At 37.9% G+C, this 288358-nt stretch overlaps 4 protein-coding genes and 1 non-coding gene across 7 annotated transcripts; 2 read left to right on the forward strand and 3 right to left on the reverse strand.

Annotated features, from left to right (window-relative positions):
• Positions 1 to 20023: 20023 nt before the first annotated feature.
• On the forward strand, positions 20024 to 25388 carry LOC127792468 (mannan endo-1,4-beta-mannosidase 2). Its single transcript, XM_052322966.1, has 5 exons — positions 20024 to 21037; positions 22161 to 22358; positions 23422 to 23544; positions 24326 to 24537; positions 24754 to 25388. The coding sequence occupies exons 1-5, from the start codon at positions 20657 to 20659 to the stop codon at positions 25151 to 25153; spliced, it is 1314 nt and encodes a 437-aa protein (XP_052178926.1). The 5' UTR covers positions 20024 to 20656; the 3' UTR covers positions 25154 to 25388.
• A 34934-nt stretch (positions 25389 to 60322) lies between these two features.
• Positions 60323 to 75781, forward strand: LOC127792171 (putative ubiquitin-conjugating enzyme E2 38). Its single transcript, XM_052322566.1, has 6 exons — positions 60323 to 60506; positions 71437 to 72078; positions 72174 to 72237; positions 72506 to 72645; positions 72729 to 73040; positions 75291 to 75781. Exons 1-6 carry the CDS (start codon positions 60441 to 60443, stop codon positions 75540 to 75542), a joined length of 1476 nt encoding a protein of 491 aa, XP_052178526.1. The 5' UTR covers positions 60323 to 60440; the 3' UTR covers positions 75543 to 75781.
• Positions 75782 to 79844: 4063 nt separating this feature from the next.
• On the reverse strand, positions 79845 to 225525 carry LOC127791958 (two pore calcium channel protein 1A). 2 transcript variants are annotated; one of them, XM_052322193.1, is made up of 24 exons: positions 225325 to 225525; positions 224061 to 224204; positions 223833 to 223940; positions 208254 to 208349; positions 200247 to 200377; positions 193891 to 193951; positions 193505 to 193671; positions 184141 to 184246; positions 183877 to 183954; positions 177513 to 177574; positions 145631 to 145703; positions 125439 to 125504; positions 125170 to 125313; positions 112309 to 112366; positions 107826 to 107933; positions 100804 to 100867; positions 91117 to 91285; positions 90688 to 90752; positions 90335 to 90425; positions 88735 to 88821; positions 84347 to 84424; positions 83149 to 83180; positions 82940 to 83048; positions 79845 to 80284 (listed from the first exon to the last, which is right to left on the reverse strand). In XM_052322193.1, exons 1-23 carry the CDS (start codon positions 225472 to 225474, stop codon positions 82961 to 82963), a joined length of 2226 nt encoding a protein of 741 aa, XP_052178153.1. In that variant the 5' UTR covers positions 225475 to 225525; the 3' UTR covers positions 79845 to 80284; positions 82940 to 82960. The 2 variants fall into 2 exon arrangements, with proteins under 2 accessions (XP_052178153.1, XP_052178154.1); XM_052322194.1 differs by lacking the exon at positions 225325 to 225525 and adding an exon at positions 224285 to 224402.
• Positions 225526 to 240161: 14636 nt separating this feature from the next.
• Positions 240162 to 278091, reverse strand: LOC127791913 (callose synthase 12-like). Of its 2 annotated transcripts, XR_008021026.1 has the most exons (3): positions 257658 to 258888; positions 257314 to 257389; positions 240162 to 240409 (listed from the first exon to the last, which is right to left on the reverse strand). XR_008021026.1 is itself a non-coding variant. In XM_052322093.1 (2 exons), exon 1 carries the CDS (start codon positions 278038 to 278040, stop codon positions 272755 to 272757), a length of 5286 nt encoding a protein of 1761 aa, XP_052178053.1. In that variant the 5' UTR covers positions 278041 to 278091; the 3' UTR covers positions 240162 to 240409; positions 272736 to 272754. The 2 variants fall into 2 exon arrangements, 1 of the variants encoding a protein (XP_052178053.1); XM_052322093.1 differs by lacking the exons at positions 257314 to 257389; positions 257658 to 258888 and adding an exon at positions 272736 to 278091.
• Positions 275027 to 275105, reverse strand: LOC127792733 (small nucleolar RNA J33). Its single transcript, XR_008021201.1, has one exon. It is a non-coding gene; the product is annotated as a small nucleolar RNA J33 (small nucleolar RNA).
• Positions 278092 to 288358: the final 10267 nt, after the last annotated feature.

Below are 288358 nucleotides of genomic sequence, written 5' to 3' on the forward strand. Positions count from 1 at the left end.
TGTGGCTGTGTATAGATTACCGACAGCTTAATCAGGTAACAATTAAAAATAAGTACCCCCTACCCCGTGTGGATGATTTACTGGATCAGTTGTGTGGTGCATCGATGTTTTTCAAGATAGATTTGCGGTCAGGTTATCATCAGGTGCGAGTCAGACATGAGGATATTGCGAAGACCGCATTTCGCACGCGTTACAGCCATTATGAATTTGTGGTCATGCCATTTGGGCTGACCAATGCACCTGCAGTATTCATGGATCTGATGAATAGGGTATTCAAGGAATATTTGGATTCTTTTGTCATAATTTTCATTGACGACATCCTAATTTACTCATCGAGCCCTGAGATACACGAGGCACATCTGAGCGTGGTTCTGCAGAAGCTCAGAGAGGAGCAGTTGTATGCCAAGTTTTCTAAATGTGAGTTTTGACATACCCAAGTTGTATTCTTGGGACACATGGTCTCAGGTGAGGGTATCTCAATAGACCCAGAAAAGACTAGAGCCGTGATGGATTGGCCGAGACCGATGACAGTGACGAAGATTCGAAGTTTTCTTGGCCTTGCCGGTTATTATCGACGATTCATAGAAGGCTTTGCATGGCTTGCATCACCCATGACGAAGTTGACGAGAAAAGGCGTCAGATTTATTTGGGACGAGTCTTGTGAGAGGTCCTTCCAGGAGTTGAAGCAGCGTTTGACTTCGGTGCCAGTACTGACGATACCCAGGTGTGGTGAGTTATTTACTGTGTATAGTGATGCCTCGTATGCAGGGTTGTGATGTGTTTTGATGCAAGACGATCGAGTGAATGCTTATGCATCCAGACAGTTGAAGAGGCACGAAGAGAATTACCCTACACATGATCTGGAGTTAGCGACCGTAGTGTTTGCCTTGAAGATTTGGAGGCATTATCTTTATGGTGATAGAGTCCAGATTTACACTGATCACAAGAGTCTTAAGTACCTCTTCTCACAGAGGGAACTCAATATGAGACAACGCCGTTGGTTAGAGCTGCTTAAATATTATGATTGCGAGATCCTCTATCATCCAGGTAAAGCCAATGTGGTTGCAGATGCATTGAGTCGTCGTGGTGCATCAGCTGCAGCTATGATGGTGCAGGAGTGGTTCTTATTGGAGCAGATGAGTGATCTTACTATCTCAGTGGCATCAGATAATCCTACACTCTATTGTGCTTCCATGAGTATCCATTCAGATCTTGAGGATCAGATTCGCGATCGACAGCGAGAAGATGAGGAGCTTGGCGGGATCATGGCTGATATGAAGAGATTTGGTCTATTGGGGTACAGCCAGAGGGACGATGGTTTTCCATTGTTCCGTGGCCGGATTTGTGTGCCGAGTGACAGTGATATCAGGTAGAGGATCCTAGAGGAAGCTCATCGTTCTCCCTATACTATCCACCCTGGGGCGACGAAGATGTATCAGGGCTTGCGGCGTCAATATTGGTGGAGCGGCATGAAAAGGAACGTAGCAGAGTTTGTATCCCGATGTTTAGTGTGCCAGCAAGTCAAAGCTGAGCACCAGAGGCCCGCGGGATTGTTACGACCTTTATCTGTGTCGGAGTGGAAATGGGAACGCATAGCTATGGATTTCGTCTCAGGTTTGCCACGATCTAGTCGGGGATTCGATTCGATATGGGTGATTATCGATCGATTGACTAAATCAGCGCACTTTCTACCTGTCAAGAAGACCTATCCTATTCATCGACTGGCCACGTTATACATTGACGAGGTGGTGAGATTGCACGGAGTCCCAGCTAGCATTGTGTCAGACAGGGATCCTCGATTTACCTCACGATTTTGGGAGACGTTACAGAGTACTATGGGGACCCAGTTGACTTTCAGTACAGCTTTCCATCCTTAGATTGACGGGCAGTCGAAGCGGACCATACGGACTTTGGAGGACGTGCTCCATGCCTGTGTACTGGATTTCTATGGGAGCTGGGATGACCATTTGTCGCTAGTGGAGTTTGCCTACAATAATAGCTTCCAGGCCAGTACTGGGATGGCACCTTTTGAGGCGCTGTACGGGCGACCATGTAGATCATCACTTTGTTGGACCGAGATTGGGGAGCGAGCATTGCTTGGACCGGAGTTGGTAGAGCAGACATCAGAGAAGATCCAGTTGATTCGGGCTAGGATGAAGGCAGCTCAGGACCGTCAGAAGAGTTATGTTGACAAACGACGCCGGGATTTGGAGTTTGAGGTGGGTGATTATGTTTTTCTTCGAGTTATGCCGATGAGGGGTGTTCGACGCTTTGGAGTATCTGGCAAGTTGAGTCCTCGTTATGTGGGACCGTTTGAGATATTTGAGCGAGTCGGATCGTTAGCTTACCGGTTAGCTTTACCCCCTCAGTTAGCCCACGTACATGATGTCTTTCACGTTTCTATGCTTCGCAAGTACGTGGCAGATCCCAGGCATGTTATTGACTACCATCCGCTCGTGGTGCAAGAGGATGTGTCATATACCGAGTTGCCTGCTAGCATTGTGGATCAGAAAGAGAAAGTGCTCCGTAACCGTACGATTCCCTATGTGAAGGTCCAGTGGTAGCGACATACCCCTGATGAGGCTACTTGGGAGCTAGAGGAGGACATGAGGCGACTTCACCCTCAGTTATTTTCCTAGCTAGATACGAATTTCGGGGACGAAATTCTTTTAAAGGGTGGAGGATTTGTAACGCCCCGTTAATGGTAATTTAAATTAATTTTGGGGTAATTGATTTAAATGGAATATCAAAATAATCAGTTGTGAGTAAATAAAATTAAATTATGTGATTTTAAGGAAATAAGAAATTAAGATAATTAATTTTGTTATTTTAGGAATTTCTGGAAAAAGAAAAAAATTAAAATAAATCAAGTTGTGGGATTTTTAGAAGTTTCGGGCATTTCTGTAATTATTATAGGGGGTGATTGTGTGATTAATGGAAGTTGTGGGGTGCTAGCGTGAATTGCGGAAGAGGAAAAAAGTCACCTTAAATATAAGTTAAAACCTATATAGGGTGAAGGTTGGTGCGGTCGCAAGCGGTCGCGCGCGAGGGCGACTCGGATGCGGACGCGGGATCGAATCCGCGGGCAGGCGCGCGAGGCTGAGGGATTTTGGCTAATTTTAATCAGCCTTGGACGTCCGAAACGACGTCATTTTGGTGAGGCGGTGGCCTCCCCCAGCGGCTGGCCGCTGTAATACCCCATGTTCGTATAAGGATGCCACGTAATTTCGATGAGTTCAGAATACCGAAAAATTGGCTTGATAGCAGTTATTAGTACCAAATCGACTGCAGGGAATGCCTTGGAGTGAAATTGTCTAAGAAAAATTATATGGACTCGACGAGTGTATCGAGATAGGATTTATGGTATTGAAAGAAATTGAATCAGGAACAATTTTAGGAACAGCAAAAACACAGCTGCCATTTAGGCTGTAAAACCGAATCGTTGTAGGAGGCTCCCGAAAAATTAACGGAACCCTAGGGGGCTCCGATTTTTCGTAATAAGCAACCCTTCAGTGGTTTCGGGATTAAACAACAGCCCGGTATGGTCACTGGGGCGAAATCGTCCTTTTCAACTAAGAATTGAATTATTAATTGTGAATTTTTGGTATTAAAATGCAAATTTAGTCGATGTTTGAGGGCATGATTGTAATAAGGAAGTTGCCCAAGTGATATAAAATGAAAATTAGAATTTAATGATATAATTTCTTATAAATATTAGTATACTATACATAATTATACATATATAAACACATATATACGCATGTGCGTGGCCAGCTTCTGAGAAGCATTAATGGCCGCGATTTCGGGCTGGAATTGGATGATCATGGCAGCAGGATTTGAGGGAAATGGCTGCAGCAGGATTTAAGGAAGTTAGCAGCAAGATTTGTGGGATTTTCTGATTAAGTGCGTGGTGGGAAAGCTTGTAACAGTGATATTTATGGGAGTCACTGCCTATAAATTGGCAGTGATCGTGGCCGAGGGGGAGGCAGTGCGGGACCGTGGGATCGAGAGAGATAGAAAGCGAGGAAGTAAGAAGAAGAGAGAGAGAAGGAGATTGCGAGTGGCAGCAAGCGGCCATAGCCGTAAGCTTCAAGCGGCCATGGCCGTGAGCTCAAGAGGGGCAGGGGCGGCCGGCAAGCATCCAGCAAGGTCGACGGGGCCATTGGAGGCTCGGGAAACAACCGGTGATGGCGATGGAGTCCGAAGGTGGCCGGCCCAGCCGTGGGCGAACGGACGCAAGCTGCTATGCGCAGCCATGGCCGTCGGGCAACGAACAGGGCAGTAGCGAGGCGGCAGTTCGAGGCGAGATGCAGCTCGCTGATGGTGGCGCAGTGGTCGTCGGAGGCTATGGAAGCTCGAGTCGCAGCCGGAAGCAGCCGAGGCGCGGCCATGGCAGCCATGGCCGCAAGCTCCAGCAACCATCGCGAGCAGGGGAGGCTGCTACGGGCGACGACAGTGAGCGGCTAGCTCGCGGTGATGGCGAGCTGGTGCGGCAGTGGCCGGGGAGGCCGTCAAACGGTGATCGCAGCGGCCGGTGGGAGCAAGGGAGGGCCGGCGGATCTCGGCCGTGCGCGCGCATGGCTGGCGCGCAAGTTGCAGGGGCGGGTGCTGTGCGAAGAAAGAAGAAAGAAGAAGAAGAAGAAGAAGAAGAAGAGAAGGAAGAAGAAAAAGAAGAAAGAAGGAAAAGAAGAAAGAAGATGAAGAAGTTGCAGGTGTTCGCGCGGGAAGCATGGGAGAGAAGGAGGAAGAAGAAGAGAGGAAAGAGAAAGAAAAAAAAGAAAAATAGAAAAGAAAAGGAAAGAAAAGAAAAAGAAAGATAGGAAAAGAAAAGGAAAAATAAATGGAAAAATATCGAAAAAAAATCCTAGAAAAATCTCAAAAGATAGGAAATTATATTTCGGTAATATTCCAAAAATTTTAGCAAGGAAAATGGCTCGGGCACGCATTTCGAGGAGATGATACGCATACCGAGGAAACCAGAGATGCTAAGTTAAGGTCAGTAAAATTTCCTAAAAAATTTCAGAAATTTCAGAATATTATTTTATGAATTTTCGTAGAGAAATATTTGAGAAAATAGTTTCGAAATATTTAGTTTGGATTTATTGAGGAAAATTAGGAAGAAATAGAAGGAAAAATTAAAGGAAATGCCAGAAATTATGGAAAAATGGATTTTAATATTTATTTAAATAATTGTGGTGATTAGGATACTTTGAGGCTAAAGTTGAAGAGACTGATGCAAATTTTGAGATTGGCACGCAAATCGAGGCGATGCACGAGACAAGGCACGGAGATCGAGGTAGCCCGATAAGCTTGAGAAGGTAAGTGGTACTTCCTTGAAAATGTTTTTTATCATATTGACATGCCCTGATATGTATCCATCACATAGACTGCATACATGACTATGAAATGCATAATTACACGTTGATACTGTTGATCACACGCATATGAGGCCGTAGGGAGTACGAACTGGCGCCGCTGTCTTATCAAGGGTGCACCCATACACCCCGGCTTCGAAGGAGGTGGCCGCTAAAATGATAGGCAGCATGAGGGATGCAGTTGACACCTACGATGAAAGACATTGCATACACTCATGACATTGCATTTAGCACCCTTATTTAGATGGTTCATCATCTAACTTGGGTTCGCCCCTGGAACATTCGACGTTCCAGCCGGGACTTGCAGAGATGATTCCGAGATTGGTGATATGTAGTGATGCGAGACGTCAAGAAGCGAGTAAATGTACCATGTTATGTTGTAATATGAGTAGTTTAAGAATTATGTACATTGCATTTATCGTCAGACGCTTATGAATTAACCTTGTAATGAATGTCATGTTTAGTTATATGAGCAGGTTCGATTCAGCTTCCGCTTTGTATTTATTTTCTAGTGTAGATATCTCGCACTAGATAAGGTCTTAGGGAATTTCAGGATAATGTAAAGATAAAAAAAAAAAAAAAAAAGACCAAATTTCCTAAGGCATAACACGCCCTGAAGAAATGGGCTGTTACAGTTGGTATCAGAGCTTAAGTTTATTGAAGACCTAAGTGACTCGGATATAGTGAAATTAGAGTTAAACCCTATTTGAAAATTAGGGAAGAGCGAATTGGAGACTTAAGAGGATCCGATGTTGACAGAACCAGTTAGTAGGACCCCCAAGTAAAGGCTTAAGGGAAAGAAATTCATGGTTCGTAAAACGAGATCCCTATTTGAAAATTTGGGGATTGTCGGTTGAAGGCTTAGAGGTTATTGGATTTCAATGTTGAGTAGTGGAAGTACATGTCTAGGCAAGTTCTGGCTAAGGAAAGACTTGGTATTTAAGTGTGTCCATTTGTGACCCACCTCTCTTTCCTAGGAACTTACCTGGTGTACTATTCACGTATAAACACTATTTCGGTATACGATTACTATTCTCGATGAATAGTAAAAGTTTGATAGGAGCTAGTACAATGATCTAGCTATTGAAGTTAGGATCCAATGAGACGATTCAGGTGACTCGGTAACCATGATTATAGATCCGAGAGATTCAGAGACTATTGATTTGAGGTCATTAGTCGAAATCATTGCGATGAAAGATAGGATAGCTGGTAGTTATCAAAAATGATTAAGTCATAGATGATTAGTCTGATATGACATAGCCTAGATGTTGAGTTAGGATCGAATGATAAGTAATTCAAGGACCATTTAGTATCTCAAAAATAAGATGAGTAAATCAGGGATCCAACGAATTGGGTCAAGCAAGAGGTCGAAGATGGCCAAGTGATGGCGTATGAGTTAAGTCAATTGATGAGGTGACGGTGGTACAATCGATGTGACTCACAAAGACGGGATAAGAACCCTAGCAGCATGATGATACTACTGGTTCGATGTTCGCAGTGACAGATCTGGATCTAGGGACCCACGTGCAGATGGTTAATGGATAGCTTCCGATAAGGTACGGGAAGCCCGTCGATCGAAGCATCGTAGCAGACTGCCTGGGAGACGATCAGATGCTGAAGATCTGGGACAGCCCAGTAGGGTCTATACCTTGTATGGGTCTAAGTCCCAATGGTCTAGGAGCGAGGTGTACCACTAACTGTGATTGATCGAGGTTAGAGAATTAACCCGAAATGAAATGGATTGAGTAGGGACTGAGTATCCTATTTAAAGAATTGTATCAGGGTTCGCGGTCATCTTGGGAGTACGTGACACGACGAACAGTGCGAAGCTTAAGGAGTAGAATACCTCGGTATCTAGTGAGATCATGAGTGGTCGTGTGCTGATAGCCAACTGGATCTGAAGAACGAAATGCGAGAGTCAGTGGATTCTCGGTAAATGGGATTTCAGGTAGTGGATCATGCCGAGTCTAAAACTTTGATGGTAGCCTCGGTTCAAAGTAGAGTTCGGAAATCGAAAAATGAAAGAGTTGCTTGATAGGTCATATCGACCCTAAGGGAATGATAAGGAGACCTACCCAACAGAGGTTGTGATTACGGTTTGGTGTGCCAAGTGGGCTTGAGGATTCGAAAGTTTGTAAGAGAAGACTCGCGAATAAGTTATGCCTTGTGCATCGGTATGTGGACCTAAATCATTATTTGAGGTTTAAAGTATCATTTGGTAAAGAGTTCTTGCGAGTTTAAGGTTCGGTTGTTTTTAATAATTGGAACCAGGTAACATGATCTGAATAGAGATCTTCAAAGATGAATCGATTTGAGATTTTCGAGGAATTCCCCTAAGAATTGGAGTACTATGGGAGACGTAAGTACCTACCCACTCTAGTTAGCAAGATGGTTACGGATAGATGTCTTTAAGAATCTTTGGTGTGCTTGAGAGAGACAGGTAATGACAAATGTGCCAGGATGTCAGATTGCAGTAGGAAACGCCGCGTTCTTAATAGATCAAAATGGAGATCTCGAATTTTCGATTTTGGGAGAATGGAACTCCTGTTGGGCTAAACGGTTAGTCTAGATAACCCTGATGGGCAAATCGGGAGATGTGTAGCTAGACGATCACTAAAGTGATGTAAGCAAGTTATGAAAATAAGGAGCCTGTCAATATGTGGTACGGGAACTTGTGGTCAATGAAAAGCCGTGAGAAAATTGAGGAAGTGAGAAATTTCAGAATGTGCTCTCGGAAGATTTATCGGGATTATTTCTTACATGCCAATAATAGATTGAGGTTATTAGATGCTTAGCTATGAGTGGTTTGATCGAGGACGTAAATCATCGAGCTTTGAAAGATGTGATAATTAAAGAATCGATACCTTTACCTCGAACTTGATGAATTATTAAACAACTGCAAGAGGCCATGATGATGATGCACAATCAAGGAGTAAAGTGGACCCTGGTAATATTAAGGTTATGTGTGACGCTCTTCATTGTAATGCTTGAGAGTAAATGGTCCCAAGATTTTTGATTGGATAATAATGACGTCATAGATTGTGTGGACAAAGAGGTTAAAATAGTACGAATAAAGTTAATAGCACTATTGCCAAGACAAGTAGACAATAGAATCGATGAGCAAGTCTAGAGATTGCGAGTTGATAAGTGAACTTGTACTACGACTGATTGGCAGTCAAGAGAGCCGATGGTTAGATGCAAAGAAAGTAATCAGATGATTTCTTTATGATTAAAGTTAGTTGGCATGAAACATTATTGCTCGAGGATCAATTCAAACAAATTTGAGGATCAAATGACTAATCTGATGATATAAAATGTTATTTGAGGATCACTTCAAAAGGTGCGAGGAGTTATTATTAATTTGGCAACCAAGTAACAAATGAGCAAGCGATGCAAGGATATTAGTATTGTTAGACTTGGAAGACAACGTTAGATTTCGATTGATGTTAAAAGTTAAGTTGCGAGAGGAAGATTTGGAGACATGTACAATCTATTAAATGTAAAGATTTCTTAATGAGATAATGATATGACATGATGATTGCGATCAGTTAACAAAAACTTGAAGTTATATCAGGTGATGACTTAAGATAAGGCATAGCTAATTTCGATGATATGTGATGACGTATATTTGTGATATTTGAGGACCCAAGGATACTGAAATAGCTTGATGACATAAGAATACTTTTTTGATGATTCATTTAATAAAAGTCAATTGTATTAAGATCAAGAACTTTCGTGATAAGGTTGGTAATCTGAGTTAGTGTAACTCCGAAAAGGATCAAGGATTCGTGAGATTGGGAGATTCAGGCTGGTATTGAGGTATGTTCTTTCCTAGTTATTTGATTAGTCAGGTGTTGATTTCAAGAATGAAAATTTTGAGATTTAGGACATGTGGCAAATTTCGAGGACGAAATTTTTGTAAGGGGGGAAGAATGTAATACCCCATGTTCGTATAAGGATGCCACGTAATTTCGATGAGTTCAGAATACCGAAAAATTGGCTTGATAGTAGTTATTAGTACCAAATCGACTGCAGGGAATGCCTCGGAGTGAAATTGTCTAAGAAAAATTATATGGACTCGACAAGTGTATCGAGATAGGATTTATGGTATTGAAAGAAATTGAATCAGGAACAGTTTTCGGAACAGCAAAAACACAGCTGCCATTTAGGCTGTAAAACCGAATCGTTGTAGGAGGCTCCCGAAAAATTAACGGAACCCTAGGGGGCTCCGATTTTTCGTAATAAGCAACCCTTCAGTGGTTTCGGGATTAAACAACAGCCCGGTATGGTCACTGGGGCGAAATCGTCATTTTCAACTAAGAATTGAATTATTAATTGTGAATTTTTGGTATTAAAATGCAAATTTAGTCGATGTTTGAGGGCATGATTGTAATAAGGAAGTTGCCCAAGTGATATAAAATGAAAATTAGAATTTAATGATATAATTTCTTATAAATATTAGTGTACTATACATAATTATACATATATAAACACATATATACGCATGTGCGTGGCCAGCTTCTGAGAAGCATTAATGGCCGCGATTTCGGGCTGCAATTGGATGATCATGGCAACAGGATTTGAGGAAAATGGCTGCAGCAGGATTTAAGGAAGTTAGCAGCAAGATTTGTGGGATTTTCTGATTAAGTGCGTGGTGGGCAAGCTTGTAACAGTGATATTTATGGGAGTCACTGCCTATAAATTGGCAGTGATCGTGGCTGAGGGGGAGGCAGTGTGGGACCGTGGGATCGAGAGAGATAGAAAGCGAGGAAGCAAGAAGAAGAGAGAGAGAAGGAGATTGCGAGTGGCAGCAAGCGGCCATAGCCGCAAGCTTCAAGCGGCCATGGCCGTGAGCTCAAGAGCGGCAGGGGCGGCCGGCAAGCATCCAGCAAGGTCGACGGGGCCATTGGAGGTTCGGGAAACAATCGGTGATGGCGATGGAGTCCGAAGGTGGCTGACCCAGCCGTGGGCGGACGGACGCAAGCTGCTATGCGCAACCATGGCCGTCGGGCAACGAACAGGGCAGTAGCGAGGCGGCAGTTCGAGGCGAGATGCAGCTCGCTGATGGTGGCGCAGTGGTCGTTGGAGGCTACGGAAGCTCGAGTCGCAGCCAGAAGCAGCCGAGGCGCGGCCATGGCAGCCATGGCCGCAAGCTCCAGCAACCATCGCGAGCAGGGGAGGCTGCTACGGGCGACGACAGTGAGCGGCTAGCTCGCGGTGATGGCGAGCTGGTGCGGCAGTGGCCGGGGAGGCCGTCAAACGGTGATCGCAGTGGCCGGTGGGAGCAAGGGAGGGCCGGCGGATCTCGGCCGTGCGCTCGCATGGATGGCGCGCAAGTTGCAGGGGCGGGTGCTGTGCGAAGAAAGAAGAAAGAAGAAGAAGAAGAAGAAGAAGAAGAGAAGAAGGAAGAAGAAAAAGAGAAGGAAAAGAAGAAAGAAGAGGAAGAAGTTGCAAGTGTTCGCGCGGGAAGCAGGGGAGAGAAGGAGGAAGAAGAAGAGAGGAAAGAGAAAGAAAAAAAAGAAAAATAGAAAAGAAAAAGAAAGAAAAAAAGAAGAAAGAAAGGAAAAATAAATGGAAAAATGTCGAAAAAAAATCCTAGAAAAATCTCAAAAGATAGGAAATTATATTTCGGTAATATTCCAAAAATTTTAGCAAGGAAAATGGCTCGGGCACGCATTTCGAGGAGATGGCACGCATACCGAGGAAACCAGAGATGCTAAGTTAAGGTGAGTAAAATTTCCTAAAAAATTCTAAAAATTTCAGAATATTATTTTATGAATTTTCGTAGAGAAATATTTGAGAAAATAGTTTCGAAATATTTAGTTTGGATTTATTGAGGAAAATTAGGAAGAAATAGAAGGAAAAATTAAAGGAAATGCCAGAAATTATGGAAAAATGGATTTTAATATTTATTTAAATAATTGTGGTGATTAGGATACTTTGAGGCTAAAGTTGAAGAGACTGATGCAAATTTTGAGATTGGCACGCAAATCGAGGCGATGCACGAGACAAGGCACGGAGATCGAGGTAGCCCGATAAGCTTGAGAAGGTAAGTGGTACTTCCTTGAAAATGTTTTTCATCATATTGACATGCCCTGATATGTATCCATCACATAGACTGCATACATGACTATGAAATGCATAATTACACGTTGATACTGTTGATCACACGCATATGAGGCCGTAGGGAGTACGAACTGGCACCGCTGTCTTATCAAGGGTGCACCCATACACCCCGGCTTCGAAAGAGGTGGCCGCTAAAATGATAGGCAGCATGAGGGATGCAGTTGACACCTACGATGAAAGACATTGCATACACTCATGACATTACATTTAGTACCCTTATTTAGATGGTTCATCATCTAACTTGGGTTCGCCCCTGGAACATTCGACGTTCCAGCCGGGACTTGCAGAGATGATTCCGAGATTGGTGATATGTAGTGATGCGAGACGTCAAGAAACGAGTAAATGTACCATGTTATGTTGTAATATGAGTAGTTTAAGAATTATGTACATTGCATTTATCGTCAGACGCTTATGAATTAACCTTGTAATGAATGTCATGTTTAGTTATATGAGCAGGTTCGATTCAGCTTCCGCTTTGTATTTATTTTCTAGTGTAGATATCTCGCACTAGATAAGGTCTTAGGGAATTTCGGGATAATGTAAAGATAAAAAAAAAAAAAAAAGACCAAATTTCCTAAGGCATAACACGCCCTGAAGAAATGGGCTGTTACAGCCGCGCGCTGCCACGTGGCGCCCCTTGCTCCGCTCATTTTTGGCCGAATTTTAAGCCAATTTCGACGTCCTTTTTGCGTGCGAACAGTAAGAAATTTTCAGAAAATGAGGCAGCGTGCGTGATGTGAAATTGTGAGAAATTGAGGCTGAAAATTTGATTAAATCCGGTTTCTTCAGCGATTTAATTAGCCAGGTATGTACTTAAGCTAGTAATTAATATTCTCTGCGGTCAAAATTTTATTTGGAGCCCAATTTTATTAATTTTGATAAATAATTGAGTTATTGCAGTTGTATAATTTTGACCGCGTTTGGTCAAAACGAGCCTAAGGTTATCTCCGGAAAGGCAAGTTCTTTATACCCTCATTGTCGATTCTTTCGATGTCAATTTATTTGACCTCTCTTCGTTGGATTTGGCTGTTAATAAATTATGGAATTTAAACGGTGTGTTTAATAATTTAATTTATTAACCTGGTTTCGAGGGTATTATTCGTTGGTTGCCTACGGGAGTTTGTATCACCCCCAATCCTATGGGAATGATGTCGTACTCACCCGGGGCTAGGTTCTTAGCTGTCGGGTATTATTATGGATTTTCGGTTATTTATTGGGTAGAGCGGTTGGGCAGTGGGGGCAAGGGTTAGCCGTTCGGTGACGGTGAGACTGTTGTATGGTCTATTTTAGGCCGTCAGATGGTCTCTCCTAGTCACTAACTGCTGACCGGTGTCAGGCACTGCTGACCTACTCTACCGTTATGTGATTATAGCATGCCTGATTATTTTATTTTTGTTGCATGGTTTGGTATGCACATGGGTTCGGGCTGCATGATGGGATCATCATGATTTGGTTATGCTTGATCATGGACATTTTAGATTGGTCAGGTTGCATCCAGCACAGGCATATGCATCGCGTGTGATTTACTACGTGGGCGGAGCATGGCCTAATGCCTGGATGTATGGGCGCCTTGTATCACGTTGGTGCTCATTACGCCTTGCATTTTATATGCATTGCATGGTTATTGGTAATTATTAGTTCTCGGACGGGAGTACCATTCCGAGGGAGCCTTTGGCTCGGCTGTCGGGAGTACCGGCAGGGATACGGGTGACGGGAGTACCGACCCAGGACAATGCGCACAGGTTGGTATGGGACTTGAGTGCCATGTGTTTTATGTAGACCCCAAGGACCGGTATATGTTTTATTATGCGGCACTGTTGCGTTGTTGCGTCACATGACTTGTGTGTACATGTGGGTTTATATTTGGGATGATCTCCTCTTCTGTTTCATTTACCGCCTTCCTTTCCATATAAACTTGCTGAGTCTTGCGACTTACCTTGCTTTCCATCATTCCAGGTAAGGGTAAAGCTAAAGTCGAGGGTGAGGACCGCGCCACCTAGCAGCCAGCCGTGTCGGTAGGGTGTACAGTTAGCTGCCCCCGTTTTCTCTGATGTTTTATTAGGAGTTTTGACTCTCATTTTTGACTGTGCTCGGTTGTTACTTGTATCTTTTATCGTTGGCACAAGTGTCTGTATATTTTTATATACTCCTTGACTGCTGTTCCAGCAGGGTACTTGTAGGCATGCATGTACATTATTTTGCTTCCGCTGTTGTATTTTTCGTATGTATGCATGCCAGGGTATTTTTGTCTTGTGTTTGTTTCTCTTTTCTTATGTAGGCGCTCTCGTTCGGATAGACCGGACGGTTGGGATATCCGGGCGGGGGTGCTTACAATTATTGATCATCGCAGATGCTTTAGCTTTCTCTAGTGAGCTATATTTTTCAACTTTGCAAGCTCTTTGCCACCGATTATTGCAGATTTATCGCCATAAGTCTACGATCGTAAGCCACCGACCTTTCCTTTTCAGCTTCGCAGGCCCTTTTATTGCTGATTGTTGGAGATTCGTCACCGAGCTCTACTATTTCCTTCACCGTCGATCGTCACCATGAGTTGCAGATCTATTGTCGTTGTCGTAATTCCTTCGCTGCTAATTAAGTCTAGATACATGTATTTGTTTGCTAAATTGGATGTTTTTCTTCTCGTATTCCTTTTCAATTACAGATTGATTGGATCAGATTTGTTTGTGCAATTGTTAATAAATTATCATGAATTTATGACCTGAAACCTAAAAACATGGAAGACATTATTAAATTAGAATATGTTCTTTATTGAGCTTCAACATAGATGGAGTTGTTTGGAATGGATTTGTTTGGCATATTTCGCTCGTACCAAGTAAGAAAGAGCTACTGACCATTTCTCTTCCCTTTTAGTTGAAATTTTCTTATAGGCATTTACCGTTTGTTAGGGAAAATGGGATAGAAATAGCAAAGTTGCATGCTAACAACTCTGGGCTGATTTTTCTCAACTTGTCCCGTTATATGATTATTCATTTTTTTTTAATTTATAGTATCCAACTTTTTACATATTATTGGCCTTATTTATTCATCTTTGTTAAATGATTTTCGTGACCAAGAAAGGTTTAATGAAAAAAATTAATTATTTAACTATCGACATTCATCTCTTCATAATGTTATCGAGAGACCCTTTCATGTATTGAAATCTCAATTTCACATTTTAAAATCAATAGGGAACTACCCTTTAAGGTGACAAAATTAATTCTTATTGCATGTTGTGCAGTTTTTAATTTTATTAGACAGAATGATAGAGTTGTCAATTTATTTACAATTTATAAAAAAGAAAGTTTGGAGATACACAATGAGACAGGTCATGAAGTAGAGCGAGAAAATTGTTTGATAGATATGTCTCAACTGTGAGAGATATCATTGTGGACTAATTATGGAATGATTACAACAATCATTAGTGTAGCAATAATGGTCATTTTGAATGTTGATTTATTTTTAGTTTGTGATGTATTAATGATAAAAAGTTGATTCGCACTTTAGAGTTGCTCTTGAGGAAAAATTCGGGTAAATCAAACTAATCGAGCTGAATCGATAAGTTTGGTAGGGTTCGATTCGATTTTTTATCGGTAGTGATTCAATTCGATTATTTCCTTCAAGATTTTTGATTATTTAGTTCGGTTCGATTATTTTTTTTCAAGAATTTTGGTTATTCAGTTATGTTTTTTTGGTATTATTATCAACCAAAAAACTGAACCTAACCAACAAATTAGCCCTCTTTTATTAGGTTCGGTTAAGTTTTTTTGATAAAAAATTAGGTTTGATTTTCAATTCGGTTATTATAACTCAAAATTCGGTTAGTTCGGTTTCGATTATTTTGGTTAGTTTAGATGATTCGATTGGTTTGATTTGGTTATATACCTCAATTCGGTTTGGCTCGATTAATAATTTTCAATCAGTTCAATTTGATTATAACCGATTACACATCCCTAGTTACTCCTTATATAGTTTTGTTAATGGTAAAAATTGCGTAAGCATTTGTTTTAACTTAATTTTGGTTTGTATTCACAATTTATTTTTGTGAAAAGCACCCAATTTGAAAGAAGTGAATCAAACCTTGCCAGAATTTTTTATGGAGGCTATTTTGAACCAATTAGAGTTATTATTTATTTTATAAAAATACAATATATATTTTTATAAAATAAAGTGCAAAAAATAAAAGTTAAGGATAAATGAATGTTAGTTTATTTTTAAATAAGTTTTTTCTAATTTTGAACATATTTTCTCATTTTTAAAATTTTAAAACTGGTTTCATACTTGGCAGTAATATGCGTGTTTTCTATTTTTTTAATTTTTATAAAAAAATAAATAAAACAAAAAATAAAAAATAAAAAATAAAAAAATCCTTCACAAGTAAATATATTAACATACTATCACCTTTTAATATATTAACAATGGTATTTTCTCCCTAGTGGCGGAGCCACGCGAGGCCCCACAGGGCCAGAATTTTTTTTTAATTTTTTACAATAATTTATTATTAAAAATAAAAAAGTTATATTATACTACTACAAATAAAAAAAAGTAGGTATCGAAGAAAACAAATATATAATGGCCCAACAATAATCATCACAATATTTTTTTATAATTTGTTCATAATTTTATTTTTTTACAATGATGATGCAAAGAAAATAAGTAATGAATAAATTTGTGAAGCAAATAAAGCAAGTATGGAGGAAATTTATATCGAAGAAAATGAACAAGTTAACAAAGTAAGTATTGAGCAAATTGATGTTGTACAGCTTTCTATGAATTCCGGGCTAAGAACTATAATAATAGATTATAATGTTAATCTTCGGGATCAAATTAGAAAAGTCTACTTGTAAAGAGATCTGCGCTAATCTTGAAATCAAGACGATTTATTTCATCTCGATTCAACGAATTTGGTGATTGGTTGAAATATAGAATAAGAAAAGATGTCGCATTTTGTTTATATTGTTTTATTTTAAAAACAAATAATGGGGAACAAGGAGGTGGTGATTCTTTTGTAAAAGAAGGGTTTAATAATTTAAAAAAAAAAGATATACTCTAAGTTCATGTTGAAGATGTCAATAGTGCATACCATTAAGCTCGAAACAACTGTGAAGTCTTAATGAATCAAGAGCAAAAAATTGAGATAGTTTCTTCAAGCAATTAGAATAAATACTATGTGATTATCGAATTCGTCTGAATGTATCAACTGATTTTGCTTAACTTCTTTTATGGCAAAAACTAGCCTTTCGTGGTCATGATGAGTTTAAAGATTTAAATAATTAACGCACAATTCTTGAACAATTGCAATTTTTAGTATGAAAAGCCGTAATGAATAATTATAAAAAGTTTTTATATTTTAAATTTATCATTATTATCTTTTTTAAAAAATTATATTTTTTGTATTTAAATTCATCCCATTGAATCAAAATCCTGACTTCGCCCAGATTCTTGTTCCTTTTCTTAGTATTTTAATTTATTAACATACTATCACTTTTTAATTAATGTGTTAATATCACCCTTTTAAAGTTATTTAAAAGCTAAGCATGATAGTTTTATATATAGCCCACAAGATTGGGCATTGAGTGGTATTTAGTATTTGCAAAGAGTTTGTAGGGCAGAGAGAGTGAGAGAGGGAGAGAGAGTTGCCAATTATTGAAACAAGAAGTAGGGCATGTTGTGCCTTTAAATGAATTAGTGGTTCTTTTCTTTGAGTTTTGTACATATATATGGCTGAGGCTCTAAACAATTGCTAATCCTCATTTTGCATTGGTATAGTACAGAGTTCTTAAAATAAAAGCCATGGACTTTAGCCCTAAATGATTGGTGATTTGGGACCACTCATTCATGCATTAGACAAACTCATTAAAGGACTATGCTTTATTTAGCTTCACTTCTATAATTAGGTTTTGGCCTTCCTGTTAGTTCTATAAGTTGGAGAAAAAGAAGATGAATCTACTTGCTTGCAGCAATAGTTTATTGTTCAAACTATGTCATGACATTTATTTTGCTGTATCTTTTATTTTGTTAACGTATTATCACGAGTTCTCCCGCTATTTGGTTCCACAATATCAATAAGAGATATAAATCAGATGACCCACAAACGTGAGGGCCATAAGTATTTTGCTGTATCCTTTGACAAGCGCAAAACTGGCTAAGGGTTGGTAGGATTTTAGACCTTTGGTAACCTTCTAAAAGATAATAAAAATTATTAAAAATTTATTTTTTTGATGTAAAATCATTTAATTAAATTTTTGTATTCTATTTTAGAAAATAAATATTTTTTAATTGATAATATAAACATGGGAAAAAGATCTGAAAACTTAAAAATTAAATAAGTAAAAAATGTAAAATGTTTATAGTTAGGTTTACAAATTAAAAAATTATTGATTTTTTTTTAATGCCCAAATCAGTGCAGATTTTTCAGAGAAATTTTCGTCGTATAAAGAATCATTTTATCAAATTGTCCTCTTAAAATAATATCACTTCTTATTTTTTTTGTTACATTACTAATTTATACCACATTATTCATTACTTAACATTAAAAAATGATATGTAAAATTAGAAAATTGGAAGTCTCCTCATCTAAATGATGTTTCACTATATATTGTCTAATATTAAAAAATGATATATGAACTAAAATAATTAGGGGATCTACTCATTTAAATGAAATAACAAAATAAATAGAGTATCAATTCAAAGAAAATTATTGTAAAATAAAATTAATAATTTTACATTTCAAAATATAAAAAAATAAAATTTAATTAATTATTAATTTTAAGCCCCTTCTCCTTACGAGCCCGAGCCCTAGTGGACTATGCCTTTAATCGGACTGGACAAGTGTCATATAACTATTATATTTGAGTTTTCTCCAAATCGAGATAGTAGTAAAAATTATTTACAACCCATTTGGTATTTGAATTAAATAATGGTGAGATACAATTACCAATAAATTTGATATGATTATATAATAATGGCTCGTGTTTGGTAAAAACAGTTTTGCTTGAAATTATACAATATTTAGTGTGTAAAAATGTAAATAGAGTATTACTTGATATTAAATAAAAAATGTCTAAATTATCTATTTACCCTATAATTATATCTTCATACAATTACATATATATATATATATATATAGCTAAAAGAATACAAGCTCGGACATTGGAGTTGTTGGAACGAGATTTAGAATAGAAACTGAAAGCTGAAATGAAATTTGGAACAAAAACCAGTGAAAGAAATTAGTACCAGAAGAAGAAGAAGAAGAAGAAGCGGTGGCCGGAGTGGAAGGCGGCGGCCATGGAGAGTGAGTTCTCTGGAGATAGAATGGAAGATAAGAGAAGGTGAAGATTTATTTATTTGAGGGGCAAAATAATCAAATAAGAACAAAAGTTTTAATCCCATTTGATGTTGGTAACTACAAGTAAATAATAATAATAATAATGTGAAATAGATTGTCATCTAGCTCAAACCCCTTTTATAAATGAATCCATTAATAATGAAAGCTAGGGCTAGGCTACTTCAATGGCGGCAGATAATCAACTGTGCCCGGTGGTAACTAACTAGCTAGGGCAACCGACACTTAAAAAGAGTGAAAATCCACAGAGATCTAACGGTTCCAGAATGGCCCACGTGGCCCCCCTATCATCACAGGAGATCAATGGCCGTGGGGTAGACTTGTACAGACAGACTACAGCAAATTAATGCTCATTCCTCACGGTAAACCAGTCAGTCAGTCAGTCAACACGCGACAAGGATTTTAACCAAATTGCGACTCAGTGGTCAATGCTTTGTTAGTAAAGGAAAAGCACTGCCGAATAGTATTTTATTATTATTATTAATTATTTTAGTAGATATTTCTCTTGCAAGAATAAGATTAAGAAGATCAATCATTAGAACATGGAATCATAAAAATAAATGACAGAAAAAAAAACTCAAATTATAATTAACCAAACTCAAAAAGAGTCGGAGCTTATTTGGATAATTTTGTGTTTTAACTGAGATTAGTGGGTTTGGATTGCAAAGGTTGAAAGGGACGGTTGATTTATACCCTTTAAACTTTCAATGATGAATTATAATTTAATGCTCATAAAATTAATTAATATTAAAAGAGTGTCTCTAGATGCGTAGAGTTTCTAAAATATAATAAAATAGACAAGAAAAAACTGAGGTTGATGTAAGCCAATTCACGTAATAATAAAAGAAAAATATATATAATAAAAGTAGAAGAATTGTGTTTTACATGATCCTACTCCTTATTTTATTTAGGTAAAACGTAATGTTGATCAGAGTGCACATGGGGGGGGGGGGGGGGGGGGGGGAGGAGAAGAAAGCTATCTGGTTCTTTGTTTGTATGTTACTTTAATGACGTTAAGAGCTTCAACTAAATCAAAATAATACGACACGAAAGCTAGGAATGCGCCATAAATGGAGCATTAAAATGGGCACAGCACAGACCCAAGAGGCTCCTAGATAGAAGCAGAGAAAATGTTCGGGAAAATATGGTGTGAACCAAAGAGAAAAGAAGAGAAAATGAGAAAGAAAAGATACGGAGGACAATCACACATGGCCCCAGGCGTGTCGAGTGAGCAGTTGAATTCAATATATTAAAACTGAAGACAACCAGGAAACGGATCTAATCACTCAACAGCCGAAGCCAACACTCCACCACAAACAAACAACCATCCCATCCCATCTTCTTCACACCCCCTCCCTCCCTCTCACATTCATCAACCGTTCCTTGTTTTCTCCCTCCCCTCTTCCCTTTCCCTTATTTTCTCGGCCGTTTCCTTGATTTTCTCGGCCATTTTGATGGGAACAGTTAGGTGGGCTTTCTATCCCGATTGGCTCTTTCCCACTCTTCAAGTTTCTCCATTCCTATTTAACCAACTCCTCCTCCCCGTTAGCCGACAGTGACAATCAAATCCGTCCCAATTCCCCCTACCAATTGTGATGCGGTTGCTTGTGAGCTTGGAGTTTGGCTGTATTTGAAGCTCACTTTTGCGGAATAGGGATCTGGGTTTTCCTTAAAGATCTTGTTTTCATCCAGGTTCCCCGAGTTTTAGGGCAAGACTGATCTGGGTATCTATGATCTTGACAATTTGTTGATCTGGGTGTTCAAGAATCAGGTTTAGTTTAGGGTCGGCGTCTTTCTTTTTCTTCTTCGCTTCATGTTTAAATCATCAACCCAGAAAATGGGGGCTGGGAATAGGCTCTTGTACCCTATTCTTGGCTTTGCGTCGTGTCTTGTGTTCATTTACTTTTCATTTGGGGATTTCTGGGTCAGTTACCCTAGAGAGCCAGTGTTGAGCTTTGTGCAGAGGAATGGAACCCACTTCATGGTTGATGGTAGAATTTTCTACATTAATGGCTGGAACTCTTACTGGTTAATGGACCATGCTGCGGATGAATATACCAGACCTAGGGTTAGGGCAATGCTGCACGCTGGCGCCAAGATGGGCCTTACAGTCTGCAGAACTTGGGCCTTCAATGATGGTGCCTACAATGCCCTTCAGTTGGCTCCAGGCCAATATGATGAGCGCGTATTCAGGGTAAGGGAAACATGATATATTGTTGTTGTTATCTTGGTGCTTCAATTTATAGCCTTCCTTATATGCGCGTTTCAGTCTTGTAGAGTAGATATAAATCTTGGTAGATGGCTCTTTAAATTTAAACCAGATAGGGATTGATGTGAGCTCATTTGGTAAACACAATTTGATAGAGAAGTCTAGGGATAGAGCTAGGAGATCCAATCCCCTCAGGTTGTTGGCTATTGTCTATAAATGGTACCCTAGTAAGTTCTTAGAGTGGGTGCCACAATAAGATAATCAGAATTTTTGGAGTGCGAGTGATCAGTTATCTGAAGTAGAGAGCATTCGAAGGGTCTTGTAGTTTCTCTGTACAAAACTATACATTGAGTGGATTATCCTATTGTTGTGGGATTGTGAATGTAGGCATTGAGGCAGAACCATGTTAACTTTTTTTTGTTTTGTTCTTTCTTGATTTATTTGTGTCTGATGTGCGCGAATCCAATACTAACATGTGTCACGTGGTATTAGAGTGATACCTAACCTAACAAATCTATGAAAAGCAAATCTGATATTTGGCCTTATGTTCGCTTTGTTGGATGCATCAAACTGAAATTATTTTATCAGGTAATAGTGCAAGAAATGTCACTAAGGGGTCTTATATGAATTGGATATCCCTAAATTCAACCATGGAGGCAGTGATACTAAATCCTGAATATGCAGAATTTTTCTGCTGAACTAAACTTACCGGATCAAAATGGAAGCAATAATTTTGTTTGTGGGGAAAAATACATGCATCTTTTTTAATTTGACCATGTGTCATGCATCAATTTCTGTTAAGCTGCAATGTTTGTTGAAATGTTTGCCTCTTATTGAAAAGGTGTATGACACGTGCATAGAAAAGAAAGGGAAAAGAAGAAGACAAATGGTTTTAAGATTATTTAAATCTAACATATATGTTCTTTTATGTTTTTTCTTATATTTTACTAGATATGGCCAATGGGTGTAAAAGTTGTCCAATTTATCAGGAATTAACCAACTTCCTAAATGCTCAGAGTTGTTAAATTGTTCTATTTTGGGAAGTACCAATACAAATAGTCATGGGTTATTATTGGCTTCATTCATTTCAATGAGGGATGTATGGCAGGGGTTGGATCATGTAATTGTGGAGGCCAGGAAACACGGAATAAGGTTGCTGCTTAGCTTGGTTAATAACTTGCAAGCATATGGTGGGAAGACTCAATATGTCAAGTGGGCTTGGGAAGAAGGTGTAGGTTTGAGCTCTTCTAATGATTCATTCTTCTATGATCCATCAATTCGCCATTATTTCAAGACTCACGTCAAGGTAACGGGTTTGTTGCATTAATTTGTTTTTGTTCTTTTCCCCCCTTTCTTCAGTTTTGGTGATTTTTATATGCCATTGAAAATTTTAAGCACACCAACATGTTGCGTCTCTTTTAAAACTGTGAGAAAGTTAATTTGTGGATTTCATGCATCAGGTCGTCAACATTTATGGAGTGTTATGCCTTTTTCTGTTAGCTTCTTACGTGCCAAATTGTATGATGACAAGTGACAGACCTCTCTATGGGTGCAACCGTGCAAAGAAGATCCTTATTAGCATCAAACACATGGATAGGTAGAAAGAAAATGAATGGAAGGGATAAGAGAATTTTCTGTAGGCTACTATTTGGACACATGCATGAAATTGGACCTTGGTGTGAACAGTGTGGACCTTCTTACATCAAGTCCCTGCATCTCCTAGCTTTAAAGATTCTCACCTCTTTGGCTTATTCTTAGCAAATACTTGCACTTGAAACATGTGGCATAATCTTAGTAGTTTGCTATGCTTTTGTAGAATTTCAGTTATTAAGTGGATCGTGTTGCTGGAAACGGTCATCAAGATGACCTAAATAAGCAGAACTGATATCAAAATTTCTCAAAATACTAAAGTATTAGTGTCTTTAATTGAATGGAGTTTTGGCAAACAGTTTAATAATAGCAGAATAGTGATTAGGAAATTGTGATTAGATATACTTCTCTCTCTCTCTCTCTCTCTCTTTTTTTATTATCAAATTATGGTATGAAATATTGTGTATGTGCCAAATCGACACCATATCTGTGCATCTTAGTTTATCCACAGATCTTTTTGATAAAAAGAATTACCCTCTGCCCCCCACCAAGATAGCACTCTTCACATGCAAAAGATGAAGAATGGAGACAAGTGAATCTTATTTGATTCTAGCACAAGAATAAGTTGATCGACGATACTTTACCTTGAGTCTCTCCGTTGATAAATGGAATTCTTTACCTTGTTGATTGTGTATGTGTAACACATTCTAATGATTTTAATTAAATCATGATGTGGTATGTCTTTTATTGTCTTAATGCAATTAAATTAACTCATGCAGACTTTGCTTACACGGAGGAATACTATCACCGGGGTTCGGTATAAGGATGATCCAACCATCTTTGCCTGGGAGTTAATTAATGAACCCCGTTGCATGACTGATCCTTCTGGGGACACTCTTCAGGTGAGCTGTGGAATTCCTACATTGCTTTATTGGCAATAAATATCAATAGAAAGAAAAGAGAAGACTAGAACACATCTATTGAGGAAGGTATTTAATGTTGTTGTGAACTTGTACTCCATTTCAAGAAGTTGAAGAATAAAAGAAATCCAAATCTCTTTCAAATTTATTCTTAACATTGTTTCAAGGCGCATACAATCTGATAAAACCATGACTAATTTGTATTAAATACGTCTTACTTGCCACTTTCTCTAAGAACTCGAAGTCCTTTAATGTTTTGTTTTGAATTAAGTTGTGATAGAATGAAGGGTGTGCCAGTTATATCATGTCTGAATAATAATTACTCTCTTCACGCACTGGAGCCAATGTACCTCCCTGGTTTGATTAATTGGTTCTGCAAGGTCAGTGAGGTAAGTGCCCTGGTGGTCTGGGTCAAAGTTTATAAATTCCTTAACATGGATCTTAACTTTTGATAATGACATCTCTCAATCTTACATTTGCTCTGCTTTATCTTGATGATTCAAGTTCTAAGGTTTTTTAGTATATACTGAAGTTTCAACTCTATTTAATGTAGTTGGAAAATTTCTGGCACTAAGCAACAATCATTTGCATTCATTTATGGCTTTATCATAATTTTTTTCTCTAAACTTGGTTAGTTCCAAATTGTCATCTGGTTTATGCTTCATTTGTTAATTAGACAGATTGACTGATTCTCTTCGTATGGCTGTTGATTGACTTTTCTTTTTTTGTACAAATCAACTCGATGGGATAAATTTAATTGCAGGACTGGATAGAAGAAATGTCAAGTTTTGTGAAATCAATTGACAAGAAACATCTTCTGACTGTTGGCCTCGAAGGATTCTATGGACCTAAGAGTCCCAAAAGGGTTACTGTCAACCCAGGAGAATGGGCTGCTGAACTTGGATCTGATTTCATTCGGAACTCTCAGATCTCAACTGTGGATTTTGCCTCTGTTCATATATACCCCGACCAGTGGTAAGCTTCTAGACATGTTTTAACTTAATATACTTTCCAGGTTGAAGCATTGGAAGTGAGAATTTGAAGTTATTTGAGGACCACCTTTGGTCCCATATTTCATTTCTGCTTCAAGAGCCCGTAAATGCTTGCAAACCATAACACTTAGTTGATTACATTCACGAAGAGCCTCTGACCTTTACCTTATTCTCAGCTAAAACTTCTCATTTTTGGTAGGTTTCCCAAGTATGACCTTGAAGAGAAACTAAAATATGTGTTGAAATGGATGCACTCTCATATTGAAGATGGTGATAATGAACTGAAGAAACCTGTAACGTTCACCGAATTTGGCTTGTCAAATCTGAGTAAGGGTTTCGACCCTTCTCAACGGGACAGGCTGTACAAAATCGTACAGGATGCCATTCATAAATCAGCCAAGAAAAAGAGAGCCGGAGCAGGATCTTTTGTGTGGCAGTTCTTAGTTGGAGGAATGGATGAATACAACGATGATTTTGGAATCGTCCCCTGGGAAAGGCCATCGACATATCGATTGATAACCGATCATTCGTGTCGACTGGCACAAATTCGGGGTGTACTACCTTTTCAAAGGGAGTACTTGAAAGAACTGTGCTTTTAGAGTGTAGAAATCAGATTCTTTGGATCAAAGACTGAACTTCTCATATGCAGGCAAGTCTTTTTGTTTTTCTGTTTCTGTATCTGTTCTTTGTTTTATTTTTTTGGGGTCTTCGTTTTCTTCATCTCTAGGTCCTAATATTTGTATGTTCCTGCAAAGTATACGCATGTAATTAAAAGAAATTGCAGCATAATTGCAGAAAGTGTTATCTATTGTATGGCCTGTGCTGGTTTGTTTTCATTAGATGGATGATTTAATACCAAAACAAGCTGTTGCATTGCAAACACAACATGCGTGCTGTCGTCGTTTGATCTGGTTTTAGTTTATGGAAATTGTTAGTCAAAATGACACGTTTGGAATGTTCATTAGGGTGGGTGATTAAATCAAATAAAAATGATTACAGAATCAGAATGTGGAAAATAACAGTGAAAGCTGGAGGGTGGTGGTGACTCATCAAATAGGAGTTGAGTTGAGTAATGGGTGGGGATGGTGGGGGTGGAGGAGGAGGAGGACCCCATATACGTGGGTGATTATGAGACACCCATGAGGACATGTCGTGAGTCATGATAACTACGGACGGATGGACGTAGCTAATAGGAGTTGTAGATAGAATTCATTCGTATTATCATATTAGGCGGCGGCGGCGTCGTTTTCTTGCATAAGCTACACAAATTCTAATTCAAATTCTTTTGGCAACTCGATATGTATTATATAAATTTAAATCAGCTGACATCAGCTGAAATGGAAAATTAGAAGCTCGTGTAACCCCTTGTGTGAATTGTGACCACCTGTCCATTAACGTGGCACTTAGGTATAGAAATTCTGTCCATTAATAGAAGTCTTCCCCTTTGTCCTTGCTTGACTATCCTCCATCCATCCCCTACCCCTAATGTTATAATTATTAGCATACGAAGAATTAAAAATAAAAAGAATCAATCCATTGGTAATTATCTTTAAAGTTTTCATTTAGATGGTAATTATTTACAAAATATTTTCTCAAAATACAAATTAAAATAAAATCTATTTAAGTTATGCCATGCTTATCATAAGAAAAATTTAAAAATATAAAATTTTCAAGTAGTAATCAAGAAGACCGAGCCTTGGGGAAACAATTATCTTTGCTAGGAAGATGGCCATGAGAAGTCTTCATGGTACAAGTTAAGTGATTGAGGCACGATAAGTTAAGATTTACATTAATAGATTGTAGGTTCGATTTATTATCTTACGTAATGAGATAAAGTCTCTACTTATAATTTATTTTTTTATAAAAATTAAAGATATAAATAATATGAGATCGCACAAAAATAATAATTTTAAAATGGCGACGAGAATAGTCACTTGACTGAGGAGGGCAAGTGACTCAGGAAGATTTCCAAAAAGACACAACTGACTTGGGAACTTGAGAAAAACCTCCATCCACCCGTCCTTTTTTAGCATCTGTGCCTTGGGGCACATCAGCTTTAGGGATATAAACCTACTTAACCTTCTTCAAATAATTTGCCAAAGAATGGCCAAAGAGCCCCAAAGGACCCTAATGTTGATGAAAAAATGAATGATTGATGTTGAAATTAAAAGTCACTCTGAGCGGTATTTGAACCTTATATTATGAAAATATATTAATAGTTTAAGACAAAATATAACATCATAAACTTTATAATACTTATCAACACATGCATTTACCTGTGAAAAGAACATTTGATATTTTAATGGAAAGATACACTATAAGAGATATAAGCTCTTCAAGTTATACTCTTAAACTTATTATTTCTTCTTGCATTTGAGTTCAGTATATAGTTAAAAATACAAGTGTCAATTCTTTAAGATAATAATATAATGAAAATCTAATATTAAGTATTTTACAACTCAAAAGTAGTAGCCAAATAAAAGCATAATTTTGATACATACTATTATATTTATTCTTGTAGTTGCCTCTTAACACTCACAATAATTATAATAAAACCCAAAAACTTACCTTACTAAACAAATAAAAAAATAAAAACCTAAAATCATTAGCCATGACATATAACACAACAATGCATTATTGTGGCGCAATAGAAACACAATAAACAACATATCAGCTGTGCACGCAGGGTGCGTTAGCAATGCAACAAGGGAATTACATGCATAATCCATACACATAACAACAATGTCAATACTCTCGTTCGTTGAAGAACCAAGAAGCCACTATATATGACATATAAGAAAATATTAACGATTTATAGAGGCAATAATGGGCAAAGATTTTCAAGCCTCTTAAGGCGTAAACAAATGTTACAAAATTTGGATAGAAAATAAATCATGATCAAACTATTAATTACACACACGAACATAGAATTTTATGTAAAAATCTCAAATAGAGAAAAATCACAAATAGAAAGAACAAAATATCACTAAACAAATAATTGCTAGCATAAAAGTGACATTGTCACACCCAAAATATCATTAAGTAAATATTGTTACAATAAAAATGATATAACTGCAACTAATTTCAGAACATTAAACACCTATTTATAGACATAAAATTATCTATAAATGTACACAAAAAAATCATATCTTAATGAGAAGATTTATGAGTATATTCATGTAGATGAGATAAATTTCAATCAAAATTAAATTTGACAATATCTCAATCACAGTTAAATCCAAATTAATGACCCCATTAATGACAACATTCTAATCAGTTTCAATATATATCTTTACTAACCTTAATGATCTCGTATTATAAATTCACTTTAATGACTTCATCTTTATCTAAATCAATCTGTATTAAAATTGCATAGATCTTTAAACTGTCATGATGAAAATAAAATATTCTTGTCTAAGAAAAAAAAATATCATACTTCATAATAACCCTCATAAAAGATCAAATAATGTTAAAAGGGTCTATAAACAAAATCTCAACAAAAAAACAGACCAGAATATTGGATTTGGACAACAAATCTGAGAAAAACAGATCTGGATCTGGGTTAGCGGACTGGCCTGATGGGTCAACGTTGGGCTCACCAAATCTAAAGCGGGTCGGACAGATCTGGGTGAGCTTGGAATAGCCAACAATGGCTGAAATATCAACGGCAGCTCACAACAAGGGACGACGAGGAAGCTCACGGCCGGCGAGGAAGCTGGAAGCAATGCCGGTGGCGAGGGAGATCGATGAGGAGAGTCCAACGGTCGTGCGGTCGGCCGAAAGCTCTGTGAAAAGTGATGATGGTCGTTCACTGTGAGTCGGCCGCGAGAAAGCAGAGGACACGGCGGTCGACAGAGATGATGCAATCGATGAGGAGACTGACGGAACAGAGGCTAATGGTGGAGATTGACGGCTGAGATCGACGACGACTGGAGGAGGAGAACGGCCGGCGAAGGCAGCTGTAGGCGATGAAGGAGGAAGGCGGCACGGATGGCAGAAGGCAGGGGGGTTGACGGTGATGGCCGTTCGGCGGTCGGAGGCGACGGATCTGAGGCTGCTGGTCGCGATGCAAGGGGAGCGAACGGCCGGCCAGAAGCGGCCAGCGACGGGGAAGACTTGGCCGACGGTGGCGGAGGCTTCTTCGGCTGTTGGCGACGGAAGAGGAGGCGTATGTGCGGTGGCGGCAAATGTCGGACGGCAGCGGCGGCAGAAGCTCTGAAACCCTTGCTGAAAGATACGAAGGTGATGCAGATCCAATGGCTAAGATCCGCCAAACATTGATGGTTTGGTGACGGTTATAATACTACTTTATTATGAAATTTGGATTCACAATAAATTACAATCAAATCACCATAAAATTTTATATAAAAAACTTAAATTTAAAAAAATTATAAGTAAAAAAATAAAATATTATTAAATAAATAATTACTAGTATAAAAATAATATTAACACATTTAAAATATCACTAAGCAAATATTATTATAACAAAAGTAATATAACTATAACGAATTCTAGAATATTAGACATCTATTTATAAACATAAAATAAATAGGATTTTTAATTTATTTTCCCACTTCTATTTATTTTCATGGATTTTAATGTTTAAAGGCAATTTATTTTAATAATTTTCAATTAAAGTGAAATTAGCTCAGTGAACTGAGAAACAAATTTTAGGCTACGTTCTCTTTACTTTTCAATTTTTAATTTTGAGTTTTGAATTTATTTTCATTTTTTTTGTTTTGAGATTTGTTTTTAGAAAATTAAAAACGTATTTTATTTGTCATTTTGAAAAATTATTTCTCAAAATAGAAAATTAGAAAACGCATTCTCTTTGAAATTTTGAAAATAATTTTTTAATGATATTTTATTCAATAAATTTGATTATTCAGTAAATTATAAATATTTAATATTAATATATTATTAAAAAAATATATACATTTTAAAATTAATGAATTTTGTAATATTTTTTCTCATTATAATAATAAAATATGAATAAATAAATAAATAAATGTGTTTTGAGTTTAGAGTTTGTTTTGGATGAAAATACTCAAAATAAATTTTTGTTGTTTTGAGTTTTCTTTTCAATTTTTTTTGTTTTCAAAAATATATTTTTAAAAACAGTAAAGAGAATGCGTTTTCATTATTTTAGAAAATCGAAAACTAAAAATGATTTGAAAATAACAAAGAGAACGCAACCTTAATTTTTTATTTTGCATTGTGCGTGCGTACGTGGTTAGAATTATATGTTGTGGACATTGGTTTAATTATATTATTATGTAACTACTTAATTTGATTTGCATAGAAGTTTATTTTCATTAAGCTACATTTATAATTTTTATTTTTATAATTACATATATAAAAATTTTATGAAATTATCTTTAGAAGTGATTATTGCTTATTCGTAGGGAGATCCTACCCTCTATTTGATTCTAAGGTTTTATTCCTCCCATGTGCTTTTTAAAGAGTTATTCTCTTCTTGGGAAAATAGTTTAAACTTTTGATTTTATTTGAGTAGCTTGCGCATATATATATATATGTATTCGCTCAAGTACTTGCAACATCTGTTTTCTTATGAAATTGGTACTTAAATCTTAGGGGGAATATTTCATCTAATATATAAAGGGAGAGAAGTTCTTTATGATTTCTATTGTCAGTCTTGTGATTGTCAAATGATATTCTCCTTCTTAGAAGAGAAATTAAAGCTTATATTTATTTGTAGGATAAATTTTGTGTCTCTCACTTATAAAAAGGAAAGAACAGTATTTTATTTAAATAGAGGGAGAATCCAATCTTGTCTATTCTTCTATATAATTTTCAATTTAATTAGTTCCCTCTTATATATCTTTCTATTAATATTTTCCATGCTCAAGTGATATTTTTCCTTCAAAAACTCATTGAGCTTTAGGCATAAACTCAAGAGGAGTTATGTCATTTGATGATTTGTTTCTTGAAAGAACTAACAATCAAGTAAAGGAAAGAATTCTTAACTCCTTATTATTTCCTTACTCTTATATGGTGAGAATTTTTCAAATCTCTCGTGGTCCTTGTTAGCAATTCGAGATATGAAAAAAATTCAGAACGATAAAAATATGAGTATTATTCAGTTCAATATATTTTAAATACGATCAAACATTTATCATGCGAAAAAAATTTGAGATAAAATTAATTCATGTTTAATACGTTTCAATTGAATAAATTCAGTATATTATATATAGGTAACATGCTAAATATATATTTTAATTTACATATAAAATATATATAATATATTTCACAAATATAATGTTAGAAATATATATATACATCACATATATATATATATAATAATTAACATCTTTCTTCAAAAAATATCCTCTTTCGTCGCTGCATCTTCCTTCTCCCTCTTTCGTCGCCGCCCCAATTCAGATCTTGTCGCCATCGTTAGTTGCATCTCTATGAATTTTTTAGTTGAATTTTTTAAAAATTCGATTAAAATCCGTTTTATACTTTGTAGTGTAATAATTAGCGTATTAATCTGAATATTTAAAAGATATGCAAGTATAATATTTTTAATAAAAATACGAAATAATTCGTGTATTATATGCAAATAACCGGGTGAATTGCTAACAAGGCTCATGATATTATAGCTGAGATCTTGCAATCTGTCTTATCTTTTTGTAAAGTAGAGCACGTTATATGCTTTCTCTTGATGTCATATGCTTCATGCAGTATCAAACTTTTTATTCTTTTTGCTAATGACAAAAAGGGAGAGAAGGATTAATGGACCATTTGTGATAAATTTTCTCTCAAACATTAAAGTTTTATCATCATAAAAAAAGGGAGAGATTGTTAAATTAGTTCTGGAATGTTTTGATGACGATCATTTTATGCAAAACTTTAAATTAAGGCACGTTCTATGTTAAGGATGCTTTGAGAATAAACTTAAGGGATTTTGATATGTTTATCTATTACTATGTGTTAACATATTTTTATTTATGTTAAAGTTATTTTGATATTCATGATATGTTGAATCTATGCTTTGTATAGTAGTATGCATGATCTATTGTTATGTTTTTTTTCAAGGTCATTTTAAAGATAGTGCATGAGTAATATGTAAAGTTCATGATATTCCAAGTGGATCTTAGACTAAGCTCAGGATTAAGCTTCCTATCCTAAATGATCAATATTTGTGTTTTGATTGAAAGAGTGTGTTATGTGCTAGTCTCATATTTACGGGGCACATATCAAAATTTTTGCAGTAAATTATTATATACTCATAAGACATTTCTTGAGTTTTGATCCATAAAGCTTAGATTGCCTATTTGATATTTAATATCAAATTGTTAAAGTTCTCAAGTCTTGAAATTTAAGAAGAAACTCTTGACGAGCTTATAAAGTTGAATGTTTGTTGCTTGACAAGTAAAATCATTCAAGTATTTTAAAGAATGTAGAGCTTATTGAATTTAACAGTATTTGTTCAAACTGATGCAATTTAATAAATGAAGTAAGTAGAATGATTTTTTTATCTAGAAAATGAAATCTTCTAGTTGAGTATCATATATTGTGCTCAATATATTTACAATAAAATTTTTTTCTATATGATTTGTCTCAGTCAAGTAGCAAGTATGTTACTTGACTTATGTGTGTTTCATGTGTGTATTTGATAAGGTGAATGTGAATAATTATTAAGGTAATTGTATATCTATGGAATATGTCATATTGTGTGCTTAGTAGAATAATCTTTTTTTGATCAAGAAATAAATACTTTTAGTTGAGTAGCATTCATTGTACTCAATTTATTATTCTTTGAAAATTTAGTAAATTTTCATGATATGAGAATATTTCATTATTTTGATCCATTAGTACCGATCCATTATCGGGTTTAAAAATATTTTGTCGTTAATTTATGTGTGAAAAATGTGCTTTTATTTGAGAAAGGTGTTGATAATATTTTATGTGAAAGAAAATAATAATAAAAGAAAAGGAGAAATCAAAATTTTAAAAGTGTGATTATGTGTATATATATATATATATGATAATAGATGTAAAATGGATAAAAAAAAAGAAAAGAAAAATAAAAAAAAAAGGTAAAATGATAAAATAGGGCATGGTTATATATGTGAGTGTTTGCAAGTGGGAGGGACAAAATAAATGGGGGTTGAGGTGGTAGACATTCCTCAAATCCCTCATCACTTTTCTTTTCATTTATTCCCTTGTTCCCTCATCTCTCTCTCTCTTTCACTCAATCTTGATTGATTTTTCTTTTTTTTTTTCTTATTTTCTTCTTTTACTACTTCTTTTTCTTCTCTAGTTAAAGCCCAAGGAAAGTGAAATTTCAACATTTAGCAGGTTGCTTCTTCTCCAAATTTCATCATCTGCCAAGGCAAGTTCCATTCCTTTCATGCCTTTCATTTCGAAGTTATTAAATTTTCGGCCACATTGCGCATGTTGTACATTTTGGGCTATAACTTGATGTGTTTCTATTCAAATTGAGATCCGTTTATTGCGTTGTAAATTAGACTTCTTAATATTTTTTTTGATATATACTTGGATTATTTGATCAAGTATTGAGCTTGAAAGTGCCTTGTGAAATACCTATTCAAATATGAAATTTATGTTTTCTTATAATCTGTCATTGCTCCAATTTTTGGCCTATAACTTTCTGCGTTCATATCCAAATTGAAGTCCGTTAGTTTTTCTATAAACTAGACTTCATGGGATTAGTTTTGATATATTACATGAATTATTTGGTTAAGTTTTGAGCTTGCAATCACCCTGTCAATCTCTATTTAAAATTTGGAACTTACTCTTTCCTTGTAATTTGACCATGCTTTGAGTTTTGTAGCATAAATTTTTGTGGTTATATTTGATTTGAGATTCTATTTTTGTTCCATAAATTAGACATCCTAGGCTTCATTTTGATATATTATTTGCATGATTTGGTTACGTTTTGAGCCTATAACAACTTTGTTAATCTTTACCAAAAATATGAAAATTTTACTGTCTGAGTAATCTATCTTGCCTCGATTTTTGGGTAATAACTTCTTGTGGTTATTTTCAATTTCGAATTCGTTTGTTGTTTTAGAAATTAGAGATCTGGGGCTTCGATTTGTGTATATTATTCATAATATTTGACTAAGTTATGAGCCTAGAATAGGTCCCCGAAGTTGTAGCTGAAATCTAAAAATTTTGATAATTTGTTTATTCAAATTCTTTCTTGTGTTGTTGCACGTCCTATGTTAATATTATGGTTCTTGCCTATGTAAAACCCTTATTTTGATAAATGGGTTGTATCTCCCTTGTTTTGCTAAGTTTTGTGGTTTTCTTGTATTTTTGTGAAGTCTTTTTGGAAGCCTCGATTAAGGGTGTGTAATCGGTTATAACCGAAACGAACTGCCCAAAAATTATGAACCAAACCGAACCAAATGCAATAATCGAACCGAACCGACCGACCAACCCCAATAAACTGAACTAACCAAAACTGATCTAACCCAAACCTAAACCGTGCTAACTGAACCAAAATCGAAAATCGAACTAGAGACAAACTAACCAAGAGACCGACTTTGCTGTTGCTGCCGGCCGATGATTCCCCCAACCACAGTCACCCACATACCCAAAAACTAAAAGCATCTAATGATGGGATTTTAGTAGATCTAGGTTTCAAAATTTCAATGTACAAGAGAAATAGAGTGCAAACTTACCGAAAAACCATCGGCGTAGTCTTCGTCTTCTTCTTCGGCATCAGCGACGACGACGGATGGTGGAGAGAGAGAGAATAGATGAAGAGATGAAGTCGAAGAACCTTCAGCTAGTGCCTAATCTACGAAGTGTCGAAGAGCCTTCGTCTTCGCCATCACCATCGAAGAGCCTTCATCTTCGCCTTCACCTTCGTATTCGCCATCGCCAGATTTGTGAACTCGAACTCGAATTGAAGAGAAGATGAAATGCCGAGATGCGAGAGAGAGAGAGAGAGAGAGAGAGAGAGAAGAATGAAGAACGGAGAAGATGAGATGTCGCGCCCGCGTGCGTGACTCGTAAGGGGGGCAGTTCAATTCGCGCGGGGGGGGGTTGTGGCCGGTTCGATTCAAGTGGGGCTATTTGCTACAAGTTCGGTTCGGTTCAAATTTTTGAGTATTTTTATCAAAATAACTGAACCAAATCGAATAATCGATTTTTAAAGAAAAATATAACTGAACCGAACTGCTGTTTTTGAAAAATTGAACCGAACCGATCGAACTTTTGGGTCAATTCGATTAGTTCAGTTTAACCGAACTTTTGCTCACCCTTAGCCTCGATAGAGTTTCGTGTCACCTTATATTTCTTAAGGAAAGATGCTTTTATTAAATTTCTTAAGGAAAGATGCTTTTATTGGTTAGGAACTTAGTTTCATGCAAGTTTTGGTGTTTCTTGTATGAATGGTTGCATGATAGATATTTGGGCATCTATTATTTTGCGTGGAGGTTATGGTTCGCATGGGGGAATGAAAGATATCCAAAAATATTGTGGAAGAGCATGCGCTTGACACGGGCGAGCTACGACTTTGAGCCCGATAAGTGGGTCTTGGTCCACGGTTTAATGAATTCATTAAGATTATGTATGTACATGTATTTGTTATATGTGGGCCAATGACCGTATATGAATAATGAAGTAGGTGCATGATTTATATGTATGTAGTATTGAGACATGTCATTAATTATTGTGATTGTTGTGTGTAGTTCTAATCTATTTTAATTTCAATTATTTATGCCTTGATTCAAATGCTTTCACTTGTTTCATATATTATACTTGTTGAGTCTTGTGGCTCACTTTGTTTCTTTGCGTCATTCTAGATAAGGGGAAAGAGATCATTGGGGGCAAGTCCAGTAGAGCCAAACTCATTGAGTAGAGTATGTGTATAGAGATGTCCTAACCAAAAAGGTCCTTGAGCAGTTGTGTTTAGAGTTTGTTGGAGAAATTTTATTTTGTGTTTAAATTTGTGATTATTTTTTTATTTTGGGTTGTATTGGCTGTTAAGCCAAAGAAAACATTAATTGAAGGATTGTTATATGTATTTCCCGCATCACCTCGCATGGGCCAGACTCGGTCCGATAGACCGGCCCAATCACCCAAGGCCAAGAAGGCCCGGACGACCTCGTCAAGGAAGGTCCAGCCTCCACCAAAGATCCGGAACTCGTAAAGCGAGCATATGGCGAGCTCCCGGTAATCCCCCAACGAGCTCGGAGCAATCGACTAATGAGCTCCTGAAATATCCTCCAGATCGCTGGACCATCCAGGTCGCTCGCCTAAAACCTCCAGCTCGCATGAGCGGCAAAGCTGCTGAGAAGTCAAAGGTAGGGTCCGATCACTTTATCTGTAACAGCCCATGCCCCTCGTAATGAGGATCCCACTCCCAGTCTTGCGAAGGTGATAAGAACTATTTGTCCCCCATTATACAAACACTGTATTTTTATATATTATCTAGATTGTAAAAGCCCCTCAAGATAAATGGAAATCAAAGAGACCATGAGGGGCAAGGAAGGAGGACAGAAAAAATATAATTAGATACCGCCACTCTGGGAGAATAATCAGATGGCGGCCGTGGACTAGGCATCATTCTGGCCGAACCACGTAAAAGATTCTGGTGTACACGCTTGGAACTTTAGGGGGGGAGGGGTTTTCTTCCTTCCTTCTCGGTATTTTTGGATTGACTCACCGCGGCCCAAAACGAATCACGGTCTGCCGAAATCAAACGTCGACATTTTGGCGCTAGAGGAAGGGGCCGCTCTGATCAATAGCCATGGCTAGAGGAAGGAATACTAGAAGTTCCGAGGCGGCGGTCGACCCACCTGAAAATCACCACGATCGACCACGAGACTTACCACCAAATGGAGGACCCATTGCCCCGACAGCCGATACTCCTTTGCCGCCGCCCGCCGGAGACGCTCCCGGCATACCACCACGGGTCCCTGTCCAGCCTACTGTCCAAATCACTGGGACAGGGACGATCCGGGACTGGCAGCAGCGCCAGGAAGCATTGGAGAATACGGTAATGCAACTCGCTGACGCGGTCAGAATTCTGGCCCAAGCTCAAGCACGGGCTGTCCACGACCCACCGGCGTCGCCTCGCAGGGTCCGCCAACCGCGGGAGGAGAGACACCCACCCGCGGAAGAAGATATCGGGGATAACTATCCGTCCCCAATTCACCGCTCCCCAGTCCGAGAAAGAAGCAGGCGATCGCAAGCCCAGCAATCAGTAGGACCGGACTCAACTGTGGAAGAACTGTATCAAAGGGTGCGACAGCTGGAAGAACGACAAGGAGTCCGCAGCCAGAATAATGGCCGTGGGGATAGGACGCCGTTCGCCAGAGAAATTGAGCTCGAACCCCTGCCCCGGAGGTTTAAGGTCCCGAGCATGCCACAATATAATGGGGACAGCGACCCCTATGATTACCTAGATGCGTACAACGTGCAAATGGATCTACAGACAACCAGCTCGCTGGCTAAATGTCGCGCCTTCCCAGCAATCTTAGGAGACATCCCCCGAGCTTGGTTCAGGAGCCTTTCGCCTCGTAGCATCAACAGCTAGGAAGAGTGCCAACAGAGGTTCCTTAACCAATACAGGGCTCTAAGGAGGCAGCTCGCGCCACCTTGCCACCTCGCCACCGTATTCCAGAAAGCAAACGAGCCATTAAGGGATTACATCGCCAGGTTCAGGCGCGAGGTGAGCAACGTCGAGGATCCCTCGGATGAAAGTATCCTAACGGCGATCTCCGCCGGCCTCCGAAAAGACGGAAAGCTCTACGAGAGCATCTACCGAACCCCGGTCAAAGACCTGAGGGAATTCTATGAACGAGCTTCCAAGGAAATCCGATGGGAAGACGCCTTCGGGACGAAGAAGCCCGTCGGGTCGAGAGAAGAAGCTGGGGGCTCCAGCTAGAATAAGAGAAGGCACAACGGAGACGCCGGAAGAGAAGCTCGGGGGGAGCGCTCGAGCAATGAAGTGTTCAAGCGAGCTCGGAAGGCAGAGGGAGATGAGCGACCTCATAGATCACAGCGCTTTGACAGCTACTGTGCCCTGTCAGACCCCCAGGAAAGGATCTTTGCCATCGAAAGTAACAAAGAGGAATTTGGGAAGCCCAACCCGTTAAGAACCCCAAACAAATTCCGAAACAAAGAAAAATTTTGCGCGTACCACAACGAGGCGGGTCACAACACCTCGAAATGCTGGGCCCTAAGGGACGCCATCGAAGATCTGATAAGAAGAGGTCACTTGAAAGATTACGTGGTGCGGCCGACTAATCAACCAAGCCAGCCGCCGGTACAGCAGCAGCCTCCCACCGATGATGACCAATCACCGGCTGTACGAACCATCTACACGATCCATGGCGGGCCCCACCTCGCTGGATCCTCCCACAAATCCCGTGACAAATACATACGAAAGGCCAACCATGTTTTGCTAGAGAGATCGGGCGAACAGCCGGTTCCCGCGAAGCGGCCTAGGGGTAACCCAATCCCAGAGAAGATGTTTTTCTCGGAAGAAGACGCTAGAGACGTCCATTGGCCGCACAACGACGCACTCGTTATACGAGCCCAGGTCGGCAACTCCGAAGTGCGAAGGATAATGGTGGACACGGGCAGCTCGGTAAATGTAATGTACAGAGTATGCTTCGATCAGATGGGTTTGGGACCGGAACAGTTGAGTTCGTCCCCAGAGCCACTCTATGGGTTCACGGGAGACGCAGTGATTCCCGTTGGTCGGATCAGCCTTCCCCTCACCATCGGGGATGCGAACCGCCAGGCCACTACTTTGGCAGAATTCCTAATAATTGACTGCCCCTCAGCATACAACGTCGTACTCGAAAGGCCGGCGATGAACGACCTGGATCTAGTCACCTCAACCAGGTCGCTTACGGTGAAATTCCCGACCCCCGACGGTGTAGGGTGTGTACGAGGCGAGCAGCACCTCGCAAGACGTTGCTATGAGGACGCCCTGAAAATGGGAGCAAAGGGAAAGAAAGTAAATATCATCGCAAAAGTCTGCCCGCGATCAACCGGCCGATGGGAGGACCTGGATCCACGCGAGGTCGACTGCGAAAAGCCCACCGGTCCCATGAAAGAGCTCGAAGATATCTCAGTCGGCGAGGCAGACGAGGAAAGGCACCTCAAGCTAGGCAAGAGTCTAGCCCCCGAGGTAAAATCCCAACTTACAGATTTCCTTAAAGCTAACCTTGATGTATTCGCATGGAACCACGAAGATATGGTGGGAATCGCCCCAGAAGTCATGTCACACAGGTTCAACGTAGATCCAGGCTACAGGCCAGTGCGCCAGAAGAGGAGGCCAATGACTCCGGAGCGTTATACCGCTCTTAAAGAAGAAGTGGACAAACTCTTGGCGAATAATTTCATCAAGGAAGCCCACTATCCGGTCTGGGTGGCCAACCCGGTCCTAGTAAAAAAGAAAAACGGGAAGTGGAGGACCTACATCGACTTCACCGACCTGAACAAGGCCTGTCCTAAAGACCGCTTTCCCCTCCCCAGAATCGATCAGCTCGTTGATGCAACGGCTGGTCACCGCCTCCTCAGTTTCATGGATGCCTATTCAGGCTACAACCAAATCCCCATGAACCCCACGGACCAAGAGCACACCTCGTTCATAACCGACCGGGGGCTCTATTGTTACAAGGTCATGCCCTTTGGATTGAAGAATGCTGGCGCGACCTACCAGAGGCTGGTCAATACGATGTTCGAAACACTGATCGGAAAAACCATGGAAGTATACGTTGACGACATGCTGGTAAAATCCGAGCAAGTGACAGACCACGTTTTCGATCTAAGAGAAACGTTTGGAGTCCTCAGGAAATATCAGATGAAGCTCAACCCGCTCAAGTGCGCCTTCGGTGTAGCCTCTGGAAAATTTCTTGGGTTTATGGTAAACAACAGAGGCATTGAAGCCAACCCAGACAAAATTAAGGCTCTGCTCGACATGAGGTCGCCCATAAGAAAGAAGGAGGTGCAAAGCCTTAATGGTCAGGTCGCGGCTCTGAGCCGTTTCATTTCAAAGGCAACTGACAAGTGTGCCCCGTTCTTCGAGCTTCTAAAAAAGGAGAAAGACTTCAGATGGACAGAAGAATGCGAGTTCGCATTCCAACAACTAAAGGAGTACATGGGACGGGCCCCACTGCTCGCCAAACCTAAGGAGGGAGAGAGGTTGACCTTGTACTTAGGAGTATCCCAACAGGCTCTCAGCGCGGCCCTCGTTCGGGGGGAAGAAGGGGTGCAACACCCCATTTATTACGTCTCCAAAAGCCTAATCGATGCAGAAACAAGGTACGCACCAATCGAAAAATTGGCTTACTGTCTAATAGTGGCATCAAGGAAGCTGCGACCCTATTTTCAAGCTCATGAGATCGAAGTCCTGACCAAATACCCATTGAAACAAATCCTCCAAAAACCGGATACCTCAGGCCGTTTACTAAAATGGTCTATTGAGCTCGCTCAGTTCGACATAAAGTACAAACCAAGGACGGCGATAAAGGGTCAAGCGTTGGCAGACTTCATTGCCGAGTTTACTGGGCCAATTGACGAGGAGCCAAAAAACCTGGAAGGACCGTCCTGGGAACTATACGTCGATGGATCATCGAACGAACAAGGAGCGGGAGCCGGGGTTATGCTAATAAGCCCCGAAGGTCACAAAATCCTCTGCGCCCTGAGGTTCGGTTTTTTAGCCACCAATAATGAATCCGAGTATGAAGCCTTATTAGCAGGACTCCGCCTGGCAAAGGAAATACGAGCTGAATTCTTGGAGATCTTCAGCAACTCTCAACTAGTTGTCAACCAGGTGCGGGGAGAATACCAGGCCAGAGACACGAAGATGGCAGCATACTTACAGAAGGCACGCGAACTTTTAGCCACTTTCGAAAAATATGAAATGCATCAAATCCCCCGTTCCCAGAACTCTCATGCGGACGCTCTGGCTCGCCTAGCAACTGCCCGAGACGCAGAATTCTTGGGGGACATACCTGTCGATTTTTTGGCCACCCCGAGCACAGAACAACGAGATGAAACGCTACTGATCACGGTGCCCCAAAACTCATGGATGACCCCCATCTTGGAGTATCTGCAAGACGGGAAACTACCGGAAGACAAGCTGGAAGCACGTCGCCTGCGAGCTCAAGCCGCCCGATATTGCATCTACGATGAAAGACTGTACAAGAGGGGATTCTCAGCCCCACTCCTGAGGTGCATTGACGGCACCGATTGCCAGTCTGTGCTAGAAGAAATTCATGCAGGCCACTGCGGTAATCATGCAGGGGCACTCTCTCTGGCACAAAAGGCCCTCCGACAAGGGTTTTATTGGCCCACCGTGAAGCAAGATGCCATAGAGACGGTCAAGAAATGCGAGAAGTGCCAAAGGTTCGCCAAGGTTCCGCGAGCTCCGCCGGCTTACCTGCAGTAGATGAGCAGCCCTTGGCCCTTTGCCATTTGGGGCATGGATCTAATCGGGCCGCTGCCCACGGCTCGCGGATGATGCAAACATGCCATAGTGGCAGTTGACTACTTCACCAAATGGGCAGAGGCCAAAGAGCTCGCACAGATCACCAGCGCGAAGACACAAGCTTTTACATGGGATAACATAATCTGCAGATTCGGAGTGCCACAGCAAATAGTAACGGACAACGGAACCCAATTCACCAGCGAGCAATTCATCCAATTCTGCGAGTCAATGGGGATTCAAAAGAGTTTCACCGCCGTTGATCACCCTCAGGCCAATGGGCAGGTCGAAGCAGTCAACAAAATAATCAAGCAGACCCTGAAGACAAAGCTTGAGGTTAGAAAGGGGGCCTGGGTGGACGAACTGCAAACAGTGCTATGGACCTATCGGACAACAGCCCGAAGCAGCACTGGAGAAACCCCATTCTCAATGGCATACGGGTCGGAGGCTATGATCCCCGCTGAGAATAAAGTGGCCAGCCACCGAAGGGCCACCTTCAGCTCAGATCGCAATAACGAGCTACTGGCGGCTAATCTGGATCTGCTCGAGGAATCAAGAGATGTAGCTCGCGTGAGGATCGCCATTTATCAACAAAGAGTGGCACGATACTATAACAGGAAGGTCCGAATCCGACGTTACAACGTCGGAGATCCGGTACTACGCCTAGTACTGCCAGGAGCACGGGCGGCAAGCGATGGCACCTTAGGTCTTAACTGGGAAGGTCCATTTATCATCAAAGAAAATTTGAATAACGGAGCATATCATCTGGCAAACATGGACGGTCTCCCTCTCCCACGAGCTTGGAACGCAGAACACCTTCGTCCTTACTTCAGATAAATGTAATCGTTCTTGCCTATGCTCCGTCTTTTTCATTACGAATGACTTTCATGATTCTGGTCAGAATTTATGAACTTTCATTGCACTTTATTCTTATTGGTATTCGATTGAATGCCCCCGTAACGAGGGGTCGAGAAGCCATGGTTTGCGAGCTGAGGCCTAAATAACCTAGCCGCGGCGCTACGGTCAACGGCTTAACCGAGCATTCACCTTGGTCCCTCCCTCAGGTCGTGGTTTGCGAGCTGAGAACCAATCATCTTGACTTTATGTCATGGTTTGGAACCTACTGAGCAACCACTTCCACAAGTAACCCCGAGCTTGGGTTCGCTAGCCGAGGTCCTTTTATCTTGGCTTAAAGCCATAGTCTGCGACCTACCTGGGTGTTTCCTCTCAGTTCAAATAAAACTTGTAGAAGCCACTGGGTGTTAGCTGAGGCCGTAACGCGACCTACCTAGACACATATCCCGGCCGTACAAGTCAAACGAAATAACAAGCCATTGTGTGTTAGCTGGGGTCACTCTATGACCCGCCTGAACATATAACTTGGTGGTACAGGCTGCGCTTTCACTAGCTGGGGTCCTCCTATCTTGGCTTAAAGCCATGGTCTGCGACCTACCTGAGTGTTCGCTCCCAATTTATTGAAAACTTATTAAAGCCTCAACATGTCGGTCGAGGCCATGGCATAATCTCATACCGTAGCAAACTTTGCGTATTGGACCCTATCAGCTGAGGTCCGTCTTAACTTGGCTAAAAATAAAGCATTCGCGACCTATCAGGCACACGCCCTATAACGAGCTTCTCAGCCACCACATGTTAGACAAGATCACAAGGCCATCCGACTTTACATATATCTCGGGAAGGCTCTCGTTATTTCGTCAAAATATGCCGAACGGGGTTTCTTGGAAATTGCCTAAGTATGAGTGTTCGCGCTGATTATTACAACTATCATCAACGAGCTAGTTAAAGAGCGTTAGTCTACAAGCTGATAAAACTCCAGATCTACCTGGACCTATGTCCGAACAGTTTATTATCAAGTTACATACTCAAAAGTTCCTTATCAGTGAACCTTTCAAAAATACGGGAGCTTTGTTGAAGAAATTTTCAAGTTATACCATGAAGAAGTTACTTTCAAGACATGATTCAAGAATCGTCATGCCAAAACCTCGTCAGAGTTAACTTGAATTCGCGAAGAAATCTGAGGCAACGTGCACAAAATGCCAATTTTTATTATTAGATGAAGCTCACATTACAAAAAAAAAAAAAAAAAAAAAAAAAAAAAAAAAAAAACATGTGGGAATCCTAGCTAAGAGGGGCGTTCGGTTCTGCAGGATCAACCTCGACAGGGCGAGCTTCAGTAGGTAGGGTCGGCTGGAGATCAACCTCGACAGTCCCGGCTGGGCAAACCTCGGCAACCTCCACAGGAGGCTCCTTGGCAGTCTTACCAGGCTGAGCCGCGGCGACCCCGGATAGCTCGGCCCCGACCTGAGGAGCTTGCGTTGCGACCAAAAACGAGTCAAGGGGACTGGCATCATCAGCATCCTCCGCGGCCTCGGCAGCATACCGAGCCACCTCCTCTACAGCCTGCGCACCAAAGAAGGAGAAATCCATCTCAGGATGGTTCACCCAAAGGGTGTACAGAAATGCCGAGCAGGTGTCGAATCTGGTCTCCCTACACGCCGCGTCCATCCGCTCTCCGACCTCCGCCCTTATGTCGTCAATGGTCCTCTTGGCAAGCTCCTCGCATCGGACGGCACGATCATCCGCCCGTGTCCGCTCCTCATTCGCCGCCCTAAGCTCTGCCTCGGTTGATTTGAGTCGCTCCTCAGCCCTCCGCAACTCCGCCTTCGCTCCATTTAGCTCACCGGTGAGCCCGGAGTTGGCTTGCTCCCACATGTTCTTCGACCTGCGAAGCTCCTCGTCGAGATCTTTATTCTTCTGGATCTCCATCCTCAGACGCGTCAAGCAACCCTCCACCTCCTTTTGAGTGGCAAGGAGCTCGACATGTAGATCTTTCTTCTCGCCCGAGAGCTTCGTTATTTCGGCCTTTTAGGCGTTCTTCTCGTCCTCAAGCTTCGCTATTTCGGCCTGACGGGACATGCTCACCGACTGAAGCTGCTCCTCAAAATCTTTGTACTGAGCTCAGAGCTTCACGGCAGCGAGAGAAGTCTGCAAAAGAAGAAATGTTAGCTCATTAAAAAAGTAGGCTAAGAAACCGAGGTACGAAGAATTCTTACTTACCACCAGGCTGTGACGGGCGACAAAATCACAAAGGGGGATTCCCTTTAACTTCGGGTCGTCGAGGGGCTTCGAGTTCGGACCCAGGAAGTCGGGCACGGAATCCAGGAGGGGACCAACAAAGACCCCTCCTGGCAGGGCCTCCACGGCCAGCTCCTTCTCACGGACCCTGACCCGTTTGGCCCTGATATCCTCCCCCTGTTGCAGCTGGTCCGATCTCCGTTTCGAGCTGGCAGCAGGAGCGTCTCGAACCTCCACTGCGACCTCCTTCCCACGGGCTCCACTCGAACCATGGTCTCGGGAGGCAGGGGGCCGATGCCCCAGCTGCAGATGAGCTTGCTTTGACTGTTGGGGCTGACGGGGCAGTGTTCTTTGCCGCTGCTCCTGCTGCCCCCCCCCCCGCGCGACTGTTGGGTTTGCTGCTGCTGCTGAGGGCGTGATTGCGGCTGCGGCTGCTCCGACCTGCCATCCCGCGAGCTATAGCTCGGGGTTATGGAGGACGTAGTGCTCGACCTCGCCCTATGACGCTTCGGTTGGAGGAGCTCGAGATCAACCATATTATCGTCTTGGTCGGCTTCCCCTCTTGAACTGTTCGTCTCAGCGAGCTGTAAGCCGGAAGGGAGAATCTCCGCACCCAAGTCCCTGAAATGATCTCCCTCGATAGTCTCGGTGCCAAGAGGAGGGGCGAGCTCGTATTCGCGAAGTAGCTCGTCCGAAAGTTCAAGAATCTCCGAGCTCGACTCCGCAGCCACAAGTTTGCCAAGGATATCAGTCTCCTCGGCCGATAGAATCGGTTTCTTCCCCCCAAAATCTGCATCAAAGCATGAGCAAGTTAAAGCAAGCACTCTCGGAACAAAGGAAAGATTTGTGAGAGCTCATATTCTCTTACCAGGGGTCAGTGCGAAGCTACAATTCCTAAGTAGAGAAAGGGAAGGGCAAGACACGAAGAACCAACTGGACTTGTAATCGCCCACGTTGGACTTCCCCTTTGCTTTACCCTGAGGAAGGGCGGCCTTGTACGGAGAAGGACGAGCCGCCAGGTAATACAGCCCGTCCTTGGCATTTTTGAAAGAAAATAAAAATCTTATCAGTTTTGACGAAGGGAGAGGAAGTTTGTTTATAAGGAATAAAACGGCCAAAGAAGTAAGTTGGGCATACGAATTCGGTGTTAGTTGGAAGGGGGCGAGCTTGACGTCGTTTAAGAGGGCGATAAGGTACGGGGCTATTGGGAACCTAAAGCCAGACTCGAGGTGTTGGGGGCTAATAGCTATGAAATTGGCTGGCGGGTAGGCTGCATGGGAGCTCGATGCAGGGATGTATACTCGGCAGGTCCTGGGGAGACGAAACTCCTGAGCACAAGTCATCACCTCGTGAAGCTTGGCCTTGGACGAGAATCTCTTGAAGACCGCAAGATCAGCACTCCCACCAGCGATCTGATCTTGAACCTTCAGCTCGGTTTCCCGAGAGGTCGGGACGGCGACCTCCCTGCACCCCGAGCTCGCACCCCCAAGATTTTGGCCCTCCATAATGAGACAATCTTCGGAGCTCGAAGTGTCGTTTTCTCCTACGATATAATTGCAGCGCTTTTGACCTGAATTTCCACGGTGTTGGTCGGACATCTACAAAGGAAAAGAGAGAACAGTCAGGTCGCAAGTCGCGAACCAGACCTCAAGAAACTAGAAGAAAAACCCTAAAACGTCCCCTAGGTCTTCCAGGCCGAGCGCTTCGCAAAAGGGGTGCCGCCTAGGGCGGAGGGGCTGCAGCCGCAAGCCCGGTGTTCCATGAAAAGCTAATCCTAAGGTCATTGGACCCAAAGGCCCAGCAAACGACAAACCGAATCGTGCCGTTTCTCCAAAAATGAGAACGACATCGATCGACGAAGCCAGAGAAACCACCGACGGCTAACCAACGGTGGACGGCCTCACAAGAAGAAGAAGAAAGTCACGACAAACTTACCTAAAAGCTGCGCTTGACGACTGAATGGGGACTCGTACCAAGCACCAGACGAGAACGGCAGACATCTGAAAGCACGGCGATAACGGAGGCCTCGAGAGAGAAAAAAAGAAAGCAGGGAGGCAAAGGTTTGAGGGAGTTTCAAAATAGCGTGAAAGAAGAAGCGGGTGGACACTCCCCACTATTTATACTGACGGCCTGGTCCATCCCAACCGTAAAAGATTCTGGTGTACACGCTTGGAACTTTAGGGGGGGAGGGGTTTTCTTCCTTCCTTCTCGGTATTTTTGGATTGACTCACCGCGGCCCAAAACAAATCACGGTCGGCCGAAATCAAACGTCGACAAGGATGTTGTAATTTTTATTTTGGACTGTTGTTGGTAAACAAATTGGGGTTGTAACCATGTTGAGTTATATCTATGTTAATTTTGTGGGGACCTCATTTTGGATTCCTATACTAGTGCGATATCCGAAAGTGGACCTTTATAATTAAAGCTTTCTATACAACCAAGTGAATGTGATTGGAAAGTTAGTTTTAATCAACTTTCACAAACAACACTTATGTTTTAAATGTTATATATGCTTGAGCTTGATGTGTTATATGTTAAGTCATATATTAACTTTTGATATTTTGATAATGACATTCAAAATAATATAATAAAGATTAAAGTTGATAGAGTTTTAATCAAGTAAGACATGGAATTAATCGAGTATATCAAAATATTAATCAAATAAAATTTTATGTTACTCGAGTAAAATGTTGATCTATGCTATTGAGTTTCTGTACTCATCTTTTTAATTGAGTATAATGTTAATAGTAATCGAGTACTAAACTTTATAATCGAGTATATCATCTTTTTATTCAAGTAATAAATTATTTCACTTGAGTGATAAATGGGGTAAAAAATGTCAAGTTTCAATACTTAAACATTAATCGACTAAAAGTTGAGCAATCGAGTAAGATCTGAACTTAGTCAAGTATTTTTATATTATAGTCGAGTAATTTTGTTTGGACGGAGGTTAGGTCTTCATATTTGAAATATTAATCAATTATGTATATTTTGTAATCAAGTAAAAGTTTATGTTTAATCGATTACAATTTTAATTCACTCAAGTAAATGTAAAAATTAATCGAGTATTATTCTTTTGTAATCGAATAAGAAAAAGGCCACTCGAGTAAATATTAACTAAAAAATAATGGGTCTTTGATTCTATAACTTTAATCAAATAAATAAGTTTTTACTCGAGTATAGTAAAAAATTAGTTGATTACAAATGTTTTTAACTCAACTAATATTAAAAAATAATCAATTACAAACTCTTTTTACTCGATTGAAAGTATACTGAAACTTAAAACTATAGCTGTCAAACTAGTCATTATAGACATCCAAAAAATGTAGTCTTGATTCTAAATATTGCAAAAAGGCATTCTAAGCATCATTTGAACATAAATTATATATCTACCCGTTAGGATAAAATAGAATAGAATATATCTTGAATATCTTACAGGTTTTACCCAATGGACAAAAAGGCTTACGATTATTAGACAAGAAAAACTATAAAAGGCAGATGAGATTAAAGAAAAACGTGTGGATGCTGAGCTAAAATTTTCACTATCATACTTAAGTGAAAGAGCCCTCAAGCATACATCTTATATTAGAAAGAGAGAGAGAGTGTTCTTATTTTCGTATTCTTTTTATCTTTCTTTTCTTTGTGAGAAACTACTTTCATTATTTGAATTCGATTTTGTAAAAGCTTCTCAAAGTGCTTGATTTGTATACTTCACTTATCTTGTTTTGGTTTTTTGCTTGAGCCCATAAAAAACACGGTGTAAGAGGTTTCATGTGCTTCTTATAAAAGCTATTTTTATTATGTTACTGTTGATCTATTGAAAAATAAATGTTACAACTACACCTATTAAAAGTTGAGGTTTTAGCTGATCCTACAAAAGTTAAAGTAGATTGTTGAAATCTTTGGTGAAGAGCCAAGGTAGTGGAGTAGGATGGGCAAGTTGAACTATTATAAAATCTTTATGTATTGCATTTGTTTATTTATACTTTTCATTACAGTTTGTTAAGTTTTACTTTCAACTTTTAAGATTTACAATCATAGCCATAACATTTGATCTCATAAAGATCATTCTTGTTCAAGTCATATTTGCATCATTATTTTTTAAGCATCAAGAGTTCAAATACTTTAAAAGATCAAATAGTTTTTTTTTTTTTTTTTCACATAATAGATCTTTAATTCCAATTTTTTTTTGAAACACCCAATTCACCCCCTCTTGGGTATATATTTTTCTTACATTTTGGACTCTCATAACATAATTCACTTGGTAGGCTTGCCTGACATAGGCCTTTTGAGTAGAAAAAGTGTCATCTGCTAAGGTTTTACCCCCGAAGATAACATGGATGGTTTGATGTGTAGGCTTGTTATCTAGATGGGGAGTTCTTTCTTCTTCCTTTTTCATGTCATACCATTGCTGGTCTTGACCTCGTTGTCTTCCTCCCCTATTGCCATTGGTCATTCCTACATTTTCTGGCCTTAACCTGTGCATATCTCCTTGGTCTCCTCTACCGATAAGGGTTTCAATTTGATTCATCAACTCACAACATTGGGTGGTCAAGTGACCATGGGTCCTATGAAATTTGCAAAAAGCATATCTGTTCTTTCCCATGGCTCGATCACTCTTATTTGAAAATCTGAGAGGCCTGACCCTTCAATGGTCACAAGGATGGTAAATTTTTTAGTTTATTAAAAAATTTTATGCTCTTAGTTTACTCTACTAATATAAATTTTTAGTTGATTAAAAATCTGATTACTCAACTAGTACAAATTTTTTTGTTGATTAAAAATTTGATGCCTTTAGTTTACTTGACTAATACAAATTTTTAGTTAATTAAAAGTATGATTACTCAACTAGTACAAATTTTTAGTTGATTAAAAACCTGATTACTTGACTAATGAATGTGTTTACTTGAGTCATATTCCATTACTCTACTAATTTTAGCAAATAGTCAATTAATCTTTGAGGAACATAAACCTTTAAGACTTTACTTGATTCACTTAATATATTCAGTTGATTATGCTTTTGTTTTAGCATTTGTTACGCGATTAGTTGAATTACTTGACTAATATATATATATATATATATATTTATGTGATTTCAAATTGACTTGTAATTGATTAAGTTTTTGAGAATATTCATTGTCTAAATCAAACAATATTCTTACTTGAGTATTTTGAAATGATACTTGATTAACAGCTTGATTTATTCAACTAAGTGATGATTAGTCGATTAATTAATGTTGTAGCTTAGATTTTGAATCTTGAATTTTTGATTTGGTTTAATTAGCTAATTTGTTCTAGTTATTTTAGTAATTTTGAGTGTTACTCGAGCAATGTTTCAAATTTTTCTATAGTTTTATAGGTTAGTGGAGTAATACAAAGTATTACTCGACTAACTTTTCCTTGATGTTTTGTAACATTAATTACTTGATTATTAATTTTAAAACTTGATTCTTAACATTAAATACTTGAGTAATACTAATAGCGATAGATATCTAGTTTCGTCACTATTAGTGATAGAATTTGTTTCGTATGGAAAAAAAAAATCCATCTATTATTTGTTTGTGAAATCGGTGACAAAATTGATTGTTTTTTTGGTTTTAGAGACAAAAAAATGACATAAGACGAAATTATATTATGTCTCTAAAAGTATAGACATAAGTATTTTTGTCTCTAAATGTAAAAAGAGAATAAAATTTCGTCCCTAAAGCTGTTAGACACGAAATTCTTTTCTGTCTCTAAATTTATTAAAGACATAATAGATTTTCATCTCTAAAATTAGAGACGAATGCACTTCCATCTTTAATCTTAGAGACGAAAAAAAATTATGTTCTAACTTTAGAGACAATAATGAATTCCCTCTCTAAAATGGGTCTTTAGGGATGGAATAAATTCTATCTTTGATATCCATATTTGTCAAAAGGTCCCGTAAATGAATAAAAAATGGCTGATGGGGAACCCGAACAAGTAATATCTATAATGTCAAACTCCAATCACACTAATAATCTATAAATACACAAATTACTCCAAACATACAAATTTATCAATTAAATAAAGTATCATAACAAGTATTCAATATACATATCAAATATATAATTATCAATAGTCATCATCAAACTCATCATAATATCCATGATTGTCATATGTTGGGTCATGATGAGTTGGACCGATTGTGTTAGATGGAGTGGCTGGTTGAGTTTGAAACTTTTAGAGGGGTGTGAGTTGGTGAAGGACAACTTAGTGGCATCTAGTTGATCCCCAAGTGCTGAAAAAGGGTTTGCATCATGTCTTGTTGGGTGTGTATCATCTCTTATTGTGACTGTACCTTCATCATCAAGCTAGAGAATGTCTGGCGCATGAAGTCTAACTCATTTGGAGACACAGTATGAAGGCATCATATAGTAGTTCGTATTATATGTTGTCCCTAGGTTGAAAATGCATCCGTTCTTGTTTCATCCTTCAACCACTTCCAAATATATATTGTTGTCAAAGGTGCCTGATAACTGAATTGATGAGAAACTCCCATCTGTAGATGCTTGTGATGACTCTTTCCTTTCATCGCCTATTAAACTATCCTAAAACAAGAAATTTTGAATGCAAATAAATTATGTGAAACAAAATTACATTTTAAATTAATGAAAATAAAAATATTAAATTTGTTTAATTTTTTTTTTTTTTTACTTATAGCAACTGATGCAACTTTTACAAAGACCCAATTACCCCAACTTTTGTAGTGTTTTAGCCGTGTAAATATCTACAGTTAGTTGATTCCCTATTCAACTAATTTCTCTACAAAAGACAAGATATGCATATTATTTTAATGAAGTTAAATATAAAATTTTGTCATGAGATGAAACTAAACTTAATACAATAATTACTTATTAATAATATGTAAATAGAACTGTCATAAACCGCTAGTATATGAGATCCGTGAGGAGATCATGAAATGAATGATATAGAACAACTAAAACAAAAACAACTATACACATCTAATTTATTTTAACCAGGCTCACATGATATATAAATATCACAATACTCACTACACAATTTTGGTTAGGGCTTAACTGTCCATACAATGAAATAAAAATGACAACATAAATATGTAACAACAAAATAACCTCTACTCTGCAAACCCTCAAAACCAACTTCCAGACATCTTCTGACTGGAACGACTTTGTACATAACCTATCCCATGAACTCATACATCACTAGGCCCGGCTCTTTTTTTAACTTTACATTTATCTGGAATGATACGAAATAAACAAAGTGAGCCACAAGACCCAACAAGTATACAAAAAGAATAGCTGATCAAATATGAAATGGAAATATGAGTATCAAATATGGAAGGAAATAAATTCCTTGAAATGAACACATAATTTCTTATTCATCATCTAGCATCTCATAATACATCGTATTATTCTATGCAACATTACACAATTATGAATTTTTGTGCCATAACTATATTATCCATATATAAATAAGTATAATGTGAACAATTGTCCACCGTCGTTCTGGTTTTAAACCAGACGAGCATTATGAGCCAAGGCTCCCACGGACTTTCGAGCTTGCTTTTGGATATCCTTTTTCCCACACAGTGAAGTCGTAGCGTAAAATAATAGGTATGCCAATATATATATATATATATCATGCAACACTTAGGTATTTCCACATTAAGACAATCAAAGTTATAAGTAAGACAACACCAATATTTTGCATAAACTACATCCTAATCAAGAAATACATCATTTCTTAGGAAATAGAGGGTGAATCGAAACCCTATTGAGGCTTTTGAATAAAATACATCAAGTATTTAAAGACATCAACAAGATTAAACATGATAACGTAAGCAAAAATTACCATTTCAATCATAACAAAAAATTTTAGATTTTAGATCAAAATTAATGATGCTGTAACTAGCTCAAATCATAACCAATTAATTTAATTCATATACCGAATCGAAGCCTATGATATTTAGTTTATAGGGCAACAAACGGATTGCAAATCGAATATAACCACAGAAGCTTATGCCCTAAAAACCAAAGTATGGCAAATTACGTGCTATAGTGACTTATGAAATTTTCTGACAGAGTCTAACAAGGCCACTGCAGGTTCAATTCGAAGCCAAATGATTCAAGCCATATATTAAAATGAAACTTATCGAGTTTAGTTTACACAGAAATAAACGGATCTCAAATCGGATATAACCACATAAAATTATACCCTAAAAATCGAAGTAATGTCAGATTATCCGAAAACATAGCAGAAAAATTCAGATTTTATGTAGTGATTCACGGGGCTATCATAGGCTCAAATCTTAGTCAAATAATTCGATTCATATAACTAAAATGAAGCTTATGATACCTAGTTTCTGGATCAAAAAACGAATTTTGATTTGGATATAACCATAAGAAGTTATGGCCTAAGGAGTACAACAAGGTAAGAATTCAAGAACTTGTTAAAATAGAGAAGAGAAGCAAGAACTTGCCTTACGCGGTTTGGATGGATTAACCAAAAATTAGAACTATAGATTTGCAATTCCTCACCTCAAAAAGCTTCAAGATCGAGGTTAGAAGTGAAAAGATAGAATGGGAAGAGAGGAGTTGACTCGGTGGAATAAGAAGAAAGAAGAAAATGAAGAAACAAAAAGGGAAGAAGTGATTCTTGTAACTTTCACATTCTTTCTCTTATTTCCCTTTTTCTTTTCTTTCCAAATTTGCCTCCACAATTTGCAACAAATTCGCCACATATCCTTCGTATAATTCCTTTAAATAAATAGGAATTATAAATAATTTCTTTCTTTCTTTATTTTCCTTTTAAATGCCACATAATTCACACACATAATTTAACTTTCCCATATGCACTACATTTTATTTAAATTTAACGGTAAACACACCCCATTATTTATTTTCAAAATTAGACTAGTTTATGCTAAAGGCATAACACACATAAAGATAATACCAAAATAATTTAAACCCTCAACCGATCATTATAGAACATACCAATCTTTTCTTATACTTAGCCACCGATATGATACCACTAGTGTGCATTAAGGAATCTTCTCCAGAACGTTGATTTTCAACATTCTTTAAACTCTTTTGCACCCATTTCGAGTCTTGCCATTTTTCCTCTAAGATGCTCCAAATTCTCAGAGAAATCCAGTCTCTTCTATCATGTCCATCCCTCACTTTTTTCATTACATTCTTCAATACCTTTGAGTCTTTGTTGTTAAAGTGTTTCCTCACTTCATACTCATCATATGATAGTCACTTGTATTTTTTTACATGATTACAAGATTATTTTAAATAATTTATAAGAATTATCATTTTATATATAAAAATACGCACAACTCAATTACTAATATGCTTTTGCCTTAAACTCTTCAAATCACATATCTTTTGTAGTAGAATCAACCTTGCTCCATGATCTCCAAGCGCCCTCAAAATTGGATTTCAAAATACTGGAGCTGTAGGCCGAAGGTTTCCTAGTCAGGTAAAAGTTGTAATTATATAAACAAAAAAAATGTTAGGAACAATATATATATATATATAATAATTAAAAGCTAGATAGGATTTGAGATATAAATACTTACTCTAATCCAGGGATAGGCCATATCCATATATGTTGGTCTGCAAGATCAATCCCCCAAAATAAAGTTTAATGAGAAGGCTATGTGAATGTAGGCGTAGACAGAGTGACAGGAGATTGAAGGTTGTGTGATAAGAGTATTGGGGAGTGGGGAGGGTGATGAAGACTCAAGGGTTGTATCAATGCATGGGGTGTGTCAACCCCGACCTCTTCCCCAACCCTTATCTTTACCCTGACCTATAGCTTGATCTGCCATCTATATGAAATAAAAATACTTATATTACCTCTTGAGCATAGTTTGGATGGCAGATGATAGGTCGTGATATACTAGTGTTATCTTGGAGGGTCACGAGTTTAAAGCCTGATCTTCTTGAATCACATCTCGTAATTTATCTCATTTAACGAAATCAAAAACTGAGCGTTGGGAGGCCCCACAAGGGAGGGTCATCCCAAAAACACTTATATCATCAAGTCTACTTGAATTAATTAAATTAGACTATGTGTCATACATTTAGTACATTCATATAATACACCAAGTACCCCTAAGTAGATTCTGTCTCAATAAATTCTTCATCTTCATTAACATCGGACGGAGCGGGGAAGTTCTCATCTAATTCTTCCTAGTTTGCTTGCATCAAATGTGTTCTTGTCTTTGACCTCTTCTGTCACAACTACTTCTCCATCTTTGGTTAAGATGTAGAAGTTGTTGTGGCAAAAGAGACAAAAGAAGAAATAGTGGACAACGCTGGTGAGGCAGCAGAAGATGCGACTGTTTGTCTTTTTTGGTCATTTACCCAAAATAATTACCAGATCCTACAATATGTATAACAATATACAGTTTACACATACAATATACACATAAACACACATATAATAGATACATACAACATGCACACACACATATATATATATACAATATACACATAACATACACATACAATATACACAACATATTGCTTACACAGACAATATACATACAATAAAAGGATAGTTGAAACAAAAAATGCAGGAAATATATATTTACATGATATCGGACGGCGACGGTCGGTCGAAGCGGACGGCGATGGTAGCAGGTGATGGCAAAGGACGACGACGGCGGCGATGGCCCCAAGTGGTGGCAGCCGACGGCGACGGCGATAGCAGCGGATGCGACGGCTCTGCAGTAGGAGATCAATGGCAGTCAGAAGCTAATCGCGGCTGGCAATAGCGGTCGGTGGCAGTCAGAAGTTAACGGGCATGGTCGGATTGCCTTAGTCTGTCAGTCCGGTCGATCCGTCAACCCGGCACGTGCCTGTGTCACTTTACCAAAATGAAGGAGCAGGAAGGGCGTGTGCGTGGGTATATGGAACTTTTCCATCGTTAATTTCCTAAATTAAATAGAAAGATTTTTTTTATTTCAAAATTAAAGAGGAAAGCTTTTTTATCTCTAATTTTGTCTTTGAGATTTATCTTTGATGAAAAAAATTTAGAGATGAAATATTTTTATTATTAAAAATTTAGAGACGAAATATTTTTATTATTAATTTTGTTTCTGGATGAAAAATTTTATAAATAAAGAAACATAACAACATAAATCAAGAAAATTAAGATCCAAAAAAACACACTCATTTAAATGGATGGTCACATATTCTCGTCACTCAAATTTATTTATTTAAACTCATTTAAGAAAGTTTTTTAAACTTATTAAAACTTCTTTTAATGAATTTATTTACTTCAAATTACTTTTTAAAAAAATGCTCGTTCAAGCTCATATGTTACATAACAAATTGAAAATATTATTTAAACATTTAATTATCATATTTTTGGTGACTATAGTGTATTGATGTGTTATATTAATGAAAATATAAAATACATCAATTGTTAGTGACACTATATATATTATGTGTTGTATATATTTTGTGTTATAATTAACGAAAATATATAATAAATCAATTGTTAATGATACTTGTGTTTTTATGTGTGATGCTCTATGTTATATTAATAAAAATATGTAATATAATAATACATGAGTGTCATCAAAAATATATTAAGAGGGCAAACAACATTTATGAGTAAAAAAATATTGGTCATTAAGACTTACTAATTAAGTATGCGTCCATATGTTATGTATTAACTGTTCCATTTCTAGTTAAAATTATTTATAAAAGCTAAGCGTTAGAAAACGTATTATGTTTTTTTATTTATTTAGACTCTTTTAAATAAATTTGTTTGTATTCATTAAAAATCTATGAATTCTTTTGAATTTATTTCCACCTTACGAATTCATTAGGCAGAAATAAGAAAATAAAAGTACGCCCATTTAAATGCAACTCACAATGTTATTTTTCTATTCTTCGATTTATATAAAAAAAATTTATACCCATTTATTAAAACTCTTTCAAACAAATTTTATTTATACCTACAAAATCCTTGTAGATAAATGAAGGAAATTTACCCAGGTTTAGATGGGTACGGGTGACAGTACCTTAGTAGTAGTAGCAGCAGCTTGTAATCTTGAATTTTGTCTTTAGTTTTAGATATTATTCTTAGCCTTTTTCTGTATTTGATTTCACTAGTATGCTATGGACACTTAGGTTAATTCTTGAAAACCTAAAGTAACACATTAAAGTCAATCCTATTGAAGTTTATGTCTTCCAAGTATTTAATAGATAATGGAAAAAGTTCATTAAAATTTTGCATTTGGATTCTCATCATCAAAACATTCTCAAAATCAAATTCAACAGAACTGAGTATAATCTCATAATCAAAACTTAAAAGGAATATTTGATTTTCTAGACTTGTCCATCCTTTTGCTAGTCATCTCATAAGATTCTCTTTCCCTTCTTTTCTTTTCTTTTCTCTCTTTATTTCCTTTGACCATCCTCATCACTTCAACCTATAAAATATACTTGTTTACTCAAATGAACAAGTTTGTTAGGGTTTGATCCAATGTGAAGGTCTCTTATAGTAATGTTAACCTAGTCCCCTAGAGCATCATGATGATTGCTACTCCAATCTACAAATCCTATATTTCCAATGTTACGTTTCTAAACCAGTCAATGTATTGTTGGAAGGTTTTTTTGTTGCCTTGTTGAATGCTGAGAAGGTATATGGCATCCTTCTTATTTTGACTATTGATAATAAAAGCCTTGATGAATTCTCTACTCAATTAGTCAAATGAGGAAATAGACCCTTCAGCCAGGTTGTTAAACCAAACGTCTGCTTGGATAGTCAGAGTTAGGGGAAGGCACGACATATGATTGCATCATCCCAGCCATATAGTAACATCAGGGACTCATAATTGTGGATGTGATCATGATGATCTCATTTTTCAGAATATTTAGTCAATTAAGGCATCTTAAACTTAAATGGTAGTGACTTTCCATAATCTCTAAGGTAAAAGGAATCTTCATCCTCTGCCTTTTAAGCTAGCACTAGCCTTTTATGTTCTAGATTTTCCTCAATAATCTTTTTCATGTTTGCAGCCTCCTGAGTACTAAATGCAAACTGATTCTTCACCTTTTACATTCTCCTTAGCTGATTCTTTTGAGGAACTTAGTCTGCTCTGACTGTTGTGCTCTCAATGATGTCTAGATATTTCTCTTTTTGAGAAGGTTTCTTTACAACACTATCCTTTTTGGTGAGAAAATCTTCTTCCCAAGGCCAAGACAGTTTTGGAAGAATCTCTCATGTGTCTCCCTCCTAGGGAGTCTCAAAGACTGGGAGACTTTCTTGAACTCTCAAAAGAATCATAGATGGAGGTTCATATTGTCTCCCTGTCATGAAGTTTTGTAGAGTTTGTGGCAACAGAGGATGGGGAATGATGCTCTATAAGAAGTTTCCCGTCTCTCAAAGAGCTTAAACACTCTCATCATATTATCTTTGGAGTGCTTCATATTTGATGAGTGGAACAGTCAAAGGGGCTAACCTAGAAGTCCTTGGAGCTTTAGTTGGGAGAGTCTTCTAAGACCTTTGGGGAGGTCTAAGAGATTAAACATGAAGTTCTTTGTCACTTCTTTAATTTCTGGCTATCTGGGATCTTATGCATGTCATTGTTGTTTTCTAGGCTTTTCGATTGATTTTCCATAAACGGAGCCAATTGTTGTTTCTTGAATATAACAATACATTTATATGTTGAGGAATTATTTCTAAGCCATCAGAATGCTACAAAAAAGAAGCCGATTAGAGCGCATATGATTTTTCTTGTGTAAATCTTCCAATGCTTAATTATGTTAGACTCACCATAAAATAAAAGAGCTTGTAGAGAGTTTTATATATATAGTATTTTGCGTGTAACTAGAAAATAGGGATAACCTCTAATTTACAGAGATGATAGACGATAGGTGGCAGGGTCTCCCATAATCTCAAGATTATCTATTTTGACTTTTAAGGAGAAGATCTCAAAGGAAACTATTTGTGTTAAATATGAGGGGCACCCCAAAGGAGACTACTTGAGAGAGTTTCTCGGAACCTTTTTCATGGGCTTGCTGAGGGGGTCTTCTTGGAGCTCTTCAACCGAGAAGGTCTCGTAGGTCCTTTTGCTTGGCATGATTGTTCATCTATTGTCTTTAGGCTTGTGGGCCTTTCGAAAATAGGCTTATTAGGCCATGTACACATCACATTGAAATATGAAAACAATATTGTTGATATTACATCAAAAACCTTGATTTCTTAACATATTTATCATGCATGGTCATAACATTTAATCATTTACCTTTGTGGCTTGTGGTGTGGGGAAATATGCCATTTATTATTGGATGATTGATGTTTTCATTTCGAATTGTTGGTTGAAGGTTTAATGTGATAAATGTTCAAAGATGAATACAACCTCATTTGGTCACTATAGCGTAGAAAGTTTGATTATGGTCCTGAATCTCTTCATACATAAATCATCACTTAGTAGGGTAGATATTATGTAGCCATATTCAATATGTTAGGTGAACTACATAGTTCTAATAGGGAAGATGATGGTGCTTCAATTTTGGAATATATGTTGTAAGTACAATATGATTGCATAGTCTTCATTGCGATTTAGTGACTTCATCGCTATTAAGGTTTTCCTTTTTCAACATATTTAGGAACCTTAGTTTTCTTCTTCCTCATTTTGTTATTCTTCTTCTTCTTTTTCTTTGATGGTTCGATTAACCCATTTTAGTCTCTCTTGAAACCATCTAAGTTCCATTACCCCATTTCATACATATAACCATTGAAGAGATATAATTAATGCTAATACTGTGATTTAATCTATTATTTAATACCAAAAATATAACACAATTAAAAAAGAATTATAGAAATATCAGATTCCATAACAATCTAAATCTTTTCTTTAGATAGACTTCTAGTAGGTATTATTAAAATTGAATCTACACAAGAAAATTCACATGTTCTAACTAAGTCCTCCATTTTGTCCTCTAATAACTGTATAGATGTTAGTAATAGGACAAACAATCATAGTTTTCTATTTAAATTCAAAATTGAATCCTAGATAAAAGAAGGGACCAAATTCTACGATTTTTTTATTGGGCCTTCTCATTAAATGAACCAATAACTTATACTCTCTACACATTTTCATATATCATACATAATTAAATGCTAAGATGGATCTAAATCTAGAAAATTTATTGGATCACTTTAATAGGTTTTGTTGGTTTTATGAACTTTACAACTCAAAATTTCAATTAGTGGTAGCTTATTTATAAAAGAATATAGAAAAATTCTAGCAAACACTAGATATGTTGTGATTGAGATCGAGACTTTATAAGAGAGAAATAACTAGTGGGGAATTATAGTAAATGGCAATGTCATGTTATTTTCTCCTTTTAAGGTTGACAATTGCAATTTCTATGCTTTATTTTTTTTAATTAAAAATAGGGATTAGAGAAAGATTGTTAGGCTAATTTGATTTTAATTAACAATGTTATTTGTTTCAAAACCTAAAGGAGGAGTGTTTGAGTAGAAAAAAGCTAAACTAGGAGGACCTTTAAGATTAAAAATAAATCAAAGAACATATCAGAAAAAAGCTCAAATCATAGAGGGTCAAAAAATAATTTAACTTACAATGTTTAATAAATGTTTTTACATATTTTTTTTTTCTTTTAGAATTTGATATTGAACAATGCAATTAAAGTTTAGTGAAAGATAAAGTATGCTAAGAGAATAAGGGGGTGAGAGTACGCAACAAAATTAAGAGTGAGAATTATGAAGCAAATAAAAATTATAAAAAAATTAATTAGAAATTTCTTGTAAGACAAAAGAGTTGTGAAATTAGTTATTGTTCAGACAAATAAATACTCGAATCGTTATACATGAAAATAAACGAATTTTTAGATTTGTTTTTGTCGTTTTATCGAGAATTTAATTTTTCGTTAAAATGATATCTTCTTTTATTAGAAATTAGACGACTTGACTAGTAGGTAAAAATCGTTTGTTAGTAGTTTGTAAGGGAATTGACAAGTTAATTTGTAAATAGTTCTATTTTTAGAAATTCTGTTAGCTGTGATTCTTTTGTATTTTTGTAAATAGGCTTGGTCCTAAAAAAGAAAAAATCAAAGCTGTCGAATAACAAGTTGACACGTGTGAAGAAAAAAATTTCATATTTCGTATTTGCTCTTCCTTCCAGCGTACGATAGCTCGGTTAATATAAACGCGGCGCTAGATATTTCTTCCTCTCTCCTCTCTCGCTCTCTCTCTCTATCGCTTTCTCTCACTACGCCCGCGGCTCTTTTTGTCTTTCTTCTAGGCACAATTGAACTGTTGGAGGGTTCCGATTTCCGATCACTCGCACCATGGAAATCGACCAGTTTGACTCGGTTGACTCTCAGGTCTCGGCCAAGAAGCTCAAACACCATGAGGTAACACTAAAAAGACCCATTTCTATGCGTACGAACTATTTTTGAGTGAATTGTTGTTGATCGATCAGCCTGTTACGGCCCCCAATGCATGTGATTGATCAAGTAAGGGGCTTAATTTTGTCGGAATTCAGGGGTTTTTGTTGGTTATTCGACTATGATTGATCGGTTAGTTCGTTCGAATTTAATAGTTTGATCGTCTTCCCTGGACTTCGTGGTTAGGTTTCCTTCGGATCATTCAATTGAACTGACTTGTATTTACTGTTTTATTAACCATATTCTTTGCAGATAGAACACTAAAATTTAGTGCATTTATTACAGTGGCGGAGCCAAGACTGGGCTTAGTGGGGGCAAATTTTTCCCCTGGTTTAATATCAAAACATATTATATGTTTAATTGGAAATTATTGAATATGAAAAAAATGAAAGATAAGAGGTTTTTCTCTCTTACCTTATAGAACTAAGTTTTTCCACACAATTGCTAAAGATGTTTTATCCTTATTCAACCGTTTTTCTTCTTTTTTCTCCTCTTCCTTCTTCCTTTTTTTTTTTCTTTGTTCAGTAACTCTTAACTAGTTAGTTGTTCACAAAGAAAAGATTTTTCTTTGTTTAATTTATGAAGAGACAACCGGGAAATTAATTTTTTAGTAGTTTTGTTTTCAATCAACTAATTGGGTTTAAAAGGAAATTGTTGGATCATTTGTCAAGCTTCAAAGGCAGCAATGAAGTAATAATGACGCTCCTTGATTATAAAAGAAAACTTAATTTTGGCTATATTTTGAAAATTATGAAACGCTCCTATTGATGTCATATACTTTTTGCAAATATTATTAAAATTACAAAATATACTTCTTTTTCGTTTCTTGGTTTCGAAAATTTTAAGATTTTACAATAATTAATATTTTTTATTACTTATACTTTTCTTTTTTTCTCAAATTGACCTAGATTTTATAGATTTAATAGGTCCAATTTTGGAAAAAAGAGAGTTGTTTTTTTATATATACCCTATATATAATTTTTTGGGGGGTGGGGGGAGGGCATTGCGCACTCTTAGATATGTGGCTCTGCCACTGTATGTACATGCATGTGCATGTCCAAAGCCTGATGATAATTATAGTAATTTTTAGTATGGAGCCATTTGCCAAGGACAGTGTGCCTGTTGGCCGTGCACATGTGTATAGATGTTTTAATTGTGGATTTTTGTTTGGTAGTGTTGCATTCTTTCCTTTTTTAGACTTTATGCTGACACAGTTCAGTAGTTTTAATTATGTTGTTGATGGTTCCACTGAATCAAGTAAGGAGTATTCTGGAAAAAAAACAAGGTTTTACATCTGACATGCTCAACTACACACATATGTTTGCTAGGTTATGGTGTATTGAACATGGTTGTCAAGTTGAGATACATATCGTGAACCAGAAGGCCTAAGTTTTCTATTGTGAATCGTATCGTATGATACAGTAATAATTTGATAAATCGTTTAAAAAATATACTATAAAAGACGATTATACCTATAACATGAAGAAAGTACTCAAAACGATAATGTTCACCCAAGTTTAACAATATTGATATCGTGTATGGCACTAACAAAAGCTATCAGGAATCCAAAATTAATCATATGTCTTATGAATAGGAAAGAGTGGAGAGTCAAGATACTGTTCATATGCTGGGCAGAGATCAGAAGTAAGCTTTCCTGGAGAGCAATAATCTTCATTAGACTGTTCATATGCTTATCATAAGCTTTCTTTTTAACCTGGCTATTTATGTATATTTTTGAACTCAGTAGCCACCAATAATTTGGTCCGGAATCTGTTATGACTGTATTCGCAGTCCTGCATGACTGTTTTAATATTAAACTGATTTGATTTTTAAACTCTAGCAGCATTTTTGAGAACTGTAACGACTGATTGCATGGACCAGGCTGCAAAATTTCGATTTTAACCTCATTTTTTTTGTATCACCTGGATCGTGTGATGCACCCAAATCGTGTCGTATCATACAATATATGCAATATGTATTGCTATACAAAGCAAAATGCAATACACTCTTCAATTTGTATCTGTGAGCATGTGTTTTGTATCGTATCATATGATATGTATTGTGTATCGTATAATACTAAGAACTATGGTATTAAATCAGAATTACCAAGGGGAAATATTCGATACAAAAAGGAGAAACATGCAATTGATGAAAATCCTTTATAAATCCAAAGAAGTTATTAATGAAGATTCTACTTTAGTGAATTAACTATATGAAAACATGGCCCAGCCTACTCAAATGAGCTCTGAATTCTTGCAGTGTCTCCAATTCTGTTCACCCAAAATAGTCTGCATCAAAAGTCTGGAGGCACTGTCATGGTTACTTTTTTTCCCTCCCCTCCTTGTACAAGTACCTTTCCTAGCTATGACAAGGTTAAGAAATGGCACAAGAACAAAAACTCTGCTGCAAGCAGGCCATGACTAGAGAGATGAAAACTTCTACAATATTAATGCTACAGCAAATAATATTTAATCAAACCATTTGCTTTGCACATAAAACAGTAATTGACCTTATCTCCTCATAATAAGATCGACATCAATATTTTCCCACGTACCATTGAGACAAAAAAGAAGAAGAGAGAAGACAAGAAAAAAGAAAAAAGAAAAAAGAAAAAAGAAAAAAATTGTCATGTGATAAAGGTAGCCGTGTAATAGCCTAATAAAAGAGGGGTGGTATTGTAATAAAAGGGGATGACAGTTACAGGGAAGAAGAATGTAGAAGAACAGTAGTTAGAAGAATGTAATTCAAATCTTGGTGCCACTCCTCAAGGAGGGGTATATAAGTCAGTAACCACAGCATTAGCGGGCATGCTTGAATACAATTGAAGTCTTATTTCCCTCTCTCTCGTGCTCTTTCTTTTGACTCTCTCTCTCTCTCTCTATATATATATATATATATATATTCTCTATCTCTCTCTTTTTGTTCATCAATTCCTGCACATTTCATTCCTGAATTGCGAGAGAATTCTTTGTCAGAATCAAGCTCTGACAATCTGGTATCAGAGCAAGTTCTTGGGCGATTGGGTTAGGCCATGGCAAATGGAATAAGGGTGAAGTAGATGGAGGTCCAGCTCCAGCAAGTGATGACGGCAGTATCGGAGATGTAGAACAAGATGGAAATGTTTGAAAATTCGATGGAAAGGAGGATCGATGGAGCGGTGAATGTGTGGCGCGAGGAGAGTAGAGCACAAACTCCTCGATTGGAGGATCAGATGAGAGAACAGAGTCAAACTCTTAGGGATCACATGCATCAGTTTATGCTGATGCTTTTGCACCAAACTCAGGTACAAATCTCACTTGAGTTTCATCCGAGGGAGCGATCTGAGCCAATCCTAAATGGCTAGGGAGGTAATTTTAGATCTGAGAGATCTGCAGAATTAGAAACAGAGCAGCTAGTGATGGAGGAAAATGTGGGAGTAAGGAGGCCGGGCGTTGCAATCAGATCAAACCAGATCGGTTTGCTTATGCCTAAGATGGAGATTCCCCTATTTGATGGCTAGAACCTAAGGTGGTGGGTTAGGCGCTGTGAGAGAGTGTTCAGCCTTTACAATGTGGCTGAACAACATAAGGTAACGATAGCAGCAACTTACCTTAACGACGTGGGAGATGCATGGTATCAAGGCTGGATGGGGGTGAAGGAGTGGTGCACATGGGAAGATTTCGTGGAAGGCCTATGTGGGAGATTTGGGGAGAAAGGAATGTTAAGACGTTGTGGAAGAATTTAATAAGCTTAGGTACGGGGGATCTGTACAAGCTTATCAGCAGAGGTTTGAGGAGTTGAAGGCCTTCATGCTGATCTCCAATCCTACTCTCATAGAGGGATACTTTGTATCAAGCTTCATCAGCGACTTGAACGAGGATATCCGTCCCACCGTTAAGATGTTCCATCCAAAAACAGTACAACAGGCCATTGAATGTGCCAAGTTGTAGGAGTTAATGGTAGAAGCATTAACGAAGAAGCAAAAGGGAGTGAACAAGGGATGGCAGGCGATGCCCCCACAACAAAGCAACTTGGGGTGGAATAAGGAGGGCGGAACATGGGGACATAGTAGCAAGGGGTTAACCCTTCCTACTCCTTCTCAGTCATTCGGGGGAAATTTGAGGGAGCATAGGAGGTTGGCAGGACTTTGCTTTAGATGTGGGAACAAGTACACCCTAGGCCATCAGTGCAAATGCCAACTACTGCTACTAGAAGGACCTGAAGAAGAGGAGGAAGAGGTTGAAGAAGCAAATAATCAAGGGAAAGAAGAAGAGGATGAGAAAATGGAGATTTCTCTCCATGCTTTGAGGGGAGTGTCCACTAGCAAGATCATAAAAGTGGATGGGAAAGCCCATGAGAACAACTTGTTAATACTTATTGACAGTGGAAACACACATAGCTTCCTCGATAAGGGTGTAGCTAAGAGGCTTCATTGTAGCCTAACGGGGACTCAACCGTTGTCAGTTACTATCGTTGATGGGCAGAAAGTAATTTGCAAGTCAGCATGCATGGGGCTTTGTTGACAAATGCAGGGGGAAGTTTTTGAGGCTGACTTAAGACTCCTCAAGTTGGGGGGTTGTGACATGGTCTTGGGCGCGGACTGGATGAGAGAAGTAAGTCCCATTTGCTTTGATTTTAATAAGATGGAAGTTACATTTTGAAAAAGGGGGAAAAAGAATGACTATTACAAGCAGTGCGGAGGTAGGCACTTGCAAGCTTATCTCGGGAAAGAAGTTACATAAACTATTCAAAAATAAGTGGACAGAGGTGGCTCAACTGTTCTCTATACAAGCAGTTAAACAGAAGGAGAAGGAACCAGACGATGGTGGGAAGCTGATGTTGGATTCAAAGAGCTATGACTCAACCCCCTAGGAGGTAAACCAATTGGACTTACTTGATGCACTCTTAGTTGAATTTAGGGATTTGTTTGAGGGGCCTAAGGCTCTGCCACCCCCTAAACCCTTGGACCATACTATAATCTTTAAACCCAATTCTAAACTTGTTAACATCTGTTCTTATTGGTATCCCCCAAAACAAAAGGCTGAGATTGAACGCATGATAAAAGAAATGCTACACTGGTTAGTTATCAGACCTAGCATCAGCCCATATGCCTCTCCTTTACTCTTAGTCAAAAAGAAAGACGACAGTTGGCAGTTTTGTATTGACTTTTGCCAACTCAATTCCCTTACCATCAATAACAAGATTCCTATTCCAATCATCGAGGACCTATTAGATGAGCTACATGAGGCAAAAGTTTTCTTTAAACTTGACTTTCATTTAGGATATCATCAAATCCGTACGCACCCCCAAGATATCCATAAAACAGCCTTTAGAACTCACCAAAGGCACTATGAATTCTTGGTAATGCTCTTTGGTCTGACTAACGCACTCGCAACCTTTCAAGTCCTCATGAATCAGATATTTGAGCCATAGTTACCTAATACGCCCCCCCCCCCTCGGGGGAACCGCGTTCCAGTACACGCGCACTAGAACGCTGTGCGTTTGCGTCTTGGAATGCTTGGGGACGCGTCCCAGTTCCTCTGTAATAAAGACCCAGATCTTTGATGCCGTCTTCTTCCTCTTTGCAGTGATGTTGTCTTCTTTCCTTCTCTCTGCAACAGTTCATGGTCTTTGTCAAGAACTAGAAGGTGAAGCAATGACGGCCTACACTCACGCTCGCCATTAACCCTTCCTTAGACCCTCTCTTGCTCAAGCGCCTACTGCCCACCCCCTCCTGCCCTTCTCCCTCTCTCGCTTCGCTCGTTGCTGGTTGTTGTCTTTTGCTCTCATTCGTTTCGGCCTCCGTGCCTTTGCCAAACAACTCGGACCGTCAGTGAGGTTGCTGACTCGCTCGCCTCGCTCTTCCTTGCTGCCTTTCTCTAGCTCCGTCGCTCATTGGCGCCGCCTCGCCCTCGCCGGCTTGCCCCCCTGGCCTCTTTACCCTTGGTCGTCGCTCGCCCTCGCCGGTCGTCGGCTCTCCCCTTGGTCTCTTGCTTGCTTCCTTTCTCGCTTCGTCGCATCAGCTGGTGGAGACTTCAAGTTGCATTAACTGGTGGAGAGAATAAGTGGGTCTGCAAAAAGGCATAGCCTAGCCTCTTTCGTGAGTTGTGATTTCCTTTTTTTAGGTTAAAGCTTTTTATTGGGACTCCACATCCCATTCTATTTTTTTAAATTTTATGATTTTATAATTATTATATTAATATTTATTTATTTGATATTTTTATCATTATCAAGATTCAAGACTTTGTTCATGAATCTTATTGATCTTGTTTGATGTTTTCATTGTTTTCAATCTTAAACTCCTAAGTCCTAATCCCAATTCCTAAGTAAGTTTCATCATTTCTCTATCTTAAGAATTTTGATCATTTGTATTAGTTTCTATTTCCTAATTTATATAGTAAATTTTTTTTTTTCAAAAATTTATATATTTCATAGCTGTTCCACTTTGACGCACCAAAGTGTACTATGAACGGAAATGGCGAACTGAAGAAGCCTACCCCCACGTATTGCGCCCCGAGAAAAGTGGCGTACCACGTTCCCGTACTGCCTTCTGCGTACCGAGCGTTCCGCGAACCAGGTAACTATGATTTGAGCCTTACCTACAACACTTCATTTTGGTCTTTTTCGATGATATCCTAATTTACGGCCCTAATTTTTCCACACACCTAGAGCACTTAAAGACAACTCTACAAATCCTCAGGTTCAATAAGTTGTTCATCAAGAAGTCCAAATGTGCATTTGCACCAACCCAGGTGGAATACCTTGGCCATGTTATATCAGAAGATGGAGTGAGCACGGACCCTCAGAAGGTAGCAGCAATGACTGCTTGGCCAAGGCCGATGAACGTGAAGGCCCTAAGGGGATTCTTGGGCCTTACAGGTTATTACTGAAGGTTTGTTAAAAATTATAGTATCATCAGCAAGCCTTTAATCGAATTGCTGAAGAATGAGGGATTCCTTTGGGGTGAGGAGGCTGAAACAGCCTTTGATAGGCTAAAGAGGGCCGTGAGTGAGGTTCCCACAATGAGCCTCCCGAATTTCAATCAGCCTTTTGTATTAGAGACCGATGCTAGCAATTATGGGGTTGGGGCAGTGTTGGCACAAGGGGGCAGACCACTTGCCTTCATCAGTCAGGCTTTATCACCAAAGCACTTGGGCCTCAGTGTGTGCGAGGAAGAACTACTGGTTGTCCTACTAGCAGTAGAGAAGTAGAGGCATTATTTGGAGGGGAGTAAAGTCATTATCAAAACAAACCATGAAAGTTTAAAGTTCCTCTTGTAGCAAAAACTCCATACACACCTCCAGAGGAAAGGTATGCCTAAATTAATGGGTCTTGACTATGTTATCCAATACAGGAAAGGACATGATAACAAGGTAGCAGACGCCCTCTCCTGATGCATGGAAGAAGGAACCTCGGTGACAATGACTTCCGTTATACTTGAGTGGTATCTAGAAGTGGCATCTGGTTATGGGAAGGAAGACTGGACCAAAGAGCTTATGGAGCAATTGACCCTAGATCCAACTAGCAGACTAGGCTATTCATTAAGGAATGAACTACTAAGGTACAAAGAAAAATTAGTGATTGGAAATGATGAGTTACTAAGGAGGAAGATCATGACAGTCCTACATGACTCTTTAGTTGGAGGCCACTCAGGGGTCCGGAATACTTACAACAGAACCCATCAATTATTCTATTGGCCTGGATTAAAGAAGGCGGTGCAAGAATATGTGAAGGGCCGTGACATTTGCAGCCGGTGTAAGCATGAGAATATTCACCCCCCAGGACTGCTAGAACCGTTGCTTATTCTAGAGTAGGCTTGATCAAGCATAAGCATGGACTTTGTGGAAGGATTGCCCAAGTCGGAGGGCAAGGATTACATATTGGTAGTCGTGGACAGACTTACAAAGTACGCTCATTTTTTGAGCCTAGCACATCTCTTCACTGTCTAAGAGATTGCAAGGGTGTTTCTGGACCAAGTGGGGAAGCTACATGGGTTGCCCCAGGTCATTGTGTCGGATCGAGATAAAGTCTTCACAAGCCTACTTTGGAGGGAGCTAATGAAGTCGTTGGGCACACAACTCCATATGTCGTCTGCCTACCACTCGGAAACGGATGGGCAGACAAAACAAGTCAACCAATGTCTTGAAACTTACCTTAGGAATGTGTGCTTAGTGCATTCGACAGGGTGGCACAAATGGCTACTGTTAGCACAATGTTGGCACAACACCAACCACCATACTGCCCTAAAGGTGACCCCTTTTGAGGCACTATTTGGGTATAAACCACCCCTGTTACCCATTAGCGGAGGTCCTAATTTGGTGGCCACAGTTGATGACTATTTGGCTTAGAGGCAGCAAGTAATGCAGACTTTAAAGAAGGAATTGGCAAGTGCCCAAAATAGGATGAAACTGTATGCGGATAAGAAGAGGAGCGAATGATCTTTCTTAGTTGGGGATAAGGTATATTTGAAGCTGAGGTTGTCATAGTTGTGCTATGACAACTTCAACTCTCCCAACTCGGTGTGAATTAGAGGAAGTTGCTAGAGAACCGTAGAAATAAAGAAGACGAGATTGGAAGAGAGAAAGTAAGGGAGGAAGAGAGAAAATAGAGAGAATAGGAATTTGATTTGGATTAAATTCTTCGATACTGTTATAGGAGGCTGCCATAGTTTATATATTAAACTCGTTGGTGCTGCCACAACAGATCACCTCTCCTCTAACAGACTATTTTGTCCTATTCTAGCCCCCCCTTTACACCTGGTACAACTGTCTAACAAACTACCAGCTGGAAATATAAAAGCTAAAGTTAATAGCAGTAAGGAAAACAGCTAAATCTACTCAAACTCCACTCCAAGGCAGTGACTAAACTCAGTCCTAAGTTCTATGGCCCTTATGAAGTGTTGGCTTGGGTGGATAAAGCGGCGTATAAACTACAATTACCGGAAGAGTCTTCCATCCACCCAATTTTTCGCGTATCCCTTCTCAAACCATCTCCAGGCGATAATCCGGTGAGTGCTACCCTACCCTCGATAGTCCCAGAGGTCCAATAGGTGGTTGAACCTATCGCTATTGTGGGCAAGAGAGTAATCTACAAACAAAAACTACCCATTACCCAATGCTTGTGCACTGGTCTACACTACATCCGGAGAACAACACATGGGAGTACTTACTAGACTTACTCTAGCAGTTCCCAAAGGCAGTAGGATTGCTTAACTCTTCTTGAGGACAAGAAGAATTCCAAGGGGAGGGGAATTGTCATGTGATCAAGGTAGCTGCGTAATAGCCTAATAAAAGAGGGGGTGGTATTGTAATAAAAGGGGATGGCAGTTACAGGGAAGAAGAATGTAATTTAAATCTTGGCGCCACTCCTCAAGGAGGGGTATATAAGCCAGCAACCGCAACATTAGCTGGCATGCTTGAATACAATTGAAGTCTTATTTCCCTCTCTCTCATGCTCTCTCTTCCAACTCTCTCTCTCTATATTCTCTATCTCTCTCTTTCTGTTCATCAATTCCTGCGCAATTCATTCTTAAATTGCAAGAGAATTCTCAGTCAGAATCGAGCTTTGACAAAAATAAAGTCCATAACAGAAGGAGCATTGGATGGCCAATCTCTTCTTCCTAGGGAAAGCACTTTAACCATGGTCAACCAAGGCCTTAGGGAATGATTATGCCTCAAAATAACCTGAGGCATGTTGATCCCATGACATGCCATCATTACCCCCTTGAGAAAGTGGTTAAGGAGTGCCATCTGTTTTGTAATTTCCAAACTTTTCATTCATTTAGAATTTTTTTGTAGCATTGGTAAGGTTGCTTCATTGTGATTGGGAGGTCATGGGTTCAAGTTGTAAAAAAGCTCTCTTTGCAAAGTAACTGTAAGTTTGAGTACAAAAATGAACCTCCCTAATCCTGACAAAGTGAGGAGCCTTGTGCACTAAGAATGCCCTATATGGCTCATACCCTGTTAGAAGGGACATGACTATAATAGTATTGCCTTCTATCTTGCACTACATGAAGCAAAGCTAGAAAACACTACTACAATCTTAGATGCCACATGATGGAAGATTCCAAAATCCCATCTATCACCTCCCATAACTTCATAGTGAATGAACTTTCAAGAATCATCCAACATGAAATGGGGTATTTTTTAAATGTTGGGTAACTCAAATATCATATCAGATGGGAGTTAATTTTCAAGTAAACCAAATTCAGGAAGGAATGGGAAATTAATTCCATGTAAGAATTGAAAAACTCAAAAGGGTTGTTTCCTATAAATGGGCTTCTTAGAATAGGTTTTTGTGTACACATTTCAGTAGCTAGGGTTCTTTGAGAGTTGCTAGAGGTAGCATGAATTAGAAAGTTAATAGTTTTCCCATTCAAAAGCTGTAATTTTGTTGATTAGTTGACTCTCTCTCTCTCTCTTGCAAATGTGTTATCTTCACCAGTTCTTTCGTATTATGTTACTGCTCAAGATTAGCTATGATTTCTTGATTCAAATATGAACAAGTCCTCTCCCCTGTTACGTGTAATCATGAATTATGATATTGGTGTTGGACCTTATCATTTGTGATCTGATAATTACTTCTATCTATTTACTGCTTGTTAATAACTTTTTTCACTCATCTTTCTACCCAATATGGCACAGGAGAGGTGCTTTTGAGCCCCTGATTTGAGTTCCACAAGTAGCATAGTTATTATAAAAATGACAAAAAAGAAAATATGTTAGCCCACATGCGTACATACACATACACACCCCACTCATAACCATTAAGTATTAACATAATTCTACTGATTTATATATCCCCCTATCCAATGTTGGTTTCACCATGGTTTCTAAATTATTTATTATAGATGCCTCTATTTAATGCCAGTCATGCCATTATGTGCTTTTTGATTAAACACTAATGGGTCTCTCTTCAGGGTGATGTGGCCAAGGATTCTGGGAAGGGTACTGTTATTGTAGGATCAACATCTGGATCTGTTACTTCAGAGAATCTCAATGATTTTGAGAAGTCAAGTGTCATGTTGGGAACATCTGGATCTATTAATTCAGACAATCTCAATGGTTCCAATTCAGATATGTCATATCATAATGATAATGATGCTGATGAGGCAGTAGATAATGATGATGACAATGTTTCTGATTATGATGACAATGATGATTTTATGTATGATGACGATGATGATGAGTATCTGCGTATGCAATCCCAGTTTGATCATGTGGATTTGCCTCCTGGGGTAGAGGCATCGGTTTCTTGGCTAAAAGGTCCTGTTCCAAGTGCAAATTGTGCTGCTTCTACTGGCCCCTCAATCAAGAATGACATTGTGACCCAGCCAGAAGGAGCAGGGATACCTTCCTTAAAAATTTACCTTTCAGCCAATAGCGAAATTGCAGATCCTGGCTCAAGCAGTTCAACAGTTCTTGCAGAGCCAAGTTCTGTGAAAGAGCAAGAAGTAAAGGATGATGAAGTTATAAGAAAATTTCAACATTTTAAACAGTTTGATACTGTTGATGATTTTTCAGATCATCACTTCAACCGTTTGGGTTTTTCAGGGCAGCAGGTAAATATAGTCACATAACCAGCATGTCATGTTTTACCTTCCTTTGTGTTCATGGATGTGGATTTGTGAATTCCATGTTCTCTTTTCATTGGTAGCCACCAAAGACTTGGACAAAAAGAATTCAGGAAGAATGGAAGATCCTGGAAAAGGACTTACCAGGTGAGTTCTGATTGTGTTCATTCTGTTATATGGTGTATGACACAGAATAGAATATATTTGAACATATGGAGATAAACCTCACTGTTCAAGATTCTTTGTTTATAGTGGCCTGAATATGTGGTTGATAACATTTCAACCATCTCATGCAACTTTGAAAGAAAGGTTCAGTACGGGGGTTTATTTGGAATAGCTATTTTTTTTTTCTTCTTCATCTCTAGGTATTTTTTATTTTACCCACCTTCCTTACTCGGTGTTTTTCCTTTACAAGATACAATATACGTCAGAGTTTATGAAACAAGGGTGGATCTTCTGAGGTCTGTCATTATAGGGCCAGCTGGCACTCCTTACCATGATGGTCTGTTTGTGTTTGATGTTCTTTTCCCTCCTACCTATCCTGATATACCCCCGGTATGTTCTTGGAAATAATATCTTTGTTTTGATTATCATTTTTAAAATTTTCCATAGTGAATAATAGACTGCGTCTCTCATAGATGGTGTACTACTATTCTGGTGGGCTTCGGTTAAATCCAAATTTGTATGATTGTGGGAAAGTCTGCCTTAGCCTTCTGAACACATGGAGTGGTGACAAGAATGAGATGTGGATGCCAAAGACATCAACTATGCTACAAGTCCTTGTCTCTATACAAGCTTTGATACTAAATCCAAAGCCTTTTTTTAATGAGCCTGGTTATGCTAATATGTATACTGGGCCAGAGGGAGAGTGGAGATCAAAAGCATACAATGAAGAGGTTTTTATTCTATCTTTGAAGACAATGATGTATACACTGAGGAGGCCCCCGAAGGTATGTTTCTTTTCATGTCGTTGGCAATCTCCCGTGCATTTATGTCATGATGGGTTCTTATTTTTCTTGAGGTAAAACTTAATTTTAATTTTTATAGATTTTATATTTAGATGATATTGAATGAATGAATTATTAGGATTGTGAATTGATAAAGCCAAGTTGGGTTCTTATCTAAGAAATACCAATATGGACGTGTGTACAGAAACAGATAAGGATACAGACACACAACACATATATTTAGAAAAGCAAGGATATGGATATAAGAGAAAGTATGTAAATTATATATATATATATATATATACTTTTTATCAATAATATTGGAAATATTGAAAAGCACCACTAATCCTAACATGAAGATACTATTCTTTTTCATTTCGACAATATACAAAACTATTGAGAAAATGACACCGAACCAACAAAAATACTATAAAATCCATAATTATGATATAACAACAACGACGATCACAAGTCTTAATCCTATTAGGTGGATTGGTTACATGAATTCTAGACATCTAGCGTCTAGAATTCATGATGTTTGATCTAATAAGTTTTATGTTAACCGTTGGCTCCCTAATGCAACCATCCTCTATTTAACTAGGTTTAGGACCAGTTGTACATAAGAGGAACACCTTCAACATTGCAACCTTTGAGGAGATTACTCAATCCACACGTGAAGTTAAAATCCAAAATAATGATAACATAAACATTATTTCATGTGCTAGAAAAAGAAAAATGTAGCTATCTTCTTGGAGTTATAATTAGATTCAGTAGTGTTTTTTAATCTTTAGCCAAAAACTAATTTGTAGGCTTTACTTCAAAAGAGCAAGTTAGTTTTACCAATACTTTTGACTTGTAAGAAAAAGCAACATGTGGTGACCATATTAAAGTACTTCTCACGTGAATGGTGGAATCTTGATTGGCTTTCATCTATATGGAATTTACAATTGCTTCAGATTTGGTGAACATATTTTGCAGCCATACTTGTTTGTTTCTTTCAGGGAGGTTTTCTGAATCTTCTTTTTCAGTTGTTGATTTTAAAATGTATTTTAGGCCAGAACTTGAGTAGCATACACCTTGTGCACAGAAGTTACGTTCTTTTTGGCCTTTTAATGCACACACTAATCAAACAAAAGAAGAAGTTAATTTATTCCCTAGCTATTTGTGTAACTTTAAGAAGGCTTTGATGTTGTATGTTGAGGGCACTGTTTTGAAGTGTTTCTTCTTCTGCGTGTGTACATGCAAGTGTATTGGGTGATGTGCAATGAAGATTGACTTCAGGTCACTGTTAAAGTGTTGCTTGCATTTAATTAGAAGGATTTGTGAGAATATATTGTGATCACAGGAAATTATCTGGAATCCTTTTTCTTTTTAAACTTGAATTAGGGAGAAACAGTTTAGGATCCAAAGGTTATAAATGAAGTAAAAAACTGAGTATATGGTACGTTCAATAAAAATAGTAGTGTGGCTGATGTTATTGTGAGACTTGGAGATTAATTTATCCTAAAAAAAAGATTACATCGATATCCTAGATTAAGGCAGGATGGTTATAGTGGAGAAGCATGCCTAGCATTTTATGTGATCATAAAATCCCTTTAAAGGTAAAAGAGAACTTCTGTCAGATGATTATAAGATTATTTTTTGTTGTATGGCTTGAAATATTGGGCAGTTAATGTCAACATGTATAACATATAAGCATACCTGAAATGAAGACTATTATGGTGGATGTGTGGTCATACAAGAAGAGAGAAATTAAGGAACTAAATTATACATAATAATTAATAAGGTTGAGGTGGCACTTGTTAAAGATAAGATGCAGGAGTGATGACTAAAGTGGTTTAGGCATGTGAGAAAAAGACAGATGGATGCACTTGTGACTTTGTGAGGTAAGTGGAAGTGGAACGGATGGAGGAAATTTGAAGCAAAAGAGAATGAAATAGAATATATTAATATAATGTCCTTATAGAGGAAGTGGCCATAGATGGAGAGGTCTAGAATTAATGTAGCCATCCCACATAGTGGGATTATGTTTGTGATTGTTGTTGTTAATGGGCTGCTGTGAGTGCATTCAACTCTTTGTCATGCTTTATTTAATTTGAGTGGCTAAGTTGATGGCAACATATTTTGTTATGTTCATGGATAATTTTTCTTTCTAGATTGTCTCTTCTCTCTCTCTCTCTTGCGTGTGCGCGCGCACGTGCACACACACGCACGCACAACTTCACATTTGATCCATTTGTTCTTTTGTTGCAGCATTTTGAGGACCTTGTTGCTGGTCATTTTCGCTTTCGTGCCCTTGACATTCTGTCTGCGTGTAAAGCTTATATAGAAGGTGCTGAAGTAGGGTCTGTGGTTGAAGGAAGAGCCCAGGATCCTCCTGCCCAGGTGGATACGGGCAAGACTGCTGAATTCAAGGCAACTGTTGCTAAAATGATGAATAGTCTAGTTTCATACTTCTCCAAAAATGGCTCATCAGGCTGTGAGCAGTTCCTCCCCCAACGGTGATAGCTGCAGAGACTGATCTTGGGGCTAACTTTAAGCAGCTTAGTGCTTTTAATTACATTTCCATGGTTTAGTTTTTGATGACATTGCACAGTCTATCGGTATAGAAGAACTTCTCTGGGTTCCGAAAAGGTGTAGATAAAGTGGTGCATTTAACTATTTATCCGTGCAAACCGAGATCCTTGTCAAAATCGTAATTGCATATCTAATCGTAATCAATCAGGCTTTCTTGTTAGCATCCATTCATGCCTGTTATATGTCATTGTTCTGCTTTTTATTCTTTTTGTTTTAGGTTTTTACATGAATCAATCAGGTTTCTTGTTAGTGTGCATCCATCCAGGCAAGCGTACAAAATTGTGGGGCTTTGCCCTTACTTAGGTCGAACCCTGGTTGCGGATGATGCTAAGTAGAGTTTCTTATCATCCGGGCAACTCACGAGGACCCATACTTGGGTTTTTGAACTTTGATGTGAATTTTTCACATCAAACACAAGGTTTTATCCCTCGTCATTACTGTCGCATATCTTGGATTTGGTGCCTGGTGAAACTAGCTTGGAACCAGTTTAGATCATCAGAAAATGCTACATGAATAATTTGGGTGACAATTTTGCTCTAATTACAAATTTACTCTGATTCAATTACAAATCTACCCTCAAATTGAATACCCCCAATTTGCTACTTATTTTCTCATGCTTCTCCCCCTCTCTCTCTGTTTGTTCTTGTCGGCGCAGTCGTCATTTGCTGTCGTTGAAGCTGTCGCCATCAATGCTTCTAGTCGCCATTCTAGCTGCTGTTGACGCCTCTCTCTCTCTTCTCAATCTCGTCGACATTGTTATCGATGCAGCTACCCCTGTCGTCGTTTGCTGCTATTGAAGCTGTCGCCATCAATGCTTCTGGTTGTCGTTTGTCTTTGTTGTAGCCTCCATCATCATCTGCCTCTGCCGTTTCAATCGCCGCCAATGCCTCCCCTTTCTCTCTCTCTTTTTGGGTCTTTTGTTCTCGCTCGCCGTTTCTCTCTTATCATCGTTCGCTGTTCGCCTCTTTTAAAACCACCATCTCCTTATCTTTCTCTCTGAGTCTTCTATTTTCATCCACTATTTTTCTCTTATCGCTGTTTGTCGTCTGCCTTCAATGTTCTAGTCGTCGTAGGTGCCTTTATCTCATTTCTCTCTCTTTCTCTCTCGTTCTCGCTCGCGGCTTCTCCTCTTCGTTTGCCGTTCCCTGTTGTCCACCATCGTTCTCCTATAAAGAAGATTTATATTTATTTTTCAGTATATTGCACTTAATATTTTTAAAGTTTTGACAAAAAAATATGTATTTTTAGCTTATCATAAATGATAAAAATATCATATTGTTAATAGATTGGATGGATTAACCATTTTGTTTCTAATTTTTAAAAAATTAAACTAACATATATATAAATATATAATATATTTACTAAAAATTTATTTGTATATAACTTTGGGTTAAATATACATATTTTTTAAAATAAAAATATAGACTAAACAGTGATACAAATAAATAATATATTTCGGGTTAAAAGTATATTTTTATGTTATTATTTATTTGTATTGTTTGGATAAACGTGAAATATGATATTATAGTTTTATTTAACTTTACATACAATTTTTACTTTTATGAAATATGATACTAAGATTTTGTACAACTTTACATATAATTTTTGACCTTTCAATTCAAGAAATACAAATAAATAATAATATAAGAATATATCTAATTATTTATACATAAGATAATTACAAAATATATAAAATTTTATGTTTTGTATGAATGATAAAGCGAAGAAATATAATTGTATTGTGATAGATATATGAATATATTTTTTATTAAAAATAAATATTATAATATTATGGTTTATAGTTTGATTTTTATTTTATAACTTAAAAAACAGAACAAAATTACAAAATAATTTTTTAAAAATAGCAAGTCAAACTATGCTCTTGAAAGTTTCAACATGTTACAATCTAAAATTTTTAAAAGTAACAAAATAGGTTTAATTTAGTCTAGATAATTTTGTATAATATGTTTTCAGTTTATAATTGTATTTAAAAAATATATTTTTATATATGTAAATCTTTTGTGTAATATATATACTTAGTTTGTGTATATTTATATTTAGATATAATATATATTTTTAGTAAATGACAATGAACGGTAGGAAACGATGAATGGAGAGGATAAGTGGTGGGCGAGAACATAAGACCTGAGAGAGAGAGAGAGAAGGAAATGGAGGCGTTGACAGTTGGAATGATAGAGGTGGATGACGAATGGTGATAGGAGAGAAGCGACGAGCAAGAACAAATGACCTAGAAAGAGAGAAAGAGAGTGAAGGAGATGGAGGCGTCGGCGGAGGCATATGGTGAACAATGATAGGAGAGAAGTGACAAGCAAGAACAGAAGACCCAAAGAAAGAGATGAAGGCATCAACGACTACTGGAATGACGGAGGCGGACGATGATGGAGGTTGCAACAGAGGTGAATGATGACCACAAGCGTTGATAGCGGCAGCTTCAACGACGGTGAACGACAGAGGCGGCGACTATGTTAATGGCAACGACGATAATAATGGGGATAGAGAGAGAAATGGGAGGGGGGATGAGAAAAAGAGAGAGAAAAGGAGATGGATGGGTCGACAACGATTGTAATGGTGATCAGAATCATTGATGGCGGCAACTTCAACGACTGTGGACAGCGACTGCGTCGACAAAGAACTAGCAAAGAGAGAATGAGGCAAGAGAGGGGGAAGGAGAAAGAAAGAGAAGGGGGGAGGGAGGAGAGATAGAGTATGAGGAAGAAGGCATGATTTTGGGCGAATATAAAAAAATTTGGGTTTAAAATATCACGATAAATTTGGATTGTCACCCAAATTGTTCATGTAACATTTTCCTTAGCACCAAATCCAAGATATGCGACAGTAATAATGAGGGATAAAACCTTGTGTCTATGCAGGTGGGGTGGCTACAAATATTCTTTATTATTATTATTATTATGATTTATTTTTATTTGATTTCAAATGAGAATTGTCCTCCTTTTTACCATATCCCAATTTTTAATGTCTAAAACATATAGGCATATATACCCATTTAGCCATCTTTTCGTTAGGGTTTATTTTATCAATTATTTTATTTACACTGCATTTTTCACTTTTTATGGAGTGTGATTTTGTTCACCCCCTTTAATAGGAGTAACGTTACCCCCTCAATTATTATATTTTTTTTTTTTTGGGGAAAGGAGAGGGCAAGGGGTCTCTTTCCCTAAGAGACCTATCTTGTTTTTCTCTCTTTCTCTTTCTCCCTTTCCCTTGCTCTCACTGGCCTTCTTATCACTGCCTTGCTTCTCGCCGTTGCATCCTTTTTTTTTGTCATTGTCTCGCCTTGTTGCCTTGTCTCAGCACCCTCGCCATTGCATCCTCCCTTTTCACGACGAACGATGAGGCGATAAGGGACGGGAAAAAATGCAGCGACAATTAAGATGCGAGAGACAATGAGGCAATTACGAAGGAGACGAGAGAAAGGCAACGAGAGGGTTGTTGGAGAAGAAGAGGGAAAAAGAGAAAAAAGAGGAGAGGAGAGAGACAGGGACCCACAAAATTGCACACTCCTTTACGTGCTAGTGATGTTCAGCACGAAGTGACGTTTGCCCTTCTTAGGGTGATGATAACCTTCTTTGGTGATAAGTTAGCCTTCTACCTCTTTTGAGAGGCAATGCACACAAAGACACGGGCTTTGAGAATAGAAGGCTCTAGTATTTTTGAAGATAAATATTATTTTATAATGGGGTGGTTTGATGATTATATTGCCATAGGGGGGTGGGGGGGGGGGGGGGGAAGTTTATTTGGTATATACGTAAAAGATAATAGCTATAAATTCTTATCAATTGTAAAAAAAAAAAAAAAAAAAAAAACCCCTAAAAGCATATATCATACTTCAATTTTGATGATAGTTTGGTAAATGAGGCCTCCCCTTGTATAGGTGGATTCATCCACAGAGATTTATCACAATCAATGCCCTTTCAATGCTCCTATGTTTTCTTGCTCCCAACTCGTAAACATATTGGAAACATTTTCAAACCTTTTACTATTAAAAAAAATTATTAAACTACTATATTCTAAAATTATGTAACAAATTACTTTTAATTGTTCCATGCGAGAATAAAAATGCTAGTTGGGCTGCTGCCGCAGGTTTGGTTTAGCTAGTGGTTCTTTACTGTTCTTTTAAGAACAGTAATTTTTGGTTCAGCATGCAATTGTTACTTGGGAGTAGTAGTTTGGCAATTAATTTGGATTCAGTTGCAGTTTAATAAACTTTTTATAAATAGTACCAATTTCAGAAAAAAGAAAAGCCAAGCCTTTTGAAATCCACTGAACTAAAGCCCACAGAAACCATTCCCCCAACCAACCTAGAGCTTGCCCTCAGTTCAAACAGACCGTAATCGGCAACTAAGTTTCTTACACAGATCTTATCAAAATGAATCCCACTACTAAATGACTTTTCCTCAGATTAGAGAATGCCGTACAACAAGCAATACATTAGCCAAACAAACAATAAAAAGAAAAGGAAACGTAATGGTAACACAGCTTGATCCTGGTAAAATACCATTCTTCCATTGCCTCGCGTGCAAGCAAAAAGCCAGTATGGACCATTCACATCTGGCTTACACACAGAATTGAGCTTCCTAGAATAGGCCGTGCCATGGAACATATCTCATGCTTAGTCTGAATCATCAAGCCTGTCATGTAATGCAGAAAATTTGTAGTATCAAAATACTCTCTCCAGAATTACTGGAAAACCATATTGCCACACTAGAAAGTTGCAATCCTTTGAGAACTTCAACCAAAAGCGAAAAATTGCTTAAAAGGAAATAAGTTGGTGGATAGGCAGTGTTCACTTTTCTTCAGCACAATCAGGAGGCTTTGGAAAAAGAAAGTAAAATTTATTTGCTAGTAGTCTTAGAGTTGGCATAGGTGCGCATCCGGAAAAATTCTGACAGCAGAAAGTAGAATAAGTAAAGGGAGCATCCAATTCAACCCCCCCTCTCTCTCTCAGCGAATCACTAACAGTATGCTACGGCTCACTACCAAGAACATTTATTTCTGAGCAATACTTTCAACAACACATACTTTTGTTTTGTTCAAGGGTTTAGGGAAAAAGGGCAAAGATGCGTCCAAAAATGATCGTCCTTAAGGTTGCAATTGAACCAAGTAGAGCCAATGTGAGATTTGCTGAGCTCAGACTTGGCTCGGTGAACAAGCTTCTAGGCTTGAGCTCGAGCTCAACTCACATGAATTGAGCAAAAGCTTGGCTCAAGCTTTTGTTCGGCTCAGGCTCAACAGAACTTGATGGCTCGGGCTTAGGCTCATATTAGCTAGAAATATTTTTACAACCTGATATGCAAATAATCAACAAATAATAACTTTAAATCAAACATGATAATCAACAAATATAACATCAACATAATAATCAACTAATAGTAACTTTAAATTACAATAAGGGTTTAATAATCTAGTTTATTCTCAACTTAAGATCATTTTACAATTTTATCCCGTTTTGAAAATTGCTTCAATTAGGTCATCATACTTTAAGATTGATGTCAATTTTATCCTCAATCATCCTGACATATGGCCTAACTGACGTGGCGGTTGAGATGGCATGCTAATTTGTCCAATAATTGACACATAAGCAAAATGATGTCGTTTTGCTTATGATTTGCAGCAAGAGCAAGGCAAAATGATGTTTTGCTTATGTGTCAATTGAGGATAAAATTGACATGAATCTTAAAATATGAGGACTAAATTGAAGCAATTCTTAAAATGGACTAAAATTAAAAAATGACCCAAGTTGAGGATAAATCAGCCTATTAACCCTTTTTCTTTTAGGCATTCAGGGCCAAGGTGGGTACATAATAGTGGGCTACCTGAAACATACATTCACCACACCCTTTTTCTTTTAGGCAATTAAGGCCAAGGCCCAAGGCCTCTGAAACTCTTTGCGTCAATCTCATCACATATTTTCAATACTCTAACATGATATCTATAAACTTAAAATATAATAATAATAATAATAATAATAACTAGATTCAATTGGTATTTAATTAACAAACACACTCTTATATGTATATATTGGTCGGGATACAATTGTCAAAAGATATTAATGTTCAAAAGCAAGTTGTAACTTGTTTGGGCACGAAAAAGGATAAAAATTTTCTTATTTTTTTTAAATAAAAGTATTTTGTGATTTCTTATGGTGTTTGGGTAAAAGTAAAATGGGGGGGCTAATATGTTGATTTATTCTTGACTTTGGGTCATTTTTCAATTTTATCATATTTTAAAAATTACTTTAATTTGCTTTTCATACTTTAAAATTGATGTCAAATTTATCCTCAATTAACACATCAGCAAAATGATATCGTTTTGCCTTGTTCTTGTTACAAACCATAAGGCAAAACGACGCCGTTTGCTAATGTGCCAATTATTGGACAAATTAGTACGTTACCTCACTTGTGAAACACACCAGATCAATCGAGAATAAAATTGACATCAATTTTAAAGTATGATGACCAAATTGAAGCAATTCTCAAAACGGGATAAAATTGCAAAATGATCCTAAGTTGAGGATAAACCAAGCTATTAACCTTTACAATAAACATAATATCATTCACCATAATTCAAAGTTTGATAATTTTATGTTAAATAATATATTTATAATAAATAAATTTATTAATATATTTATAAACGAGCCTATTCACAAACTATTCGTGAACTTCTAATTGAGCATGTTCGCAAGCTTTAATCAGTCGAGTTTTATTGAGCTCAAACTTGATTTGTTTACAAATTGAGTTCAAAGTTCGGCTCAGGATTGACTCGTTCACCTTAACAAACGAACTCGAACGAACTTTTGTCGAGTTGAACATCAAGCCACTCGCGAAGGACTCAACTCATTTGCGATCCTCCTCCTCCAACTCTCACAAAGTGGAAAGCCTTGTGCACTAGAGGGCTCTTTCATCTCTGTTGTTTTCTTTTGTTCTTGTCTAGTGGCAATTTGGCAGCAATTGCCAGGAACGTTTTCCTTCTTTTGACTAGTTCGCAAATATAGTAATGTTATTAAGGGCCATGGACTATAAGTAGCCACAATAGCATAAGGGATCATAAAGATTTACGATAATTCCATATTGTAAAGCTTCTCTGCCTATCAATTGATACCAATTTATAGTAATTAGGGAAGATCAGCTTGCACTCACAATTCTAGGCACGTGAGTTCACTCCATTTTCTGGATTAGTAAACTACAGATTTTGGCCAATAATGTCATACAGTATTTCTGAATGGTATTGTGACAACATGCAAGATTTTTTCTTAGCAAAGAAATTATGAATGCCAAAAAGTTTACCAGAAAGGATGCAAGGGATATCTATGCACTGGAATGTTGTGTTTGGTCCAGCTCTGAGCTTAAGATGCGGTGGAGAAGAATATCAATTCTTTGACTCCGTGTTTTTGAGCTGCACCATGCAAACAATTTCATCGACCCAGGTTATTTTAGAAAGTGAAATGGTTGTAAATGAAATATTATTAAACTGGCTACTTCTATGTGAAACACACCCAATAGAGCGCCGCCTGTCCTTTCCTCCTTCCTGCAACAAGAGGGCAGGTGGCATTACTAAGCTACTACAAATGCATCCAAGTTATATATTTACACGTCGTCAGGCATGTTGATAATATAAATTCCTTGATACAGTTATGCTAATTATCTTGTTGCCAAATAAGATATTATATACAAGGAGCCTGAAGGTTAGCCAAATATCACTTTGTACAAGATAAGGCTTGAACACAGACATTGAGGACTCCTATAGGATATACAAAAGCAAAGATAAAAACATTTCTTCCCTACAAGAAGACTATGCAAGAAACTGATCTTGTGCCCATGCATTGAGATCTAAGAATCATAAAAATTGTGACAGTTCAGTCCCTCCACAAGCATCATACTCTTGGGTGCCACGGGAAAAATCTTTTGATTTGTATAAGAACCAAATATGATCTGATCCCAACAAATAGTGATCCACATCATAAATAGCACCCACTGCATTAAAGCTTCCATTTTGTAAAGTAAAGCATGTCTTATTAACTGATTTTTTCGGCGGACATCCTATCATATTGATGTAATGATCTAGGGCACAACTTCCATTTTGTGCTTTGCCATTTAGAAACACAAATTACCTAGGAAATGGGTACTTAAATTACCCAGGAGATTGGGAAAATGTCTAATACAAACTACACGACTCTACTTGCTGATGGCATTTGAAGCATTTGAAGCAAACAGCTTGGTAGTTGGTTAGAATAAAGAATAATCACAAAGATGTATCTTGGTAATTTGTTAATTAATTGCTCATGCAAATTTAGTTAACTCCAAAATATCTGGCAAATAGTCCTACGCTCTTTAGAACAAGTAGGTAACTAACTGTTAATCGCCAAGAACCAAGGCACTGAATTTTTGTCTGTAGGGGAACACAAACTTCTAGGGCATCTTTAGAGGAATTCTAACTTTGAAACTTGCAGCATGTTATAATATGACCTTCATCTTTCTCTATTGCGATAAATAATTCCTTTAAATACCATCAAAGGTTGAAGCCAAAGAATTAATGTAATTACAAACAACAATATCACAGTTTCTTTCCATAAAGCTAGGATTCTATTTTCTAATTTTCTCCGTGCACCAATTTGTTAGTGCCCCCCCTGGCAGGGCTACTTTTCTTTCCATTCTTATCACTAAGATTCACTAAGATGCTAATAGGATACCAACCTTCTCTGTGCCTTCGGATGTCTCTGAATTTTCAAGATCTATTTCAGAAAAGAATGCCTCCAAGACAAAAGCTATAACCTGAAATTACAAGAAAGCACATGCATATCAATCGTTATCCTCAGAAGATTGTCTGATGATGAACCTGTAAAACTTGCAACAAATAAAGCAAAACAGTAGAAATACTACTGAGATCGCATGCATCAAAAGTTATTCCAATCTGATTGAAGCTCTGTAACTTCAAATGCTAAGCGCCCATCTTAAAAATTTATCCATCCAAATTAGAAGTTTTTAAAGTTCAACATAATATCTATTCTTTTTTGTTGGAATTCCTTGATGTAAAGTTTGTTGGATAATCAATCCAACAATCTATGGGATTGATTATAATCAATCTTAATTGTTGGGATTGATTGATTGATATAATTAGGATTCTTTATTTTCTCCTTAGTTATAGGGATTTGATTGATTTCTTTCTCCTAGATATATTGAAATTATGTGGAATAGAAAAATAATACCAAATTTTCTCACAATTGTTCATGGTATTAGAGCAACCCTACACACCTCCTATTTTTCTCACAACCATCCTAGGTTAGTTTTTATCTACTGCCTTTTGCGGCAGCATTTTACACTGCTTATTCTGACAGCATCCTAGGTTAGTTTTTATCTAATGACTCTAGGAAAGGGATTGTTATTCAGAAAGAACTCAAGTAGGAAAGTAGAATTGTATTCTGATGCAGATTGGGCAGGCTCAATCTCAAATGATCCACTTCTAGATATTGTACCTATCTTTGGGGAAATCTGACAACATGGAGAAGTAAAAAGCAAGTTGTGGTAGCTAGGAGTAGTGTAGAAGTAGAATTACGAGCTATGGCTCACGATGTTTGTGAAGGAATTTGGGTGAAAAAAGTATTAGCCGAGTTGAAGATACCTTCTAAGGGATCAATCCGGCTATTGTGTGATAGTTAATCTGCCATCAGTATTATCAAAAATTCAGTTCATCACGATCGAACAAAGCATGTTGAAATAGATCGGCATTTCATCAGAGAAAAAATAGAAGGGGATGTAATCAAGCCGATTTATATTCCTTCTAATTTATAGATTATCGATATCCTAACTAAAGCACTTCTAGGGGCACATTTTGAAGATCTGAGTTGCAAACTGTGTATGATAAATATTTACAACCTAGCTTGAGGGGGAGTGTTGGAATTCTTTGATATAAAGTTTGTTGGATCTATGGGGCTGATTATCAATCCCACAATCTATGGGATTGATTATAATCAATCTTAATTATTGGGATTGATTGATTGATGTAATTAGAATTCCTTCTTTTTTTCCTTAGGGATTTGATTGATTTTTTTTTCCCTATATATATTGTAATCATGTGGAAGAGAAAAATAATACCAAATTTTCTCACAATTATTCACTTTTTTAGCAACTTGACAATCAATATCTTAACTTTTTCTTAGGTGGTAATGAAGTTTTGCATACATGATTCAGGGAAGAAAGAAAAACAAAAATGATACAGAATAGTTTTCTATGCTTTCCATTGATCAGATGAAACTTAATAGGTCTGAGTTAAGAACCTTTAAATACACAATCCAAATTGGAATAAACGTTTATTCATATGCATGTCTATATTTTAAGCATCACGTCCAAAGGTCCCACTAAACCTAATTTGCAATTCGTTTTCGGCTGGCCATTTCTTTTTTATAAAGACTAGGCCTATCTCTTTTTGTCTTCTTTCACTTCAAGTATCATGGATGAACTGGCAACCATTGCCAAAGCTCATTCTGAACAATTGTGTATTGAGAGAGTAAGTTTTTAAAGTTTGAAAAAATATTATTGGAAGCACCAGAGGAGCTGGCCACCCTGTACATCCTTTTCAATCTTTGAGGAACACAACTCGTGCTGAAAAAGAAAAAAACTCTTGCTGAATTGGCTATCTGGATATCAATCTGGGGAAAAACCTATTCCTCAGCTATTGACATGAACCGTGAATTAAATCCTAAACCAGGAAAAATTTATATGCAAATACCAAAATGTAGTTAGTTTTGTAGAAAATTTCAGATCTCAGCTTGTTCATTTGATGTTGTGGTTCACAACTGTGTTTGGCCAGTGAATGAAAAAAAGTGTTTTTAACAATAAATTTATTGAAATGATATTGACAAAAGTGTTTATGTAGCAAATACTATTTAATTAGTGTAATGTTTGTAATTTAAATGTTGATTGGGGGGCAATTTTTCCTAAAAAAATCATTTTAGTTTTTGATTATGCTTTTGCTTCACAGCAGAAACTCCGAATTTTTTGCTTGTCATAGAAAAAAAAAAAAAAAAAAAAGCTTTTTCTGTCAGTAAAAGTGTCCTTTTAATTTTGGCCAAACAATACAAACAACTCATAGAAGTGTTTTTATTAAAGAAAAAAAAGCAGTTTTTTGGCTTCTCATGCACAGTCAAACAGGTTCTTTAATAATAAAAGCAGTACATTAAGTAACCATTTTTGAATGTCGTCACCAATGATATTTAGTTGAAAGCAAAAAATCTTCAATTTTAAGAGTTGCATACTGGAGGCCGCAGAAAGATGTACCAGATGAAGTGACTAATGGGCAGGGATCTGCCAATCAAAGCTATTCAAAGGCTCTCTGAGAACTGAAATAAGTACAGCATCTTGCTCTTGCCCTTACTTGGTAGCTCATGAATTTTGGTCACTGATGCTCAGACAAATTTGGTGAGAGGGTTATTTCAGCAACATTGAATATACTGGATAGAAGAGAAAGGCCCAATGTTTTCCCTAGCCTTGACAATAAGATTTATGCTAAACTAGCAACAGGATTCTGATCACTTAATAGATACTATAAAAGTTTTTCCTTTTTCAATTTACATTTGGTTAACAATTTCCCTGATAAGCACTAGCACTACAATAAGATGGGAACTTATGATTTATGCTCTAGCTTGAGTGCCAAACTGAATGCTTGAAATTTTATGCTTTGAACATGGTCCTAGAAATTGCTCCTGATCTTTGAGTAAATGCCATTACGTAATTGACTGGGAGGCATGTCTTACTGAATACAATGCAGAGAATGATGTTTTACAGGTGAAGCAGCAACTATCACCAAAAGATAAGGGTCCCTAAGGGCCAAAGTTGTCCCATTAGCAAGTGAATCTGAAATGTTTACTTTTTAAGCCATTTGTATTTATCAATTTAAATTCCTCCATAGATCCTTCCAAGTGTTCAGAAATTGGGACTAAGCTATTGAACTAGAAAGGGGAGAAGGTCCATGGTTCAGTGGTCGGACCAGGGTTGAATTGGGATGTATTTCTATAGAATAAATGTATATTGAATAAAATTATGATAAAAAAACATTTAAAAATAAAATTTATCACATATGGCTTAATAGATTTAGAAGAGCATTAAGTGAAATTAATTATTCTACAATTAAAAAAAATAAACAACAATATTAACACAAATTTATGGTGAAAGTAAAATAAAACTCATGATCTAATATTTAAATTACAAATTAAAATTTTAAAAAATTATACATATATTAACAAAATGATAGATAGTATTCAAATAGTAGACATCAACTCTTTTCAAGCATCTCAAATTATTATAATATTTTCTAACATTTAAAAATAAAGGAAAAAATAAAAATTAAAAAAAAATCTTGACCAGTCCAACCAGTCTGGTTCAACTGGTTCACTAGTTCAACCACAGTTCTTGTAAAAAATTGACCAATTTTTTGACAAGAAATCCAACAGGTCGGGCCAGTTCTCAAAACATTGCCTTCAACAACATATTCACACCTATATCCAAAAAATTTAACACTAAAATAGAGGTTTCATTGAGCAGGAAGCAAACTAACAAGATAGATCAATGTAAGAAACTTTGCTAAATTGTGTCTGCTTGATTATGGTTGGGTTGCCCATTTTTGGACAAAAGTTTACTTACTCCAAGATGTGAAACCTAGAGAAAGCGTTGGGATTCAAATTTCTAGAGTTAAGAATGCCAGTCCTACCATACAAGGTTTTGCTACTTGCTGGACAGAGAAAGAGGAAGGGGGGGGGGGGGGGGGGGGGAGAGAGAATCTTTGGCCAGACATCCATGTCCTGCCATATAAGATCATTAGATATGCATCCCATCTTTTTCCCAATGTGTGCCCACAACCATGAATTTTAATACATTGTAACAAAGTTCAGGTAAGGTTTTTATAGTCCATTCATGCAGCATATGTATTTATATTAACTCCATTGGAGATGCAAGTGCTTTACTGTAATTTTTTTATACAACGTTGGGAAAAAACTTTAGAACAGGATCTGGCAATTGAAAGGTTATATTTCTGCAAAACCTATAGCTGAATGAAAACATTAACTATATAAGCACTGGTTGACACTTACCAAATTGAAAAGCAGTAGAACTGTTACTAGATAAAAGCTAATGAAATAGGCATATGTCCAAGAGGTTCCCGTCAATTCCTTGTAGCTCTGAAATGTGAAACCATGAAGTATTAGTGATTCAACACAAGAGCTATGTGCAGAAGCCCTCATTTAACAAAGTAGCTAGGAAAAGAAATACAAGATATGAAACATTTATATATAAGGATTGCTGGACAGCATCATTTCATATTTTTATCAGACAACAGCTATTATTTACATAGTGCTACACCCTTATGATCTAGGCCAGTGACCAAATGTCACAAGTACAAGAGCTATTGTACAGTTTCTCATTTCACTCTTCACAACTACTGCTAGATTTTTCAGAGAGGCTATTGATTTGATATTATCTCTTCTATCTAGTTCAGAATCAGAATTCTTAGCTCATCATGTGATTAAAAAATAGCTTCATGTTCCAAAAAGCACAATAAATCTCATTGTTGACATAAAATCACATCAACTTTTAAGTTTCACATTTTAAGCGTTACCGAAAGGTTAGATGTTTTCATGCTGTATGTAAACTTACACATTTGTCCTACTTGCTTTTCTCTTCCATTTCAATGCTTGAAAAGTAACACATAAGAAAGGGAGAGGTAAAAACGGCATGATGAATCTACTCTATTCCAGAGAGCTCTCTGGTGTGATTCCATTGTTGTCTAAATCTAACTTTTTTAGTTTCTATTCTACAAACTTCCTCATAAATCTCATTTTCAAGTTTCAAAATGTTAGCATTCAAATATTCAACCTATATACTTTTTTTCACTTACTGACATCATAAAATACAGGGAAAACTTGTATAGTGTGAAGTTTTAACACCCGTTACACCCCACACTTTAGTCTTTTATTGGTATATAAATAAACATTCATTCCAATTGTGAAATTTATAGGAGAAATTTCCATCAATATTTGCAAAGAAATCTCTGGAAACATCAATAGAAAATAGTTCCAAAAGTGTAGTCAAAGAATAAAGTGAAACAATGATCGAACACTCCAATAATGTGCAAGGTATGATATATGATAACACATAAATTTATTAGGAAAACTTAATGTTGAAATGGACTCTCTAAAATTTATTCTGTGGAAGAGTGAACCATTTCTATGAGCCAAAGGTATTAATCGTATAAAATGAGATACATACACCTGACAGAGAGGGCTTCAGTTGGTGCTACAGCAACTGTGAACCATGAACAGCTCAATTTGTCAAATGCTTTTATTCATTGAGGTAAAAGCTAAGAGGCTGAATTGAAGGTCTTCTCTTCAGACATCATGACAAGACAAGGTTCACTGTGATTGTTGTTGTTGTATTGTGCTCAACCGACCAGTTTCAGGTAACAGGAGTCTAAATTGACAGTCAACTGGTCAGACACTAAGCTATCTGATTACCTATCAGCTATAGCCTAACTATGGTATGTAATATAGATCACTAAGACGAAACAATACAGGCATGCCTACTAATGAACCAGCTAGAAGTATATCAAAAGTTAACAAAGGACAAGTTCATAAATTTCATGAATAGAGTAGAATGGATGAAGAGAAGCTACAGAAGATTCTAACAGAGCGATACCTGCATCCATACTTGCCAGTTTCCCATTACAAGTAGATTGAAAAGTGTCACCATTCCATTTGGGTAGTCATTAAAATTGAAAAGTAGGTAGCTGATTTTTGTCAAAGAAACTCAAGTCACTGAGCTGAATTTAACCCAAAGCTAAAATCCTAGCAAGTGCAATAATACAGAATAAACAACAGTGCCAGCTGATGAAGATGTAGGATTTTCAGCAAATGCAGCCTGCTTATTAACTTCTGTAAATTACACATCTCACTAGAATATTTCATACATCTGTTAATGGATAAAAAATGTATATGGATTGAAAAAGCATGTCACTGCACGTATGAACATATTTTAATGGCTCAGGATACTCATCCTCAGCAAGATCTGTTCCTTCCAAATTGGGATTGCCGGCATTGACTATACCGCCAAAGATCTGCAAATGAAAAAAGAGGAAGAAGAGAATGATAACATCCTGCCCCAGTAGGTCTATAGTAAAATGGGGAAAATGACTATTGATTATGGATATGCGTTGAGGTGTCCAAGAAACACATACATTAAATTATCTGTTCCTACTAACAAAGACTTCCAGTCAACCAGATAGAAATATAATTGAAGATGACATGAAATAAGGATAACTTCCATAATTCTAATATGAAAAGAAGGGAAAAAAGACAAGGAGTAATAAATTTATCACTAGGAATAAATTTTAGGGTGACAGCCTATGAAAAACCATTACGCCTCCACTCAAAAACCAGGACAACAGATGGAAAGTAGGTTTAAGTTTAAAAATTTAGTACCTGTAAACCAAGAGAGCAATAGATACACAGCACACAGAATATGATTCCCAGGTATGGCATTAAACTTGGAATGAGGGTCAAGAATGTCGAAAGAAAGGCACGGTAACGTTGGACATGCATCAAGAGCCTAATTAATCTTAACAATCTTGCAAGAAGAAGATAACGGATCCTGTAAATAAGAAGCAATTAAATGTGATATGGATAAAGATAAGAGACATTGAGTACCAGATAATGATACGGATAGAGACAAAGGAAACTCAGCAAAAGATCATATCCCTTTTCTACTGCATATCTCAGGGTTTTGAATAGGTTCACACAGATTTTAACTTGTGCTCTTTACTTCATTTAACAATTTCTTAGGTCTTTCAGAGGACAAAGTTACCTGGGAGTTGGACCATTTTGGTACAGTAATTAGTATGTGGATGTCATATACCATATCCTCAATATGCCGCACAATATTTACTATAATTAAACATCGATAAAAGGCTATATATTATTGCAATTAATCATGTAAAACACATTATTAGGAGCATTATGGCCTCTTTTATTACACTGTCCCACCAAACTCCTCTCTACCTTCTATTCCCTTAAACTGGTTTCTTTCCTAATTAAGGAAGAAGTTTTAGAGTCTTAATGGGGTCCAAACTGACAGTTTCTGATGAAAGTACAGAGCATTTAAGAACATGTATTGCAACACATAAACCACTAGGTTGTTACATTTCTGTTAACGGCATCCAGTACTATCAGTTGCAATGGGGACTGTTATGTAGCAGTAGTATACAATGGATTAGTTCAATTGTGTGGGCATGCATGTCAATGGGTTCATTGGGTTGTATGTTTATGTGTAATCACTTATGCAGTAAAAGAATGGAGGTGAAAACTAAGAAATATATAAATAAAATAAATAAAATTCAGATTAAACAAGAAAAAATACAAGTAGATAACATCTCCCATTAATTGTCTCCCACATACATAAAACCACGGGTAACTTAACAAAAAATTGTTAACTAAATTAGAAAATGCTACCATGAATTAAGGCCCTCATAAACCAAGATATCATCCACAACAGACTCAACCAAATATATTAGCAGGTCAACATTCATGATTCTTTTCCACCTTTTTTTTTAATATAAACTGTTCTTTCCCCCCCTTTTTTTTAATATAAACTACAAGTATATAGAAAGAAGAAACAGCCTTAAGGAGGAAAAACCCTATACAAAAGGATAGTCAGGAATGCAGCGGTTTTAAGATACCTAGATCCAAGTATAAGAATATCCTCCAAAAATTGCATAAGTGAACAAACTAAAAGGAGTGTCAATCCTCAATCACAAAAATAAAGAGGAGATAATATGGCATTCTTAACAAAATTGAATTCTCTATGTTCTCAGATGCTCTTCATCTCTTTGATAATGTATTACCATGTGCATACAGGAAAGCAGTTGCACTATTCACCCTATGCATATAGGAAAACACTTGATTAGCTATAGCAGCAGCTGTTATAGCATTCTTAGTTTCGGAATCTAATTTCAGATTAATATCAAAAGCAGTTGCACTACCTGAGTTAACTAGTCTGGGAGATCCAACACCCCTATCCACAAAGAGACCCATATGACCATCTTGCTTTTGCAATCATGAAGGTGAATATGTTCCTATTGTCTTCGATTCAACCATGCTAGAGCTTGAATAAACTGTAGAAGTATTAACTACGATGACCTCCATCTCCTTTACAGTCGCAAGCCGATAAGAAGAAACGCCACCATCCTTGGGTTGCGAAGCAATGCCTGACCCCTCGAGACTGGAAAATACCCCAGTATGAGTCAATAACCTTGAATTTCTGTCATGTTAGCAACATAAATCAGACCTGAGTTTGCAAACGTTGAGGTTGTTGGGACAACATAGTCTTCGAAATCAAGCTCCAAACTCATCGAAAAGCCATTCTTTAGTTTATACTCATCGCTTCCCCAATGGTTGTGTTGCTACGCATTCCTCCTAACCCCTTTACCACTAGAGTTGGCTATCATACGACTAAGATCATCCTCATCGTCGCTATCATCCATCATTGGTCTTCTAGGATTAATGAGGACAGGATTAATGGCTGGTCTTCTCGGTTTAACATAGCCGGCTTGATTCATGCCATTAGTCCGATTCCGATTATCCTTAACTCATTGTAAAACGCTCAATTGGTTGCGGATTCACTCAATTGTTGCTCCATTGTACGAGTTATTTCCCGTTGTTCTTCAATTGCTCTCCAAACTGCGGGCAGCCCCCGATCACCGTCACGAGGCTAGTTGCTACCGTTACCTTCAAGATTTTCCATCTGATTGGTTGATGAACCGCTCTGATACCACCTGACATAGCGTGTAGCGCGTGTGTGAAGAAAACATACCAAAATAAACCCTTGAAAGAACAAACTTCAACCAAAGCTTGGCTTTCAAGAAGACGCAAAAATAAGATTGTTTTGCTAAGAAAACCCAAATAGGTTGCTGAAATTTGTATTGATAAAACTTGATTACAAACTCTAGATCCTAGACATATTTATAGTATTTGGCTAATCCAAATCCATTTAATATTTGTAAACAAAATCCAACTAAAATCCTAATAGAAATAAATCCTGAGTAAAAGTTAACTAGAATTCTAATAAAAATAAAACCCTAATCAAACATGAAGTAGAATCCTAAATCAAGTAGAATTCTAAAACTTAAGAAGTACTAAAATATTGTTCCGGCGCTATTATTCCAGTGATATTGTTCCGGTTTGGTTGGGTCGGCCTTGGGTCGGGTCTTGATTGGTGACCGCATTAACACTTCCCACTTCCCCCCAGAGAACTTGGAAATCCTCACCTGACTCATACAAATCCTTTAGTTGTTCAAAACCCACAATTTTTGTGCTCATTGTCATCAATAAATCTACTCGTTTGCTTAAAGCATCTGCCACTTTGTTTTGCACTCCCAACTTGTGCTTCAGTTTAAAAGGGATTTTTTTGCAAAAATTGAGATTGCCTGGCATGCATATCACTACTGATTCTCTTTTGGCTATTCAAGAACTTCAAAGCTCCAGGATCTGAGTACAGAACAAATTCTTGCCTAACTAGATAATGCTCCCACATTTTCAAAGCTCAAACGACATAATAGAATTCCTTATCATATGTGTTCCATTTCTGCCTTGCTTCACTCAACTTCTCATTGAAGTATGCTATGGGCCTCTTCTCTTGGGACATGACTGCCCCTATCCTTACTCCACTGGCATCACATTCCACTTCAAATAGTTTGTCAAAATCTGGCAGTGCCAATACCAAGGCAATACACAACTTTTCCTTTAACACAACAATACTAGTATTGGCTTCCTCTCCCCAATAGAATTTCCCATTCTTCAAACACTCAGTCATGGGTGTGGCAATTGTTGTTGCCAAAATACAACAATTAAAATTTGGTGATGTGGGGTCCACTCGAGCTCGGTGTCGGGTGAAGAAAGCTAGTGGCGAAAGCTAGTGGCGAGAGCTAGCGGTAAATCCTTGCGGCGAGCATCCTAACGGCAACCTCCCTTGAGGCAACATCTCTTACGGCAACCTAACTTCACCCGACACCGAGCTCGAGTGGACTCCACATTACCAAATTTTAATTGTTGTATTTTGGCAACAACAATTTGGCGCCGTCTGTGGGAAACTGCAATAAAAAGCCAATTTCAACACAAAATGCCGAGAGGGACAAGATCAGCCAGTCGGGCGAGCCTGCCTGACCCCACCCGAAGGAGCACTCATACCAGGATGGGAGCCACGAAAAGCTCCCACCAGGCGAACTCTACAGTACCAGAATTTTCAGTAGATCACCCTAACAACGAAGTGCATTCCGGGAACTTTCCTGTGCTCGAATGCAACCATACCGCCGGACTAGGGGGCATGGAGCGTTCGGAGCAAGAAGAAGCACAAGTAGATGGATATGCGACAGGGCGAGGGGAACAAGTCCCACATACAGCGCTCGCTAACCAGGAACAACACTCATTTGGACAGTCTTCAATTCCAAATAGAAACCTCGTGGGAACCTCGGTAAATCTTATCACTTTGAAGATACTTTGACTATTTTTTCGTGAATATTCATCGGGATTCGGGACTGACTTTGGCATAAGAGGGCCTTCGTGGGGAAGATTCTCGCGAGCCTTCTAACCTATTTTCTCAGCATTAACAGGGCCGAATCCTTGTGGCGAAGCTAGCGGCAAAGCTTATGGCGAACCTAACGGCGAAGCTAGCGGCGAATCCTTGTAGCGAAGCTAGCGGCGAATCCTTCGCTAGAAGCTAGCGGCGAATCCTTGTAGCGAAGCTTGCAGCAAAGCTTGTGGCGAAGCTAGCGGCGAATCCTTGTAGCGAAGCTTGCGACAAAGCTTGTGGCGAACCTAGCGGCAAAGCTTGTGGCGAAGCTAGCGGCGAAGCCTTGTGGCGAACCTTGTGGCGAAGCTAGTGACAAGACCTTGTGGCGAAGCTAGTGGCGAAGCTAGCGGCAAGACCTTGTGGCGAAGCTTGTGGCGAACCTCGTGGCGAAGCTAGCGGCAAAGCTTGTGGCGAAGCTAGCGGCGAATCCTTGTGGCGAAGCTAGCGGCGAAGCCTTGTGGCGAAGCTAGTGGCAAGACCTTGTGGCAAAGCTAGTGGCAAGACCTTGTGGCGAAGCTAGGGGCAAAGCTAGCGGCAAGACCTTGTGGCGAAGCTTGTGGCAAAGCTTGTAGCGAACCTCGTGGCGAACCTAGCGGCAAAGCTTGCGGCGAAGTTAGCGGTAAATCCTTGCGGCGAGCATCCTAACGGCAACCTCCCTTGAGGCAACATCTCTTACAGCAACCTAACTTCACCCGACACCGAGCTCGAGTGGACCCCACATCACCAAATTTTAATTGTTGTATTTTGGCAACAACAGCAATGCTACTAAAGTTGCATATAAAACACCTGTGGAAAGTAGCCAGCCCATGGAAACTTTGCACCTCAGTGAGAGTTTTCGGGGTTGGCACTCTGATGGCTCGAATCTTTTCTTCATCTACTTGTATCCCTCCAGCACTGACAATAAAGCCCAAGAATAGAAGTTTATTTGTCATGAAATTGCACTTTTTCAAGTTTCACATGCAACTTATTCTTCGACAAGATTGTTAGTAGTTTCCTAAAGTGCGAGAAGTGCTCTTCCTCATATTGACTTATAAATTAGGATATCATCAAAATACACAACCACAATTTTTTCAAAAAAAGGTTTCAATAGCTAGTTCATCAATCTCATGAACGTGCTTGAGGGTGCTAGTCAACCTAAATGGCATCACCAACCACTCATACAACCCTTCCTTAGTCTCGAAGGTTGTTTCCCACTCATCTCCTGGTCTAATTCGAATTTGATGCCATCCACTCCTCAAGTCTAATTTTAAAAACCACTTAGCACCATGTAATCTGTCCAACATGTAAATTAGTCTCGGAATTGGGAACTTGTACCCAACTGTTATGTTGTTAATTGCTCAGCTATTTATACACATCCTCCAACTACTATCTTTCTTCAGAGTCAACAGTGCTGAAATTGCACAAGGACTCATGCTTTCTTGAATTTGGCCCTTTCTCAACAGCTTTTCCATTTTCCCTTCAAAACCTCACTCTCTTTTGGACTCATTCAGTAGTGGGGTAGGTTAGACAAACTAGCGTTAGGAATCAAATCAATGTGATGCTGAATATCTCGCACCAGTGGTGTACTCCATCAGGTAGGTCATTTGTCATTACTTCTTTAAACTCCTCCAACAATGCTTTTACCGATTTGAAATACTCAACTAGTTCTTGCCCTGTTTCATTCAACAAAGCTTGTTTCACAATTGCTATATGCACCACCTTGGACTCTTTGATTACTTCCTCCATCTCTTGATCAGAATGGGCAATGGTAAGGAAGGTTTACCCCTCCACTTTAGAAGTTTTAGGACGAGGTGGTAGCAAAGTGTATTTTACTTCTCCCTTCTCGAGCCTTGTACACATTATTCCTCCTAAAATGTTGGGCATCCGCATCATGTTGCCAAGGTCTACCCAACAACATATGACAAGCATCCATATCCACAATATCACAATAAACCTCATCACAATTTTTCCTAGGGAAAAAGGTACCTACAGAGTTTTGTCACATAGACCTTCTCAGTGGCTTTAATCCACTCAATAGTATAAGGAGCGACATGTTTCTCAACTAGCAACCACAAGCTCTCCATCGTCTATCTCCCTATAATGTTCTCCTCGCTGCCACTATCAATGATAACATCAAACACCCAATCCTTGATGGTACACTTGGTTCAGAACAATTGACAACGCTAGCTAGGATCTTTCGTCTTAGGTGCCAGCATTGTTCGTCATACCACATAGCTCAAAATAGTATCATCATGGTCATCTTTGTACTTGATATCCTCTCCATCGGGGCTACAGATCTCGGCACCATCTTCCTCTTCACCTTGTTTAACCACGTGGACTGTCTTCTTTTGAGGACATTCGTTTGATTGATGTCCTGGTTGGTTACACCTAAACACTTTCTTGATGTAGGTCTTGCCTAGGGGCTAAACCCTTTTTGTGCCTCCTTCACTTATGTAACCTTCTACTTACCTACAGCTTTATCCTCCCTATATCAGTCAACACGGACTTGATTTCCTTGGGATTGTGCTATACTGTCTTTACTAGTAATTTCTTTGTACTAATCAACATACATCTTACATGAATAATCAGTTCACCCCTTTTCTTGCAACATCAACTCTGCCTTCAACGCCGTATTCTTGGTGCAAGCTAAAGTTAGTAGCACCTGTACCCCTATATGGTCTTTGATTGCAGCCTTCAAACCTTCTAGGTACCTAAGCACCTGATGTCCCTCACTTTCTCTTAAGTCATTCCACTCGGATAGCCTCATAAATTCAGCGGTATATTCATGAACAGTTAGTTGTCCTTATTGACATCTTTGATATTGTTGAAACAAAATCTGATCATAGTCAGGAGGAAGAAAATCTCTTTCTAATAGTTCTTCATTCGGTACCAGGTTTGGATTGGAGGTTTACCCTCTCTTTCGTTTTGGCTCTACTCTCTATTCCACCAGGTGAAAATACCCTCGTTTAATTGACACGCCACCAACTTTAGTCTCCTATCTTCAGGTATTTCCATATATTCAAAGAACCTGTCAATTTTAGCAATCCAGACTAGGAATTCTTCGATATTTAGGTTACTACTTAAGTATGGAATGTCTACCTTCAACCTAAACTCATCTTTGTCCTTGTAAGCGTTTCTTTAGTGACCTCGATTGTATTGATTATTCCTATGATAATCTCTCATAGGTTCCTCCAGGGCTTCATCTTCTGTATCATCATCAAAGGCAGGCTGCCTTTGTTGATTTTCAAGACCAAGTCTGCTGAAATGACTACTGCACACACGAGCAACTTCATCTCTTGCAGGTAGCGTCTCATTTTCTTAATCTCTATTGGCACTTAAGGCTAAGGCATTTGGGCGATGTGCCATCTCTTCGAAACGCCTCTCTAAGCACTGGAATTGGAGATCTATTTTGTTCTCCATGGCCTTCAATGTTGCCTCAAGATTTGAGGCCTCAGTTCCCCGATCGCCGCCGAGGGAACTGTCACTGCCAATGTTGTCATCACCAGCAATCGGATTGAGGGAGCTTGCTTGCTCTGATACCAACTAATGCAGCGTAGGAATCAATGTTAACCAGTTTCATGTTGAAACTGAGGACGAAACCGAATTTAGAAGAAAAAATTTGATATTATTCAAAAGCTACTCTCTAATACTTAGAACAAGAATATTTATAGGCTAATCTTAAACCTTAATTCACCATAATAAGGAAATCCTAGTTGAATCAGGAAAAGAAAAATAAACGTCAAATCCTAATTGAAGTAGGATACATAAAAAACCAAATCTTAATTGAGGTAGGAAACTTGGAAAACCCTAAAATTGAAAGGGCTTATTGGGCTTCTTTCAAACTCTTTTGGACTAGGTTTTGCTTGGCTATTTGGTCCAAATAGACACTTGCAAGATGTTTCACATCAGTGACTTACAAAAGGAGGGTTATATGGAGCAACCGCTTGACTTCATTGTTCAAAGGGAGTCTAGGTAGGTATGTCATCTACGGACATCCTTTTATGGCCTTAAACAATCTCCTTGATCTTGGTTTGGAAAGTTTAGTTTAGTTGTCATGAAGTTTGGGCTAAGTCTGAGTGGAGTTGATCATTCAATTTTTTATCGCTCTAAATCTAGTTGTCACATTCTTCTGGTGGTGTATGTGGATGACATTGTTATTATTGGGGATGACGATGCGGGCATCATTGAGTTGAAATCACATCCCCAAATGACACTTTCAAACTAAGGATTTGGGTCACCTGAAATATTTTTTGGGTATTAAAAAGGCACGATCAAAGACTAGTATCTATAACTCAGAGAAAATATGTGTTGGATATGCCTGAAGAAATAAGGATGCTCAAATGCAAGCCATTAGATACTCATGGATGCAAATATCAAGTTGTTACTAGGAAAGGGGGAGTCTATTTTTTTACCTTGGGCGCTAACGCTGTTTAGTTGGCAAACTTAACTACCCTACAATCACTCGTCTTGATATTTCAATTGTAGTCAATGTAGTAAGTCAACTTCTGGATTCACCTTGTGACAACCACTAAGACGCAATGATCGTATCCTTCGTTATATTAAAGGTGCCCTTGGTCGTGGTATATTGTATAAAGATCATGGTCATAGCCAGATCGTGGGATACATTGATGCTAATTGGGTAGGCTCTCCTAGTGACAGACAATCCACATTTGGATATTGTGTATTTGTTGGTGGCAACCTAGTGTCTAGGAAAAAGGAAGAAACAAAGTGTTGTCACCAGATCTAGCACAGAGGCTTAATATAGAGCCATGGCGCTAGCAAGGTGTGAGTTGACATGGTTGAAACAACTAGTTGGGGAGTTTGGAGTAATTCAAATGAAGTTTATGCAGTTAATGTGTGACAATTAGGTTGCAATATATATTGCCTCTAACCTCGTGTTCTATGACAAAACCAGTACATTGAAATTGACCATCACTTTATCAGAGAAAAGTTTCTTTCTGGAGATGTTGTCACCACATTAGTGGGTTGTCATGACAAGTTAGCTGATTTGTCACTAAGTCTCTCAGAGGTACTCATGTGAGTTACATATACACAAAGCTAGGCATGTTCAATATCTATGCTCCAACTTAAGAGTGAGTGTTAAGATACATTTGTCTATGGTATCTCTACAATATAGTAACCATATATCTTGTTGAGATATGATTTATATATATTATCTCTATAATATAGTAACCATATATCTTGAGTTATATAGAATATATGTATGATATAGAGAATATATGTAGGATATATAATTTCCTTTTTTAGTAATCTAATTTCATGTATATAAAGGTTGTACATACCATTCAACGGTGAAGGGAAAATATACATCATTCTATCACATTAACCAATAAATATCTTAGGGAAATAGTGCACGATCCATCAATAACAAACATTGAAATAGAAATTAGTAACATAATCCATCCATACTTCACTATCCATCTTAATGAATCTTGAGGAACTAAATTGAATATTCTTCAAAATATTTTTAGGGAAAAAATATATCATGCACTAAGCTCATCATACCCATATCAGGATACATGAGAAGTCATGAAGTATGTTCTTACCATTCCCCATTTGAAAGAAAAGTCAGTCCATTGGGGGACAAGAAAGTTGCTGTTTCTCCAATAACTGAAAAAGGGGGAAAATACAGAGGGGGAGATATGTCCATTAGATAAATACAAAACTAACAAAGTTTTCACACAAGACAAAATAGAATATGTTGCAATTGTAAACAAAATATTACAGTGCACGTGAAGCAAAGGTACCAGATCCCCCACACCCCCTGCCCCCCCCCCCCCCCCCAAAAAAAATATATATATATATAAATAAATAAATAAATAAAATAAAAGCCAAAAAATTAAGTTAATGAAAGCTCTGCTGCTGAATTTTGGGGGTTTGGAATGGGTTTAGGAGGGGAACAACTTTCAATCATGAGCCTGCTTCCTTCTTCATACAGGTAGGCCCTGCCTAAGGAGAGGGCCAGCCAACAGGCCCTTCCAATTAATTTGAGTCCTAGAAAATGCAGCTCCATCTTTCTAAAGTGCTAAAGTCTCAAGAGTAATAAGCTCAGAAGCCCCAGTTCTGCTTCTTTCAGCCTGGGTCATTGTTGTTGAAGATAGGCTGCCTAACTACAGAAATGGGCTGGGCTTTTGATATAAGCTCCAACACTATTCCTTGCTTGAGTATTATGGGTTGGGACACTTCAAGGATGGGTCCTCTCCTGTTTTCCAGTGTTTTGATCTGTTTGAAGAACTCAGAGGTGGCAAGAGGACTGATTGGGCAGAGAAGATGGGACTGCTTTCGGTTGGCTCTTGTTTTGGGAGATGTCAGGGATCTGTCTATGCTACATATAGGGGTTTTTAACTTGGGGGATTTTGATGAAAAGAAGTTCCCAGGAGGAATGTCTATTGGTTCTGATCAGGATTTACCTTCCCTAAATCCCAGTTGCTACCCCTGGGTGGAAAGATCTTCCTCCATCATAGTACTTGCTCAGGTGGTTCTGCTCAGTGATAGATATGAGTTCTTAATCCAGAGTTGTTGTAGCAGAGTTCTGGGCCAAGATGCTTCCCTTGACTAGGACTCTCCAGAATGATTCATGTAGACATGAATGCTCAGGTCATCTTTGTTGAGTTATATGGTTTTAGTTTAGGGTTAATCCTATGATAGAGCCCATGGCCCATGGCCCATTGTATTTATATATATATAGGTGTATAGTCTATAGATTTAATTAAGTGGTTTTATACATATTAAAAGCTAGGTTTATTTCCTAAGCTTCACATGGTATCAAAGCCAAAACACAAACCCTAGTTTTTAATACAAACCCTAGCAGCCACCATACAAACCCTAGCCGCCGCCGCCCACATCACCGACGAACACCGTCGGTCGCGTCGCCATCGATCGCCGCAGCTTGCCGTGCCACCGCCGTCGCCACCCACTGCATTTCTACCGCGTGCGCTACTGGTCAACTGCGGTCTTCACCGTCCGGCCACTGATCACGCACACCACCACAGCCATTGCGTTTGCCGGCCTCCGATCTGTTGACTCGGAGGATCGTCGTCGTTGCCTGCCGCCATGCGCCGCCTCTCTCGCACTGTTCACAGAGACATTTTTGCTCCGATCTCTCTCACCAGTGCTTCGATCACAACGCCGTCTTCACCATTGGACTCGTCTCCTTCAGTCCATCTCAGCCCAGGTGGTTTCGTCGCCATCCGCGGCTGCCGGTCAAGGGCATCCGCCATCTGCCGTCGCTCCAGCGTACCTGTTCTCTGTGTTGGATCATCCAGCCTTTATTTTTTGGTTTATTTAACCCTTTGGTTTCAGATCTGTTGATCTTGTAGGGCTCCCTTTTATCCAACATGGCTGGTACTAGTAAATTTGGCTCATTTTATGGTATTTTGTCTCCCTCTCCAGCTATTGCTACTGAGAAGTTGATGGGTAGTTCCAATTACATCTCTTGGTCCAAGGCGGTTGAACTATGGTGTATGGGTCAAGGCTTACAGGATCATCTAACTACCAAGGTCGAGAATGTGACCACAAACAAACCCGAGTGGCAAAGAGCTGATGCTCTGTTGTGCAGTCTCCTGCAGCAGTCAATTGATCCCTCTCTTCATCCGATCTATACTAACTATACCACGTGCTGTGAATTGTTGGCTCAGGCCAAGGCGTTATACACTAATGACATTCAACACCTGTATTCAGTGGTGTCTAATCTGCTCAGTTTATGACAACAGGGTTTGACTCTTCCTGATTTTCTTAGTCAGATGGCCTCTATTAAAGCTGAATTTAACTCCTTGTTACCTGCTGGTAAGACTGTTGCAGCGGATCTAACTCCGCGGGATAAGTTCTTCATGGTGTGTACTCTTGCTGCCATTGATCCTGAGCTTGCTCTTGTTCGTGATCAGATTCTTGCTAGTCCTACTGTACCTACTATGGATGAAGTGTATTCTCGTCTTCTTCGGGTTTCATCTGTTCCTACGATGCCTCCCTCTTCTGCAGGTGATGATTCAGTCATGGCTTCTCAGGTTCAGAGTAGTGGCGACCAGGGCGGAGATCGTGGTAATCGGGGCAAACGCCCCAAGTGTAACTATTGTCACAAGTGGGGGCATACTAAGGAACAGTGTTATAAGTTGTATGGCCGCCCTCTTCGTGTTAATGTTGCTCATGATGATGGTTCTCGATCTGAGTCCTTTGATGGTCATCCACTGCAATCTGTCATTCTCACTGGGGCTGACTATGATGAGTATCTCAAGTATAAGACGTCCCAGCAAACCTCATCCACAGTTGCTTTTGTCGCCCACTCTGGTGATTCCACTGCCTGTCTCGCTCAGTCATCCTCTTTGGGACCATGGGTCCTGGACTCAGGTGCTTCTAACCATATCTCTGGTAATCCCCATTTGTTCTCTCATTTTACTAATTCTATTTCTTTACCTTCTGTAACATTAGCCAATGGGTCCAAAGCGGTTGCTAAAGCTATTGGCACTGCCAAACCCTTACCTTCTCTGCCTTTAGATTATGTCCTTTATCTTCCTCATTGTCCCTTTAATCTTGTCTCTGTTAGTAAACTTACGTGTGCCTTAAATTGTTCTATCACCTTTGATGATCATTCTATTACTATCCAGGATTGCGGTACGGGACAGATGATTGGCGTCGGATGTGAGTCGCAGGGTCTCTATCATCTTAACCTTCCTGCATTGCCTATTGCTTACTCGGTGACTGAGTCTCCTGCTCTTCTCCACAATCGTTTGGGACATCCTAGTTTGGCTAAGTTTCAGAAGATGATCCCCAGTTTATCTAGTTTGTTGCTTTTCATTGTGAGTCTTGTCAACTTAGAAAACAGTCTCGCACTTCTTTTCCAAACTATGTCAATAATCGGGCTGTGTCCCCTGTTTGCTTTAGTTCATTCTGATGTCTGGGTTCCTAGTCGTGTCGTGTCTGTTTTGGGTTTTCAATATTTTGTAACGTTTATCGACGATTATTCTCGTTGCACATGATTATATTTAATGAAAAATCGTTTTGAGTTATTCTCAATTTTTGAATCCTTTTGTGCTGAAATCAAAACGCAATTTCATACCTCTGTCCAAGTATTGCGCAGTGACAATGCCCCTGAGTATTTTTCTATTCCCTTTACTACCTTTATGTCTTCTCAAGGGATCTTGCATCAATCGTCTTGTGCATATACACCACAGCAGAATGGAGTTGTTGAGCGTAAAAACAGACATTTGATTGAAACTGCTCGCACTCTTATTCTACATCATCATGTCCCCTTTCGCTTTTGGGCTGAAGCTATCCTTGCTGCTTGCTATCTCATTAATAGGATGCCCTCATCGGTTCTTCAGCACCAGATTCCTCACTCTCTCTTGTTTCTTGATCAACCATTATATATTCTTCCTCCACGTGTCTTTGGTTGCATCTGTTTTGTCCATAATCTGTCTCCTAGTCATGATAAATTGTCTGCTCGGTCCATCAAGTGCATTTTTCTTGGTTACTCTCACCTTCAGAAGGGTTATCGGTGTTATTCTCCTGACACTCGCCGCTATTTTCTTTCGGCGGATGTCTCCTTCTTTGAGTCATCTCCTTTCTACTCTTCGCCTCATTTCGAGTGTCAACCCATTTTTGAGGCCATCCCTCTTCCTGCGAGTCCTCATGCTCCTATTCTCCCTGTTCCTTCTTCTACCCCATTGCAAGTTTATCACCGACGTCATCAGCCTCGGTCTCCTCTCGGTGGAGATGTTGCTCCTGCGCCTTCTCCCGCATCTTCTACTACTTTAGCGACTCCTGCTACCTCACATCCTGCTCCAATCTCTCCACCTACCGCGATCTTGCCTTCTGAGGATTTGCTTCCTATTGCCTTTCGGAAAGGTACCCGTTCTTCTCGCAATCCTCACCCCATTTATAATTTTCTTAGCTATCACCGTCTCTCGTCTCTTTTTTGTGCTTTGTGTCTTCCTTATCCTCTGTTTCAGTACCTAAAACTGTTAGTGAGGCACTTTCTGATCCGGGGTGGCGATAAGCAATGGTGGATGAGATGACTACTTTGCATTCCAATGGCACTTGGGATTTGGTTCCTTTACCCCCAGGGAAATCTCTTGTCGGCTGTCGGTGGATCTATACTATCAAGGTGGGTCCTGATGGGCAGGTTGATCGCCTCAAGGCTCGTTTGGTTGCTAAAGGGTATACTCAGGTTTATGGCCTTGACTATGGTGACACTTTTTTTCCTGTTGCTAAGATGTCATCTGTGCGTTTGTTTCTCTCTATAGCAGCTATGCGCCACTGGCCGTTGTATCAACTGGACATTAAGAATGCCTTGTTACATGGTGAGCTTCAGGAGGAGATTTATATGGAGCAACCTCCTGGGTTTGTTGCAGAGGGGGAGTCTGGGCAGGTATGTAAACTCCGTTGCTCACTATATGGGTTGAAGCAGTCTCCTCTAGCCTGGTTTGGTCGTTTCAGTGCTGTCATTCAAGACTTTGGTATGACTCGTAGTGAGTCTGATCATTCGGTTTTTTATACACACACATCACAGGGGAGGTATATATATTTGGTTGTCTATGTGGATGATATTGTTATTACCGGTGATGATTAGGATAGTATTATTCAGTTGAAGAAACATCTTTTCCATCATTTTCAGACTAAGGACTTGGGGTTACTTAAATACTTTCTTGGCATAAAAGTTGCTCAGTCCAATTCTGGTATTGTTATCTCTCAACGGAAGTATGTGTTAGACATTTTGGAAGAAACTGGGATGCTTGATTGTAAACCTATAGATTCTCCTATGGACCCTAATGTAAAGCTCTTACCAGGACAGGGGGAGCCTCTTGCTGATCTTGGAAGATACCGCAGGCTAGTCGAAAAACTTAATTATCTCACTATCACTCACCCAGATATTTCTTTCTCAGTCAGTGTTGTCAGTCAATTTTTACAGTCTCCTTGTGATAGCCATTGGGATGCGGTAGTCCGGATTCTCAAGTATATTAAGGGAGCTCCAGGTGGAGGACTATTGTATGAGGACAGAGGTCATACTCGAGTAGTCGGATATTCTGATGCTGATTGGGCAGGTTCTCCTTCTCACAGATGGTCTACTTCAGGATATTGTGTTCTGGTTGGAGGAAACCTAGCATCTTGGAAAAGTAAGAAGCAGGAGATTGTTGTTAGGTTGAGTGCCGAAGTAGAATATCGTGCTATGGCCTTGGCAACGTGTGAATTTATCTGGTTAAAACAATTGCTTCAGGAGCTCAAGTTTGGGGAGATATCACATATGAGATTAATTTGCGACAATCAAGCTGCATTACATATTGCTTCCAATCCAGTCTTTCATGAGAGGACCAAACATATCGAGATAGATTGTCACTTCATTCGAGAGAAGATTTTATCTGGCTGTATTACCACAGATTTTGTCAATTCCAATGACCAGTTAGCAAATATCTTCACTAAGTCTCTCAGGGGTCCTCGAATTGAGTATATGTGTTGCAAGCTTGGTGCATGTGATTTATATGCTCCAGCTTGATGGGGAGTGTTGAGTTATATGGTTATAGTCTAGGGTTAATCCTATGATAGAGCCTATGGCCAATTGTATTTGTATATATATATAGGTGTATAGTCTATGGATTTAATTAAATGATTTTATACATATTAAAAGCTAGGTTTATTTCCTAAGCTTCACAATCTTCCTATCCATTCTCGTCTGACTGTTTCAACAGATGCTTGGCTGTCCCTATTTGATTCATTGTCATGAATGTTGTTTGGTGGTCATTGAGGAGCTCAGATTTTAGTTTAGGTGTTGGTCTTGACTATTTTCTAGAAGAGCGGGTGCGCTGATTTGGGGTTGGATTTTTGAGTGTGTGGGAGGGGGTAGGGGTAGGAGTTACTTTGACCATCTTCCTAGGCACAAGTAATGGTGCACAAAGAGGACTTTTGAATTTATTATTTATTTAGTTTTTCTTATTATGGGGAGGGGACACCTTCATGAAGTAGGGGTCCTTAGGTTGCAACATTCAGTGTCTTTCTAAGAAGTATGGACACTTCTACCAATGTGTTGTGTCATGTTGGAAACAGAAACTTGGAAAATATTTTCAAGTGCCTATTAGGCACTCGTCCAAATATGTCTTAATGGTCTACATATAGAATTGGACACTACTCGAAAAATTTGGAGAAATACATTATGAGTTTTAAAGAGTGAGTTTGAAACCAATTATTTGGGGATATATAGAGTAATTCAGAGATGAAATCATTTAAAAAAAAATATCAAATTGAACTTCATCAATGAATTTCAACAATTTGTTAATTTTGACTACAGATTTTATATCTATTTTTTATGGACATACAAATAAAAAAAGAAAAGGAAAAAACTTCAATTGTTGCAAATAAGATGATGGAAAAATTTGAATTCCCAACCCAGAAATAATAAAATATTCTAAAAAGAAAGGTAAATGGACAGCAGAAAAAAGAAAAAAGAAACTTGTATGTGTTTACTCCCTCTCTCACATAGACCAATGTGTATGTCTAGTTTTGTATAATTGTAAGTAGTTAAAATAAAACGAAAATAAACAAACAGAAAAGACAGTTTGTGCTGGGAATTGCTGCAACTTACCAATGACCAACGTGATAATAAAATCAAATCGATTTTGACCATCCCTCCAATAGTTCTCAAACCCATATACATAAACTTTCAATGCCATTTCCACAACATAAACCCACCCTGCAAGACCAAATCCAAGTCAATGGATATGACAAGAAACTCAAAAAAGGGTGTTCCTAGAGCATGAGGCTCTCTACTTTGCACAAACCCTTGCTTTTCAAAGAGGTTTCTACAACTTGAACCTGTGACCTTTGAATCACACAGGAGCAACCTTACCGTTGCTACCAAGGCTTGCTCTCATGGAAACACAATAAAGGGAAGAAAAAAAAAGTAAAAACAGTATGGAAAAAGATAAGCACGAATCTAAGAAGACTATCAAATTCATAATGAAAGATTATCTTTACTGCTTTTATCAAAAGAATATTAGTTTAGGGAGTTGGTCCATTATATTATGCAGCCTCTTTTTGGTGTATAGCTAACATTTTGCTGTGATGGCTCTCATCCATGCCATATTGAGCCCATCCTCCATTGCTATTTTAATGCCTGTATGGAACTCTTGAATTTTGCACTAAATTTTTCATAGATATAATTTTATTCACCTACCACAAGAAAGGAGGAAAAGGGTTAAACTCCAAACATAAATCAATATCCACTCTTTCACTTTTCATAGCAATAAGTTTTACTCATGGAGGCTAGATATTATCACCATTAGCAGGTCAAGACCCCAAGTTACATTATTGTTCTTGATTTTTACATTTCAGTGTCTTATCCACCTTTTCATTCAATTTGAAGCCATCATCACCATCTTGGAGAATAAAAAATGCCAACTTATCCATCAATGAGGAAGGTTTTCTCACATGTCAATTTTAGTTGTTGCTTTGGACTAGGAAGCTTCTTGCAGTTTTAGGAAACTAGAACAACAACAATTACATACTAAGGCCTTATCTCATTATGTGGGGTTGTTTTCATGAACTCTAACTTGCCAGTCATTTCTATCTTTTGTAAGGCTCTTATAATTGATATCATATCCAAGTGTCTCCCACCAAGTTTTTATTGGTTTTCCTCTACCTCTTTTACTAGAAATTTGTTATGTTCCATTCCATCAACTCTCCTCACAAAAGTTTCTATTGGTCTTCTTCTCACATGATCAAACCATTTTAATTGTATCTCACACATTTTATTTTCAACCTTGACCTTCTAAAATGACCTCATTTCAAATTTTATCTTTTCTTGTATAACTACACATCCATTTTTAATATCTTCATCTCCATTATGCTTGCATTTTGCACATGTTAGTGCTTCAATACCTAACATTCTATGCCTACAACAAAGTTGATTTTATAGTTGTTGTATGAAATTTTCTTCCCATAACTAACATTCTATGCCTACAACAAAGTTGATTTTATAGTCATCGTATGAAATTTCTTCCCATATTTGATGGAATCTGCTAGGGAGAGCAAAAGTAAGGTTAAACTGAACTAATCGAACCGAACCGATTGAACTTGTCAGTTCGGTTCGGTTTTTTTCTTGCATCGGTTTGGTTCGGTTAATTTTTCTCAAAAGTTCGATTTTCAATTCGATTTTTTGGTTGGAATAACCAAATCAACTGAACTTTAAAATGATGTTGTTTTGATGTTTATAAAACGACATCGTTTTCTTCGATTTTGTGTGTTTTCTATTAGTTATTTTGGTTTTCTTCAGTTTTTTTGCGTTTCTTCGATTTAATCAGTTTGGTTCGGTTTATATGGCTTGATACGGTTTTTTCGGTTATCGATTAGTTCAATTTTTTAGGTTAATTGGTCGGTTCAGTTCGATTTTGCTCTCCAATTCGGTTTAATCGGTTAGTGGTAAATGAATCAACTGTTTGCACACCCTTGAATCTTGCTATCACTTAAAATGCCAGATGCCTTTTCCCTTTTAACCGTCTTGCCTTAATTCTATGAAAACAACCTCATTACTTTCCCCATCTTTTTGGATGATTGATCCGAGATATCTAAACTAATCTCTTCTTGGTATGATTTGATCTTTCAGTCTGACCATAACATCATCTACACTTATATTTTTACTAAACTTGCATTCCATGTATTTGGTCTTCAATCTACTCAACTTAAAATCTCTAGATTCTAAAATGTTCCTCCATATTTTGAACTTGGCATTCACACCTCCTTTTGTCTCATCCACTAATGCATGTTAATGCAAATAGCATATACCACTTCACCTTTGCTTGGATATTTTTAGTGAGTTCATCCATTATTAGCACAAACAGGAAAAAGGCTTAATATAGATCTTTGATGTAATCCCATTGTAATATAATATCATATATCATATACTATAACATAATAAAATATAAGATATTATAAATGATATAGATTATATATTATATTACATATTATGTGCAATAGATCATATATTATTATATTATAAAAATATATGATATATATTATTGTTGGCAATTGGATTTATCAGTTGATTTATTTCATTAATGTTTTGAGTTGTTGTAATCTAGTAGGGGTCCTAATTTATAGGAGAGTAATCAACTCCTATACATTAGGAGAATTGTTAGGAGGTTGAATAGTCTTAGAATTCTCAAGGATTAGGAGTATGTGTGTTATAAATAAGATTGTATTAATTAGTTTTGGTATATGAAAGATTAATTTTTGTTCTCTCACAATTATAAATAAATAAATTCAATGATATCTTTTATTAAGGATTTCAACATAATTTATAATATTTTATGATTTTATAACAATTTAAAATGATTTTATAATATTTTATAATTTATAGATGAGTTAGGGATTTGTCTTGGAAATTTTGGGTTTTAGTGAGGGCATTTTGGTCTTTTTCTTTCAACAAAAGCTTTTTTTTTTTTTTTTTTTGGGTAGCTTATAATCTGCCCAAAAAAAAATAAATAAAGCTACCACCCTGCTAGCTTGATTCTCCTATAATTCCTACAACTTTGAACATCTTATTCTTGTAAATAGGCACTAAAATGCTAATCCTCCACTCATCTGACATCCTTTTTGATTTAAGGATCATGATAAATCATTTTATTAACCAAAATATACCCTTTCTTCCCATGCATTTTTAAGCTTCCATTGGTATTATCTTGTTCAACTATTCTTCATCTTTTCAATGCTTCTTGTTGTTTTTTTATTTCTCATTTGGACATATACATTTATTAAACATATCATTTCTATCTTCTTCAAAGTTACTAAGATGCCTCAACATAATAATTGTTCCTCTACCTTCATTGAATAACATTGATAAATACTCCTTCCATTCTTCCTTGATTGTCCCCACATTCACTATTACTTTTCAGTTTTTGTCTTTTACGCATTTCACTTGGCTCATATCCTTTGTTTTTCTCCTCCTTACTAGCTAGTTTATGTCTTACTTTTTGGTTTTTGTCTTTTATACATTTCACTTAGCTCAAGTTGGTATAAATTTTTACAAGCTTTTGACTTCGCTTCAAGAACTTCCTTTTTTGCTTCTTTTTTGGTCAAACTACACCTCTTCCAGTTTTCTTCTTTATGAAATTTTTAGAAAGTCTTGTAACAAGCTCTCTTATTTCTGATTTTCTCTTCTACCTTTTCATTTCATCACCAAGACTCAAGACTCTTTCTGATTTGGAATCTTTTCCCTTCTACTCTCTAGAACAATCTCTATGGCATTTCAAATAGCAGTAATCATTTCACTTCACATTTGGTTTGCCTCTCCTTCAACGGTCCAATCTCTTATACCACACATTTTCCTCAAAATAGTTTGTTTTTCACCTTTTTATCCCACCACATGAATTCTTAGGCTTCGTTTTGTATCATTTTTTCTCCATTTTTAACATGGGACATCAATGACCATAAGTCTATGTTGAGTCGTCAAGTATTCTCCCAGTATTACTTTACATTCTTGAAAGAGGCCTCTTCTCTTATAAGAAAATAGTCCATAAGAAAATAGCCTATTTGGGTAGTTGATACGACTTTTTTATATGTGATTAATTTCCATCCCATTTTTTAAACCTAGTGTTGGCTATGATTGGCTCATATGCTGTGGCAAAATCCAAAATAGCTTTACCTTCATTATTTATTTCTCCAAATTCATAAACTCCATGAACATCTCTTTATTGATCCACTTCTCTACCCAGATTACTATTTAAGTCACCTCAATAATAATCTTCTCACCACTAGGCATTTCTTGTACTAACCCCTTTAAATCTCTCCAAAATTTTGCCTTCATCTTCTCTTCTAGCTCAACTTGAGGTGCATATGCACTAACAATTTTCATGAAGTTATTCAAAAAATTTATAATGGTTCAAACAAGAGGAAAATATTATAGAATAAATAAATTGGATCTCAAATATCCATGGTGTGAAACGAAAAGCAAGCAATCAAACTGGCAATAAACTCAATGAACTCTTTATTTATCATGCATATACTTAAAATGCATTAAGAAAGTTAAATCATTGATACACTACGAGTTAGAGACATGGTTAAGTCCTTACCAAAGACAAACTCTACCTTTTGCCAAAATTCTTGGCCAGAGTTATTCTCTATATCAAGCTGCAACACAACCACCATCAAATATTAATGAACTCAAATTAACACTTCTCAAAGAAAAAATAATAATAAAACAAAAACCACATACTCTGCAACAAAGAAAATCAGAAGTCTAAACAAGCATGAGAATGTGGCTTTTAATTAACATGATAATAAATTTAGTTTCAAGTTAGCTAAAGTGGAACCTAGCTGGATTCCTATTTACAGCCAATCCTAAACCCAGATAAAACGAGGAGGATTGAGCTAGGAAACTGGTAGCCAGCATAAACTCATTGGATCAAACAACATGAGTTCTAGACAAATCCCGAAAGGGGGATTAAGGCATGATATGTTGTTGTTGTTGTTAGGTAAAGTGGACTAGATCCAATCAATTGAAGCAGCTATAGATGCCTAAATTGTCCCATCAATCCTCTACCTGTTCATCCAAAATAGCAAAGGATCTTACTTCTATAAGTAGTCTCAATAGTTTTATGTCAATGCCCCATAAAAGAGATAATGAAAAACAGAATAATATTTTAATCCAATTTTTTCTAGTAAGCAAAGGAATCACTGATGGAGTGCCAATATAATGAAGTGCAACCTTATAAAGTGGAAGCATGAATCATTCAAAAACCTGCATCAATAGGAATACACAAGTCCATAGATGTCAGGGTTGATGTACCACCCATGGGACCATGAATCAGGACAAATGTCAAAATTCATGGGTCGTTTTCAAACCAGGTTGCTCTGGGTTGCAAATTGGATTGCCATTTTTGGTGATCCAAAGTTTCAAGAAGAAGCAAACTGGTAATGTCGCAGGAAGGAAACTACAATGCAGCTTAAACAACTAATGTCACAAACAAGAAGAAAATTACAGTGATCATCACGGAAGACCTACCAAAAAGAAATGAGATCATCGCAGAAGACTTACAAAAAAGAAAATTAAAGTGATATATTTGTTTCTCTGCTTATGATTTGGTATGTTCTATTTGTGATGTTTTTAGCACTTCTTGTGCTTGTTTTGTACTTGCTATAATATTAGTGTGTTGGACGATTTTGCACTTTTGTTAGCTATTGAAGGATTGCCAAAGCAACTGAGGCTAAAATTAAAAAGCGAAAAAAAAAAAAGCTTTAAGCTTAATAAAAAAATCAATTTTTTGAAGGAATAACAAAATATATAATTTAGTTAATATAAATTTAATATTGACCCCAATAAATATTCAAAACATACCATGACACCAAAAGGCATACCAACTAAGCCTACCATGCTATGTTACCTACCTCGTTCCCGACCCCTAGCATATCGCTATCCTGGCAGCCATGCACAAGTCTTGTTAAAAATTAAAGTTAATTTTTTTTGATAATTCCTGAAGTATTTATGATGGTGTGCCTGTCTTTCTGTTCTCAAGGTATCTTGATGATATTAACTGGTGATGCAGTCCCCAGGAAAATTATTAGATGGTTTCTATGAGTGTTTTTCAAGGTCTTTATTGTATTTACTTCCTATGTCTAGATAGTTCTATTGTGTCCATTAATAGGATGGTCTAGTATGTTTTTGGGTGGTCTTAATTCTATACGTACTTCCAGTTAAATCATATTAAGAGTTTGTTTTTGTTGAGTTATCGTCCCTTCGATTTTTTACATGGTATTAGAGCCAAGTTGTGGTAACTTGGTACAGGTCTAGATTGTGGGTGAAGTAACTCAGTGCTCTTACTATGGATACTAGTGGTCGTGTAGTTGGACTTGGTATGGAGTTATTAAACCAGTCCAATTATCTGGTGTGGAAGTCATGCATGGAGTCTTATCTCCTCAGTGAAGACCTGTGGGAAATTGTGGGTGGTGATGACACCAGTCTTCTAGAAGACAACGACACAAATGTTGAGATGCTCAAATAGTGGAAGCAAAAAAATGCTAAGGCAGAATTTGCACTGAAGAGGTTAATATCCTCAAGGGTGTTTGAGCACATTTCTCGATGTACCTCTACAAGCTCAATTTGCTAGACTCTTGATCAGTTATTCAACAAGAAGAATGAAACTCGTTTGCAAATGCTTGAGAACGAGTTGGTGAATGCGAAACGGGGGGGTCTTCGATTTTGCAGTATTTTTTGAAAGTGAAGACATGATGCTCGGAGATTAACCTTCTAAATCCAGAGGAATAGATTTCGGAGGCTCAAGTAAAGCAGTCTATTATTCGGGGATTATGTCCCAAATATATACCTTTTGTTACGTCAATCCAGGGATGGGTTCAACAACCATCATTGGAGGAGTTTGAAAACCCTTTGTCTTCACAGGAGTCCTTGGCTTTGCAGATGGCTGGAGTTAAGATCTATGAAGGAACTGGGAATGCTTTCATTACTGGGAGGCAGCCAAAATCTAAAGGAAAAGCCAAGATGAAGTTTACAGCTAAGAAGGATGAAGCTGTGGCAGATTCTTTCAAGGAACATAAGAAAAACTTCAAGTGCTACCAGTGTGGGAAGCTTGGCCATTTTAAGAAGGATTGCCGTGTAAAGTTAAAGGAAGGCAATATGGTGGAATCCAGCATCTCACATGAAGACAAAGAATGGGAAAACTGTTTCATGGCCAAGACTACCTCTACATGTGAAATGGCGTCTAAGACCTTTAACAACAGGTGGATTGTCGATTCTGGTTGTAGTCATCATCTAACAGGAGATGAGAAGCAGTTTTCTGATTTGCATTGGCATAAAGGAAAAGAAGCCATAACCACTACAGATAATACTTGTCATCATGTCAAGAAGGAAGGTACTGTTATCAACAATAGTGGTGGTGAGTCAATCACGCTTAATAGCGTGTATCATGTTCCGGGGTGAAAAAGAATCTTCTTTCGGTGGCAAACGTGGTTGATTCCAGTAATTATGTTTTATTTGGTCCACGAGATGTGAAGTTTCTACAGAATATTAAAATGTTAGAAGCAGATGTGGTTCGCACTGGTACACGCGTAAATGATTTATATGTTTTATCAGCTTCAAGCACTAATGTTGAGAAGATGAATAGCAATGACAATGCTTCTCTTGGGCATGCAAGACTTGGGCATATTAATATGACCAAATTGAAAGTTATGACACAGAAGAATCTAGTTGAAGGTCTTTCCAATTTGACCAGCTTTGATGATGGTAAAATCTGTGAAGGTTGTCAATGTGGGAAATCTCACAGGCTTCCATTTGACAAAGCTATTTCACGGTCCAAATCTCCTCTGGAATGGATTCATAGTGACTTGATGGGTCCAACTCGAACGGCCTCGTATATGGGATTTCATTATATGTTACTCTTCGTTGATGATTTTACTAGATTTACCCGGGTTTTTTGTTAAGCACAAGACAGAGGTGCTATCCAAGTTTCAGGAGTTCAAGTTGACTGTGGAAAGTAAACTAAGCAGGAGGATTAAAATTTTGAGGACTAATAATGGAGGCGAATTTACATGAAATGAGTTTTTCTCTTTTTGTCAAAAATATGGCATAAAGAGAGAATTATCTTGCCTGGAGACGCCTTAGCAGAATGAGTGGCAGAGCGGAAAATCAGGCATCTTATGGAGACATGCAATAGCTTGCTGCATGACAAAAATCTGCCTAAGGCTCTATGGGCAGAGGGCATTAAATGTGCTGCTTATGCAATCAATTGGACGCCACAGACCAAATAATATGAGATCTCCTTAAGAGCTACTTTATGGGGAAAAGCCAACTGTCAAGCATCTCAGAATTTTTGGATACATTTGCCACATTCATGTGCCAGAGTCCCAGAGGAGTAAGCTGGAAGCAAAAGCCAAGAAATGTATATTTGTGGGCTACGATGAGCAAAGGAAGGGCTGAAGATGTATGGATCCCTTGACACAAGTGTGTTGTTTCACGTGATGTTGTTTTTGACGAAATCTGTTCTTATTATGGCTGTAATGAAGTTCCACTCAAGCATGGAGGTTCTGATTTCTCTAAGTATGAGGTAACAAGCTTACCGTTGTTATCCTATGATGAAAATCATTCAGAACAGGTGCAAACTGATAGAGGGGGTCCTAACTATCAGAATGATTGTCAAGAGGCCAGTGTTGAAATATTGGCTAACCAGCGACCGAGGAGAACAAATGTTAAGCCAGCTCGATATAGAGATGAGAATTTTATCACCACCTACTCTTGTCTCTTTTCAGGCCCAGTTGATGAACAAGAACCTACGTCATATGATGAGGCTAAAGGCATAAAAGAGTGAGAGGTTGCCATGGAGGAAGAAATGAGTGCTCTCATGAAGAACAAAACTTGGAACTTGGTCCCAAGAACTGAGAACCTTGAGCCTATTTCATGTAAATGGGTGTGCCGAATCAAGAGGAAAGCTGATGTAAGTATGGAAGATTTAAGGCAAGGCTAGTTGCTCGAAGTTTCTCTAGAAGTACGGAATAGATTATGAAGAAACCTTCAGTCTAGTGGCTAAGATGACGTCGGCACGAACTATTTTAGCTTTGGCAGCTTGTTTTGGTTGGAAAATTATGGCAGCTCCAAAGACTCTTTTATCTGATCCTCGGCCTTATTGTGCTATGATTAGGAGTCTCCTCTACTTGACCATCACAAGGCTTGATATTGCATTCTCGGTTGGGTTGGTTAGTTGATTTGTGCAAGGACCTCGGAAACCACACTTGGAAGCTGTGAAGAAAATTTTAAAATATATTAATTCTACTGTTGACATGAGCTTATTGTTCAAGAATAGAGTTGATTTTTCTTTCCATGGTTTCACGGATGCTCATTTTGAGGGAGACCCAGATGATAGAAGATCTACAATTGCCTATATTTTTTTATGTGCAGACACAAGTATTTCTTGGTGTAGCAAGAAGCAAGATGCGTTGCCCTTGTCAACTACTGAGGCAAAGTATAAAACTTCAGCTCATGCAGCTCAAGAATGTGTTTGGCTTCAAAGACTTTTAGAAGATCTCTATATGCCTATTAACAAGCCAATTCCTCTACATGGAGATAATGAAAGTGCTATTAAGCTTGCGAATAATTTGGTTTCCCATGCAAGGACAAAGCACATCGAGCTTGAACACCACTTCATTCGAGAAAAGTTACTAGACGGTACGATTGATGCTGTGGAGATCAGAAGCAAAGAAAATATTGCTGATATTTTTAAAAAATCACTCTTGAAGGGTCTGTTTGAGTTGTTGCGATCAAAGCTTGGGCTAATATCAAAAAAATTACTTTAAGGGGGAGTGTTAAAAATTAAAGTTAATTTCTTTTGATAATTCTTGAAATATTTATGATGGTGTGCATGTCTTTTATGTTCTCAAGGTATCTTTATGATATTAATTGGTGATGCAGTCCCCAAAAAAATTATTAGATGGTTTCTATGAGTGTTTTTCAAGGTCTTTATTGTATTTACTTCCTATATCTAAATTGTTCTCTTGTGTCCATTAATAGGATGGCCCAATATGTTTTTGGGTGGTCTTAATCCTGTATGCACTTCCAGTTAAATCATAGTAAGAGTTTGTTTTGGTTGAGTTATCATCCTTCAATTTTTTACAAGTCTCCCAAAAGATTAGCGCGCGCGCGCGCGTGTGTGTGTGTGAGAGAGAGAGAGAGAGGGGGGGGGGGGAGAAGGGCTTCTTTTCACGAGAATAAAAAAATCAACAATATTTAACAAAAATTGTAGAACTTTGCCCACCATCAAAGAGAGTACATTCCCCTAGCACTGAATGCACCACAATAGAATAGAGAAACCCTTGCCCAAGCTTTCCTATCATGTCCTCTAGGGCATCCTCAATCCTAAGATGAGCATCTTTAACATATGCTATCATCATCCAAGCAATTCCATAATTTGTTGAGCCATCAAACTGTGAATAAAATAATGTGTGTATTTCTAAATGTATAATACAAGAGAATATATATATATATACAAGTATTTTATGTTAATTACACTAATATCCCTTACTTGTCTTATTTAATACTCCCCCTCAAGCTGGAGCATATATATTGAGTATGCCCAGCTTAGTACAAATATAATTCACATGAGACCCTCTAACTGACTTGGTGAGTAAATCAGTCAACTGATCGTTAGAACCCACATATGTTGTAACTACATCCCCAGAGAGCATATTTTCACTAACAAAGTGGCAATCAATTTCAATGTGCTTGGTTTTCTCATGAAAAATAGAATTAAAAGCAATATGCATTGCAACCTGATTGTCACAAATCAATTGCATAGAATTGAGCTAAGTAACTCCTAACTCAATCAATTGTTTCAGCCACATTAGCTCACATGTTGTTACGACCATTGCCCTATATTTAGCTTTGGCACTGGACCTGGTGACAATAGTTTGATTCTTACTTTTTCAAGAGACTAAGTTTTCACCAACAAATACACAGTATCCAGATGCGAATCACCTGTCACTAGGCGATCATGCCCAATCAACATCCGTATATCCTACAATTTGAATGTGTCCATGATTCTGATACAATACACCTTGATTGGGGACAACCTTAATATACCAAAGAATACGAATCACTGCATCCCAGTGACCGTCACAAGGTGAATCCAAAAACTGACTTACCACACTCATAGCAAATGAATATCAGGACGTGTGACAATGAAGTAATTAAGCTTCCCAACTAGTCGACAGTAGCACACAGGGTTAGAAAGAGGTTCCCCCTATCCCGGTAACAATGTAATATTCGAATCCATAGGGGAATTTGTTGGCTTACATCCAAGCAACCTTATCTCCTCTAGCATATCTAAGGCATACTTTCTTTGAGAAATATAGATTACTTACTTTGACCGAGCTACCTCAATACCCAAAAAATATTTCAAGGGACCCAGATCCTTAGTTCGAAACTGTTGGTGAAGATGTGCCTTCAATTCAGCGATACCAACGTCATCATCCCCTGTAAGTACTATATCATCAACATATTCCACTAGACGAATGTGGCAACCAGACTGAGAGCAATAAAAACCAGAATGATCAACTCTACTACGAGTTAACCCAAACTCAAGAACAGTTGAATTGAATCGACCAAACCAAGCTTGAGGAGACTATTTTAGGCTTTATAATGATTTTCGAGGGTGACACACCAGCCTAGACTCTTCCTGAGCAACAAAATCAGGAGATTGCTCCGTATACACCTCTTCCTGTAAATCGCCATAAAGGAAAGCATTCTTAATGTCTAGTTGATGAAGAGGTTAGTGAAACATAACAGCAAGGGACAAGAAAAGGCGAACAGAGGAGATCTCAGCAATAGGAGAAAATCTATCACTCTAATCAAGGCCAAAAAACTAAATGTATCCTTTGGCAACAAGGTGAGCCTTAAGGTAATCAACCCGGTTGTCGGGACCAACTTTAATAGTGTAAACCCAACGACAACCAACAGTAAACTTACCCTTAGGAAGAGGTACTAAGTCCCAAGTCCCAGTAGAATGTAAGGAAGACATTTTTTTAACCATAGTAGCCCGCCACCTGGGATAGGAAAGAGCTTCTGGAATAGATTTAGGAAGAGAAACAAAAGATAAAGAAGAAACAAAAGCATAATATCTAGGGGAAAAAGAATTATAACTAACAAAATGTGAAATGGGATAGAGTGGTGCAATGACAAGTACCTTTACGAAGAGCAATAGATAAGTCAAGATCAGAAACTGAGGGAGACGGACCATAGGAGGAAGAACCAATGGGCACAGAGGATGTGTTAATGGAAGGCCCCCTTGGACTAGCGACAAGATGCACTGCTGGTGGGGGCCACATGTCAAGGACACCACTGGTAGACTTGAAGATCGGGGCGATCAAGGCGAGAGGCAGAGGGTAGTGGAGAAGAAGAAAAGGAAAGGTTAAGAAAAGGAACAAGCAAAGGTAAGCCAGTAGACATGGACTCGAAGAACTCAGACGAAGGGAGAAAATAAAGAGATGACTCAAAAAAGGTAACATCCGTTGAAACAAAATAGTGAGCTAATTGAGGAGAGTAGCAACAATACCCTTTCTAAAGGCGTGAATAACAAAGAAAAACACATTTGACGGAACGAGCGGATATCTTATCGTGACTTGGGGCAAGATGGTGAACAAAGCAAGTGCTCCCAAAGATACGAGGAGGAAGTGAATATAAGTTAACCTGAGGAAAAAGAACAGAGGATGGCATTCAGTTAATTAAGTAACATGCAGTTAAGAAAACATCATTCCAGTATTGAAGCGGGACATGCATATGAAAAAGAAGCGTGCGGGCAGTCTCAATTAAATGATGATTCTTTCGTTTAGCCACCCCATTTTGTTATGGGGTTTCAGGACACAAAGTTTGGTGAAGAATCCCATTGGATGATATATAGGATTTAAATGGTGAGGATAAATATTCAAGGGCATTATCAACATGGAGAACAAGGATAGGCACATTAAATTGAGTTCTAATTTCAGCATAAAATGTAACGAAAACCTTCTTTTGAACTGACACGACTAAGACCCCATACATCCGAATGGACCACTGAAAAGGGACAACTAACACGTTTATTGACTTTACTCGAGAAAGAACTACGACTATGTTTCCTAGTTGACAAGACTCACACTGTGAGGAAGAAGTATTAAAGAGACTAGGAACCATCTTCTTGAGATTAGGTAGAGACGGGTGCCCTAACCAACAATGGACTTGTAGTGAGGAAGTAGTTGTTGTGCATGCCACTGATGAAGCAGGGTGAGACAGATAGTAGAGTCTATGAGACTCAAGCCCCATGTCAATCGTTCGTCTGGTCCACCGATCCTAAACAAGGACAAAATTAGACAAAAAAGTGATGAGAAATTAAGACTATGACTGAGTTGACTGACATAATGTAAATTAAAAGGACATTATGGTAAATGTAAAACAGATGACAATGGTAAAGTAGGAAGGGTTGAGAGCCATCAACCAATGTAACAGGAGGTAAAGACTTTAAAGTTTGAATACGGGATAAAAGAGAACGATTACCAAACATGTGATTGGTGACACCAAAGTCGAAGATCCATGGACCAAGAGAAGATGAGGACCTAGTAAAGCAAGCAGTAGGGTTACCGGTGTGAGCAAGGGATGTGACAGGTGAAGTGGCCTATTGCGTTGCCTAGAACTAAAGGAAATGAGCATACTCCCCCTCGGATATAGTCACTGGTGAGGAAATCACTAGGTTTGATAGACGCCCAACCCTCTGAAGCACCAATAACAATGTTAGCAGTACTAGTTGCTTGAGGTGGACGACCATGTAAGCGATAACAAGTCTCCCGAGTGTGACCAAGATAATTACAATAGGGGCACTCGGGCCGAGGATGCCCACCACCACCACGACCACCATGACGTCTGCCTGAATTTTACTTCCATGACTAGGATGAGAATCAGTCTGGGTAGTAGCAAGGGCAAAATAATCTCTAGGTAAAGATGTGTCACGATCAGTAGTAATAGAAGAGGCTCTAAGTAACCTGGCCAATACCTCCGTCAAAGGAGGTAGAGAGGCATGCCACGACCCCAAGGATAGATTAGTAAATATAGTAGTAGTTAGCTTACATGCATTAATATATTATACAACTATTCTAAGGGTTTACTAGGGTAGTAATTGTAATTTTCTTTCCTTCTCTGTTTTAGATGTTTGTCCTTAGCTTAAGCAATTATGCTTATAGTTGTACTATACATGGGTACATGTGGAAGACTGTTAGGTTATATATAAGCCACAACTAGAGGATGGGAAGGCATGTTTTGAATTGATAATTGAATTCTCTCATTTTCCTCTCATGAATTCTCTCTCAATTTCCCTCTAAACTCTCTCTCGATCCCTATGATTTCACTATAATCTCCCCACCTTCTTGTTCTGTCTGAAATCCTTCCCTATTTCTTGTTGCATTCCCTTCCCTTTCAGTCTTATTCCCCCTTGATTTCTTCCAATTTCCTATCAAAACCCTAGGCAAACCCTAGGTATATGACAAGGCACTGCTGAGAATCTGTCTTAACTAATCCAAGCTCCGGTCGAATCCCATGAAGATAGAAAACAATAAACATTTGATCACGCTGCTGTTGTTGTTTCTTGATATTTGTATTAAAATCAGTAATGGAAGCTTGGAGCTCACCCAAATAGGTAGTCATATCTAAATCAACCTGTTGTAGATTGAACAAAGCACCAATCACATCATAAATACAAGTGATGTCACTTGTATATAGATCACGAGCCCCAGTCCATAGAGCACTACATTCATAAAGAGGTTGAAATATAGACATCAAAGTCGGCTCAATAGTCTGCCACAACAAACTTAGTAATTGTGCATCCACCTTTCGCTAAAGAGGTTGATTTTGCTCGAGAATAGTTGAAATGGTCTTTGATAAATCATCCTCAAGGCCATGTCCAAGAAACCAAATCTCAATTGCTGATGACCAAGCAAAATAATTTTGTTTATTCAATTTCTCCGTGGTAATAGTTGGTGTGCTTGAAAAATGGGGAATGGTTACAGTTGTGGACGTGGTGGAGAGGTTGTGGATGAAGAGTGTGTTGTAAATGAAGACATGATACGAAAAGAACAACCCGCTGTCCTGGTTGACCGGATCTGGAGCAGGTCAGATCTAGATAAGATCTGGGTGAGAAGCTTGAAACAGCCAACAATGGCAGAGGGAGATCAAAAGGTGGCCATGTATGCAGGAGGAGATGACCAGCGAAGGTGAAAAATGTGGTCAACGGTCGTGCAATCGGCGGCGGAAACTATGTGGTTAGACCGTTGGAAATGTGAACAAAGCACATGCGACGATCGAACAGTGTCTGACGAAGATGGAAAAACAGAGGTGGCAGTCATTCTACAAAGAAGGTCGATGGTGAAGGCTCGATCAAACAAAGCAGAGGCAACCAAGAAGTCGATGATGACGGCATGTGTGAAGATCAACGATGATAGCGAGGGGAAAGCCAATAGCCGTGTTCAACGATGGCCACTCCAGAAGCAAAAATCGTTGACAATAGAGGCGACATGTTTCAAATCTAGCAGTGATTGGCGGTAGTGGTGTTGGCTAACAGTAGCGACAACGGCGGGAACTAAGGTTAGGGTTTGTCTAGTGGCCCTGATACCATGTGAATAAAATAATGTGTGTTAATACAAGAGAATATATAATACAAGTATTTTAATTTAATTGCACTAATATCCCTTACTTAACTTATTTAACACAAACAATGAAGCAGAAGGTAATAAGCACTCTCATCCCCATACAGATATAATGACAACTAGGAATTTTTGTGCCTTTGGTTCCTCGGTCACCAAAAGTCACAAGTAACAATATGAATGGATGACCAGGTAAAAAAATAAACTTACCATTAAGCACCGTGTCTTTTCCATAAGAGCTCAAGTCTTCTAGCTCAAGAGGTATGAAGAAGGAAGAGATCGTGAAAACACCAAATGACACACTTAGGAAAAAAGAAAGAAAAAGAAAACACCACATGAAACCACTTTGCTCAACGCCAAAAAGCATCCAAGATGCCAATAAAGATTGAGGTAGACTGCAGTCACTATTAAGGATAGTCCTAATTCTTGTTTTGTGCATATAAGAGGACAGAAGAGAAGATGATGTAGTTTTGTTATTAGTAGTAAGCAGCTTTATTCTCAGTTGTTTATGTGACTAGTTAGTTTTGGTTCTGTTTTCACGAAGAGCAGTTGTCTGCTCAGTTGTTACTGCCAGCTGTCAATAATGGTTAGTCCTGTTAGAGATTCTGTTCAGTAGTATATAAACTCAACTAGTCTCACTATCATTTGAGATCTTGATTAAGAATTTGAGAATTCAGTTCTTTCTTCTAAATTTTCTCTCGATTTACTTTCTTTCCTTCTTTCACAATCATGGGATCCCCATCCAAATCCTGCATGTGCCTACTGCAGACCAATGAAGCATTTTGTAAAATCAAATAGAAATCCAAGAAAGACTCCCTTGAAACCTATAAACTTAAAAAACTCACCATCACAATCAAAACACCCTCCCACATTCCAAAACCACGGATCTCCTTAACTGACTTAGAACAATCCCCCCCCCCCCCCCCCCCCCAAACAACTCACGCACGCACAACCTCAAATCCAAGATTTTCCACCATGCCCCGTCGGATTAGATGTCCCTTCATGTTACATCTCTGGCGGTCCAAGCCCTGTCTTGCATTAGGTTAGGATGAAGGGAGATAGTAGCTCCTCCTTATCCCAAAGAAAAGTTCACAAACAGCTTCACTGCAAATCTATACAACCATTTCCCTGATAAGACAAATTGTAAACCCAACTAGCATCCTCAACTTCAATTTTAAAATTACTCTTTATCACATAATCAGAGTTTAAACATCCAAATCCATGTAGAAATAGGGATATACTATGCCAAAAATATACGTCCTATGCTATTTATTTTCAGAATCCATATTGACTGATCCTTGAGAAAGATTGTCCACATTGCAGCTCTTTGGATGTTGGGTTCTTTATCTTACTGTCTCTATTCCATTAAATTGTATTTCTTTGCTTCCATTTATATTCCATTGCCTTTCTTTTAATTTTGGAGAAAGACAGTCTTGATAATAGAAACAGAATACAACCAGCTAATGCTCATCAACAACTGTGAACATTTTTTAATGAATTTGAAACACCAGGTACCAGCCTACCTATTGCATTAAGGGATACTAAAAAATAATTTGACAAACCTCAAGTATTTGTTGGGAACAGAAAGGAATTAGGATATTTACTCAATGAAATACATATGCACTAGTATTATCAAACAAGTGAACAGTAAACAGCTCGAATTTGTAAAGATTAACTTCTCTACTTAATTCATATATTTATATCCCAGCAAAAAAATTTCATACATTTATAATTATGATATAAATTGCTCAATCAATGAATTTGAGACATACCGTCGTTTCAATTACCACAGCTACCAAGTTCAGGATGAGGACAAAGACTACTGTATAGCCAAACTTTGGGCCTCGAACAAAGGCTTTCAGCTCTTTAGATAAGGGGGAATGGTAGAATGTTGGAAAATTTTCAAAGATAGGTATCTGCAAACAAAAAGCACAATATCAATGATTCAAACTACAGAAGCTTGTAAAGCAATAATAACAATAGTAAATGAAATTTGTAGAACATGACGTTTAGATTTCAGATGTAGATGAATACAACTTACTGAATCCTCCTTTGGAAATCTTAGTGCAATGGCATTGCAAAGGTCAGCAAATTCATCTGAATTAATCTACAGGTAAAATACATGAACCCAGAGAGAGAGAGAGTAATCAGAATAACTATTAGCAAAAACACATTATAATCTAATTTATACTTTTTTACTGGCCAACAGATTTGCAAACAGGTAACACGTCTACCAGAAATGAATCGAATTCAGTTCCACATTGAAATACAGTTGAGAAACTACCAATTAAATTTACGTTCAGATAACAAATATATAGATAATGAGATAAGGAATAGAAAAAGAAAACACAAATATATACATTGACAAAAATCAAAGTAGAACTGAGGCAAAAGTTTTCAGAAGTTAATTTGTTAATTCAAGAACCCGATGACATAAGATACAACAAACTTCAGTATAATTTCCTTTCTAGCTGATCCAGATGTGGCAGGTGGACAAATATGTCAAATAAGCTTTTCCATGCACTAAAGTCCCTATCAGCCAAAAAGATCTTCTCATGGTGCAACCAAAAAGAGAATCTCAGTGGCCTTTCCATACACCAGTAATCTATAAATGTTTGGGTAGCTATCTTTCATGCCCTCTCTGCAAACTACATCAGTAGATAAGAAAAGCTTTAGAGAGACTCATGGTAAGCAGGTGTAGCCGTGTAGGAGATGAATTCAAATATCATCTTTAGCGAACAAGGTCTGAAATCCCCAGACTGGAGCAGGCCTTAGAATTTGGAAATTTGGTTTGTTAAAGCTTCACTTGGCAAACGATTATTGACATTTTTCAATCAAGTCCAACAGTGTTTTTTTAAGGTCAAGGTAGGGTGCAGAGTCAAGTTTTTGGTAGGTAGTAGTATGCACATAGACCCCTTTATGAGGTTTTCAATTTATTTGAGCATCCCAAGGAGAAGAAGACTGCTAAGGAGGACTGTTATTATTCATTCACTAAGTATCATCAAGACAGCACTTTTTAGGCCTAAACTCCAAGATTTTCAATATATTCTCTGAGTGCTTTTTGGTTTCCTCCATGGACCACCACGTTACTGAGAAGGGGGAGTATAGTTGGGTATGGGACCCCTCAAAGGGATGGACCTTTAAATTTGGTCCTTCTTGGATGTGCTTTGTGATGGTGAGGTGACTTTCCTTGGAAGGCTATATGAAGTTGGAGGAGCACCATCTAAGGTTTCAATTTGGACCTACTTCAGATGACTCTCTATGTGCAAGGACAAAGATAAAGCACTTTTAGCCAATCGGTGCTATATATGCAAGGACAAGTCCAAGTCAGTGGATTGCCCTCTCTTTCAAATTATAGAGCAGTGTGCCAGTATGAAGTTTTATTTGTGCTTTTCTCATAACTTTATGAGTAATGCCATCTTCAGTTTTAGACCTCTTATGCTCTTGGTTGTGTAATTTTCCAAAGAGGAGCCTTAAAAAATTTTGGAACATAACTGCTCTTTGCATGATGTGGAGCTAATGGCAAGAAAGAAATAGAGAGCTTTCAAGGGCGAAGAAATCCCAATTCATTTTGTTAAGGGAACACCCGCTATTTTCCTCTCTTTGCTCATCAATGAGGATTTCTCTTTGTGTCTATCCACTTTTGCAGCCTTCATGGATAACTTCTGCTGTAGATAGATAGTCCTTTAGGTCAATGTTTTGAAAAGCGCTAAGCACTTAGGCCCAAAAGGCCTATGGAGCTTAAGCGCAAAGTGAAGCGCACGCTTAAGCAAAGTAAAGGGCATATAAATAAATAAAGAGTACAAACGTTTATAAGCATAAAAAAAATATAAACTATTAAAAAAACGCATTCATTAAAAAAAAAAAAAAAAAAACCTAAATAAGAATGAGGGCTGCAAATTTAACAAAAAGTAAGATACCATTTTTCATTTATATTTTATACCAGCTTACAAATTCATGCAACCATAGCAAAAACATATAGAGGACATAGAAACGGATACAATCTAGTCAATTGCTAGCCCTAATGAAACTTGGAAGGCAAACTAGTCTAAACTCTCGGTTAAAAGGATCTGAAAATGCTAAGACTTCTTTTTTAATTTTTAATTTTTTTTATTTTGGTGGGCCTTCTTTTGTTTTGTAAAAGTTTGGCCAAAAAACTCATTCTATTTCATTAACAAGATTTATACAAAGGATCATATAGAAGAATAAGGAAAACATATCATTCCCAATTTACAACTATTAGAAAGATTAAAATAGAATTATTAGGTCTATCTCTTATGGCCGAGAATAAGGAGATAAAAGAGATAAGAGAAATTTAAGGAATGGAGTGATAAGGTTGTTAGGGGATAAGGAGATAAAGTAGTGTGAAGAAGATAACTCCAGCAACTCTTATCAAATTTCTTAATTCAAATCTGTAAATCTATTCCTATAGTTTAGGAGATAGTTATCCTTATTTTTTAGGACATATTTTGTGTAGTCGTGTGTATAAATATATCTCATTGTCACAGAAATAAAGGAAAGCTTCTATTTAATAGAGTAAACTCTTATAAACTATCATATTACTTGAGTAAAACCATTTGTTACTCAAGTAAATATAGTTCACCGTTTCTTGTCATTTGTTCATGGTGTTAGAACTAAAGTTGTACATATTATATATATATATGCAAATATATTAGGGAGTGTTGTACAAATATATTAGGGAGATGTTCTATCCCATGCTTGTACCTTGTACATTGGTATGTATATATATATAAATAGATATCACATTGTGAAAATATATATACTCTTCACTTTTTCCTCAAAACACAACATCGTATCAGAACCAACCCCAGATCCCTAACCTAACCCTAGATCCCATCGTCGTCACTGCCGCCAACCGACGCCACCATCGACGGTCATCTCGTCCGCCGTCGGCTTCTCAGATCTCCTACGTTGCAGTCGTTTCTCAGATTTCATGGCTGGTTCTTGTTGTATCATATTTTTTCATATATGAGAAAATGTATTTGATGAAAAACCAACCTTAAAATAAAAAATCTTTATGAAAATCTCATATTTCGAAATAAGTTTTTCATATTTCGAAACAAGCATGATTAGTGTTTTGGCGCGAAAGCTCAAATGTTTGAAAAAACCAAAATCCATGAATCATGTTTCGAAACATAGTTTTGTTATGTTTCTATACATATTTCGAAATGCTCTTTGTCATATTTGAAATAAATTCAATATTTATGCATCATGTTTCGAAACTAAGTTTTCATGTTTCGAAACATCAATCTGCCATGTTTCTATACATGATTCGAAATGTATTTTCATAAGGTTTCAAAGTTTATATGCTGTATTTCGAAACCTGTTTGAAAACTAAGCATATGTTTTGAAACCTATATAGTATGTTTCGAAACCTCTGTCATCTCTGACAACAGAGTATTTAAAATCTTTATTTAACATGTTTTGAAACATGTTTCTGAAGTATGTTTCGAAACCCTCATATCATGTTTCGAAACATCTGACTGTGTCAACAGAATATTTGAAAATCTGTCATGCTTTAGCACTTTAAATCAAAAGCGTTTTTAAAAAGTCTCTTTTATCTGAATCTCCATACCCTGATGTTTTAATCTCAAATGTTATGTAAGTGGAGAAGAAAACAAAATCATTTTGTTTTAAAAGATGTCTCCCACTCTTTCTGTCTCTTGGTGCATATCTAGTTGTAAAGGCTGGATGTTTCGAAACATGGTATGTATGTTTTGAAACCTCTGTGTAAAAATGTGATGTTTCGAAACCTACTTTATCATCTTGTTTCTAACGGTTATAATTAGCCAAAACTCTATCTCTTTGCTATATATATCAGTTCTTTGAAGACAAGAAGCACCTCTCACAAGCATACACAAGTTTACACATCTACAAGAGATATTACCACATACACAAGCACAAGCAAACGAAGCTCTTTCAACAAGCTCTCAAAGAAGATCCTTTCAATTATTCCTTTGTGTGCATTGTGGTGTGAAGAGGAGAAGCAAACTGAAACCATCATCCTTTCAAGCTCTCCTCACTCCATACCAATAGGTTTGTAATAACTATTTGGTAAGGTATTTAAATACATTCAATTTGTTGGGTTGTAAAAGATAAGTGTTATTTATCTTGTTGTAAGGTTTAAGTTGAGCCCGTAAAAACTCATTGTGTAAGGTTTTAGAGTGAACCGTGGTAAAACTCTTGGTGTCATTGATCGTTAGTGAAAGTGATTATGTTTGCAAATCCTTCAAGTAGGTAAGCTTGAAGGTAGTGGAGTAGGCGGGTGCTGAACCACTATAAATCTCGTGTGCACTTGATTTCTCATTCTTACTTGTTATCTTTGTTCATGCTTTCAAAAGAATCGTTTTTCAAAAGCTAAAGGAGTTTTGAAATTTGCAAAATAGAGAAGAAGGTTTCGAAATATATCATAATAGGTTTCGAAATATACTTGACAAAAAGTTTGATTTCAAAACATACTTACTTATATTTCGAAACATACTTAACAGAAAGGTTTATTTCGAAACATACTTCCTCATGTTTCGAAACATAGTGTCTTGCATGCTATAAATTTTTAATCTATCGAAAATTTACCTAAATCCCAATTCACCCCCCTCTTGGAATATACTTGCCATTATATAGAACTAACAGTTCCATCACTGTCACTGCTACATCACACCGATCTACCATCGTGGCCACCGTCGCCGCCTCCTTCCTCACGTTCCATCGCGGTTTCAGATCTGGGCTCCATCACGTTTCTCAAATCTCGCCTCCTTCCTCGTGATTGGTCTTAGATCTTGCCTCCATAGCCACCGTCGGTCACCAATCTGCTGTTATCGCCACCGTTGGCCTGTCTCAAGCCTCTCCGATCATCGGCCGGTCTTAGATCTCTCTGATTTCAGATCTGGGTTTTGCAGTTCTAAATCTGTTTTGCAGCAACTCTTTGGTTTCAGATCTGGGTTTTGTAGTTTCAGATCTGGTTTGTAGCAACTTTATGGTTTTCCGATCTGGTTTGCAGTTTTGGATCTGATCTGATCCATCTATCTAGTTGGGCTTGGGTTTCCCGCTATGGCCTCTTCAAATCCTAGAGTGTTGAGCTCCTCTTCGGTTGTGACTATACCTGTGACCGTTCCTATACCGTCTTTATGTAGTATTATAGCCATTACCATTGACAAATTGAATGGTAAGAATTATGTCTTGGTCTACGTCTGTTCAAATGTGGTTTCGTGGGCATGGTGTTAGTGATCATTTGACTAAGAGACTTTCTGACATTGCAGAGGCAGATAGGATTGCATGGGATCACATAGATACATAGTTGGTGACATTGTGGTGGCCCATAGATGTTCATTTAATCCCCTTATTTCGTGTTTATGAGAACTATTTTGATATTTGGTCTCATGCTCAGCAACTATATACTAATGATATTGTGTGTTTGTACTCTATCATTAGTAATTTGTTTTGTATTCAGAAGGGGACTTCGATGTGCCTACTTACTTGGGTCGTATTCAGTTTGTTGTGACAGATTTTAACGCTATGCTCCCAATTACAGCCGATCTCAATGAGAAGAAGAAGCAGAGGGATATGTTGTTTATGATCCTTATCCTTTTAGGCCTTGGGTCCAATATGGAAGGTGTTTGCACTCAGATCCTGAGTAGTCCCACTATACCTACCATGGAAGAGGTGTTTGCACGGATCCTTTATAGTACATGTTGGAAATTTGCTCAAATTAAGGAAGATTTGGCCTTGATCCTAGAATATTCTAGGATTTATGTTTTATGTGAACATTATGTAAATATAGTAAGCCAATGATGTAAATTAGGATGTTGTCTTTAGTTTATTTTCATCCTTTTTTGTTTATAATCCTCTCCTTAAAAGAGGATGTTGTTCTTGTTTATTTGTATCAATCAAGACATATGGTCTTTGATTATTTCTAAAATGGTATTAGAGCTGGATTAAATCACAACCGTCTATTCCTTGTGAGGCCCTAGGTCCTTTACCTTTTGCCATAACTCGTGATTGCTGACGCCTCTCTATTGGCCGTCGACGCTCGGATCCGGCAACTTTTGGCTCTTCCCAGCCATTGCTAATCTCGGAGCTACTAGTCGCGGCCACCCAAGGTCGTCTTCTCTGTTGCTTCCTCCATTGTCAACCGCCAGATCGTTTCTACCTCTTGCAAGTGCAAGTTCACTCTAGGCGAGTGCAAGTTCACCATTCAGGACGGTGACGCCCACTCCAATTGGGTCGATTGTGTTTGCTTCAGCCACCGCCTACTGCTTGTTGGCATCTCACATCGGTAGCCACCTCCCAGATCTCGGTAACACTGCTTTTTCTTCTTGTTTTTCCACTCCCAACATGATAAGTTATGTCAGAAGTCACTTCTGAAACCACCCTAAACCCTATCGCTGCCATCCAAACAAAAAATCTAGTGACCCAGCCAAACCATTCTAGCACCCATTCTGTCCAAATCACCACCATTCGTTTAAATGGTGATAATTTTCTTCGTTGGTCTCAATCTGTCTGGATGTATATCCGCGGGTAAGGAAAAATTGACTACATCATTGGAGACAAGAAGGAACCTGCAGTGGATGACCCAGCACACTCCGTTTGGGATGCTGAAAACTCTATGGTCATGACATAATTGGTCAGTTCCATGGATGAAGATATCAATTCCAATTATATGTGTTATCCTACTGCAAATGAATTGTGGGATAATGTAAATCAGATGTACTCTGACCTAAGTAATCAATCTTAGGTTTTTGAGTTAACTCTGAAGCTAGGAGAGATTCAGCAAGGAGATAATTCTATTACTAAGTACTTTCATTCATTGAAGAGTGTGGCAAGATCTTGACCTCTTCAACATTTATGAGTGGAAATCTACTGAAGATTGCAACCACCACAAGAAAATGGTTGAAGATGACCATATTTACAAGTTTCTTCCTGGTCTTAATATCGAGTTCAATGAGGTGCGAGGGAGGATTATTGGTCGATCTCCCCTTGAGTGCCTAAAAGACATTTTTCCCAACACTCGATTACATTCGGACCTCCTCGTTAAAGTTTTTGGATGTACTGTGTATGTTCATATACCTACTCAATTTCGCTCAAAACTTGATCCTCAGACTGTCAAATGTGTTTTCTTAGGTTATGCCTCTCGTAAAAAAGGCCATAAGTGTTATGATCCTCTCACAAAAAAGATCCACGTGAGTATGGATGTCTCCTTTGTTGAAAACAAACCCTATTTTACCAAAAATTTCTTCAGGGGGAGTAACATGAAGGTGAAGACAATTTTTGGGATGTTTATGTCCCCTTCCAAACGCAATCTGTCCTACTCAAGAATCACATGTTTCTGATAATGGTCACTTAGGAGATTTTGGTTCTTCGATACCAAGTAAAGGGGTTTCTTTGGCAGGGGGAGAATTACTACAAACCGATCATCATGATCTAAATTCTGAGCTTCAAGTTTATACTAAGAAGAGATTTCACCAATTGAACAAAGACTTGAATGTCAATTCTGCACAAAACCAGTCTGAAAACCCGAGAAATGGCATTGTAAGTTCAAGAAATCCCACTTTACCTAATAGTTCCCAAGTTGATTCTTTAACTATTTCCAATCATTTACCTACTATTTCTGATCTTGATGTTCCTATAGCAATTAGGAAATGTGTCAGAAGTTGCACTAAATATCATATTGCTAAATATCTCTCCTACCACAGACTATCAAAGAGTCATAAGGCTTTCATATCTAGGATTTCACACTTGTTTGTGCCAAGGAATATACAGGAAGCTTTGGATGATTCAAACTGGAAATTAATAGTTATAGAGGAGATGAATGCTCTAAGGAGAAGTGGCAGTTGGGAGATAGTTAACCTGCCTAAAGACAAAAAAATAGTAGGGTGTAAATGGGTGTTTACAATAAAATATAAGGTTGACAGGAGTGTTGATAGGTACAACGTCGGACTGGTGGCTAAAAGCTTCACCCAGACTTATGTGATTGATTATCAGGAGACCTTTACTCCTGTTGTAAAAATAAACTCTATCAGAATCCTATTGTCTCTTGCAGTAAATTCAAATTGGCCTCTACACCAACTTGATGTCAAAAATGCGTTTCTTAATGGTGATCTTGAAGAGGAGGTCTTCATGAGTTTGCCACCGAGATTCGAAAATAAACTTGGGAGTGACAAAGTATATAGACTAAAGAAATCCCTGTATGGTCTCAAACAGTCCCCGAGAGCATAGTTCGAACGCTTTGGAAAGACAGTTACTAGTTATGACTTCCTTCAAAGTCAGGCAGATCACACTATATTTTATAAACACACAAAAGATGGTAAAGTTGCAATTTTGATTGTTTATGTTGATGACATTATTTTAACTAGTAATGATGAGATAGAGTTAGCAGTCCTCAAGCAAAAACTTGCAAAGGAGTTCCAAATCAAGGACCTGGGGATCCTAAAATACTTCCTTAGAATGGAGTTCGCAAGATCCAAAGAAGGCATCTTTGTCAATCAGAGAAAGTATGTTCTTGACCTTCTTGCAGAAACAGGTTTACTCAGTTACAGGGTGTCAGAAACTCCCATTTAGCCTAATGTGAAACTATATGCTGCCAAAGCTGAAGAAGTAAATGACAGAGAACAATATCAGAGACTTGTGGGAAGATTAATCTACTTATCTCATATGCGACTTGACATTGCTTTTGCAGTGAGTATGGTGAGTCAATTCATGCACTCACTAGAGCCAGAGCATTTTGAAGTGGTCTACAGAATCCTAAGATATCTGAAAGGGACTCTTGGAAGAGGCTTACTATTCAAGAAACATGGCCACCTGCAAGTTGAGATCTACACTGATGCAGATTGGGCAGGAAGTGTTAATGATAGGAGATTTATTTCAGGCTACTGTTCTTTTGTTGGGGGAAACCTAGTCACCTGGCGAAGCAAAAAACAAAATGTGGTGGCTAGAATTAGTGCAGAAGCAGAGTTCAAAGCTGTTGCTCATGGAATTTGTGAAGGAATGTGGATCAAAAGGATACTTGAAGAACTGAAGTTTTCTCGATCAAAACCTATTGTAACAACAAGGCTGTCATCTCTATTGCTCATAATCCGGTGTTGCATGATCGTACAAAACATATAAAAGTGGACAAACATTCCATCAAGGAGAAGCTCAATGTTGGAATAATATGCATGCCATATCTTCCAACAACTGAACAAATTCCTGATGTTCTAACCAAGGGTCTTCACAAGAAGCAATTTAATAAACTTATTGGTAAGCTAGCTATGGAAGACATCTACAAGCCAGCTTGAGGGGGAGTGCTGGAAATATGCTCAAATTAAGGAAGATTTGGCCTTGATCGTAGAATATTCTAGGAGTTACGTTTTATGTAAACATTATGTAAATATAGTAAGTAAAGGATGTAAATTAGGATGTTGTCAATATTTAGTTTATTTTCTTCCTTTTTTGTTTATAATCCTCTCCTAAAAGAGGATGTTGTTCTTGTTCATTTGTATCAATCAAGACATATGGTCTTGGATTATTTCCAAGAGTACACAAACATTTTCTGAGGCTTCACTTGGAGAACGATCTATACTTGCCTCTCAAACTCCTGGATCTTCCTCTAAGATTGGACCTGGAAGTGGTCGTGGTAGAGGTGCTGGGCGTGGTCGCAATGGTAAGCGCCCTTATTGTAATTACTGTCGTCGCCCCAATCATTATAAGGATACATGTTATGCACTCCATGATAGTCCTCCCAAGGCTAACGTTGCGATTCCTAAGGGTATAGATACACAGTTCGTGATACTCGATACCTCTCATATTGTGCGATCAGCTTCTACATATACGATCTCTGTTGAGGAGTTAGCTGAGTATCGTTAGTTTCAAGTAACTCAGCAGGCCTCATCTCTCGTAGCTTCTATTACCCAGGGATCTCTTTCTTCTACTCAGTCACCTAATGGTACTCTTCATATCTGTCTTACTCATGCTCAGCTTAGTCCTTGAATTCTTGATTTTGTTGCTTTAGAGCTTATTTCCGATAATAAATCTTTCTTCCCTCATTTTGATTCCTCTACGTCCCTTCCTCCTATCACTATGGATGATGGGTCTAAAACCCTTCCCACTGGTATCAATAGGACTAATCCAATTCCGTTTATTTCTCTTGATTCTATTTTACACGTCCCTAGTTGCCCATATAGTTTCATTTCTATTCATCGTCTCACTCGTTCTTTGAATTGTCATGTTATCTTTGATTCTGATTATGTTCTTGTGCAAGATCAGGGTACGAGACAGATGATTGGCACTAGACGGCGTCTGCTTGTGCTACTACAGGGGCATCTCTGCTTCAGATTCATTCTCAACTTGGTCATCCTCACTTATCTACTCTTCGATAGATGATTCCTTCATTGTCTTCGTTGTCTGTTCTAGAATGTGAGTCTTGTCAGTTAGGAAAACATGTTCGTTCTTCTTATCCTAGTCATCTTAATAAACGAGCTGATGCTCCTTTTGATCTTGTACATTCAAACATTTGGGGTCCTAGTAGGGTCAAGTTTAAACAAGATTTTTCCTATTTTGTTACATTTATTGACAATCATTCTTGTTGTATTTGGCTTTACTTAATGAAAGATCATTCTGAATTGCAATCTTTATTCACTTCATTTTGTAATGAAATTTTGATGCAAAAAGGGACAACAAAATAGCACAAACACAACAAGGATGTAGTGTTGAAACAATGGATAGCTAATAACACACTTAAATAACTAAGATTACACCTCTTTAGTCCTAGAACAGTTGAATAGCAGCAGCTTCTTGCTAGCCTCTTGCGCCTACAACAACGGTGGAGGGATTGGTAGGCGCTGTAGGGTCGACTCCTCAAAACCCAAGCCTCCAAATCTTCAAAACCCTAGCTGGTTTGGAGTTGAAACTCCTTGCAGAGGATTCTTGTCTTTAAAAATGCTGAAAAAGTCCCCAAAGCAGCTTGGAGATCGTTTATTTGTACCAGACCTCAAGCTTCCAAGGGAAGCCAATTGTTATCTCTTCAAGCTTCCAAGAGAAGCCAACTCCCATTTTGCAAATAACTCCCCCTAAAAGTCACTAATCTTTAGGAACCCCAACAAAATACTTGATCTTACAGAAAGACACCCCAAAATTAACTTTCACCCAAATATGCCCCCAAAAGCTGAAAATTACCAAAATACCCCTACTCAATTAGAGAAAACAAATGAAAATAAAAAACTATGTACAGGTTTGCATCATTCCCCCCTTCTTAGAAAGAACTCGCCTCCGAGCGAGTTGTCAACTTGGCTGCCTGGAACATTTCAAGGTCAATTTTCATAAAATCCTCTTCACTAATCCATGAACAAATCCATGTTCATGGATTAGTGAAGAGGACTTTGAAAGAATTAGTTAAGGGAAGTTAACTCTTTCACACGTAGGTTGTTTTATTAGCTTAGGAAAACTCATATATAGAAAACTCCTAGAAAACCTCCTACAATACCTCCTATTTTACAGAAATAGATAACAACTACTATTAATTTATCTAATTTACAAATTTTGATTGATATGACTTGGATATCCTTAGCTGATTCCAAGATTACTTTCATCCTTTTCCTTCTTTATCTAGGAGTTGAACTTCTTGTGATCCTTTCACACATCGAGACCCTAACTCATCTAGCCTCTTCCTTATCTTTTTTATCTTCCAACAGATTTTATGAAAATTAACCTAAAATGTGCTATGCAGCCAAGTTGACAACTCGCTCGAAGGCAAGTTCTTTCTAAGAAAGGGGGTGTGAGAAAAACACCTAAGAGACTAGCCTCTCTTAACTTGTTATTTATAATAAGCATAAAGAGCCTTAAACCTATGGGCTTAATCTAATTATAAATAAAACACACACATATAATAATTATAATATATACTAATAATTCTAATACTCTCCCTCAAGCTGGAACATAGATATCATATGCACCAAAGTTGTTACAAATATATTCCACTCTAGAACCCTTTAGAGACTTGGTGAAGACATCTGCAAGTTGATCATTAGAATTAACAAATCTATAACAATAACACCTTCAACCAACTTTTCTCTAATAAAGTGACAGTCGATTTTAATATGCTTACTCTGCTCATGGAACACTGGATTGGAAGCAATGTGTAAGGCAGCCTGATTATCACAAATAAGCTTCATAGGAGACATTTCACAAAAACTTAAGTTCCTACAGGAGTTGTTTAAGCCAGATGAGCTCACAAGTTGCATTAGTCATAGCTCGATACTCTGCATCTACACTAGATCTAGCTACTACATTTTGTTTCTTACTTTTCCAAGAAACTATATTTCCTCCCACAAGAACACATTACCCAAAGATTGACCGATGATAAAAAGGAGATCCTGCCCAATCTGCATCTACATAACAACAAATAGGTTTAAGGCCCTTTATGCTCAGAATCCGAATAACATCCCAGTGAGAATCACATGGAGAACTGAAGAACTGGCCAACTACACTCATAGTAAAAGCAATGTCAGGACGAGTGACTATAAGATAGTTTAACTTGCCTACCAGTCTCATATACCTTCTAGGGTCTGAATAAAGCTCCCCCTGTCCCAGCAAGAGTCGAACATTTGGATCTATTGGGGTGTTAACTAGTTTGCAGTTCACCATACCAGTTTCTTCTAAGATGTCAAAGGCATACTTCCTTTGAGAAATTGAGATACCATCTCCTGATTGAGCAACTTCAATACCCAAGAAATATCGAAGTCAACCTAGGTCTTTGGTCTGAAAGTGTTGATGTAGACATTCCTTCAGCTTCTGTATTTCAACCTGATCACTCTCTGTGATAACAATGTCATCTACATAAACAACAAGATAAATACATAAGAAAGAAGAATGGCGATAGAAAACCGAATGATTAACTTCACTTCGAGTGAGACCAAAGGCTTGAACTACAGTGTTGAACCTATCAAACCACGCTCGTGGAGATTGTTTCAGACCATAGTGTGGCACCAACCAGGATGGGACCGAGCTTCACCTGTGGTTTTAGAAATAGAAACAAAGGAAAGACTCGAAACAAAGGCACGATAAGAAGGAGACAAACAGTCATAGCATAAAAAGTTATAAATAGGATGGAGATTACGAGTAGACCGTGTACCTTTGCAAAAAGAAACATGGAGATTGTCGGGCTCAGGATTCAGGGCAGAAGGGACCACAGACGAAGAGAGCAAGTCAGGAGAGTCCTGGGCTGGAAGAATGCTGGTACTAGTAGCGGGATGAGGATGACAGTGATATGTAAGAAGTAGAGGAGTTGTGGTAGGTGGATTGAAAAATGGTAAGAGTAGGCGCCACAGAGGAGACAGACGGACCCGATGAGGACAGTGGAAGAAAAGAAAAAGGAATAGATAAAACTTGGTGAAGACTTGTGTATCAAGCTGAGCAACCGAAAAGAAAGACTGTTGTTCAAAGAATGTGACATCAGCAGACAAAAGATATCAGTTCAGCTTAGAAAAATAACACTTATAGCCTTTCTGTAACTGGGAATAGTCGAGAAAGATACACTCGAGAGATTTTGCAGTAAGCTTAACCTATCCAGGTGAAAAAAAATACACAAAACAGATACATCCAAAAACACGTAGAGGAACAGAATAAAGCGGCTGTGCAGGGAACAAAAAGGAATGAGGAATTTGGTCTTGTAACGTTAAAGATGCCATGCGATTGATTAGATAACATGCAGTTAGAATAGCATCGTCCCAAAATTTGGTGGGAAGATTGGCAAGTAAAATGAGCGTCTGTGCAGTCTTAATAAGATGGCGATTCTTACGCTCAGCAACACCATTTTGTTGGGGTGTATAAGGACAAGAGGATTGATGCATAATGCCATTAGCAGTCATAAAGGTAGTAAATTGAGAAGAAAAATACTCAAGGGCATTATCACTACGTAGGGCACGTATAGAAACTCCAAACTGTGTTTTTATTTTAGCAGTAAATGTCTAAAAGATAGAAAACAACTCGGACCAACTCTTCATAAGAAACAACCAAGTGCAATGAGAAAAGTCATCAATGAAAGTAACGAAATATGAAAAACCAAGAGTAGAATTGACGCGACTGGGCCCCCATACATCAAAGTGCACAAAGGAAAAGGGAGCCTCAGCCCTATTATTGACCCAAGGAGAAAAAGAATTACGAGTGTATTTACTACGTTGACATGACTCACAATAAAACACGGACAATGATGACAAACTAGGAACTAATTTCTTCAATTTGGAGAGGCTGGGATGACTAAGACGATAGTGGAAAAGATCTAGGGAAGCGACACTAGTGCAAGCTACCGACGAACTAGGCATAGCAAGATGATAGTAACCCTGTGATTTGCGCCCGACGCCAATCGTCCACCCCATACCTTGGTCCTGAACACAAACAAAGGTAGGAGCAAAGATAACTAAACAGTTAAGGGTTTTGGTGAGTTGGCTAACTGAAATCAAATTAGAAGGACTATTAGGAACGTATAAAATAGAATTTAATGAGAAATATAAGGTGGGTGTGATTTGGTCGATCCTAACTGCAGTTTTGGTACCATCAGTCATGGTAACAGTAGGCAAAGTATCAGAATAGGTAAGTGAGGAAAAAAGAAGTTCATTACCACACATATGGTCAGTGGGACCAGACTCTACAATCCAAGGACTAACATATGAGCCTTGAGCAACACAAGCAACGGGATTACCAGGATGAGACTACTGGGTGGCCAAGAACTTCAGCTGCAGACATAGGTACCAATTACGAACCTAGTGGAGATGGAGGAGGACTAGGATCGATCTGAAATACATGAAATACACTGGTAGATGATACATGTGGAGCAGCTGGTCGACCATGTTTCTTCCAGTATTTGTCCTCAAGATGATCTAGTTTCTTACAAAAGGTACACTATGGACGTAGGCGACTATTATTATGTCCTCTAGTTCCTCCTACGGTGGAAGCTTGAGACACAAGAGTTGAAGATTTGGCTGGAGGAACAACATGAGAAGAAGAGGACATACCATGCGCACCTGTCATATTCAACAACCATTTAAAAGAGTCCTTCATGGTAGGACTAACGAAGCTGGTCAAGATTTGATGTCTGATCGCGTCAAACTCTACTTTCAGGCCAAAGAGAGCAATAACCATAAAAAACTTCTCTCGTTGAGCAATTTGTTCAGTGCGGGTCGTAGTAAGAGGAAGAAGAGCATCAAATTCTTGCATGAGAGCCCAAACCTGCCACAGATAAGATTCCATGGACGACTCTTGCTTGGGATTCTTGATATTAGAGACCATAGTATACAAACGTTGGATGTTATTTGTAAAACACTCTTCAGCTTCCTTCCACATTGCACAAGTTTTAAATGGGCGAAAGAGCTGCATGATGGACAGATCAATAGACTGCCATAGGAGGCTACATAACTGGGCATCAACTTGTTCCCATCTAGCCCGATTAGCTTCTGGCACACTTTCAGCCTTTGTGGTAAGATGATCTGCTTGGCCTTGCCCTTTGAACCACATTTTGACAGAGGCTGCCCATGAGAGATAATTGACAGACCCTATCAACTTGACAGTGGTAATATTGGTTGTCTCAAGATTGGAGACAGTAAAAGATTGAGAGGCAGCAAGGGCACCAGCAGAAATCGGAGCGGGAGTAGCTCCGGCAGAAACCACGTCATTGAGATCAGACATGGCATGGACTTCGACATCGGAAGTCACACGCCAGAGGAAAACAGCCAACGGACACGCTGTCATGGGCCGGCTCCTGGAGGAGGAGGCAATGCGTGGCGACGCGTGGGTGATCCGACAGCGGCGATTCTTTGGCTATCGACTGATCTGATGGCAACGAACCCTAGGGTGGTGGTGGTGGCTGGACAGTACGCATCTGGTATGGACAGTAACGGTGACAACTAGGGTTTGAAGGTCGCTGGAAAAAGATACACAGCGACGGCTAGGGTTTTTTTCTCATCGATGGCTCTGATACCATGTGAAAAAATAATTAGAGAGAAACACCTAAGAGACTAACCTCTCTTAACTTGTTATTTATAATAAGCATAATGGACCTTAAACCTATGGGCTTAGTCTAATTACAAATAAAACGCACACATACAATAATTATAATATATACTAATAATTCTAACAGGGGGAATGATGCAAACCTGTACATAGTTTTTATTCTCTTGTGTTTTCTCTAATTAGGTAGGGCTATTTTGGTAATTTTTAGCTTTTAGGACGTATAATTTGGTGTAAGTTAATTTTGGGGCGTCTTTTTGTAAGATCAAGTGTTTTGTTGGGGTTCCTAAAGATTTGTAAGATCCAAGTGTTTTGTTGGGGTTCCTAAAGATTAGTGACTTTAGGGGGAGTTAAAATCTTGGAGAGAGAAGTTAGCTACCCTTGGAAACTTGAGATCTGGTATAAATAAACGGTCTCCCAGCCACTTTGGGCACTTTTTCAGCATTTTGAAGACAAAGGCCTTTGCAAGGAGTTTCAGCTCCAAACCAGCTAGGGTTTTGAGGAGTCGACCCTACAGCCCTTACCACCCTCCACTGTTGCCCTAAGCGCAAGAGGCTAGCAAGAAGCTGCTACTACTCGGCTATTCTAGGACTGAAGAGGTGTGATCTCAATTATTTAAGTGTGTCAATTATTTAAGTGTGTTATTTGTTGTCCATTGTTTCAACACTACATCCTTGTTGTGTTAGTGCTATTTTTGTTGCCCCTATTTGCATAAAGAATAATCCTCAATTAACCAACCCCTAATTACAACAATACCAAATCAATCAATCCCTAATTTGAAATTAATCAACAATCCCTAATTACATGTTTTCTATAATATTTTTTCCTTGGTAAATACAACTGAGTCTTCGTTTTCTTTTAAACGAATGTAAATATGATTTATTTGGATCTTTCTAAGATCCGATTATAGCTTTTTTTGGGTAACGATTCCGCCTAGTAGCCACACTATTGCAAAAATTTAAACAAATCCATCCATTCATATTGTTTGATAATTGTAGAAAAACGTGTACGAGAAATATAGAGGCAGTTTTTCATTCATTATACAATTATTTATTTCCTATGTACTAGTTTTTTCTATGTAACTTCCTCCATATGAATAGTTACCATTTGTGTATAAATGTGTCCAATCTAAATAATAAAGTGAGAAGTTTTAAGGAGTTTAAAAGTCGAAACTTTTTTATGGTATCAAAGCGGTGAGAGAGTTCAGAGAGTGAGAAAGAGAGAAAGCGGCGAAGATGGTCACAAAATGGAGCCACAGTCACAGATCGGCCACTGTCACAGAGAAAACTCACTGTCATAGATCAACCATTGCCCCTCTCCTTCATCTTCGTCCGCCATCATTGCAGTCGCAGCCGCAACCACGACCGCAACTGTCTCTCTAGTCCCGCAAAAAAGAAGAGGCATCAAACCAAATCCTAATCAGCTTTTGAGGGATTGTTGCCAGTCATACCTCTAGAAAAATTAAAGGATGATACTGGTTGCAATACAAATAAAATAAATCTACTATCAATGAAGACACAGCAAGTCGGAGTAAATGTCATCCTCCATGAGATGGCACAAGAAATCTGGGATGCCGCAAAATCGAAGTATTCTAACACTAAAGATACACCAGAGGCATTATCAAGGAGAGCTTTCAAACACCCAATATTTTGGTCCTCTAAATAAAATATTGGCAGCAACTCAACATGTTCAAAGTGGCCTGCATAAATAGGCACTTCATAAAAGGAAAAATTGAAGGTGGATTTCCTACATACCAAGGATCTACTGGAGACTACCAATCGAAGACTCAAGAAGAAGTGAAGATCCAAGATGGGCTTTCTTAATTATTACAACTCAACTTGAGGGGGTGTGTAGAAAAACGTGTACAAGAAATATAGATAGTTAGGAAATTAGACAAAATATAGAGTCAGTTTTCCATTCATTCTACACTTATTTATTTCCTAAGTGGCAGTTTTTTCTGTGTGTAACAACCTCCATGTGAGCAGTTACCATTTGTGTATAAATGTGTCTAATCTAAATAATAAAGTGAGAAGTTTTAAGGAGTTTAAAAGTCCATACTTCTTCAATAATTAAAAAAGAAGACTCATATTGAAGCATGCTTTTTTGCGCTTCGAAGCTCAGGTAAAAGCAAAACTTTAATGTGCTTTAATCACGCTGAGCTAAAGTCGCAAAGCTTCACACAAAGAAGCCCCAAGCATGCTGCATTTCACTTTGTGCTTAAGCGCACTTTTTAAACACTGCTTTAGGTTTATGGCCTCTTCAGCATTCAGCTCCATTATTGGCCTCTTTCTTTTTCTAACTTATCTTACTTATCTACCAAAAAATGGCCTTTTATTTTTCAGAAGCTTATCCAGCTTGAAAATCTTGCAGGAGATTAGTCACTGCTGATGACATGGTGCAAAAGCAATTTTCTGATAAAAAAAATTCACATTAATAGTATTAGTTCCAACAATATACAAGCTAAAAATGAGTCAACTTATGAACAGTTCCCATTTGTAAAAGCATCCACCATATACTGACCACATACTGTCATCAACTGCACCATATCCTAACCAAATTAGAGCTGTGGACTAAGCACGTGCTATCCTAGAATATTTTTACTTTCTCAATAAAGTTATCGGAGTCAAAGAACTTTATAATGTGATCTGGATTCATACCCTCTGGTTTAATGGAGGCAGTAATCCAGCATTCAAATTACAACAATGCTATGCCCCAGTAGTTCCAGCGCTATTTTAATATTCTTTTTACAATGCCCCAACAAAAAGCTGAGGGAAGGTTGCATATGAATATGATCCTCATAACACAGGATACCTGAAGATGACAACGAAAAGAAAAGACTGAACCACTATTCTTCCTGATCCTCTGATTGAGCATGGTAACATTTGAACAGAACTGGTCTGATATATGTAAATGAATGAGAGACAGGCAGATTTTACTAGGATTGGATTACAAGGAGACAAAAGATGGGGTGATCTTTCAAAATCCGCATCCACAGTATTGGAGATTTTGCGGACCACTTAATATCATATATGCCTACAGATTAGACAACCATGAGTCTTTACTAAATATCAGCAGCAGCACTATAGATTGGTGAAAGAACCTTCAATAAAATCTGCCTCTGCTTCATAAACTTGTTGAAGGGCATCTAATCAAAATGGTGATAAACCACACCCATGTCCATGTTACAGACCCAACTAAGATCCCTTTTGTAATATTCAAAGTCTGTGAATTATTTATCCATGAAACAAAACAGAATGAATAAATTTAGTAGCAGCAAGTAAGCACTGATGTGATATAATAAATCTCTTGGACAAAATAATAATTCTCTCACTTCAACAAGATACCTGAAGATGACAACGAAAAGAAAAGACCTTTGTCACAATTGTGCAAGCACCAAAACCTAGAATGTAATTTCATTCTGGGAAGGAGCAAACTTTTCATATCCGTTTAGTCACGTAGCACTAAGAAGAAGGGGGTTGCATTAGGTAGCTCACTTCTAGTATGAAAGTCTACAGACCCCTTGTGAATGTGGATCCTGAAAATACTTGGGTTCAATCAACAGAGTTTTATATGAAGGGGCAAGTTTACCTGTTGACCATGCATCCTCAAATCAGATTTTTCCAATATCAAGGTGCATTGACAGAATATTTCCATATTCATATTTCATTTTGGTAAGGCAGAGAACATTGCACTTTTGGGAAGCATCATTATATCTGACAGAGCTAAGTTGTGCATGGTAGCACCATTATGAATGTAATTGGAAGATGGAATTGAGAAGTGAAAGTGAAGGAATGAGAAAAGGATGAGAAAAAAAAAAAAAAAATAAAAAGGAAGAGAAATATAAACAAAATTTAAGAATTTTTGCAACTCACAAGTCAAATGATCTCCACAATCACATAGGGTGCATTGAATAATGTTACTTAAAGTGGCATTATCCGCTATATTATATGACAAAAAAGAGAAAGAAAGAATTAATGATTAATGGGATATTATAACTCATTCTACTGAATACCTATGTGCATCATTGCAGGTAAATATAGCTAGATCAAAACAAACATATATAAGACCAAAAAGATGCGCTACACATTTTGAACTGAAGAAAAGTGCCACAAAAGAAGACAGAGAAATTTGCATGTCAAAGATGTTTTTGATTTAAAATTGGAAGGCTCAAGGGTAGGGGGAAAAAGGAAGAAGACGACAAATTCTATAACAATCAACAGCATAAACAAGGAAAATAGATACCTTGAAGTCGTGGCTGTCATCCAACTCATCAAATATCAACCCAAAATCTTCTCTTGAAATTTTTGGCATGGTCCTGAATGAATAATGAAGATACCAAGATTTTAATATTAAACCTTTTGGCCAAGAGATGGTAATACAATTATGCAAATGTACATAAAGAAGTACTAAAGGGCTCAACCCACAGAGAGAGTCAAATATGAAATCTGTTCTTTTTCAAATTGGGTATTGTATTTCAGTAATTTCAGGTTTTGTGTATATTCTGGCGTAAGTTAGTTTTGAAGTGACTTCTTGTAAGAGCAAGTGTTTTGCTAGGGTTCCAAAAGATTAGTGAATTTTAGGAGTTATTTGCAAAATAGGAGTTGGCTTCTCTTGGAAGCTTGAGGGCTGGTATAAATAGAGATTCTCATGCACTTTTAAAAGGACTTTTCAGTAGTTTGAAGACAGAAATTTCTACAGAGAGTTTCAGCTCCAAACCAGCTAGAGGTTTGAAGATTTGGAGGTTTGGGTTTTGAGGATTCAACCCAGCAGTGCCTACCAATCTCCCCATCCAGTGGGGAGCTATGTTTAGGCCAGAAGGGGCCATAGGGCCCCCACCTTCCTCAAATTTTTGGTTGATTATTATAAGTATAATATTATGTGTGTTGAATAATGATGTGGGGCAGTGGAAAAAATAGCAGAAAACAGAGAAGAAAAAGAAGAGAATATGAAAAGAAGCAGGGTGAGGGGAACCAAGAAACGAAGAGAAAGTTTCAAGGGAAGAAAATCAATAATATTCAATCATCAAGTCTGAAAAAAAAAGGTTAAATTATGTTGCCTACTTATAAACAAGTAAACAATAATATACCTAAAAGATAACATCTTGTAGAACTGAAAGTATTTTTCATATATCATTCACTATACAAAGGGATATATACATACAAGGAAAGCCCAATCAAATCTTACCGGATTGGACTCCTACAAATCATCAATCAATCTCCTAAGATTGATCAATCAACTAACAAGGAAAGTAATAAAATCAAATAACTGAAAACAAATCAAATCTTCCTAGTTGTAAATCTGCCTAGCTGTACATATTTTAAATTGTAAGGGATTAAATGCTGAGAAATAAGATATATCCACTTTGAGCTTAATATCAGTTGTAGACTTTCACAAAGAGAAAAGAATTATTCCCATGGAGAAATGTAAGGATTCCGACGATGCCGCTCATTCCCAACGATACTCACCGGCGCGATCATCATCAAAAGGGTATGCAGGAGGGTCCCAAGACAAGATCAAGGTCCAAATTGTGGTCAAGAGGCTCTGGTTTGGAGTTGCAGGAATGTGATGCAGTGAGAAGTCGTGTGCGGATGGTGTTTCAGAGGTGGTCTCTGCTAAGGGATGCTCATGGATCTCAAGAGAATGGAGGACCTATGGCTGGTAAGGCAGTTTCGCTGAATTTTTCTTACCCAACTGTGTGTGTCGATGGGTCAGAAATGGGGCGATTAGAGATAGGAAGGCAGGACACTGGGCAGTCGATGGGTGTCCAGATTGGTGATTCGTCAAAAATGCACTCGGGAGGGAAGATCTCAAGTAACCTAAATGAGATCTTGTTTAGGGAAAGAACCAAATACGGTATCACTTACATACTAGATAACCCTCAGCCTAAGATATCTCCCGAGGAGTGACGCCTCATTCGTATGATCTTTCTGCGAGCTAGGGTTGAGGCCAGCGAAGAGGAGCCTCGAGTTCCATGGACGGCTTCGGGAGTTATCGAGAAGTTCGGCGGGGAAGATTCTCAAGTGGTTGGTTCGACATTGTCAACTAGTGATGAAGATATGGTGGGCTCAAGGTTTGGTTTGCCATTGATGGCGTCGGGTGGCTCTAGTCCGAAGTCATCAGATGGGGCCTTGGAGTCTGTGAATGGGAGTGAGCACAACCCTAAGGAAGCCTTGGATAGGGAGGATCCCAAGACGAGATCAAGGTTCAAATTGTGGTCAAGAGGCTCTGGTTTGGAGTTGCAGGAATGTGATGCAATGAGAGGTCGTGTGCGGATGGTGTTTCAGAGGCGGTCTCTGCTAAGGGATGCTCATGGATCTCAAGAGAATGGAGGACCTATGGCTGGTAAGGCAGTTTCGCTAAATTTTACTTACCCACCTGTGTGTGTCGATGCGTCGGAAATGGGGTGATTAGAGATGGGCAGGCAGGACAGTGGGCAGTCGATGGGTGTCCAGATTGGTGATTCGTCAAAGATGCACTCGGGAGGGAAGATCTCAAGTAACCTAAATGAGATCTTGTTTAGGCAAAGAACCAAATAAGGTATCACTTACATACTAGATAACCCTCAGCCTAAGATATCTCCTGAGGAGCGACGCCTTATTCGTATGATCTTTCTGCGAGCTAGGGTTGAGGCCGGCGAAGAGGAGCCTCGAGTTCCATGGACGGCTTCGGAAGTTATTGAGAAGTTTGGCGAGGAAGATTCTCAAGTGGTTGGTTTGACATTGTCATCTAGTGATGAAGATATGGTGGGCTCAAGGTTTGGTTTGCCTTTGATGGCGTCGGGTGGCTCTAGTCCGAAGTCATCAAATGGGGCTTTGGAGTCTGTGAATGGGAGTGTGCACAACCCTAAGGAAGCCTTGGATAGGGAGGATTAGCGATGTTCAGTGCAAGTTCCGAGGATTGCCTTGGAGGAGAGAAAGGAGTTGGTCGCAGATGCCAGGAGGGATATTCCGATCACGCCCATCTGGTCTAATGATTTTTCCGGTGACCAAGATCCACGACGATCGTTGCATCAAGGGCTACTTGATTCGGTTAAATTTTCGGCATTGGCTAAGGGAGGATCGACAGCGGAGCTAAGTTTCCTGGCGTCTAAGCATGGGGCGAATTATGCTCGATTTGGCAGGATCCACGAGGATCCTGGGGGTAAGATTGGACGCCTTTGATGTCTGATGGGACCCTCATCTAGCATGATGGACAGCTTGGCAATGGGAAGGTTGGGCATGTGCAGGCTGATCAACAGCATGGGTTAATAGGCCATCCTTATCATGATTTGGGCCTGGCCGAGTCTGGGCCTTGTTCGAGGAAGGTGGTTGGGCTAAGTAAGTTTTCCCATGATAGTCATCAAAGAATCCAGGCCCAATTTGGAGTTCTGAACAAAGGATTAGGTCGTGGTGGTCTTGCGGCTGGTTCGATTTTTGGGCCCTCCGAGACTGATAGGTTTGCTTCCCCTCCGCCTTTGAATTCTCAGCCCAAGGGAAATGAGGAACAGCCCATGTTCGGAGATGTTGTCCACGCTCAAGAGGCTTAGCCCGATGGATATGGGCCTAAATCTTGGGTAGGTTTAGTTGGGTCTTCGAGACTTCGAGTGTCAAAAAAGTTGGGTATTTTCCGCCCATTAAGTATTTAGTCGAGGGTCCAATTGTGCAGTTTTCGGAGGAGGTAATTAATGAAGGATTGAAGTATTGGCAAAATGCATTAATTGGATACTTCGTGGATAAGAGTCACCCATTCCAAGTGGTGCAGTCAATTGCTAAGACAATGTGGCAGCACTTTGGTATTATTGAGGTACTATCAAATAATTCAGGTTCCTTTCTATTTCACTTTGATAATGAGATAAATATGATGAAAGTATTTGATGGCGGGCCTTAGCATTTCGCGAGAAGCCCGTTGATATTAAAAATATGGGAGGTGGGAATGGATTTAGCTAAGAAGCTCGTTCCTCATTGCCTATATGGGTCAAATTCTTTAATATCCCTCTTGAAGGGTGGAAGCTCATTCCCATTCATGCTGATTTCACAACTGAGGATCGCTCTAGGATGGGTTTTTCCAGGGTTTGTATTGAGATGGAGGTCTCTTCGACTTTTCCAAAGTTTGTTACTTTAGATCAAGGTCTTGATGAAGGTATGGGGGAGCCTAAATATTTGAGGATTCTAATTGAATATCAACGGGTTCCATTATATTGAACTCATTGTCGTGTTTTTGGGCATTCTCTTGATCATTTCCCCCATTGCACAAATCAAATAGGACAGGTGTCGAACAATGTTCAGCAGAAGAAGGGTTGGCCTGTCAATGAGAAGAAACGTGGGAAGGAAAAGCAAGGCACCTCCTTAATTGAGATTGTTGAGAATGTGTCTACAGCTTGTCCTACTCCGAGAAACGTGAGTGACCCGTTGGCTACGTGGTTTTGCGATCTTTCAAAGGCGGATATGGACAACCCATCTCGAGGGGACATGCATTGTGCTATGGATTTGGGGCATGGTTGGAAAGGATATGGCTGTTGTTGGGCCGTCTGAGTGGATTCATAATGAGGACGGCGATTTTCAGTCTTCTCGGTCTAAGGACACATGCTTGAATTATGTTCTGGTTAAGTCCAAATCTCAAAAGAGCGGGAGCAGAAAAAGAAGCAAGCGCTTGCTAAAGCTTCTTAGGATCTTGGTGTAAGTCGGCCTGTGATTACAGATCCGGCTTATGCTGGTTGGTGGTCATAGGTCTCTTATCCTTGTTTGTTTTGCTCCCCCTCGTTTGTTAAGGGGGTGTGTTCTTTTGTTGTTTGCTTTGTATGTTTAGTTGTTTTGTTTGTGTTGGTGGTGCCTTATTTGTTGAGGCATGGTTTTTCGTTTGTTTCGCGAGGTATGCAGGGCATTGGTTTGTAGTCTTTGCTCTTTTTTCTATTAATACAATTTTTACTTACAGAAGAAAAAAGAAAAATAAAAGATACATTGACACTCCCCTCAAGCTAGGGTGAAGATATTATTGATCCCAAGCTTGGAACTTAGATCTTCGAAGCATTTTCGTGGCAGGGCTTTTGTTAGAATATCTACAACTTGAGAACTCGTTGGTGTGTAGACTAGCTTGATAATATTTCCTTCTATTTTCTCCGTAATGAAGTGACAATCGATCTCCACAAGCTTAGTCTTGTCATGATGAATTGGGTTCTTGGTAATAATAATGGAAGATTGATTGTCACAAGATTTTCATAGGTCCTTTCGTTCTCGCTCCAAGTTCTTCAAGTAACATTCTTATCCACGTACCTTCACAAATCCCATGAGTCATGGCACAAAATTCTGCTTCAACATTACTTCTGGAGACCACTGATTGTTTCTTGCTCCTCCAAGTAACTAGGTTTCTCCATACATAGGTACAATATTCAAATGTAAACCTCCGATCTATGACTGAACCGATAATATTCAGATCAGTGCCTGGTGGTCTCCTTGATCTTGAGTAGTTCCTCTCCTAGAGTAGGAATTGCTCAACATCTCAAGATTAGGAGACACATGAGCTGTAGCTGGTAAGTCTTGATTGGTTGGATTAGGTGAGTCAATGGGATTAGGAGAAACATGAGACACCAAGTGAGTGTCAATTGGTTGGAAAGGAGATGGGATAATGGTGATAGTGGGATTAGGAGACAGTAATGATGATGGACAATCCTCAACATCTCAAGATTAACATTCCCTCACGGTAAATTCACTCTCCCCCTTAATGGTAGGATTGGGATAAAAGGGCTAAGATTCAAAGAATGTAACATCCAAAGAATGATAGTATTTCTTGGTGGAATGAGAAAAACACTTTGCTGGAAATATGCTTAAATCAAGGGAGATTTGTGTTAGGCCCCCGGTTTTGCATACTTACTCTAGGCGTCACAAGCAGCTGAAGGGAGTTGGAAGTACAGCTGGAGGAAGCTTCGACCAGCATGTGCGCGAGGGATAGGATAGACATTTGGCTGGTTTGTGTAACAAACCAGCAGACACGCCTGCATAACCAAATACGGTTATGCAGGAGAGAGAGGAGAATAACAACATATAAAAGGGGTAGGAGGAGAGGTAGAGGGTGTGAAGAATTTGGAGTAATTGTAGGAGAGTTCTGGGCCTCTCGAATGCCCAGTTGCTTCTGTACTTACCTTTAATTTCTGTAATTCCAATTCTGAAGTGCCATTCAATCCATTTCATCCATTGGAGATCCTTCCTATCGGTTGGATTCCAACAATTTGACTTTGATCCTAGAATATTCTAGGATTTATCTTTTATGTAAATATTATGTAAATATAGTAAGTAAAAGATGTAAATTAGGATGCTGTCTATATTTAGTTTATTTCTTTCCTTCTTTGTTCATAATCCTCTCTTTAAAAGAGGATGTTGTTCTTGCTTATGTGAATCAATCAAGCTATATTATCCTTGATTAGTTCTAAGATGGTATCAGAGCTTTAGATTTAATCTCAGCCATCCATTACCTAGGCCCTTTGCCCTTTGCCCTTTGCCCTTAGCCATACCTTGCGACTGTCGGAGCCTCTCTATTGGCCGCTGAAGCTCGGAGCTGACCACTTTCAGTCAATCGGTCGCGGCCACCCAAATCGCCTAGCCGTCACTGCTCCTGGGACTCCTGGTCGCTGCTACCCAAGGCTGTCTTCTCTCCATTGTCAATCGCCAGGATCGTTTCTACCTCCTGTGAGTGCAAGTTCTCTCTAGGCGAGATCGTTTCAACCGCCAGATCGTTTCAGGAAGGAGACGCCCACTTCGATTGGGTCTGTTGGGTTTGCTTCAGCCACCGATTGATTGCGGCCTCTCTGCCTTACCGCCTACTGCTTGCTTCAGCCACCGGTTGCTTGCGGTCTCTCTGCATCAGCCACCTACTGCCTTGGCCATCGTCCAGATCTTGGTAACCTTATTGTTCTTTCTTGTTCTTTTTTTTTCCACTCCCAAGTGATAAGCTATGTCGGAAGTTACTTCTGAAACTACCCTAAACCCTACTGCTGCCATCCAAACAAAAATTCCAGCAACCCAACCAAACCATTCTAGCACCCATTTTGTCCAAATCACCACCATTCGTTTAAATGGTGATAATTTTCTTCGCTGGTCTCAATCTGTCCGGATGTATATCCGTGGGCAAGGAAAAATTGGCTACATCACGAGAGACAAGAAGGGACCTGCAATGGATGACCCAGCACATTCCATTTGGGATGCTGAAAATTCTATGGCCATGACTTGGCTGGTCAATTCTATGGATGAAGATATTAGTTCCAATTATATGTGTTATCCTACTGCTAAGGAACTGTAGGATAATGTAAATCAGATGTACTCTGATCTGGGTAACCAATCTCAAATTTTTGAGTTAACTCTGAAGCTAGGAGATATTCGGCAAGGCGATGATTCTGTTACTAAGTACTTCCATTCTTTGAAAAGATTGTGGCAAGATCTTGACCTCTTTAGCACTTATGAGTGGAAATCTACTGAAGATTGAAATCACCACAAGAAAATGGTTGAAGATGGTCATATTTACAAGTTTCTTGCTGGTCTTAATATCGAATTTGATGAGGTGCGAGGGAGGATTATTGGCCGATCTCCCCTTCCTCCTATTGGTGAAGTATTTGCTGAGGTTAGAAGGGAAGAAAGCCGAAGGAGTGTCATGCTTGGCAAAAACACTGTTGGTGAGTCGATTGAAAATTCTGCGTTGTTTACTGATTCTACTGCCTTCAAGGCTACAAATTATCAGCGTAGGAGCAATGAACGGCCTCGGGTCTGGTGTGACCATTGCAACAAGCCACGCCATACTCATGAGACCTATTGGAAAATTCATGGCAAACCTGCAAATTGGAAGAGCAACAAGCAAGGAGACAAGGGCAGTAACCGTGGGGTCCCCACTGCGAATGAGGTTAACACAAGTCCCTTCAACAAAGAGCAGATTGATCAACTCTTGAAGCTGTTACAATCCAGTTCCTCATCTGGTATTCCTAGTGTTTCCTTGGCACACACAGATAGAAAACCTAACGCTCTTTCTTGTCTACATTCCTCTCCATGGGTTATTGACTCTGGAGCCTCCGATCATATGACTAGTTCTCCTTATTTATTTAATACCTATCATCCTTGCTCTGGCAATGAAAAAATCAGAATTGCCAATGGAAGTTTTTCATCTATTGCAGGAAAAGGAATTATTAAACTAACCGAGAAAATTAATCTCAATTCTGTCCTTCATGTTCCTAACTTGGCCTGCAATCTTTTGTCTGTTAGTAAACTTTGCAAAGATTCTAACTGTCGTGTTACCTTTTTTGAATCCCATTGTGAATTTCAGGACCAGAACTTGGGGACGATGATTGGGCGTGCTAGGATGATTGAAGGTCTTTCCTACTTTGATGAAATTTCGTCTGGTAATAAAAAAGCTCAGGGCTTTAGTAGTACTAGTTCAATTCTTGTTCACGATACAATTATGCTATGACATCTTAGACTAGGACATCCTAGTTTTGCCTATTTGAAACGTTTGTTTCCTGAATTATTTAAAGGAATGAATTGTTCTTCTTTTCAATGTGAAAGTTGCAATTTAGCAAAAAATCATCGTTCTACATATTTCCCAAAACCCTACCAAGCATCCAAACCTTTTTATATAATTCATAGTGATGTTTGGGGTCCATCCAAAATTTCTACTCTATCTGGAAAAAAATGGTATGTTTCCTTTATAGACGATCATACCCGTTTGTGTTGGGTTTATTTAATGCACAAAAAATCTGAAGTGGAATATTTATTCAAAAAATTTTACACTATGATTGAAAACCAATTTCAAACCAAAATTAGCATTTTACACTCTGACAATGGCACCGAGTATTTCAATGAGCACTTGGGGGATTTTTTGAAAACAAAAGGTATTCACCACCAATCTACTTGTCAACATACTCCTCAACAAAATGGCATTGCTAAACGTAAAAATAAACATTTACTCGAAGTAGCACGTGCCATCAAGTTTTCTATGCATATTCCAAAATACTTATGGGGTGAATCTGTTTTAACGGCATCCTATTTGATAAACAGGATGCCTACTAATGTATTAAAGTACCAAACACCCCTTGAGTGTCTAAAAGATTTTTTTCCTAACACTAGATTACATTCGGACCTCCCTGTCAAAGTTTTCAGATATACTGTGTATGTTCATATCCCTGCTCAATTTCGCTCAAAACTTGATCCTCGGGCTGTCAAATGTGCTTTCTTGGGCTATACCTCTCAAAAAAAAGGCTATAAGTGTTATGATCCTCTCACAAAAAAGATCTACGTGAGTATGGATGTCTCCTTTGTTGAAAACAAACCCTATTTTTCCAAAAATTTCCTTCAGGGGGAGAAACATGAAGATGAAGACAATTTTTAGGATGTTTCTGTCCCTCTTCCAAACGCAATATGTCCTACTTAGGAATCGCATGTTTCTAATAATAGTCACGTAGGAGATTCTAGTTCCTTGATGCCAAGTAAAGGGGTTTCTCGGGCAGGGGGAGAATTACTACAAACTGATCATCATGATCTAAATTCTGAGCTTCAGGTTTATACCAGGAAGAGATTTCATCAAATGAACAAAGACTTGAATGTCAATCCTGCACAAAATCAGTCTGAAAACCCGAGAAATGGCACTGCAAGTTCAAGAAATCCCACTTCAACATTTAGTCCACCTCCTTCCACTTTACCTAATAGTTCTCAAGTTGATTCTTTAACTATTTCCAATCATTTACCTACTATTTCTGATCTTGATGTTCCTATAGCAATTAGGAAAGGTGTCAGAAGTTGCACTAAATATCCTATTGATAAATATCTCTTCTACCACAGACTATCAAAGAATCATAAGGCTTTCACATCTAGGATTTCACACTTGTTTGTGCCAAGGAATATACAGGAAGTTTTGGATGATCCAAACTGGAAATTAGCAGTTATAGAGGAGATGAATGCTCTAAGGAGAAGTGGTACTTGGGAGATAGTTAACCTGCCCAAAGACAAAAAAGTAGTAGGGTGTAAATGGGTGTTTACAATAAAATGTAAGGCGGACGGGAGTGTTGATAGGTACAAAGCCAGACTAGTGGCTAAAGGTTTCACCCAGACTTATGGGATTGATTATCAAGAGACATTTGCTCCTGTTGCAAAAATAAACTCTATTAGAGTCCTGTTGTCTCTTGTAGTAAATTCAGATTGGCCCCTACATGATGTCAAAAATGCGTTTCTTAATGGTGATCTTGAAGAGGAGGTCTTCATGAGCTTGCCACCGGGATTCGAAAATAAACTTGGGAGTGACAAAGTATGTAGACTGAAGAAATCCCTGTATGGTCTCAAACAGTCCCCAAGAGCATGGTTCGAATGCTTTGGAAAGGCAGTTACCAGTTATGGCTTCCTTCAAAGTCAGGCAAATCACACTATATTTTATAAACATTCAAAGAATGGTAAAGTTGTAATTTTGATTGTTTATGTTGATGACATTATTTTAACTGGTAATGATGAGACAGAGTTAGCAGTCCTCAAGCAGAAACTTGCAAAGGAGTTCCAAATCAAGGACCTAGGGATCCTAAAATACTTCCTTGGAATGGAGTTTGCAAGATCCAAAGAAGGCATCTTTGTTAATTAGAGAAAATATGTTCTTAACCTTCTTGGAGAAATAGGTTTACTTGGTTGCAGGGTGTCAGAGACTCCCATCGAGCCTAATGTGAAACTATATGCTGCCAAAGCTGAAGAAGTAAAGGACAGAGAACAATATCAGAGACTTGTGGGAAGATTAATCTACTTGTCTCATACGCGACCTGACATTGCTTTTGCAGTAAGTATGGTGAGTCAATTCATGCACTCGCCAGGGCCAGAGCATTTTCAAGTAGTCTACAGAATCCTAAGATATCTTAAAGGGACTCCTGGAAGAGACTTACTGTTCAAGAAATATGGCCACCTACAAGTTGAGATCTACACTGATGCAAATTGGGCAGGAAGTGTTAATGATAGGAGATCTACTTCAGGCTATTGTTCTTTTGTTGGGGAAAACCTAGTCACCTGGCGAAGCAAAAAACAAAATGTGGTGGCTAGAAGTAGTGCGAAAGCAGAGTTCAGAGCTGTTGCTCATGGAATTTGTGAGGGAATGTGGATCAAAGGGATACTTGAAGAACTGAAGTTTCCTCAGTCGAAACTAATAAAAGTCTATTGTGATAACAAGGATGCCATCTCTATTTCTCATAATCCGGACCCGGTGTTACATGATCGTACAAAACATATAGAAGTGGACAAACATTTATCAAAGAGAAGCTCGATGCTGGAATAATATGCATGCCATATCTTCCAACAACTGAACAAATTGCTGATGTTCTAACTAAGGGTCTTCACAAGAAGCAATTTGATAAACTTATTGGCAAGCTAGCTATGGAAGACATCTATAAGCCAGCTTGAGGGGGAGTGCTGGAAATATGCTTAAATCAAGGGAGATTTGACTTTGATCCTAGAATATTCTAGGATTTATCTTTTATGTAAATATTATGTAAATATAGTAAGTAAAAGATGTAAATTAGGATGCTGTCTATATTTAGTTTATTTCTTTCCTTCTTTGTTCATAATCCTCTCTTTAAAAGAGGATGTTGTTCTTGCTTATGTGAATCAATCAAGCTATATTATCCTTGATTAGTTCTAAGACACTTATACCCTTTTTGATGAGGAGAATATCCCAAGAGAATACATTTGAGGGCTTGAGGATTGAATTTTCCATGAGTAGAGGCATGAAGGCTGGATAAAGGTTGAATATGAACAAAAGCTGAACAACCAAATACTTTAAGGGGAATAGTGGACACAAACCAAGAATTCGGATAGATGGTGAGGAGTGATTGGACCAGAGTTTGGAACTTTAGGACTCAAGAGGGCATCTGATTGATTAAGTAGGTGGAAGTAAGAATAGCATCCCCCCAAATATGTGTTGGAACGTGAGTAGAAAACATGAGAGATCGGGCAACTTCAAGGATATATCAATTTTTCCATTCGGCAATGCCATTTTGTTGTGGAGTATCAACACAAGAACTTTGATGGATGATGCCTTGGCTCAAAAAGATAATTTCCCATGACAAGACTAACATATTCCTTGGTATTATCTGTCCTCAGAATTTGAATTTTCGTACGAAACTAGGTTTGAATCATGATATTGAAATTTCTGAAGACTTGAGCAACCTTAGATTTTTCTTTTAGAAGAAAGACCCACGTTAACCAAGTGTAGTCATCAATGAAAGACACAAATCAATGATATCCGAGAACATGTTTTATGAGAGAAGGTCCCCATACATCACTATGAAACATGGTAAATGGACAAGAAGGTGTATAGGGTTGAGATGGAAAAGTATGCTTGGACAATTGACACACTTCACATTGCAGCAAATGGGAACTCTTATTCTTGAATAGTGAAGGGAACAAATTTTCAAGATATGTAAAATTCGGATGCCCTAACCTAAAATGCCAAAACATGGTTGGATTATTAAAATTGGGAATAGAAACAGTGAAAGAAGAACCACGAGAATTTGGATTAGCAACTTGCAGATCTGGTAGTTGAGAAATTTGATGTTTTGATTTAATGAAAAAATTAGTAAATTTGATTAAAGAATGAAAACTAAAACAATTAGAAATAATATGAAAAGTTTTTGAGAAGGTCAAAGTTTTAATCGAGTACTTTATTCAAATCATCTCAAAATTAATCAAGTAATAAGCATAAAGTAATCGAGTATGTAAAAGGCTTAAGTAGATTTTTCAAGCTCCAATTAATCGAGTAAGAGGATTGCATAATCAAGTGAATGCTTTATTATCTCTAAAAACAATTGATTACATATGTAGGCTTAGTCGAGTAAAGATGAAGTGTACTCGACTAAATAAGTCTTTGTATTCGAGTATATAATGCATCTTTATGTCTGAGTTAAAAATAATTGAGTAATAGAATTTGTAATCGAATAATGTCTAATTTATACTCGAGTATATCGTTTTTGTAATTGAGTAATGATCACTTCGTACTTGAGTAAATTTTCTTTGTAATCGAGTAAACATAGGTTGAAAATAAGCTAGGTCTCTGGATGTTAAGTTTAATCGAGTAAGAATCTTTGTATTCGAGTAAGGATCCTTTTGTAATCAAGTAGAAAGTGCTTTGTAATCGAGTGTATAAAAAAATTTTGTGACTCAAAATTAATCGAGTAAATGTATCTTTGTACTCAAGTAAATAACAAAAGTAATCGATTACAAAATATATATAGTCGAGTAAAAATCAAACTTAGTCGAGTAATGCCTAATTTGTACTCAAGTAACACTTGATAGATTTTGAAAAATATAACCGTTACAGCTCATTAAATGCAGTCTATCTTTACTTTTTAGTGCATTAAATGTTCTTTAGACAACATGAGGATATTTTATGAATTTCTAACTGATTGTTTGAAGTTTGTAAAGACAAAAAGTGGTAGTCGTGAGACAAAACAAACATTCTAATTGTTTAAGACAAGACAACAGCTGCATTCAAAACCAGAAGACTATAAATAGGAGATGAAGCTTACTGAAAAATGTTAACACACAATCAACTGAGCTGAAGTCTTCCTACTCTCACAATCTCTCAAGCTTTCACGTTCATTCTACTTATGCCATTCAAAGAGTGTACTTAAATTCATTATTTTTCTGTATCTCTCTATATTATCAAGAGAAGTTCCTGATTACTTGTAATATTTTTCTCTTCTCTTGAAAAGCCTTTTTCACACTTCATTGTGAAATTTGTAAAGGTTAAGCCTTAACCTGTAAAAGGCATTGGTTGTAGCTGAACCAAGGTTAAAAAGCCATTGTGTAAAGGTTAGTAGCTGGGCTTGCTCAAAAGCTACTAAGGTAAAATTGGTTTGTCAAAATCTTTGGTGAGGAGCCAAGGTAGTAGACTAGGATTTTAAGCTGAACCATTTTACATTGTGTGTGATGCATTTTTAATTTCCTTTTGATTCAAGTTCTTATTCTTTAAAAAGGGTGAACAAGTTTAATACACCCTCCCCCCCCCTCTTAAGCTAACATATTCTACACTGGTCTACTTGGAGAACGAGTGCTTGTGAATGGGTATAACCCCGAACATAGCCAAGCACTATCAATCGTCCACCTCGAATCCAAATCCTGAAATTCACACAAATTCTTGAACAATTTAGAGACACAAATATAATCTTGAGTAAATTTATTGATGGATAACAGATTGCAATCTAATTTTGGGACAAACAACACAGAGTGAAGGAGTAAACCCTTGGTTAACTGCACTGTTCCCACTCTGACCACTTGGGATTGTGTTCCATCAGCAATTCGAACTGTCCACTTCTCTCTACAAGGTCTGATTTGAGTGAACAGCTTGGAGCCTCCGATCATGTAGTCGAATCAACAATCCATATAGCGGGCTGGTTGCTGTTAACAGTAAGGGCATGTATAGGATTACCTTTATGAGCCACGGTTCTGGTTGCAAGAGCTGAGGAAAACTTGACTGCTTGGTGGCTGGCCAAATATTTTCTGCAAAAACTCCATCTGCTCTTTAATAAAGGGAGCAGCTTCAAGGGAATTGGATTTTTCTTCTGAATTCATCGCAGCCTCTCCAATTTCTCGTCAGTTCATTGGTTTCAGGTTTGCTGGTTTGCTATGTAAATCCCAACATTTGACTCTTGGGCGGCCAACTTTACAGCCAGCGATGATGCACGCACTGTCAGTGACACTTGTGTGGCTTTGGACAATCTCTGATGGCAAGGTACCCTTCTTGGCAGTCATAACTTGAGTGGGACACTGTGACACCAAAGATGTGAAGCTGGATCTGGAACACTGTGATGCAGTAACGAAACAGTGGCAGCAACGACGGACAGGAGCAGCAACGAAAGATGACGCCAAAGAGGACAGAAATGACACCAGCTAGGATGAAGCCAGGGATGATCGGCAGAAAAGACAATGAAGGACCTGCAAGAGCCGAAGGCAGCGGACCAGGCTCTGAGGTCCAGTGGACAGGTTTTGATGGTGAAGAAGTTCAATGCCAGATCAAACAAGAAGCCATCGGCTATGGTTGTGAATGCCAGAAGCTGGATGAGGTGGTTGAGGATGACGTCAGAAATTGGTACCTGGATCGAGAGAGAACCCTAGAACAGAGGTGACGCTCTTCCCGATGAGAGAGGTAGGGTGGACGATCAAGACCGACCACTCATGCAAAATGAAAAACACACTTTCTTACAAATGGCTTTGATACCATGTAGAACTAAAAGTATTTTTCATATATTATTTACTGTACAAATGGATATATATATATACAAGGAGAGCCCAATCAAATCTTACCGGATTGGACTCCTAAGAATCATCAACCAATCTCTTAAGATTGATCAATCAACTAACAAGGAAAGTAATAAAATCAAATAAATGAAAACAAATCAAATCTTCCTAGTTGTAAATTTGCCTAGCGGTACATAGGGGTGTGCAAACGGCCAGTTCGATTACTGGATCGACCGAAATCCATTAACCGATTAAACCGAATTGGGGAGCAAAATCGAACCGAACTAACCCATAATCGAAAAAACCAAACCCAAATCGTATAAACTGAACCGAGCCGATTAGACCAAAGAAACACAAAAAAATTGAAGATGGCCAAATTAACCGATAGATCAACGTCATTTTAAACTAAATTAACGGGTAGAAACGTAAAAAAACGACGTTGTTTTAAAGTTCGATCAGTTCGGTTATTTCGACCAAAAAAACCAAATCGAAAACCGAAAACCAAATTTTTAAGAAAAATTAACCAAACTGAATTGATGCAAGAAAAAAACTGAACCAAACCGAGAAGTTTGGTCGATTCAGTTCGGTTAGTTCGGATAAACCAAACTTTTATTCTCCCCTAATTATACATATTTTAAACTAGCTATACATATTTTAAATTGTAAGGGATTAAATGCTGAGAAATAAGATATCTTGACACATTTAATAAAAATCAAATAAAATTCTATCATCTAAAATGTTGGAATAAATGTAATTAGCTATCAATTAGGCCTTAATTTTAGGAGTAGATTATTATACATTCCTTCTATAAATCTCAATAGAGAGAGGCTAGACCTCACTAAGGTCACTGATTCAACATGGTATCAGAGACTTTTCCCTAGGGTCCCGTTGTGTTTCTCTCCCTAGAAGACTCCATCGCGGCCTCCTTGTTGCCTCTAGCCGTTGCCATCCGTCGTGCCGCCCCGCTCTAGATCTAGCCACTGTGAATGTCTACAACCGTCTTCTTCCTTGTTCCTTCAACCATAGTCGTCTATTGCTTCACATTGCACAGCAACGCACTTTCGCCCGTGGCCATTAACTTCAAGATTTTACAGTCACTACCTGCAGCTTCTATTGCCATCGCAACCACCCACAGCTTTTGCTGTTATCGCCGCCGCCTGGCCTACTCTGCCACTACCACCATAGCCTTTGTTGCCGCTCGTGAACTCTGTTGCCACCAACCGCGGCTACTGTAGGAAGCTTCAAATTTTCCCAAATACAGCCGTCACAAACCTTCAAATCTGTCTAGATCTAGCCGCCGACCTTCAGATCACAAACCTTCATATCTGTCCAAATCTAGCTACCGACCTTTAGATTTGAACAAATCCATCCACCGCCAACTATCATATCTGCCCAGATCTGGCTGCTAACATTTATGAAATGAATGCCTTAACTCTGTTGATGAACGGAAAACATAACTTATATACAGAAGAAAGGAGGGAAAAAAAACAGAAACAAAAATTTTGTTTCTAACTAATCTAACTAACCGAAATTAATTTAACTAATTAACAATAATCAGAAACTGATTTAACAACTTTCTCCTTCTTAACACTCCCCCTCAAGACGAGCATACATGTTATGAATGCTCATCTTGACCAGCAAACTATGAAATTGAGATGGATGCAACGGCTTTATCACTCCTGCAAGCACCTTTTCTCAAACAAAATGACAATCCAGCTCAATATGCTTTGTTCTTTCGTTAAACAGTGGATTCTTGGAGATATGCAATGCTGAAACATTATCACAATATAAATGCATTGATCCCTCATGACGAATTTTGAAGTCATTTAACAGATAAATCAGCCACATAACCTCACATGTAGTCACAACCATTGCTCTATACTCTGCTTCAACAGAACTTCTTGCCATTGTCTGTTGTTTCTTTGACTTCCAACTAACCAAAGCATCTCCAAGAAAAATACAAAATTTTGTCAAGGATTTTCTTGTTTCATTGCACCCTCCCCAATCACTATCTGAATATGCTTTTAGGACGAAATCAGAAGATGATGACATAAGTATACCTTGTCCCGGTGTTGACTTAAGATATCTTAGAACTCTGTATGCAACATTCAAATGTATAGTTGCTAGTTTGTCCATGAACTAAGTTAAAATATGAACAGCATAGCTAATATCAGGCCTTGTTAGGAGTTAGGTATAACAACTTCCCTACAAGCTGCCTATATATTGTTGGATCCTGCAGCAAGTCAATATTAGTATCAACCAGCTTATGATTTACCTCCATAGGTGTACTACTTGGTTTTGCTCCCAAATGTCCATAGTCTTCCAACAACTCAAGAGTATACTTTCTTTGAGATAGTGAGATTCCATGCTTGGATCTGGCTATTCCAAGCCTAAGGAAATATTTCAGTGTATTTCTTCAGATCTTCAATAAGAACAGTTTTGTTGCTTGCTATAATAATGTCATCAACATAAACCAATAAAGAAACAATATATTCTATCATATGTTTAGTGAACAAAGAGTAATCTGACTTTGATTGAATAAATCCACAGTGAAGTAAACACTCAATAAACTTGGCATTTCACTGTCTGGAAGCCTGCTTTAAACCATATAATGATTTCTATAATTTACACATAAGCTTAATGCCTTTAGACTGTGAGCTATCAGTTGCAATAGTAGTCTCCCCCGGAAGTTAATAGCCAAGGGGAAGATCCAAATAAACTTCTTCGAGAAGATCCCAATTAAGAAACGCATTATTAACATCAAGTTGAGAAAGGTACTAGTTATTAGCAGCAACAAGAGCAAGAAATACTCCAACAATTGTGTGCTTGGCAATAGGACTAAATGTCTCGTGATAGTCAAAGCCCTCCTTTTGATTAAAACCCTTAGCAACCAAATGAGCTTTGTACCTCTCAATGCTACCATACGCCTTAAACTTTGTTTTGTACACCCATTTGCAACCAATGGCATGTTTACCTGAGGGTAAAGGAACAATCTGCCATGTGTTGTTGTCCTCTAAAGCTTTCAGTTCTTCTTGCATGGCATGTTGCCAATGAACAAACTGACTTGCTTGAGCATAAGTGGTTGGTTCAAAAGTGGCGGAGATGGACAAGGTAAAAGCTTTGTACTGTGGGGACAGGTTATCATATGAAACAAAGTGTTGAATAGGATAGAAAGTACAACCATTGGATGAGGAAGGTAGAGAATCAGAAAATTGTAGGTTGGTGTGGTAGTCCTTGAGGTAAGAAGGTGGTTTGATAGGTCTAGTGTTGCATCTAGGTTGTGCAGAGGTAATAGGTGGGGAATTAGGTATAGTAGGAGCAAGATCAATTAAGTCTGTAGTAGAATTAGGAGAAGCAACCGGGGAAGTAAAAGAAGAAGATATATCAACAGATTGAGAATATGGATAAGGAGAATCAAAATCAATAGAGGGTGTTAAAGGAAAGGATGGAAGAACAAAATTAGGAACATCAGTAGAAACAGGAGCATGAACGATGGTTTGATGTGTAGTATCACGAAAGGGAAAAATATCTTCATGAAATTGAACATCTTTGGAAAGAAAAACACTCTTGGAATCCAAATCGTAGAGTTTATAAGCTTTGACACCAACAGGATAACTCAAGAATATACACCTTCTGCTCGACAATCAAATTTCCTTCTGTGAGCAATAAGATTGGCAGCAAAGCATAAGCATCCAAATGATCTAAGATGACTATAACCAGGGGGTTTATTGAAGAGCATTTCATAAGGTGTCTTATTGTCTAGAATAGGGGATGGAGTTCTATTTATAAGATAAGTGGAAGTAAGCACGACATCACCCCAAAATTTTATAGGTAAGGAAGCATGAAACAAAAGGGCTCTGGCAATATTCAAGATGGTTTGAAATTTCGTTCCACCACCCCATTCTGTTGGGGTGTATAAATGCAGCTTGTTTGATGTAAAATCCCTTTTGAAGCATAAAAGGTAGGCAAAGAGAATTCAAGTCCGTTATCAATTCTAATGGCCTTAATGGACTTGTGAAATTGATTAAGGATCAAATAATAAAATTGTCGGATTAGTTCACGGACCTTTGATTTTGTTTTCAATAAGAACAGCCAAGAACATCTCGAAAAATCATCAGCAATGGTCAAAAAATAATGATTTCCAGCAATATTAGGTTGGGAATATGGACCCCATATATCCATATGCACTAGATTAAAGAAAGTAGTAGAACGATCAATATGAACAGGAAAAGGAGAACGTTTCAACTTTGCTTTAGGACAAGTCAAACAAGAATTGTCTACAAGTGAAAAATTGGGTACAACGGACTGCAAAGTATGAAAGTTTTTACTAGAGATATGTCCTAGCCTGTGATGCCATACATTTGAGGAAACATTACAAGTGGTTTTATTGGAACAAAAAGCAACGTGAGCAGCAACATAAAACACTGTAGGTTGAAAATGAGGCTGCAAGTAAAAGAGACCATCTCAGAGCTTAGCTATGCCAATTGTCATCCATGATGAGAGGTCCTGAATAACACAGCAATTAGAAAGAACAATGAGGCAATCTTTCTTGGTTGAAGTGAGTTTACTAGCTGACAAGAGATTGAATGTAAAGGTTGGAACCAGAAGGACATTGTGTAAAACGATATGAGAGTTCAAGATAACTGTGTCAATATGTGTAACTTGAACTTTCATACCATTAGGCAAATGAACAAAGGCATTTTGAAGTGGAACATACAAATCAAAAAGAGTCAAAGAACACATAATGTGATCTGTTGCTCCCGTATCAATGATCTATGGGGAAGTAACAAACTTTGTTTGCAACAGATTATGAAATGTGGTGGAATTTACTGCAGAAAAAATTGAATGTATACCTACAAAGTTGGCCAAATGTGTAGGGGAATTGGTTGATTTAGGCTGTGAATCAAGTAAGGAATGATCATTGAGCAATGCCATAAGTTTTTGAACTTGTTCTTTAGAGAAACTTAACCATACAGATTGATCCACAGGTTCCTGATCAGCATTCATCTTCGGCTGTTCACTCAAAATTTGATTAACTGATCCGTGATTTGAATTAGCATCATAAGTCTTTGATTTTGTAAACTTAAAGCCAGGTGGAAAACCATTCAATTTGTAGCATTTATCTCTCGTATGCCTAGGCTTACCACAATATGAGCATACAGCCTCAGACTTATCCCCTGTCTTAACAGCCATTGCAGACATTTCAGTCAAATTTTGTGTTTGAATACAGAGACTCCTTTGTGTTTCTTCTCTAAGCACCATATTATAGACCTGATCTAGTGTAGGAGAAGGCTTCATAAGAATTATTTGAGTACATAGAGCCTGATATGACTCATTTAGTCTGTTAAGAAACCTAAACACACAATCTTTGAGTTGAGCATCAGCAAACTTCTTAAAACATGCTTTGTTACATGAACCACACACACAATGTGGCAAAGGTCTAAAATTCCATAATTCTTCCCATACTCCATTGAGTTCAGTAAAATAAGAGTCAACGGACTTCCTACCTTGATTAATGGCGCATAAGAGATGTTGTAGATGACAAATTCTAGATTCATCAAGTTGAGAAAACCTTTGAAGTAATGTATTCCAAATGAGATTTGCATCCTCCATGTAAAACACCGTTGAAGCAATCGACAGTGAAATAGAACGCAGCAACCATGCTACAATCAAATTGTTGCATTGTATCCACAACAAGTAAAGATGATCTTCTGGATCTGGTTTAGCTATAGAATCATCTAGGAAACCCTGCTTATTCCTAATAGAAACAGCAAGCAAGAACGAGTGTTTCCAAGAAGTGAAATTTGTGAATGTAAGCTCTGGAGTAACAATCACAGAGCCATGATTTTCATAATGATGAAGATAATACGGTGAGGAAGGATCTTCAATAGGATTGAGTCTGGAGGCCATGGTCGCTATTAACAAAGCAAAGGAAAAACAACGGAAAATATCGGAAAGAAAGAAACAAAGCTTACAGAACAATCAAAGCTGCAATGGTCGTATCACGGAGAGAAGAGACGAGCACCAATAGCTCTAATACCATGTTATGAAATGAATGCTTCAACTCTATTGATGAACGAAAAACAGAACTTATATACAGAAGAAAGGAGGGCAAAAAAACAAAAACAAAAATTTTGTTTCTAACTAACCGAAATTAGTTTAGCTAATTAACAATAATCAGAAACTGATTTAACAACTTTCTCCTTCTTAACACCAACCTTCAGATCTGAACAGATCCATCCACCACCAACCTTCAAATCTGAACAGATCCGGCCGTTGCCATCTCCTGCCAGCCGCCGACTTTCAGATATGCCCAAATCCGGCAGGCGCCATCTCCCGCCGGCTGCCAACTTTTAGATCTGCCCAGATCCGCACCATTGCAGGCTGACATCGCCCAGATCTGTGCATTACCATCTTCTGTTGTCGCCACCTACAAATCTGAACAAGAACCAGCCACTGCCAAAATTCAGATCTACCCAGATCCGGCGTCTGTGTCTCACCCGCCGCTGCCTCTGCTGTTGCCATTTCCAAGGCTTCCGCTGCCTCCGTCAGTGTCTGTCGTTTCCATTATTGTCGCCTGTGACCATCTCTAGTAGCTTACAGCTGCTACCATTTGACCCGTAGCCGACTCCAGCTTCCTTCTCCAAATCCTACTGTCTTCCACTTATTTCAAGCCTCAAACTCATATCTCCACCCAGATTTAGTTTAACCCGATCCACCAAGCTCGACCCGTTTTAGATCTACTTAGCCCAGATCTGACCCATCAGATCTGTCCAAACTGATCTGTCATTCAAGACACTTCAAAAGAGCCTTCCATCCAAAATATGGAGAGTCAGCATCTTCAGTCACTTTCTGATCAAAATCTACAAGTTTCTCTTCGCTTTTGTCTTCCTCACCTATCATTACTTCGGAAAGATTAGTTGGAAGTAGAAATTACATGTCTTGCGGTGCTCTGGTTGAGTTATGGTTCATGGGTCAAGTAATGGAAGATCACTTTGAGTAAGAAAGCCGATGAAATTTCCGCTACTGAGAGAGCAACGTGGAAGAAGACTGATCCTCTTCTTTGCAATATGTTATGGTAGACCACTGATCCAAAATTATATGTCATTTACAAAGCATACAAGACTTGTGTTTAGGTATGGACAAAGGCCAAATCTCTTTATACAAATGATATCCAACGTCTCAAATCTGTTGTTTCCACTATTGTTCATTTGAAGCAACAAGATATGGATATGTCTGAATTTCTTGGTTGCCTAGAATCCTTGAAAGAAGAGTTCAACTCTCTGTTACCATTTGATAATACTGCAGAAGAACAGTTACAGCAATGAGATAAGTTTTTTATGGTTTTGGGATTGATTGTCATTCGATCTGACCTTGCTCCGGTCCAGGATCAAATATTATCCAGTCCCATTGTTCCGACGCTAGAAGATCATTTGCTAGACTTCTTCGGGTTTCTTCCTCATTTTCATTCATCGATGGCTCAAGTTAATTCCTCCGTCTTGGCATCACAAACATTTAACAGAGGAGAGCAAGGGAACAATCGAGGCAGTAACTCACAACGAGGTAACCGTCCTAAATGCACTCACTGTCATAGGTGGGGACATCTTCGAGAACGATGCCACAAACTGCATGGTCGACCGCCACGTGCTGCTAATGTGGCTCAGTCTGTCGCAGCCAATTCCCCAACAAAGCCTTTTCAAAATCATTCTTCTATGTCCCTTATTCTGACTGGCAGTGATTATGAGGACTACCTTCAATATCAGGCTTCTAAAAAGACTGCACCGTCATCCACTGCTTCTATGGTGCACACTAGTAACTCTATTGCTTGGGTTACTTAGTTTACCACTCCTGGACCATGGGTTCTTGATTCTGGTGCAACTTATCATCTCTCTGGTAACCAAAGCCTATTTTCCTATCTCTCTACTTCTTCTCGTTTGTCAACTGTTACTTTTGCCAATGGTTCCAAAGAATTTGCTATAAGCATCGGTCAAGCACGATCGCTCCATTCGTTACCCTTAGATTATGTTTTATATGTTCCCAAAAGCCTGTTTAATCTTGCTTCTATTAGTAAACTAACTCGTGCTCTTCATTGTTCCATAACCTTTTTTGCTGATTCTGTTGTCGTGCAGGACCGTGGTATGGGACAAATGATTAGCGTCGAGCGTGAGTCGAAGGACTTTATTATCTCAACAAGCCATCTTCACCAGCAGTCTTCATTTCTACTAAATCTCCAATTCTTCTTCATAATCGTTTGGGACATCCAAGTCTATCCAAATTACAAAAGATGGTCCAGCGTCTTTCTAATATTTCCACTTTAAATTGTGAGTCATGTTAGCTTAGAAAACAGCCTCGTACTTCGTTTCCAAACCGTGTCAAAAATCATCATTTGATTGAAACCGCTCGCACTATTTTACTGTATAGTCATGCTCCTTTCCATTTTTGGGCTGATGTTGTTCTCACTACATGCTATCTCATTAACCGGATGCCTTCCTCTATCTTACACCATGAGGTCCCTCACTCCATCCTTTTCCCTGTTCAGAGTCTTTATCTTCTTCCTCTTTGTGTTTTTGGGTGCACTTGTTTTTTTCATGATATGACCCCTGGCCATCCCAAACTTTCAACAAAGTCTATCAAGTGCATTTTCCTTGGTTACTCACGACTTCAAAAAGGCTATCGATGTTACTCTCCTGATTAGCAGTGTTATTTCATTTCTACTGATGTTACCTTCTTTGAGGCATCTCTTTTCTTTCTCTCCTCCCCTGTTGAGTCTCGCCCAGTTTCTAAGGTTCTTCTCACTCCTTATCTTTGTTCTCCCTCCTTCGATACTGCTTCTGTTGTCCCTGAATGTCCCCTTCAGGTTTATCATCATCGTTCACATCCTCCTGCTGCTGCTAACAAAGAACTTGCTAACTCACCTCGTGCTCTGACATCCTCACCTACCTCAGACCCGCCAGTTCCTTCTAAGCCAGTTGTTGATCCTTCTCCTAAGCCCATTGCCACTCGAAAGGTATAAACTCTACTCGCAACCCTCACCCCATCTACACTTTCCTTAGCTATCATCGCTTTGCTTCACCCTATTGTGTTTTTGTGTCCACTTTATCTTCTATTACTGTCCCTAAAACTACCAATGAGGCACTTTCAGATCTAGGGTGGCGCCAGGCCATGGTTGACGAGATGGATGCTCTACATTCTAGTGGCACTTGGGAATTGGTTTCTCTTTCTCCTGATAAATCTACTGTTGGCTGTCTCTGGGTCTATACCGTGAAGGTTGGCCCTGATGGGAAGGTTGATCGCCTTAAGGCACGTCTAGTTGCCAAAGGCTACACTCAAATTTTTGGATTGGATTACAGTGACATTTTTTCTCTAGTGGCTAAGATTGCCTACGAGCGTTTTTTTTTATCCATTGCTGCGATGAATCATTGGCCACTCTATTAGCTGAATATTAAGAATATTTTTCTTCATGGTGATTTTCAGGAGGAAATCTATATGGAGCAACAGTCTAGCTTTGTTGCTCAAGGGGTGTCTGGATTAGTATGCAAACTTCGTTGCTCTCTTTATGGGTTGAAATAATCTCCGCGAGCTTGGTTTGAACGATTTAGTACAGTTCTTTAGGAATTTGGTATGCATCGCAGTAAGGCCGATCACTTTGTTTTTTATCGTCACTCATCAGATGGTCAATATATTTATCTAGTGGTTTATGTGGACGATATTGTTATCACTGGAAGTGATCAAAATGGTATTCTTCAACTGAAGACACATCTCTTCAACCATTTCCAGACTAAAGATTTGGGTAAGTTGAAATATTTTCTTAGTATTGAAGTGGCCCAATCCAAAAGCAGCATAATTATTTCACAAAGGAAATATGACTTAGACATTCTTGAGGAGGCTGGCCTACTTGACTGTAGACCGGTTGATACTCCCATGGATCCAAACATCAAGCTCTTACCAGGACAGGGGGAGCTACTATCTGACCTTGGTAGATATCGTTGACTTGTCGGAAAGCTAAACTACCTCACTCTCACTCAAACAGACATCTCTTTTGTTGTGAGTGTAGTTAGTCAGTTCCTGCAGTCTCTATATGATAGTCATTGGGATGTTGCTATTCGCATTCTCAAATATATCAAAGGTTCTCCAAGTAAGGTATTGTTATATGAAGACAAGGGTCACACCCAGGTGTTTGGGTATTCTGATGTTGATTGGGCAGGATCTTCTTTAGATAAACGTTGTACTTGTGGGTACTATATTCTAATTGGTGGCAACTTGGTATCTTAGAAGAGTAAGAAGCAGAATGTTGTTGCTAGATCTAGTGTCGAAGCAGAATACCGTGCTATGGCCTTGACAACATGTGAACTTATATGGTTGAAACAATTGGTTCAAGAATTAAAATATGGCGAGTGACGCAAATGAAATTTATCTGTGATAATCGAGTCGCCTTGCATATAGCCTCTAATCATGTTTTTCATGAGAGAATCAAACACACATAAATTGACTATCACTTCATCAAAGAAAAGATTTTAGCCAAATGTATTGCCACTAGCTTTGTCAATTCATATGATCAACTAGCAAACGTCTTCACTAAGTCTCTTTGTGGTCCTCATATTGGTTTTATTTGTAACTAGCCTGGTACATATGACCTATATGCTCCAACTTGAGGAAAAGTGTTGGAATAAATGTAATTAGCTGTCATATGTAATTAGTTGTCAATTAGGCCTTAATTTTAGGAGTAGATTATTGTACATTTCTTCTATAAATCTCAATAGAGAGAGACTAGACCTCACTAAGTTCATTGATACAACATAAACAAATATGATAAAATCAAATCAGAAAAAGATAAAACCTAATCCATAACCAAAATAAAATATCACTGTCAAATATGCAATTAGACTTAAGTCGTAATAATGAAAATTATCTTCACCTAGTTGTCATTTAAGATGAAAAAAGACAATGAACTTGTAGAAGAAATCAAAATAATTCTTCATATCTTCAATACCATGTACACTATATACTTATAGATACAAACTCCTAAGTCTTGCAAACTCCTAAGACTATACAAACTCCTAATAATTCTCCTAAGTTTTAGGAGTAGATTACATTCCTAAAAATTAGGATTAGATCACATTCTACTAAATTACAACAACTAAATGTACAATAAATAAATAAAACACAAAACATATAAACAAAACAAATAAATTGAATTTAGATAACACTATAGATAGCACCCTTATCTTCTTAGCTCTCAGCTCTCAACTTTTCTCGTCAACACTCCCCCTCAAGCTAAGGAGTGGATGTCAATCATACCTTGCTTGCTTATTAGAGCTTCAAATTGGGTACTAGGCAATCCTTTAGTAAAGATATCTGCTACTTGATGGCTGGATGGTACATACGCAATTTGTAGGAGACTAGAATCCAACTTTTCATTTAGGAAATGTTATCAATTTTAATATGTTTTGTCTTATCATGTTGCACTGGGTTATGAGCTATGTTGATAGCCGATTGGTTGTCTCCCAACAGCTCAATAGGTTTTGCATTGGAATCTTCAAGTCTTCTAGGATAATTTTCACCCATAAAAGCTCACACACACCTAGGGTCATGGCTCTAAATTCAGCCTCTACACTGGATTTAGCTACCACCCCTTTTTGGTCAGAGAATATCCAAGAAAAATACATTTAAGGGCCCTAGGATCCAATTTGTCTCTATGTATTTTGAGTATGTGGACAAAACAAACACATCCAAACACCTTTAGAGGTAATGGTGTATGGAGATTGAGATCAGGGAAAAATGATGCTAGAAGCTAGAAAGGGCTTTGACCATTAAGAATCCTAGAAGGAACCCTATTGATAACATAGGTGGTTGTCAACATCGCTTCACCCCAAAAATATTTTGGCACATGATGATAATGTAGGATAGTTCAGGTGACATTAAGAAGGTGTCTCATCTTCCTTTCATCCACCCCATTCTGTTGAGGTGTATCAATGCAAGATGATTCATGGATAATGCCCTCCTTTTGAAAGTAATTATGTAAATGAATGTTGAAATAATTTCTTGTATTGTCGATCCTAAACCTTTTGATAGAGATGCCAAATTGGGTGTGAATCATTTTACAAAATGATGGCAACACAGACCCAATAACAGTCTTATCTTTTAGAAGGAACACCCAACACATACGAGTACAGTCATCAATAAAAGTTATGAACCATTTTACCCCAGAGCAGTTTGGTATTTTGGATAGCCCCCAAACATCAGAGTGAATCAAAATAAATGGTTTAGAGGAAAATTTATTGCTGATAGGATAAGAGATTCAGTGATGTTTAGCAATAATACATTCATCACACCTAAAACTACTAGGATCTAGAGAATTGAACAAGTCTGAAAACATTTGTTTTAACAAGACAAATGAAGGGTGACCTAATCTAAAGTGATGTAACCAAATAGCGGAAAGATTAGAAGCTGACAGGGAGGAGTAGGCCATACTATGTTGTCTCCTTGTAGGACAATGACTCTTCCCTTCCAAGATATAGAGCCCATTGTGAACCTTAGCCACACCAATCATCTTCCCGTGTCCTTGGCCTGAAACTTACACATGTGAGGTGAGAATACAACCAAGCAATTCAAGTCTTTGGTTAGCTTATGAATAGAAATCAAGTTTGTAGTTAATCTTGGGACATGCAAGACCTAGTTAAGTGGCAGCCAAGGGGTTAGAGCTACTTTTCCCTTTCCAAAAATCAGGACAGAGGCTCCGTTTGCCATGGTGATTTATTTAGTTGGTTCAATGATGTCATAGGTTTCAAAGGCATGGAGATCAAGGATCCATAGGCTATTCTTATCGATTTTAGAAGCTATAAAAGTCTCATAGGTTAGAGTTTTACCTTGCTATACCAAGGAGCAGGATGCTCCATCTTGGAATGTCCAAAGAAAGGCCCTTAATTTTCCTAGCTCCTCTGAGTTTAACTGGGTAGGATTAGCCTCTGTTGAATCCACTTTATCAGTTTCTTCTCCGGAATCTTTATTGGATAGGTAGCTTTGGTGCTTCATGTTTTTTAAGCCTCCAATCCTGCTCAAGACCACTTCTTTCCCATGCAATTTGAAGCATGTTTCCCTAGTATGTCGTGGCCTTTTGCAAAAGGTGCACCATTTCCCTTCACGATTAGGTCCACGATTCTGAAATCCAAGTTGAAATCCAAATTTTCCAAGGATCTGAACTCCAAGTTTTCCAGGCTTGATTCCTCCTCCTCCTTGTTTGCTAATCATTAGTGCTGACCCTTCGTTGTCGTGTTCTGTAAGCATGGCATATCTTCGATTTTCCTCACTCCTGATGATGGAAAACACTTCATTTAAGTTAGGGAGTTTATCCTTATCCAGGACTTGAATCCTTACTTGATCAAATTCTAGATTTAGGCCAGCTAGAAACTCAACTATTCGATCTCTTTCAACAATCTGATTAAGAGTAGCAACATCCTCTTAGCACACCATTTTGATAACTTGATAGTGATCAAGCTCCGACCATAATCGTTTCATCTGGTTGTAGTACTCTGTCACTGTCAACTGCCCTTGCTTGGTAGAGTTTATCTTTGTTTTAACCTCAAAGATCACCGAAGCATGCTTGACTTTCGAGAAGGTTTGTTGGACAGTCTCCCATACCTCCTTGCTTGTGCTTAGGAACATAAAATTCCTATTGATCTCTGGCTACATTGCACTCCACAGCCAGGACATAATTTGTGAGTCTTCCACATCCCAGCCCGTGAAAGCTGGATCTACTTCCTTTGGTGGAATTCCAGTTAAGTGATTCCCTTTCCCTTGTCCTTTGAGGGGAATCTTGACCAGTTGAGCCCATTGTAGATAATTCCTATCGTCTAACCAATAGGAGTGGTGAACATTCGACAATTCACTAGCTATAGGGGATTGAACAACTAGAACTATATCCCCAGTTATGGAAGAAGGAGGTGTGTTGACATCTGAAGTCTCTAACATGATCTCCAAAAAAAAAAAAAAAAAAACCGTAAAACAGTGAAGGTTCTGACGGATGGGAGAAGAGGCTATGCACTAAAGGCACTAGGGTTGCTAGTATATCAGGTCGGAATCGAGTTGCTCTAATACTATGTAGAAGAAATCAAAATAATTCTTCATATCTCCAATACCGTGTACACTATGTACTTATAGATACAAACTCCTAATAATTCTCCTAAGTTTTAGGAGTAGATTACATTCCTAAAAATTAGGATTAGATCACATTCTACTAGATTACAATAACTAATTTACAACAGATAAATAAAACACAACATATAAACAAAACAAATATATTGAATTTAGATAACACTATAGATAGCACCCTTATCTTCTTAGCTCTTGGCTCTCAGCTTTTCTCGTCAATAGAACTCTACTTTTAATTGATTGTTATTTAAGTTTAAAGTGACCACATGTGTATTCTAAACTCTCCTATTTCTATTGATTTTTATAATATTTAAACACAAAAAAATTAATTTTAAAACTTCAAAACATGTCAAAATTCATAATGGCAAAAGGCAAAATTCTTTCAAATTTTTACAAGAGAAGATCAAGGGAGGGAGGGAACAAAGAAGAAAGGGCCATCTGCCCATGCATCTTCTTGCTTCTCTAGCTCTCCCCTTTCTTCTGAAGACTCAACTAGAATTTCATCTTCTAACTTTTTATGCAAATCAAATCTCTGCCATCTGAGAAATAAAGACAACATTAAAGATTTTGAAGTCTAGGTATCTATTAACTCAAGAACTCATTATTATTCAAATATTATACTAAATGATCAAATATACATATACACATACACACATGTATTATGTATGTTCTGGATCCATTATGGAGGGAACTAGGAAGAATAGATTATAGGGCCAAAGGGCTGGACAATAGCCACTGGAGATGCTGCAAAAGGTGGGAAGAAAAAGTGATGGCACCTCTCAAAAGGGTGGCAAGAAAAAGGCTGGATCCATTAGGATCGGCTTTACTTTTGTTTTTATACTTATTTGTATTATTCAAAATTGCCCGCCCACCCCCCCAAAAAAAAAAAAACAAATTTGATCCTGGCTCCACCCCTGCCTCCATTGCTACCATAGGCGTGAGAGGCTAGCAAGAAGCTGCCACTGCTTTGCTATTCTAGGTCTGAAAAGGCATGATTTCAGTTGTTCCCGTGTGTTATTTGCTGTCCACTGTTTCAGGACTACATCCTTTTTTTTATTTTTGCTATTGCATTCTCTATTTGCATCATTGGATTAATTCACCTTCATGAGCTCCCCAATCAGAAGAAAAAATAGCAGTAGCAAGTTAGGGTTTACATTCACAAAGGCAAAACATAACATTAGGGACTTCATAGCCCACATGAAGCATATACTCTGAGATGAAAGACAGCAACGGCGAGCAATTTATCAGGCCTCGTTGCTTAACAACTTTCACTCTCAGTTCAAATTTATTTTCAACTTCCTTTTCTACATTCTCTCTTTTATCCATTACTAGTTCTCACACTTTTTTTATATTATCTAGTCAAGTAAGCAAATACCTTCCTTGCTATTACTTGTGTTACATTACATGAACTTTTAAATTCCAGTTGCATACGCATGCCTACTGGATGTGATGTGACAAGGAAAGGAGTACAGCATATATGTCTAGCACTTACAACCAACTGGGCATTTGCGTAACAATTTTCTTCATTGGTATACATTTTCCCCTGCCCTTCATTCAAATTTTTTTTCTACTCTCATTCCTACATTCTCTTCTTACCCATTACTAGATGATTTTATTCTATAACCTACTTAAGTAAGCGATACCTTGCATGCAATAATTACCTATCTTACATTATATGAACTCTTATATTCTCATTGCATGCCCATACCACTAGATGTGACAAGGACAAGAAATGGCATATGTGTCCAACACTTATAACCAACTAGACAATTGAATTCTATATTTTTAACAATGCTTCAAGAAAAATAAGTTCATGGCTGATAGTTAGGAATATTTTCAAAGCTCTCAAATAGGTGAGAGCAATGAACATATTTTTTTCCTTTTTTTGTTATTTGCACAGCTGAAAATTTTCTATACCCTAGGCCCAACGCAAAACAATAAGAAAACAAAATTATAATGTTTTGGTCAAAACATAATAGAAATTACTCAAACACATCAATAGCTTATGATTACTTTGCTTCATTCCATTCAGATGCAAATCTTATATTTTTTTATTTTTCCATATTTAAACTAAAACCTTTAGATTCAAGTTGTTGTCTATTAGAATTACTTTGTATGCTGCCTCTAGAAAAAATTTAAAAATTTAAAACTTTAAAAGAATTTAAAAAAAAAAAAAAAATTTAAAAATTAAGAAAAGTTTTACAAAATTTAAAAATTTGTAATAGGGGTATTTTGGCCATTTTTACATTATCCTGTTTCTATCCTTGCATTAACCAAACAGAAGATAGGATTAAATACAAGATATGCTGTAGTGTAGTCTTGCTAACCAACCACTTGAAATCTAGGACTGAAAATCCCAAAGATAAGCAATTAGTCCTTGATTACTTATCCAACAATATCCTATCCGTGAACCAAACAGACCCTAAAGGTAAATAATTCAATTAATATTTTTTGTTATTTCTGTTTTGCTTGATGAAAATCAAGGAGTATCATCATTTGAATCATTGAAAAACCTTATTCGTGGTCATCATGATTTACCTAAAAAACAATATAGGAGAAAATAAAAATCCAATGGATACAAAAGAAACTAAAACCTAATGATCAATTTATGCTTGGTCAAAAGCAACAAGAAGCAATTTTACAGGTCCCTCTTCTCAATTTCAAGTATCCATTTCGAAACACAATTTCAAGACAATTAAAAAATTGGGATGCCATATATAACAACACTTCATTCTTAGCACATAGTTACTAATGCAAAATACCTGTATTTATTAAGTTCTTCAAACAACTGGATACATTGATCTTTGTCCAGAAATCCAAGATGCTGTTGCACCAAAAATAAAAAAATATTAAATAACTTCAAAGTTCAACCAATGAAAAAATATTATCTCCACCAATTGAACACCCACAACATGAATAAAGAGAGAAGGAAAGAGAAAGGCAAAAAAAGAATAACTATCAAATGCAAAAGATACACAAACTATCATAGTGATTTCTACTTTATCAAAAGCAAGAAAAAATTTATGCTAAGCAAAAAGATACTACTTGCTAGAATAAGTGAAAGGAGTCAATTAGTCACTTAATCTACTGACTTACATAAAAACACAGAAGTACATGGTGAATTCAGCTTCAGAAACTAGTACATGCCATGATGCTAGTGGTTTATTGACATTTAATCCATTGTAGAATGTCAAAATGTGCAAAATTTTTGTAGACATACAAGGGCTAATTGATCTATAGCAGAATCCTAGAGTTAGTGGTTTTATTTGAAATGTTGTTCATTTTAGTAAGTTAGACTTCAAGTAAATATTGCTTATTAAATACTGCTTCTAAGGCTAACTCCTGCAGCTGATCCTTTTCAGCCGCTTGTTCGACAGTAACCAACTGCCACATCTTCACCATGGGTTGTAGTTCCTCACTCAAACCGCTGATGAAACTCGACACAAAGCATGGCTCGTCCAAGGTAGGTCGGGAAATCATTAATAATGATTTCAAGAAGTAGAGGCTAGCTATGAAGGAGATCACAAAATGAGGGAGTTAATGGAATAGCTGGTTCTGAACCCTAATGGCAAGCTCGGGTAATAAGATATAAAGGAAGGTTGGTAATTCGGGGCAATGACGCATTGAAGAAGAAGATATTGAGTTCCCTTCATGAATCACCATTGGCAGCGGAATTTAGAATACCTACTACAAGGTGAACCAGATCTTTTCTTAGCCTCAACTTAAAGGGTATGTGACAAAGTATGTGTTAGCTTGTGACACTTGTAGCCGATGCAAGTATGAAACAGTAGCCCCACCAAGCTTATTACAGCCCTTACCTATTCCTGCACAGGCATGGGAAAGTATAAGTATGGATTTTATCGACGGCCTACCTAAATTAGAAGGGAAGGATTGTATTTTGGTGGTGGTGGACAGGTTCACCAAATTTGCACATTTTATTGGCTTAACCCATCTCTATTCTGCCCAAGATGTGGCCAGGACTTTCTTGGATTAGGTTATGAAGTTACACGAAATCCTAAGCTCTATAATCTCTGACAGGGATAAGATTTTCACCAGCTTATTTTGGCAAGAATTGATGAGATCCTTGGGAGTGAAGCTTAAGATGTCTACAGCCTACCACCCTTAAACAGATAGCCAGACTAAACAGGTGAACCAGTGTGTGGAAGGTTACCTACGATCCTTATGTTTTTTGCACCCTAAAGGGTGGCACAAGTGGATTTCACTTGCACAGTGGTGGTATAACTCTAGCCACCATGCATCAATTAAGAGGTCACCCTTCAAAGCACTGTTTGGTTACCAGCCCCCATTACTTGTCGCCCTTCAAAGCACTGTTTGGTTACCAGCCCCCATTACTTGTCGCCCTTCAAAGCACTGTTTGGTTACTAGCCCCCATTACTTCCATCAGTAAGGGAACACATTATAATGGCAACTGTGGAGGCATACTTGGAGAAAAAGCAAAGAGTGTTGCAACAACTTAAAGAAGAGTTAGCTCTAGCTCAGAACCACATGAAACAGTATGTAGATAGAAGGAGGAGTGAAAGGGACTTTAGTGTGGGGGAGAAAATATATTCGAAGCTCAAGCCAGGCCATCTTGAGACAATTGCTCGAGGACAGGTGACCAAATTGAGCCCCAGATACTATGGACCCTATCTAATTGAAGCTAAGTTGGGGGCAGTGGCGTATCAATTACAACTATCTGAGGAGTCAAGGATTCACCCAATCTTCTGAGTCTCTTTACTCAAGAGATCAGTGGGAACACAGCAGGTGGCTTCCAGCCTACCTCAACTGTTTAAAGATGCGGATGTTACAGCAAAGCCTAGCTCAATACTAGACATGAGAGTCTTGTACAAGCATGGAGCTCCCATCATACAAGCGTTGGTGATGTGGTCCAATCTCCACCAAGACAACACCACTTGGGAATATTTGCCTGACTTATTGAGGCAATTTCCCCAAGCAGCCAACCTACTCAACATTTCTTGTGGACAAGAAATGTTTCGAGCAGGGCAAAATTTGTCACGGTACAAGTACTTAGAGGGGAGAATGTACTGTGCAAGTGGCATGGCCTTCACATGCAGGCGGTTAGGGAGTTGGGTAGTTAATTCTAGAAGGGGTAACTATGTAAATAAAACCTCCTTTTGGCAGGAGCATGGGCCGCAGAATCCTCTATATAAAGGACCCGATTACATGTAATGAGGCATGCAGAAATTGAATTCAAATTCACTCTAAAATTCTCTCTCATTTCTCTCTCTCCCTCATTTCTCTCTCTCTCTCTCTCTTTTCCCCTCTGATTTCTATCAGTTCTTCCTTAATTCTCTATAATTATTCCCAAATTCTCGAGAATTATTGTCAGATCTCTTAAGGATCTGACAAAAGAGTGGTCAGTCGTTGTAAGTTCTTGGGGACAAAAACTCTGTCAAGAAGGGGGAATTATCATGATCTCGAGGATCCCCAAGGATAAAAGTAGTCATTATGTATTATATGTAATTCTTTTGATTGTACTCTTCTACTGTAGTTATTAGTACCTTAAGTTGTAAAGCCTATAAATAGACTAGACTAGTTAGAGAATGCATATAGATGAATGATAATTGAATTCTGATTTCCTTCTCAATTGTTTTGCTCTCTCTCATTTCTCTTTGATCACTCTGTCTTTCTCCATACTATTTGCATTCTCCCTTAATTCTGTTGAATATCTTCCTCTATTATGTCCAATGCTCCCTCCATTCTATCTAATTTTCCCTCGGTTTCTCCCTAAATTCCATTCTAAACCCTAGGATCATGATAGGTTTTCGCTATTTTGTAACCTTTATTGATATTTTTCCTACACTACATGGTTATATTTAATGAAATATCATTCTGAATTGTTTTCTATCTTTACTGCCTTTATGCTGAAATTCAAACTCAATTTAATGTGGCTATTCAGGTACTTCATAGTGAAAATTCTCTTGAATATCTTTTAACACCCTTTATATCTTAAAGGGCATAAAAAATTCTTCACCAAACCTTGTCTTGGCACCCCATATGGAGTTGTTAAACAAAAGAATCGTCATTTAATTGAGACTACATGCATACTCCTCCATATGCAAGTTCCTCTCTAGTATTAGGCTAATGTTGTCTTAACAACGTGCTAATTAATTAACCAACTGCCCTCCTTTGTCCTTAATGTCCAAGTTCCTCATTCCATTCCTTTTCCTCGAGTTGATTTGTATTCTCTCCCTCCTCATATCTTTGGGTGTACTTGTTTTGTTCATTAGCTTGCCCCTAGTCCTAATAAGATGGAAACTCATTCTCTCAAATGTGTTTTCCTTAGTTATTCATGTCTTCAAAAGGGGTAATGATGCTACTCCCCTGAGTTAGCTTGCTACTTTGTTTCTGCTCATATTACCTCTTTAAGTCCTCTCCCTGTTTTCCTCTCTTCTACGTTGCCCGAGTTAGTGTCGCTTGACCTACCTTTGTTTGTTCCATTTCTTATTCTTCCCTGATCTTTAACTTATCAGCGGTGTCATCGACATGTGGACCCACTGATAGAGCCCTTAATTGAAAGACCTATGGAGCCCTCACCAAACTCATTTGGCCCTTCCACCTCCAACTATTCTTGCTCTTTAACTTGCTTGTTACTCTTTGTAAGGGTACTCGCTGTTGCATTACTAACATCCCATTTCTAAATTTGTTAGTCACCACTCTTTATTTCCTTGGTATTATGCTTTTATCTCTTCTTTGTCTTTTGTTTTTCTTCCTAAGACTATTACAAAAGCCCTATCCCATCCAAGATGGCAAGATGCTATGATTGAAGAAATGTCTATTTTACATTCTAATAGAACTTAAGACTTGGTACCTCTTCCAAAGGGTAAGTCTACTGCTGGATGTCACTGGGTTCTTACTATTAAGATTGGCCCTGATGGCAACATTGATTGCCTCAAGGCTCGTTTTGTAGCTAAAGAATATACGAAAAATGTTTGGCCTTGATTATGGGGTACCTTTTCTCCTATTGTTAAGATCTCCTCTGTTAACTCCTCATCGCATGCCGCTATGTTTCATTGGCCTTGCCATCAACTCAATATCAAGAATGTTTTCCATCATGGTGATTTGACGGAGGTTGATATGGAGCAACCACCTAAGTTTGTTGCTCACGGGAAGTTTAGCCCAGTGTGTCACTTGTGAAAATGCTTATAAGCCTTAAAGTAGTCTCCTCGAGCTTAGTTTGGTAAATTCAATTCAACTATCTTGCTGTTTGGGTTAACTCACAGTGGAGTTGATTATTATGTCTTTTATTGCTCTTAGTCTAATTGCCATAATCTCCTAGCAGTATATATTGATGATATAGTAATTACGAGGAAGATGATGTTGGTATCACTGAGTTGAAAGCTCAACTTCAACGACAGTTTTATACCAAGGATTTGGGTCCTTAGAAGATTTTCTTGGTATTAAGATGGCTCAATCAAAGTAAGGAATCTATATTTCTCAGAGGAAGTATGCCTTGGATAAGCTTGAGGAGACAGGCATGCTTGGATGCAAGCCTATAGAGACTCCTATAGACATAAATATCAAGTGGCTTCGGGGATAGGGGGAGCCTATTTCCAACCCTTGGCACCATCATCAATTACTTGGCAAGCTTAATTACCTCACAATCACTCATCTTGATATTTCATTTGTTGTGAGTGTGGTAAGTTACTTTCTAGATTCACTTTGTAACAATCATTGGGATGCAATGATTCATATTCTTTGATATATTCTAGTTGCAATGTGATGTATTGAGATCATAGACAACCAAATAGTAGGATATATAAAACCTAATTGGGAAGAATCTCCTACAGATACACGATCCACATCTAGATATTGTGTATATGTTGGTGACAATTTAGTCTCTTGGAAGAGTGAAAAAACGAAGTGTTGTTGCTAAGTCCAATGCAAAAATTGAAATAGGGCAATAGTCCTAACAATTTATTAGTTACTGTGGTTGAAACAATTAATTGAGTTAGAAGTCCATAAGTTCAAGTCTATGCAATTGAAGTGTGACAATCTGGTTGTTATGCACATTGCTTCAAATCCCGTATTCCATGAGAGAACCAAGACATTGAGATTGATTGCCATTTTAGAGAAAATGTATTTCTTGGGGATGTTATAACATTTGTATCCTCCAATGATCAATTGGTTGATTTATTCACTAAATTACCTCGTGTGAGTGACATTTGTTCCAAGCGGGGCATGCTTAATATATATGCCCCAGCTAGAAGGGGGAGCGTTGAAGTGTATAAGTATATAATAAGGATATTATTGTAATTAGGGTACTTAGCATACTCTTGTATATATATACCTTGTTTATACATTTTAGAGAAATGCACAGATTATTTTATTCCTCTACGAACTCTTCTGAATATTACCATCTTTAGCTATCCTTACTGCCCTTCTAACAAAGATTTAGAAAACATTTTTCTACCTACCATTGTAGTTAACCACCAACAATAATTATCATAGAGAGCTCTTTTTTTTAATGAACATGAGCAGCTCAAATACTTTCCAGTTGGAGGATAGGTAGTTGTTCCTGCCAGGTGTAGATAATCCTCCATCCTTATACTGCATATGGTCAAGCAGCTGCAGTTCATACATCAAGCAAATTGAGATATTGATTGCCTGAAATAGTATGTGTTTGTGTCTCTTCTTTTTATTTTTTGCAATACGTGGCACACATTAAATAAGCTTGAGACATCTCAAGATAAAGTTGTCTCAAGAAGAAAAGTAAATACTTCAAATCAATTATTCTTATATTACCAAAGTTTCTCAGACATGTCAGACATGTGAAGATCAGGTCTGTTTTTTAGTTTTGGGCGCCAGGCGGGGGGGATGTTTGGGGGGAGCTGGGTATTAGTAATAAAACTAAGGTCCTCCAATGGTGAATTACAAACGTTGCAAGTATTGAAGTATGGTTAACCAATTTTTTCACACATTTTGAGTACAACATTATAGTTAACATATTTTGAGATACCTGCAAAAAGGAAGTCCTTACAGACACGAAGAATGAAAAGGGTGACAACTGTGCAGTATAACCTCTATATGAAGAGGATTAGAGATCAAACAGAAACTCCTAATGGAGCAAGGAAAACATAAACATAGATTTGATATCATACTTACATATTTATCAACGAGATTGAAGACTTTCCCCAATATCCTTTTCCTCATTTGGTCCTTCTGAACCACTATTTTTGCAAGCTATGACAAAGATCAGATGTAAGAAGTCCCTCAAGTACTATATGGTGATGAAAATATCAATCCATCAGACTAAAGTAGTACTTTCATACGACATAAAAACATGATACAATGATGAACACTAGCAATAGCATCTGGATTATAAATCATAGAAATTAGAGCAGCATAAAAGATGAAAGAAATCAGTACCTGACTTTTGAAGCTGTCATACACAACAGCAAGGATCAAATTGGTGACAAAGTAAACGCCCAATAGAACATACAGAAGAAAAAATAGGCAATACCAACGTGAAGCCCTGAAAAGGACAAGATAATTATTCAAATTAAGGCGTGATTGTTGATGCTTATGATGGTAATTTTAGGCAAAACCTTGAAATTTTGAGAACAAAGGACATGTACAAGGAAAAGAAAATTATCATTATCTTCAGATATTTGGGAACATGAAAACAGCTTATGCCAGAAGGAGCAGTAAGATCATTCTACTTGGCATATCAGAGACCATAAATGAACAATCAAATTCATAAAAACACAATGTTGGCCAATTGGAGTTTTAGGATAATCTGAATGGCTGAAAGACTACCTTGGCAATTCTACCCAATGGAGGTGAATGATGGACCTTTCCCATCCCAGACAACAGAAATGATCCCAAGCCTTAATGCCGTTAAGTGGGGCAGCTATATGAATTCTAGCTTCCCAACTATCACTATTCATGGACATATCTTCTGTAAGGCCATTATATTTCATATCATGTTTAAGGGTTTCCCAACAACTTTTCTTTTGGTCGTCTTCTACTTTTTTGCTAGGGGTGTAAACAAGCCAAACTCAAGCAAAGCTTGGCTGTGTTGGGGCTTAGTTCATTTACATTTCAAAGTGTTCAATGAGCCAAGCTCTATAAAACTGTTCGGGCTCAGTTCATTAACATGTTATGGTGTTTGGGTGGTTTGAACTTAGCTCGTTTAAGTTAAACAATCTTGTTATCAAGCTTATTAGGTCACATAAAAAAAATTCTCCGATATAAGATTTGAGGTTTTAACACAAATTTGGATTTAAACCCATATCTGTGGTCAAACCCCACATATATGGGTTCAAAACCCAGACCTAGAGAAAAATCCTCCCAGGTCTGGCATGGAGGAAAACAAATTCGACCACATATATGGGTTTGAAACCCAGATCTGGAGGAAAACCCTCCCAGGTCTGGCATGAAAGGGGGAAAAAAATTACCATGGTGATACTGAAATATTGACTCCATAATCCTAGGTTTGCAAAATAAGGGTCAAGAATATGAAGACAAAGTGGAGAGAAAAAGAAGACGAAGATATATATATATTGGGGGGGGGGGGGGGGGGGGGGTGTTGCATGCTTACTGTACTACTTGTGGTTGTCAATCAAGTGATATTATATTAGTCTACCCTATGCATATAAAGTGGAGATTGTGGAGAGGAAAGATAAAGAAAATAATAGGGAGGAAACCATGAAACCCTAAAAGATTTTTTATATATGCATCCGTATTAAACAAACAACAAATGAGCTTTAAATGAATTACAAACAAAGCCTACACAAACAATAAGCAAGCTTGTCCCTGAGCATAATCAAGATAAAAGGACCGGCGTTTGACAAGGAACCAATATAATACACAAAAATACACAGGTACAAAATAAAATATTTTAAAAAGAAAAGGACAAAACTGAAAATTAAATTAATAATTATCCCAGAGTTTAAACTGTCAAAGTAGGGGGTCCAACAATGTATATCAAGCTTTCCAACACTGTCCTTTTCATGTAACTTGCATGTGCATATATTGAATGAAGATACTCTTAACACAAACAAAAGAAGTGCACAACAAACATGAATAATTGGGGACACACAGATAACACTATTTCAAGTTAGTCATCAACCAGGTCCTCTTGAAACCAAAGCTCTTATACTAGAAATTGCCACAAACCAGACTCCCAAAAACTTAAATTGTCAGGAAATGATATAATAATATATATCAAATTTCCCAACACAAATTCTCCAATCAACTCATAAAACAACAGAACAAAGACGTCATATTAGGGTCATCTCTCCTTGGCTATAGTTGTTAAAAGTGTTCTAGACCCCAAAATCCCTCATGTCTGTTCAAAAGTGAACCATTAACCTGATCTATTCGTGTAGGAAATCAGAATAAAACCCTCATATCTTGAAAGTACACGGGTACATCCTCTTATAGAGGAAAAGGAATACAAGAAAGGAAACTAATCTAATATACAAGAAAGGAAACCAATCTAATTACAAGAAAGGAAATACTTCACAGCTCTGATACCATAAACAATTGTAGAAAACTGAATATATTTCCCTGATTTCTTCACTGGGACTAATTACAATATATATAGGAAAAATAAATCAATCAAATCCCTATAACTAAGGAACAAAAAAGGAAGAAATCCCAATTACAACAATTGATCCTATTTACAGCAATTACTAATTTACAAAGAATCAATCCCAATAATTGAGATTGATTATAATCCCATAAATTGTGGGATAATTGGGATTGATTATAATCCCATAGATTGTGGGATCTAATCTTCCAACATTTTGAATAAGGTAAGAGGGTTCAGTAACATGAAGCACCAGGCCTACCTCTCCAACAAGGAGGAGGTAACTGATAAGGGAAAAGCATCTAGAACTGATCTTAGTCAATTAAATGTAGAGGAGGTTAACAAACTGAAATCATTCTTAAGGACTATCCAGGATGGAGCAGCATCCTGTTCTCTTGCACAGCAAGGTAAATCCCTAAACTTTGGTTCTTTTTCAGCCTCCAAAACTGATAGGAATAACATGTAGATCCTTGATTCAGGAGCCACTGGTCACATGACCCCTAACCTTCATGTTTTTAAAACATATGAGCCTCTTGAAACCAGCAAATAGATTACTATTGCTAATGGAACTTCTGTTCTCATCACCGAACAAGGCAAGGTCAACCTTAGCCCTTGTTTATCTATTAACCAGGTACTTCATGTACCTAATTTGGCTACCAATCTTATTTCCATTCATCAATGTACTAAATACTTACACTGCAATGCTATCTTCTCTCCACATATGTGTAAATTTCAGGCCATGAACACGGGGAAGATGATTGGTGTGGGTAAGGAACAAAATGGATTGTATGTCTCATAAGGGGAGAGTGATTTTCCTAAAAGGAGACAGCTAAGGATAGCTTGTTCGTCCCAATCAGCTTTGGATCCTTCCACCATTTGGTTCCATCATTTTAGATTAGGTCATCCTCCCTCTGTTTTGCTAAAAAGCATGTTTCCTGCTTGTTCAAGAACCTAGATCCTAATAATTTTCAATGTGATGTGTGTGGAATGGCTAAACACCATAGAGTGTCCTATCCGATTAGCAATAAACTTTCATCGAAACCATTTTATTTAATCCATTCTAATGTTTGGGGACCATCCATGATATCAAACTATTTTGGGGAAAAATGGTTTATTTCTTTTATAGATGATTGCACCCGCATGTGTTGAATTTTTTTGCTAAAAGATAAGGCTGCCATTTTGGACTGTTTTGTCCTATTTTTGCAAAATGATATCCACTCAATTTGGCACCCCCATCCAAAAATTTAGGACTGATAATGCAAGAGATTATTTCAACAATCACTTGTATCAATTTTTCCAGCAAGAGGGGATAGTCCATGAATCTTCCTGCATAGATACTCCACAACAAAATAGAGTAGCTGAGTGAAAGATGAGACATCTCCTCAATATGGCACAAACTCTTCTTCACCATCACCATGTCCCCAAACATTTTTGGGGGGAAGCTGTTTTGACAGCAACATATGTGATTAATAGGGTTCCATCTAGGGTCCTTAATAACCAAACTCCTTTCCAATGTCTAGCTTCTTTCTTCCCAGATCTGAGTTTGCATTCTCCTCTACCTCTTAAAGTGTTTAGGTGTGTGTGTTTTGTTCACATTCCTAAAGCTAACCAGGACAAACTTGATCCTAGAGCTCATAAATGTGTCTTCCTTGGGTACTTTCCTATCCAAAAAACTATAAATGTTACAACTCTACCTTGTGCAAGTTCTATGTCTCCAAATATGTCACCTTTATTGAGTCTCAGCCATTTTTTGGTTCTCCTCAAGCTAGACCTCAGGGGGAGACTATAGGAGATGAGGATTAACACCCTAGGCATTTCTTTCCTAACCTAGAATCAGCAACATCAAGCTCCAGTAAACTTGATGGCAAACTTGATGGCACTGATACAATTCCTAACCTCATTTATGTTCCTTCTCCTTAGCATATCTCTTTCCCTAATTCTTCTCATCAAAATGTAAACTGCAATGAACAAGCAGACCAAAAGCTACCATCCCCGATGAGATTTAAAAGAAGACAGCCTAGTGAGGCTCCTCAGCCAGCATCATCATCAGCTCCTAACCCTGGTCTGGAATTGACACCTCAAGTAGATTCCATTCCAGCATTGTCTAACCCTGAACCTACTGATCTGGACCTGCCTATTGCTGTAAGGAAAAGGGTCAGAACCTGTACCAAACATCCACTAGCCAATTATTTATCATATCATCGCCTTTCCCAAAGCCATAAAAGTTTTCTCACATCTTTGGATGCTATTGTGATTCCAAAATCCATGGAGGAGGCTCTAAAAGATCTAACATGGAAGGAGGCTATATTAAAGGAGATGAGGGCCCCAAATAAGAACCAGGCGTGGGAATTAGTGCCTAGAGCCAAGGGGGTCAAACCAGTGGGTTGCAGGTGGATCTTCAATCTAAAATACAAGGTCGATGGAACCCTAGAGAGGTACAAGGCACAGCTGGTGGCCAAGGGCTACTCAGTCCTGTGGCATAGACTACCTTGAGACCTTTGCTCTCATGGAACCCTAGAGAGGTACAAAGCACGGCTGGTGGCCAAGGGCTACTCAGTCCTGTGGCATAGACTACCTTGAGACCTTTGCCCTCATGGCAAAGATGACCACAATCCACTTCCTTATCTCTCTAGCAGCTACTTTTGGGTGGAAGCTACAGCAACTAGATGTCAAAAATGCCTTCTTACATGGAGATTTAGAGGATGAGATCTTCATGGAGTTACCTCCGAGATTTCAACAAGGAGCAGGAAAAATCTGCAAGCTTAAGAAGGCTTTGTATTGGATCAAGCAGTCCCCACGAGCCTGGTTTGCCCGATTCTCTAAGGCTATGAAACCTATGGGGTACCATCAAAGTAAAGGGGATCATACTCTTTTTATCAAGCACTTGGGAGAGAAGGTAATAGCCTTACTCGTTTATGTTGATGATATTGTGGTGATAGGGAATAGTGAAGAAGAACAACAACTACTCAAGCAGAATTTAGCCAAGGAATTTGAAATTAAGGACCTTAGTGTGCTGAGATATTTTTTGGAAATTAACGTGACATACTCTAAGGCAGGGATTTTCTTGTTTCAACATAAGTATGTACTTGATTTTCTAGTTGAAACGGGTATGATAGGGGGAAAAGGTACTGACACACCAATGGATCCTAACACCAAGTTGCAGGAGAATCCTACCAGAGAGGAGGTAAGGGAAGATTTCAATAGTTAGTGGAGAGGTTGATATACCTCTCTCACACTAACCCTGACATAGCATTTGCTGTCAGCCTAGTAAGTCAATTCATGCACAGGCCCACTAAGGAACACATGCATATTATGAGGAGGATCTTGAACTACCTAAAGGCTACTCCCCTCAGATAAGTTCCTTTGGTCAGTCTACTTTTGTTCTTCGTTCTATTCAATCCTTTCCTAGCTGTTCTTCCAACTCTCGAGTAGCACAGTCTCATGTTCCAACTCCTAATGATTCTTTACCTGTTGATTCTTCTCAAAATATAACTGTAGATTGTTCAACACCTAACTATACAAATCAGTTGCCTCCTTTGCCACGATCATCTAGTTCAAAAATCGTTCATGCCTCTTCAATTCATCCTATGATTACCAGATCTAAGTCTAAACATCTGGTTGTTTCTTCACCTCATGCATTAGTAAGTTCTGTTGAACCCAATTCAGTTCAAGAGGCTTTCTTAGACTCTAAATGGGTTGGTGCTATGAATGATGAGTATACAGCACTCCAAAGAAAAAAAAAACATGGGAGTTAGTTCCCTTTTCATCTGAGATAAACTTGATTGACTGCAAGTGGGTATTTCGAGTTAAATATAATCTTGATGGCTCCATTCCTAAGCACAAGACTAGGCTAGTAGCTAAGGGTTTTCTTCAAAACCCTAGAATTGACTTTGCTGAGACTTTTAGTCCTGTTATAAAGGCTCCTACTATCAGGATTTTGCTCCTTAGTTGTCTCCTTTCGTTGGGACATTCAACAAGTTGATGTAAATAATGCTTTCTTAAATGGTGATCTAAATGAAGCAGCTTTTATGACTCAACCGGAAGGATTTGTTGATCCAGATTTTCCCACACATGTTTGAAGATTGAAAAAGTCTCTTTATGGACTTAAACAGGCTCCTAGAGCTTGGTACACAAAGTTGAAGTCAGCCTTACAAGATTGGGGTTTCAAGATGGCAATTTTTGATGCTTCACTTTTCACTTTTCATTAAGAGAAACTCTAAGTATGTGTTATTTGTCTTGGTGTATGTGGATGATATTCTTATAACTGGTTCAGATTCTTTGGCCTTACAAGGGTGCATACATGATTTGGACACACATTTTGCTCTCAAACTCTAGGCTCAGTTAATTATTTCCTAGGTTTTGAAGCATATCGAAATTCCACTGGTATATATCTTACACAGTCGAAATACACCTTGGATTTATTAAAAAATGCTTCAATGCAAGACTGTAAACCGTGTAGCACACCTATGACTTCGGGTATATCTTTTGACAGATGAGGGTGAGGTGTTTTCGGATCCATCATTCTACAGAACTATTGTTGGTTCTCTTCAATACCTAACCTACACCCGGCCTGATATAACCTTTATAGTCAACAAGTTAAGTCAGTTTCTCTCTTCTTCGAGGCAACAACATTGGTTGGCCTATAAAAGATTGTTGCGGTATCTTAAAGGGACTGTTAATCTTGGTCTCGTGTTTTCTCCATCTCCTATGAAAATGTCCTTAACTGTATACACCGATGCTGATCATGCAGGGTGTAAAGTGACTAAAAGATCAACCAGTGGACTATGTGTATTCTTTAGCTGCAATTTGTTAATTTGGGGTCCCAAAAAACAGTCAATAGTTTCCAAATCAGTGGGTGAAGCAAAATATAGGGCAGTTGCTCAAGGTGTAATTGAGATTTTGTGGTTAAAGTCACTGTTATCCGAGTTAGGCTATTCTTGCACTCAAACTCCAGTTCTTTGGTGTGACAATTTAGCAGCCAAAAGTATGGTTGAGAACCCTATTTTTCATTCTAGAACAAAGCACATTGAGATTGATGTGCATTTTGTGAGAGAAAAGGTTGAAAATGGAGATGTTGATATTCGGTATATGCCTACACTGCATCAAGTGACTGATATTTTTACAAAAGGATTATCCAGGGATAGGAATCCATTTTATCATCATCTATGGAGCTTGATTTGAGGGGGAATGTGAAGGATATAAGCTGTCGGTAGTAGGCTATATTTGTACTCTTAGTTGCAACTGATTGTTTGTTATAATTGTTGTAGTGGTTAGTTAGGCGGTTAGGCAGCGCTTCATTAACTTCTTGTATATAAGGATCAATTCGGTCTCAAGATTATTGTTGTTCATTCTGTTTTGAATAAAATCTCTCGAGGTATTTTTCATCTCTTGCTTTTCTTGTTATTTCGACTGTGAAACTCTTGTTTCATGGTTTATGTAGATGACATTGTTATTATAGGAAGTGATCAGGTTGGAATAAAGAAATTGAAGGAACATCTACATCAACATTTTCAGACCAAAGACCTAGGCCGACTTCGGTATTTCTTGGGTATTGACGTTGCTCAATCAGGAGATGGTATCTCTCAGAGGAAGTATGCACTTAACATCTTAGAAAAAACTAGTATGGTGAATTGCAAACCAGTTGACACCCCCAACAGATCCGAATGTCTGATTCTTGCCGGGACAGGGGGAGCTTTATTCAGATCCTGGAAGGTATAGGAGACTAGTAGGCAAGTTAAACTATATCACAGTCACTCGTCCTGACATTGTTTTTGTTGTAAGTGTAGTTAGCCAGTTCCTCTGTTCACCATGTGATTCTCACTGGGATGCTGTTATCCGGATTCTGAGATATATCAAAAGAGCGTCAGGTAAAGGGCTACTCTATGAGGATAAGGGTCACATAGATATTTGTTGTTATGCAGATGCAGATTAGGCAGGATCTCCTTCTGATCGTCGGTCAACTTCTGGGTATTGTGTTCTTGTGGAAGAAAATCTGGTTTCTTGAAAAAGTAAGAAAATAAGAAACATAATGTAATAGCTAGATCTAGTGCAAAGGCAAAGCATCGGGCTATGGCTAATGCAACTTGTGAGCTTATCTGGCTTAAACAACTCTTGCAGGAACTCAAGTTTTGTGAAGTGTCTGTTATGAAGCTTATTTGTGATAATCAGGCTGCCTTACACATTGCTTCCAATCCAGTGTTCCATGAGCGGACTAAGCATATTGAAATCGATTGTCACTTTGTTAGAGAAAAACTGGTTGAATGTGTTATTGTCAAAAAGTTTGTTAACTCTAATAATCAACTTGCAAATGTCTTCACCAAGTCTCTAAAGGGTGCTCGAGTGGAATATATTTGTAACAAGTTTGGTGCATATGATATCTATGCTCCAGCTTGAGGGAGAGTGTTAGAATTATTAGTATATATTATAATTATTATATGTGTGTTTTATTTTGTAATTAGATTAAACCCATAGGTTTAAGGCCTATTATGCTTATTATAAATAACAAACTAGGTTTTTTCTCTCCTAATTATTTCCTCACAGTTATTTATGATGTCCCCAATGCAATCTGGATTAGCTTTTTATACAGCTAATCAATCATTCAGTTGCAATGTGCAAGTAGGAGCTCAAAAATACCAATTGGAACAAACTGCTAACCAACTCCTGGGAAAATGATCTGCTATAATGCTTCCTCACAAAAGTACATACACCCCACGAACTTGACAATAGTGTGTGAGCGCACATGCGCAAGCACTTCATTAAGTCCTACTCTTATCTTTTGTGCCTTGTGCTTAGATTCTAACACAGCCTAACATGCCCCTTGAACCTTTACCAATTATTTCTTCATCTTACAATGTGGAGGTGTTTCTCTGCAGATCTCAAGCATCTTCAGGAATAGCCTCAACAGAAAAATGGCTCAGAGAAAGAACATGTAAAGCTTAGTCTCGGAATCTTTTGTTTCTCTAGAGCTCTCCTCCTATGAAACACATGGAAACTTTAACAAAGAAATAAAACACTTGAGGTACAAACAAAGTAAAATGAAAACAACAGCTCAAGCAATGTCCATGTATAATTCCAGAAATCAAATGCATATCTCATCTCTAATAATAAATCTCTAGCTACAAAAGCAACTGGAAACAAATAAGTATAAATCTAAATAATAAATCAGAGTCCTTAAAAGTAACTAAAAATCAAACTTACTTATATGCGGGTATCCAGACGTCAGGATTGTTCGATGTCGTGAACAAAACAAACATTTGATACAATGTGGTGCCGAAAGAAGTAAAAACTGTCTTGCCCTGTTCAGTATCCTCAAACATGACATATGCTACCCAACTGGCGAATAGAAGAAATAAAAGCCCAAGAGCCTGCACTAAATTCAGACAACACTGAGCAGAAATGGTAGATGCCATGTAATCTAACTAGTACTGCTTAACCATGAATTGTCATAAATGAGAACATAAACAAAATCACATTCTTCCAGTAATCTATGGAAGATGGTTCAAATATTCCAGCTGCCCATGCACTTTTCAGATTGAAATACATCACAAAAAGTGAATACAAACATGATCCAATGAAATACAGACCAAGACATTTAAGTATGTGCTAAGCATTCCAGCGAGGATGAGGACGCTCTCCCGTAATTCCCTACAGTCATTAAAAACAAGGGAAAGAGAGTCAAAGATCAGACTGCAATGCAGCACACTTATATAAACTCCAACAATTAGCTGCAGAAATTGTAATGTTATATTATGACTCCAACTGGCAAGTATCTGACTTTTAAATCACGATCTGGACCAAAGGCAATGTTTATGATCACATGCCAAATGGAAAATAAAGTAGATAAAAGTCGTCATATTTTGTTGCAACTTATCTCTTCTTTCTTTCACATTTTTCTTTCAAGAAAATTAAAGCAACACATAATTTTGGCCAATAAACACACAAAAAAAAAAATAAAAACGAAAACTAAAAACAAGAAATGGATACCTTTGTCAAGCAGGCACTATGTAATCACAAACTCTATTTCATGTTTCAAAGAAATTTTTCAGACCAAAATCTGAGCATCAAACAAATTGAATCATCGTCACAACCATACTGATAATAACCTCCTTTTCTACATTGATATACATGTTCCTTACACAAGCAATACTAAATCTACATCAAATTCACTCTCTTCATTAAAAACCATAAAAAGAAAAAAGAAAAGAATAATTTCAGAGTGAAACACCAGCACATAATTTGGTTCAGCCCCCCTCCCATGCAAGTTAAGAACATGTCAAAAGTTCCACCAATAGGCAATAACCCTCACTCACACAAGGAATAACAAGGATGGGTGTGAGAAAATATTTAGGAGAGTAAAAACCTAAGAGACTAGCCTCTCTTAGCTTGTTATTTATAATTAGTATAATGGGCCTTAAACCTATGGGCTTAACCTAATTACAAAATAAAACACACATATAATAATTATAATATATACTAATAATTCTAACACTCTCCCTAAGTTTGGTGCATATGATGTTGGAGCATAGATATCATATGCACCAAACTTGTTACAAATATATTCCACTCGAGCACCCTTTAGAAACTTAGTGAAGAAATCTGTAAGTTGATCATTAGAGTTAACAAACTCTGTAACAATAACACCTTCAACCGGTTTTTCTCTAACAAAATGACAGTCGATTTCAATATGCTTAGTCCGCTCATGGAACACTGGATTGGAAACAATGTGTAAGGCAACCTGATTATCACAAATAAGCTTCATAGGAGACACTTCACAAAACTTGAGTTCCTGTAGGAATTGTTTAAGCTAAATGAGCTCACAAGTTGCATTAGCCATAGCCCGATACTCTACCTCTGCACTAGATCTAGCTACTATATTCTATTTCTTACTTTTCCAAAAAACCAGATTTCCTCCCATAAGAACACAATACTCAAAAGTTGACTGATGATCAGAAGGAGATCCTACCCAATCTGCATTTGCATAACAACAAATATATGTGTGACCCTTATCCTCATAGAGTAGCCCTTTACCTGGCGCTCTTTTGATATATCTCAAAACCCGGATAACAACATCCCAGTGAGAATCACATGGTGAACTAAGGAACTGGCTAACTACACTCACAGCAAAAGCAATGTCAGGACGAGTGACTGTGAGATAGTTCAACTTGCCTACCAGTCTTCTATACCTTCCAGGATTTGAATAAAGCTCCCCCTGTCCCGGCAAGAGTCGGACATTCGGATCCATTGGGGTGTCAACTAGTTTGCAATTCACCATACCAGTTTCTTCTAAGATGTCCAGTGCATACTTCCTCTGAGAAATTGAGAAACCATCTCCCGATTGAGCAACTTCAACACCCAATAAATACCGAAGTCGGCCTAAGTCTTTGGTCTAAAAGTGTTGATGAAGATGTTCCTTAAGCTTCTGTATTCCAACCTGATCACTCCCTGTGATAACAATGTCATCTACATAAACCACAAGGTAGATACATAAGGAAGATGAATGGCGATAGAAAACCGAATGATCAGCCTCACTTCGAGTGAGACCAAAGGCTTGAACCACAGTGTTAAACTTGCCAAACCACGCCCATGGAGATTGTTTCAGACCATAGAGAGACTTCATGAGTTTGCAGACTACATTGGACTCCCCCTGAGCAACAAAACCAGATGGTTGCTCCATACATATCTCTTCTTGCAAATCACCATGAAGAAAGACATTTTTAATATCAAGCTAATAGAGTGGCCAATGATGCGTAGCAACCAAGGAGAGAAAGAGGCAAACAGAGGCTATTTTCACAATAGGAGAGAAAGTATCGCTGTAATCCAGCCCATAGATCTGTGTAAAGCCTTTAGCAACCAAAGGGGTCCTTAAGACATTCCACCTGGTCATCAGGACTCACCTTGGGTGTGAATACCCAACAACAACCAACGGGAGTCTTTCCTGGTGGTAAAGACACCAAATCCCAAGTACCATTTGAATGTAAGGTGTCAATCTCTTCTAACATAGCCTGGTGCCAACCAGGATGGGATAGAGCTTCACTTATGGTTTTGGGAATAGAAACAAAGGTAAGACTCGAAACAAAAGCACTATAAGGAGATAAACGGTCATAGCATAAAAAGTTATAAATAAGATGGGATTATGAGTAGACCGTGTACCTTTGCGAAGAGCAACAAGGAGATTGTCGGCCTCAAGATCCGGGGTAGGAGGGACAATAGACGGAGAGAGCAAGTCAGGAGAGTCTTGGGCTGGAGGAATGCTAGCGCCGGTAGTGGGATGAGGACGACGGTGATATGTAAGATGTGGAGGAGCCATGGTAGGTGGACCGGAAAATGGTAGTGTAGGTGCCACAGAGGAGACAGACGGATCCAAGGAGGACAACGGAAGAAAAGAAAAAGGAACAAGCAAAACTTGGTGAAGACTTTGTGAATCAGGTTGAGCAACTGAAAAAAAAGACTGATGTTCAAAGAATGTGACATCAGCAGACAAAAAATAGCGATTCAGCTCAGGAGAGAAACACTTATAGCCTTTTTGCAATCGAGAATAGCCAAGGAAGATACACTTGAGAGATTTTGCAGCGAGCTTATTCTGTCCAGGTGAAAAAGAACGCACAAAATAGATACATCCAAAAACACAAAGAGGAACAAAATAAAGTGGCTGTGTAGGGAACAAAGGGGAATGAGGAATTTGCTCCTGTAACGTTGAGGATGGCATGCGATTGATGAGATAACATGCAGTTAAAACAGCATCACCCCAAGATTTGGTGGGAAGATTGGCATGTAAAAGGAGCGTCTGTGCAGTTTCAATAAGATGGCAATTCTTACGCTCAGCAACACCATTTTGTTGAGGTGCGTAAGAACAAGAGGATTGATGCAAGATGCCATTAGAAGTCATAAAGGTAGTAAATGGAGAAGAAAAATACTCAGGGGCATTATCACTACGTAAGGCACGTATAGAAACTCCAAACTGTGTTTTTATTTCAGCATTAAATGTCTAAAAAATAGAAAACAACTCGAACCGACTCTTCATAAGAAACAACCAAGTGTAACGGGAAAAATCATCAATGAAAGTAACGAAATACGAAAAACCAAGAGTAGAATGGACGCGACTAGGCCCCCATACATCAGTGTGCACAAGGGAAAAGGGAGCCTCATCCCTATTATTGGCCCGACGAGAAAAAGAATGACGAGCATGTTTACCACGCTAACACGACTCACAATTAAATATGGACAATGACGACAAACTAGGAACTAATTTCTTCAATTTGGAGAGGCTGGGATGACCGAGACGATAATGGAGAAGATCTGGGGAAGCGACACTAGTGCAAGCTATCGGTGAACTAAGCACAGCAAGATGATAGTGACCCTGTGACTCATGCCCGACGCCAATCGTCCGCCCCGTACCCTGGTCCTGAACACAAACAGAGGTAGGAGTAAAGAGAACAGAACAGTTAAGGGTTTTGGTGAGTTGACTAACTGAAATCAAATTAAAAGCCCTATCAAGAACATATAAAACAGAATTTAAGGAGAAAGAAGAGGTGGGTGTGATTTGGCCTATCCCTTTAACTGCAATTTTGGTACCATCAGTCAAGGTAAGAGTAGGTAAAGTATCAGAATAGGTAAGTGAGGAGAAAAAAAGTTCATTACCACACATATGGTCAGTAGCGCCAGAATCTATAATCCAAGGACTAATAGATGAGCCTTGAGCAACACAAGCAACGGGATTACCAGGATGAGACAGCTGGGTGGCCTGGAACTTCAGGAAGCATCATACTCAACTGCAGACATAGGTACATAATGCGAACCTGGTGGAGATTGAGTAAGACTAGGATCACTCTGAAATACATTAGTTGCACTGGTAGATGATGCAAGTGGAGCAACTAGCCGACCATGTTTCTTCCAGCATTTGTCCTCAAGATGTGGAGCACTATGGATGTGAGCGATTATTATTACGTCCTCTATTTCCTCCAACGGTGGAAGCCTGAGATACAAGATGAAGATTTGGCTAGAGGAATAACATGAGACGAAGAAGACATACCATGTGCACCTGTCATATTCAACAACCTTTTGAAAGAGTCATTCATGGTAGGGTTAGCGTAGCTGGTCAAGATCTGATGTCTGATGGCGTCAAACTCTGGTTTCAGACCGGAGAGAGCAATAACCATAAAAAACTTCTCTCGTTGAGCAATCTGTTCAATGCGTGTCGTAGTAAGAGGAAGAAGAGCATCAAATTCTTGCATGAGAGCCCGCACCTGCCCTAGACAAGATTCCATGGACGACTCCTGCTTGAGATTCTTGATATTAGAGACCATAGTGTACAAACGTTGGATGTCGTTTGTATAACACTCTTCAGCTTCCTTCCACACATTAACACAAGTTTCAAATGGGCGAAAGAGCTGCATGATGGATGGATCAATAGACTGCCATAGAATGTTACATAAATGGGCATCAACTTGTTCCCATCTCGCCCCATTAGCTTCTGGCACATTTTCAGCCTTCGTGGTAAGATGATCCGCTTGGCCTTGCCCTTTGAACCACATTTTGACAAAGGCTACCCATGAGAGATAATTGGCAGAGCCTATCAACTTGATAGTGGTAATATTGGTTGTCCCAAGATTGGAGACAGCAAAGGATTGAGAGAATAGGGGCAATGGCAGAAACCGAAAGGGGAGTAGCACCAGCAGAAACAGCGTCATTGAAGCCAGACATGACGAGGACTTTGACACCAGAAATAGCTTTAGGGGTCGGCGGCGGTCAAATCTGGAAAATCCGGAAAAAGAAGACCGGCGGATGCGCTTTCACACGTTGGCGCGTGGAGGTGGAGGCGGAGGCAGCGCGTGGCTTCTCCGGTGGCGGCGATTCTTCGGCAGTCGGCCGATCTGGAGGCGGCGAACTCGAGGGTGGTGGCGGTGTGGTGAGGTGGTGGCCAGACAGTGGGGTTTCGGTATAGGCAGTGACAGTTAGGTTTAAAAATAGCTGAAAAACAATACACGGCGACGGCTAGGGTTTTTTTGTCTCACCGGTGGCTCTGATACCAAGTGAGAAAATAATTAGGAGAGAAAAAACCTAAGAGACTAGCCTCTCTTAGCTTGTTATTTATAATTAGTATAATGGGCCTTAAACCTATGGGCTTAATCTAATTACAAAATAAAACACACACATAATAATTATAATATATACTAATAATTCTAACAATGGGAATGGAAAAATTTAAACCAAAAATATTTAATTAAGTAGTTCTAATAGTCTCAAAGTTTATCAAACCACATGCCACCTTCACAACATTGTATAAATATCAGATAATGGTTTAGCAAAAGGAATGGCGTATACTAAAGCATTAAGGAATGACTGGTTTATTTTAACAGTGTTATTCAATTCTAACAATACCTTCAGTGAGGGGTTGGGAAATACTTAATTCATGTCGAGGGAATTTAGGACACGAGAAATGAAATTGTTTTTTGGCTTCCAAATGGTAAATACCTTCACATGAATAGAGATAATTGGAGAACTGAATTCATGTAGCCAACACCTCCTAGTGGGATTAAGGCTTGTGATGTTGCTGCTGTTGTTCTAGAATACTTTACCAATTAATTAGCTGAATTTAGAATTGAATATAGTGAGATAATTAAAAATAAAAAAGATAACATTCTTTCTGAAATGGAGGCTTCCTCTTCTTTCTTTTTTTTCCTTTTCCCCATTTAATTTTAGTATCAGTCTCATCAAAATATGGAGTTTCTAATGACAAATAGAATGAGAAAACTGTCTAGGGCAGCTCAGTAAGTGAATATGCTGGGTAGATAATAGTTTGAACAAGTTGTGACACAATTTAAAAGACAAATAGAATCAGATTATCTATTCCTATTCACCACTCAATATAGAAGATTGAAACACAAAAATGTAGAGATGACTTCAGAACTAATGAAAATAATGTGCTTCTCTCAAGCCATACCTGATATTCAGCATGAAAAATACAACCCGAATGTAAGGGGCGATCCTGAATGGAAGAGAATAGAAGGCTACTGGAGATAAATACAGAACATAGACTAATAAATCCACAACCAAGATTATCAAGAAAGCAACCTGAAAGAATGGAAGACAATTAGTAAGAGGCCAAAATGAAAAGGTTATATATGTGCAAAAAGATCTATATTGAGAAGAACCCAGAAAGTCAGTCTAATTGAGAAATTAAAACAATATACAAGCAGGAAAGGGAATGTGTCATGCAGATTTACAAACAAAATGAAATTAAAATAAGTCATTTTGAATTACTATCATTTATATATAGCAGAGCATTGTTTTTTTTTAAAAAAGAAGGTTTGATTATATTATATTAATGCATAAAATCATGGCCACTAGAAGCATCCCTACACAAGTTGAACAAACCCCAAGAAAACTGATAAGTCGCTGATATGAGACTTATACAATTAGGGAATGAATTTGGATTGGAGGGAGAAAGACGTTTGAATGATAGGAAGGAGAGTTTAGAGGGAAAGAAGGAAGAGAAATTTGGAGGGAAAGATTTATGTTCTATTTCATTTCATAAAAATCCCATCCTCAGTATTACATCTCTTTTATAGGCCTTGCATGGCTTCTAATTGCCAGGCGCAAGTGGAGATAGCTGTAACTAATTGGTACAGCTATGGGTTGTTACAATAAGAGGCTAATTACAGCTTGCCCCTTCCGAATACTAATTACAACTAAGCCCTTGTTAACCCCTTAGGGTCATAACATCCCCCCCCCCCCCCCCCTTGCCCTTGAGATCTTTCTTGTCCCCAAGAAAGGACAGTAGTTGGGTTGCTCGAGGGTGTTGCTTCAGCAAATCGGGTAGGTACTCCCAGGTTGCATTATCTGGGTGCAAGTGGTTCCATTGGACCAGCACTTCCGTTAGTGGGATAGTATCCCTGTAGGTGATTCGTCGGTCTACAATAGCTTGGGGTTCTGCAGTGACCTCCATGTCTTCATCCACTGGCTAAAGCTGGGAGCTAGTTGTTGCCCTTGGTTCTATTGCTTTCTTCAGTAGCGACACATGGAACACCGGGTGGGTGGTTGTTCCTTCCGAAAGTTGCAGTTTATAAGCTACCTTGCCCACTTTAGCAAGCACAGTGAATGGTCCGAAGTACTTGGGACTCAATTTAGAGGCGGGGGTTGAGGAGAAGGAGTGTTGGAGGAACCTCTTGACTTTCAAATAAACCTTATCACCCACATTGAAGCCCCGGTCACTTCTTCTCCTGTTTGCCACTTGTTTCATCCGATTTTGAGCAGTAGTGAGTTCCTTCTTCAATAGCTGAGTTACCATTTGCCTTTGCTGCAAATATTCGCCCACGGTTGGCACTGTTGTGGGAGCATTCATTAGAGCGGGCAATGTTGGAGCTGGGTATCCAAATAGTGCCTCAAAGGGAGACTTTTTGATGGCATTGTGGTAGCTGGAATTGTACCACCATTGTGCCATGGAGAGCCATCTGCCCCAACTCTTAGGCTTAGCAAAACATATGCAACGTAGGTAGGATTCCAAGCATTGGTTCACCTTCTCCGTTTGTCCGTCCATCTCCGGATGATATGCCGTGGACATATGCAATCCTACGCCCAGGTGTTTAAACAGTTCCTGCTAAAAATGGCTTGTAAAAATTTTGTCCCTATCGGACACTATTGATTTTGGAATCCCATGAATCTTCACCACCGCATCAAGGAACTGCTTGGCCACTTCTTGGGCCGTGAATGGGTGGGTGAGGCTAACGAAGTAAGCGAATTTGGTTAGCCCATCCACAATTACTAGGATGGTGTCCTTACCTTCAGATCGGGGAAGTCCTTCAACAAAGTCCATAGACACCCCTTCCCAAGCCTGTTCTGGAATGGCCAATGGTTGGAGTCCTGGTAAGGCTACATGCTCATGTTTGCATCTTTGGAAAGTAGGACAAGATAGCACAAACTCCATTACTTCTTTCTTGAGTCCTGTCCAAAAGAACATGCGTTTGACCCTGTGATAGGTAACCTGAATACCTGAATGGCCCCCCACGAGAGAGTCATGCAAGGATTGCAGAATCCGTCTTCTTAGTCTCGGGTCTTCCCCAAATACTATTCTGCCTTGGTAATGGATCAATCCTTGTGCCATTGTGTATCCTCTGCTTCCAGTAGGATTTACGGCCAATTGTTCTTGTAGTTCCTTCAAATGTGTGGTGTGCTCATAGCTTTTTGTGACCTCCTTTACCCAATCCGGAATAACGGCGGTGATGGCGCTGCAATTGGCCTTTTCTTCCCGTCTGGACAATGTGTCAGCCACTTTATTTTCCCTTCCTTATCTGTATTGGATTACATAATCCAATCCCAACAATTTAGAGACCCCTTTTCTTTGAAGCTGAGTGTGTAGTCTCTGCTGCATTAAGTGTCTCAAAATGTCATGATCGGTCTTGATGATGAAAGAGCCTCCCTCCAAGTAGTGCCTCCATTTGTCAACTGCTACCAATATGGCTATTAGCTCCATATCATATACACTTAGCCCCATATGTCTTGGGGCTAGCGCTTGGCTAAGGTATGCTAACGGCCTACCTTCCTGCATGAGCACTGCTCCCACCCCCATGTCACTAGCGTCCGTCTCTAGCACAAATGGCTTTGAGAAATTAGGAAGAGCCAATACGGGAACCTTTGTCATTGCCTCCTTGAGGGCTGTAAAGGCCATATTTGCTTTGGGATTCCACTGAAACTTATCTTTCTTTAGCAGTTCTGTCATGGGCTTACTGATTATTCCATAATGAGACACAAATCATCGGTAGTAACACGTGAGTCCCAGAAATCCCCTCAGTTCTTTAACATTAGTAGGTTGTGGCCATTTTGTCATAGCGGTGATCTTCTTCAGGTCATTACTTACTCTTTTTTCTGATATCACATGTCCCAGATATTCCACCTCCTTTTGAGCAAACAAGCATTTTGATTTCTTGACATACAATTGATTGTGTTTAAGGATTTGAAATGTTGTTCGTAGGTGTGAAAGATGAAGTTCTAGGCTGGGGCTATATATTAGTATATCATCAAAGAATACTAATATGAATTTTTTGAGGTAAGGAGCAAATAATTGGTTCATTAAGGCTTGGAAGGTAGCTGGAGCATTAGTGAGGCTGAAAGGCATAACAAGGAATTCATAGAGGCCTTGGTGGGTTCAAAATGCGGTTTTATGGGTGTCAGAAGGCTTCATTATGATCTGGTGGTACCCAGATCGTAAATCTAACTTAGAAAAAATAGTTGCTCCATGCAATTCATCCATCAAATCTTCTATGATAGGAATAGGGAATTTATTTTTGATGGTTAGGGAGTTGAGTTGGCAGTAGTCTACACGAAACCGCCAAGTGCCGTCTTTCTTTTTAACAAGTAGAACCGGTGATGCATAGGGGCATTGGTTGGGTTGTATAATTGAGGAAGAAAGCATTTGCTTGACTTGTTTTTCTATTTCAGACTTCTAGATGGGAGGATAACGATAGGGTCAGATGTTAATGGGTTCTGAATTTGGTGTCAAAGGAATGGCATAGTCTAAGGTTCGAGTAGGAGGAAGGGAAGTGGATTCAGCAAACAAATCCTTAAATTCAATCAAAAGTGCATTGATTATGTCAAAGGAATTTACCTCTTCTTGAAGTGGTTCTGCCTCCTCTTTTTGTTCCTCACTACCTCTTAGTTTCGTGCAGTTAGTCTCCTCCATCTCCACAGCATGAATGGAGAATAGTTATGAGATGTGATCCTTCCCTTTTGCGAGCAATTTTTGCAACTTTTTCCCTGTGATGATCCTACATTCTCCTACCTCTAGACTTCCCACCAGTGTTAGCTTCTTGCCCTCCACCTCCATTGTCACTTCCAACTTATTGAAATCAAATGTAAGGGGACTGACGATCCTCATCCAATCCACCCCTAGGATAATATCACAGCCTCCTAAATCGAGCACCCTTAGGTCCATCGAGAACTCCTGCCCTTGCATGATCCATTGGAATCCCGCACATTTGTAGTGGTTGAACATTCGGTTACCATTGGCCACCGTAACAGACAACGGCGTGGTGGCCATTAGCTCACACTGCAGATAAGTGGCAATGGCTTCACTCAAGAAGCTATGTGTGCTGCCACTGTCTATGAGAACCATCAACTTCCTTCTTCCGGCTTCTCCCTTGACTTTTATGATCTTCCCCTTGGGTTCTCCTTTTAATGCATGGAAGGATATCTCCCCCCCTTCATCTTCGATCTCTGTTGTTTTCACCAATTCCAGGTCATCCTCCTTGATCTCATCTTCTTCCTCCTCATCTTCCTCTTCCTTGCCTTCCATTTTCAACCGTTATCGTTTACACTGATGTCCTATTCCATACTTCTCACCACATTTGTAACATAGCCCGAGCTGCCTTCTCTGTTCCATTGTGGTACTTCTTGTGCCATTGTAATTTGCCTTAGGAAGCCCTAATGCTACCCCCCCACATTCAATCCCTTCGAGTTTATTCCCATCCCCAGCGGTGGGGTAGGATTTGTATTACCTCTAAGCCACGGTTTTCCCCTCTCAAATATGGCTTCTAACGTTGCTTCTTGGAGCCGGGCCTTTTCCGCGGCCTGCCTCACCGTCGTAGGCAGCATCATCTTCACCATCGATCGCAATTCTCCTCTGAGACCACTCACAAAGTTTGAGACAAAGTATTGTTCCGTTAAACATGGTTGTGCGTTCCACAAGAGTGCTCTTAGTTCCTCAAACTTATCCAAATAGTCGGTCACTGTGCCTGTTTGTTTTAACATCTTGAACTCCCCAATCACGTCGGACATGTTCTTCTCTCCAAATCTGACACAGTTCCTACGTGAACTCATTCCATCCTGCTTCCACCTCTCTCGCCTTCATCCACCCTTGATACCATGAGTCAGCAGTATCATTGAGATACGCCACTGCCATGGTGATCCTTTGTCCTTCGACCACATTATATAACTGGAAGAACCTCTCACATCGACGGATCCACCACCTCAGCTTGGATTCGTTGAATAACGGAATCTCTAAACGAGGCATCGGAGTGAAAGAATTCGGACCTTTTACCGGTGCTCCAGTGTCCGCCTTTGACGGCTCGCTCGTCTCTATCAATCCGTCAAGTCATCGAAGTATTCTGTGGCTGGCCTCAGCTGTCGATCGCGGGGGAAATTTGGGTGGCAATCTGAATTGTGGGAGGGCAGAGAGCATATTGAATATGCTGTGAATCCTCTGGCCATACTGATCAATGGTTTCTCGATGCTTCTCCAATTCCGTTTGCATCGTCTCCCTGGCAGCAACTTGATCTTCCGGACCTTGTGCAATCACCTCATGAGTTTGATTCATCCCGAACTCCAGCGCCTCCAAGCGCGTCTCCAGCTGCTTCATGCGTGTGCCTTCCACCATTAAATCTACTTCAAGTACGATCCGCTTCAATTGCCGAGGATTTTCGGCTCTGATACCAAATGATAAGTCACTAATATGAGACTTATACAATTAGGGAATGAATTTGGATTGGAGGGAGCAAGACGTTTGAATGATAGGAAGGAGAGTTTAGAGGGAAAGAAGGAAGAGAAATTTGGAGGGAAAGATTTATGTTCTATTTCATTTCATAAAAATCCCATCCTCGATATTACATCTCTTTTATAGGCCTTGCATGGCTTCTAACTACCAAGAGCAAGTGGCGCAAGTGGAGATAGCTGTAACTAATTGGTACAGCTATGGGTTATTACAATAAGAGGCTAATTACAGCTTGCCCCTTCCGAATACTAATTACAATTAAGCCCTTGTTAACCCCTTAGGGTCATAACAAAAACCTGAACAAAACAAAGAATGAGATGCTAAAATCCCACCCCCAGTGACAATTGAAATCACTACCAAGCAACAACACAAAGTTCTAACACTCCCACGTATGAAACAGAGTTCACTGCATTGTTGCCAAAAACATGAGGCAGAGATCACCACAACACTGCAGCCATATGAACAGATTCAAAAAATGGAACATGATCCCAAAAACCCATTGCTCCCAGATCCACCACACTTGCCCATGAAAAGTGGAATGATGATCGACCTCAAACAAACTTCAATAAAGCATTACCTACAAAATCCAACCAGGAGATAAACTCCATAAAACAGGAAGTGATATGATAAAACAATTCTGCCCAAAGCAATCATACATCAACTCACTCCCAACCAATTTTAAACAGCATCTTGTTGTAATGTAATCTAACTCATGAGTTCAATTCTGAAAACCAGCTCCCAAAACTGCACACCAAAATCATTTATAAGTTAAAACTCAGAATCTGCTCTTTCCATCTCAGCCCTTTCTGCTTGAATAGCATGCTCACAAGCAATAATTAAATTCAGAATACTGGAGTCAACCCATCTAGCTGACAGTCCCGGAGTTTTGCGAATAAACCAAGTTGCCTCAGCCTCAGCCACTAAATCCAAAGTAACATCCCGGTTCTCCACAGGGCTGCCACCAATCTCCTGCAACTGGTTTTCATAATTCAGATGGTTTCTATTCTGCCTACCCACCCACCTTCAAAGTAGAGCTAACTTGACTTGGAGAAGACCTATTACAATCAGCCTTCCTCTTCCCTCTCTGATTAGTAAATCGAATAGTCCTTATCATCCTTCTACTAAATTTGAAGGCAGAAGTCTTATTTTGTGAGGTCCCAATAAGATTAATTTCCTGATTGCCAAGGTCTCCCTTTTCCAGAAGAAACTTACCGTTAACAAGCTCTGAACCAATACTATTGTGAAAAATCGGACCATCAACTGCTGGAAAGATGTTGAGAATCCATATTATTGTAGTAGCTCAGGTGTTGTATATAGTAGTTGTACCAAGCTTAGCTGCTTTGTACATAGCAGTTACAGCAGGTTAGTATAAATACTTGTAACCTCTTTCTAAATAGATATGAATCAGTATTTCCCTCCAATCTCTCTGTACCTCTCTTCTTTCTCCCATTTCTGCATATCATTTCACATGCTTCCTTCAGTATCCAGTCTTATCCAGTCTTAAGTACATTAGTTTAACTAATGAGTTAAAAACCCAATAGGCTTGGCCGCCCAAGAAAACATACATTAACTAGAAAAGTTACAAGACATTTACAAATTATGCAGGCATCCCAAAAGACATTCATAAATAAATAAGTCCAAAAGATTTGCTTTCAAATATTAAAACATTCATGTTGAAAATATAAAAAGACTGCTAAGAAAGCATTAGGCATTTAGATTTGAGCTTGAAGAGTACATGGTTCCCATCGATTGGTAAAAAACTGAGGGAACGGGATCAAATTCAAGCTAAGTTGAATCCCAAAGAAAGAGTTGCAGGATCCCTTGCACAACAGGAGGCTCCAAATATCTTCAAGAAGCATCATCACGCCTCTTAATTAAATTTGTTTCAATTTTGGTTTTCCCTAACAACACTAGTAACAGTTCTAGTTTTCTAATGTAACAGCCCATTCTTCGAGAGTGTTTTTCATTGAGAAATTTGGGGATTTTTTTATAAATCACACCCAAACCCATAAATAAAATTTATTTGTGAAAAATCTGCTTATCGCCCTTAATCTAGCAATTTAAACTAAATTTTAAAAATTTAGAGATAAATGGAGAGTATCGCACATAATGTAGTCTAGATACCTAAATTGACAAGCAATAACAGGAAAGGTAACGTCAAAGTGAAGTTATTACATGTCCAAATTGAGTCTACTCAACTAAAACTGAAGTTATTTGGGGATTTTTTTTTTATCTAAATTTAGTTGCAAAATGATGTCACTAAAACTAGGAGCATCCATACAAGCACCATAAAGAAGAAAACCATGTTAGGCTAATAAGCAATCAATAATCTATTTTAGCCTTTATATTTATTAGAGAAAACCTCTTTTCTTAACACGCGCATGTGAGAGTGAGAATGTGCATTAAAATAGGTAGACAGAAGATTCATATGGTAACTTCAAAAGGAAATGTTTAATACACAAATACCTTCAATTTGTTAAGATGACTTTTCCAATATAAACGAAATCCTTCGTACAAAATAGGGAAAAAGGTATGCATTAGAAGAATGACAAGAGTTACACCCTGCACAAGAAGTAGAAGATCACAATAAGGCTATTATGGTGAAGAAACATCCAAATTTAGTTAGGAAAACTTTGGAATTTTGATAATTAGTTCTAAACATAAAGCTATCCTAGTAGAATAGGCTTTTGACATGTTTTAGCTCCCATATGTCATATTGTCAATATAATGCCAACCATTGCCCTTGCAATGGTTAAGGAGCATTAAATACACATCCATTTTAGGCAATGTATTATATCTTGCTTTTAGGACTAAAACCAACCAATGGAAAATGTTTATACCTAAAAACAAGGTATAATAAATACATATTTTCTAAAAATAGTGTGTAGTGAATTATCCATTAGCCTTGCTTATAAATCATCCAGTTTTCAATGGCATATACACATGTAGATATGTGTGTTTGTATTAACATAGGGATACAAATGTCAATAATAAATACTGAGTATTAGTAAAAATACAAGTGTGGACAACCCTAGTAGGGAGTCAAGTCGTTTTTCATTTCTTATATTCTTACATGCTGTAAAGAGCATTTCCTTAATAATAGTGTAATTCAAGATCACACATTACAAGCATATAGTCCATAGGATGGGAATACACAATCATTGCATGTAGACAAATTGTCTAAATAAAAGCACCTTAACAGATGAACCACCGACTTAGCACTATGAAACTTAGTGGGATATCCTGTCACTAGTTTCATCTAGCTATGTGTGACATATACTCACTACAACTTCAATGGCACCAGTCAACCTCAGAAAAGTTTCAGAGCACAAATCTCACACCACCTATCTCCTTTGTAGTGGTTTCATGTCATTTAGAGTACTCATGCTAAGTGAATACTGCATTTTTGGTTTTTTTTTTTAGAGCCTTGCTCTGTGTGTCTAGCATTCAACTATGTGAATGTACTATTTTATAGCATACTTTCTTATTAAGTTAGTCAACCTCCCCTGGTGAGTTTAAGACTGGTGATTGTAGTTTTTTTCATCTTTTGGCTGGGAGGAAGTTGAATGAACAACTAGCATCCCCTGTGCACGAGGTTATCATCTTTAGCAGATGACATAATTCATGGGAAATATCAAACAATAGATACTTGATTAAGGCAGATGTACTTACTGTTTATCTGTTATAAAATTCCATAGAGACACATGTTGAGGCATGTATACATTCAAGGAGAACTGGAGCAGGTTCTACTATTATTTTCTGGCAATTAGACTCATATTCATTCTTTTTCTCTTTAATATTTTTAGTTTCAATAGGAAGACAAGTCTTATTGAATACTTTACTATTATTAAGCTAACATACAAGGAGCTAAGTGCAATTCAACTAGTTTCTTTGAAGTTAGTGAGATGTAGAGACGGTAAGAGCAAATGATGTGATGCAAACCTGTACATAATTTTTATTTTTAATGTGGTTTTTTTTTTTTTCTTAATGGGGTGGTAGAGGTATTTTGGTAATTTTAAGCTTTTGGGGTATATTTCGGTGTAAGTTAGTTTTTGGGTCTTTTTGTAAGAGCAAGTCTTTTGTTGGGGTTCCTAAATGATTAGTGAAGTTTAGGATGACACATTTGTAATATAGGAGTTGGCTTCTCTTGGAAGCTTGAGAACTAGTATAAATAGAGCTTCTCAGCCACTTTTAATGGACTTTCCAGCATTTTGAAGACAGAAATCTCTGCAGAGAGTTCAGCTCCAAACCATCTAGGGCTTTGAAGATTTGGAGGCTTGGGTTTCGAGGATTCGACCTTGCATCCATTGTTGTTAAAATCGCGAGTTGACTCGCGCGATTTAACGAGTTTGCGAGTCATCAAGCATAAAACGAGTCAACGCACTTATAGGATCGAATTTTGGTAAAATCAAACCCGACTCGCGAGTCAAACATGTAAAATTGGTAAACTCAGTAAACGTGGACTGAGTTTATCGAGTCAGTCTTGCGGTGGGTCTGTACTCCAAAAATCAAGCTCTCCCATGGCTTCTCCTACTGCTGCTCCTTCTCAGAACTCTAAACAGCCTATCTGACACATGGAAATAGGTTGACTAGGAGGATCACACATGACACACATCATTGCAGTGGGTCTGTTTCTTCTCCGTGACTCCGTTCTTGTGGCTTTTTTTCTTTTAGTTGGGTTTTTAGATGATGATGATGATGTCAGGATCTTGGATTCATTAGGGTTGCACTGGCTCTATAGTTTCTGTTTGCTATGTGTACTCCATTCTATCTCGTCCTCCATTAATATAATTAGTTTTCTGGGTATATTGGTTGTATTCATATTTATTCATTATAGAGAAAAGGAAATGGCCGTTAGCGGATGTGAAGTGAAGTGAATCTCCCAATCTTTCCATTGGAAAATTAGGAAATGCTTTAGACCCTAAGAATATTTTAAGATTATATTATATTTTGATGTTTCATGAAGTTTAGTGTAGAATTGACTACTACTTATTTTAGAAAGGGTGACGTGAATAGTTAAGTCTGTTTATTATATTTTAAAAAATTTCAAATGTTTTATAAAAACAAAGTACCAAAATAACAATGATGGAGAGTGGGGAAAATAAAATTGGTGAAGATTTGGAAAGTCATGAAGATGAAGGTGAAGATCATGTGGTGCATGACCAAGACAAAAATGATGATGAAGGCCCATCGAAGCCTTTAGGAGATTCAGAATTGGGTAGTAATGATATTTTTGCTAGCAGTTTTGAACTTGAAGATGACATTAACTTAAAAGATGTTGATGGTGATGGTGATGGTGATGGTGATAGTCATAACTTGGACTTGAATTAAGATTTAAATATTTCTACTAATGATTTATTTTAGTTTGTATTTTATGCTTGTAATGACATAATGTAGAAGTTTAACAATGTTTTTTGTTTTTATGACTTAGTATTTTTATTTATATTTAAGAACAATGTTTGTTGATGACTATGGTAATGTTTGTTGTTTGGAATTTTGATTATGGATGGATGAATGATGAACTGGTGATAAATGATAGACTTAATATTTAGAAATTTCATATTATTTAATATTTTTGAAATAGGTACATGTATATTATTGATAATAAGGATTATGTCATTATAAACATATATTTACATAAATTAAAGGGTATTTTTAATTATTTGTAAAATCATAAGATTTTACAATCCAATTTTATGGACTCTCTTATGATCTCACTTAAAATCTCGATTTTAACAACCATGCTTGCAGCGTCTACCAAATCCCTCCATCACTGCCATGGGCGTGAGAGGCTAGCAAGAAGTTGTTGCTACTTTGTTGTTCTAGGTCTGAAAATGTGTGATATCAGTTGTTTCAGTGTGCTATTTGTTGTCCTGTTTCAGCACTACATCCCTTGTGTTTATCAAAGAAATGACAGTGATGATGAATTTGATCATGTTGGCGAGCAAGGAACAAAATTAATCAGCTATCTAAAGTTGAAAATGATAGTTCGCGTGACAAAGAAATACTTGGTAATGAAAGGTGTGTGCACAGAAATGAAAGGCCTCAAAGATGGGAAGATCACATTGTGCATACCCTACAAAATTCCAAAGAGAGTGATGTCCAAGTGCATATTTCAAAATTTGATAGTGACATGGAATCTGAAGAGTTTTTGGATTGGGTGGAAAGCATTGAAAGTTATTTTGAGTAGAAAGATGTAGCAGAAGAGGGGTCAGTGAAGTTTGTTGGAGCAAAGCTTTGAGAACAAACTTCTACTTGGTGGAAGCATTATCAAAATGATCGTGAGAGTAGAGGAAAAAGAAAGCTAGAAGATGGGATAAGATGAAAGAGAAGTTGAAAGCTCAATTTTTTTCCCCAAGATTATGAGCAAACATAAATCAAAGGGTTCAGCACGTGTGAGAGCATGAATGTCAGTGAAGAATACCCAAGAGTTCCACAGGCTGTCAATAAGGTGTAACCTTGCTGAAACTGAAGCGCAAATGGTTAGTCATTATGTGAATGGCTCAAAATGGCAATACAAGATCAAGCTTGCAGTGGCCTTATACAGTAAGTGATGCCTATCAACTTGCACTCAAAGTTGAGGTGAAACTTGCACGTAACATTCCTAGAAAGGGAATAGCTGCACCACCCACGCCCCACGCATTCAAGCCAACCTAACAATTATATTGGAAAGCAATTAAGTGTTTATAATAGTCCAAGTACAGCCTAACAATCAAGGGAAGACAGTGACTAAGTGCTATAGATGCTTTTTACTTGGACATATCTAATGAATGCCCAAAAAGAGCTGATAATAGAGTTAATCTTGTCGAAGCTAAAGAAGCTGATTCAACCGTTTTGGCTCATTCAACAGATTCTAAGTGATTCAACTGATTGTTTCGACCGATTGAATCCTCCAAATCAGCCATGGCACGGATGAAGAACACAGGAAAAGGAAAGGAGAATGCAAGCGGTGCATCCCAACCTCAACCATGTGCCACGATCAACCTGTTCTCCAACACCCTATCAAAAGGAAAGATTTGAACACGGATTTGACTCTCATGAGGTACTAATTGGATGATTCTTAGATATTCAATTTCTAGAGTCGATTAAGTTTCCATACATAAGACACTTTTAAAGTGTTTGGTTGGTGGAATTTCATGACTTTACATAGAGACATCATTGTAGACTTGGTTATGTTGAAGAAATAAATAAGATTGGGCCAGGCCTTGAAGATTCCAAGAGATTCATCCATTATCATCTTTCTATTTATTTTGTTATTTTGCTTTTTATTATCTTGTATTATTTCTTAGATATCTCTTAGATTATCTTTGTATTATCTTTTAGTGTTGTAATCTAGTCCTAGATAATAGGGTTGTAATCTACTCCTAAATCTTAGGAGAATTTTGAGGAGAATTCTTAAGAAACATGTTGTATAAATATTTCTTATTCGTATCAATAAAGTGTGTGGGAATACCACTTCCCTTTCTCCTTTTCTACATGGTATCAGAGCCTCGTTAATAGGCTAGTACAGTAAACCCTAGTGCCTTCATTACACTATTGCTTCAATCTGGTCAAGTGCCTTCATTGCACCATCATTGTCGAAGTTGGAACACCTCTGTCTAGCCACTGCCTACCAATACTGCCACCACCATTGGGTTCGTCGTCATTAGATCGGCCGACCACCGAAAACCCACCACTGCCGGAGTCTCCATCGCCGCCGTCAATTTTCCTCTAACCCCACGTGCCAACGCATGAAGGGGCGTTCGCCGACATTTCACCTCCAACTAATCCAGATCAGCTCTCCGACGTCTGTTTAGTCTACCCCTAGTGTTGAAATCAGTCATGTTTGTGTTCGTGTTCGTGTTCAATTCTCAGCCAGTCCTCTTTGCTTTCCCTTCGGCCTTAATTGCCATCATTCATGAAGAACACTGGTGAAAGAACACCTGAAGATCAGAAACCAGTGTGACTGCCGGTGTAACTGCTAGTGCGAGTACTAGCATTGGAGCAGTAGGAAGCAAGCTACCAGGAATACTACTTTCCTACCGATTGGACGGTAGGAACTATCTTCAATGGGCACAGCTAGTCCAGACCTTTCTCAAGGGGCGAGGAAAGCTCAGCCACCTTAGTTCCCTTCCATCGGCAACAACAGATCCTACTTTTCAGGTATGGGATGTAGAAGATTCCCTCATTATGTCAAGGCTATGGAATGCCATGCAACCTGAGATAAGTAGGAATTATATGTTTTTAAGTTCAGCTAAGGAGATTTGGAGGTAGTTAAGCAAACATATTCTAAACTACAAGATGCATCGGTTATATATGAAGTAAAAACCAAAGTAAGTAGTACTAAACAAGGGGGGATGACAATCACCGAGTACTACAATTGAATGAATGGTTTATGGCTGGCATTGGATCAATATCAAAAGATTAAGATGGTGTGTAGTGGTGATACTGCAACTCTTAATCAGATTATGGAAAGGGATAGAATTGTTGAATTTTTGGCTGGCCTTAACTCTATTTTTGATCAAGGGTGCAGATTATCAGCCGAGAGCAATTACCATCATTAAATTAGGTATTTGCCATGGTACGTAGTAAAGAAAACAGATGGGCAGTGATGCTTCAGGGTTCTTACATTGATGGGTCTACCATGATATCAAATAAAGGGGAAGTATCTTGTTCAAAATCTGGAAAAATAGGTGCTCAAGGACGGTTGAATAACAAAGAAGGGCTTTGGTGTCCATATTGCAAGAAACCTCAGCATACCCAAGACACTTGCTTTAAGCTTCATGGGAAAGATGCAGTCCTCAGCAAAATTGGCGAATTTCCAAGAACACCACTAGGCCCCGCACACAATCATATTTATCTCAGAAGGGACAGGAAAGAGGACAAATCTGACAGAATCAAAAGAAAATTTCAGTCCAGACCTCAATCTCCTCAACATTGAAGAGATCACCAAACTGAAATCCTTCTTGAAGACCATACAAAATGATGGCGGTTGTTCCTTGGCACATCAAGAGCCTTCTGGTAAGACCTCAGGTAATGACTCCCATTCTATATTTTTTTCAGCCTTAAACACTAGTAGGAATGATACTTGGATCTTAGATTCCAGAGCTACCGACCACATGACACCTAACTCCGATGTGTTTACCACCTATCAACCCCTAAAGACCTCTAAACAAATCCAAATTGCCAATGGTACATCAGTTCCCATAATTGGATATGGGAGTGTTTATCTAAGCCCTAACGTCACCATTAACCATGTTCTCCATGTTCCCCAACTATTGGCCAACATTTTGTCCATCTATCAACTCATCAAAGAACTACACTGCTATGTTGTTTTTTCTACTAACCTGTGTGAGTTTCAGGCAATGAGGACCAGGAAGAGGATTGGGGTTGCTAGAGGAACAAATGGGTTGTATTGCTTCATAAGGAAGGCTCCTAAAAACCAGTTATCAGTGGCATGCTCTTCTTAGGTGACTGCCAATCATCACCAAATCTGGTTGCATCACTATCGCTTGGGACACCCTCCATTCACCTTGTTAAAAACCATGTTTCATAGTTTATTTCATTCTCTAGACCCTAGTTTTTTCATTGCAATATATGTGTTATTTCTAAACAACATCGAGTGTGTTACCCAATTAGTAATAAACTCCATCCTATTCCATTTGCATTAATTCATTCTGATGTGTGGGGCCCTTGCAAGCTTCCTAACTATTCTGGAGCTCGTTGGTTTATATCCTTTATTAATGATTGCACATGCATGACATAGGTTTTTTTGTTAAAAGATAAGGCAGCCATCCAAATAGTCCTACCCAACTTCTATAGAATGATAACTACTCAATTTGGAACCCCCATAAAGAAATTTCATACTGATAATGCCCAGGATTATTTCAATACTCATTTGCATCGATTCTTTCAACAAAAAGGGATTGTCCATAAATCTTCATGTGTTGATACTCCACAACAAAATGGAGTGGCTGAACGAAAGATAAGACATCTCCTCAATGTGGCTCGGGCCCTACTTCATCATCATAGGGTCCCTAAAACTTTCTGGGGGGGGGGGGGGGAGACTGTCCTCACTGCGACTTTTCTCATAAACCGCATGCCTACTAAAGTTCTAAACCAACAAAGCTCTCTAAATTGCCTCACCACTCACTATCCCGAATCTAACTTCCACACCTCTCTTCCCCTTTAGAGTATTTGGGTGTGTTTCCTTTGTTCATATTTCCAAACACTCTCGAGATAAGCTTGATCCAAGGGCTGTTAAGTGTGTCTTCCTAGGGTATTCTCCCACACAAAAAGGGATATAAATCCTATAATCCTCTCACCCCCAAACTCAATGTTTCTAAAGATGTTACTTTCATTGAAAACACACCCTTCTTTGGCTCATCTCCTGGTCACCAGGATAAAATGCACTCAACATCCTTTGTCTCACTTTGTGTCATTTGATCGAATGTCTCCTTCTCACAAGAGTTTCTTTCCCATCTTGTCTCAATTAAGATTCCTCAAACCCTATCTGAGGTGCTAGAAAGTGAGAAATGGCGGCATGCCATGAATGTGGAAATGGAAGCCCTAGAGAAGAACATAACATGGGAGGTAGTTGATTTAGCTAAAGAAAAGAAACTGGTTGACTGTAAGTGGGTATTCTCTGTTAAGTATAAGGCGGGTGGATCATTAGAAAGGTATAAGGCCCGACTTGTCGCAAAAGGCTATACACAGATATATAGTGTTAACTACCATGATACATTTGCTCATGTTGCCAAGTTGAATACTGTAAAAGTCTTATTATCATTGGCGGTGAACTTGGATTGGAACTTGTCCCAATTTGACGTAAAGAATGCCTTCTTACATGGGGACCTTGAAGAATAAATCTACATGGTTTGTCCATCGGGTTACAATCAATGTGCAAAAGGTAAGGTATGTAAACTTAAAAAGGCTCTCTATGGATTAAAGCAATCTCCTAGGGCCTAGTTTGGTAGATTCTCAAAAGCAATGTTGTCAATGAGATATAGGCAGAGCCAAGGGGATTATACATTTTTGTGAAACACAAGATCAAGGGGTGTTGTAACACCCCGCTCCAACCGAGGGGCGTTATAAATGCAGAAAACATCATCATGAATTTCGGGGACATATTTTTTTCCATAAATATATAATATAAGCGTTTGTACGTAAATAGCACACCAAGTAAGTTCCCAAGAAAGAGAGGTGGGTCACATGGGACACACTTAAATACCAAGTCTTTCCTTAGCCAGAAGTTTCCAAGACATGCACTTCCACTACACAACACTTGAATTCATAACTTCTCCGATAATCCCGATTACCTTCTCAGCACATCAAACTTAAGAACATCAAGCTAAGACAGGTAATATCATCATAAAACAAATGCAGAAGCTAAATCAAAACCTGATACGATACATAACCGAAATCATCTTATACATAACATCAAAATTGTATCATTGTCTAACATGACATCATCAAAAGGAAATACATATAATCTAAAACATATGCTACGATCCACCTACAAGTTGTCGTCAATCCTCGACAATTCCTTTCCCTTTGGAACAACTGCTACCACCTGGAACGTTAGAATATTCCAGGGACAAAAGTCCAACATAAGATGATGAATCATCTAAGCGAGAGTTCAAAAGCATTTTCATGAATGTATGCAAGACATGAAACAACAAAAAATCATGACAAAACCTGGCCCAAGAGAATCCCACACAGCACTTAACCCTAACCAGAGAAAATGCAATCTCTCTAAAAGCAACACAACCACATTGACACATTGGCACAACACAGTTCTACCTTAAGAGGGAGCAACGTTAATGCATGAACCCCGTGAATCACCCTGGGAATCATTACGTTCCCACTCAAAAGCTTACGGAGCACACATAAACACAAATCCTGGCCAAATGATGATCAACACCATCCTGGAAATCCACGTCCCCTCAGAAACAATACTACCGCTCAAAGGCCTCCTGGGGTGATGCCTACTGGCAGCCCTTGCCACTTGCCGGTCCGGGGTGGTGTTCACTCTCAGCCACGCCATTTGGCGATTCACGTGGGTGGTATTCACTCTCAGCCCAAGTCCCAAATGGATATTTTCCCTTGGCATGCCAAGTCCCATAAAAACAACACGCCAATGCCACATACCATGATTCAATGCATCAAATGAAACAACATTTCATGTACACAATTTGTCACAAAATTCAATGCACGTGCATAAAACATTTCGGGACAAATCTCTATGAAACCAACCATCACAGGTTAAAACCATTCACACGCAACAAAACATTTGCATGGATCAAATCAAGTTTAAGAGGAGAACAACTTGGAATAAACAAATTTTGGGGTTAGAACTGCTCACCTTGACAAAAATCAGGGTACCTCGAAAAGCGCACACTGCCTCGATTTGCGTGCCTGACCTTGATTTTCATGCCAACCTCAAAAGTCACACCAACACTCAACCCTAGGCCTCAAAGCACCCTAATCATTATTTAAACATCAAAAATCTGATTTTTCTCATAATTTCTTTATTTTCTCCCATTTTCTCTCTAAAAATTCCAAATAAATACCTATCAAGCTATTTTCTCCAATTTTTCTTCACAACACATCATAATAACTTATGAACATCAAGAGAAAATTACTGGACTTACCCGAATGCTGCATTTTCACTCAAAACGAGGCTCTTTGATGCTAAAATCGAGACAACATAAAGCCCAACTTCAAAACTAATTGCACAGGCCTCTAGATCTTGAATTTAGAGGAATTTAGCAATTTTTTTCACAATTTTTGGAGCTTGGACACGCCCTCACTCGCCCAAACAAGTTGCTCCACGCGCCTCCAGTCGTGGGGCCTAGCTGGCGCGTGTCCCACATGCGTCAATCGTCTTCTTCCTCAGCTCGCCGGACAGCAGCGTGATGCTCTGGTTTAATGGCCATAACTCCTTCATCCGGACTCTGATTGACCTCCCGTTTGAACCTATGGCTTCGTCTTTTCGCCCTCTACCGGATAATAACATAAAATCCCACAAACGTTGCCATTTTCAGACTGCTCGAAGCTATTTTCCGGCGAAACTCATTTTTCCGACGAGGCTTCGGATCTCACTCATCTCTCAACCAAAATGGCCAAATTGCACAGGAATGAAGCTCTAGACATGGGCAACAAAAGCCCCTTATCCGATTCTCCCAATTTATTCACAAATTTGCAAATCTAAGAAATTAATTTTTGAAGGCATTCGGCCATTGCTATTTATAGGCAACCCGAGCCTCCAAACGCTCAAGGGTGTTCAATCAAATGTGTCCAAAGCCTCTATCACCCCTGGATCGACCTATTTGCTGCAAAAATCGACCGCAATGATGAATTTTGAAGCTTCCCAAATTTGGCTGAATTCTTGGTCAACTTTTCTTCAAATTTCAGCCACCCTCGTGGCTGTTGTCGGCCAAGACTTAGTCCAAACACCTCCCCAACCAACCCTCGTGCAATCCCATGGCTCATATGAGGCTGGTCGGCAACCAGAACTGGCCGGTCAGCCATGGCAGCTTCCTTCCTCCTTCCACTTTGAAAAATTACACTTTCACCACACTTATTTTGTCTCTTATGCCTTGACCCATTTTCACAAAGCCCCTGAACTTTCCAATATTTCCATTGAGTCCCTCAAGTAATAAAAACTCCCATTCCTTCTCGGAAGATTCCAAAAACTCGCCATCTTGGCCTCCCTCCGATGAATTCAAAAAACTGCATTTTGGCCCGAATCTTTGTTTTGGCCTCAAACATATTCGTTTCTTCCAAAAACCACTAAAGGGTTGTTGTACACACCAAATATGAATACCTTCGGGGTTCCGTTGACTTCAATAATTCGGTTTTACAGCCTATCCCGTAGCTACATTTTTAGCTGTACTGAAAACTATTTATGATCCATTTTATTTCGATGCCATAAATCATTCCTTGAAATACTCGACACTACTATATCATTTTCTTTAGGCATCTCGGCTCCAAGGTACTCCCTACAATCGATTCGGTAAATTTCTCCGGCTATTCTGATACCTATTTTCCTCAAATCTCATTTTTCTAATAAAATACCTATTTCTCAATTACCCAAAGTTCTCGGGTATTACAAGTGTGACTGTCCTTTTGGTTTATGTGGACGATATAATAGTTACTGGTAATGATGAAAAGGAAGAGAAAAACCTGAAGAGTGCTTAGCAAAAAAAATTAAAATTAAGGACTTGGGAAGACTAAAATACTTCTTGTTCAAGATCGAAGGATGATTGGCACGAGGCTTGAGTCCCACAAACTCTACTATCTACCTCACCCTACTTCATCAATAGTGTGCACGACGATTGCTTCCCCTCTACAGGTCTATTATCGGTTAGGTCACCCGTCTCTCCCCAATCTCAAGAAAATGGTTCCTAGTCTCTCTAGTATTTCTTCCTTAGAGAATGGGTCTTGTCAACTTGGGAAACATAGTCGTAGTCTTTCTCGAGTAGAGTCAATAAACGTGTTAGTTCTCCTTTTTCAGTGGTCCATTCGGACGTATGGGGTCCTAGTCATGTCAATTCAGAAGACGGTTTTTGTTATTTTGTAACCTTTATTGATGATTTTTTTCGAACTACATGGCTATATTTAATGAAAATGTGTTCAAAATTGTTTTCTGTCTTCACCACATTTTGTGTTGAAATTAGAACTCAGTTTAATGTGTCTATTCGTGTTCTCCGTAATGATAATGCTCTTGAATATTTGTCCTCGCTATTTAAATCCTATATGGCATCTAATGGGATTCCTCACCAAACTTCGTGTCTTGGAACCCCACAACAAAATGGGCTAGCTGAATGAAAGAACCGTCATTTAATTGAGATCGTCTGCACGCTTCTTCTTCATATGCATGTTCCGCTTCAATACTGGGATGAAACTATCTTAACTGCATGTTGCCTAATTAACCAAATGCCATCTTCTGTCCTTAATGACCAAATTCCTCATTCTGTTCCTTTTTCTTAAGTTGTCTTATATTCTCTTCCTCCTCGTATCTTTGAGAGTACCTGTTTTGTTCACCATATTGCCCCAGGTCATGATAAGCTATTCGCTCATTCCGTCAAATGTGTTTTTTTGGGTTATTCACGCCTTCAAAAGGGGTATCGTTGCTACTCTCCTCAATTAGCTCACTACTTTGTTTCAGCGGATGCAGATATTACCTTCTTTGAGTCATCTCCTTATTTTCTCTTTTCGCTGAGGTCTCTGAGTTTGTTTCTACTGGCTTACCTTTACCTGTTCCTTTTCCTGACTTTTCCTCTTCTCCTTCTCCACCACCCTTTGCCTCTCGCTTTGACTGCCCTGATCTTCAGGTCTATCAGCAATGTCCTCGACCGGTGGCCCAAATAGCAGCACCTATCGTTGCTAGTCCAAGAGAGCCATCCACTGACTCATCCTTTGTGCCCCGTTCGTTCTTCCTTCTTTGGTCCGTCACCCTCGATTTCTAATCTTGACTTACCTATTGCTCTTCGTAAAGGTACTCATCATTGCACCACTCTCCATCCCATTTCACATTTTGTTAGTTATAATTCTTTGTCCCCTGGATATTCTGCTTTTATTTCTTCTTTATCTTTTGTTTCTCTTCCTAAATCTGCTCCCAAAGCTTTTTCCCATCCGGGGTGGCGAGTTACTATGGTTGAAGAAATGTATGTCTTACATTCCATTGGGACTTGGTACCCCTTCCCAAGGGTAAGTCTAGTATTGGTTGTCATTGGGTTTACACTGTTAAAGTTGGTCCTGACGGCCAGATTGATAACCTTGTTGCCAAAGGATACACTTAGGTTTTTGGCCTTGATTATGGCGATACATTTTCTCATGTTATTAAGATCTCCTCTATTCGCCTTTTCTTGTTCCTTATTGTTATGTTTCACTAACCTTTTCATCAACTGGACATTAAGAATGCTTTCTTTCATGGCGATTTACAGGAAGAGGTGTATATGGAGCAACCTCCTGACTTTGTTAATGAAGAGGAGTCTGGGCTGGTGTGTCGCCCTTGAAAATCATTATACAACCTAAAACAATCTCTTCGAGCTTGGTTTGGTCGATTCAATTAAGTTGTTCTTAAGTTTGAGTTAACTCGTAGTAGAACTAATCATTCTGTTTTTTATCACTCTGTCTAGCCACCGCATTCTTCTAGTGGTATATGTTGATGATATAATACTTATAGGAGATGATGTTGGAATCACTGAATTGAAGATGCATCTTCACCAACAGCTTCAAACTAAGGATCCAGGTTCCTTGAAACATTTTTTGGGGTATTAAGGTAGCTCAGTCAAAGCAAGGCATCTATATTTCTCAAAGAAAGTATGCCTTGGATATGCTAGAGGAGACAAGGTTGCTTGGATGTAAGCCAATAAATACCCATATGGATTTGAATATCAGACTGTTATCGGGACAAGGGGGGCCTCTTTTTGATTTTGAGCGCTACCGTCAATTAGTTGGGAAATTTAATTACCTCATAGTCACACATCCTAATATTTCATTTATTGTGAGTGTGGTAAGTCAATTCTTGGATTCACCTTATGACAGTCACTGGGATACAATAATTCATATTCTTTGGTATACTAAGCTTGCCCCCGGTCGGGGTGTATTAAATCAGAATCATGAACACAGTCGAATTGTGGGATATATGGATACTGATTGGGAAAGATCCCCGACTAATGGGGGATCCACATCTTGATACAGTGTATTTGTGGGTGGAAATCTAGTCTCTTGGAAAAGTAAGAAACAAATTGTTGTTGCCAAGTCCAATGCAAAAGCTGAATATAGGGCAATGGTCGTAACAACATGTAAGCTAATGTGGCTGAAACAGTTAATTGAAGAGTTAGGAGTTACGCAAGTCAAGTCTATGCAATTGATTTGTGACAATCAAGCCGCAATGCATATTGCTTCTAATCCTGTGTTCATATTGAAATTGATTGCCACTTTGTTAGAGAAAATGTGCTATCTGAGGATATAGTTACAACATATGTAAGTTCTAGCGATTAGTTGCTTGATTTACTCATCAAGTCACTTAGAAGTTCTCGTATGAATTACATTTGTACCAAGCTAGGCATTCTCAATATATATGCTCCAACTTAAGAGGGAATGTTAAATAAGATAAGTAAGAGGTATTGGTATAATTAATTTAATACACTTGTATATATATTCTCTTGTATTATAGACTTTTGATAGAACACACATTATTTTATTCACTGTTTTCATGGTGATCATGGAAATTGGAAACAAAGTTAATTGTTGTCATAAGACAATCAGGGTTGGGCATGCCACAAGATAAACCCAATCTGGTTCAAAGCAACACGAGATAAATGTAGGAATCTGACAGGTAGGCCTTGTCCTCATGTAGCTTATGTTGTGCATATGAGCCATCTATAGTTATTTTCATTCAAGAGATTATTTCCAATTGCTTCAAGCTTGTGTCATGCAATGCATAGGCTTCTCTTTTCATAGAGGGTTAATTTTATATATTTTCATTTTTACTCTGAACACCCCCCCCCCCCGGCGGTGTGGCAAAGTTTCACTTATAAGTGGTTCAAACACATGCTATTTAAATATCAAGTTAGCAATAAAGTTTGGAATCAAGACCCTTGCTAGCTCTAATACAATGTTGAATTGTTATCCACTATCTAATCTAAAAGCTTAAGTTCGTAAAATAGGGTTAATTTTATCTTTTATATCATCAATTTTACTCTCAACAAGTTACAAGAAAATTTCAAAGATGGTCCATTAAAACAAATAAAAAAGAATACAAATCATGTAAAGAACTCCAACACCCCCCCCCCCCCCGCCCCCCCCCCCCCCAAAAAAAAAAGGGCACCCCTGCTTCCTTTTTGCAATGATTTGAAGTTCTGTGGCATTTAAAAATACCCAGATAACCTAATGCTATGGCAACTTTGCCAATAGTTACTTACAATTTAGAATTATTCACTAATTTCCAATGTCTAACAAGCATTAATTAAAAGTATTTTTTGCTAAGGCAGAATCACGCCACATGATAGGTAAACTTTCCACCCATTAATTGGGAAGTAAATAACATCATACCTCATAAACAAGAGACTCTGTAGCATTTAAGTATGGCAATTGTCCTAGAAAGTAGTACTCTCTGTGATTGCAAGAATATGCAGAATACTCTGCACACCACAGCGGTTTCTGCACACATTAAGAACCTCCGCATTACTAGTCTACCAATATAAGAACTTCATCATTGGCCTTCATTAATTATTTGAAAAGGCAACCACAATGGTATACAGGACCATAAAATATACTAACCTCAAGGAAATTTAGAACTATTAAAGCAAAAATATTAAGGGACCACAGGAAATCAAGGTGGATAAATATGAAGTAGAATTTTGCTGGAGTTTCATAGCTTGACTGATCAAGAATTTGCTCGGGCAGACCAATACCATCTTCAGCCTGGAAAATGCATTTTTAATCAATGGACAGTAATCACGCCTTAAGTACAAGGAAAGAAGAACTCTCAACATAGAAGAAACCTGGCATTCATTTAGAATACAGTTTTAGATCAGTGCAAATGCCAAGACCAGTAGCAACTAGTGCATTTTTTATGAACTTCAGCACATGCAACACCATACGCAATAAAAGATGTAAAGTCTGTCATTCAAAGTTCATTATTACATTTCCTCTGCCTGCTTAGAAAGTAAAAACAAGGATAAACAAAGAGGATAAGGACGTACAACTTACAGGTAAGGAAAGTGAATGAGTCAGAGAAAAAAGAGCTCAAAAAATAATATAGACAAGCTGCATGTGGCCAAAGTTTCAAGGGTTACAGCCAGAGAAAAATCATTAAAGAAAGAAAAAGAAAACAAAGGAAAAGAAGACAGGGAAAAAGGGAAAAACATGAATGTTAACTAACATAGAATGACATTATCTTGACATTGAAGCAACAATAAAAAGAAGCCAAAGATTACCTTGAGATAACAAAGAAATATATGATGTTGTACTTTCCATTATTGGGCCAAACACGTGTAAGTATTTCAAATATATTTTTTTTAAAATAACATTTCAAATATTTGTTCTAATGTATTTAGGGCGCTACAATTCCAAACTCAATTATTAACCACTAAGTCATATGAATGCTTAATCTGCAAGAGGAGTGGTAATTTTTTTATATATATCATTACGTGCACTCTCAATTGATATTGAAGGTGTTGGCAATATTGACGATTTTGCCATTCCCCAGGCGGTGGAATATTCTGTTTCCTCTCTTTCTTTTTTAATTGATAATTTAGAAAAAATTTGATTTTATTTGTTGATATTGTATGAATATTTATTTATTTTTTTATACTTCATTATAAAAAAAATAAAATTTAAATGAACACTACCATTCAGGGGCCATTTTTATATTACTCAGCACCCCAAAATCTCATCTACGGCACTGATTGTAATCTACCTTCACCGTAGCTACTCAGAACTCGTCCTTGCACAAAACGTTTTCCGATGACGACACAGAAATAACTCGTTATATACACATATACATACACATTTTTAGCCACGAAGTGATAATGAGACAAACCAGATCAACAAGCGCAGCGGCTTTCTGATAAGGCGAGCCGTGGGTGATGGCCTCTGATCTTCCCCGGATAGGCACCGGTCCGTCTCTCCGGCCAGTGAAACGTTTACCGTCGCTGGTTTCGCCGCCTAGCAGAGCTTCGTCCATCTTCATCGCGGAGATGCAAAGACTGAACACCGAGCCACTTTGATTTGTGAGAGTAACGATCTGAATTTTAGATTTAAAGGAATGCGCGTAGATGTCAATTACGAGTGTTATTATTACGAAAATGCCAGAGCGGGGTGACGTGGCAGCGGGATCTGGAATTGTTCGGGATCACGTTGATTGTAAAGTCGGCACGGAGACAGTGTTACGGTGCGACGCCGTCTTCTGAACTCTGTGCAACCTCCGCTGATATTTTACTTTGTATTTTAGAATAGTAAGAATTCGCTTCTAGATTTAGCAACGGCTTTTATCTTTCTTTCTTTTTTTAACTCCGGTAAGCATTTTATCTTTCAATTTTTTTATAAAAAAAAGGTGGGATAACTCCATTTGTTTGGAGAAATGTATTTTACAACAAAACACTTTTCCTATTTTTTAATGTTTGGAAGCATAAAAATACACAAGTCAACTAAAAATATTTTTCAGTCAATGAAAAATTAGAATTTTAAAGTTGGGTAATTTAAGAAAAATGACTTTTCATATGCAAACTAGAAAATTATTGTCTAAAACATTGACTCAACACTATCATGTACTTGTTTAAATTCACCATCGTCGTCTACCTCACCGTCGTTATCATCTACATCGCCAATTACGTCATCGTCTAGCTTTTTCTCTATTGATTTCTTTATTATTCAATTTCTCTCTAACTATTCAGATTTTTCTCTCTTTGTTCAATTACAGTAAATGTGGAATGCTATAAATGATTTTCTAACAAAATTCTTCAAGTTACAACCAAACAATAGAAATTTAGGAAAATTATTTTCTAAAAATTATTTGTTCTAAAGAAAATAATTTTCTACTAATAAACAAACCTTAAATTACATTTAAGAGCTCTCTCTCATTAATGAATGTTTGATTTTGAGCCATAACAATTACTTGCGAAGGTGAACTTAAAAGTCACCCTACTCCTACCATGAGTTCTTTTACAGAACCAAACAGATTAACAAACAAGCTTACAGAATGAGGGTTAAAAAATTAAAATATCTCCATCCACATTGCATTGAAAAAAATACAATGCAATATTGGCAAAGGCATTTTAGTTCTTTAGTCTCCATTCTGTAAGCCAACGTGTTTGTCTCTCAAGAATTTTCTCTCCTACCATAATGATCTTACACTCACTTTTAATGATTATCATTCAATTTGATTAAATGTCATTTATAATATAATAAAGGCAGTTACTTATTTTTTTGCGGATCAATATATACAAATTTATAATTTTATCTAGCAATTTTATTAAATGTCATTTCTATTGTGTGAATATATTTATTTTTTGAGAATCAATAAAAATTCTAATTCATATCTAGTTTGTTTTTTAACTCTTTTATAAATAATTTTTTTTTCACAATTAGATTCATAACCATATAATTATTAATACTCACTTGAAGTGAAAAACTATGCTAATAATAAATAAGATTGATTTAGGAATGAGTTATTAGATTGCAACGAGTGCAATTTACTTACATTATCTTTATTGTTGTGGACCCCAGTAATTATAAAATCTTATAAAGAATTGAAAAAATGACTACTTAAAATGAGTCTCGTGTTTAAGTTAATAACAGAAAATTTATTAAAAAGAATAAAAATAAATAATAAGGAAGAATGAAAGTGAATATATATATATATATATATTTTATTCTTGGTTTGCATCAATAGAACATATATCCTAAGCTCTCGACCACCTTTTCACCCAAGGAAATTCTTCTTTTTCAGCAAGTATTATAAAGGCATTATATCTACATATTTGGCAAAGATACCCTTGGTCATTTTGGGAAAAGATTTTCGGCCTAATGTATATTTTTTTCCAAACCTGTCACAATTAGGCCTTGTTGGTCCCTATGGCTCATGTACATCTGAAAAATAGAGAGCCTAATTCACTTTAGGCTAGCATTTGGTATGGCCAATCCAGCCACCTTTTGGGGGCCACTCAAAGCCGTTCGAGTTGGCCATGGGACAATGATTTAAAAACATAGAAATTTTCTTACCACATCCTCTATTATTTAATTTAATTATTAACAGCCTATATATACATGTTATCTTTTATTTTTAGATCTTAAGAAACAATTATGAACCCCTAGAATTAGATAATATTAGAGGAATGGTCCACATTATATATATATATAAATAAATAAAAATAAAATATTTTAAACAAAGACTAACTTTCAAGGGGTGGTGTTTTCTAATTGAAGCTTAGTTTTTATTATTTTTTTAAATAAATTTTAATTGCTTTGATGTAATGGTACCATTGTTCTTGTTTTGTTATTACCTATAAGTCACTTGTTTGAATATATGAATAATATATTCTCTATATGTAATAATATATGAATGATATAAAATAAAATCATAGGATAACCTTATTTATGATGGTTCAATTACTACTCAATTGATAATCATCATCAACAGTGATTCTACAATTATATTCAAGATTACTATTTTGAGTGATTATCCGTTATGATAATTATTTATAATACTATTTCATAGATAATCATCCTATGATAGGTCACGTCAAAACCTTGTCAAGTAAAAATCCTGTAGAAAATAATTTGATGAAGGAAAAAGTTACATTTTAACCATCAAACAATTCTTGTAGAATTAATTATGATTAATCAAAATATAATAATATATAGTTCTTTGGAAGCTATCAAACAGTTCTTCACAAATTAATATTGAAAATACTATTGATATATCATGGGCTACACTTTGACCCACATAAAATAGCTAAAATATCTAAAATATCATTCACTTAAGACAATGAAGTAAGGTGGTGTGAGGCGCATATCTAAAATATCTCTCACCCAAGACAATGAAGCGACTCGAAGCGGTGAAATGAGACGATAAGGCACAAAGAGTATTTTTGTCATTTGTGATTCATTGTGTAGTCCAGGATATAGGTAAAAGGATACCAATAGTAGACCATTGGGGGCATAAGTCAAGTAGTTAGGTTACGATAAATTGAGATTCGTACCAGTAGATCGTAAGTTTGATTTCTTATTTTGTGTAATGAGATAAACACTCCATTTATGATTTATTTTTTCTGTCGAAATAAAAAATACGAGTAATGAAAGATCACGCAAGGATAATAATTTCAAGAGATATTAATAGGTCCAATTAATATATATATTTATATAAGTGATGAGGTCAAACAATAAGGGGGTAATATACATGTAATTTTCCTAAATTCCTTGTAGACCCAATATGGACGAGTTCGATGTTGTTGAGGTTGTGCCTTAGCTTCAAGAAGAAAAGTGATGGTCTCATGGCAGGCTTAGAAGTAAAGAAGAAAGAAACCAGATTCTGATTGGCCCGCGTGGACGATTCTTTCTACTTCTCAGTCCAGAGGATTACACTTAAAAGATAAAGCTTTCCAAAATATTTATACACTACGAGTACAGAAGAATTTAGTTATTATAGGACCCACTTGTCAGTGGTCCATGAATGACAAGGGGGCCTTGAATGATAGAAGTCAACAGGCAGGCCCCCTTTGAATTATTAGAATTAAATGCCGGTAGAAATTCTGGACCATCTAATTGTGCCAGCAACAAAGTCTCATTGTACTGCAATAAAAAAATTAAGGCTTCGTTTTTTTCTATTTTTAATTTAAACTTTTAATTTATTTTTAATTTTTAATTTTAATAATTTATTTTTAAAAAATTAAAACATATTTTCTTTATCATTTTAAAAAATTATTTCTCAAAACAAAAAATTAAAAATCGTGTTCTTTTTGAAATTTTGAAAATAATTTTTTAATAATATTTTATTTAATAAATTTGATTATTCAGTAAATTATAAATATTTAATGTTAATATATTATTAAAAAATATATATTTTAAAATTAATAAATTTTATAATATTTTTTCATTACAATAATAAAATATAAATAAATAAAATTGTTTTGATTAGGGTTGCGTTAGCTATTATACTAAATATATTTTAATGCCATTTAATGATATTTTAATTTAATTAATGACATTCCAATAAAAAAGAATAAACTAATCACAAATACTCTAATCAAATTTATATCTAAATTTGAAAACTCTACATAATTAGTAATGCTTAAATAGAACTTTAAATCCATATTTGAATAATCATGCACAATCATAAACATCTAAATTGAACACCAAATTAAGATTTAAATAACTCCAGAGAGTGCACCATTGCCTCACAATGTAAGAATCTTAAATCGCGGTTACAAGGGCTCTAATTTTCTATACGTTTGAATTTTAATTTTGGATTAATTTTTGAATTAAGGTTTAATTAAAGAGAAAAATACAACCATTAATAAAATTACTAGATGATATTAAAATAATATCTACTATAATAGTTAACGTCATTTCTCTTGGGCTGCTTAGATCCAGACGCAACAAAAATTTAAAAATTATTTGAATCAACCAAACTCTTTGACTAATCTTGAAACCCAAAATGAATGGATCTAGTTTGTAAATATATAATCTCTTCAAGAATATAAATATATAACGAAAAATCAAATCTTTTGGTTGTCCGATGAAGAATTGATGAATTTTTGTGCTACGAGGTGTTACCCACCCTCTATAAGTGATCTGCACCAAAGAGAAGCTTCAATCGATGTCCATAAGTATGCCTCTTCGATTTCTTTGCATCAACCATGCAAGATCTAATCTAACACTTTAAAAATTGTCTTGTTTTTTTCTCAAAAATCAATTTCTCTCTCTAGAAAGCCAAATGGGTGAGGCAAAAATAGAGAGCTCACTTCAAACCCTAATCAAATTAGGGATTTATAGAAAGCCCAAGCATGTTATAAACATGTTGGGCTAAGACCCAGCCCATTTTTGGGCTTTTCACCTTGTTTGACTTTTTACTCATTTTTTTGACATATCGTGGATTTTTCCGCAAGTGCTACCTCGCCCCAAAAATCCACAAATTATTTCGGGCCCCAAAAATATTTTTCGGTCCCACTGAAATTTCATAAAACTCCTATTTATTTGTGTGTGACCTTATATGTTCATTATGAAGATGGCAAAGGACAATTTATAGAATCTTACTCTTAATAAAACTCTTTGATTATAATCCTTAATTTATTTCATTTCATGAAAAAAATTATTATCTTGCCTACCAAAATTAACGTCTACCAACGTATCATGGCCCACATATCATAATGAAATGCAAATGACACTTCCGATGAACCTTTTTATTGCGAGTTTTAGTGTTATTCGATCTCTCCATCTGTAAGCACCCTCGCCCGGATATCCCAACCACCCGATCTATCCGAACGAAAGCGCTTATATAAGGGAAGAGAAATAGACATAAGACAAAAATACCATGACATGCATACATATGAAAAATACAACAGCGGAAGCAAAACAATATACACGCACGCCCACAAGTACCCTGCTGGAACAACGGTCAAGGAGTATATAAAATTATACAGACACCTGTGCCAACAAATAAAAGATACAAGGAACAACCGGGCACAGTAAAAAATGAGAGTCAGAACTCCTAACAAAACATCAGAGAAGACGGGGGCAACTAACTGTACACCCTACCGACACGGCTGGCTGCTAGGTGGTGCGGTCTTCGCCCTCGACTTTTGCTTTACCCTTACCTGGAATGATGGAAAGCAAGGTGAGTCGCAAGACTCAGCAAGTTTATATGAAAAGGAAGGCTGTAAATGAAACAGAATAGGAGATCACTCCAAATATAAACCCACATGTACACACAAGCCATGTGACACAACAACGCAACAGTGCCGCATAATAAAAACACGTACCAGTCCTTGGGACCCACATAAAACACCTGGCACCCAAGTCCCTTACCAACCTGTCGCTGCCCTGAAAGGCAACATAGATCTCCAATAAACCTGTGCGCACTGTCCCGGGTCGGTACTCCTGTCACCCAGCTATGTCGGTACTCCCGACACCCGAGCCATAGGCTTCCTCAGAACGGTACTCCCATCCGAGAACTATATACGACTAGTAGCCATGCAATGCACATAAAATGCAATAGCGTAGTGAGTATCAACGTGATACATGGCACCCATACATCCAGGCATCAAGCCATGCTCTGCCCATATAGTAAATCACACGCGATGCATATGCCCGTGCTGGATGCATCATAACCAAGCTAGGATGTCCGTGACCAAGCATAACCAAGCTAGGATGTCCGTGACCAAGCATAACCAAATCATGATAATCCCAACATGCAACCCGTACCCATGTGCACACCAAACCATGTATAAGAATAAAATATAACCAGGCATGCTATAATCACGAGACAGCAGAGCTAGTCAACAGTGCTTGGCACCGGTCAACGGTCAGTGAATAGAAGAGACTAGCCGACGGCTTAAGATAGACCGTACGACAGTCACACCGTCATCGAACAGCCGATCATTGCCCCCACTGCACAACCGCTCTGGCTAACAAATAACCAAAAATCAAATAATAGTACCCGAACAGCTAAGAACCTAGCCCCGAGTGAGTACGACATCATTCCCATAGGCTTGGGGGTGGTACGAACCCCCATAGACAACCAACGAATAAAATACTCGAGACCAGGTTAATAAATTAAATTTATAAAACACACCGTTTAAAATTTCATAATTTATTAACAGCCAAAACGAACGAATTAAGGTCAAATAAATTGACAACGAAAGAATCGACAAGGTGGGTATAAAGAACTTGCCTTTCCGAAGATAGCCTTAAGCTCGTTTTGACCAAACGGGGTAAAATTATACAAACTGCAATATCCCAATTATTCATCAAAATTAATAAAATTAGGGTCTAAACAAAATTTCGACCGTACAGAATATTAATTACTAGCTTGTCTACATACCTGGAATATTAACTCCAGAATTAAACGGGATTTAATCCAAATTTTCAGCCCCAAATTAATCCAAATTTCCCAGCTCGCGCTCGCTGAAATTTCTCCAAAATTGGCTGCTGTTTCAATTGAAAAAGGAACGCCCGAAATCGAGCTTAAATTCGGCCAAAAATGAGCGATGAAGGGGGTTCCACGTGGCAACGCTGGAGCGATCGCTGGGGAGGCCACCGCCTCTTTCGAAACAACGTCGTTTCGATGTCCTTGGGCTGATTAAAATCAGCCAAAATTCAGCCCTCGCGCTCGCCTGTCCACGGTTTCGAACCCGCGTCTGCTGCCTGGCCGCCTCGGGCATGAACCGCCCGTGCCTGCACGCCTCTTCAACATATATATAAGTTATGTTATATTTAAGGTGACTTTTGACTTTTCCGCAATTCATGCCAGCACCCCAAACTCCCATAAATTACACTCTCACCCCTTATATTAATTACACTAACACTTGGAACTTCCAAAAATCACACAATTTGATTTATTTTAATTTTTTTCTAATTCCAGAAATTTCTAAAATAACTTAATCAACTACCTTAATTTCTTATTTCCTTAAAATCACATAATTTATTTTTGATATTTCTTTTAAATCAAATTACCCCTAAATTAAATTAAATTGCCATTTACGAGGCGTTACACCATCATAATGCCCCGGTATGGTCTAAAAGTATAGGTAAAATGTCAAACTTCTAATAACCAATACTATGTATACGAATGTTAAGTGCACAACTCATAGTCAAATTAATAACTCTTATTAACTCTCAACTATTCGAGTTGGCCAACAACTCTTCGAGTTGTGACTTCATCATTTACATAGAGCATATATCTTTTAAATCTTACTAAGGTCAATAGATTTCATCTTGTGTACTCACCTACCTTCGTATGATTCAAATCATACTCAATAACCACCATATTAGGGACCCATCTTACTAGACCCCGTAGAGTAACACCAAAGCATGACACTCCTCATATAAGATAACTGTGGTACCTCATAATGTCGCCACATAGAACTTGTTGCCCAAAAAAATACCCAACATGGGGGTGAATCGGGTTTTTCAAAAATTAATAATTTTAACTCTTTTGAAAACTCTTAAATTTGTGATCTTAATATGTGGTGATTGCAGTAGCATTGAAATCAGTAAAATCACACAACCATACAAAACAAGAGAAATTAATAAAGGTTCGGTTCTAAAGAGTCTAATCCTCTTTCTTAAGACTTAGGTTGAGATTCCACTAGAGAGAATCAATACTAACTTTTAATTAGAGATAGAACTAACATACAATTCTTTGTCTAAGTAAGAACCACTAGCACACTACTAGCAAATACAATTCTCTCACACAACAAGTGACTAAAAATAACAAATTTACAACCAGAGACAATTACAAACAAGTCACCAACAGTTGAGAATTCTACCAGCCAGCACACTTCCAGCACTTCGAATCTTCTCACTCTTGTTCGAATGCTCTATCAAGTTTGTTCTACCTTGAGCCTCCATACTTACCATATATATATACATCTTTCAAATATACTAGCCATTAAAGAAAAGGTTAATATGAAATTTAAAATTTAAAAAATGTTTAGATTTTCTCAAACAATAAGAAAACATGTCTTATCTTTAATTCAAAATAAATTTACTTTTTACATGAGAAATCAAGATTTGAAAATTCAAATATAAATTTTTGAGACATAAATGATTAAAACAATAAAACATGTCTAAAATTAATTCTCTTTTAATTCAAAATAAATTTACTTTTTGCATGAGTAAGAGAAAACATGTCTAAAAATAATTTTCCTTTTAATCAAAATTTGAAAATTCAAATGTAAGCTTTTGAGACATAAATTATTAAAATAAGAAAATATGTCTAAAATGAATTCTCTTTTAATTCAAAATAAATTTATTTTTTGTATGAGAAAGAGAAAATATGCTTAAAAGCAATTCTCCTTTAATTCAAAATAAATATACTTTTGACATAAATAATAAATACATTTATTAAGAAATAAAAATTCAAACATAAACTTTTGATACATAAATGATCAAAATAAAGAAATATGTCTAAAAGTAATCCGTTTTTAATTCAAAATAATTTTTTGTTTTTGTATGAAAAAGAAATTCATTTATATAATAAAAATATTTTTGTTATCATCAAAATTGTATTTACTTACCCTTGAGCTTAACAGAACTCCCAATTGATATTTAGTAAGAATTACCATTTGAGTGTTCTCAAGTTAGGTCATTCAGCGAACTCATTCACCGATGAGCACCTATACACTTGTATTAGTGTCATCACACAAGTAGTTAATGGGATCAATTACCTTCTTTACAAGCATGCATAGTGTGTACCAGTCTTGATAGTACTATAGAGGCCTCACTCTATAGTCCTATGACTGAGAATAGTTTAAGAATGAAGTATTAGTCATTCGATCTCATTAGTATGATCTCATCATAACTCGATTGGCATTGCTACACTCTTTGGGATTCATCTAAATAATAAAATACAAAGATGAACGTATTACCACGTATTAAAAGAGAAATACTGATATTAATCAAAATATGTCCAAGATTAATTAGAAATTGAGCCAACTCACAACTCTCATGATTGACTTCTAGGTTACAACTCTAACAATTTTACGTCTAAAAGTATAATAACTTATTTAATTTTTTAAAATATAATAGTTAGTGGCCAATTTGAAACCCCCCCCCCCAAAAAAAAAAAAAAAAAAAACTTATTTGACACTATATCCTAAAATTTTTAGATCTTAATAGACATAGTACCAAAGTTATTACAATTAGGGGTGAGTATTCGATTGGTTTGGTTATCAAACCAATTGAAATCATAAAATCGAACAAATCAAAATTTTGAAAAAACCAAACTAAACCAATTGAACAAACCAAAAACTGAAATAATCGAAGAAAAATACCCAAAAAAATCAAATTGACCGAAATAATTGAGAAAATACAAAAACTAACAAAAACTGAACAAACCAAAATAATTTTTGGCTTTACTGTTGCTGCTGACCACTAAGCTAACCCATGATTCCAATAAATGTAACCAGTAATCAAATTCTTCAACCGCGATAGTTGATATATCCAAAAAATGAGTTTGATCAAACAATTGATTTTTTTGTAGATCTAAAATTAATTTTATTGTCAAAACTTACGTTTTTTGTAAAATTTGGCCAGCCACTATTCATGACAGATTTTGATGATTGGAATTGACCATCAAATTAGTGTTGGCACAATGATTCACATACCCAAAAATCAAAAGGATCTCATGGTCGAATTTCAATAGATATAGCTTTTAATGTCTATAATACCTACTATATTTGTGTGTGTATATACCAAAAAACTAAGGTGGTCAGTAAAAACCTTCCAAAAGGGCTAAAGCCCAAATATCATAAATTGTCGAAAGAAAGAAATGTAGTGTTTGATGTGATGGTTGTTGCCTAAGTGGTGTCGATGGCTGAGCACGATGGTGCAGTGGAGCCAATGGCTTATAGTGGCAGAAAGAGAGAGATGTTAGTAGTGATGGGAACATGATTGGTTGTTGTGAGTGTCGAAGTTAGAAAGGAATGGTATATCGATCGAGAACTCAAGATTAGTCAAAGATGATGATGAGAAACGAAGGCGAAGGGCCGCCTTTTTCTATTTGATTCGGTTTGTTCTATTTTTTTGTTCATCTTTTTTTATTTTAGGCTGAAAACATTGTCGTTTTGAAATTTGATCAATTCCATTATTTTGGGTTTTTTCAACACAAAAATCGAATCAAATCAAAATAACCGTATTTTACAAATTTTAAAATCGAATTATATAGAATCTTATAAAAAATCGAACCAAACTAATAATTTCGATCAGTTAGGTTTGGTTATTTCAGTTAAACTAAAATTTGCACACACCTAATTATGATATAAAAAATGCAAAAGAAAAGATAGTACAGAAGTATTATGAAAAGAATGAATAATTAAATTTGATTTTGATTTTCTAATTTTGCTCATTTCATTTAAGATGCAAAATTATTGATAAGAATTTAGAAGTTAAGTTTTATTCAAATTAATTAATTATTTTGATTGACCGTTTTTACTTGAATGATAAGTAGGACGACAATAGAAACTAGAATGAACAATGCAATAGCAATAAATGCAAGAATATTCATTTCCATAATTTCATCATTTTTTTACTTCACAATAACTGGGGAAGAATTCAAAATTGATGGTTGATTATCTAACTAATATTACTCAAGTCTTAAATAACAAAAACAACAATTATAAGCTCTAATTTTACTAGACAAAGTCTAACTATATAAATTTTAAATCTCAAAACATCTCTATCCATGATCACGTAGCCTAAGTCCTAACCCATGTAGTAAGATGATCTAATGTATGTTACGTAAATAAGGATCATGTTATAGGTACATTATTGTATATATCTTGAACTATACAATGCATCACAAATGATAAAAATACTCCTTGCGCCTCATCATCTCACCTCACCGTCTTAGGTGAGAGTATATTAGATATTTTAGCATTATTATGTAGCTTAAGGTGTACACAATGATGTAATAATAGCATTTTTTTGTAAATAAATTTAAAAGAAAAATGCTATTGGTATTCCATGGGTTACACCATGGACTACATAATATAACTAAAATGTCTAAAATACCTCTCACCCAATGTGATAAAATGAGGTGATGAGGCGACATGAAACGATGAGACACATGATTAAAATACCGTTCACCCAAAGCGGTGAGGCGCAATGAGGCGAGACGATGAGGCGCGATAAGTATTTTTATCATTTATATATGTTGTGTAATTCATGATGTAGCATATGAAATACATACAACATGGTCCAACTTCAAATGCCTTTAACCAGTAACTGAAAAGAGTTAATGCCCTAATGCAAACCAGAAAAGACTGAAGCCACAGCTTTCGCCTTACAGTTTGGGGTCCAGGTAGAAAACATAGCATTCATAATTCTTACCAACCTCTTACAATGTTGTCCCTAGAAATTCAATGCCAATCTTCTACTCAGAAAAAGCAACAGGACAGCTGAAATCAAGAGGTTATTAGACACAAACCTCTTCAGCTTAATTTAGGGTTGAATGAACAGTATATAATGGGCGTCCTAAGTCAGTTGAAACCATGACCTTTTTTGGTTACAAAAGAACAACCTTATATGCAGTTTGTTGATTGAACTTCGTTTCTCAAAAAAATAACCCAAGATGGGGTGAATTGAGTTTTTTAAGTTTAAAATAATATTGACCAAGTTATTAGCTTTTAAAACAAGTTTAGTATTTGATCAGTTGATAAATAGATAGCTACAATAATCTAAACAATCAAGCACAATCAACACATAAATTTTTATAAAGGTTTAATTTTATGATCCTATGTTATCTCTCTTTCCACTAAGGGTGTGTTTGATAGCATTTAGTTGAAAAATAAAATATTTTTCAACTTGCATAGAAAACAAAAACTACTTTCCCCCTAGATGAATTTTTTTATGAAAAAAAGGTCCAATGATGCTTTAATGGCTGTACTACGGAATTCAATTCCGTGAAAAATGTAGTGTGTCAAACAACAAAAATAAAATCCAATTTCTTGGAACTAGAACCTCGATTATAAAATAACTTTGCTAACAAGATCACACTAGTAGCAATTTACATCCCTCACAAAGTGAGACCAGGAAGTGAATACAATACAAATAACTAACTTACATCCCTTTTAACTTGAAACAAAGGAGGACTTTGCTGCCACATATCTTCTCTTGAATCCCCTTAGCTTTGAATGCACAAAGAGCTCAATAAGCCAGTGCAAATACTGATAGGTGAGTTGCTTTTAAAGTCTCTTCTTTTTGGTTCTAGCCGTTGGAGAACATGGCTTGTTAGTTTGAAACATGAACATTTCCTAGGCTGCATCAGACTGGGAGAGAAGACCTTTTTTTTCTTGATCAGAAACACAGCTCAAAAAGAATTAGTCAAAACAAGCAGCTATGTTGTTGCATTAAATAGGCAACATTAGCAAAGAAAGTGGATATCTGTAAGAGAAAATACGTAGTGTTCAAGAGGTAAACATTAGTATATGGGAGTAGAGGAGGCTATAAAAGAAACAATGTTGCCTAATAAAGATGGTTAGTCATAGGAGATATGGTATTTGGAAGACCACAAAGAAGCATTAGAAATGAAATGAGCAGCTCTGAAAATAAATAGGATTTTGAACAAAGAGAAAAGGGCAAATTGTCTCATCATGCTTTAGTGTAAGGTATTAATGATAGAAAGGAAAACCAGTCTTTGTCTTGTGTTACAAAAGAGGAAATATGTTTGGCCTTAAGAGAAATCAAGTAAAAAGACCTTAGAAAGATTAGTAAAGTGATTGAGAACACTAATAAGTAAAGGAGAAAAATGGTGGGATCTCCATAAAATTGATAGAATTCCGATTAAGTAAAAGAATACACTGCTTGAATTTCAACTCTAGATTACAAGGAATGAAAAATAGAAGAAAGAATGGGCATTCGAGAGGGCGCAGAACTCTTCTGAAGATTCTACTCAATATTTTTCTTCCTTCTCTCTCTCTTCTATTCCCTATTTATAGGTTGTTTTCCCTCCATAACTGCATTTGCTTATGCACATATTGCTTTGTTACACAAACCAGCCAAGTTTCGATTCTATCCCCTGGTGCACATGCTGGCTGTTATGCAAGCCCAGCTATGTTACCATTCTGCCCTTGGCTCTTGAAACACCTTTGATAGGTCCGCTGTATTGGAGGCCTATCAAAAAAATAGCTAAAGTTTTTAGAAGAAGACTATTTAGACAAACGACACTTGTTAGACCAAACCTGACTAAACTCCTTTCTCGAAGATAATAAAAAGCATTCTATGATGATTTGGTCAACTAAAGAGTACTTCTAGTAAGTTAGTTTGGCTATATCAAAGGGTCCTAAGGTACACTGGGGTCATTTGGTCGACCATGACTTGCACCTGGTCGACTAGACTAGGTGCTTAAAAAGATGAGATATATTTTGTCTCATTTTGGGTGATTAACACCATTTATTTGGTCGACTTAATACATAGAGAAAAAAATAATAATTTTGATTTTGGGAACATTTGGTCGACTAAGCTCATTGCTTTGGTCGACTAGATTTGTTCTTAAAAAGGTACCTAAAATCTTCTAGAGGAGTTTGGTTGACTAAACTTGAATTGTTTCCAAACAAAAATTACTTTGCCTACCTTTGGTCGACTAACCTTTGACTGTGGTCGACCAAACCAATCATCATTTCAATGAATAGTATTATGAACATCCAGAACATTGGTCAACCAAATACCAATTAATTTAAAAAAAAAAAAAACTATTTTAGGGAAATACCACGAGAAAGATTAAAATAGTTTTGATCCTTTTTGTTATCACCAAAAGTCATAAATTGTACCTTTGAGGTTAACAATACTAAATATAAAGCATTATCATGTATGACGATATATACATGTGGAGAGAGAGAGAGACTATGATTCAAAGTAGGATTTTTCTACGTGAGAAGGAAAATTAAATTAGTTTGTAAATGCATTTTTTCTTTTCTTTTTCTCCCACAAATCCTAGTTCTTTACACAGCATAATAGTGTAGAGAAAGGGGGAGAAGAAGCAAATAATATCAAATATTGCCCTCATTTTCCTAATCATCTCTTCTGTGCAATAACACCAGGTTAGAGAAAAACTAATGGTGAATGAACAAATAGCAAGTTCCGAGAAGGCGTAAGGCCTAACTGGAACCATGCTTCAGTGGGATAGACAGTTTAGTAGGCCAAAAAACTTAGAACTGTATGGAGGACAAACACAAAAGTAACCAGAAAATTTCCCATTCTATATGTGAATTAAGTACAAAAGAATGATGAATTAATTAAAACAGCAAGAGAAGATGAATCAGTGATTCAAAAACCCGTTGACATCAGTTGTTCAGATCCGCCTCAAGTGTTGTAGGCATATTTTGTTGTTAACACACACATTAAGAACCTCCACACCCTTTCAAGTTTCAACTTCTCTATCATTTTTATGCCTTGTGTTAACTCAAGACCTGCAAAATGCATACGATTGCTTTAATTTCAAGAAGAAAGTTTACACTTTAATGAAAATTAACCTGCTGGAAATTAACTCAGGCATCACTTTCATTAAAAACAGTCCATTTAAGAGTTAAAAATCTGAACTTAATGGCCATATCTCACTGTAAGAGTGGATGTATGTGCCATAGTTTATGTTGATATAGACCGTAGAAGCATGATTTCAGCTACTAATTGCTGTGCTTTTCCTGTTTTTCTTATCATTCAAATTTCAAGATAGAATATGAGGACCACCAATTGTATCAATGCATAAAGAAATAGAGCACAGAGAGGACCACAAATTCCACGTTATACATGCCACAAGATAGCAAAAATGAGAGATCCACACTAGTTCTTAACGGGCTCCAAAACCTTCCATGAGCTCAAAACACAGATTCAGGAAACCAAGACCACTTGATATTCTGGCAGGTGTAGGATAAAGAGCACTTATAGTTTAGGCTATGTTGGAACATGGATTCTTTGACAGAAAGGCAAACAAAAATAAGAAAAAGAAAAAATAATGACTTTTGAACACACATTTGAGTATATAGGAAGATCTATATTCATTTACCTTTCTTCCTTTTTCACAAATCCTAGTTTCAAATGTAGCCTTAGGGTTCTGAAAGGTCAAAAGCCACTACAACATTCGTTTGTAGAAAGAGTTTTTTACTTGCTTCAAAAATAAGAAGTTTCTGGACTTCTGAAATGTAATTAATCTGAATTCTCCGATATTGGTGAAATATTAAGGCTGAGTAGGTACTTGCAAAGGGAAATCCAAGAGGGAAAGGGGAATTAAGGCTGATAAGTTACCAGGAGGAGTCGGATTTGATTGAGGCTTCCAGTGTCATGTCTTCAGTTTCCAATTCTCATTTTTGTGTTCAGTTATCATTTTAATTTTAACAAATTAGAACTTAACATATTGCTTTAGAAACCTTGTTTGTTTTTAGTATTGGTTTATTTCCCTTCTCCTCCTCACCAATCCTGCTGAAGGCTGTTGCCACATTCTAGGAGTTGCATAAGGAGTCCCCAAACTGTTGGGGAGGGTAAGAAAATGAGTACAAAATGGAAAATGTGGAAACACCTTTCTATTGTTTTCATTTTTCCAATAGTTTTCAGAACTTCCCAAAATATGTAAACAAAATCAAAAGCAATTTTTTTGTTTCTGTTCCCAAAAAATAAAAACATGAATTTAAAAATAAAAGCCCTAAATAGGTCATAAAAAAACAATGCCAACTAACAACAATCACAAGCATTAATCTAGCTAGATGGGAGTCGGTGACATTCTAGACCTCTAGCCATCTCTATCCATAGCTATATCCTTTGTAAGGCCATCATATCATATGTTGTCATGTTTATGGGTTTTCCACTAAGTTTTCTTTGGTCTTCCTCTCCCTCTTTTGCTACAAACTTCTTCCATTTCATCTACTTGCCTCATAGGTATACTAATGGTGTTTTTCTCGCATGTCCAAATTATTTTACTTGTTACTCCCACATCTTATCTTTAATAGACACCATTCTAACCTTATTAATTATCATGTATGATCCTATTTCTTATCTTGTTTTTATTATATGACTACACATTCACTGTAACATTATCTCATCTTAGCTATGAATTTTGCACATGATGGTACTTAACAACCCAACGTTATTAAAACTACTATAAAGTAGTCTTATAGTTGTGCGATAAAACTTTCTTTTTAGATTTAAAGGGATTTTATAATTGCATAAAAGGTTATGTTGATGTTTTGCATTGAGAAAGCAATCTAGAAGGTTAAGAAGAACAAGAGATGTCTCGAATGTTTGAAGTTACTGGTTTTATTCCTAAGTTAGAAGAGTCTAGCTTAGGTGTTTTATTATAAGGGGTATTTCGGTCTTTGTGTAGGCTAAATTAAAACCTTGTAATTACCGTCCATAATGTCTATAAATAGGAGACATAGGGGGCAAGGCAATTACAGATGATCATTCATTCTCTATGATCGAGTGCAATGTGTGTGAGAGGAAAGGCTTGCGTCCAAGAAAGTCTTTGTAATCTCCAAAAAGATTGTAGTCGGGTGGAATAGAGATGGAAGAGTGAGATATTGATCATTCCAAAAGTCTCTAAATACGAGTGAGACTGCTATAAAGAAGACAAAAAATACTTTGTGTAAAGAAGAGTGTTTGTAATCTCTAGAGTGCAGTGAATTCGTGAGTTAGAGAGGACTTGTAACTGTTCTACACTCAGTTTTTAGTGGAATTGCTCTTGTTCTTGGTGGCTGGATGTAGGGCCATTTTCGTGGCTTCAAGCAGGATAATTCTTGCACCTCTTGTGATTGTGGCTTGATTGTTTCATTTCTGTTTTCATTCCTTTAATTCTGTCTTTCATTACAGTTGCATATTTTCTGTTGTTTGAGATTGATTTCGGGTGAGGAGTGTGAGTGAATTGGCAACAAGAATCATTGATTGATTTATCTAAGAGCTCCTAATCTTAACAGTTTGGTATCAGAGCCAAGAACTCTTTCAAGAATTGTCAAGAACCCTAGAAATCACTAGTCGTAAACATTACCGCCATGGCTTCCTGCGCCTTCTTTCGCTAGACATGACATAGAGAAATTTGATGGTTCTAATGATTTCGGTCTATGAAAAATTAAGATGAGGGCACTGTTGGGAAACATGGGGTTAGAAGAAGTCTTAGAGGCAGAAAAGAAATTGCTTGAGAGTGCCACTAAAGAGCAAAAAAAAGATCTAAGTGAGCGTAGGAAAGAAATCAACAAAAGGGCCTATAATACTCTAATTCTAAGTTTAGGAGATAAAGTTCTTAGGGAAGTTTCAAGGATGGAAACGGCCGAGGCTTTATGATCTAAATTAGAGAGTCCTTACATGACAAAAACTCTGTCAAATAGGCTGTATTTAAAGGCAAAATTTTTTACATTTAAAATGCAAGAAGGGAAAAAACTACAAAGTCACATATATGAGTTTAATAAGCTATGTCTTACTTAGAAAACATAGATATTAACTATGATGAGAAAGATAAAGCCCTTGTATTATTGTATTCTTTGCCTAGGTCATATGAAACCTTTGTTGATATATTAAAGCATGGTAGGGAAAAATTATCCCTAAAAGATGTTTTCGGGGCATTGAACTCTAAGGAGTTACAACAGAAATTAGAAGGGAAAAGTTCAGCCGGGGATGTCCTAACTGTTAGGAGTAGGGCTGAAAGGAGAGGCTTTAGACCTAAGGGAAGTCTAGGACCAAGACTAGGAATGGTAGGAATCAAATCCAAGTGTTTTCACTGCCATGAAAAAGGCCATATCAAGAAAAACTGCCCTAATAGAAAGAGAGAATCCCAAGAGAGATCTAATTCTGAAATTTCATCCTCCCTTTGTGAGTATGGCTATGATAGTGTAGATACATTGGTTGCATCGTGCCTAGAAGATAAGGATGTGTGGGTTATAGACTTGGATTGTTCTTAAACTATAAAGATATAGGTGGTGGAAAGGTGGTTTTAGGAGACAACCATGTGTTGAGTATAGTGAAGCATCAACTCAAAAATGCTACCGTTTTGAACTAGGGATGGAAGGCCAGATGGCAACCACACACTGGCTGCTCCAAAACGCTATCGTTTTGGAGCTCGTGTGCTTGGACAGCCAAAACGGCAACCTTTCTTATCATTTTGTTATTGGCACATTTGATTCTCCCGTAGCATTTTATTGTTTTTCCTACTGCTATGGATGTCGTTGATCTAATCTCCAATGCCTATCTTCGTCGTTGCTTTGCCTCATACCTTGCCTACTTAAATCCCACTCCTTGGGATTTTGGGAAGAAAAGAAAGAAGTCGGGTTGTTTTTAGGGTTTCCTCTCGTTTTTCTCTGTACATGTTTTTCTCTGGTTCCTTAGGTATGCCTTCTGATCTGTTTTTGATCTTTGGGTGTTTTGTTAAAGGATCAGTGAGTGTATAGTGAGGGTGTAAACATTTTTCCGACTAGTGCAGTGAGCTCTTCTTGTCAGAGCTCAATATGGACGTAGCCCTATTTTTAAGGGTGAATCATGGTAAAATTTTGCTGTGTTCCTTTCGTTTTGCTTACTGTTTTTGTGTATGTGTATGATTCTAGCCTTCAAATATTTGTTTTTAGATTAGTTTAGGTCTAAGTGTTAGAGGTGGTTGAGTCTACTGCTCGTCCCAACAGTGGTATCAGAGCACGGTTTTGGTGTTCATGTTTTAAGGTTAGGTCCAATTTGAATCTGGGTTGTTCAAATCTACGGTTACCTTGTGTTGTTTGTGTTGATCTGGTTCTCTAGAGTTTACTACGAGCCTCGCCTCGGTCAGTTGGGTGTTTTACTATGTGAGTCTCGATCAGTGTTTAGAGAGTTAGGTTACCTTCGTGCAATGCGAAGATGGGGTCTACCTGATTTGAAATCGAAATATTCGATGATGAAGGCAACTTTGGAAGTTGGAAGAAACGGATGAGAATCTTGCTCTCTCATCACAAGGTGCCTATAACACTAGAGGCTGATGATAGGAAATGGACCATGGAGCAGATTGGAAGGACTGTTGAGATAAGAGAAGAGGACTTCAACCTCATATTCCTCCATCTAGGTGACAGTGTAATACGTAAGGTTGACGGTATGGATAACCCTATTAATCTCTAGAATAAACTTGAATCCTAATATGCTATTATGACTGCTCCTAATCTGGTTTATCTTAAAAGAATGTTGTTTAATTTTAAAATGGATGCTTCTAAGTCTATGGATGAGAATATTGATGAATTCACTAGACTTACTTTACTGTTAAGAGGTATTGATCAAGCCCTAAGTGATACTAGTGAAGCTATGATATTATTGAATTCTCTGCCTGAAGATTATAATGTTGTTAAGCATGCTTTACAGTAAATGGGAAACAATGGATGAGAAGATTATGATGGATGAAAATATTGAATTCACTAGACTTACTTTATTATTAAGAGCTTGTTATTTCGAGGATTAAGGCTAGGGAATTAGAGCTGAATACTTCTAAGAAACCTAGCAGTAATTTGTTCGTCAAGGGAAAATGTGATAAAAAAAAGTAATGTTGGGAACATTGATCCTAAGGGTAAAAAGAAAGATAAGAGGGAAAACAGAAACAAACTAAGTGGAAATGTTATCACTGTGGAAATGAAGGACATATAAAGAAATATTGCTATGATTTCATAAGAAAACAGAAAGAAGGGGGAAATGTGACTATAGCTGCTGGTAGTTCTAATAGCTTGGCTAAAGTTCTTACTATATCTAGTTCCTCTATCACTAATGAATGGATAATGGATGTTCTTTTCATTTGTGTCCAAATATTGAATGGTTTCAAAATTGTAGAAGAAATCAATCTAATTTTTCATGTAAAAAACTAATACAAGGGCTTTCTTATAGACATACACTCTTGGACTCTAAAGACTCCTACTTCAATATTACTCCCTAATATCTCTCCTAATTTGTAGAAAGAGATCAGATTACAAAATACAATAAAATAGAAAATAAGAAACTGATAATACACATGGATAAATACTAAGAGAAAATAGAGATAAAAGTCTCCCTTTGATAGAACTCTCAGGAATCTGCTATCGCCAACACTCCCCCTCAAGCTGGGGAATGTATATCACTCATCCCTAGCTTGGATACTAGGTCTTCAAACTGTGCGGTAGGCAATCCTTTTGTTAGAATATCATCCACTTGACACCTTGATGGCACATATGAGATATTGAGGAGACCTGAATCGAGCTTTTCTTTAAGGAAATGACGATCAATCTCAATATGTTTTGTCCAGTCATGTTGGACTAGATTATGAGTTATACTGATCGCTGACTAGTTATCACATAGTAACTCAATGGGTCTCTGTATTGGAATTTTTAGATCTTCTAGTACTATTTGCAGCCATAGAAGTTCGCATACTCCTAGAGCCATAGCTCGAAACTCAGCTTCTGCACTTGATCTTGCTACAACTCTTTGCTTCTTGCTTCTCCAAGATACCAGATTACCCCCTAGGAACACACAATACCCAGTTGTGGATCTCCTATCAACTACAGACCCCCCATAGTCAACATCCACATATCCTTGAATCTTTAAAACATCCCCTGGGGTAAATAAGATTCCCTTAACCTGGTGTAGCTTTAAGATAATTCAAAATCCTCCTTATTGCTTGCATATGTTCCGAGGAGGGATTATGCATATATTGACTTACAATGCTCACTGCAAATGCTATATCAGGTCTAGTATGTGAGAGATAAATCAGTCTACCCACCAGACATTGAAACCTCCCTTTATCTATCACCTCATCTTTGGTATTTGCTTGCAACTTTAGGTTCGGATCCACTGGTATGCTAGATCCTTTTCCTCCTAGAAGCCCTATTTCTATAAGTAAGTCCATAATATACTTTCTTTGTGACAAGAATATGCCATCTTTTGAGTATGCAACCTCAATGCCCAAGAAATATTTCAGCACCCCAAATTCTTTAATTTCAAATTCTTTAGCCAAGTTCTGCTTTAAGATTACCTGTTCAGCAGTATCATTACCAGTAACCACAATATCATCCACATATACAAGTAAAGTTATCATCAGATCACCATGATGCTTGATAAAGAGAGTATGATCCCCCCTACTTTAATGATATCCCATAGATAGCATAGCTTTAGAAAATCGGCCGAACCAAGCACTCGGAGATTGCTTGAGCCCATAGAGGGCCTTTTTAAGTCTACATACTCTTCCTCCCCTTTCCTGGTGAAAACCAGGAGGTAGTTCCATAAATATCTCCTCTTTTAAATCCCCATGCAAGAATGCATTTTTCACATCAAATTGCTGGAGTTGCCACCCATGTATTGTAGCCAATGAAATAAGAACCCGAACATAAGTCATCTTTGTGACCGGGGAAAAAGTTTCAAGGTAATCAATGCCATAGGATTGGGTGTAGCCCTTGGCAACCAACCTTGCCTTGTATCGGTCAAGAGTACCATCAGCTTTGAATTTCACATTAAATATCCACCGGCAGCCAACCAGCTTAACACCTTTGGGTTTGGCCACGAGATCCCAAGTTTGATTTTTGTTAAGTGCCCACATCTCCTCTAGGATAGTTTCTTTCCACTTAGGGTTCTTTAGAGCTTCTTCTATTGATGTTGGGATAACAATAGCATCCAATGAAGAGAGAAATCCTCAGTGGCTAGATGATAAGCGATGATAGGATAAATAATTGGACATGGGATGTTGAGTACATGATCTAATTCCCTTTCGGAGAGCAATAGGGAGATTAAGGTCAGTAGGTTTGGGCATGGACTGCACTCTGCTGGAGCATCATTTTCACTTGATGTAGGTTCTAGGGCTGGACAAGGTACTGATGATTGGATAGGCTGCTAAGTAGAGATGTGTTGTCGTCTTTTGTAAACAAATGGAGAACCCTTGTACCGAATTGGAGATGGCTAGGAAATGACATGGGCTAGTTGATGGGCACTGCTAGGCATTGGGAATAGAGGCTGGTTCATGATGGAAGGGCAATGAAGGTCCAAAGGGCTGGTTTCTACAAAGGGAACAGAAGTTTCAGAGGCTGGATTTTTTCTGAAATTAAGCTCCCCCTGACTATTGGTTTGAAGAGGGGCAAAGTATGACTCATTTTCATGGAATGTAACATCGACACATAGAACTTTCTTAGGGTAGGACAGTAGCATTTGTAACCCTTTTGAGTAGGAGAATAGCCTACGAAGACACACCTATGAGCCCTTGGATCAAACTTGTCCTGGTGGTTTTTAGAAATGTGAACGAAACACACACACCCGAAGACTCTAAGTGGCAGTTGAGAATGCAAAGAAAAATCAGGATAGAAGGAGGCTAATTTTTGGAGAGGACTTTGATGTTTTAGGACCCTAGATGGCACTCTATTTATCACATAAGTTGCTGGTAGCACAGCCTTCCCCCAAAACTGTTTTGGAACTTGATGATGGTGAAGAAGAGTGCGGGTGACATTGAGAAGGTGTCTCATTCTTCTCTCGGTCACTCCATTTTGTTGGGGGGTGTCCACACAAGATGATTCATGAATAATGCCTTCTTTTTGGAAAAATAGATGCAAGGAATTGTTAAAATAATCCTTTGCATTATCAGTCCAGAATTGTTGAATAGATGTGCCAAATTGAGTGAAAATCATTTTGCAGAAGTGTTGTAAAGTGGACCCAATGGCAGATTTGTCTTTTATAAGGTACACCCAACACATTCTAGTGCAATCATCAATGAAGATGATGAACCACCTAGCTCTCGAACAGTTTGAAATTTTAGATGGTCCCCAAACATCTGAATGGACTAAGAAGAATGGTTTAGAAGATAATTTATTGCTGATAGGGTAAGTCACTCAATGGTGCTTCGCCATGACACACACATCACAATGAAAATCACTAGGCTCTAGGTTTCTAAACAAACTAGGGAGCATGTTCTTTAATAAAATGAAAGGAGGATGGCCTAATCTAAGATGGTAGAGCCAAATTGGGGAGAAATCAGTAGAGGTTTCAGTGGAATATGCCATCCCAAGCCTTCCTCTTTTTGTGTTAGGATTCTCCCCTTGCAAAATGTACAACCCATTATACTCTTTAGCCACACCAATCATCTTCCCAGTGTCCTTGGCCTGAAACTTGCACAAATGAGAAGAAAAAACAGCATAGTAGTTTAGATCTTTGGTTAATTGATGAATAGAAATCAGATTGGTAGTCAAATTTGAGACATAAAGAGCATGACTGAGGGTTAAAGAAGGGCTGATGTGAATGGTACCTGTTCCGGTAATAGGGACTAATACACCATTTGCAATGGTGATTTGTTTGGTAGTGGTAAGGGGCTCATAGGTCTCAAAAAAATTGGGATTAGGTGTCATGTGATCCATGGCTCCCGAATCAAGGATCCACATGTTATTCCTATCAATTTTCAAAGCTGAAAAAGAACAATTGGTTAGAGATATACCTTGCTGATCAGTGGAGCATGAAGCTCCATCTTGGAAGGTTCTTAGGAAGGCTTTTAGTTTGCTGAGTTCTTTAGCATTTAACAGCTTTAGATCAGCCTCTGTTGGCTCTTTTGGCTCTTCTTTTTCACCCTTTTCTTCTGGATCCTTGCTTGAGAGATAACTTTGAGATCTCATATTCTTGAATCCTCCAATCTTCTTCAACACAACCTCATTTCCATGTAATTTAAAACAAGTTTCCTTGATATGCCTGGGCTTCTTGCAATGAGTACACCATTGTCCTTCTTGACTTGTATTCCTTGTTTGGGTGACTGATCTCCCAAACCTCATCCCATCTCCCTCTTTGTTTTTGATAAAGAGGGCTGATCCTTTAGGACTATAATCAGTAAGCATTGCACTTCTTCTATTCTCCTCACTTTGAACAATGGCAAAAACCTCATTTAGGATAGGAAGTTTGTCCTTACCTAGGACTTATACCCGAACTTGACCAAACTCTTGATTTAAGCCGGCTAGGAACTCTACAATTCAATCTCTCTCCACAATGAAGGGCAACAACATTTGTTTTGGTTATAGTATTCAGTCATTGTTAGCGGCCCTTGTTTAGTGGAGTTGATCTTTGTTTTTATCTCAAAGATCACTGATGCATCTCTAACCTTGGAGAAGGTTTGCTGGACGGTTTCCCAAACTTCACGGGCAGTATTAAGGAACATGAAGTTCTTGCTAATCTCCGGCTGCATCGAACTCCACAACCATGACATGATGTGGGAATCTTCTACATCCCATGTATTGAAGCTGGGATCATTAGCTTCTGGAGGGTTTGCTGACAGGTGGCTGTTTTTTCCTCACCCTTTAAGAAGTGTTTTGACCAGCTGAGACCATTGGAGGAAGTTCCAACCATCTAACTGATAGGATGGATGAATGCCTGGTAACTCTCTAGCAATAAGGGGCTGATCCAATGGAAGGATGTCTCCAGTGGTGACTGTTGGAGTTGGGTTTGTTGTTGTTGAAGTGTCTAACATGATGGACGAGGGAAACAGACAGTTGAACACAAAAATACGAACACGAAGGAACACAAACACGACTGAAAGGCATGAACACGAAGGATTTCGACACCAGGGATGGGCTTAAAAGACGTTAGAGGATAAATCTAGAGGAGCTGGAAGCAAACGGCCAACAGACGCGCCTTCATGCGCTAATGCGTGGGGTCGGAGTGAGCTTAAACGGCGGCGCGTCGGTCGGCACGTGGGGTTTCGGTTGCCGGTGATTTTTCTGGGGTTGCCTGATCTGGAGATGGCGAACCTAATGGTGGTGGTGGTGCTGTAAGATGATGGCTGGATAGAGGAGTTCCGACTTGAATAGTGCAATGAAGGCACTTTGGAAGAACGAAGTGGTTGTGCAATAAAGGCACTAGGGTTTACTGTATCAACCTATTAACGAGGCTCTGATATCATGTAGAAGAAATCAATCTAATTCTTCATATAAAAAAATGATACAAGGGCTTTCTTATAGACATACACTCTTGGACTCTAAAGACTCCTACTTCAATTCTATTCCCTAATATCTCTCCTAATTTGTAGGAAGAGATCAGATTACAAAATACAATAAAATAGAAAATAAGAAACTGATAATACACATGGATAAATAATAAGAGAAGATAGAGATAAAAGTCTCCCTTTGATAGGACTCTCAGGAATCTGCTATCGCCAACAAAAATTTTAATGATAGAGAAACTGGTACTGTATATATGGGAAACAATCATTCTTGTAGTGTTTAAGGTATAGGTGATATCTCTCTTAAATTGCATGATAATAAAATTAGAATGTTTACTGGTGTGAGATATGTGCCTAGTTTAAAAAGAAATTTGATTTCTCTTAGTACGTTGGATGAATTAGGCTTCTCTTACAAAGTTGAAAATGGTTTTATGTATGTATTTAAAAATGATGATCTGATTCTTACTGGTACTAAGAATCATGGTTTGTATGTCTTGAATGGTTGTTGTCAATTCCTTGTTAATATATCTTCTGCTTGTGAGGTTAAATCTGATAAGAAAGAGCTATGGTACTTGAGGCTTAGCTATATGAGCCAAAAAGGTTTACAGGCTCTGTCAAACTAAGGGTTACCTTGGTTCAATGCCTGTAGAACCCCTGGATTTCTGTGAGCCTTGTGTTCTAGGCAAGCAACACAGGTTAAGCTTCCACAAAGGAACTCACCTGGCGAAGGCATGCCTGGACTACTTGCATGTAGATTTGTGGGGTCCTTTACAAATGCCTACTCATGGTGGTAACAAGTATTTTCTATCCATTGTTGATGATTTTACAAGGAAAGTTTGAATGTTTCTACTTAAAACTAAGGATTAGACTTTAGAAAGATTTAAAACTTGGAAGACCTTAGTAGAAAACCCAACTGATAAGAAAATTAAAATTTTAACAACTGACAATGGATTAGAATTTTGCAGTAGAGAGTTTGGATGAGTTTTGTAATTCTAACGGTATACTTAGGCATAAAACAGTAAGGAACACACCCCAACAAAATGGGGTAGCCGAGAGAATGAATAGAATGCTATTAGAAAAGGTTAGGTGCTTATTGTTTACCTTTGATATGCCAAAATCCTTTTGGGGAGAGGCTCCCTCAACTGCTGCACACTTAGTAAATAGAAGCCCTTCAATAGTCTTAAACCTTAGATGCCCTGAAGAAAAATGGACAGGTAGGAAGCTAAACCTAAACTACCTTAAAGTGTTTGGCTGTGAAGCCTATGCACGCCAATCTGAGGGAAAGCTAGAGCCATGAAATGTTTGTTTGTTGGGTATCAAGAAAGGACTAAGGGCTATAGGCATTCGGGTGGAGTCAAGATAATTATAAGCAGGGATGTCTTATTTAATGAGGCTGTCTTTCCTTGCAAATTAACAAACATAGATGTAGGCACCAAACCTAGAACCCCAGTTAATTAAGTCATAATAGGTGGTACTCAAATTGAGGTGGAGTAACCGACAGAAGTTGATGACATGCCAGTTGCTCCGGCCTTTCAAGAACCTATCACAGGAGATGATCCCTTACTAGCATCCAACTCAGGTCAAACCTCTGATCATGAAATTGATTAGAAGGAGAACCATGATCCTGAGATTGAGGTGGAGCAGCATAACTCCCCTCAGCAAGATCTCAGGGACTACCAACTTACCCAAGCCAGAAGTAGGAGGGCTGTAAGACCTCTTGCAAGATATGCTTATGCAGATTTACTTTTTTGTGCCTTGGTTGCAAGAATGGAAATGAGGAGCAATGAGCCATCTAGTTATGAGGAAGCTGTCAGCTCCTATGATTGCACCAAGTGGCAGCAAACTATGGATGAGGAAATGGCTTCTTTGATGTCCAATGGAACCTGGAAATTGGTTTTAAAACAAGAGAAGCAAAAGTTGGTTCAATATAAGTTGTTGTTCAAGCTCAAAGAAGGTATGACTCCCTCAGACCCCATTAGATATAAAGCTAGACTAGTACCAAAGGGTTTTACCCAAAGGAAGGGCATAGATTATAATGAAATTTTCTCACCTGTAGTTAAGTTTAAAACTATTCGCATGATGCTTGCTATAGTTGTGCATTTTGACTTAGAATTGGAACAATTAGATGTCAAAACTGTTTTTCTACATGGTGATCTTGATGAGCAAATATATATGATTCAACTTGCTGGGTATATTAATTCTCTTCATCCTAAATATGTTTGTCTACTTAAAAAATCTTTGTATGGATTAAAACAATCCCCTAGGCAATGGTATAAAAAATTTGATAATTTTGCTATAGGGATTGGTTTTATTAGAAGTAAATATTACAATTGTTTTTACTTCCTGCTCTCTGATATTTCTGTTTACTTGCTTTTATATGTAGATGATATTTTACTGATTAGTAAGTCCAAGTCTAAAATCTGTTAATTGAAATCTTTGTTAAATACAAATTTTGACATGAAAGACTTAGGACCTGCTAAGAAAATTTTGGGAATGGTGATTGAGAGAGATAGAAGTAGATTTTGTTTAAAGATACATCAGCATGACTATTTATTGAAAACAATGTATAAATTTGGCATGTCTGAATGTAAACCTGTAAGTGTTCCTTTGGCTGGTCTTTTTACTTTATCAAAGTCATAATGCCCTTCATCTGATTCTGATCTTATTAAGACGGAAAGCATTCCATGTGCAAATGTGATTGGAACTATCATGTACTCAATGATTAGTACCAGGTCAGACCTTGCGTTACTCAGTAAGTTTATGTTGAATTTTGGAAAACCTCATTGGGATGCTTTGAAATATTTATTGAGATATATTAGTGGTTCTATAAATGTTGGCTTAAGTTATAAGAAAAGGTGTGATGCAAGGGATCGAGACTCTAGAAAATCTACCACTGCTTTCTTCTTCACTTTAGGTGGATGCAGTTGGAAGTCAAAGTTGTAGCCTCTGGTTACACTGTTTTCCACTGAGGCAAAATATGTAGCAGTGACAAATGCATTCAAAAAGGCTATATGGCTTCAAGGCCTACTGAAGGAGATCCATTTGCTACAAAGCAAAGTTATGGTGTTTTCAGATAGCCAAAGTGTTATTCATCTATGCAAGAACCCAGTGTATCATGAAAGAACCAAGCATGTGGATGTTAGATACCATTATATGAGAGATCAGGTGGCTAATGATGCTGTGAGGATTCAAAAAGTGCCTACTAAAGACAATCCAGCTGACATGGGAACAAAAATAGTGACTACAACCAAGTTTAAACATTGTTTGGACTTGTTGCATGTCGAAGTTGGTTGAAGGGTAGACCAACAAGAGTGATGATGGCGAGGATTGAAGCATGTTGCACTATTAATGGAAAGTGTGACCTGGAGGTGTTGAAACTTCAAGGTGGAGATTGTTGAGTATAGTGAAACATCAACTCAAAAACACTACCGTTTTGAACTACGGATGAAAGGCTAGATGGCAACCACACACTGGCTGCTCCAAAATGCTGCCATTTTGGAGCCCGTGTGCTTGGATGGCGAAAACGGCAACCTCTCTTGTCGTTCTGTTATTGGCATGTTTGATTCTCCCGTAGCACTTTGTCGTTTTGCCTGCTGCTATGGATGATGTTGATCTGATCTCTAGTGCCTATCTCTACCGTTGCTTTGCCTCATACCCTACCTATTTAAATCCCACTAGTCCTTGGGATTCGGGGAAGAAAAGAAAGAAGTCGGGTTGTTTTTAAGGTTTCCTCTCATTTTTCTCTATACATGTTCTTCTTCATTTTTCTCTGGTTCCTTAGGTATGTTTTCTGATCTGTTTGTGATCTTTTGGTGTTTTTGTTAGAGGACCAGTGAGGGTGTGAGCTTTGTACAGTGAGGGTGTAAACATTTTTCTGACTAGTGCAGTGAGCTCTTCTCACCAGAGCTCAACGTGGATGTAGTCCTATTTTTTAGGGTGAACCATGGTAAAATCTTGTTGTGTTCTTTTCGTTTTGCTTACTGTTTCTGTGTATGTGTGTGCTTCTAGCCATCGAATATTTGTTTTCAGATTCGTTTGGTCTAAGTGTTAAAGGTGGCCGAGTCTATTGCGCATCCCAACACCATGAGTGTAATATAAATGGGGATAGGACACATAAGATTGAGAATGCATGGAGGATTGGTAGAATTTTTTTTAAAAAAAATTGTTAGGTATGTTCCAGTTTTGAAAAGGAACCCTATATGCCTAGGATAGTTGATAAGAGTGTCTATTCCTATAGAGGAATGGTGGAATTCTAAGGGTATCTAGGGGAGCTCTCATATGCATGAAAGCTGCCCTACACAATGGGTGATATATGCTGCAAGCAACCGCTTTGAGTGGTGAAGCACAAATAGGTGAAAATAGAACCTATGGTTAAACCACATTGTGGCATTACAAGGATGGCTCATATATTAGTGAGCAGGGCCTTAGAGTATTGTCCAATTAAGGTATCCTAGGGGCTGAAAAGGTAACAGATTTGGACCAATGTGAAACATGCATGTTTGGAAAGTCTTCTATACGGTAAAATTCCCAAGAAAGCAAACCACATATCCAAAGCCCTTATAGAATATATTCATGGTGAATTCCAAGGATTTGGCAGCTGACCAGCCTATTGGTAGTGCTGGTTCTTCTATGGATATGGACCAGCATAGTGATGGTGATGTTTCTCCTTCCTTAGACAGCTTACTGGCAGCCTTGATCCCCTAAGTTCTGAAAGGTTCCAGCCTACAGAAAGTGCTGGTTCTTCCAGTTTGGGTAGATCTTCTAGGGCAGATGGGTAAAATGGGCAAAGAAGGAACATGAGGCCTCCAGTGAGGTATGGATTTTTGGACTTAGATTCCTATGCATTGTCAAGTGCTATAGAAGAGGCTGGTGAGGAACTTCTTTCTTATGAAGAGGAAATGCACTCAATAGACTCTAAAAAATGGCTGGTTGCCATGAAATTAGAAGTGGAGTTGCCTTGGACTTTAGTGAATGAACCCTTAGGATAAAGGGGTGGTGAGCTGTGAGTGACTATTTGAGATTAAGGTAGGTGCTGAAAATGAGAAAAAGCCTAGGTAAAAAGACCAGGCTAGTGGCTATTAAGCTATGACAGCACATTAAGACTTAATTCTTGTTTAACTGGTGTCACTAACAGCCTTTTTCCATGAAGATTTAAGAGGAAATTATCTTATAGAATAGCCCAAGGGATTTGAGATTAGAGAGAAAGGTAAGCAAGTATGGTTGCTTAGAAGGTCTCTGTTGTTCCAATCTTCCGCCTCACTTAATCAAACACTCTACCCTCAAGATAATCGGAATTATCCACTCATAAAAGAAATAAGAGAACATAATATGAAAACAGAAAATTAGAAGAACATACACACACAAAGACTCAAGATTTTATCCTGGTTCATTTTTCCTTTCAGGAAACCTGCATCCAGACTGCCTTTGGCAATTTTCTCCACTATCTTGAATTTTTCCCTGGATTGTTTATCAGAGTGGAGTGGAGTGTCAATCATATCAAACATATTTGGAAAAGATTCAAAAATTTTCAAAAAATTATCTTCTTCTACAGGTTTAGAAAAATTATCTTCCTTTACAATATTCTCCCCCTGAAGATGATTTTTGGTAAAATAGGGTTGATTCTCCATGAAAGAGACATCCATGCTTATGTAAGTTGTTTTGTCAAAGGATTAAAGCATTTGTACCCTTTTTTTCTGGGAGCATAACCAATAAAAACACAATTTTCTGCCATTGGATCTAATTTGAATCGAAAAATTTGTGGAATGTAAACAAAGCAAGTGTATCCAAAAATTTTTAAAGGTAGCTCAGAGGACAACCGACACATGGGAAAAGTCTTTTTTAAGGAATTTAAAGATGTCTCAAAGTTTAAGACTTGAGTCGGCATCCTATTGATTAGATAGCAAGGAGTTAAAACAGCATCTCCCCAGGAGTTTCACGACATGTTGATTGATGTAAAATACTTTTTTCTTTCAAAAAATCCCCTAAACATTCATTGAAGTATTATGTTCCATTATCAGATCGAAGAATACAAATTTTTGTTTGAAATTGGGCTTCGATCATGTAAAAGAAATCTTTAAAAACACTTGCTACGTCGGATTTCTTATTAAGCAAGTAAACCCAACATAGTCTAGTATGATCATCGATAAAAGTTATAAACCATCATTTACTCGACAAAGTGGTAACTTTTGAGGGTCCCCAAACATCACTGTGAATCAAATAAAATGGTTTTGAAGGCCAGTAAGGTTTGGGAGCAAAATTAACATGATGATCTTTAGACAAATGACAATTTTCACATTGAAACTTAGAACAATTCACTCCTTTAAACAATTTAGGAAATAAGTGTTTTAAATAAGGAAAACTAGATGGCCTAGCCTGAGATGTCATTCCTGAGATGTCATTGCATTATTGGATCAGAAACAGAGATTGAACTATTTTCACTTAATCCATGAGCTTTTCTATTACCGAAGAAATCCTCATTGAAGTAGTAAAGTTTGTTTATCTCTCTAGCACTGCCAATTGTCTTCCCCTAGTTCTGGTCCTGAAATAGGCAATAAGAATCAAAGAAGGTAATACAGTAGTTAGAATCTTTTGAGAGTTTACTGATAGACAAAAGATTACAAGTAAGTTTAGGAACATGAAGTACTGATTGAAGATCAATACTTTCAGAGATTTTAATGAGGCCTTTGCTAGCAATAGAAGAAAAATTGTCGTCTGTTATCCTTACTTTCTCACTACTTGAGCAAGGAGTATATGAATCGAAAAGATTGGGCAAGCTGGTCATGTAATCAGGGCTAAAGTAGTTCTACCTGAATATACTAAAGAACCATTAGGTGTATCAGGTAACGAATTGGACAGTAACAATGTCGAGAGTTGATTGAACTGCTCTTTGTTGAAGGAACCAGATGTGGAGGGAACGTCTAACATGGTAGCGGTAGGGAGCGATGATCTGTTGACTAGTAAGTGACTACACATTGTAGATCCAATCATTCTTCGCCTTTTAATCTGAGTTGGTTGGGTTTGTTGGATCTATCTGGCGGATCTGATAGTTGGATCTGGCCTAATGAGTCAACACTAGTTAACCAAATCTGAAACGGATCGTAACTGGGTGGGTTGGATCTGACCCAGATCTAGATTTGCTTAAAAGGTGGCTAGCAACAATGGAGAAGTCACTGGAGAATCGACCAAGGTGACAAGCAGTGGTCGACGACCAGCGGTTGACGGCAACCAAACTGCCGGGATCTGAATGGGCTGAGAGAGGCGAGTCCAACGGTGGTGACGGCGTCACGATTGGAGCACCAAAGAGAGAGATCGGAACAAAAACAATCTTGGCGAACAAATCTGAAGGGTGGCACATGACGGCTCACCGACAGCTGGGCTCCTTGGGTTTGGCCTATCTGAGGTTGGCGACGGTGATGGTGGTGGTGGCGTGACTGGGTTTTGGCTGATTCGAGGAGTAATCAGGGCAGCAGCAAGCGAGATCTGGATGCCTGGCTACTGAGTGGTTTGGCTGGCGACGACGAACGCTTGAGGTTTGCACCACGGTGAACAGGAGACGGTCATGCTTCACCCAAGTTAATCCGATGTTGTCGTTAGATTTGCAAGTCGTTGTGGCTTACAGATCTGAGAATTCTTCGACCGACGAGCTACTGGGTGTAGTTGGATCTGATGAGTCAAGTTAGACCATAGCGACCTCAGATCTTGACAATACACGAGGTTGAACGGCGGTTGGGCTCTGGGGAGGTAGCCTATCTTGCCATGAAGCCCCAACAAAACGACGGCAAGCATAGCCGCAGCAGGAGACCCTTTGTCTTCTCTACTCTTGGCACTTGACGACAGTGGCGGATTCATCTGCTATAATGGTGGCAGATCAACGGCGGCTGCGGGTGGCTCTAATACCATATAACAAACCAAAACTATATGGAATACAATGACTTCTCCACACACCATCTAATCTACATACAACATCATATATACACACAAAAAGATAGAAAAGTAAAACTCATAAAACATGGAAACATGTAACCCATGAAACATGGATACATGTTTTCTCAATCTGTGGGATCCCATAAACAATGGATTCATTGTCCCCATTTCTACAAAATGTGATTACATGGAGGAGCAAGAAGTAGTCGGTGGTTGCTCATAGCAGTGCCGGAGCAGAATTCCGAGCTATAGCTCAAGGAATTTGTGAAGTGATTTGGTTAGAGAGGCCGATGGAAGACTTACAAATACCTTTATCACAACAAACAAAGGTATATAGTGATAGTAAATCATCAATCAGTATTGTGAAGAATCTAGTTCAGCATGATTGCATGAAGCATGCAAGAACAGATCAAAGTTTATAAAAAGGGAGATTGATGAAGGAGGAATTAATCTATTCTATATATATTCCCACAACCAGTCAAGTAGCTGATGTATTTACAAAAGCCATGGTAAGACTAGGTTTTGAAGCACTAATTGGCAAGCTAGGAATGACATGTATCTATTCTCCAGCTTGAGGGGGAGTGTTGGATGAGATTAAGGAATTCAGAGTTTAAAAAGGAGGATAAGGTGGTTGGATAAGATGATAATTTAAAAGGAAGTTTGGTAGATGGATAAAGCTCCAAGAATCAAGGAAGGAATTCAAGTTTAGAAGTTTAAAATCCAAAAGATAATAGATAGCCTAAATTGAATGTTAGTTATAGTTTTTTAAGTTTGAATTTACTCCTATTTTCTAGGGGATAAAGTGGCATGTAAACTTGTATAAATACCGTGGACTCAATAAATCTTCAAGTAAGCTTTCAAGAATTTTAAGCTTATTTCAAGTTTATTTTTCGCGCTTTCTTTTTCTCATCCACCAAGACAATATCGCCAACAAAGAGTAACCAAGGCACTTCTTCTTGGATGTGTTTTGTGAGTTCATCCATTAGAAGAGCAAAGCGGCAAGAGCTCAATATAGATCTTTGCTGCAATCCAATTATAATTATAGAAGTCTTGCTATCTCCTCCACAAGTCCTCCTAATACACATTTTTTCTTGATAATACATGCCCTCAATAACTTGTATAAAGCAATCTAGACCCTTTTATTCTCCAACACCTTCTGCAAGACTTCTCTTGAGACTTTGTCATATGCTTTTTCTAAGTCTATAAATACCGTTTTCCAATTATTTTGTTTATCTTTGGACCTTTCTATTAGACATCATAGTAAGTAGAAAAACTTCCCCTGCTGACGTTCTAGGTATAAAACTAATTTGATTTTTGAAGACCTTAGGTTGCATTCTCTTTTGCTATTTTCAAGTCATTTTTAGTTTTTAATTTTCTAAAATAATGAAAGCGCGTTCTCTTTGTTGTTTTTAAAAATGCATTTTTAAAAACAAAAAAAAAATGTAAAGAAAACTCAAAACAACAAATGTTGTTTTGCGTGTTTTAATCCAAAACAAACTCTAAACTCAAAACATATTTATTTATTCATATTTTATTATTGTAATGGGAAAAAAATATTACAAAATTCATTAACTTTAAAATGTATATATTTTGTAATAATATATTAATATTAAATATTTAATAATCAAATTTATTAAATAAAATATTATTAAAAAATATTTTCAAATTTTTAAAGAGAACGTGTTTTCTAATTTTCTGTTTTGAGAAATAATTTATCAAAATAACAAAGAAAATGCATTTTCAATTTTCTAAAAACAAACTACCAAAACAGAAAAGTGAAAATAAATTCAAAACTCAAAATTGAAAATTGAAAAGTAAAGAGAACGCAACCTTAGTTTCTCTTCTTAGCCTATGGCTCCTATAATTTTCACAACTATGAACATCTTATAAGTAGGCAATAGAATGTTTTTTCTCCACTCAGTTCATATAATTTTTTATTTAACCATCACATTAAATAATTTTATTAACTAAAAGGATGCCCTCTTCTCCCATGCATTTCCATGCTTCTACTTATAAAATAGACATAAAACATTACTAAAAAATCAAATTTCTACTTTTTTTGTTGAAACATGCCAACATGCATGAAATTTCACCAAAACACTGAAAATTCCAAAACAACAACTTGTTTAAACAAGTCAAAGAATATCTAACAAGAGTCATTCTATTTATCTATTTTATTATACAAATAAATATAGGAGCTATATCGTAGTAGAGAAATTAAGTGTTGCTTATTCTTTTCATGTCTTCTTACTTGTAGGTATCTTCTATAATATGAATATTGTTGGAATATCAAGAAAAAGAGATAAGAGTTGGGAAATCAAAATTCTGAATTTGGATGAGACTAAGAGATAAGGTTGGCTGGAGATAAGGAAAGATTACAAAAGATTAAATTAATAAAGAGATAAGATTCCTAAGAAAAAGGAGGCAGTTGATTACAAGTGATAATTCCAGCTTTAGTGATAAACTTTATCCTTTAAAGATATTCAATTTTTTTTTCCCCTATTTTTTAGGAGATGTAGTAGAAGAATTCTTGCATATATATCCCATTCGTAAGTTCAATAAAGTATTAAAGCAGATTTCCATTTAATCGGGTAAACTTTTTTTTTTTCCCTCTCCAATCGAGTATTCATCCTAAGTTGCTCAACTATTTCTTCAATTTACTCGAGTAAGTTGCTCCAATCAGTTGTTTTTTCTGTTTTGTTCATGGTATTAGAGCTAGCAATCCTATTGGCCAGTTCGTTCCCCTTTAGTTATCTCATATAAACTTACTAGTTCTTGTACTTATGGTGGATAATACCTCCTCCTCTAATAATCCTTCTGCCACCTCTTTGATCCCTAATGCTCCATCTCAATCTATTCCTTCCATCTCTTCAAACCTTGATTTTCATTCTCTTCAAATTACCCAACATAGATTGAATGGGACAAATTTTCGAGAATGGTTTCAATCAGTCTTGTTGGTAATGAAGGGCAAAGGATCTTGATGGATCCATGCCTCCTAAAACAACACCTAACTATTCAACCTAGGATGCTGAGAATTCTATTGTAATGGCTTGGCTCATAAATTCCATGGAGCCAAAAATAGGAAGGACTTGCTTGTTCTACAAAATCGCAAAGGATATTTGGATAGCGGTACAGGAAATCTATTCAGATCTTGAAAACACCTCACAATGCTTTGAGATTTGATCAGCCATCAAGACTACTCAACAAGGTAATATGTTAGTGACTGGATATTATAATGTTTTAATAGCATATTCTATGACATAAACTGGCACTATTCTGAAGATAGTGCCAAATATGTCAAGATGCTTGAGAAAGAAAAAGTGTTCGATTTTTTTGCATAGACTTAACAAGGACTTGGATGAAGTTCGTGGCTGACTCCTAGGTTCTAAACCTTTTCCCTCCATTAGTGAGGCCTTTGCTAAAATTAAAAGAGAGGAAAGCCGTAAAAAGGTGATGCTTAACAAATCATCTCCTCCAAATATAGGTATTCAAAACTCTATTTTGGCAGTTCATTAGAATGGTCCATCCCATCTAGTGTTCTAAAAATCAGGCTAGGCGCCGCCTAGCCGCTAGGCGGCCGCTAGCTGCCCCAAAATTGCCCTAGTCGGGCCTCCTAGGCGACGGCCCGAGTAAACGTCCGGCTTGGGCGCCCAGGCGGCACCTAGTCGACCAGCGCGCCTAGGGCTTGTTAGGGCTTTTTTTACTAAAACATAAATCGAACCTGTTAGCGTCTCCCCCTCTTCACTCTCTTCTCACCTCAACGCCGCCAAGCTTCATCGGCCCGCCAGTAGCTCACCGCCGTTGCTGCGTCCAGCTCCATCCTCACCACCAAGCTTCATCGTCACCGCCTCTTATCTGTCGCGTCCTCCTCGTCCTCGTTGCCTCAGCGTCGTCGCCCCCTGCCCCAGTCCTCGCCGTCGAGCTCCATCTCCGTCGCGACGAGCTCCATCTCGGTCGACTCGTAACCTCTCTCTCTCTCTCTCTCTCTCTGTGGGTTGTGCGTTTGCTGCGTTTCTGGTTTCTTTTTTATGTTTTTTATTTTTTATTTTACTTCATTTTCTTTTCTATTTATATATAATTATTAGATTTATATTTAATTTTTATTATTAATTATATATATTCTATAATATTTGCAAAAAATCTGCTGCTTGCTTATAGTATATTGATGTTTTTATTATTGGTTTATGTTGCATTATTAATGCTTTTCAACTTTGATTTAATTGAAAATAACATCAAATTACATTACAAAATTTAAAAAATAAAAAAAAAATAGCAGTTTTCTAGGCTCCGCCTAAGGCCCCAGCCTGGCGCCTGACTAGCGCCTAGCGCTTTTTAGAACACTGATCCCATCAGAAAATTTAGAAGAATAAAGACACAAACCTATGGTATAATTATTGCAACAAACCCAATCACACCAAGGAGACTTATTGGAAACCGCATGGAAAACCTACAAATTGGAAATCAAAGAACCAAAGGGACCAACCTAAATTGGCTTAGTACTGACAGATGAGAAACCTGGCAATACTTTTCCATTTACTACAGAATAGATGGAGATTTTGAAAAATCTATTATCTCAATACAAGTTATCTAAAAAACTTGAACATACAATCTCTAATGCTGCAGTTGCTTAAAGAGGTAATTTTCACTTCTCCTTGTTATCTCACTAGAATTTTGAAAATATGTGGATTATAGATTCAGGAGCATCAAATCATATGACCGATTGTTCTTCCCTATTTTCTATATATGAGAAATGTAATGATAATGTCCAAGTTACAGTAGCATATGGCAATTTGACTAGTATAACTAGAAAAAGGAGATATAAATTGTCAAGTTTAACACTTTTGTTTGTTTTACATGTCTCGAATATCAACTACAATCTTATATCAATTAGTAAATTGACTAGAGATATTATGTCATGGCACTACCTATTTTCTGTCTTGTCCCACTACTTATAGATCTTTTAATTTAGTTTCTTTGTCTCATTGTGATATTATGTCATGGCACAAGCGATTAGGTCGTCCTAGTTTTGTTTACCTAAAATGCTTGTACCCTAGATTATTTGGTAATAAAGACATTGTTTCTTTTAATTGTGAACAGTGTGTTCTTGCCAAACAATCTCCTAGTTAACCTTCCATACCATTCCATCTTATTCACAATGATATTTGGGGACTAGTCCAAGTTCCAACCTTAACTAGTACTCGTTGGCTTATTACTTTTATTGATGATTACTCAAGGGTGTGTTGGGTTTATCTAATGAAATACAAGTCTAAAGCTAGTGTAGTTTTTATTCAATCTCATAAACATGTAAAAAATCTGTTTCAGTCTTCTATTCATATATTCAAATCAGATAATGGGAGGGAATACCCTAGCCCAGATTTCACAAAATACCTTTTTGATCATGGTATTTTTCATCAAAACTCTTGCCTTTACACGCCATAACAAAATGGGATAGATGAAATAAAAAACAAACACCTCCTTGAAGTTGCTCGATCCATTATATTCTCTAGCAATGTTCCTAACTCTTTCAGGGGGGAAGCTGTGTCAATTGCTGCATACCTAATTAACAAACCTCCTTCTAAAACCCTTAATTTCAAAACTTTGTTGAGTTGTTTGCTAAAAATCTTTCTTAACATCTGCACTCTTAACTCTCTTACCCCAAAGATCTTTGGTTGCACTACTTTTGTTCATATTCCATCTATACATCAAGGTAGACTAGATAAAAAAAAGTTTGAAATGTGTTTTTGTTAGCTATTCCCTGTAATACCCCATATCTGTGTGAGGTCACCGTGTAATTTAGATGAATTTAAATACCAAAAAATGGGTTTGATAGTAAAATAGATCATCGAATCGACCGAAGGGAGTACCTCAGACCCTAGATAATTAAGAAAAATGGTATAGCATCATCAAGCAATATAAGTTATGATTTTTGGTGATGAAAAAAATTGGATCGGGAGCAACTTTCGGTACAGCTATCAACTGGGCTGAGAAAACCGAATTGACGTAGGAGACATTCGAAAAGTCAACGGAACATATCAAGGACTAATATTTTATGTATAGAATAACCCTTAAGTGATTTCGGGTTGAATCAAGTGGATTTAGGGTCAAAACGATCAGTCGGACCTAAGTGCAATTTTCTAAATTTGCCCGAGGGAGGTCAAAACGCTAATTTTTCAGAAGTTAGGGAGAAATGAGAAGTACTAATCTTGTGTGTCTTAGTAGGATAGTTGGATAATTCAAGGGCTTGAGAATGAGGGCCAAAATGTAAGAGATAGTTTTAAGGGGGGCAAAGTGTAAATAACAGAAAATTAAGAAGGGAGCTCAGCCATGGCTGCCATTGCCCACTGCCATCACCGGCCAGCCTTCGGGTGAGGCCATTGAGGCCGTTTAGGGGTACGAAAATGGGCCGCACCACGTGGGGGTTTGATTAGGATCGGATATGGGTCGAGATTGGCCAAGTATGGCTGTGATTTGACAGAAAATGGTGAAGCATGGCCGCGGTCGTCGGATTTTTGGGGAAGGACGATTCATATCGAATGATCATGATTTGAGGCCATTAAATGGTTGTAAGGATGATTGAAGCGTCGATTTGACCAGGTATGGCTCGATTGGGATTCAAAAACGGGTATAAATAGAGGTTCGAATGTGGCCGAATGCTGAAATTTTACTTTGGATTTCTCACGTTTGGGAGCGAATCAGAGGTCTGGGATAAGGGGCTTTATTCTGCATGTATTAAGGATCATTTCTGGAGAATTTTGTGAAGTTTCATTAAAGTTTGAAGGTGTTTCGAAGCTCGCCGAAAAACGCGAAGCTTCGTCGAAACCGGACTGTAAATCGACTATTTGCGCTATTTCCGGTGAGTTTTTCGGCCATGTGAGGGTACTATTGTGATCGTCTTGAGGAGGGCTTCAAGGTGGTGTCATTGGATCAGCCATTGGAGCAGGTCGCCGGAAAAGATGATCGAAGGTATTTTTGTATTTTTTTAAATGTTAAAAATAAAGAAAAATAGAGAAAAAATAGAATTAAAGGAAATAAAATTCTGAAAAAATATCCAAAAATTCAAGAAAAATGAATAGTTTATTTTGATAAATTTTTATCTTGGAGATTTCTTGAGGAGATAATTATTTTGGATTTTTGAAAGGAGGTAAATGGAAAATAAATAGGAGGGATTTTTATAAAATTCTGAGAAAATTCCAGAAGGATAAGGGATTTATTTTATGAGTTTTGGTGATTTTTCTTGGAGGATATTCAAAGGAAATCAAGAAGAAATAAATTTTCTCAAGAAAAAGCAATTATGGAAATTTGAGAAAATAAGAGAAAATCTGGAAAATTTTCAGAGGCTTATAAATATTGTTTATTAATTCTTGTGGAGAAAAAATTGGAAAAAATACTTAAGAGGTATTTATTTGGAATTATCAAGAGAAAATTAGGAAGAAATTAGAGAAAATTTATGAGAAAATTGGAAAAATAGATATTGATTTTCCTTTGAAAACATATGATGTCTAGGGTATCGTTGAGGCTCAAATTTGAACTATAGAGCGCCTAACACGAGAATCGAGGTCGGGCACGCATTTCGAGGAATCTTGAACTTAGCCCCAAGGTGAGTGTTCATCCCCATGACTAGGTTTATTGTGATGGTTGTCCAAACGATTATTTATACATGTATTAAATTTTGTACGGTAAATTGCATACATTGAGATGTTGATTTTATGTCATGCATGTTATGATTTTCGGCATTGGCATGTTATGTGTTGTCCATGTGGGACGTGGGTTGTTAACCTGTGACGTAGCCTCAAGTGACAGCACTCGGGATGCGCACTAGGAATTAATGTTATGTGACCTACTTGGGACGGGGTTGAGACGGACTTCACCCTACGGTACTCAAATGGCGGGGCTGAGAGTGGACACCACCCCAGGTTCCTTTGAGCAATAGCATTGATACCGAGGTGTCATTGATTTCGGGGATAGTGCTAATGTGATACTCTTGGGGTTAGGATTGCGTTGGGTTTTGGAATGCTTTCGAGTAGGAACGTAATGCCTAACAATGATAATGGGGTGATTCCCGGGTTCATATGTCGAGGTTGTCCCTCTTAAGCAGGATTGTAATTACCAATGGGCGATGTGGTCGTGTCGCCTTAGAGAGATTGCATTTTCCCCGGTTAGGGCTAAGTGCTATGTGGGATTCTCTTAGGCTGGGTCATGTTGGAATTTGTCGATTTTATATATGATTTTGCATATATTCATGAAAATGTTTTTGAACTCTCACTTAGATGATTCAGCATCTAATTTGGACTATGTCTCTAGAATATTCAAACGTTCCAGGTGAAAGCAGTGGCGCCAAGGGAAAGAATGTCATCGAGATGTAGCTGTTATGTTTAGTTTTCGTATGTTTTTGTCTATGATTACGATGTTCAGAGGTTATGTAATATTTTGATATTTTCATTTGAAACATCGATCTGGATATTTAATTGTAAGAGAAATTGGTCGGTTATATATCATTGAGATTTCAATTTTACTTTCGCTGATGTGATTGATAATATCTGTCTTAGTCTATTAATTTTTAAATTTTGATATGCTGAGAAGGTATAATTGGGATTGTTGGGAAATGATTGTAGACTTATGTTGTGTGTATGATGATATTGAAAAAAAAAAAATATTCCCGAAATCTCGAGGTAATGCGCGTTCTGGGAAAAGGGGGCGTTACATTCCCCCTACACAACAAGGGTACAAGTGTTATTATTTTCCTAAAACCAAATAATTTTGTGTATCCTGTGATGTTTTCTTCCTTGAACATCAACTCTACTACGCCCCTACTTCTCTTCAGGGGGAGATATCTACAAAAGAGAAGCAATGGGACTCATCTATATCACTTCTTATTGTTTTGACTCCCATTGTTTCTACAAATCCTTCTCCATCTAATGAGTCGAATGTTCCTGCTAAATCTTCCACTGAACATATTCAAGAATTATGTGCAAAGGGAGCAGAAAATTCTATTAAATCACCTCAACCCTCTGATTAGCCCCTTAAAGTCTATTCAAGGAGACCTAAAATTTCTTCTCAAACCCAATCATTAGAACTAAATGCAGGTTCTAACCTGGAAGAAACTAGAATTGAGGATGATCTTTATATGCCTATTGCTATAAGGAAGGGAGTGAGGTCTTACCCCAAACATCCTATCTCGAATTATCTTACTTGTGTTGAGATATCTCCAAAGCATAGGGCATTCACTGCTTCAGTTGATGAGGTAAAAATTCCTACAAATATATAGTAGGCTTTGGAAAATCACAAGTGGAAAGAGGCTGTATTAGAGGAAATGAAGGCCTTGGTTGACAACCAAACTTGGGACATTGTAGAGCTACCTAAAGACAAGAAAATAGTTGGTTACAAGTGGATATTTACAATAAAATATAATACTGATGGAAAAATTGACAGGTACAACAAGGCAGGGTTGGTTGCACAGGGCTTTACTCAAACATATGAAATAGATTATGAAGAGACTTTTGCTCCTATAACTAAATTAAATTCGATTAGAGTATTATTATCTATGGCACCAAATCTGGATTGGGAACTTCACCCATTAGACATAAAGAATCCCTTATTGAATGGAAGTTTGGAATCATCCTGGTTTTGAATCATCTGAAAATCAAAGTAGGGTATGCAAACTAAAGAAGGCCCTTTATGGTCTAAAGCAGGAACCCAGGGCATGGTTTACAAAATTTAGTGCAATTATGAAAAAGCTTGGCTATCAATAGGGGCAAGCTGATCACACTTTGTTTATCAAGTAAACTGAGAATGGAAAATCTATTATAATCGTATATGTGGATACATGATTCTTACAAGTGATGATGCTGCGGGAATTCAACAACTAAAAGAGTATCTACAAGGTGAGTTTAAAGTGAAAGACCTTGGAACACTTAAATACTTCATTGGCATGGAAGTAGCAAAGAGTAAAAAAGGTATTTTTATCACTCAAAGGAAATATACTCCAGATCTTCTCATTGAAATAGGGAAAAAGGGTTGCAGATCTACAAGTACTCCTTTGGAATAGAATTGGAAATCAAGGAGCACAGAGGCTAATTATCTTGCGGACAAGGTAAGATACTAAAGACTGGTAGGAAAATTGATCTATCTACCTCTAACAAGACCAGATATTGCATTTAGTGTGAGTGTTATAAGTCAGTTTATGCATACTCCCACATAAAGACATCTAGATGTAGTAAATCATATTTTCAGATATCTCAAGGGTACATTAGGAAAGGGCCTATTTGTTTAGAAAATGTAACAACCATGAAATTGAATGCTATATTGATGCAGATTGGGCAAGAGTTGTTGAAGACAGTAAATCCACTTCAGAATACTGCACTAAATTATGGGGAAACTTTGTTACTTGGAGGAGTAAAAAGTAGTCAATGGTAGCTAAAAGCATAGTATAAAGCAATTATCCAAGGAATATGTGAATTAATCTAGTTGGAAAGACTATTACATGACTTAAAGATATCACGGGATGCACCTATGAAGCTATATAGTGACAACAAATCAACCATTAGTATAGTTCACAATCCAATTCACCATGATAAGATAAAGCATGTTAGGATTGATCGACACTTCATCAAGACTAAAATTGAAAAATGAACAGTTATCCTCTCATACATTCCAACTCAAGATCAAGAGGCTAATATTCTAACTAAAGCTATGTCTAAGCCAAGTTTTGATGTGTTAGCAAGCTGGGAATTATTGATATCTATTCACCAGCTTGAGAGGGAGTGTTGGGAATATCAAGAAAAAGAGATGAGTTGGGAAATCAAAATTTTGAAAGACTAAGATAAGAGATAAGGTTGGTTGGAGATAAGGAAAGATTACAAAAGATTAAATTGATAGAGAGATAAGGTTCATAAGAAAAAGGAGGAAGTTGATTACAAGTGATAATTTCGGCTTTAGTGATAAACTTTATCCTTTAAAGATATTCATTTTTTTTTCTGTTTTTTAGGAGATGTTGTAGAAGAATTCTTATATATATATCCCATTTGTAAGTTCAATAAAGTATTGAAGCAAATTTCCATTTTATCGAGTAAACCTTTTTTTTTCTCTCTAATCGAGTATTCATCCTAAGTTGCTTGACTATTTCTTCAGTTTACTCGAATAAGTTACTTCAATCAGTTGTTTTTTCTGTTTTGTTCAAATATAATTATTTTTTCATTGTATTAGTACAACAATGTAATAGTTTTCTTTGCCAACCCTATTTCATAGAAAAGTTGTCCCTAGTGCATGAGTGCGGCGTCCCAACCTTGATCGAGTGTCATCCTAGGGCAGGACCTTACCATGCAAAATCGCAAGGGAGGGAGAATTCCCACTAGATGGAAGTCTCTATAATAACTCAACATGTGGTTAGGCCCTCAGTTTCTGTTTTGATCCCTGGTCTAGTCTTCATCATTAGGGGTTTTACTTTTCTCACAAATCTCTTATCATGCATATGTCATAACAGTAATCTTTTGGACTTCTTTGTTTTCTTTTTGTTCATTTCACTTGACAACAATCTTTTTAATCAAATTACACTCAATCCATAAAAAAGATTCAAAAACTAAAAATTTTGAACTCAATTCAATCCCCCTCTCGGATTATTGTGCTATCTAAATCTAAATGTAATGTGTTAAGTAAGAGGCTAAAGATGCTACAAAATGATGAAGAATATGTAAAATTGGAGGGTGGTGTTTTGGTTCTATTAGTATGTTGTATGTTGACCTCAGAAAAGATTTATATCAAATTCAGGACTGTTTGATGAGAGTGAAATGTTTTAGCATGTACAACTTGAATTTGTGATATAGTTGTAGCCAAATGCCATTTATGATGATTGTTAATAATTGAGGCCTCTATTTATTTGTATAAATTTTCACTGATGTATAGTTTAGCGACAAGAAACACAAACAAATATAAATATGGGACTTGATGTAAGGACCATGCCTCATTAATCAATTTGTGAATGCCCAAAAAAAAAAAAAAAAAACTAGGTAAATTTTTTTCTTTTAGTTCCTCCTTTGTCCATAACTTTGATGCCATTATTTTGACTCTCAATGATTCAAGACCATCGTCAACGTTATCTTTGTCATTATGTCCATCTCTAGCATGGGTTGCTACGATGAAACCGAAAAATCAAACTATAACTTAAAGAATAAACAGCATAGAACACAAGTTTTGAAGAAGGGTTGGCTTTTTAAGTGGTTCAATCAGTCCTTAGCTGAACAAGGCAGTTCATCAGAATGTTGAATGGTTTTTTGATTAAGATTGGACTCACTGGCTGACTCCCATTTTTCTGGTTCAAACTGGCCAGTCCAGTTTTAAGAACATTGCTAAAGGGTACCATAAGATCTTAACAAAAAGGACATTCCGAAGCTGCTATTAGCATTCCAATCAGGGAAAATGTACAGGTGGGGATGGCAATGGAGCGGGGTGAGAGCGGGCCATGATCCCTGGTGAGGCAGAAGTTTTCATCGGGAGGTGGGGATTGGGGTAGGTCGAGGCACCCTTATCCCCACCAAGATGCATTTCGGTTATATTCACTTATCAAATGAAACAAATAAAAAAAGAAAAACTACCAAAAAATGCTTGCACTTGGCTGCAAACTTGCAAGTAGTAAATTTACTGCTTGTAGTAGTGGCAGCTGCAAGCAATAAGTTTACAGTCACCTGCCAACCAAAAGTCATTTTGCAATCATAAACAATGCTAGACTCTTAAAATTATTAATGCTTACAAAGACAATTATACCACAAATAAATCCAGCGGCCATAAGTAAACAGTAGCTTCATCGGCAGAATAGGGCCCTCGCCAACAAGTTACATAATACATACAGCCCTATAGATACAGATACATATATGAAAAGAATGAAAAAACTTAACACAACCCACCCCCCCCCCCCCCCCCCAAAAAAAAAAAAAGTAAGAAGAAAAAGAAGAACAAAGAAAAGATCCGGATATATATAAAAAGGAATCACAAAAAATTTACAGAAAGTGAACGACTGAAGAGTTGCCTTGAAAGTGCCAATGGTATTTATCAACTACTTTAGCTAGCTTGAACAAATTGAAGGGTTGAAGATTGAAGAGAGGGAGTGCTGACGGTGAGGTTGAGACAGCTAAATACAATCCTGACCCAACCCAGTCAATGGTGGTTGATTCCCTCCCCAATCAGGGTGGGGCTAGGTTATTTTGCGATCCCTACATTCCATCCATTTCCAAGATAGCCAACACAAAAGTATTATGGAAATAATATGATTTAAATCTCCCCCCTGGCCCCACCCAAGAAAAACTAGCCAAACTATATATTGTTTGGCAAAGGCGACCAGAAATTAGTACTTTCATTTCCTATGGTTAATCTGATACATTTAAGAATTACACAAACTTGGCAAATCCATGTCCAACTTTACATAGAATAGCAAAATGAACAATAAAAGTTCGATATATCGTCAAGGCACAAAAACAGTTTGTGAGCACAAATGAAAAGCATTTTCCAACGAGAACTTCAAGCAACTCCCAGATTCAGTTAGTAAAGGACTTCAGCTTGCTCTACCAGCAAAGTTCAGTACAAGATCAAGAACTAAAGCAAAAAATAGTTGATATTGTTGAATAAATACTAAAAATGTGGTGTCTCAAATGTATGAGACTCACTGCTTTGCAAGAATCAAGAGAAGGTTATCTTTGTACACAGCCTTACCCTTACTTTGTAAAGAGGTTAGTTTTCACAACTCAAACTTGTGACCTTCCTTCCAGTCACAAAGGAGCAGCCTTACTATTGCTACAAGGTTGCTCTCTTGTTGAATATTATAAATACTAAAACAGAGAAAATAAAGCACAACAGGCATCAATCACATGACAAAAACAGTTGCACTACTTTTATAAATGTGTGAACTGGTATAAGATATCCTAAATAGGAACAGAGAAACTTCTTCCAGAAAAGAAGAGTTTAATGACAATTACCTCAAATCATTATTCAACTTTATATCCTTTTTCCTGTCACAATCTTGAATATCTGCAGGCCCCTACTGAATGCTTCGTTGAATAGAATCCTTGTCTGCATTGACTGGAACCCAGGCAACCATGATAACACTGCTACAGGAGCCATTACAATCGCTCCAAGCAATATATAATACATCCGAGCCACAGAAACAACAAACCCCCATATCATTCTGTCCTGAAAAAAGGGGCGGAGTACTTGGGCTATTAAAATGAACCCCCATCCAGTAGGAATGAAAGCCATAAGACTCACAAAGAAGTCCGCAAAACTAAACTGGGTGAACTCCACCAAGACGACGATAACAAGAATGGCAAGAATTATCACAAGTAACTGAACCAGCCGATAGTAGATGTGTTCTTTTGCAGCATATTTGTCTTGAGCATAAGCTACAACTACATAAATGCCAACAGCTACAACCACATAGATCCAAGAAAGCAGGAAAACAGCAATACTTCTGCTGCCGGCAGCAATATCTAACTGGTATACAATCCAATACTGGAAAAAGAAAAACCTGAGGTCTAGGATTACTTCCAATATCTTTCCCCAAAGGCCAGTTGTCCTCAGATGATCCTGCTCCTCATACCACCATTTTTCCCAGCTCTGCTCGGCCTTCGCAAATACACTACCACGGTACCAAATCCAATTCATAAATTCTTCAAAATCATAAACTGTCTTCAACCAGTCAAAACCTGAAGGATTGAAAATAAAAGGAGCCATGATCCATGAAAGCACCAAGAACCAACTTGAGATGGTCAATGCTATGTAAACAAAGGAGTCAGTAGCTATGGGGCTGTGAGCAGCATATACTACAAGTATAAGCCCAAGCTCAATTGCCTTGGCAAAATGGCTATGAGCATAAAGCCTATAATTCTCGGCAAAACTCTTATGTTGCACAACAAAACCACGCCTAGTTGCTCGGTACTTTGCACCACCATGAAGGATGGTTCTGCCAAAGTAGTGGGCACGAGTTCCCATAGAGAACATGTAGAATACAGATGACAACTGGAGCTGCATTGTAATGAAATCCCAAATGGCTCCAAGGAATCCATGCTCCAGTGAGTTCTCCACAATCATTGGTAGGGCAGTGAACATACCAAGTTGGATGATCAACTGCTGGTTCAAGATTGTACCAAGTGCTTTGTTGTTGGTGGTGTCATTTGCCACTGCAGAAGCCTCAACTCCACTTAGTGCTAGATAAAGTCGACCCCATAGAAAAGCATAGACAGTTAGGACTACCATCTGTGTGTTGAAAAAGAAACCCACAGTGGTATAGAAGAATGACAGCATGCGGAAGAAATCCAACCTGTGTCCCAACCTGTAAACATCTCTACTTAGGACTTGTTCACCATTTCCACTTGCAACTTTGGCTTCAAACATGGATATCTGATTCAACCCAACATCCCTGCCCTTACCAACTTGGATGTACTCATGGTGAGTGACATTACCACCTCGCAATGTGCAATTGAAACCGGCAAAAATGTCCTCACTGATATTAATCACTCTGGAAGCTTTGCTGATCCCTCCTCGAGTCAAGAACCAAAATCTATCAAAGACATCAGGGTGTCCATAATGCATTCGAATTTTCAAGGGGTTTGCCAGGACACGCTGTCCCAAGGTGACAAAACTAGTTTCTTGAGCTGACATAAACCACGCAAGTGATGAAACAGATCCAGTAAAAATATGTTCCCGAACTCCCAAGATAGTAGGCTTCCGGATACCATAGTAGTTTTTGTACTCCTCCAGTAGATTTCGCATCTTTAGAGCTTCCTCAAAATAGTTATCTTGGTTCATGTCAATAGTCTGAACAGCATCTCCACGGGTGAAGATAAGGGCATGGTTCTGGTTCTCTGGCTTTCCCTCTCCAAGCTTCAAGGGACCAGGCAACTTAATCCGGTAAATCTCCACTTCCTTTTGTAATCGTTGATCATACTTCACGAGGACAGAGTAATACTCCTTCTCACCCCTCCCCAAGGAAACCACATCAACATAAGCAACTCGAAGGGCTTCATGGTTTTTCATCAGGTACAGGATTTCCTCAGCACGGGGGTCCTTTTTTGCCTTTTGAGCCCCATATACCTGGCATGCAACCACGTAAGTGTATTTCATTAAAGCAGTTCCATGTTCATGACCTTTGAATAACAAACTCACTGTACTATCTATTCTACTCAAAGTCCTCGAAGATAATGACCTCTCTGAGCTGAAACTATCCATGCTACCAATTGGTCTCATTGATGCAAGCTCACGTGATCCTTCCCTGATATCCATCTCTGATGCAGAATCTAAAAAAGCCAGCATCTTAAGAGCCCGATAGTAATACATCATTCCCCTGACAGTGCGGGATAGTGTCTGGCCTCTGTAAGATGCCCAAAGCCTAAGATCTTTTAGCTTGGTTGTCCATATTTCGTGATCATTTACCATTCCTTCACGGCGCATCCGCTCCAAGAAATTCTTCCACTCATCTGCATAGATGGTCTGCAAGTAGTATAATGTAGAAACCCCATCTTCGTTCTCAGTTATAAGTTGTTCCTTGCTATATAGCACGTCTTCATTGTAGTAGGGGGTCAATACACTAAAAGCCATCATTTTCTCAACTTGGGGAGCATGGGGCATGTTCATGAAAAGAGAGTTGCTAAAGAATGCAATACGTCGTTTTGCCTCAAGATTTACAGGGATATTGTGCATTGAATCCCGAGATGTAAGAATTGTATGCAAGCGCCGAACTTGGTGGTAAAATTTCTTGTTATCAGATTTGGGCAACTCAATGGCATTCTCAAAAAGCAAGCCCTCACTGGAAACTGACCTATGAGGAGCCAAACCATCTTCCTTTAGCTTTTCAATGCTCCGTTTCTCTTTATAAAAGTCTCTAATGGCTATCTCATAAAGGGCCTGTAGAATATTCACAACCTTGTTAATATCTTTCTTATTCTTCATTAATAGCTCAAGAAGAGTTATGAACTTCGCATGGATCTGAGGAAGTGCTGTTGTTCTAAATGTGCTCGTGAACCTCTCAGTCTGAATTGACTGGTCAATTTCTTGAAACAAAACTGTGATGATGGAATGTTCCTCAGTGTCACATTTGACAATACAAAGCAGCAAATGTCTGATGCTGCAATAAGCTTCAATAATGGCACACCGTCTGTAATCATTCTTGCAGATTTTATACCAAAGCCACTTGTCAGATGCATCTACTAACTCTTTGGCCTGTCCAAGTGCAAGCAGCAGCTCGTTGCAAAGGAGCAAACAAGGCCAGCGGATAACGCTGATATTCCAAATATTTGGAGGCAGCTCCAACAACTCCACCTCACTGTCACTGATTATATCTTCTTCTCTAAAAGTTGCAATTATCTCGTTCCATATTAAGGCAAACTTGTTAGCCTCCACTTGGTTTGACTCAAGCTTCTTAAGGGGCCTGCCAAACCCATACCTGAGCTTCAGCCGGTGAATTGCATCATTTAACTTGCTCCTCAGAGTTCGCCTAGTATTTAAGAGCTGCTCCTGAGGCATGAGATTAAATTGAACTGCACTAGCAAAGAATTGGAATCTCAATCTTAATTGCTGCATGTTCCTTATCTCACCCAAATGCGCAAACAATCCAACTGTTGCTCCAACAAATGAGGAGTAGATTGAGTACCAAATCTGCAAATCCATGAGGTAAATCAACACCACTGGAAACCACAATATCCCAACTGCAAAACTATTACTGCTATGCGGAAACTCATGCCACTCATATTTCATGTTCTTAAGATCCAAGAGGGTTTTTGTAGGAGCAATCATTGGCTTGATCTGTAGGAAGAAAGAGAAGCAAAACTTTGCAGCAAGCACCACTAGCCAGAACAAAGTATATCTTATATTGTCCAAAAGACCTTCTCTTAGGCCACGGCCCACAAAAGTTCGGGTCTGAAACCACCATGTCAACAAGTAAAAGATCCTCCAATTCGTGTTCTCTAGGAAATTCCTAATCCACGGCAAAATAAATAGAGCCAGTGCTAGGATCTCTGGCAATATGAAAAGCAAAACTACCTCAAGAAAACTACCAACCCGCTTATTTGCCTCATCAGACCACCTCCTATCCTGGTTCTTCTGAGTCCAAATTCGATCATAGAAAACCCCAAAAGCAATGATCCACCCAGCAGCAACAACACTCTTCAACACCATTCTCATCCCAACCCAGAAAGTCTCCCTGGAAACCAGACTGTACTGCATTGCCACATCGATAAGCGATTGAAGAAACCTCAAGCCACTCCAAGTAAAGAATACGGTCAGAACCCGGACCCGAACATCCCTTCTCTCCAGTGCCTGCCAGGGATAATCGTCCTCCTCCCAAGCAACAATAATGGCCGCCTGAAGAAACAAAATCAACATAATCCACAGCTTATCAAAACTCCTAAACAGGTTCCAAAAAGACCTCTGCTCCACAAAACTAGTCTTCCCCACACGCCTATCCTTCCTTTCTGTCACAAAAAAATTACTCCCCACATCAATTGGCCACTTCAGTTTCTCGAAGCACCTTCTGCTCCAAAAATACTCATTCACATCGTCATAATTCCGCCACGCCGAGTGAGGCGCAGTGCCATTTTTACTATTCTTCACCTCGGTCTGAACCGTTTCGTAAATGGGCCTCACGACCCGGTTCAAGAAAGCGTTCTCGCCGCACACTGAGGGCACCGCGGGTCGACCCGTGTTCTCGTCGATGTAATCGTCGAGAACTCGATTCAATTCCATGGCCATGTGGTGGAAAATATAGCAAATGCATTCGGGAAGGAAGCGGAGATTGGCGGACTCGCCCCAGATTAGGAGATAGAGCGAGACGTAGAGCAGCTCGCGGCGGCGATCGGATTCGGAGATCCAGACGTTGGACTTGCGGCCGAGGTAGGAGCACCAGGAGGTGTAGTTCTGGAGGAGCTTGCGGCGGAAGCTGCGGATCACAGCGGCATCGAGGGCGTCGATGTTGTCCGGCGGCGGCGTAAGCCGCATTTGGGCGTTGGCCAGGTGGAGCACGAGGTGTTCGCGCTGGTTCCGGACGTTGTCGTCCTGGAAGCCGAAGAATGCTCCGAGCCAGTCCAGGAGGTCCATTTGGTCGTTCCATTGGATGTAATGCGGTAGCCGGAGGTCCCCGACGGCGCGTAGGGCGGCCGCTGCTGCTCGGACCTCGGGGTACCGGAGCGAGGGGTGATCGGAGAGGAGGTTGTGGACGGGGATTATGTTATAGGCTTGTTCGGATGGGTTTGGCCTGTGTTGACCCGCCGGCTGACCCTGCCGCAGGCTCATTGCATCTCAGATCACTGGAAATGTGGTTGTGGCGCGACGCGCAGAGAGAGAGAGAGAACTGAAAACTGAAAAGGCGTAACGTGTAAAGCCAAATGATTGCGGGCATTGGGCACGGAGGAGAGTAACGGCTCGATTTGTATTCTTCATAACGAGGGATGTCATGTTGCCCGGGCAAGTCATGTTGCATTGCCCCGACGCGGGATTGCAGGGCTATCTCATGGGCCCACGCCCTCCCCCTCATAATTTATTCGTTCGATATGAGTAATATAATTTTTTTTATAATTTTTAAATAAATTACAATGGTTGGTTCTTTGTTTACAATTTTTGAAATTACAATATGACTGTGTAATTTTGTTTCACGTTTTTAAAAGTACTACAAACGTGACGTGTCTTCAATCAAGCGCTGAAGTTAGTTATTAAAAAATTTATATTAGCTATTATTTAATTTGTAACATAAAATAATATTAGTACCCAAATATTATTTTAAATATAAAACTGAGTATCTTTATTTACGTTAATTCATATAGCAAGCGTCCCTCCACGTAGGATATTGAATATTAATTTGAGCCGTTCATGTGGGCCCCACGACCACGAGCGTTCAAAGACCCACGCGTGAGGCAACGGCTAGATTCTGTTTCTCCTCCTCTTCAAAAGTTTACGACACTTGTTCTTTGGTTTGGTTTGGTTTTGCAGAAAAACTTTTTTTTTGTAATTAAATATGTCTTATAATTTTATGTTTAAAAAAGTTATAATATTTACCTTTTAAAAATATCAACAAATCTGTTCTTTAGTTCATAACATCAAGTCAAGAAATTAAAAAAAACTGAGTTTCTTATTATCTAATGAAAGATTTAATAATCTAATAAAAATTAAAAATAAAAATAAATGAAGCTAAAAACACTTTTGGAATTTAAAAATTAAAGGTTAATAATATGTCAATTCAATTAAGAATAATAATGGTAGGAGTTATGACTAATGAGTTATGCAATCCCTTTTTATTGGAGGAGATTAAGAAAATCATGCATTATTGTCTTTTCTATCTAACGTTTTCTCTAAAAATACTATATATAACTGATGATATTATTATTGTCACAATTCTTAATGTTGCTTTGATTTGGTGGAAGTGCTATCGCTAAATTTAAATCAGTAAATTAATGGGTTTTGGGGATGAGTGTTTTTAAAATATTTGTTTAGGTATATTTAATATATTTTATTTTATTTGTTTTAATATTTTTATTGATTACTAAAATAGTTTAAATTACAATATATTTATTACTAGTAATAGAAGGGTTTAAGAATAAAAATAAAATGCATTAAATATCTTTTAACGAGTACTTTTAGACATTTGTTAGTGAAATTTTAAATTAAAATGGGTAATGCTAATAATTATTTTTGAGACATTTATTAAATATACTTAATGCATTATATCCAAATAAGGAAAGTGATATTTGTATATCATTGTGTACATCTTGGGCTATGCAATGATGTACTAATGTCTAAAATACCTTAACCCAAGGCACTAAGTCGCAGTGAAGCACAATAAGACGAGGGGTATCTATGTCATTTATGTGTCTTGTGTAGCCCAAAGTGTACATAAATGATGTACAAATAGAGCATGACCCATTTCAAATAAAGTGTAATAATTATATTTTATTTAAATTGTTAAGTACTTCACCACCGAGTAATAGTAAATATATCGTGTTTTAAAATATTTTATTAATCAGTAAAAAATATTTAAGTGTTAAAAATAAGAGAGTTTTGCTAGATATTAGTTAAACGAATTTTATTTTTAACCTCCAAATGCTCTCGTTAATTAATAAAATACTTTAAAATATAATATATTTATTATTACTTAACAAAAATATTTAAATACTAAAAATAAAATGTATTGAATAGACGCCAATGAACGCCTGAGAACCCAAAACAATACACATTCTAGACAAAACAATAATGGAACATTACCCAATTAAAATTTTTAAGTCTCCCTCCACAATTCAATTTGGCCAATATGTCGAGTGAAGTAAATTATTCCCCAAACTTATATTTTTTCTCTTTTATTTTATATATTTTTTCATTTTTACAAGTATTCAAATTGTTCGTTAATTTTTTTTTTTATGACCTAAGTATTCGGGGTTCCCCCACTTAATTTTGAAGGAGATCGGTCTTTCCCTTGCTTCGGTGTCCGAATAAATTAAATGCGGTCGCAAACTTATATACTTCCAATCAGCCCCCACAAAATGGATCATTTTTATCTCTACCAAGAATTGATCTCCCATCACTCTCAAGGAAACTTGAAAGTTTTATCACTTGCGCTATGCCCTGGAAATAAATTTTGTTATTTTAATTACATTCATAGATTTGTATTTTAGACTCAATTTAATTCATGTACTTTGATATTTTTTTATGTGACAATTCAATTTTTTTATTATTTCAATTATACTCATGGACTTGCATTTTCGAGTTAATTTAATCCCCGCATTTTGACTTGAATATAATTTAACGTGTAATTTATCATTTTACTTTAACTTATTTTTATACATGAAATTATATAAATTAAATTTATTTGAAAATGCAGATTCAAGAATGTAATTGAGATAACAAAAAAGTTTGGATTGTCAAAAAAAAATTATATTATAAATATTAAATTAACTCAAAAATCAAATTTAAGCGTATAGTTGAAATAATGAAAAATTTAAATAATCAGATAAAAATAATGTGAAAACATATGAGTAAAATATGGAATTGGCATGCTTTAAGAGAAACAAGTTCACAACTGACCATATCTTTCATGTGAGTAACGCGTGCTCCTGCACAAATTTAAACTATTGTGTTAGATTAATATAAACATCAACAAAAAAGTTTTAAGGGATTAGGGATGGTGGTAGGTTTTCAATATCAAGTATTTGAATTAATCTCCAGATGCGATTTTCACTATTTGAATGAAGCCATTACGTTGTCATCGAGAAATAATGTGTTTTATTTAAGAATAATATATGACTAAGGGTGTGTTTGATTGGAGGTGGAAAGTAGGGTGGAATTCTAATTTCATAGAATTTCAATTCTCATCTCACTTCTTAGGAATTTTAATTTCTTGATTTTAAGAAAAATCTTCACTTTTTAAACTAAAATGTAATTCGAATTCTATGGAAAAAAATTGTTTGATAGAATTTTCTGAAATTTGGATGAAAAATGAATTTCACCATCATTTTCCACCCTTATCAAACGCACCCTAAGTGTTTGAACTAAATTTTTGTATTTCAAGATATACAAGTACCATCTATAGACTGTCAATATACCTATGAGTCTTAATTTATTGTTCGTGTTGGGCAATAATTATGTTGTTTAACACTGAATGTGACAACAAATTTAGCAATGTGTGTGGGACTCAATTGGGGCCCAGACCCTCTTGATCTGTTGCCACATCAATGCCGAGCCACATATTAATTTGGATTAAGCTACTTGTGAAGAAAGCTTCAAAAAAAATGTTTACTTAATTTGTTTAATTTATTTTTGATTTAATTTTTTATCTTTTTGCTTTTTGAATCTCTTCATCTCTCACATACACACACTCTCTCTCTCAAATCCATCACCTTCACGAGCACTGTTGTCGCCCCTTCTACTACCGTAAGCACCAATGAACAGAGAAAAGAATGAAGAGGAAAAGAGAGAGATAAGAGAGAGAAGGTAATGTAATATCCCGAAAATTGAAAAATAAATAAATGATTATTAATTTGGTCAGGAGTAATTAATAATTGTTAAATATTTTTGGGTTTAAGAGAAATATTGATTTAATTTTTATTTGTGGTGATTATTGAATATTTGTGGGTTAAGAAGAAATATTAATTTATTTGGAAAAATAATTATTTAATTGGGAGTATTTATAAAAATGGGAAAATAAACTAAATTAGTGCAATTTCTGAAATTTCGGGGTGCAAGTGTCAAAGTAAGGAAATATCGAGCCAAGGAGCGACGCGCACGCTGGGAAGAAAAATTAATTTTTGGGCAGCAGAGGCAGCCCAAAACGGTGCCGTTTTGGGCGCTAGTGCCAGCCCACTGCGCAGCCAGGTGGCGCACGCTGGCGCGCCCAGCGGCTGCCTCTTCCACGCCTCTGCCTTGCACGCAATTTAAGGCCAATTTGGCCAAGTATTTGGCCGATTTTTCTTGGGTATTGGCTGATAATTTTGCTGCTATAAATGCTTCTAATTGAAGCCAAAATGGGGTTAAAATAGTGAGCGAAGCAGAGAGCTCGGAAGAAGAAGAAGAAGAAGACGCTTTGAGACTGGAAATTAGGAGAAATTTTCGTGGTTTAGCTAGTTGGGTAAGTAAGTTATTATGTATTAATAATTTTATACGGTTAGATTTTAATTATAAGTTTGATTTTGTTAATTTTGGGTGATTATGCTGTGTTGGGTGTATTAATTTGGTGTACAAATATATATATACGTATACTAGTGCACTGTGTGCAAGAGTGGGCACTGTGTGTGTGAGAATTTATATTATTTTGTTTGTGAGAGTGGGTGTGTTGCTGTGAGAGTGTGCCGATATATATATTTATATATATATAAATATAAACGCAGTGAATCAGGTGGGTGAATAGCACTGTGTGTAAGTATATATATATGTGGAGGTGTGAGTTTTATCGTTCATTTAGTTGTGGAGTGTGGGCAGTAATTGAATTGGGCTTGATGGAATTAGACTTGATGAGGTGATAAGCAAATGAGTGTTATATATGTATATAAATATATTATGGATGAGGTAGCAGTGAGTTGTGGGGTGTCGCGAATGTAAGAGAATGGGTTTAATAATATATATAAGCGGAGTATATGTTTATTGATAATATATAATTGGGACTTATGATTTTATTAATTATCAGGAAATGTTTTACTTCGTAGCGGGAGTGCAAGAAGGGTCAAACACGGTCGTGAAAAGGCAAGCTCCTCACCCTCTCCTCGTGTTCTTCAATTCCCGTGAAAGACCCCTTGTTTTCTGTATTTTATCTTCTCCCTCACTCTAATTCGGCACCTAGCCTTATTTGTTGAGTTATTGTTCATTTGTTTTAATTTGAATTAAATCCGAGACTTCCAGAGTTTTGTTTGTTGAGTGCCTACGGGGGATTTGTACTGCCCCCACTCCTTTTGGGAATGATGCCGGACCCAACTTGAGAATTAGATTCTTAGAAGTGCGGATTTATTTAAGATTTTATTGGGTTTATTTACAGTTTTTCTTGAATTTATTTATGGTTCGGTTAGAGCATTGAGCAGTAGGGCAGGGGTCGGTTGTTGGTGACGTTGGGGTAGATTATTGTACGGCCCTAATGTGGACCGTCGGGTGGACACTCCTTGTCACTGATCGTTGACCGGTGCCGGGCACTGCTGACTAGCTTTGCCAGTATGTGATTTACTACACGTATAGATTTATTATATTGCTGTTCATGACTTGATATGTACATGGGTACGGGTTGCATATTGGGATATTCATTTACTGAGTATGCTTGGACACGGGCATGCTAGCTCGGTTAGGTTGCATCCAGCACGGGCATATGCATCGCGTGTGGTTTACTATGGCCTGATGCCTGGATGTATGGGCGCCTTGTATCACGTTGATGCTCACTTCGCTATTGCATTTTATGTGCATTGCATGGCTACTGGTAGTATTTAGTTATCGGATGGGAGTACCATTCCGAGGGAGCCTTTGGCTCGGCTGTTGGGAGTACCGGCAGGGATACGGGTGGCGGGAGTACCATCCCGGGACAACGCGCGCAGGTTTATTGCAGATACTTGTTGCCTTTCAGGGCAGTGGCAGATTTGTATGGGACTTGGGTGCCGTGTGTTTTGTGTGGGCCCCAAGGACCGGTATGTGCTTTTATTATGCTTTACTATTATATTGTAGCGTCTCATGACTTGTGTGTACCTGGGGTTTATTTTGGGGAGAGTTTTCTAGTTATGTTCTGCCTACAGCCTTTCTTTTCTTTATGTTTGCTGAGTCTCTCGACTCATTTTGCTTTCCATCATTCCAGGTAGTGCCAACGTGGGTCCGAGCAAGAGAGTCAGCGTCTAGCAGCAAAGTCGGTAGGGTGTACAGGCAGTCCCGTCAATCTCTGTCAACTCTGATGGTTGTGTAGGGTCTATTCTCTTATTGTTTGTACTGTGCCAGGTCATTTCTCGAGTTTCGTGTGTGTCGGTACAAGAGTTTGTATTCTTTTACTTATCTTGTGACTGCTGTGTTAGCGGGGTTACCCGTAGTGCATGCATGTGTTTAACTGCGCTTTCGTTGCTCTCATTTTTAAGTATGCATGTCAGGGTGGTCTTTGTCATGCGTGTTCACTCTCTCATTCCGTAGGCGCTTCCGTTCGGATAGTCCGAGTGGTTGGGGATATCCAGGCGGGGGTGCTTACAGGTAATACCGAGAGTGAAAGAATAAAATGAGTTAATATTTAAATCCCCTGAAAATGTTTTTTTATTTTAGAACTTGCAACTTTACCAATATTTTTATTACCCTTAGAAGTGTATTGATATGTTTTGCAAATTTTTCTTATAAAATTTGAACTTTAGATAGGTTTTTGTTAGATTAAAACAAAATTCAGGAATATTTCTATGAGATTAATTGAAAATTTAATAAAAGGTAGATATTATGGCAGATTATATTTATGGGCATGTTTATATATGTAATTATCCCATAAAGAAAAATATAGTATTTTATCTTTGCACAATTGGCTTGGGTGTTTAATTTTGGGTTCAAACCAACAAATTCAATCCCGCCCAAGATTAAATAAGTTATATCAAATCTTCAGTTAGAAATTTTGAAAAATAAATATTTAATCCAATCCAATCCTAATTTTGAAATGAAAACCGAATAGATATAAAGATACATAAAGCAATATGCATTTCGCTATCATATGCAACATGCGGCTTAATGCATTTTTTAATTCTTGGACTAATAAAAAAAATGACTTTAAGGATATCAACTAAATTAAATTTACTATTTATTTATAGACAAAATAATTTTATACATTTTTAGTCCCTGGCTTAACCAACGTTAACTTTGTCTCGTCACGCTGCCACATCACTAACACGCCACTCCTCAGTTGTTGGACCGAGAGATGCTATGACACACACCAAGAGGAGGGATGAATTGGTTATTTTAAAATTTTAGTTTGAAACTTGAAATCCTTTTAATGGAAATGCTAACAATGATAAACAAACTAAATAACATAAGCACAAGAGAATAACACAAAAGATTTATAGTGATTCGACTTAACCCAAACTTGATTCACTATCTTAACTCCTCATTAAGAATTTTTCAAACTATCCACTAAAATCCCCTATTTAAACCAAGTAGGTCCTATAGTTCGTGACTATAAAAATTACAAAACCTCTCACTTAAATGGGTCATCTACCTACACAAGATAGGAAAATAAAAAACAATATAAATAAAAGAGAGAAGCTAAGAGTTAACACTCTCAGGGTGCGTTTGATAGCATGAAAAATGTCATATCAAATGAATTGAATTCTATCTCTGATGTTTGACACATTATATTTTCCATAAAATTCAATTTTATAGTACAATCATTAAAGCATGTTTTTGACTATTTTCTATGAAAAATTCCATCTAGGGGGGAGATGGGTTTTGTTTTCCATGCAAGTTGGAAAATGCTTTCATTTCCAACTAAATGCTATCAAATACACCCCTTAGTTACAAGTTCTCTCACAATGAAAACAAGACTTAAGAATATATTAACAATAATAGAATGAAGCCTTGGAAAGAAAAATATAACAATGAAAACATAAAACACTGTAAGCTCGAATAAAATGATTTGTAATTTCTAGATCAACTCATTTTCGTCCATTAGCCTCCTCTTGATTTCATTGATTTGTATTTATAGACTTTCCAAAAGCTTTGCCCGAAACTAACTGTTGGAGAATGAGAAACTAGCTGTTGGAGATTGTCAGAGACATAAACTGTTGACAGACTAAATGTGTTAGCCGACTATATTTTTGAATAAAAATAAGACATAGTCGACAAAGCCAGACCAATAATCGACAGAACAAAAAATGTGAAGAAAATTTCCACTATCATACAAAAGGATAGTCGACAGAACAATTATAGCAGTCGATAGGATAAACAAGATAGTCGACAAATGCCCATGCATAGTCGACAATTGCAATGTATATAATCGACAGATGAGAAGACATAGTCGACAAAAGCAATAGAGATAGTCGAAAGAATAAAATATGCAGTCGTAGGTGAAGCTTGATGATACAAAACATTACAACATATTTACATAAATGTCCTTATTTTGTTTAATTTATATTTTACCTTCTATTTACTTTAATACATAAATGTAAATAAGAAAATATTCCCTATTTGGATTCAATAAAAATATCGAAAAAATCAAAATCCATAATAATAAGAAGAAAAAAAATTGGTTTTAGTATAAATTCAGAATTTAACAAATTTACCACCTCCAAAATATATACTTTTTATTTTATTAAAAATCATTTTATCACCAATGGATATTAGATATCAAAATACCGGAAGATAATTTTATAAAAAGAAAATATTTTCATATATGTCTTCTTATAAAGTGCTAACCTTCCAAACTTAGAAAAATATGACTTTAAAATCTCGATACTTGAAATTCATTTGGTTTTCATTCTCACAAAGTAATACTTGATATTGAAATTGATTTATATTGAAAACCACAACCTTTATTCATGATTTATGGATTAAATAAAATATTATTTTTCATTATCAAAATTAAGTATACAAAAGTAAAACAACAAGCACTGCAAAAAAAAATGACTTCAAGGATATCAACTAAATTGTTCTTACTATTCATCTTTGAACAAAATAATTTTATACACTTTTAGTCCCTGGCTTAATCAACGTTAACTAAAATGTTAACTTTGTTTCGTCACGCTGCCACGTCACTCATAATATCCACGTCTGCTGTCCATATATTTATATAAAAAAAAACGTCTACACACACCCAGCCATGGTTGTCTGCAGCCATGGGGAGCTTTTTTTCCCCCTTCTCCCTCTCTCCTTATTCTGGACCGCTCTTGCCTCTGCACCCGTCATCGATTCAGCCATTATCGGTCGCCTTGGAACGACTGGGGGTCGGGGATCCTAAACCCAGCGGTCGGGGAACAGCTAGGGGTCGGGGACCAAGGTTCTAGGGTTCCCCGAGCCCGAAGAGACAACAGCCTTGGCAGTTAGTCGCCCGACCACTAGGTTCTCGGTCCCAGCCACGGCTAGGTCGAGGAACCCAGCCTTCCCATGGTCGTGGTCAGGGAGCCCAACTGTGGAGACGTTGTTTTTTTTTTTTTTTTTTTATAAAAATATGGACAATTAACGTGGATATTATGAGTGATGTGGTAGAGACGTGGCAACGTGACGAGACAAAGTTAACGTCATAGTTAACGTCAGTTAAGACATGAACTAAAAGTGTATAAAATTATTTTATCCAGGGATGAATAGTGAGCACAGTTTAGTTGATATCTTTAAAGCCATTTTTTTTATTAGTTTAGGGACTAAAAAATGCATTAAGCCGTAGTGATGTGGCAATACTGAGGAGTGACGTGTTAATAATGTGGCAACGTGACGAGGCAAAGTTAACGTCGGTTAAATCAGGGACTAAAAGTGTGTAAAATTATTTTGTCAAATGATGAATAGTGAGCACAATTTAGTTGATATTGTTAAAGCCATTTTTTTTATTAGTCTATGGACTAAAAAATGCATTAAGCCATAGTGACGTGGCAGTGCTGAAGAGTGACGTGGTAGCGTGACGAGACGAAGTTAACGTCTTAGTTAACGTTGGTTAAGTCATAGACTAAAGTGTATAAAATTATTTTGTTCAGAGATTAATAATGAGCACAATTTAGTTGATATCCTTAAAACCATTTTTTTTAATAGTATATGGACTAAAAAATGTATTAAGCCTGCAGTATGCTGCATGAATATTGCATTAGCATGCATGTAGGATTTGGTATACATGTACATTGCATACAACACTAATGCAGGTCTTATCGCTATTTTAAAATTGACACTTCCAGTTATTTGCCTATAAGGCCCGCTTCTAAATATTCCCGCTTAGCATAGGATATTAGAATGAGGTGATTACAGAGATGATATAGAACAAAACTGAACTCAAATAACAACTCATTTCATTTATAGCAACGAAAATTAAATTAAGGTTCAATTACATTCTCAATATCTCATAACTTTAGGCTCAATAGCCATACCAAATAATAAGAGGCTCAAATGCCAATAATATAATAAATTCTCATTATTACAAATCTCAACAAATCACTAACTA

This window comes from Diospyros lotus, chromosome 15, assembly GCF_014633365.1.
Source record: "Diospyros lotus cultivar Yz01 chromosome 15, ASM1463336v1, whole genome shotgun sequence".
Taxonomy (NCBI): domain Eukaryota; kingdom Viridiplantae; phylum Streptophyta; class Magnoliopsida; order Ericales; family Ebenaceae; genus Diospyros; species Diospyros lotus.

Excerpts from the sequence above, each read along its gene's own strand:
- LOC127792468 (XM_052322966.1), top strand. The coding sequence starts at position 20,657 with ATGTTTAAATCATCAACCCAGAAAATGGGGGCTGGGAATAGGCTCTTG. Across the intron at positions 23,545-24,325 it reads CTTCTGGGGACACTCTTCAG|GACTGGATAGAAGAAATGTC; the intron begins GTGAGCTGTGGA and ends ATTTAATTGCAG. Across the intron at positions 24,538-24,753 it reads CATATATACCCCGACCAGTG|GTTTCCCAAGTATGACCTTG; the intron begins GTAAGCTTCTAG and ends CATTTTTGGTAG.
- LOC127792171 (XM_052322566.1), top strand. The coding sequence starts at position 60,441 with ATGGAAATCGACCAGTTTGACTCGGTTGACTCTCAGGTCTCGGCCAAG. Across the intron at positions 60,507-71,436 it reads AGAAGCTCAAACACCATGAG|GGTGATGTGGCCAAGGATTC; the intron begins GTAACACTAAAA and ends GTCTCTCTTCAG. Across the intron at positions 72,079-72,173 it reads TGGGTTTTTCAGGGCAGCAG|CCACCAAAGACTTGGACAAA; the intron begins GTAAATATAGTC and ends TTTCATTGGTAG.
- LOC127791958 (XM_052322193.1), bottom strand. The coding sequence starts at position 225,474 with ATGAAGATGGACGAAGCTCTGCTAGGCGGCGAAACCAGCGACGGTAAA. Across the intron at positions 125,505-145,630 it reads ATGACAGCCACGACTTCAAG|ATTAATTCAGATGAATTTGC; the intron begins GTATCTATTTTC and ends TTTTACCTGTAG. Across the intron at positions 91,286-100,803 it reads TTTCTTTCAAATGGGGAATG|GATCCGTTATCTTCTTCTTG; the intron begins GTAAGAACATAC and ends TCTTATTTACAG.
- LOC127791913 (XM_052322093.1), bottom strand. The coding sequence starts at position 278,040 with ATGAGCCTGCGGCAGGGTCAGCCGGCGGGTCAACACAGGCCAAACCCA.